The sequence below is a fragment of the Nyctereutes procyonoides genome, unplaced genomic scaffold, assembly GCF_905146905.1.
Source record: "Nyctereutes procyonoides isolate TBG_1078 unplaced genomic scaffold, NYPRO_anot_genome, whole genome shotgun sequence".
Classification (NCBI taxonomy): domain Eukaryota; kingdom Metazoa; phylum Chordata; class Mammalia; order Carnivora; family Canidae; genus Nyctereutes; species Nyctereutes procyonoides.
Genome location: NW_026575025.1, coordinates 8,915,394 through 9,136,691, shown reverse-complemented (window position 1 = coordinate 9,136,691; position 221,298 = coordinate 8,915,394). Strand labels below are relative to the sequence as shown.

Sequence of the window (221,298 nt, the reverse complement as noted above, 5' to 3'; positions counted from 1 at the left end):
AAACATCCTGAATTATAAACTGTTAAGATAAGATTACTACAGATAAAAAAAAATACTACAGATAAAAAATAATAGTCTGAGGCCTTCTGACTACCCTGGTCAGGAGAGAGTTGCAGGATGTCAGAGCACTCAGCTGTGAACAGGCTCCTTAACTGCCAGGTATCCCATGACTCACCAGCAGTGCTCTCGTCCCTTTGGTTTCAAGGCCATCCTTTCTGGTGTATAGGACAAGGTCCTCAGGGAGCTGGCACCTTTGGCTTATTCCCTTTCTCACTGTCTATGTAACTAATAAACCTTAAATCTACAAGCAGCTCAGCATGGGGCACCTGGGAGGTTCATTCCGTGAAGCATCTGACTCTTGATTTCAGCTTAGATCATGATCTCAGGGTCATGAGATCGAGCCCCATGTCAGGCTCTGCTGGGCATGGACCTGCTTAGGATTTTCTCTCCTCCTCTCCCTTTGCCCCTCCCCATCCCACTTGTGAGTGCTCTCTCTCTCTCTCTCAAAAAAAAAAAAAAATAGAAGAAAAGAAAAGAAAGGAAAAGAAAAGAAAAGAAAAGAAAAGAAAGAAAAGAAAAGAAAAGAAAAGAAAAAAGACAAGCAGCTCATTGTGTCATTACCAGCCAAATTAGTGCAAACTTGACTTTGGCCTGGTGCTGTCTTGTGTGTCAACTTGACCTGCTGCACCACTAACTATACCATCAGCACTTCCTTGATGCCCCCAGGTAACTCCTTTCTGGACAAGACCTTGCTCAGGCCTCTGATAGTCTCTGAGCCATGAAGGATGGCTGCCCACCGGTTTCTCATGTGAAAAACTGCCTGCTTCAGCTCCCCACCCCACCCTCACTCTCCATCAGAACAATTGCTGGCTGCGTGTTGGGCCCTATTGGAGATGAGCCCCCAGGTTCCAACCCTATTACCCTTCAGACAGATGTCCATTATGTCTGGGTCATGGAGGCAGCTCCCCGCGGACTCAACTTACCCACAAGCCTCCTCGCTACAGTAGAGATGACATCTTCAGGGTAAAGCTTTACCTGGGCCTTCTAGTGTGTTCACTGTGCCATCCTAGGTCCCTTGCCCAAGACCGATGCAGAGGGAGGCTACCCCTCTTCCAGTCGTTAAGCCAGCAAACAAGAAAACAAAACTACATGCATTGCCTCAGAGCATCCAATATACAATACAAAATGATTCAACCTGTCCCACTATTTCCAACCTCAACAAAGTATCATAAGATCTTACTTTCTTACAAAATACAAAAGGTTTCTCTCTCTCTCTCTCACCCTATAAGGGATGGAGATCAGATGGCGGCCCAAGGGGAATCCATTGAACATGACCCTCTAGTGATAAATCCCAAGAGGGCTTAATATTTACCTTTGGTATCCTGTTTGTGTAGACCTACCTAACCTGCAAGACTCACCAAAAAATATAAAATGCACAAATACAATCCTAATGAAAGTCTCTTACAGGAGAGTTAAGAGTTAAAATTGGCATATTATGAAGCACGTTTCAGTAGGAGGTGTCCCCAAACCCTCCTGAACATGCAAATATTAAATAATCCCCCCTAAACAGTGCTTATTCCAAGTCAGGCCTTCCGGGACCTCAGACCATTGCATAAAAATGCAGCTGCTCAGCTTTCTGGCTGTTATTTGAGCTAGGCTTGGGTCAAGGACACTGCCATTCTTTTGGGGGTCCCATTCAGATCTGAGATACCCATGGGCCATCATTTGGCCCCATTACCATCCAGTATCTTTTGACTTCTTCAATATTTTTGTAGGGGCCACAGCCTCCTATGATGTAAGATAAAGTCCATTCCAACAATATATAAACTGTTGAAATTTTTCAACTGACCATCTTTTAAAATTAAAAGGGAGTCACACTTATTAGCAAAAGGCCTCCAAAATGACAGATTGTGGGGCACCTGGGTGGCTCAGTGGTTGAGCGTCTGCCTTTGGCCCAGGGCATGATCCTGGAGTCCTGGGATCGAGTCCCACATCAGGCTCCCTGCATGGAGCCTGCTTCTCCCTCTGCCTATGTCTCTGCCTCTCTGTCTGTGTCTCTCATGAATAAATAAATAAAATCTTAAAAAAAATGACAGATTGTACCTACAGAAGGCCTCTGATCTTCATGCCTCTCTATGATCATTGTTATTAGCAAATGGAATTGTTCTAAAGTACTGGCATCAAAACTAAACGTGGGCACTCTTGGCCTCCTTACACCCACAGTGTGGATATACATGCTGCAGGTAGGGTGATTGACACATTATCCTATGACATTTGTCCAGCTTTGTACCTCCCTGACCAATACAACTCTATGCCTAACGGTAGTCATTTTGGCTCAAAATGACTATATTCCAAATTACAACAAAATCACTCTTGCATCCTGATGACCTCTGCCTCAATGGTAACAGCCCTCTGACCGCCAGGTCCCTGCGAATGGATGGACTTAATTCCAGAGCTAAATCCTGTGTCACCTTCCCCATACACGCTCTTTCCTCCCCCTTACAACCTTCTAGAAAAATCATACCACTTCTCAAATCTCTCCAAAAACGGACCTTGAGCCCCAACCTCTTGAACTCAGAATTACTCCAAATAATATTACAGTTGACCCTTGAACAACATGAGGGCTTGGTGTTTACCTTTGGGGCACTGACCCCCTGTGCAGTTGAAAATTTGAGTATGGCTTTTGAGTCACCCAAAACTTAGTTACTAATAGCCTACTGCTAGCAGGAAGCCTCATGGATAATGCAAACAGTCAATTAACACATATTTTGTATGTTGTATGTATTGGGTATTGTGTTCTTACAATAAAGTAAGCTAGTGAAAAGAAAATGTTAACAAAATCATAAGGAGGAGAAAATATATTTATAGCCCCGTAAAAAATCCAAGTATAAGTGGACCCATGCAGTTCAAACTCATGTGGTTCAAGGGTCAACTGTCTTTTTTAGTTTTTTTTTTTTTTTTTTTTTTTTGTTTTTTTTTTTTTTTTAGTAATCTGTACACCCAACATGGGGCTCGAACCCTGAGATCAAGAGTCACATGCTCTTCTGACTGAAAGCAGCCAGGTGCCACTGTATATCCCTAACTAAAATTACAGCCCACAGCCTTAATCAGTGTTGGGCTTACCACGCACCAAATAGGCTCTGCCTTCTGTAATTAATGCCTACTCTGCTAACCTTCTAGAAACTTTAATTGACGATACCTTCCCTTACTCTGCAGACCTTCAATCATCCTGAAATTTTCAATCATTATTAAATTGGATGCCAGATTCCTTTCCTTTCAACACCAGCTTTACTAAAATATAATTCATATACCCTAAAATTCATCCTTGTAATGGACAATCCTTGTCTATATAATCCAGTGGCTTTCAGTATATTCAGAGTTGTGTCACCATCACCATCATCTACTTTTAGAACATTTCCAACACTCCAGAGAGAAACTCCAGACCCATCAGCAGTCATGCATTCACTCCACCCTCCCAGGCCCTTGCCACCCATAAATCTGTTTCTGTCTTCAAGGACTTGCCTCTTCTGGACCTTTCACATTGATGGGACCCTGTACTGTGTGGCCTTTGTGTCCAGCTTCTTTCACTGAGCAGGTGCTTTCCAGCTTCATTCACGCCATAGCTCTGCAGGTCCCTTTCACACCACCAAAGCTCCAGCCTGTCAGCACAGGACCCCCACACTCAGGTCCCCCCTCAACCACAGCAAAGATCCAAAGCCACCCTTCCTGCTCATTCTTGTTTCATTCTAGACCCACAGAGTCTTCTCTCTGGGAAATCCTTTTACTGTTTACTATGTGATGAATACATTTTATGCCATGTCCACAGGTGCTAAGTGTGCACGCAAGTAGGGAGAGGGGCAGAGAGAGAGAGAGAATCTCAGACACCTGGGGCACCTGGGTGGCTCGGTTAGTAAAGTTCCAGCTCTTGACTTCGGCTCAGGTCATGACCTCAGGGTCCTGGGATCGAGTCCCATGATGGGGCTCTGCACTCAGTGGGGAGTGTTTGAGGATTCTCTCTCTCCCTCTCCCTCTGCCCCTTCTCCTGTTCGTGGGCAGGAGCACGCTTTCTAAAATAAATAAATAAAAATCTTCTTTAAAATTAAAAAAATAAAAACCTTCCTGGTGCAGATTGACAAAATCACAGAACCACTTTTGAAACAATGGTGGTGACCAGAGTCAGAGGAGAGATGGCCCTGACACAGTCTGATCTTCTTTCCACTCAGGGGTCCAGAAACTGCACCCCATCACTTTATCCAGAGCTGATAGAGACAAGGGGACATGACATCAATGTCAATGTCATAGCTTACAACTGGACCTGGAGCTCCCGAGGGGTGGAGCATGTCATGGCTCAATTAGCCCTGCCTCCAAAGGGCCAGCCTGCTGGGATTTGCGGCCATGAGCAGTTACACTGCCTGTCCTGGGTGCACTGTGTGTCGTTTGTCATGGGTGTGGCCTGTTATGTGTGTGAGCACATATATAGTACCTGTAATGTGTATCTGCCTGTTGCCTTCATGTGTTGCCTGACACATTTGGGTGTGTGTTGACTGTCATATGACAGCGTGTGGGTCTCATCCATGCTCCAGGAGCAGTAAGGGGGTGTGTGAAGTCTACTAATGGGGAACTCACCTGCCACCAGGAGCGTGATCAGAGACCATGCTTCCATCTCGAGTGGCTGCTCCATGTTCCTGGGCCACCTTCCCATCTGTTCAACATCAGAGTCTTTACCTAGTATTCAAATGGGTGTTAGAAATGACTTTGGACTCTGACAGATTGTAGACCTGTTCCTGTCTCGTCTCCATGTTTGCCCAGCACATCCTGCAGCCCACACTCCCCTGAAGAGCACCCAGTCCTGCCCTCAGAGGCTTATTATCGAAATGTCTGATTGCCTAGCTCTGATTGGAGTTTAGCTGGAATCCTGCCAGGAGCATGTTGTGACACGTGCTGCCAGAGAAATTTCCTTTCCATGCTGATAGGGAACTGATAGGGAACCGGAAAGGCAGTGCTGGCACTCACCCGGACTACAGGTCACATGATGTGACACTTTCTGGTCTGCTTGTCAGTGAAAGTCTGAGTGTAAGGGAGGAAGTTTTCCAATCTTCAATTGCCTGAGCGTCCAGACCACCTGCTCGGAGGGCTGGGTGAGGGGACTTGTGGCCCTGGCTAGAGCTGCTGTCTTCCCAGTCCTTCATGACCGCAGGACCCCAGAATCTGCCAAAGACAACCTGGTAACTGGCCTGGGGAGGGGGGCTCCCTTCTCAGGAGTCACAAAACATAGATTTCACCTTCCCTAGTACTGGGCTCAGAAAGAATGCAGCTAGTCCTCTGGGCAAGGGGTGCCCCAAAGTCCAGTGAGGGACTTGCGACAGATACACAATAGCTGATATCCATTGAGGGCTTTCTCCGTGCCAGCCCTGTGCTAACCCAGGGGGTGCCCAACATTCTCAGGTCCTGACATGCCTGATGCCTCAGCAATTTTCCACAGCGCTTCTTGGCCAAAAGAAATATCTAATAGTTCTGTTAACCAATTATCTTAGGTCCAAATAATATGTTCTAACAACCTAGTGGTCATTTAGGAAATAAAATGCACATAAGTAGGGAAAAAACTCAGTACTTTTATTTCATTCTTTAAAACTACCACTTACCAATCGGCTGTGTGGTGGCAAGCTCCTGACACCTCAAAATCAGACTGGATTCCCCAGCTTCATTTCCTGGTCCATGGTGATTTTCATTTATCCCCCAAACCACAGGAAACCTAGCTTCTCAGAGCTATAACATGACGGGAATGCAGTGTGATCTAATGTTGAACCTGTGAGCCACCTAGACCTAGCAGTTTGCTTGGGGTGGACAGATATATGGTATGCTATTTGCCTCCAAACTTTAGAAAATTTAAGGTCCTCTGCACTCCTGTGAGTTACCTACAGGGCTTGGATACCTTGGAGCTACGGCACTCAGCAATTTCAAACACTCCTGATTTACAGAGACAGACTTTACCAAGAAGGCACCTACGGCTCTGATGTGCCGGGCCCTTGCCTGAGGTCACAGAGCCTGGTTCTAGGGCTCCCTAGGAGTTCCTAGATGGAAACTCAAGTGAGGTCCATGAAGGGCAAAGGAGGAAGGAGAGCCACCGTCTACGAGTGGTGGAATCTGAGAGACCTAATGCTGAAGTGGGTGTGGACCCGACCTGGTCTTCAGGAATGGAGGGGGTGTGGGGAGTGAGGAATGGTGTGGCCCCAGGAGAGGATCTGTTGGGGCACAGTCAGGGACTCCATGACCCTCCTGTGGCCCTCTTACCTGTCCTTACCCAAGCATTCAAACCCTGTCCAGTGTGGTCTCAGTCCCTCCCTTGGGGTTATGGAGAAAGGGGCACCCTCAGGCTGTAGGGGGTTTGTGTCTCTCATGAGCACAGCTGCTGAAGCCATAGCTGGGAGAGGACAGTGGCCAAGTACACCTGAGCTCAGACAATCATCCCCTCTGCCCCTACTGACGGGAGTCCAGGGGTCCGAAATCAGTGGCCCAGCAGGCTCCGCAGGCACACATTGGGGTGCTCCCCTTACCCCCACAGCCTAACATTTCCCAGTCAGGACAATACAAAACCTCTTTATTTCTCATTTTCTATAAAAAGTCATGCCCCTAGACGGGCCGTGGGGATAGGATGTGCAAAGCCTGTGGCACACCTGCAGAGCGGGCAGGAGGGCAGCGCTGGGGCGGGGTTGGGGGGCAGCTCGGCAAAGGACCCCGACACTTCTCGGGCCTGGGCGTGGTCGTGGGGAGCAGACCCCGGAGGAGGGGGGTCGTCTGTGCTCTCTCTCAGCCCCAGGCCTGGGCTCGGTTCCTGAACGCGCACCCCGGGGAGAAGGTCCTTCCTGAGGATGGTGCACTGCAGGGTCCCCGACCTGAGACGCGGTAAACCGAGGCCGGTGAGCTGGCTGGGCCCCTCACTGCTCCTCGGGCCCGTCGCCCCCCAGGGCCTGTTCATAGGGGCAGGGTCGGCGGCCGAGGCCGCCTGGCTCGGGGCCGGGCCGGAGCCCCGCGGGTGCCACCTCCTCCTCCACACCGTCCCCCAGGCCGCCGCCGCCACCGCCGTGCTCGCCCTCCGCGTCGCTCTCGTCGGAGTTGTCCTCCTCCAGGTAGCGGTAGCCGCGCACCTTGTGCTGCGGCCGTGGGATGCGGGGCTGGCGCGGGACCAGGCCCCGCTGCAGCTTGTGCTCCATCCACAGGTAGGAGGCTGCGGCCGCCAGCAGCGTCAGCAGCAGCACCGCCAGCTTGGCCTGAGGGCACAGACACGGATGCAGGGGACTCGCGGGTCAGCCCCTCTATTCTATTTCATCTTTTTCCAATGTTGGTGGGACCTGCTAAACCCACCCACCAGTAGGTGGGAGGGAGCAGAGGACAAGAGGAAGCCTGCCCTCCACCCACCCCATCCCCCCACCTCCCTCCACCCCCCGCAGGCCAGGAAGGGAGAAAGCCTCTCCCACACTCAGCTCAGAGCTGACCCCTGTGAACAGGTCATCAAACTACCCACAAAGTGGCTGCGGGGGTGGGGCGGGGGCACCCACAAGGAAAGAAAAACTTGAACCTCTTCAGAGATGGGTAAACTGAGGGCCGTGGGAAGTGAGGCAGTAAGAAGGTGCTGGGTTAGGAGCCACTCAGTGGGTTTGACATAGGACCAGACCTTGGAGACTGGAGCCCTTTGGGGACTGTGAGGCTACAGTGGGCACTCAGAAAGTATCTGTGGCCTGGGGGGCTGCCACGTGGGTTGCTAACGCCCCAGAGGCCCTCCTCCCAGCACTAAGGCTCACCTTCATGGGCAGGCTTGAGCCCAGGTACACGGTGAAGATGGCCACTGCCTGCCACCAGTGGTAGATAGTGAAGATGAAGTCTTGTCTTTCTTTGTCCTCATAGAGGATTCCCAAGAGTGCTGCAGGTGAGCAGGACAGGACAGGAAGGGGAGAGGTGTCATCTGGGAGCCCAGAGTGGCTGGTCTCCCACCTGCGACCCACCCTAAGCCCAGCACTGGGCTGATCTCAGCCCTTGGCCTTGGAGCTCCCAGAAAGCCTTTGTGAACAGGTCCTGGCCTGCCCCCTCATGGAAGCCCTGGTTTGTTATGGTGCCTGGGATGCTGAGTGGAGGCACAACAGGAACCTTGCCGGGAGGTAGAGTTGGGCCTCACTCTGGGGCATATGTGTGGCCTCAAAAGTGGCAAGCTCAATGGGCAATCATATCCTGGCCTCTCTCGGACCACAGATGCATAATGCCAGGCCTTCGAGGGCTGTTTCTCCTCACTCAGGGCTCAGGGAGGTCAAACTGCTTACAGCAACAAGCTTTCTGCAAATCAAACCTGAAGTTGGGAGGTTTGAACTATTTCTCAAGGAATCCTCCCTGCGGTAGGAAGAAGGAGCACCGGACAGGAAGTCAGGAGACACAGATTTTACTCCCAGGACTATAAAGTGCAGAGAATTCCTATAGAGATGAAGATTCAAATGTTGGCTCTATGGATGACTCAGGGCAAGTTAAGTCCCCATGGCCAGTTTTCCTATTCATAAAATGAGATGACACATATTATGTTGTGTTCTGTGATTTTAATGTGAGAAAGCCCATATAGCATCTGGCAAATTGTACCCTCCCCTGTCACTCAGGACATTAACATGCCTACCCTAAGGCCTTGCAGTATGACTCTACCCCTCGGGCCTGCTGTGAAGGGACATGGAGCCTCCATGGTTCAGAAGAGGCAGGAAGCAGAGCTGGGCAGGCAGAAGGGGATGCCAGGTCAAGACCCAGTTCCAGACTTACTGTGGGCCCAAGCTACCCAGGCTGGATGCTGCCCAGAGCCGGCTGCCTCTGAGCAACAGCCAAGGGAGTACGGCCCAGGGTTGGGGCTCCTTGCCCTATGACAAGTACAGATGCCTCTCTGATGGTGGGAGCACCTGAGTCAGCCCCTGCCCTGCCCACAGTGGGCATGCCCTACCACACCACACCTCCGGGGTGATGTTCAAAACTGTTAATAGCACTGGCCCATCAGAATAGATCCTGGTGTGGAAGACCTGAAGAGCGATACCTGCATGTCCCAGCTATGTGTCACTGGCATATGCCCACCTGTGGGCAGAGAGATCACACAGTTGAACTCTGACCCACCCCTCTTTCTGCAAACAGAGCTCTACTGGCCAATGCTCTCACCCCATCAGCCCAGACTCAGGGCCTGGACTCTGCCACTTGGCAGACTGGTGTTGGGACTCCATGTCTGCTCCCAGCTCTTCTCCAGAAAAGGGCCCTGTCTGCAACTGCACCCTGGAGTGTGGACAGGCTCACCCACTGCTGCCCATGCTCCCTAGAGCACGGAGCAGCAATCTGCTCCCAGTGCCATGAAAACTATGCCAAGGTGGGCATAGGTATGAAAGCAAAGTATTCCCCATGTGTTTTTTCACCCTCGGGGTGCCCACAGAGCGCCATACCTATTCCTTGTAGCCACAAGACCTCACACTAACCCTGCAGTGTCCATGAGGCCCCAAGCCCACCCTGGGGTGTCCACAGGATGTCCATGGCATGCAACTCCCCTGTGTGTCCACAGCCCTCCCCATCTGTCCCTGCAGTCCATGGAACTTCCTTCCACTCCTGGAGTGTCTACAGGGATCCCCACCTACCTCCACCGTAACAGATCCCCAGTATACCCATGGGGTTCTACGTCTGTCCCTGGAAGTTCTGTGCTCCTCCCCAACCACCCTGAGGTAACCACAGGGTCCCCCGCCATCCCAGTGCCCATGGGTGTACTCACTGCTGAGCCCGGTCTTATTGAGGGCACTGCCTACACCCCAGAGGACAGCTGCTACGTAGAGGATCCAAATGTGTTGCAGGACCCGAGGTGCAGGGGCCCAGAAAAAGAGGCCAAGTGTGAGGAGCAGGTGCAGGCCAGCCCCAGCCACCAGAGGCACTGGGCGTGGCAGCCACAGCCCCAGCAGGCCTAGGATTGAGGAGGCTGACGCGCCCAGGCTGTAAGCCACAAGGAGGTAGGCTAGGCGTTCCAGTCCCACTGAGCACACACCATAGCCCTGGGGGGGGGGGGGGATGGACGAGGGTGAGTGTTAGGGGTCAGCTGGCCCAGGCTCTAGCCCTCCCCACCTGAAGTCTCTGGGTCATACCCTGTCCTCCCTGGGCCCCCTCATGAACTCCCTCCAAGGTGCATGGGAAGGTTCTGAAGGTACAGGCTAGAGAAAAGGCTTTGACAGGGTCCAGATACCAAGGTTGTGCCCGGCATGGAACCACACGCTTTATGGGCCTCATTCCGTCCCAACTGTATTAGAACCTTTGGGAGTAAGCATCCTTACTGGAATCACTTCACAGATAAGGAAACTGAGGCCCAGAGAGCTTAAAATAATTTGCCTAAGCCGAGGGGTGGGGGGGAAGCCAGGGAAGAGAAGAAAGAGGGAGGGGAATATCTGGGACGCCCTTGTCATACTTAAGACATGTATTCAAAACCTACTCATCTTTTATCTGAAATATGAATTCAGCTGGAAGCCCTGTGTTTTATCTGGCGACACTATGCAGGCGGTACTCACCAGGGCGAGCCCAGTGCAGGCAAAGAGCACCTCGAAGCCGCTGTAGATAAAGAAGGGCACGAGGTGCCGCAGGCGGAAGTCGCGCACGTGCTTGAAGGGCAGCTGGAAGATGTTGCCCCAGCCCACGCTGCGCAGGTCGATCTCCTCAGTGGGCCGGTAGGCGGCGCCGCACAGCCCCAGCACCTGCGGACCCGCTTGCTGAGCGCCGGGCCCACCCCCGGAGCTCAGGCCTCGACCTTACCCCCAGCTCCGCCTCCAGGAGGTGGCCACGCCCCCACCCTCATTCGGCCCACAGCCCAGTCTCTCAGACCCCGTCTCCAGCTCCACCCTGGACCGGGCTTGGTTCCCTAACCCTTGGCCTCTGGGATTCCAAATCCAGGCTCAGTCCCAAGCCTCTGGCCTGGGTCCTAGGTTCAGACCCCCTTCCCCAGGGCTCAGGCCTGGCTCCCAGCTCAGACCAGGACTCCAAGCCATAACCTTGCCCAGGCTGCCAGCAACGTACCCAGATCGCACCCCTTTCTCCCCTCCTCGGTCCCCAGACTTCGTTGACTTCGCCCCACCCCATCCCGGGCGCACCAGCAGCATGGCCAGGAAAGCCACCGCCATGAGCACACTCTCCACCACAATGAGGTTCCCGCTCCGTGGTAACGTCCGCAGAACAGTCTTGTTGAAGCCACTGAGGATGCCCTGGCTGTTAGTACCTAGAGGCGAGTGGGGACGGGGAATCGAGCACACCGTCAACTCAACCACAAAGAAATGGAGCAAGGAGGGCAGGTGGAGGGGAGAGTTGGAGGTGGTGGGCGAGGACAGTGCTTGCAAAGGAAGGGTTCACTTGGGGAGCAGTGTGGAGGTGAGGGCCGCTGGGGCTAGACCAGTGGCAAGGAGAGGAGCACCTTCCCCCCTTTCATGCTCTAGTGCCTGGAGGCTGGAGGGGGGCCGCCACTCCCCCCCACCACCCCATACATTCACCCTGCTGTGGTTGAGCTCTGAGGGTATGCATGGCACTGAGAGATAATCCCCAGAAGCCTCAGCCCAGATGGCATCTCTTCCAGGCAGCCTTCCCTGATGCACTCTGTCCCCACCAGACCACGTCTAATGTTCTAACTGCATACTCCTATAGGGCCCTATGCTGTGCCCATGAGAGCTGTGGGCCACCAGGCTCTCAGCCCTGAACCTGCGGGCAAGGGCATCCTCTCTGGGTGCTCTTAAAGAGCCTAGTGTCTGCTGGATGACTCAATGGCAGGGGCAAGCAAACCTTGGGGACCCCACCCCATGAGGACTAACCGCAGCTCTGCACGTTGTAGAGTGTGTGGTTCAGGTCATACAGGTAGTGGTTCAGGAAGTAGATCATGGGCAGCTGGGCACAGGCGAAGCTCAGCTGTGGGCAGGAGAGCAGCTTGGCATGGGCTCAGAACCAGGTAGGGGCACAGAACCTGGAAGGGGTCTGGGTGCAGCCTTGGCAGAACAGGAGCCCTCCCACTTCCCGGGGCAGCCTGGTGGCAGGAGGGAGTGCCCAATGCAGGAGGACTTTCTTCTGCACAGGGAGGGGATGAGATCTCAGTCACTAGAGGTAAATAACCAGATGTGGGCTCAAGAAAGGGCAGTGGGACTAGAGGGATGAAAAAACTAGAATGTGGTCCTGGAATACCCTCCCTCAGTGGCCCCATAGGTGGTACTCACATGGAAGAAGCTATAGAAGATCGCTTGGAAGACCAGGAGGTATGGTGCATGGGAGCCCCGAGGCGGGCGCTGCTGGGGGCCCTGCTCATCCCGCTCCTTATAGTGGGAGTACTCGTAATACTTCTGAGCCATCCTGAACCACAGAGGAGAGAAAGCTTCCCCCAGTCCATTCTCTAAACAGGTCTCTGCTTCCTGCACCCAGGGGTGCACCATAAGGGTGCTATGTCTCATAGATGGGGAAACTGAGACCCAAAAGGCAGGAAGTGCTGCCCAAGGTCCCCCAGATAAGGTTGGCAATGCAGCAGAGACTCAGCCAGGTCTCCAGCCTCCCACCTTGTTGCCCACCAGACTCACCTGGTGATGTAATTGCCCATGGAGGCCCAAAGTGGCACAATGGCCATGCCCAGGGCCACAGCTGAGGGCACAAGGGTGTAGTAACGCTCCCAGTAGTTGGTGGAGACAAAGAGGGCATAGATGCCCACAGCCAGAAACATCATCCACTTGGTGCCAAAAAACCTGTGGGCAGTGGGAAGGATGCTGGGACCATGAGCCTACCGAGACTACTGTGGCCTGAAACCAGAGTGGCCACAGCTCATGAAGTGGTGTGAGGTAGGGAGCAATCCCAGGCCTTGGAGTCAGGGGCCCTAAAATGAAATAGCAGAGATGTGGACTTGCTGATGGTCTCAGGGAAGCCCTGTATCCACACACTCAGGTTTTCACCGCTTAATGTGGGCACAGAACCCAAACCACAAGCCTCTCATGGCCACTGCAAGGAAAGGAGATAAGAGGGGAGCAGTCACAAGTCAGTGGTCTGTGGGCACACCTGGCCGTCATCTGTGTTCTGGGCTGGCTGGCCAGTCCCCCGGTCTCCATCCACTCTCATGTGCTGGGACGTCAGGGCACCCAGAACACAAGCCAAACTGGGGCAAGGAAACTAGGACCTGAGAAGGGTCAGAGGCAGGCCCAGGACCTCCTCCCTGCCCATCGCTCTTGCAGTCCACTGTAGTCATTTGGGAAGCTTCTGCCCCACTGACTCCTAGGACTACAGCCTTGCTGACTCTGAGAAAATGTCACACTGTGTTTAAAGGTAGTGACAAGATAAGGGCCCATTCAGGGCATGGAGGCTCGTCAAGCTGAAAACCACTACCAGGAGCTTTGGGGTGTTTTGAGTATTTGTGCCCATTAGTTCCTTTCTTTGCCTTGGTTTCCAGGAAGTTCAAAGACAAACAACCCTAATTTTCTGATACAATTACTCTCTCTTCAGTTACAAGTCCCTAGTCCTTATCCATATTTTGCCATGGCATAAACAGACAGGCAGCCCACTCTGATCTATTTTGGGGAGGGTAAGTCACAAAAAATGTACTGTACATCTTGATGGAGTAAACGAGCAAAAAGTAAAAATACTAACCCTCACTGCTGGTGAGGCTTGTGCTTTTAAAAAATGATGCATACAACCTGTGGTCATGCAGATTGGCATGGCCCTTTAGAAAATCAGTCCAGGAAAGAAAGAAAAGAAAGAAGAAAAGAAAAGAAAGGAAAGAAAAGAAAAAGAAAAAGAAAAAGAAAAAGAAAAAGAAAAAGAAAAAGAAAAAGAAAAAGAAAAGAAAAGAAAAGAAAACGAAAAAGAAAATTAGTCCGGTAGTTTGGGCAAGGGGCAAGCTTGGGGTAAGGGATTCAAACTTTCAGACTGCCAGGTGCTGCCTGTGGGGCCTGGTGGGCAAGCTGTGGAATGTCTCAGTTTCTCTGTGTCTGCTAGAGCACCTACCTCGGATCATAGGGCATGAGGTAGCATTTACAAAGTGCCTAGCACATTGGAAACAAAATAAAAGCTAGCTGTTATTATCAAGGTGATTCAAGAGCCGTAAAGCCTTTCATATAGCTCTAATCTGCTAAGGCCACTGCTAGAAACTTAGAGCAATTTTTTGTTTCTTAATTTTAAGAAGGAAGGAACTAGGGGTGCCTGGGTGGCTTGGTGGGTCAGGCCTCTGACTTCAGCCCAGGTCATGATCTCAGCATCCCTGGATGCACTCCGGGTATCCTACTGGGCACTCAGCAGGGAGTCTGCTTCTCCCTTTCCCCCTCCCTGCACCCCTCCCCCTGCTCCTGTTCTGTCTCAAACAAATAAAATCTTTTTTAAAAAATGGAGAAGAGGGATCCCTGGGTGGCGCAGTGGTTTGGCGCCTGCCTTTGGCCCAGGGCGCAATCCTGGAGACCCGGGATCGAATCCCACGTCAGGCTCCCAGTGCATGGAGCCTGCCTCTCCCTCTGCCTGTGTCTCTGCCTCTCTCTCTCTCTCTGTGACTATCATAAATAAAGTTAAAAAAAAATGGAGAAGAGCTACAAGCTCAAAGTGAATCTGCACAAAGGGGGTAAGGTGAATGTCCAACTCTGAGCTGCACTACCTGTGCCCAGGTAGAAGATGCTACCCTCATAAGGTCCTTGGGGTGAAGACTGAGGAGCAGGCCAAGATGTGCACAGTGAAAAGAAAGAAAAGGAAAAGTGAACATTGCACATGCTCTGGTGACAAGGACATAAATGTTACCTATATGGGCTAGTGGGATGATGAACAGCTGATTTACTGGAGGGCTTGGGTAGGTTTTTGTTTCTTCTGATTTCAGTTATGATTCTAACACTGATTGTACAATTATGTTAAAGGAGTTTGGGGTTTTTTGGGTTGGGAGGGTTTTTTTTGTTTGTTTCTTATTTGGTTGGTTTTGGGGGTTTGGTTTAAGATAGAGGAACTAAAACTCATCTAATTTGTAGGCTAGTCTCTGGGTCTCATCTGAGCAGAGACCTACCTCCTGGTGGGGAGGGTACTTGTCGAGGGGAATTATGCACTGGCCAGGAGCCTGGAACAGATGCCTCCAAGGCTCAGGTCCAGGGTCAACCCTCTGGGGCACCTGCGGGGCCCTTCCTTTTCAGTGAGAAATGTCCCTCAACACTGACCACAGCTGATAAGGCTGGACTTGGAGCCTGGGTCTTGCTGGCTGTCACATTCTCTCCAGAGAGTCCACAGCCTTGATCCCAAAAGTCACTCACTGTAGCTCCAGGCCATGGGGCGGGGCGGGGGGGGGGGCAGACATAAAGACAATGCCATGTGGGTCATGGGCAAGCTGAGGAAAGGAGCAGGAGTGAACTTCTGTTGTCACATGCACATATGCCCTGAGGAGAAGTTTGTTTCCTTCCCCAAACTCAGGTTTTCCCCTTCTCTCTCACCCCACCAGGTAGACAAGGCTTCTCCCCAGCTTCCTGCCCTGGGAACACCACGGGCAACAGCCCTTATGCCCCTTCAACATCTGAAGACCAGCCCTGTTGTGGACAGCAGCCTCGCACCTGATGAGCACAGGTGTGTAGAGCAGAGCCGCGATGGGGGTCACGTTGATGCCCATCAGCATCTTGTTGTCAATGTCCGGCAGGCCCATGTTGCCATACTTCACCTCACGGTAGGTCTCATCATAGTGCAGGATCAGTTGCATCTGCAGGAGGCCTGGGGATAGGGAGCAGCCATGGAGGGGGCAGCCTGACTTGCTGGCACACGAGCTTGAAGGGAACTCCAGTCACCGAAGGAGTCCCAGATTCCAATGCCCCTGAGAACAGAGAGGGCTGCCCTGATGGGGCCAAGCAAGCATCCTGTCAGCGGCAGCGACAGCGACTTGAATCCAGACCCTCGCCCCACTTCACCCCTGACACCACCACCCACCCCTCCGACACACACACGTGCAGCGCTCCAGATCTGGAAGGCAGCTTACCTGCCCAGGGCACCCAGTCCCCGCCCGCACGCTCACGAAGGCTCGTGCCGGGAATCAGGGACACTGCACAGGGACCCTGACTCATGTGCTGGGGCCGCAGCAGCAGCTGCTAGGGGTCATTTGGGGAAGTGAAAGAGGAAGGGGGGAAGAGGCCCCTAAGGTTTCTCCTTCCCTGGCCGGGGCGGGAAGCCGTGGGTTCTAGCGCGGGAGCCCGCGGGGCCGCCCCCAGCGCCGGGCCGGGCCGGGCCGGGCCGGGCCGGGCCAGGGCGCGCCGCCTACCCAGGTAGACGCCGTAGGTGAGCATGCCGCCGGTGCTGGCCGCCAGCACGTTCTTGAGCACGCCGAGGCGCTTGCGGCGGTAGTAGCGGCGCTCTTCCTCCTCCTCGTTGTAGTTGGGATACGCGCCCACCAGCTCGTCCAGCTGCGGGGCACGAACGGCGCTCGCACGCGGGCAAGGCCCCAGGGCCGCACCGCACCCCGGCCGGGGAGGCTCCGGGTGCCCCCCTCCCCGCACCCGCTGCCCGGCCCCCCCGCGCCCCGCACGGCCCGCCTAGGGGGCTGTCTCTCACCCTCGCCGGGGAGGCCCCCGCGCTCTGCACCCCCTCATAGACCCGTCCCCGCTCACCGGAGCCCCGGACCCGTCTGGGACCCCGAGCCGGTCCTCATCGCCCTGCGCCCCCGCAGCCCCCGCCACCCGGTAGAGCGGCGGCTCCGCTTCCATGGCCCGAGACCCCGCTGGAGCACTGGCGGCGGCCCCTCTGCTTGCGAGCGGCGGGCAGGGCACTTCCTCCGGGCGGCCGGGACCTGCCCCCGCCCTGCGGGCCGCCTTCTCGAGAGGGGCGTGTCCAGGGCGCGCGGGGGGAGGAGGGGCGTGTCCAGGGCGCGCGGGGGGAGGAGGGGCGTTCCAGGGCGCGCGGGGCCAGGAGGGGCGTTCCAGGGCGCGCGGGGCCAGGAGGGGCGTGTCCAGGGCGCGCGGGGCCAGGAGGGGCGTTCCAGGGCGCGCGGGGGCAGGAGGGGCGTTCCAGGGCGCGCGGGGCCAGGAGGGGCGTGTCCAGGGCGCGCGGGGCCAGGAGGGGCGTGTCCTGGGTGCCTGTGCAGCCAGGACTCGGCCTCCCAGACTCGTGGTGTGAGTTCGAATCTCCACGCAGCCGCTTCCTGGCTTTAAAACTTTGGGAATTCATTCCACTTTATGCCTCAGTTTTCTCACTCGGCGCTGCTTCCCAGGGCTGTTACCGGATTGCTAAATTAATGCAAAGCCTTAGGAAAGTACCGAGTGAGGAAACAGAGGCACAAGCCCCGTGTGGTGTGTTTGCAGGTCAGAGGCCCCAGAGCAGCCTCACAGAGGGCTCCCACACCACGGGACGTGACAGCCGGTGCGCACCTCCCATGCGCCCTCCAGTTTCAGCTCGGCACCTGCAGGTGGGAGCCCTGGCGGGGGCGGTGGAAGGCTGAGCTTCTGCTGGACTCCAGTGGGTCGACCCTGAGGCAGGACCAGAGCCTCCAAGCTGGGTCTGGGCTGCGCCGAGTTGGCGAAGTTCTTGCCTTGCACGAGGCGGGGCTTCGCAGCGCTGGTTATCACCCAGGTTGGGAACACTTCGGAAGCTTTTAAAAATATACAGTTCCCAGGTCAGACTCTTCAACAAATGGTGTTAGGAAACCTTGGAAACCACACGCAGAAAAGTGAAATCGGACCTCCATCTTACATCCTCACAAAATTTAATTTGAAATGGATCAAAGGCTTAAACATAAGACCTGATACCATAAAAATTCTAGAAAAAAAATAGGGAAGAAGCTCCTTGGCAATGGTCTTGGAAAGTTTTTTTTTTGGTGGGGGGGGGGGCGGGGAGGGATATGACACCAAAAGCAAGAACAACACAAGAAAAAAAATCAACAGGTGGGACTACATCAAACTTAAAAGCTTCTGCACTGCAGGGGCACCTGGGTGGCTCAGCCGGTTAAGCATCTGCCTTCGGCTCAGGTCAAGATCCCAGGATCCTGGGATGGAGCCCCACATTGGGCTCCCTGTTCACCTGGGAGTCTGCTTCTCCCTCTCTCTCTGCCCCTCCCCCTGCTTGTGCTCTCTCAGTCTCTCTCAAATAAATAAAATCTTTATTTAAAAAAGCCTTTGTGTTGCAAAAGAAACCATTAAAATAGAAAGGCAATCTACAGAATGGGAGGGAATATTTGTAAACCACATATCAGATAAGGGGTTAATATCCAAAATTTATGAAGAATTCATACAACTCAATAGCAAAAAGCAAACATTCTGATTTTAAAATGGGCAGAAGAATTAGACATTTTTTTCCAAAGAAGACATCCCATTAGCCAACAGATCCATGAAAGGGTCCTCAGCCTCAGTAATCAGAGAAAAGCAAATCAAAAGCACGCCTATAAAAAAGGCTATCATCAAGAAGATAACAGATAATAAGCATTGGCGAGGATATAGAGAAAAGGGGACCGTTGTGCATGGTTGGTAGAATGGTAAATGGGTCCAGCCATTTTGGAGACTAGTCTGGAAATTCCTCAGAAGACTCACAATAGGGGATCCCTGGGTGGCTCAGCGGTTTGGTGCCTGCCTTCGGCCCAGGGTGTGATCCCGGAGTCCTGGGATCCAGTCCCACGTCAGGCTCCCTGCATGGAGCCTGCTTCTCCCTCTGCCTGTGTCTCTACCTCTCTGTGTGTGTGTGTCTCATGAATAAATAAATAAAATCTTTAAAAAAAAAAAAAAGAAAACTCACATAGAACTACCATAGGATCTAGCAATCCCACGTCTAGATGTATATCCAAAGGAAATGAAAACAAGTTATCAAAAATATATCTGTACTCCCATGTTACTTTTTATACTCCCAGTATTATTTTTTAAAGATTTTATTTACTTTAGAGAGAGAGAGAGAGAAAGAGAGAGAGAGAGAGAGAGAGAGAGAGTGGGCGAGAGGGGCAGAGGGAGAGGGAGAGAAGATCCCAAGCAGAGTCCCCACTGAACATGGAGCCTGATGCAGGGCTTGATCCCAAGACCCTGAGATCATGACCTGAGCCAAAACCCAGAGTCTGCTGCTTTACAACTGAGCCACCAGGTGCCACACTGCAGTATTATTTACAATTGCCGAGATACACAAACAACCTAAGTGTCCATCAATAGATGGATGAAGGAAATGTAGTGCACAAATCTAAATGATACACTTTTCAGTTATGAGGAAGAAGAGGAAATTCTGCCATTTGCAACAGCACGGATGGACCTCAGAGATATTATGTTAAGGGAAATATGTGAGATGGAGAAAAACACGCATGGTATGATGCGCCTTATAGGTGGAATCTAAAAACAGTGACAAAACTGATTTCAAAAACCAAAAAGGAACACTGGCTGCCAGGGATGGTTCCAGGGTACATACCAGCGACTGGAAGATAAATAAATCCTGGAGATGTAACACAGTGCAGGGATTATAGACAACCAAACTGTATGATAATAAATCTGGGAGCGACTGGGTGGCTCAGTGGTTGAGTATCTGCCTTTGGCTCAGGTCGTGATCCTGGGGTCCTGGGATCGAGTCCCACATCAGGCTCCCCATGGGGAGCCTGCTTCTCCCTTTGCTTATATCTCTGCCTCCCTCTGTGTGTGTCTCTCGTGAATAAATAAATACAATCTTTATTTTTTTTTTATTTATGAGAGAGAGAGAGAGAGAGAGAGGCAGAGGGAGAAGCAGGCTCCATGCACTGGGAGCCCGATGTGGGATTCGATCCCGGGTCTCCAGGATCACGCCCTGGGCCAAAGGCAGGCGCCAAACCGTTGCGCCACCCAGGGATCCCTAAATACAATCTTTAAAAAAAAAAAAAACAATAAATCTGCTAAGAGACTGGTCTCAATTATTCCCACCGCTAGAAGAAATGACAATTCTGTGATGTGACGGAGGTGTTAGCTGGCACCACAATGCAAATCACATTGCAATATAAATATGTCAAATCAATGTGTTGTATACCTGAAACTCACACAATGTTATATGTCAATTATATGTCAATTTATTTTTTTTTAAATTTTTATTTATTTATGATAGTCACAGAGAGGCAGAGACACAGGCAGAGGGAGAAGCAGGCTCCATGCACCGGGAGCCCGATGTGGGACTCGATCCCGGGTCTCCAGGATCGCGCCCTGGGCCAAAGGCAGGCGCCAAACTGCTGCGCCACCGAGGGATCCCCAATTATATCTCAATTTAAAAAAAAAAAACATCCAGTTTCCCTCCCTCGTCCCACTTTGCCCATGCTCATCCTTCTGGTTAGAGCACCCTTCCTTCTGCTCCTCCCAGGAGGTTTCCTTCCCACCCTCCCATTTCAGAATAAGAAGCCACCCTGAGGACGGGTACAACCCCCACCCTTGACTATTTCCCTCCTGGTTTTTCTGTGGTTTAAAGGTCTCTTTCCCTATCTTACTCCACCTTGTCCCCGGCAAATGCTCACCATGTACCCCTCATGCAGCAGATTGTGCTGGCACTTAGTAGGTGCTCGGTAAGTGAGTGGATGGATAAGTGAATGAATGGGTGACAAATATCCACCTCAGAATGGTTGCTGGGAAGGCAGAGAGCTAGGGGTGTGGAGGGCATGATGAATCTGCAGAGGCTTCAGGCTGCAACTTTCTCCAGACCACACCCAGTGCAGATGTGGGACAGCAGAAAGGTGGAATCAAGCTGGAGGTGTCTGGAAGTAGGAGCTACAAAAGCCGCAAGAGGGAGGGTGGGCCTGAGGTCTAGGGGCAGGAAGAGACAGGACTGCAGGTATGCAGCGGGAGCCAGGAGGCTAGGGGGCCAGGAGGCTGTGGTCAGAGATTGGACACTGGGGTTCATTCCCTTGGGGGATGACCAAGTTCCAGGTGTGGTGGTGGCACAGGGTGGGAAGGGAGGAAGTCCTAGAGGTCATGGGGCGGGAGGGGGGGAGATTTGACACCCCCAGGAGAATGGAGTTCCGTAGAATTCAGTGGGTGAGCAGATGTGGCCAGGAGGAGGGATGACACCACTTCCTTTAAGTCTCAGGCCTAGGACTGCCTGTAGGGCTGGCATGGGGGGACCCAGATAAATGCAGCCAGCATGGCTTACCAGTTTTATTTTTTGTTCTCATTATGATATAATAGGATGTTGCTCCCAAGTCAGATGCCCCAAAACATCTCCTAGGATGCTGTGGATCAAACAAAAGCATGTCACCCTTCACACTGTCCCAAAGAGGGCCACACTGGGCCCACTCCTCATTCACCTAATGCCATTTCCCTGGCATGCAGTTGAGTCTTTGCCATTTTTTAAACTAAAAACCTTAGGGATGACAGTCACCATAGGCTGTTGGGAGGTCCCCAAGCTGAGATGTGCCAAGGACCCAGCCAGAGCCTGGCAGAGCAGATGCCCAAGAAACAGTGCTCGCTGCTCTCAGCTGAGATATGGGCTTCCTAGGAGTGAGGATGACCCCTTGGGCTCCTAAGTCAGGGCTCGGGGAACCCTGGAAATGCTGTGGGCTGGGGAGACAGGGCTGACTGGGCTAGAATCCCCATGTGTCACTCTTCCTGTGTGTGCCTGCCCCAGTCACTGCATGTCTCTGAGTCTCTGAGTCTGTTGTCTCCTACAGGCTAGGACCATGATACCTGAGATTTCCATGAGGATTTGGGTCAAGCGCCTGGTACAGTGCTTATCACACCATGGATGCTTGGTCAAGGTATGTTGAGTGTGTGCTGGACGTTCCCTGGGTGCCAGCAGCCTCTAACTCTGCCCCCTGGAATGGGTCCTGCTGGTCTCTGAGGGGAGGCTGGGGCAGGGAGGGGAGAGGAGCCAGGGTGGGCTGGCCTCTGAAGGAGCCAGGGTAGCCACTTGCTCAGGAAGGGGGGAAAGGGGCAGAAAGACATCCATGCCTATTGAGCACCTACTCTATACCAGATGTTTCCAAATGCGCTATTTCACCACTGGGGCGGGCTGTGAGGCAAGCAGAGTCAGCTGTGTTTCACAAGGGGGAAAGCGAAGGCCCAGAGCGGAGATAGGACCTGCTCAAGGCTGCTTAGCAGGTGGGCAGAGGAGGCCGGTTTGCATCTGTGTCAGTAGGCAGGGCGGTGAGATGGTCCTGGGTAGGGCTCCCCCAATACGCACCTCACCTGGCTGACCTGGGTCCATGGCAGAGCCTGTCACCCACTAGGGCTGGCTCTAAAAGTGCCACCTGGTGGCACCCCACACAGACCTCTTCTATCTTGAGCTCTCCACCACAGGGATGTGACCCCCGGACAGCACCGAGCTCCTGGAACTCTGAGGATCAGTAGAGGCCTCCAACCCAGAGAAGAGAGAGGATATCTAGTCCTCCCCAAGGGGCAGTCCCCTGAGACTGGGGGAGTTTCACTGCCAGGCCAGGCTAAGGCCCCTGTGCCAGGAGGTCAGGCCTCTTTGGAGATGTCCCAAGCTGTTTCTGAATTCATGACAAGTTCCTGGGTAGCCCCACAAGGCGATCCTTGGCCAGAGAGGGTCCCTTCAGGATCCTGCAACACCTACCTCACTCACCAGTACCTCCCCAGGTGGGTCCCGGATTTGCTGTGTAGCCTTAGACCAGTGGCTGCCCCTCTCTGGGCCTGGTTCCTGACTAAGGGCTGTCAGACTCAGCCCCAGCCCAGCCCCGCCTGGTGCTGGCTCTGCCACTGCCTTTGGCTGGCTCAGCTCCAGACAGCAGGGCAGGGCTGTCACATGCTGAGCCACGTGACAGGCAGCGGCTGGGGGCTCCATCCCACGCAGAGGACGGGGGCCTCTGCAGCCCCTTCCCCCTGTCCCAGCTGGCTGAAGCCTCCAGGGTGACCAGAGCAGGTGTGGGTCAGGAGACCTCTCCTACCCCCCAGGTAGGCAGGGGGAGTGGGGAGGGCCAGGGCGGTGAGAAGCATCTCCCAGGTGCCGGTCGGCCCAGAGGCCCCAGGCCAGGATACGGGGCAGACCCAGGGCACCAAGGCAGACAGGCAGCAGCGGGCCCGGGGTGGTGGGCACCGGGCGATGGCACAAAGGATGCTCCTGCCCCCACACCTGTAACCTAATCACCTGCCTGTCTGACACCAGCAGCTGCTCGGGAACCATCCCCCTTTGTGCTGGCTCCGGCAGGTGTGCCTGGGGTGGGGGCCATGGAAAGGCAGAGGACAGGGCCCCTTGGCACAGCTCAGGCACCAGAGGAGCAAGACCACAGGAACCACCACGGTGACACTGATCATGACAGCTGTCCTGGAGGACAGAGTGTGGAGTGCTTCCCTAGGAGGTGGGAGGGGCCATCTGGGGATGGACACAGCCCCTCCGCTCCAGGGTGACAAGCTTCTGGTGTGGGTCCCAGCCCTGACATCCATGCCCTGGTCAAGTCCTGTCCCCTCTCCGGGACTCTGTTTTCTCATTGTGAAATGTCAGGTTGCAGGGTGACATGTTCTGGGAGGGGGTGCTGGATGAGGGGGCATTGAGGGACGCAGACACAGGGAGGGCTAGGGAACAGAGGGGTCAGTGGGTGTGGGCCCTGAGATAATCTTTGGATCTGATCTCTTCATGTTGCATATGGAAAACCAAGGCTCCTGGGGCTGGGGGTGGAGTCGGGGTAGGGCTTTCCCCGCTCCTCCAGGTTACCGGACCCCACCCCACACCCTAATTCCCAGGGCCACTGCCCCAGGCCCCCCTCCTCTTCCAGCTGCCGTGAGGCCCTGTGCTGGACCCCTCAGTCAGAGCTCCGCTCCCTGAAGACCCGCTGGGTGGCCTTGGCCACCTGCTGGTCTTCTCTGGGCCCCGGCTCCTCCTCCGTGGTCCAGGAGAGGTTCTGGAGGCCTCCCCGGGAGAGGTGGTGAAGTCTCCGCCTGCAGCTTCCAGCTGGCCCAGAGCCAAGGTCAGGCGCGAGGCCAGGGCAGCCCCACCCCAGCGCCCGCCCAGCCTCCCCAGCCTCGGACATTTCATAACGACTCTTATTCACAGGGCAAAAGGGCGCAGAGCAGGGACAGCGAGGAGAAGGGCTGCTGGCAGGGCCTCAGGTAGGCTGTCCCAGGGAGGCGGGGATGGAGCGGCCGGCAGTCAGGGCCCGGGACCTGGCGATGGGCTTGCTGGGGACCCCGGGTTGCGGGCTGCCTGGGCAGGCTTGGTCACCCGCGCCACATACACAGACTGGCTTTGTCTGCCTGCCTGGGGAGAAAAGGGAAGGAGGGAGGAACTTCCTCGCTGGGACCTAAGAGTGGGAGAGGGAGGGTGAGGAGAGGCTCTGGGACCAGTGGGCACCCTCATTTTGTCTGAGCTGGGCCCCCGCCTTCCTCAAACCGGAGTTACAGCACATCTTTTCTGGGGCCAAGAGTCCCAGCTATGCACCTGGCTGCCCCAGGGCGGGGACTGCACCCCCATCCCTGGTGGGGGGCGGGGCGAGAGTCCATCTGGCAACACACAGTTCCTGGGCACTGCTAGGTGTGCCCAGTGCTGGGGCAGGGGTACCCAGTGGCTCTGGGACCTCACAGTCTTGGGAGTGGGCTCTGTGGGGTCTAGCCAGACCCCACCCTGCCTGGAGGAGGGACTGATGATCAGAGGGACTTGGTCAACGTGGGCAAAGGGGAACTGTCTGTGGGGTGAGGCTGAGGTTGGTTCAGCCCACAGGTGAAGGGTTGGTCCCTAGTTCCCCCAGCCCCCACTGTGGGGAGGGAACTGCCAGAGCTTCTGGAGAGCCCACAAAATCCAGGTTCAGGCTACATGGGGGATCATATTGAAGACCTGGGGTATCAGGACCTGTGGGGCCATCATCAAGGCCAACCCTGTGACCTCCACCTCTGATAGCTGGGTCAAGGTCCCCCAGACCCTCAGAGCACCCTGCTTATCCCTGTCACCCTATCCCTGCCTCCACACGGTCTCAGGTGGATGTCCTTGACTCCCTGGTGTCCACATTGGGCCAAGGTCTCCTTGGGCTCCTACCCCAGGGTCTCCTCCCCGAAGCCCCCTTGACACAGCTGTCCTTCACAGTCTGTCTGAATAATGATCATTCAGAGCCATTGTCCCCAAGCACTCACATGGCTCGGCCTGGCACAGAACACTGCACACCCAAATTCTCCCAACAGCGCCATGGGGCAGCTACAGGTACCCTCCCCATTTCACAGATGGGGAAGGTGAGCCACAGAGGAGCAAAGCAACCTGCCCAAGGACTCCTAGCTCACAAACAGGGCTGCCGGATTTGACCCCAAATCGCTGCTGACACTACACCAATGCCCTTGGGGAGGCACCTGGGTAGCTCATGGATTGAGCATCCAACTCTGGATCTCAGCTCAGGTCTTGATCTCAGGGTTGTGAGTCCAAGCCCTGTGTTGGGCTCTACACCCTTAAAAAAAAAAAAAAAAAAAAAAAGAGTGCCATTAGGAGGTGTCCAGACAGGTAGGAAAGCTGAAACAGGAAGAATGACAGAGTGGGCGGAGGCTGGTGGGGAGAAAGAGAGAGCTCACCAGCAGGACTGGCTACCGTGCAGGGCTGGGATCAGGGCAGTAGATTCCCTCCTGATGGTGCTTTGGAGCCAGCAGACCTGAGTGCCAAACTTATTCACCCCCTTCCTGACTCCACGTGACCTCTCTGAGCCTCAGCTTCCCTCAGGAGTGCCCTGCTGACACCCACACTGCACCATATCGGGTTTCCACACTGTCACTTGCCATTGCACCTGCTCATTATGATGATTAGAGGGAGTTCCCAGGCCCAGGGCCTTGAGGGGACATGGCTTGTCCTCCCCTGGCCTCCAAGCCAAGGGAAACAGGCCTGTGTCTTATCATCCACTGACTTAGCAGCTCCCACCCCACCGACCTTGCCTGGGAGCAGCAAGTCAGGAACAGATGCAGCCAAGTAGGTGGTTGAAGCTGTGCCCGCTTGGTGGGCGGGAGACCCCTGGGCCCGCCAGCCACTGGGACCTCAACACTTAGCCCAAGGAGGCCAGAAGGGGAAGCAGAGTGAGGGGACAGAGGCTGAGAGCAGGGTACGAACAGCATGGCTTCTCACCCTTGAGGGCACCAAGTCCAGCCACAAACCCCTGCCCACCTGACCCGACACCTGAGGTTCTGACCAAGGTGTCCCTTCTCCCCAGGGGTCAGGCCAGGGGATGAAGTGGCGGGAGGCAGCCCTCTCTTCTTCTGGATTCCTCTGCCTTCTGGTTTCCAGTAAAGAATTTGGGTGGTCTTGGGCCACCTCCGTGCTCTCTGTGCCGAGGTGTCCCTCTCCTTGTGGGGGAGAACAGTGCCCTGGGCAGGAAATCACAGTGGTTAAATGAGTCATGCAGGCATGAGAAATGTAGCTCAGTATCCTTATGAGCTTCCTCAGTATTGCATGTACCCCGAGGGTGCGGGGTAAGAGGGCAGAGATGGGCTCCAAGACCCCAGCCCAGGCTGATCCAGGAACTCCGTCATCTGTGTGTCTTTTGTGAGGTCACAGGCTCAGGTCCCCCAGATCCTAGGCAGGAGGTAGCCTGGGCTCCTGTGCATGCCTGGGTTGTACCCAGCTTCCCATCCCCTGACGGGTACTTCTTGGTCCCTCAGTCCAGAGTGACCAACCTGAGGGGTGGCAATATTGGGTGAGTTGACCTCACGGTTGTCAGGAGAGGCTGCTGGAATGTTCCAGCCAGACCTGTACCCCCCACAGAGCTCCCCATTCCCCATGTGCCAGAGGTGTGCCTTCCATTCTAGTTGCATGCCTCACATTTTTGTGGGTTCTGCAGACATTTCTTATGAAAAGGCAAAGAGCCCTGGAGAGGCAGGTGGAGTGTACTTTGCCCTCCACATCCATCAGCAGGGATCCAGAGGTGCCAGTGAGACACAGCAAGCAGTGGCAGCAGGAGAGAAAGAAACATTTGCTAGGTACTTAGTAATCATAACCATGCTGACCTTTCTTGAGCACATATCATGTGCACAGCAGTCAACATTTTAGGTGGCATTATGTCATTTACTCACTTTCCAGACAAGGAAATTGAGGCAAAGAGATGAGTGGCCTGCCCAAGGTCACAAGGCCAGTATAAGGCCAAGGAAGGGGACAAGCCCAGATGGCTGCTCTGGAGGCAGATAGGGCTCTTGGCTCCTGATGTTGGCACTGGCCAGGGCCCCTGTCTCCAAAAAGGAGGGTAGGGTCTGGGGGCAAGGCTGGGGCTGAGAGTGGCTCTGAGAATGTCCCCTTTCTGCTATACTGTCAGCCTCTCTGAGGGTCATGGGGCCTGCCTTGTACCCTAGGCAACTGCTCAGTTTCTCCCAACCAGAGCAGGATGCCTGGGGAGCTAGCCTGCCCCCACCCCCCATCAGGTCCAGAGCTCCAGCCAGGCTCTCAGCAGAGTCCCCTTCAGGCAGGTCATTTTGTGGGCTGGCGCAGGCTCAGTGATCAGGGCCATGGATCACTCCAGAAATCTGAGGGTCATGGGGTAGCCACTTAACAACAGCTGGCAGCCTTGGATGTGCTGATGCCCGGCCCTAGGCTCAGAACTGGACAACATGGTCTCATCTTTGAGAAACTTCATATCAGCTGGTGGGTGCTATCATTACCCGCCTAACAGATAAGGAGACTGAAGTGTTAAGACCTCACTCAGGTGGGTAGACAAAGGGGTGCCAGTAGAAGAGAGGATGAAACCCACTCCCTGGGTGAAGGAATAATCAGGGCAGGCTGCCTAGAGGAGGCATTAACCAAGCTGAGACTTGAAGGGAAGGGAGTCAGAGAGGGCAGAAGGAAAGGGTCCCCACGGGTCCTTGGCAGCAGGCCAGGAAGAGCATACGTCACCCTGTTCCTCTGATGAGCTTCAAGTAAACAGGCGGGGGCCCTGGGGGAATGAGGGGGCCCCACCCGGATCTCCTGCCATGGCTGATGGCAGCATGGAGGCACCCCTGCCCCCCACTGTTCTCTGCTCCTCCAATACTGGGACTGGTGACAGGGGCATAGACAGAGGAGGCCACTGCCCAGGCCACCCAGCACCCCAAGCCACCACCAGCCAGCCTGGCTTCCCCAGGCAGTGCCCCCCAGGCAAGGGGCAGGAGGCACAGTGCATTCTGCGTCTGGACTATCCCCCAGCGGTGGCCATGGTGGCTGTTGGTGGACTGTCCCTCCACTCATCAAACTTCCCGGTTACTCCACACAGGCCTGGCAGGGACAAGGGCTGCCCCATCTCCAAGAGGGGCACCAGAGTGGGACGGGGGCCATGCCTTGGGGCTAATTTCTGTGCGGGAGGAAGAAGAGAGGTCCCTTGACTGCTGGCCTACCCCTAGGGGCTGGGGTAACTGGTCCCGAGCCCACACCCTGTCCTGCACCCACCTCAAGGCCTAGGGTCTCCTGTTGCCTGGCCAAGGGGAAGGGACTATTTTGTGTTTCTGTGTGTGTGTGGTGTGTGTGTGTAGGGGGGTGCCCTGTCCCTTGGGGGTTCCACGTGAGGCCTCAGAGGAGTGTCTGTGAGCCCACACAGGTACAGTCGGGCGGGGGTGGGGAGAGTGCCTGGGAAGGCGAGGCGCCCCATCCATGCCGCCCCCCCCCCCCCCGCAGGATGGACCCATTGGCAGACACCCTGCGGCGGCTGCGCGAGGCCTTCAGCGCGGGGCGGACAAGGTCCCCCGAGTTCAGGGCTGCACAGCTCAAGGGCCTGGGCCGCTTCCTGCAAGAAAACAAGCAGCTTCTGCAGGAGGCGCTGGCACAGGACCTGCACAAGGTGGGCGGGGGAAGGGGCTGGGGGGGCCTAGGGGTGGGGGAGGAGGACTAAATACCCGGCAAACCCCACCTCCTTCCCCATCCCGTGACCCCCTGTGCGCCTCTTCTGCATCTGTCCACCCACTCAATTCTCACACCACCCCCACCCCCAACCCCCCCCCCCCCCCCCCCCCCCCCGTGGCTTACGGAGCACCTACCACGGGCCATGTTCTAGGCTCCGGGGATACAACAGAAAATAAAACAGTCTCTGTGCCCAGGGAGCTGGCCTTGGAGAGAAGCACAAAACTACAATAAGGAACTAATATGTAGCATGTTGGATGGTTTCAAGTGCCATGGAGAGACACTTCAGTGTGAAAGGGCCAAGAGAGCACCAGGAGCAGGGTGCTGCCTCATATGTGGGAGTTAAGGACGGTTTCTCTGAGGAGATGACATTTGAGCAAAGACATGAAGGAGGGAGAATGTTGGAGGAAATGGCAGCGGGCACAGTACGTGCAAAGGCCCTAAGGCCGGAGGCCTCGGTGCTTGAGGAGAGCAGAGGCCAGCATACCCTGAGGGGAGGGGAGACGCAGAGGTGTACAGAAGATGAGATCCAGGGAGGCGGATCACACCACGTAGCACCTCATAGGCCATGGATGAGTTCAGCTTCCCTCAGAAAGATGGGCATCATGGCATCTCTTCAAACCCGGCCGGCCCGAGGGCTGCCATTCCAGCAGCAGCCATGGCAGGAACCCAAGAAATGCACTTGCTTCCGGATAGCCTCCCACCTCCTGGGCTAACAGAGCCCAACTGCTTGGCTTCTCCTGCCCCAGGACAGCTGTCCAGGGGGTTCTTCTCTGGACAAAATGTTCTCTGCACTTGCCACCAAGGCCACAGTGCCCAGACCCACCCCTGTGCTCCACTAGCCTCTCAACACCTGTAACCCCTCGGGCCCTAGCCTATGGCTCTTTGCCAACTGGTAAGGTCCCACCCTTCCAGGGGCCTGCTGGCTCCACCCAAATCATGATAGAGACCCCAGCACCAGCAGAGCCAGGGGGCCCTCGGTAACTTCCTGGGGACCCTTCTGACTCAAGGCACCCAGCCAAGTGTCCGCCCTGTCCCCAGAGCAGTCATGGACTTTGAGACTAGTGCCTCATGGCATCCAGAGTCATGGATCAGGGCACCCTCATTCCTTGAGGACAGCAAAGTATGGCCACAGGACTTGTTTTGAGGGTGTGGCTTTCTGGTGATGCCTTCTCCATTTCTCGGTGTCCCCAAACCTACTATTAACCATGATGCCCTGGGACTGAAGCAAGGTGAGACCCAGGCTCCCTTGTCAATCATTTCTGGAATCATCTGTTCTCCTATTTATGAAACCAGGATGCTAGATCTTACTTCACTTGGCTCTCCCTTGCCTGAGGGGCCCAGCTTTGCCTCCTGTGGGGAGTGTCCCATTCCCTGGGCCTGGTCCAGGATGGAGGGGGTGCTCCCAACCTCCCATCTCCAATGAGTGTCTGCCACCGCCTACCTGCTGGCCTGGCCTGGCCACCTCTGTGAGACCTGACCTGTCCATCTGGTTCCTTTTCTCCCTTGGGTTCAGATTTTACCTCCTGCCTCATTCTAATTCCTCAAGGCTCTCCAGCACAGAACATCCAATCCTGTCCCCATCCTTCTAAGCAGGCAGCATCTGCCCTGATTTGCCCAAACTAATTGTTGCATTTAACCCCCAACAGCCCTTCCAAGTGAGGATGATCACCCCCAGTCACCCCCAGAGGAGGCATGTTCTTGCCTAAGGGTGCACAGCCCTGGGTCAAAACAACCTACACTTCTAAAGTCATGAATTTGAGTTGGGTCTAGACTGTTCATAAACTAGCCCAAACCTCACTCACTCAGGTCAAGGGCAACCTGGCTTGGCAGAAACATGAGCTGTGGACACAGGCTGAGCGGAAGGCCTGCCCGAATCAGGCGTGGCATCTAGAAGTGCGGGGGCATGTGTTCCTTCCCCCAAGGTCCCAGCTCCCTCCTCCTCAAGGCTCAGCTCTGGCCTTGGCCTTACCACTGAGTCTTGCTGAGTGACCCTGGCCAGGATTCAGTTCACCCTCTGGCCCCCTGCCCTCCTTTCCAGCAGGGGAGAGCTTGCACTCCAACGGCTGAGTCCCAGGAGTCAGGACAGCTGGCTCTGGTGTCCCTGGCCATGGGCTCTGGCTGCCCCCAGCCCTCAGGCGGGGTCTCTTCTCCCAGGTGGGAGCGAGGCAGACATGCCCACAGGCAGAAATCAGGACAATTTCCCTGTTGATTTTTGCCTCTCTCCCACCCCTGCCCCACCGCCTGGGCTGTAGGAACTGTCCACAATTACCCAGAGGCGTCGGCCCCAGTGTCCCTTGCCGGATGGAATGTCCCTGACATCCACACAGCAGGCCACTATGGGCCACACAGGCGGTCCTGTTAAAGTTAAGTTGGATCCTGCCCCTGCTCAGCTCGACAGTCTTCACCCCTGCTGCCCGGTGCCATTGCCTCACCCCTTCTCCTCACTAACCAGGGACAGAGTGAGCCTGCACGCCCCCTCAGAGCCTTTGTACACACTATGCCCCCTGCCTGAGATGTTCTGCCTTCAGGTATCCATGGGCTCCCTCCCTCCTTGTCCTCCATGCTCAGATGTCAGCTCATCTCAGAGGCCAGCCCTGACACGCTTGCACACACAGGCACACACACTCATGCACTTACACGCACACGCGCGTGTATAGTCCCTCATCCCATGTGCACACACACGCATGCGTGCACACTCCAGCAGTCTCTGTCCCCCTTACCCTGGTTCACTTCTGTGGCTCCCGTCACATCAGTGTTCTTGTTGTCATGCGGGCTGTCCCCCTAGGACATGAGCTGACATGAGCTCTCCGGGGTGGCCTCTCCACGGCTGCATTCCTGGCCTGGAAAGGGCACCTGAGCTCCTGAGGCACTCACTGAACACGGAGGGAAGGAAGGAGCAAATAAGAGGCCACCTGTTGACCAGGTCCCCCAGCCCAAACCCTGGTCTGTGTCTCCCCTGCAGTCAACCTTTGAGTCTGAGGTGTCTGAGATCCACATCAGCCAGAGCGAGATTGACCTGGCCCTCAGGAATCTGAGGAGCTGGATGAAGGATGAGAAAGTGCCCAAGAATCTGGTGAGCTGGCCCCCGGGGTCGGGGCGGGGGGCGGGAGAGGGTGCACAGGCAGTCCTGCCAGGCGGAGGGTGGCGCCAGGGGCTGGGAGTCCCCACGCCCCCACCACTCACCACCCTGCTGGCCCCGGGGCCCAGGCCACGCAGCTGGACTCGGCCTTCATCCGGAAGGAGCCCTTCGGCCTGGTGCTCATCATCGCGCCCTGGAACTACCCCGTGAACCTGACGCTGGTGCCGCTGGTGGGCGCCCTGGCCGCAGGTGAGAGCAGACTTTCTACCTTCCTGCTGCCCGTCGTCCCGGCCCTCAGGCCTCACGGTGGCCCTCAGAGCCAGGGAGCAGGGAGCTGGCAACAAGTGGCTAAGAAAACCTGGCTGCCGCCCGGCCTACCATCCCTGGGCTGTGGAGCCTTGGGCCGGTCAGTGACCTCTCTGAGACAGATTCTTCACTTGAAAGCAGAGTGAGGCCGGCACCTGCCCTGCAGGTGATAGGACTGAATGGAGACGGGAGGGCCGGCCCTCTCCCAGCGCTCCCCCTGCCCTGCCCTGCAGGGAACTGTGTGGTGCTGAAGCCTTCAGAGTTCAGTAGGAGCACGGAGAAGGTCCTGGCGGAGGTCCTGCCCCAGTATCTGGACCAGGTGAGCAGGGCATGGGGTGGACCCAGCAGCTACACTCAGGCTGAGCAGGGCCAGACAGGCCCCCCTGGCAAGACCCGGGTTCCAACCTCAATCCTGCCTCCTCTGGGTTGTGGGGCCATGGCCAGGCCACTGTCCCCTCAGCCTCTTTCCCTCTGAATGCAACAGAGGGGTGGAAACAGAGGGGTGGTGATCACTGCTGTGGATTGAGGAGCATGTTCCCGGGGACTCCCATCTGTCTTCTGGTCAGCCCTGATCACCCCACCCTGGCCCCCAGCCCCCCAACCCAAGCCAGGCTTGAACCTTGCAATTTTCGGGCTGGAACTGCCTGGGACACTGGGAAGCTCCCCATTCCCACCCTGCTCCCATCTGGCCCATTGAGAGCCCTGGAAACTGTGGGTCAGGCCAGGCAGAGGGGGTGGGGCAGTCCCATGCAGGCAGGCAGCCCCCTGGGTTCCTCAGGCCCGGGTTCCATAGGGAGCTGTCTGCCACCCCAACTTGCAGAGCTGCTTTGCCGTGGTGCTGGGAGGGCCCCAGGAGACCGGGCAGCTGCTGGAGCATAAGTTCGACTATATCTTCTTCACGGGTAAGGCTGGGGTTCCCACTGTGGGTGGGGGCTGAGGGGCCTGGAATGGGGCCTGGTTGAGCCCAGCCACACCCTCTCAGGGTCTTGTCCCCAGTCCCGAGAGAGGCCACAGGGACCAAGGCATACAGTCAGTCAGGAAGGAGGCAGACCGGGCTGGGCACTGGGACTGGGTGGTGCCCTCCGATTCCAGGCAAGCTTGCTCCGCACTCCTCCAGCATGCTGGGGACCAACTCTGACCCCTCAGGCCCCTCAAGAGGACTGGGTCCTACCCCTGCCACAGGCCCCTTCACTGGTCACAACCTTACAGATGACAGCATTTGCTCCTGCTGAGCAACCAATGTGCCAGGTGCCCCCCAGGACCTTATACACCACCCAGTGGCCTCAGGACCTTTATACATGACCCTGCTGACAGGGCTGGACAGATGAGGGATTGGAGGCCAAGGCAGCAAAGTGGTGTGGTGCCCAGCCTAGGTCACCCCAGGGACCAGGATTGGGGAAGCCTGGATTTTCCTTCCAGGCCTTCCATTAGAATTGTTCTCAGAGGTCCTTGGCCCCTGGTATGTACTCATGAGGCCCAGACACCACCTGGCTTCAAGTGACCAAGGAGGGCATTTCTATAAGGGCAAAAGAACCAAGGGGGCAGGTAGCTGTATTACCTGGCTAATGTTCCAGAGGAGAGGGAAGCAGACATGGCAGGCAACAGCATCTGAGCCTTCCTGTTCACTTGCCTTGTTACCTTATCCACATCAGAGCAGGGTAGGTGCGCTCTCTGCCTCCCTCCCCCAGACCCAGCTGCAAGCCCAGGACAGGGCCTACAGGCCCCCACGGTGGCTGACAGGGAACTGGCTATAGAAGCAGGGGCTGGAGTCCTCAGCTGGTCCCACAAATTCCTAGAGGGTGGAGGAGACGCTGCAAGGGGCAGCCCACATTCCACCATCCCACCCGGCATCTCGGTGGGCTTTGGGCCCTGGTGCCCCATGACTGGCATTGGGAACCTGAGCAGGCTGCCAGAGGCCGCCAGACTGACCAGAACCTTCTCTGACACAATCTCCTGATTTCTCCAGGCCTTTCCTTATCTGGTGACAGTCAGGTCTGTCTGGAGGACATGTGACCTCGTGGAAGCCTTTGTTACAGCACACAGCCTGGGGAAGTGCCCATTCACTCATTCCCCGTGTTCTGAACAGTGTCCAGACCCTGTCCACCACCTTGTCCTTGAGATAAAGCAAGGCCTAAGGAGACAAAGCCTCCCACCCCGGAGGAGCTCACGTGAAAATGAGGGGACAGGGACAGAGAGAGAAGAATAGCACAGAAAAGATGGGGGGAGGCACGGCAGGATTCAACAGACAAGGAGGGCTTCTCTGGAAGGCCTCATAGACCAGAAGATGTTGCTGGAAGACAGGAGGACATGAGGGAACAGAGGACAGAAGATGGGATGTGGGTGGGCCTGCAGTGGGGGAGGAGGCGACAGCAGGGTTATCAGGCTCCTGGATGGTGGTGCCAGAAAGGCCAGAGCCTTCCCAGCAGAAATGGCAGCACGGTGCCCTGGGCCAGCCATGGGAAGGAACATCTTGAGGGTACAGGGGGCTTCGGGTCAGGGAAGGGGACGTGGAGGGACTGTGAGGCCCTGAAGATCAGCCCAGAGGAGACGAGCAGGTGGCCACTTCAGCAAAGGGTCAAGACCAGAGCAGAGGGTGGATGGTAAGGGTCAGGCAGCAGGGTTGCCAGGTTAGCTCAGAGAGAGAGACCCAGGCAGCAGCCCCGGGAGCTGGCCTCTGGCCTTGGACCAGAGCAGTCACTGCCAGTTCTGGAGGAGACTGGAAAGGTGGGGAGGGGTGCAGAGTGGCATGACAGCAAGAGTCACTGGCAGGGTGAGCCTGGGATCAGAAACAGGACAAGGGGCTCCTGGATTTCTAACGAGGCAGGTCGGGAGAGGGAGACAGTGGGCAGGCCTGTTGCGGGGTGCAGAACCCTGCATCAGCCTCGGCTTTTGGGGCTGGTCTGGCCGAGATCATGAGCAAGGTCCTGGGGCAGAGACTGGCGGGGAGGATCAGGCCAGGGGAGGGCTAGCGCCCTCCGACTCCACCACCTCTCGGGGAGGACCAGGGAGTGACCCCTCCACCCAGGTCCCAGCCCCCAGGCTGAGGCCATCCCACCCGGCTGGGGTAACCCAGGGCCACCCTGACTTCTCTCCGCGACCAGGGAGCCCCCGAGTGGGCAGGATCGTCATGGCCGCCGCCGCCAAGCACCTGACGCCCGTCACGCTGGAGCTGGGGGGCAAGAACCCCTGCTACGTGGACGACGACTGCGACCCCCAGACCGTGGCCAACCGCGTGGCCTGGTTCCGCTACTTCAACTGCGGCCAGACGTGCGTGGCCCCCGACTACGTCCTGTGCAGCCCCCACATGCAGGAGCGGCTGCTGCCCGCCCTGCAGAGCGCCATCACCCGCTTCTACGGCGAGGACCCGCGGGGCTCCCCGAGCCTGGGCCGCGTCGTCAGCGACAAGCACTTCCGGCGGCTGCGGGGCCTGCTGGGCTGCGGCCGCGTGGCCATCGGCGGCCAGAGCGATGAGGGCGAGCGCTACATCGGTGAGCGGGCCGCCCTGCCCCGCCCTGCCCCGCCCTGCCCCCCCTGCCCCGCCCGCGCCGCGCCCTGCCCCGCCCCGCCCCGCCCGGGCCGCGCCCTGCCCCCGCCCTGGCCGCGCCCTGCCCCCCCCCCCGCTCTGCCCCCGCCCTGCCACGCCCGGGCCACGCCCTGCCCCCCCTCTGCCCCACCCGCGCCGCACCCTGCCCCCGCCCTGTCCCCCCTCTGCCCCCCCCCGCCCCGCCCCGCCCGGCCCCGCCCTGCCCCCGCCCGCGCCGCGCCCCTCGGACCCACTCCCCGGGGCTGGCGCCGCCCCCCGCGCCCCAGGACCCGAGAGCCCCGCGCCGCCTCCCCAGGAGGCCCCGAGCCCCGGCCCGGCCCGAACCCTGTTCCCCTGTGCCCGCAGCCCCCACGGTGCTGGTGGACGTGCAGGAGACGGAGCCGGTGATGCAGGAGGAGATCTTCGGCCCCATCCTGCCCATCGTGAACGTGAGGAGCCTGGACGAGGCCATCGACTTCATCAACCGCCGGGAGAAGCCCCTGGCCCTGTACGCCTTCTCCAGGAGCAGCCAGGTGGGGCGCGGGCAGGGCTGGGTGGGGGCGGAGGCCTGCAGTAGACGGTGGAACGATGATCTAAGCCACAGTCTCTTGGGCCTGTTGTGGGCAGCTCCTCGGGTCTACTCAGGGGTCAGTGTCCCTGCTCCATCAGCCCCCACTTCTGTCTTCCTCGTCATCTCGGCTGGTGGCCAAGCGTCCCCTTCCAGAGCCCGGCTCATAGAAGGCAAGCACAGTATGGAGCAGAAAGGCCAGGGGAGGGTGAATGACCAGAACACACGGGAGGGACAATGCTCAGCCGCTGGGGCAGCCTGGAGCCTCAAGGGCACCAGGCAGGCGTCCTCAGCTCAGGGCACATCTTCTTCTCTCACCCAGATCTCATGGGATCCCTTGCAGATTAGGCAGTGGTTTTTATTATTATTATTATTATTATTATTATTTGACAGAGAGAGAGCGAGCGCGTGCAAGTAGGCAGAGCAGCAGGCAGAGGGACAGGGAGAAGCACACTCCTTGCTGAGCAGGGAGCCTGATGTGGGGCTTGATCCTGACTCCAGGGTCATGACCTAGGCCAAAGGCAGACACTTAACCAACTGAGCCACCCAGGTGCCTCTGGGCAGTGTGTTTTGAATAAACTTTTTATTTTGGAATCATTTTAGCTTTACAGAAGACAAAAGAATAATCTAGAGAGTCCCAATATGTCCTGCCACCAATTTCCCCCATTTAAGGGCCCTTATGTTCGTCCAAACTAAGAAACTGAGATTGGTCCATTATTGTTAACTATGCTCCAGATTTGACTTGGGTTTCGTGTTTTTCTTTCAGCCCCACGAGCCCAGTTGGGGCCCCACATTGCATTTAGTTGTCATGGCTCCTCTGGCCTCTGACCACGTCTCAGCTTGAGAGGTGCTGACTAGGTCCCTTGCAGAGTGTCCCCAATCTCAGTGGTCTGCGAGGCGAGGACTAGTCTCTGACATCTTATCAGGGATACAGAGATCCACCCGTCACTAGTGAGGCAAACCTTCATCACCCGGCCAAGGTCCTATCTGCCGGGGGTCTCCACCAAGACGCCCTCTTCTTCTTTGGGAGCAAGTCCCTAAGTCCTGCTCCCCTTCTGTGGGATTGAACTCCACCTGCTAAAGGGAGAACACCTACTTACGTCATCTGGAATCTGTAAGAAAGATTTGGCTCTTGAACACTTCTATCAGCACGCACTCACCTGCATCTGCTTTATTCTCTGGGTTACAGCGCAACAGCCACCTTGTTTGCATCCTTGCTTAAGCTGTCCCTCCTTGGGCACTGGGAGCTGCCATGTCTTTTAGCGCCCACCCCCCATCCTTTTATTTTCCGACCACTTCCTTTCTGCTCATCCTATGTTTCCCTTACCCAGCCCTGGAGTCAGCCATGCTCTCAAGAAGCCTAGTTTCATCTAGATAATATTAACTTTATTTTTTAAAAGACTTTATTTATTCATGAGAGACACACTGAAAGAGAGAGAGGCAGAGGGAGAAGCAGGCTCCATGCAGGGAGCCTGATGCGGGACTCGAGCCCGGGACCCCAGGATCATGCCCAGCGCCGAAAGCAGGCACCAAACTGCTGAGCCACCCAGGGATCCCGACAATATTAACTTTAGAAAATTTGCAACCTAGGTGTTTTGGAAGGGGGGTCATATGGAAACGTGACTGCTAAGCTTTTCTGAATGCCCAGGACTGACTGGCCTGGGGGGGACAGTCACACCTACAACACACGGCTGCCCCCGAGAAGCACTGTGACACTCCTGCTCCATCTTCTGTCACTGATACTGAGGCCTCCACGTGATTTCTGAGCTCCTGATGGGGAGCTCCCGCCACCCACCATATACATAAGCCGTTAGCTCCGGATCACATGTTGTAACTAAATATTCCCAAGTTTTCGGGAAACGACTATACAGTGTTTACTAATCTTTTTTTGCCCCCCTCTCATCCTTCAAATAAACCTATAGGTTAAAGAGAAAAGGACTTTAAGTCAAGCAAGGGCCATGTTAATGTTTCTAAAATACAAACCTGGCTGCATGGCCCCACCTAAATGTCTTCCCTGGGCTGCACACCACACAGGCCGGCCCTGCACCTGCCCTTCACTCTGCCTGGGGGACTCCCTTTCCCCTGAGATGTAGCACGCACATCGCATCCCTCCCCTGGGACACTTCCCTGACTACCTGGCATTTCACCCTGAACTCTCCACGTCCCCAGGCAACTGCTGGGCTTCCTGCCTCCCTCTTAGCCCTGAGTCTGCATCCCCAGCATCCTGCATGGGCCATACTCAAGCAGACGCTCAGGACACACGTCCGAGTTGGGAGCTCAGTGGTAGGCTGCCACACAACCACACCCCCCCCACTTGTTACACCACCCCTGCAGCTCACATGGTGGCCTGACTCTTCCTGGGGCCCCGGGGCGTGGCTGGCTGGCCTCTCATGCTGTAGCCACGCCATGGGGCCTCATCGCTGACCGCCCCCCCCCCAACAGGTTGTCAAGCGAATACTGGCCGAGACCAGCAGCGGGGGCTTCTGCGGAAACGACGGCTTCATGCACATGACCCTGGCCAGCCTGCCCTTCGGAGGAGTGGGTAGGTGCCGGCAGAGCCCTGCCTTCTCTGTTACTGGACTGATGGCACCCCAACATCTCTGTCCTGCAGAAATCTGCCAGACCTGTCCCTGTATGTACATATGCAGGTGGACCCACAGGGACACAATTTGGGGTTTTTAGCACCACCGCAGTCAGTGTCCCTGTGCTGCCACTGCTTTCTTCCTGAATAGCGTGGCTTCAAGTGTGCCCACCAGCTCACATGCTTCCTTGATTCCGCAGAGGCTCTGAACTGCCCCTTTAGCCTTTCCTTAGCATGTCACTCCCCACGACCCCAGGAGACAGGGACTGTTCCCTGCCCGAGGGAAGCCGGGTAAGGGGACATCCCCGGCCCCAGCAGCCCCCATTACCTCTGCAAAGTCCTGGCCGCCAAGGCAGGAAACCTCAGAGCTGGTCCCAGTGAGCCCCATGGCTGTGTGATCTGGGCTAGCCACGTCTCTCTCTGATCCTGCCTCCTCCTCAGAGGAATGGGAGGGCCAGAGACTGGCGTCTGTCCACACTAGGAACCTGAGCAAATGAGCAGCAGGGCCTGGCAAGCTGTCTGGGTGGTCTGGACACTCCCTGGGAGCGGCCGATGCCTAGGAGCACATGGCCAGCTGAGAGCTGACACCAGGGCTGTGTGGGCCCCACTGCTTGGCGCCTGTCCTGGAGCCCCGACCTAGCCCACCTGCCTGCCCGGCTCCAGTCCCAGCCCCTCCTCCCCAGGGAAGTATGGCAGCCTGTCTGGGGGCAAATCTGATCCTGCTACTCATCCCAACATTGAGCAAGGCCCTGACTCACAACTTCCTGAGATCTGTCCCTTCCTGGTCTGGCCATGGTGTCCTACTCCCCCCTCCTCTCCCTGCTTCTCCGCCTGCTGCCCCAGCCACCCTGGGCCCTGTCCAGTCCCTGAATGCCACAGGTCACCCACCCTCAAGGCTCTCTGAGTTGTCCCCAAGTCTGGGTCCCTCTTGTCCCCACCCACCCCATTCATCTGGTCAACTTTACGTCCCTCAGGCCTCACTCCCTCCAGGAAGCCCTCCCTCATTACCCCCAATTCCACCCATCCTGGGTCCCCTGCAGAAGCCTGGTCCGTGACTGACTCCCTACCTAGACGCTTTGGATTCACAACACAGGACATGACTTATTGTGTCCATGGATCTGAACACCCACCCAAAGCCTGCAGGTCTAGGAGGCAGGCGCCATTGTCATCTGCTGCCACAGAGAAGATCAAGGCGAAGTCAACTGCCCGCGGTGACAGGTCTAATTCAGGGCTGGGATTGAACTCTGAGCAGTCATCCCAGAAGCCACACTCCCAACCTCTCTTGCCCCAAGACCTGGGGTCTCCTGCATCTACTGGGCTGTTGCTGGTGTCAGGCTTGGGGCCAAGCCCTCTACCCACATTGTCTCGTGCTCAGCCCATTTTACAGATGGGGAAACTGAGGTCACACTGAGGTCTGCATGTGACTGCCAGAACCCAGGTCTGTCTGACATCCTCCTGGCTGGCCATCGAGGGGCTGACTGCCATGTCCTGTGCCCCCATACAGGCGCCAGTGGGATGGGCAGCTACCATGGCAAGTTCTCCTTTGACACCTTCTCCCACCACCGTGCCTGCCTACTGCGTTGCCCCGGGCTGGAGAAGATCTACTCCATCCGATACCCGCCCTACTCACCTCGCAACCTGAGGATGCTGCTGGTGGCCATGGAGGCCCGCAGCTGCAGCTGCACCCTGCTCTGAGCCCCGCTCACCACTGAGTCCGCTGCCTCTGCCACCTGCAGCAAGTGTAGATGCGGCCTGGGGTCCACACTCGGGGAGGAAAGGACCACAGCCCAGACGGGTGCTTGGCCTCTTCCCTCCTGGGGCTTCTCTTTGAGCTCTCAGCCTCCTCCCTCAGCTGCCCTCCCCCCCACTAGCCTGGGTGGAGGGGATGGAGCAAGGAAAATGATGCAGTAACCAGCCCTCCTGCCCCCCACCAGCCACCAGTGTCCTGGGAAAGGTCGGCAGACCTGACCCCGCTGAGCCACTGCCCTCCCTATGGAGGGTACAGAAGGGGCCCTGGCATCTGGTCCAGGTCACACCATAGACCTGCAGTAGCCTAGGCCTCGGGCAGAAATCTGTGATAACAGTCAGCACTTCCAGAGATCGCTGAGGGTTCAACGTGGGGTTTTAATAAATGAATTGTTGGGATCCCTGGGTGGCACAGCGGTTTAGCGCCTGCCTTTGGCCCAGGGCGCGATCCTGGAGACCCGGGATCGAATCCCACATCGGGCTCCCGGTGCATGGAGCCTGCTTCTCCCTCTGCCTGTGTCTGCCTCTCTCTCTCTCTCTCTCTGTGTGACTATCATAAATAAATAAAGAAAAAAAATATTAAATAAATAAATAAATGAATTGTTGATCCCATGCTGCAGGCATCCTCTCTCCTTTGGGTGGGGTCCCCAGGCCTCTTGGGATCTCTGGGCGCATTCCTGTCCCCCCAGTGGCTGGCCCTGGTTGCCTTCCCCTCAGTGTCCCACACCAGACTCGCCCTCTTCCCTGTCCTGCTCATCCTACTGGGCCCCGATGTTACAGAATGGTCCCTCCTCCACTCAGCCACCGAACTAAACCCCGAGAGCCCAGCTCAACACCCCGCCCCCCCCCCCACACACACCTCCCAAGTCTGTCTTTGAGCAAGTTCCGATGGTTCTATGAATGCTGCAGAACTTGCCAATGCACGCCCTGATCACCATGCCCCGGGCCCTCGGTCACCTCCATTTTCTCACAGGCCGGACCTCAGTGCACCCACTGATCTTCCCAAAGCTCACGGGACCGTGCCACCACTCAGCCTGGGCCCTCAGTGGCTCTCTGTGGCCCCAAGTCGGGACCCACAAGAGTCCTGGGGGGCTCCGCCAGGACTCTTGCCCGCTGTCCCCACCCCGGGCCTGTCGTCCTTCCCAGGAGGACGTCTGCACACACGCTGGGCATGCCTGCTCTGCCCTTGGCCTGCCCTAGGCCCCCTCGAAGTCAGCTCTAACGCTTGTTAACGCAAAGTTCCTAAGCAAGCCCGTGCCTCAGTTTCCCCATCAGTAAAGCGAGCGTGATCCTCCACACGGGGCTCCTGGGCAAAGGCTTAGCATCCAGCAAGCCCGGCTCCCGCGGAATCACCGCCGGCAGCAATTCTCAGCGCGGTTCTCACAAACACCAGGTGACACCCCGAGCTCTCCTCCGGCCGGCGCGCCAGACCTGACCCGGAGCCGCTTGCTAAGCCACGTCCCGGACGTCCCGCCTCCGCGGGCTCGGGAGGCTTATTGGCTTTTCCAACCCAACATGGCGGCGCCCTGTACAACTTCAAGAGACCGCTCTCCCCTAGCCAATCAAAGAAAAACAGCTTCTGGGTCCCGCCTCTTTCAGCGGCGCCACTGGCCAATCAGACCACAGCGTAAAAGACGAGCGCGGAAAAGGTGAGACCAGCCGGCCCAATGGCAGCGTCTCGAAGTGTAGGCTCCGCCCCTCCGCGGACCGGCCGCTCGGCAAGGGAAGGAGCGGCAGCGCTTCAAGGTGGGTGTGCGGGCTCCGCTCTGGAGAGCCGGGCCTAGGCAGTGGGGCGTCGGGGGCGAGTGTGGTGTTCTCGGTGGCCCCGGCGGCCCTGCGGGTCGCCCCACTGAGGGCCGGCGCCCCACATTGTGTCCTTCAGCGTGCAGCGGGCGGACCCGCCAGCCGCCGGCAACAAAGCGCATGCCCCGCCCGCGTCCGTGGGGTCGGAGGTCATGGGGAAGGTCGGGGAAGGTGTCAGGCTGGCGGGCGCCTGGGCCTGGGGTCAGCGGTCAGAGGCGATGGGCCCACGGGGAGTCCCAGGTCACGGGACGGCCGCTCTTGAGCGTCGGCTAGATGCCAGGCTCTGCGCATGGACAGCCCCCTTGGTTCTCATGATCCCCGTTTCACAGATGAGAAGACGTGCCGGATGACCTCGGCCGCCCAAGGTCACTCGGCAGGCGGGGAGACCGTCCCAGAAGGACCTTGATGGTGGGGAAAGGAATTTGATCGCGAGGGTTATTTAAGCCTTTCAGGGGTTTCCAGCGGGGTTGGACTGTGGGCCGTAAAGGGAAGAGTCTGGCCCAGGTTCACGTCCTGGTCATCACCGCCCCCACCCCCCCACCCCCAGTGTGTGACTTTGGGCAAGTTACCGGACTTGCCCGAGCAAGCCCTCCTCATCCGTGCCTGTGGGGTCCTTGTAAGGACCAAATGACAGTGTGTGTGACCTCTGGCCCTGTGCCTGGCACAGTGAGCTTTCAATGCTGGTGGCTGCTGGCAGTGTTTTTTGAAATAGGTCAGATCAGGGAAGGGGTGAGATGAGAGACAGGAGCACTGGTTGGGGAGAGAGGAGGGATGGATTTTAAAGGTTTCTTAGAAGGGGAGGTAGGTAGAACGTGGGTTTCACGGATACTTCCTCTTAGCCCCGCTGAGCTGGGTCAGGTTTGGAGGGCTGGGAGGTGCCATACGTGGGGGCAGGGAGGCCTTCTGTGCCTGTTCGGAATGGGCAGATAGAGAAGGTGACACAGTGTCTTGGAGATCAGGGCTCCCGCAGTGCCAGGGTTCCTGTGGGGACAGATCTGGGACCCACCCATCCCTCTCTTCCTTTTCCTGCCTGCAGATGCGCTGCCTGACTATGCCCACTCTGCTCCGGACCCTGGCCCAGGCTGCACGAGCAGGTAGAACCAAGGGAGCCTTTCCTGGGGTGTGGGGAGCCCAGTCTCCTGGCATGAGGCTGCAGAGACTGTAGCTGCACAGTGTAATCCCTCTCCTTCCAGGGCACCCCACTGGCCGGAGCCTCCACAGCAGCACAGTGGCAGCAAACTACAGTGAGTCCTGGGGGACCTGGAGCCTCAGGCTTCCCTGATCACGAACCTGCCAGAGGCAAGGGTGGAGGCCTACGTTCTAGTTGTGGCTTTGCCAGAGGCTCCCCCTCTCTGAGCCTCTGTTTCAACTCTGTAAAGATGATCAAGACTGAATATAATCCATGGGGATGGGGTCTGTCAGTGAGGGGGTGGGGAGCCCTCCCTGTGGCCACACAGTGTGAGTTCCGAGAGCTCCCCCGTGTGGGACAGGGAGGGAGCTGCCAGGTGTGAGGCTTGGGTGCCTGTCCTTTTCACCAGAACCTCTTGGCTCCAGCCCCTTCCCTCCCCCGTCAAGTCCTGGGCTCGGACTGCTGCCTGGGCACAGGGAGAAGTGGACACAGACTGCCCAGAGCCAGAGCCAGGCTTTGTAGAGCAGTGGCTGAGGCTGGAAGTTTCGGTGAATGAACAAGCCGTTGTGGGGGGATGGGGCCCAGCTGGAAGGAAGACAAAGCTTTATCTGAGTTGGATTCCCAGGGGACATGGGCACATGAGAGGCCCTGCCACAGCCCCTCTGCCCACCTCCCCTGCAGAGTTTGTGAACATGCGGGAGCCCTCGATGGACATGAAGTCGGTGACGGACAGGGCAGCTCAGACCCTGCTGTGGACTGAGCTCATCCGAGGTGGGCCCTGGGGGAAGGGGTCGGGCAGGCTTGGGGGTGGGCACGGATTGTTAGGGAGGAGTGGCCCCCACCCACCATGCTCATGCTGCCCACAGGCCTGGGCATGACCCTGAGCTACCTGTTCCGGGAGCCTGCCACCATCAACTACCCATTCGAGAAGGGCCCTCTGAGCCCTCGCTTTCGGGGGGAGCATGCTCTGCGCCGCTATCCATCAGGGGAGGAGCGCTGCATCGCCTGTAAGCTCTGTGAAGCTGTCTGCCCTGCCCAGGTGAGCCCCTGACCCCTGCTGACCGCCACCCTGGCCCTTGCCACTTGAGAGGGAGGCTGCAGCCTGCTGCAGAGAGAGGGAAGCGGGGCAGCCTTGGACCCAAGCTCTGGTCCCCCATTGGGTGTGTGTCCCAGGAAGGCCCCTTTCCCTCTCTGAGCCTTGTCAAGCCAATTCAGAGGGAGTGAGTCATCAGAGCAAGGCTTGCAGCCCTGAGCAGGCCATATGACACCTGTGTGTCCTGCCCTTGGGGATCTGGTCAGGGATGTGAAACCTAGGCTTGTGAGCCACCGGGTGGCATTGGAGGTCCCCACTTTTACCCTGAATGCAGCAGCAGTTTTGGGATTTCTGCATGTATGCGTGTAACCAGCTGCAAGGAACACAGTTGAGGACCTCACTGCCCCTGGTTGCTGCTCCTCTGGGCCCCCAGCATTAGTTCTGTTGGAGGACCCCCACGGACCCCCCCCCAGAGTTGGGGCCTGTTAGTATAGAGACAGATCCAGTTGTAGTGTCTGGATGGCACAGGTGGCGCAATTGGTTGAGTGTCCGACTTGGTTTCAACTCAGGTCGTGGTCTCAGGGTCATGAAATCGAGCCCTGCATCAGCACTCAACACAGTCTGCTTGGATCTCTCCCTGCCTTTGTGCATGCGCACACTCATTCTCAAATAAATCATGAAAAAAGGAAGGAAAAGAAAGATCCAGTTAAGGCTCTTGGGCAGGCCCATGGACATCCCCAGCAGGAACCCCAGCTGACACTATGGTCACCCGTCATCCACACAGTGACTGCCCCCTCCCCGCGGCCGCTCCAGGCCATGGGCTGTGGCCTAGATGTCTCTGATCCTGGAGCACATAGAGAAGCCCCCAAATAGCCCTAGCAGTAATGGCCTCCGGGCAGTGAGCACCGTGGAGGGAACAGGCGCTATTCCAGCTCGTGACTTATTTTTACAGCAACCCTAGGACATAGAGGTTATTACCCCTTTTTATAGACGAGGAAACTGGGGCACAAAGAAGCCTACCAGCCTAAGGTCCCACTGAACGGTGGTATTACACTCCTGGGGACACAGGAGGGCTTTTGGCATACCCCTTTGAACATCCTTCTGGCTGTGGGAGGCTCTGGGCCTTCTTGGTGCTGGCACAGACCGTACCCAAAAACTGAGGGTGAGGGAGCTACCTTCAAGTCTGAGCTTTGCGTGGCTTTCGGAAGCCCCTCAACATCTCTGAGTCTCTATTTTCTCATCCATGAAAGCGGGATAACTAGACATAAATGGGAAGGTTGTTGAACGTATCACCACCAGCAGTTGAGCAAGTACTGAGACCCCCCCTGGGGCTACGGGTGCTGCAGTGAACACAGCAGGCTACAGTCTTCCCCTCGGATGACTTAGCCTCTCAGGCAGGAGATGCCATGAGTTGACAAAAGTGTCATCTCGGGCAGTGGGACAGGGACCGTTTTGCAAAGGTGTTGGGAGGAACTCATCAGGCTGAGGGTGGGTGGCAGGGTCTGCTCCACGGCCCTGGAGCGAGCTCCCAGGAAGGGGCAGGAGCCAGCAGTAAGGGGCTCCTGGTGTCCCTCCCCAAGGCCATCACCATCGAGGCTGAGCCGCGGGCTGATGGCAGCCGCCGGACCACCCGCTACGACATCGACATGACGAAGTGCATCTACTGCGGCTTCTGCCAAGAGGCTTGCCCTGTGGACGCCATCGTCGAGGTGAGCGGGCCTGGGGTTGGGGAGGGGCTGGGGCAGGGGCCCAGCAGAGGGGCCTGATGCCACCGCACCCACACCCGCACCCGCCCACAGGGCCCCAACTTCGAGTTCTCCACCGAGACGCACGAGGAGCTGCTGTACAACAAGGAGAAGCTGCTCAGCAACGGGGACAAGTGGGAGGCCGAGATTGCCGCCAACATCCAGGCGGACTACCTGTACCGCTGATGCCCCTGCCACCCAATAAAGAGCTCTGCCTCCCGCGCCGTCTCTGTGGTCAATCCAGCTGTCTGGGCTGGGACTGTGCGCCTGGCTGCAGCCTGCGGGGTCCTCCCCTGGGCGGGGCCTTCCTGTGGGACTCTGCGGGACCTGTCAGCGCCCCCTTCCCCTCCCATCCCCTGCCACACATCTTCCTTGGCATAGCCCCCAAGGCTTAACCTCAGGTCTGCTGTTCCCATAATCCTGGCTGTCCAGAGCGTAGGGCCTGGGCCTGTCCTGTCCTGAGGGCCACACACAGCTACAACCCTAAGGATGTAGGGTCTGCCAAGGTCTCAGGCAGAAGTACATTGAGTGGCAGAAATTCAGGAAGGCCAGGGCATCCTTGGGGGCAGGGAGAAGCCTACTCTGAGGGGAACAGTCACAAGGAGGTGACACAGGCCCTCCTGCTCCTGAGCTGGCCTTGCCTCATCTCCAGCCACATCCCCTTTCCTCCCCAAGTTCCCCAGACCAGGCTGCTAGCTTGGCTTCTGCTGCTCAGAACTTCCTGCTTCGCAATCCCAGCAGTGGTGTGGTTCCCTGTGCGGCCGGGTGCCAGCTCAGTGCAAACGGAGCCTCCAGAACCAGAATGGGCTGAGTGCTGGGCACTGTGGAACGGCTTCAGCATATTCCCAGCTGTAAGCAAAGCAGCTCAGAGAAGTGAAGGGACCTGCTCAGGATCACACAGCATGTGTCTGATGAAAACACTAGCTTAGGTCAGAGATCTGAGCGCTACCCTCCCCCCCCATTTCCAGAAGTACTCTTTACGAAACACTAACTTTCCATGGTGCTTCATAGAAGAGAGAGGAAGGTGTTCCGTGGACCAGTGTGGGAAATGCCCCAAGTGCCCTCTTTCCCCTGGGATAGGCACTGCATGTGAGCACAATCAAGACTCTGAGAAGGCTGGTACAAAGAACCCTAACCTTTCCCCAGCTCCTTCCCTTTTTTCATGACTGCTGACACCTAGGCCATCTCCTGATGCTGAAGTAGTCCAGGAACTGCTTGGGCCCCACAGCATAAGGAACGAAGTGCAGAGGTGAGAAGGGAGTGAAGGCCCTGAAGGGAAGACCAGAACCTGGGTAGTGTCTGTACCAAGCCCCTTGCAGGCCCTGGCAGCTGTGGGAGGCAGGAGCCCTGCAGTAATGAGACAGGCTTGAGAATCCCGTGTCACCTCTGATTTGCCAGCTAGAAGGAGCCAGCTCCATTGTCATGGAGCCTCTATTTGTACACAGATAAATAGAACACATTTATTAAAAATGGGTCAGCTTATCCAGCTCCTGACTTGATTCTTTCCCTGACTTGTCAGAATCTTTTGTGTGTTTCAGGAGCCCGCTTCTAATGCCATTGTGGTTGTGGGGTTCTGGTTCCCCTGCACCAAGGAAGTGTTGACCTGAGGCCTCCACTGGGGCTCAGTTTCGTTGTGTTGAGGGCCTCCCCACCTGAAACGGACTTATGATGCCCTAGAAGTGGGTCCCCCCCTTTTCTGAACATGTTAACCTTGGCTGTGACTTTCCACCCCCAGCTCTGGGGCTCCATTTGCCCACAGCTCCCTCCCCCTCGATGACCTAGCCATGTGGGGTTCAAGGATCACCAGAGGTGGGAGGCCCCTTGTCCCTGGAGGGTATGGGCCTGGCCCGTCCAAAGTGCAGGCAGCTGGACATTCAGGAGCTTCAGGTCAGGGGTGTTGGGACATGACCAACCATGGGGAGCTAACTAGAAGCAAAGTCACTGGAACTCCCCCAGCCGCAGGTGGAGCGACAACTACCCTCAGGTGGAGGGACAATTACCCATGGGTGCCCAGTCCTTGGAGTGCCATTGAGGAAAAAGGCTCAGATATGGGCAGCACCCACCCAAGGGCTCCAGCACTGGGCCTGGAGCCTAGGCCCTATCCTGTGTATAAAAAGGGGGGAATGCGCCCAGAGATAGGGGGCGTGCTGGGGACCCCAAACCTCTGTTTTGGGGTCCCATCAGGGGTAGGCCCCAGGAGCCTTCTAGGTGGGGGGGACCGCCCTGGACGCCTCCCCGCACCGGCATCCCGGCCACGTCGGCAGCGTCCCCGCTCGGTCCCCCCGCTCCCGGCCGCGCGCCCCCAGCGGCCCCCCAGCCTCCGAAGACGAAGCCCTGCCTCCCTGGCGGCCGCTCGCGGGACTCCGGGTGCCACCCCTACCACTTCCCCGGCCCGGCCCGGACGGGACGGGGCGGGGCTTCCGTGGTCCCGCCCCCTGCGGTCCCGCCCGCCGGGGAAAGTGAGTTGCGTGGGCGCCGGGGCGGGGAGCGCAGAGCCGGGAGCGCGGAGCCGAGCGGCGCCGAGTGCGGCTGACCCGGGTGAGTGCCAGCGGGGTCTGCGGGCCCCGCGCCCCGTCTGCCGCCCTCTCTTCGCCCTGCCCCGGGAAGCGGGTCCTGGAACCCCCACCCGGCCCGGCTGGGTCGGTGGCTGCGGCTCAGTCCGCCCGCCCACCGGGTGTCGGGCCGTGGCGGGGGCCACAGCGGCGACGGGGAGGAGGAGGAGGAGGGATGAAGGGAAGAGGAAGAGGAGGATGGGGAGTTACCAGCCGCTAACCACTGAGACTAACTCTGCCGGGCCTGATGGCACTCTGGTGGCGCTCAGGGCTTTCTCTGTGGCATCTTCCCGGGAGGGAGGGACCCATTCTACAGATGAGGAAATTGAGGCCCACCCAACTAGAAAGAGGCAGAGCTAGAGGAAAGTGGGGTCACTCCAACTCCAGAGCCTACCAGTCTGGATATTAGGTAGGCTCCAGGCGAGGTCCTCCAGGTCAGCTCTCATCATCGTGGGTCAAGGGCTTGGGGGAGGGATCTAGTGGGTTCCTGAAGTGGGTGGCCTGAGCTTCAGCCCCTTAGGGAGCAGGAGGAGGGGGCATAGCGTGAGGAGGGGGCTGCAGTCTGGACCCCGAAGCCACAGGACTGAGGAACCTTCATTTGCTGCATTAAAAGGAGTAGGGTGGCCTTGGCTTGGGTAGGGGCCAGGGAGGAGAGGAGGTAAGGGCTGAGCCAGTGGAGTCCTCAGATGTTGGGGAGGGGTCTGACCAGGGCCCTACACACCCTGCCCACCCCATGAGGGAATCGCCCAGGCCCACGCCCTGTGAGTGAGGGATACCCAGCTGGATACGCCACAGCCTAGGGCTGCTGCACTCCCTGAGCCCCCAGACCTGGTTCCCTGCAGCCCCCCATCTGTCCAACCCAGGCTTTCAGGGTGCCCTTGGGCAGAGAACAGCCCTCCCTAGAGCCGTGGGACTAACAGACCTGCAGCTCCAGGGTCTGGCTCCTGCCTGACTTGGCCACCTGATCCCAGACCTCACCTCCTCAAGCGCGCTGACCTGTGGGTAGACCAGGGCTCAGGGGCCTCTTCCCCAGGATTGCTGTTAGGTTTCAATGAGGTAGTATGGGTGAGGGGATTTCATGGAGGCTCACTTTATTTCACCCCCCCCCCCAGGTCCTGTCTCTCCTGGGGCAGGGTGGCCAAGTCCCATTTACCTAAAGAGGAAGTGGAGCCCTAGAGAAGGTGAGAGACTCCCCCAAGGACACACAGCCAGTCACGGCTTGGGCGGAGCTCAGGCCTCTGGGGTGGAACCTAGCCACTCCTACCCCCTTTCCCTGTCCAGGGCCGGGTGCTTCTGCAGCCTCAAGCTGCCTCTCAGCCTTCTCTCCTCCTCCAGGCTGGGGCCAGGGCTGCACTTCCTATTTGGATTGAAGGAAATCAGGCCCAGGGGAGGAAGTGACCAGCTGGGCAGGCCCCTAGCGGCCCAGACAGCGGGTGGGGCACTTTGGCGCCAAATGTTCACCCTGTCAGCTTGCGACCTCACCATGCCTGTCCCCTTCCCTGACAATTTGAGAGCTAAGGAAACTGAGTCCACAGAGGGGAAGTGGCTGGCCTGGGGCCCGGAGAGCAGTGGCCATGGAGTCCCAGCTCGTGGCTGGGTCATCTGCGGGGCCTTCCCCGGGCGCTAGGCAGGGCCCCACCAGGCTGTCCCGCCTGTGTCAGCTTCCACAGTTTCACTTTCGTGGGTTTCGACACCTGGAAGGCTGTTTCTGTCCTTTTCTGGACAGAGGCCACCAGGCAGTCCAGGCCTCAGGGGAAGGCTCCCCTCCCGGGCCTCTCTGCCCACAGTGAGGGCACCAGGGGACCCGGTGGAGGCTCCCTCCGCTCAGTGCTCACAGATACCCCAGGGAAGGAGGAGGCTCCAGCCCAGCCCTGGCTGCTGTCACAGACAAATGCTCCTTGACGTGGACAGACAAGGACTCGCAGCCCACCGAGGGCTGTGGCAGTCAGGAGGCTGGCCGCTGGAAGTGACCCTTGGCCTGGGGCCCCAAGGATGAGTGGGATCTAGGGGTGAGGGCAGGTCACAGAGGGACAGATGGCGCAGAGGTCAAGGGTGAGAAGAGCCAGAGCCACCAGGCTCGAGGCTGGTGTCTGGGACAGGGCAGAGTCAGCTGGGAAAAAGCTTGAGGAGGGCTGTGGGCTGGGCCGTGAGGTCGGCCAGGGTGGGCTCCACTCCCAAGTATACCGCGTACTTCCGGTGTGACCTCAGCGCCCCTTCAAGTCTTCTCGGGCCTCAGTTTGCCCACCTGTCAGATGGGGTTGGCAGCAGGACCTACCTTCCGTGGCTCATGTGAGCCGAGGTGGACAGAATTCCTACCCGATGGGAAACTGCGTGGCCCACCTCGACTGAACCTTCACCCCCGGCTGGGCCCGCAGGACCATGGGCTCCATGTTCCGGAGTGAGGAGGTGGCACTGGTCCAGCTCTTCCTGCCCACCTCTGCCGCCTACACCTGCGTGAGCCAGCTTGGCGAGCTGGGCCTCGTGGAGTTCAGAGACGTGAGTGGGACCGACGGGTTCGGGAGGGGGCCTTCTGCATCCTTGATGGTATGCCGCCTGCCCACAAGATGCCCTTGGCCGTGCTCGAGTCCTGGCGGCCTCTGCCATAGATACTCTGCTCTCGGAGAGGGCCAGCCTGACAGCCGAGGCCACCTTGCCTCTGGGGCCCTGTCACACCCTCCCCAGAGCACAAAAAGCCTGCTCTGTCTCCAGCTGGGCATCAGGAGGCTCATGGTGTGTTCAGCACCGTCCTAGGGGGAGGCAGCTATGGCCCGCAGGGAGCCAAGCCTGGGTGCCAGGGTGGGACCGCCCTGGCTCCCTTCTCAGAAATCTGACCCCTCTGTGCGGCAACCACAGCTCAATGCCTCGGTGAGCGCCTTCCAGAGACGCTTTGTGGGGGATGTTCGGCGCTGTGAAGAGCTGGAGAAAACCTTCAGTGAGTTGGCCTCAGCCCACATCCCAGGCAGGCTTCCTGAAGGAGGTGCCAGTCAAGCTTGGCCTGAAAGGAAAAGTCCTGGTCCCCCAGATGGAAGTCAGTGAAGGGAAGTCCAAGCCATGCCTTGCAGAGCCAGGACAGGGCCGCTGGGGTCTGTGGAGTGCTCTTGAGAATGGGGCTCACTTGGAAGAGGCCTCAAATACTGTATGAGGGCCTGGGAATTCATCCAGTAGATACTGGGAGCTGCTGTGGTTTGTTTCTAAGCAAGGGTGAGGCATGGACTGAGCTTTCTGTGCTACAGATGGACTAGGTGGGCAGAGGCCAGGATCCAGGGTCAGGTGCCCCGAGGAGCAGATTCTTCAACCCAGGGACCCTCACCCTGGACTCTGTGACAGCCCCTCCTAGGAGGAGCCCATGAGAGGGGGGAGCAGCACATTCGTTTAATGGTTTGTTAGTTTAACTGATGCCTTTTAGGTCATCAGGCAGGTGGTACGTGGGGCTCCCGGCATGCTCCCGTCCCAGGCCCTTGCATGCTAGGCCCACCCTGCCTGGCACAGCCCTGTGGGACCCAGGCCCACACAAAGGAGAGAAGCCCACACGAGCTCAGGAGGAGGAGGTTGGACCTTTCGGGGTAGAGATTTGGCCTGGGGTTTTTCTGGGAGTCTGGGACTTAGTGAATCAACTAGCTGGTGGCCAGTTGAGTTTGGGGTGGCATTTGGGACCCCTGCTAGTCATCAGGCAGCCCTTGGCTACCAGTGGCCGTTAGCTGGCGCTGGCCCCCAAAGAGCCTCTCCTGACGCCCATCCCTCTGCACCCAGTGTTCCTGCAGGAGGAGGTGCGGCGGGCTGGGCTGGTGCTGCCTCCACCAGAGGGGAGGCTGCTGGCACCCCCGCCCCGTGACCTGCTTCGCATCCAGGAGGAGACAGATCGCCTGGCACAGGAGCTCCGGGATGTGCGGGGCAACCAGCAGTCCCTGCGGGCCCAGCTCCATCAGCTGCAGCTGCACTCTGCTGTGCTGGGCCAGGGCCACAGCCTCCCGGTCAGCTCCAGCTCTGGGTGGGGGTGGGGGGCTGGGGGAGAGGGTACCAGCCCCCGCTGGGCACGGGGCTCACGGTGGTGCCTCCTGGCTCCCAGCTGGCAGCCACCCATGCTGATGGGCTCTTGGAGAGAAGCCCCCTGCTCCAGCCCCCTGGGGGGCCACACCAGGACCTGAGGGTCAAGTAAGTAAGGGGCGCTTCAGGTTCTTTCCTGTCAGCTGGAGGCCCTGACTGACTCCTTGTCCAGTGCTCTCCTCCTCCACCTGCAGATCACCTCCGGCCTCCTCCCTCAGGCCCACAATTTCCCTTGCTCGTGGGGCCTTCTCCTTTCCCGGCCCTGCCTGCTGGGCCCAGCCTCCTGCGGGGGAGCAGGCCTGTGTGCCAGGCTGACCGTCCTGACTGGGGTGGCCTGGCCAGGGGAAGGGTGGGGCTGGGGGATGGCGGGAGCACCCCTGCCCAGTCCAGCCCCTCGGCAGCTTCGTGGCAGGAGCCGTGGAGCCCCCCAAGGCCGCTGCCCTGGAACGCCTGCTCTGGAGGGCCTGCCGCGGCTTCCTCATCGCCAGCTTCAGGGAGACGGAGCAGCAGCTGGAGGACCCGGTGACGGTGAGGGCTGGGGAGCCCAGCCTGGGGGCATCCCGGGCGGGGTGGGACCCTAGGTAAAGAAGCCCATTCCCGCAGGGCGAGCCCGCGACCTGGATGACCTTCCTTATCTCCTACTGGGGTGAGCGGATAGGACAGAAGATCCACAAGATCACTGACTGGTGAGCCCCACGGGGGGCCGACCCTGCACCACCCTTGTGCCCAGGCCCCTGGCCGCCAGCAGAGCCCCCCGGGCGCCCCCTCACGCCGCCCCCTCCCTGCCAGCTTCCACTGCCACGTCTTCCCATTCGTGGAGCAGGAGGAGGGCCGCCTCACAACCCTGCAGCAGCTGCGACAGCAGAGCCAGGAGCTGCAGGAGGTGGGCACCCTGGGGCTTGGGCGGGCTGGACATCCCGCTGCCCCCCCCCCCACTTTCCTCACCACCTGCTCTGGCCGCAGGTCCTGGGGGAGACTGAGCGCTTCCTGACCCAGGTGCTGGGCCGGGTGCAGCGGCTGCTGCCACCCTGGCAAGTGCAGATCCGCAAGATGAAGGCCGTGTACCTGGCTCTCAACCAGTGCAGCGTGAGTGCCACGCACAAGTGCCTCATTGCTGAGGGCTGGTGCGCCACGCGCGACCTGCCCACGCTACAGCAGGTGCTGCAGGACAGCTCGGTGAGTGGGGCGCGGGGGGCTCCCACCCTCCCCTTCCACCCAGTGGGTGCCGGCTCTCCCTGAGGGTCCAGGCCCAGCAAGCCTTCCTCCTCCTGGCATCCCAAAAGCACCCTGGAGGCTGGCCCAATGGGCACTGGCTCCGAGATCTTGGGCCACTGCAGGGAGCCTCAGGCTACTCATGTATGAAATGGGTGTAATGAGCCTGCAGGGGCCATTGTAGTGTGAACACACCATAGGCTGCTGGGACCCAGTAGGTGCTCACATGTGGCAGTGGGGCACCCTCTCCTGGGCCACACTTCTCTTTCCCAAGCACTTTCTGGTCCAGCTGATCTCGGACTCTCCCTAAATCACCGTGGGTGGGGGGGCAGGTGGTCCTATTTCAGAGAGGGGAGGGGCTACCCCAGATGTCCGGGCACCTGCCCAGTGAGCCCCACCTCTCCCACTGGGTTTGGCTGGGGGTGTCAAAGGGTCCCTGAAAGCCCCCCCATCAGCCTCATCTTTTTGTCCATTGGGTGCTGCAGAGTGAGGCGGGCGTGAGCGCTGTGGTTCACCGCATCCCCTGCCGGGACATGCCCCCCACGCTTATCCGCACCAACCGCTTTACTGCCAGCTTCCAGGGCATCGTGGACGCCTACGGTGTGGGCCGCTACCAGGAGGTCAATCCTGGTGAGATCTGTGGAGCCCCCAGCCCGGGAGGGTGGCATCTCCATACCTGGCCTGTCCTGCCCTCGTGAGCCCACTCCCGTCATGCTGGAGGGCAGGGGAAGCAACGTGGAGGATTTGTATTTACTTCCAGCAACACCCCCCACAACCAGCAGTTAGGCTTACAAGGGATCCAGCATGAGGCTGTGTGCAAAGAACAGGCTTTGCAGTAGGAATGGCTTGGGTTTGAGGCCTGACTCATTTACCTTGATTCATTTCTTCATTTCTGAGCCTCGGTTTCCACATCTATAAAACGGGAATCATAGTTCGGGCCTCAGAGCAGTGCTGGGAGGGTTGAGAGATTGCACATCCGATGTCCACGGGACCAAAGTCAGCCTGCTGAGGCTCCTCATTAGGCCTCACTGTGTAAGAAGTTTGAATCGGGTGCCGTCGGGTTCTCCCAGAAGCAGAGCCTGAGTTGGGGACTCTGGCGCAAGTGGCCAATTAAGAGAGGTGCTCCTGGGAGAAACCAGCCAGGGCTGATGGCAGGGGATGAGGCAGTAGGCAGGGAGGGGTGGGGAGCTGGGGGCAGGCCAGGGGCTGGTGGTACTCTGGTCTCTCATCTGCCTGGTTCTCCTCCCTCCAGATATGGCTCTCCCCGCAGCATGCTGGCTGCAGTGTTGCCAGTGGCTCAGTGCCCCTGTGTCACTGGGTGGGGACCACAGTGGGTCTCTGAGCCCAAAGAATGGGTATGGGAAGTGAACTATGGTGGGGCCCATAGTTTTTTGCCCCGAAAGGTTTTATTTGACAGAGTGAATGAGAGAGAGACAGAGAATGAGCGGGAGGAGGGAGAGGGAGAAACAGACTCCCCACTAAGCAGGGAGCCCAATGTGGGGGTCCATTCCAGGACCCTGGGATCACGACCTGAGCCGGAGGTAGCTGCTTAGCTGACTGAGCCATCTTGGAGAGGACTTAGTCATAGGCCAGGGAAGGGTTCTGCCTCACCCAGGCGGCTGGAGGCAGGGTGCCTGGCCCCCCAAGGTGGTACAGGAAGGGTGCGATGACCAGGGTCACATGCAGTCCTTTGGGGCCTGCCATTCCCAGGGTCAGCATCCTAGAGCTGGACCTGGGGCCCCATCCCGTTTTCCCTGCTTGTAGCCTCTGTGTTAGCAGGTGCCCGTCCAGTTAGAAGTAGCCTGATCACCAGATAGCCACGGCTGCTAATATGCTAGCAGCTCTCGGAGCATTAGCTCTGGGGAGGTGGGCATTGGCTCAGGCTGCTGGGATGGAGCACCACAGCTGTTTGTCTCCCGGTGTGGAGGCTGGAAGTCTGTGATCATGGCGTCAGCAGGGCTGCTTCCTTCCAAAGGAGGCTGCTCCAGGCGGGCCTCCATTCTGGGCTCGGAGACAGCCAGCTTCATGTTTAAGCAGTGTCCTCCCAATGAATGTGTCTGGTGACCTCATTTTCACTTGATGGCATCTGTAAAGATCCTGCCTCCACATCTGGGTCACTGAGGTCCTGAGGGCTAGGACTCCAGCACATCCTTTTTGGGGCATGGGGACCACAGCTTAGCTTGTTAACAGACATGCACTGAAGGGAATTGTCCCATTTTACTGAAGGGAAAGTGCGACCTCAGAGCTTAGGTGACCAACTCAGCCTTCTGGAACTAGCCATGTGCCAGTCAGGGCTGCCACAGGGTTCTCTGCCCAGGCTCTCTGCCTCTCTGAGCTTCTGTGTATTGCTCTTTTAATAACAGCAACAGGAACTGGGTTACACTGAGTGCTGCAGCCTGCCAAGTACTGGCCCTGGGTGAACTCGTTGACAGTAGCTCTACCGAGTCCTAGTACTGCTATCTCCCAATTTACAGACGGGGAAACAGAAGTTCAGAGAGGTTAAGTCACTAGCCCGTGGTCACACAGCCAGGAGGGGGCAGGCTCTGGAATGCAGACACACAGTCTGGCCTCCCTGCCTCGCCAACACCCCCTCCGAGTCTCCCGGGGTCCCAGCGCCTGGGCTCGGGGCCTCTGTGGCCCCTTGTGCAGAGATGCGCACGTTCACCCGGGGGTCCTGGCTGACCGCCTGCCCTCTGTGTGCAGCGCCCTATACCATCATCACCTTCCCCTTCCTCTTTGCCGTGATGTTTGGCGACGTGGGCCACGGGCTGCTCATGTTCCTCTTTGCCCTGGCCATGGTGCTCGCGGAGAACCAGCCGGCCGTGAAGACGGCGCAGAATGAGGTAAGGGCGGGTGAGGGGTCTGGGTGCGGCGGGGGGCCCGGGCCACCCCTCACAGCCCCCTCCCCGCCGGCCGCCCCCAGATCTGGCAGACTTTCTTCAGCGGCCGCTACCTGCTGCTGCTCATGGGCCTGTTCTCCATCTACACCGGCTTCATCTACAACGAGTGCTTCAGCCGCGCCACGACCATCTTCTCCTCGGGCTGGAGCGTGGCAGCCATGGCCACCCAGTCGGACTGGAGGTGAGGCCCGGCCGCAGCCCCCGTGGCCCCCGTGGCCCCCGTGGCCCCGCAGCCCCTGACCACCTGCCCCTGTTGCCACAGTGACACGTTCTTGGCGGAGCACCCACTTCTCACCCTGGACCCCAATGTCACCGGTGTCTTCCTGGGACCCTACCCCTTCGGCATTGACCCCGTGAGTCCTGGCCACTTGCCATGTGGGTGCAGGCGGCGGGAGGGCCGGGTGGGTGCCAGCACTAATCCTGACCCGACCTTGACCTGGCCATGACACCTCCTGTGCGCCCCTCCCGAGGGCCTGGCCTGGCACTGGGGGCAAGAGGTGCGGGGCTCCAGGAGGACGAGGGGCCCGCCCTGTGGGGCCCACACAGCAGCCACCTCAGGGAAGAGAGAAGCATGTGGGAGCAAGGCCAGAGCTGGCTTGCTCACAGCCTGCTGCCCAGGCGCCATTCCGTATTCTCCGTGTGACAGGATATTGCATGTAGTTCTCATGACAGTCCCCGGATGTGAGCATTAGCGTTGCTCTTGTCTCACAGAGAAGGACACAGAGATACAGGAGAGACCAGGCATGTGACGCTGCCTGGCTGGGAAAAGCTGGGGTCTGGACCCCAGTTGCCCAGCCTGTCTGTCCAGTCCATTGTTCCCTTCTGCTGCCCTGCAGTGGGCAGGTGGGTGGCAAATGCCAATGAGGCCCCACAGGGGCAGGCAGGCAGGCTGCCCAGGGTGACACCCCTCCCTCTTGCCACCCCAGGTCTGGAGCCTGGCTGTCAACCACCTCAGCTTCCTCAACTCCTTCAAGATGAAGATGTCCGTCATCCTTGGGGTCACCCACATGACTTTTGGGGTGGTCCTGGGAGTCTTCAACCACATGTGAGGGCCTGAGTTCTGGGCGGGGGGGAGAAGGGGGCACTGGGGCAGGCAGGGCCAGGGTGGCCCGGTGGGTGACCGAGTACCTCCGGCCTTCTGCCACCACAGACACTTCGGCCAGTGGCACCGGCTGCTCCTGGAGACCCTACCGGAGCTGGTCTTCCTGCTGGGGCTGTTCGGCTACCTTGTCTTCCTGGTCATCTACAAGTGGCTGTGCATCTCAGCTGCCAGCGCTGCCTCAGCCCCCAGCATCCTCATCCACTTCATCAACATGTTCCTCTTCTCCCGCAGCCCCACCAACAGGCTGCTCTTCCCTGGGCAGGTACTGCCCCACCAGACCTCTTCAGGGGGCCTCGTGATCACTGGGCCACTCTGAGCTGCAGGGTCCTCCTCTGAGAAACGGGGATGCAGGCCTGAGGCTGTGAGCCAAGGAGGTCAAGGGACCATGTGAAACTCCCCTAGGGAATCTCCCCCCAAGATTCCTTATAGTACAATGTCCCTGCTCAGTGAGGGGCCCTGGGGGAGGAGTGGGCGGCAGGCTCCCTGAGCTCCCAAGAGTCATGAGGCTCGCAGAGGGCACCCTGACTCAAGCTCCCCCCGCCCTGTAGGAGTTGGTGCAGTCTGTGCTGGTGGTCCTGGCCCTGGCCATGGTGCCCGTCCTGCTGCTTGGCACACCCTTGTTCCTGCACTGGCAGCACCGCCGCCGTTCGCGGAGGCCCACTGGCCGGCAACCGGTAGAAGCTAGAGGGAGGGGGCATGTGGCATGAGGGCTGCCGGGAGGCTTGACCCCAGCCTCGCTGCCTCGCGGTCTCCTGGGTGGCAGAGGCCTGCTGATGTCACCTGCCCTCCACCCCCAGGATGAGGACAAGTCCAGGATTCTAGACTCCTCCGACACGTCTGTGGCTGGCTGGGGCTCTGATGAAGAGAAAGCAGGGTGCCCAGGGAACTCAGAGGAGGCCGAGGTGGGTGTGGTCTTCCAGAGTATGTGTGGGGGATGGCGGCTGCCAGACTGACTTGCCCCTCACTGCCTCCCATCCCCCAGTTTGTCCTGTCCGAGGTGCTCATGCACCAGGCCATCCACACCATTGAGTTCTGCCTGGGATGCATCTCCAACACGGCCTCTTACCTGCGCCTCTGGGCTCTGAGCCTGGCCCATGCTCGTGAGTGACCTGGCCACAGGGGGTTGGCTGGCCGCGGGGCAGCTGCTGGCTGGGGGGTCTGGGCGGGTCACTTCTCCAGGCTTCAGAATCCCCTGTAGCCTGAGGATGTGGGGAGGTCCTCCACCAGGAAGGGGGCGCTTCCGGCTGCCACAGGGGCTGGGTGGGCACCCCCTCGGCCCTGGCCTCCACTGCTGCCTCCCCGACCCCCAGAGCTATCAGAGGTCCTGTGGGCCATGGTCATGCGTGGCGGCCTGCGCATGGGCCGTGAATGGGGTGTGGCGCCTGTGGTGCTGGTTCCCGTCTTTGCTGCCTTCGCTGTGTTGACAGTGGCCATCCTGCTGGTGATGGAGGGGCTCTCAGCCTTCCTGCACGCACTGCGGCTACACTGGTGAGCAGCCCACCTGGCTGGCCCCGGGAAGCACAAGGGGGCAGGAGCGGGGGCCTCCCCTCACGAGCTCTTCCCTTCTCACCCCCAGGGTGGAGTTCCAGAACAAGTTCTACTCAGGCAGTGGCTACAAGCTAAGCCCCTTCACCTTCACTGCAGAGGAATAGTAGTGCCCATCTGTGGCCACGCTCAGGTCTCTGCCTTTACCTACAGAGACAAGAAATAAAGATGGCTTTAGGAACTGTCCTGGTCCCATCTGCAATGCCACGGGCTGGGGAGGCTGGGTGTGGTGGGGCCTAGGCTCTGGGCATGGGCTGGTCCCACCCCAGGGCTCCTGATATCATGGACTCCGTGCCTGGCTATATATTATGCCCATCTTCCTCATGCTCACCTATGCAGCTGGGCTTGTTGTCAGGTGTAGTGGAGTGGGAAGCCCTGGTCTGGGACCTGGGGTCTTGAGAATTTGGGGAGAGGCCTCATGAACACATCTGCAGTAATTCCAGAGTCTTGGCGTGAAAAGGGGCAGAACTAGGACCAAGGAAGGATGTTTCCAGCACATTCTAGCTCAGTATGAGTGTCTCCCAGGCTGAGCCAGGGATGTGAGCTCCCGATATCCTTGGGGATGTGCAAGTGGCTGTTAGGAGACTGTTTGGGATACTCGGCATGAAAGGTGGTGCCTGGCATGATGGGCCAATGTTTCCATGCCCTGGTGCTAGCTAGCCCCACCTCAGGCACTCAAGATGTCTTGAGGCAGGGAGCAGCCTGGGACACCACAGCCTGACCCAGCAGTGAGGACTGGGACACTCACACACACGGCCACCATTCTAGAGAAGGGCAGAGGCTGTCCAGGCAGCCCAGGAGCCACCCAGGGCCCCAATGGTCAGGAAAAGGATTGAGCTGGATTCCAGGCCCTGCTGCCCCTTCAGTGGAACCTATTGTCTCTCCCACCCCTCCTTGGTGACCAGTCCTGCCGCCTCCCCCCACACTGAGGTCATCCTGCGGCTGGTTGGGTGGAGAGGAGCATTTTGCATGTCTTTCTGGCCTGGGTCCCACCACTGGCTGGGAGGTGGTGCCAATGCTTCTCAGAGGCCTTCCTTTCTCAGGCTGAGGAGCTGCAAAATGGCTCTTCCGGCAGGAGGCCCCAGGAACAAAGGCTGCTTTGAGGCCAAAGATGCCCTGGGCATGGCAAGCCGGGTGGCCTGGCTCCATGACTGTGGCTCTCATCTGGCCAGCTGCTGGGAGGAGCCTGACTGCCCTGCTCAGGGCCTCCAGATGCCAGGGGGCTGGGGGTGGGCAGGGAAGAGCGGGGGGAGCGGGTGAGTCCTTACATAGGAGTACAGTATCATTTACTGCTAGTTTTATCTTTTGGACACCAAAACACACTCACCCGGTTAAAATTTAAAATAGGGATCCCTGGGTGGCGCAGCGGTTTGGTGCCTGCCTTTGGCCCAGGGCGCGATCCTGGAGACCCGGGATCGAATCCCACATCGGGCTTCCGGTGCATGGAGCCTGCTTCTCCCTCTGCCTGTGTCTCTGCCTCTCTCTCTCTCTCTGTGACTATCATAAATAAATTAAAAAAAAATTAAAAAAAATTAAAATGTCGGGCAGCCCCGGTGGCACAGAGGTTTAGTGCTGCCTACAGCCCGGGGTGTGATCCTGGGGACCCGGAATCGGGTCCCACGTCGGGCTCCGTGAGTGGAGCCGCCTTCTCCCTCTGCCTGTGTCTGCCTATCTCTCTCTCTGTGTCTCTCATGAATAAATAAATAAAATCTTAAAAAAAAAAGAAACAAAATTAAAATGTCTACAAAGGCAAATAGTAGAAAATCTTCCTCCTGCCTGAGCAAGCCAGCAGTTCAGTCTCCTCCAGGATGTCCCCCTGCTCCTAGTTTCTTCTAGATCCTTATGGTCGTGGGGCAGAGAAGACCGGCCGGGAGCCCTCCATAGGCACAACAGGCGACAGGAGATTTAGGACACACCCAAGGGTGACAGGATGAGTTTTATACGCTTTTATTATTTGTATAGTACAATCTCTGGTAGCAGAAATGTATGCACAAAAAAAAACATTCAAGTAAGAGTTCAGAGTAAAAAAAAATTTATCCCAAAGGACATTTAACATATATGGGTTTCACAGCTATAGTGTATCTGCGCCCCCACATTCCACAGACTGCTCTTTCCCACCAGGAGGACCCCATCAGGGATATCGGGAACAGGGAGGGCAGGGGAGCTGGCCCAGAGCCATGGTCAGGCCTCCTCCCTCTCCCCACCTGGCACACTGAGGCCCCCGCAGCTGGGCAGCAGGAGGCTTCAGCCCAGGCACAGAACCCACAACCCCTCGGCTGAGCAGAGGAGGAGGAGAAAAGGCTGCGGAGAGCAGGACAAAGCTCTCTGTGGGGAAGGGAGGCAGGAGGCCCCTGTGCATCCAAAGGTCCCCAAGCTGCCCCTTGGCTGGCAGGTGGCCCCCTATGGGCTGCGTGCCCCTGAGCCTGGAGTTAGTAAAGCACATTCAGTTAAAGAGGAGGGCAGGGCCAAGTTGCATCCGGTCAGGGTGAGATGCGTTTGCATAACAGTATATGTACAACAGGTAGCAAGGAGCTACATTCGTCGGTTCATCCTTGTCCAGAGACAACAGCTCACCCCCGTCACAGGCAGTCTGCCGTCCGGAGCATCAGCCACGTGGACCAGAGGGTGAGGGAGCAGCTTCCAGAGACTTGTGCTCAATCCACAGGGCTATGTCACAGTCTGTCCCTGCTCACTCACTGCGCTCGGGAGCCAGCAGCATCTACACAGTCACCAACAGAGAGCATGGTCACAGTGTTCCCCAGCATGTGAACTCAAATCCTTGAAAAATCAACATTAACCAAAAAGAAGACCCACAGAAACACTGTTTACTCTCGCTGTCTGCCATACCTGACTACAAACTTCAGGCCCCAAATAGGAGATGCCTTCTCTAGATAAAAAGGATTCTGAGATATTGCACTATTGCGCTATTGAACTATGTTTCTGCTTCCCGATCTCATTGCAGACCTAGTGAAATCGTAAACAAGATAGGATATAAATGTTACTCAATTTTAATACAGTCTTTCATATCATACACATCTGTGTCGGCAGCGAGACATCCAAGCCTTGCTGTAGGGACAGCAGTTGGAGCGCGGAGGGGCCCGTTGGCTGGCCACCCCCACGCAGTCCAGGGATGAAGTGGATGGCGCCTCCCACGCTCACACCCCGAGCTTCCGCTTCTGGTCGAAATAGGCATCGAACCTTGCTTGGGCGTAGTCCTAGGAGACATAAGGAAGAACAGCCTCACCAAAGACTCCCACCCAGGCTGCCCATGTCCCGCGTGGGCCCGTGCCTGGGCCACTACCGCTGCACCGGACAGAGCAGCTCCAGCCGCTGCAGGGTGTCCAGAACCCCAGACACCCAGCTCAGGCACCCGGGCCGTCGTGGCATGGCCACCCAGGTGGGCCTTCTGTCTCTGTATCTGGCACTGCCACGGTTCACGCTCGTTTACCCTGAATGCTGCAGGCACTGAATGAAACACAGGCTCCTCTCTCAAAGCAGAAGATCCCTGGGGCTGAGTCAAGTAGAGAACAGAGGTGTGAGGAAGAAGGTACCACCAATTTTCTGGGATCACCTGCAGCAATACTGCTACTGAGACATGAGAGGGACGTTAGAGACTCTGGTCTTGAGTTCTGCCTACATGAAAACCGTCAAGCCATGTGTCTCTGGGTCTGCTCCCCGACCCGCCCCTCAGGGTGGAAAGCACAATCTCTGAAGCGCCTGCTTCAAACTGAAAAGTCTGTGATGCCAACTGCCAGGAAGATTACAGCATCATTGTTTCAAACTCGACATTGGGATGTAACTTATGTACCACCGCTTTGAACTTCAAAAATCAATGACTTCAGAGTTGGACATTTTCACAAACGTGTCCATCCAATTTAGCACCAGCACCACAATCCTGCTAAGGAACATTCCAGCACGCTCACATTTCCACGGGCCTGGCTCCAATGCCTGGCCACAGGCAGCCTCTGAATTCTATCTCAATCACCGTGGATTTTGCTGTTAGAAAACTTTTCCATCATCAAGTCATCCAGTGTGTACCCTTTCGTGTCTGGCTTGTCTCACTCAGCATAGTAACATTTCTGGGATTCATCCAGGCTGTTGTGAGCATCTGTGGTTCATTCCTGTTACTGTGGAGTACTTGTCGATTGTATGATCTAACACACTACAAATATCCATTCATCTGACTGGCATGCGGGTTTGGGCAATTAAACAGAAAGCTGCTGTGAGCAGGAGTGCCAGTCTTGGTGTGGAAACATGCCTTCATATCTTTTGGATCAATCCCACAGTAGGAGGTTGCCAGGCCGGACACTAGGTGTACCATCAGACCCTCTACCTTCCCCCTTAGCCATGTATGCGGGTTCCAGCTGTTCCACATTCTTGCTGACATTTGTGAGTGTTGGTGTCTCAAATGTTTTAGCTGCCATCATAGTGTGCAGGGCATCTTGCTGGAGATTCAATCTGCACTTCTTTTATGACTAATTACATTAAGCAGACAAAAAAGAGGTTTACTAGCCATTTGCTTCTCTCTCGTGAAATGTCCTATTGCTTCTCTCTCGTGAAATGTTCTGCCTATTTACAAAGTAGTTTGATTTCTTGCTAAGTTGTGAGCTCTTTATATATTCTAAATACAAGTCCTTCTAGAGGGAGAGATCTGCCACATTTGCTCCAAGGCTGTGCTTGCCTTTTTGTTTTCTTAATAATGTCATTCTAAGATCACAAGTTTTTAACTTTGATTAAGCCCAACTTACTGTATCTTTTTTCTTTTATGGTCAGTGCTTTACGTAACCTAAGAAATCTCTGCCATGGTCACAAAGCTTTTCTCCTTTGTTTTCCAGATGCTTTTACACCTAGGCCTGTTATCCAAGTTAATGCTTATGTATGGTGGGAGACCAAGTTCATCATTTTTCTCATATGGCTGCTTAGTTCTTCCCGCATCAGTTTTGAAAATCTAACCTCTTCTCCAATGAATGACTGTGACCCTTGAGTATCAGTTGGCTGTATGTATGAGTGTCTCTGGGCACCAGGCTCTACTCTATTTGACAGATGTCCATCTTTACACCAATATCGCAGTCTTGATACATCTTAAAATCAGGCAGAATGAGTCCTCCACGACCCGGGATCGAGTCCCATATCAGGCTCCCGGTGCATGGAGCCTGCTTCTCCCTCTGCCTACGTCTCTGCCTCTCTCTCTCTCTCTCTCTCTCTCTCTCTCTGTGACTATCATAAATAAATAAATTAAAAAAAAAACTTAAAAAAGAATGAGTCCTCCAACTTTGTGAAGTTTTAGTTTCACATAAATTTTAGAACTTACCGGTTTCTGCCAAAAAGCCTGGGGCTGGGGGGGGGGGGTGGTGTTTGACTGGGATCACGAAGACTCTGGGTATCAGCTTGGGGAGAACAGACTCTTAATATGGAGTCTCCTGAAGCCATAAATGGGGTCTCGCAGTCCATTTATTTAGGTTTTTAGCCATGTTTTACAGTTTCCAGTGTGAAGACCATGCACATATTTCAAAAATCTCATCCCTAAGTATTTCATGTTTTATACCATTGTAAATACAATGAAACTTCACTTCCACAGCTTAAACAGCATTTCTGTTCTTTGATATTTTCTCATGTACTTGATCATGTCAACTATAACACAGAAGTTTTTCTTTTTTGTTTCCAGTACTTTTGCATTCCCTCTCTTTTCCTGGCCTCACTATGCTGCCCAGGTGCTCTGATCCCCTGGGGGGTGGCAGTGGGATGTGAGAGCAGCGCACCTTCCTTGCTTGCTGTCTGGGGCTCTCAGGTGTGAGGGAATGCTCCAGCTCTCACTGGTAATTATGACGCTAGCTGTATGTTTCATACGTGCCCTTTCCCTGGTAAAGGAAGGACCCTACTATTCCTACTTTGCTGAGGCTTGTTTCTGTTTTAAATTATGATCATGAATGGGTATTGGATTTTGTCAAATGCTTTGCCTGCATTCACTCAAAAGATAATATGGTTTTCTTCTCTCATTCTGTTAATATGTTGAATTATACTAACTGGTTTTTAAAATGTTAAATTAACCTGGCATTCCAGAGATAAGTGCCACTTGGTCCTATCTATGTTGGATTTAATTTCTGCTAATATATTTTTTAAAGATTTTATTTATTTATTCATGATAGACGGGGGGGGGGGGAGAGAGAGAGAGAGAGAGAGAGAGAGAGAGAGAGAGAGAGAGAGAAAGGCAAAAGGCACAGGCAGAGGGAGAAGCAGGCTCCATGCAAGGAGCCTGACGTGGGACTTGATCCTGAGTCTCCAGGATCATACCCTGGGCTGAAGGTGGCACTAAACCGCTGAGCCACCCGAGCTGCCCTAATTTCTGCTAATATTTTGGTAATGATTTTTCTGTCTTGCTCATGAAGGGCACTCATCTGCAGTTTTCTTAATGTCTTTGTCTCGTTTTGGCATCGGGGCAATGCTTTATCAAATGAGTAGAGAAATGTCCCTTCCTCTCTTTATTCTCTAAAAGTCTGTGTAAAACCAGTATTATTTCTTCCTTAAATATTGGGTGATATTCACCAGGACATGCAGTTTATGCTACAGGGAGGTTTTCTTTCTTTATTTATTTAAGATAGTCACAGAGAGAGAGAGAGGCAGAGACACAGGCAGAGGGAGAAGCAGGCTCCATGCACCGGGAGCCCGATGTGGGATTCGATCCCGGGTCTTCAGGATCGCGCCCTGGGCCAAAGGCAGGCGCCAAACCGCTGCGCCACCCAGGGATCCCCTAGATTTGTTTTAAAAAGTAGGTTCCATGCCCAATGTGGGGCCTGAACTCATGACCCTGAGATCAGGAGTCATGTGTTCCACCAACAGCCAGCCAGGTGCCCCTCTTTATCTAGTTCTATTGACTTCAGGCTGAGGTTGTTTTTTTCTCTTTCTAGCTTTTTAAAGTAGAAGCTCCAGTCACTGGTTTGAGGATTTTCTTATCTAATACAAATGTAAAACCTTCAAAGCCACAAGTTTTTAAACTCTGCTTTAACTATACCCTGCAAATTGATATATTGTTTTCATTATAATCTGGTTCAAAATACTTTCTAATTGTCTATTTCACTACAATCCAGGGTTTATGTAGGTATACTGTTTAATTTCCAAATAATTAAGAATTTTCAAACTTTGTTGTTGATTGCCTACTAAATTCCATGATGATCAGAAAATATACTTTGGATTTCAATTCTTTTCAACTTGAGATCTGTTTCGTAACGCCCAGGGTATGGTCTATCTTGGCAAATACACCATATTCACCAGGCAAGAACTTATATCCTGCAGTTGGGCATTCAACAGTGTCAGGCTGGGCAAGAGACGGCCCCTGCTTCATCCCTCCCCTCAGGCTGGGGGAGACTGCAGTCCCCCTTCCACCCCCTACCCCACTCTGGCTGTGCAAGAGTGCGGTCCCCACTCCATCCCTCTCACTGCTGTGTGTCCAGCTCTGCCTCTCTGCTCTGTGGGTTCACCTCTCTGCTCAGTTTTCTCAGGTTCTGCTTTATGTCTTCTGAAGCAAGACAGATGCATACACATTTAGGATTTTTTTCTATGTCTTTTGGATTAACTGATCCCTTTATCATTATGAAATTATTCCTTATCTTTGGTAATATTTTCTTTTTTTTTTTAAAGGATTTTATTTATTTATTCATGAGAGACACAGAGAAAGGCAGAGGCAGGGACGTAGGCAGAAGGGAGAAGCAGGCTCCCCGCAGGGAGCCCGATGTGGGACCCGATCCCGGGTCTCCAGGACACATCCTGGGCCGAAGGCGGCATTAAACTGCTGAGCCACCCGGGCTGCCCTGGTAATATTTTCTGATGTGTACTTTGTCTTACAGTATCATTTGACCTTGGCTTTGAATCCGTTTAAAACTCCTTATTCCCCCCTTCTTTTCCCTAACAGCATCTGTGTGTCATCAAACCTCCTGCCTGGAAGCAGAAATCACTATAACCAAGGACTGGGAGGATGAATGAACCTGTACTAAAGCAAGATGCTCACAGCAGAGTATGTGTGCCCCCACCCCAGGACATGCCACCAACACTTGCTATGGGGCAGCAGATGGCTTAACTCAAGGTTAAAACTGTCTATGTTAGGGACAGTTCCTGAAGTCAGAAGGAAATGACAGCCTGGCTTGTCGAACTATATCCTCATTCAATCCGCACCAGCCACCCACTGGAGAATGGGCACTGCAGGCCAGAGAATGGAGCAGTGACAACTGAAGCAAACACGTCAAAGCACAGGCAGGCACCCTCACGCTCCTTCACTCTGTGTCCCTCCTGTCAGAAAGGCCTGAGGCCAAGGGCTGGACCACCAATATCCATCAGAGCCACAGGGTCATAAAGCACCTCTCTGAAGCAGGGAAGGTGAAGCCAGCTCCAAAGGCAGATGCAAAGCCAACGTGGGTTAAATAGTGCAGCCTTTAACCCCAGGCTTCCTGGGCTGAGCCTGCTGTCCTGGGGCCAGGTCACCTCATTCAGGACCTTGTGGGGACACATGTAGATCTCTGTAAGGAACGTTCATTTCCCCCATGCACTCACAAACAATTTTCTTTCTGGGAATAGAAGAGAAAACCATCCCGAAACATACCATGTACCCAAATTCAATGGATGAAATCTTGGCCTGTACGATGGACCAAAGTCCCCAGAAGAAATGGGATGCAAGGGCAAACCTGTAATTACAAAAGCAGGAAATGCACATGAGATGTGTGGTGCTGGCCAAAGGCCCAGTGATGGGATTTCCTGATGGCAGGCACTGTAACTCATCGGAACGCAAACCCAGTCTGCCCTGGCCCACTCAACAAGATTATATTCCATAGTGACCAAGAACAGGGTGGGAGCCCAGCAGCTGGCCTCTCCCACCTCTGCTGGGGGCAGGTGGACCTGCAGTGTGGACATGCCCAACTGCTGTCCCTGGCGCATGGCTACAGTCCAAGGACTCACACAGAGGCCTTGGGGGCCACATAGGCGGGGCACGGGCCACACCGGGAAAGAAACGGTCTCTGCTACATGTACGCGAGCGCCCAGCATCAGCAACTTAGGGTGCATTATACGAGAGGAGGAACACACAGGCCTCTGGATGACTCACTGGCTTTCTGAGGAGGTAGGATGTTGCCTCACCCTCATCCCTGCCCTCCTACAGCAGTGAAACAGAGTGTGGCGGTGAACCATGGCCCCCATCACTGAGAACCCAAGCCCCCCTCACAACAGTGCCTTTGGGCTTCACTGAATGCTTCAGTGTCCTACTCAAACCTGATTGCTTTTCTTGTGGTCCTTGACCCACTACACATCCCTTGGAGCTACCCTTTCTGTCTGGCTCTCCTCCACTTTTCTATTTCTATCCATTCTAGAACCAGAGTGGGAAGATCTATGCACCAGGGGAAGCCCCAGGGACAGTGAGGGTGGCTGTACGCCCAGCAACAGGGCCGTGGACACTTCAGAAGAGGTGATTTATGGTGAGTGGACTGAAGTCACCTAAACATTTTTGCCAAAGAATCTCCTAAGAGAGCTCAAAGAATGAGTAATTCAGGTCTCTTATCTAAAGAGATGAGTGTATTTGATAAACAGGGGTCCAAGCTTTCATGAAATCTAGAAGTTTCTCAGCCCTGCTTTGAGAGCTAGTGAAGAAAAATTAAAAGACTCAGAACACTCACAATTTATAGTTTTCAGAAGAAACACATTATTGGATGGTGCCCACCACTCCACGAGCATCAAGTGACGAGAGCATTCAGGCCCTGGGTGGCACAGCCTCACACAGCCAAGTCCTATGTGTAGATTACAGTGTGGAGCGCCAACCACACACCCTAACCCTATAACACTGACCCTGCTCTCTACACCTGCTGTGCGCTGAAATCTGGAGAGGTACCAAATGCTCCATGTTTGACAAAGTAGAAGTCCCAAAGATGTAAGGGTATAAAGAAGCTCCTAAAATACTAATGATTGCAATTCGGCATCCCAATTATATTCTATAAACAGGACAACAATTTTTTATAAATTAACAACAAAACAAATTACCTATTGACTTCAAGTAACATTTCTTCTTCTATAATGGACTTTTCTTCATTACTGAGGTTTTCAAATTCATTTTGGAATGCAGCCAAGTAATTGGAAATAAAGTGGAGCTTTAAAAAAAAGTAATTACATTAGAATCTGACGGTGACAGATGGTGGTGTCAAGAACTGTCAGGAAGCACCACATGGCTGGAAGACACCCCACATATCCAGCGGACACCCCACACATCCAGTGGACACCCCACATGGCCAGAGGACACTCTACACACCTGGCAGGGCCTGGAGGAGCTCTGTGCCAGGCAGGAGCACGGAAGCTCACCGGTGCGTGCGGCTGTGATCACAGTCAGAGTTTACTGGACTCGGTGCCACACTGTCAACAAGACAGGCACAGGAAACCACCGCTGCTTCTGGACAAAATCACTGAGGTAGAATCTACTCCACATTCCCGTTCCCCAGTCTGGTCACAAAGCAGGGTAAGCCTACGTCACACATCCCCCTGGATGGGCTGGCATTCTGTGTGGGGCCTTCACAGGTGTGCCTGGCGTAGGCGCTATAGGGGCCCGAGGTTGCTGGCAGAGGCTCCGTCAGAGTGGGAGCTCACCAGACCACGTGAAGGGGCCTGCTGCCTCTGACGTGCCGCGGTGACGTATGTAAGTCCCCAGATTGGCAAGGTCTAATTCTGGTTTGGAGAAGAGGCTCTACCAGGTCCCGCATGTAGTCTACACGTGAATCAGGATCTAAAAGACCCCTGTTCTTCAGTAGCTCACACTATACCAAACGGCACCAGAACACAGAGAACCATCATTCACTTGCTTTCTTTTATAAAAAGGAAACGGCTGGCAGCTGCTTCACCTAGAGAATGCCATTAATGGATTACGTAGCTGGAAGGGCAACACTGCCTTTCCACCACCTCGTCCACTTTCCTGTTCCCAGATAGATGGCTTTCATACTCCGCACCTCCTCCCACCAGAAAGCAGCATTCCAGCTAGAGGGCTGTGCTAGCAGGGCATTCTGGAAGGAGTAAACCTGGCACAGGCATGGCGATGGCTCACGCCTATTAAATTCTACGTAGCAGGCACCATCCTGAGCCCTTTGTTTCTGAACATGACCTCACACCTCCCAAGAACAGAATAATTTCTGCAGACGAGGCAACAGAAGCACACACAGAGTCAGTAGGTGACAGTGAACAGTGGCAGATCTGCGATTCAAATCTAGGCACTGTTTTGAAAACCCAGGCTTGAACCATCATACAAGATGGGTTAATTTCTGAGAGATACTAAATGCTCAAATTGGCCAATGAAGACAGAAAATTTGAATAGATCAACACCTTAAGAAATGGTAATGAATGACCTTTCCTCCCCAAAAGTTTGAGGCCCACACTTTCTTACAGGTAAAGTTACCAAATTTTCAAAGACATCATGCCATATAAATTTGTCCCAAAAAATTACAAAGGGACACCAAACACATTTTATTAGACTAGCATAATATTTATTCCAAAACTAGATACAAATAATAATTTTTAAATGACCATTTTAAGCCCATTTCACGTATGCACATAGATGTAAAAGTCCTAAGTAAGAGACTGCCTCACTGGACCCAACAGAGTGTTTCAAAATAACACACCTCATTCAAATGGTTTATTTTAGGAACTTCATAGTTTAACATTTTAAAGGACTAAAGAGAGAAAAGCATGACTTTACCAGGTAGGTGCAGAAAGGGTAGCTAATGAAGACCAACACCTATATGTGACTTTTTAAATTGCTCAAAAAATAAAAATTGAACTTCCTTCATTTCTGTTGCTGTGCAGTGCTGGTGGTTACACAGCCCTGCGGCCCATCACATGGAACCTGCCTTCTCACTGGCAGAAAACCCCCTCCCTCCTCCTGGCTGGAGAGTCCACACTCTGGGGCTGCCCAGTTGTGACAGAGGAAGAACTTCCTTCGGTACAGCAGGAATTTCAATACCTGAAGACTGCTGCTGCGTCTCCTCGTCCCCCAACACCTTTCTTCTCATACAGCATGACCTCGAGGCCAGAGCCAGCCTGGCCACTCTGCTTGGAACCCACTCAAGCTCATCACAGTCGTCCTGACAGTGTGGCCAGAAGAGGGCAATATAGTTTTGGTCCCACAGCAAGTCAACGCTTGAATGGCTGCCCCTGGAGTGTGTGCCATCTGCTGAAGGTACGATCACTGCGCCTGGCACAGGTGAGAGTGCTCAAGGACATCTCCTGAGTGAAATACAGCAGCGGCTGACTGCATCCCAGTCCTCACACCTCTCTCTGACCTCTATGAAATGCTGCTGAGCTGGCAAGAGTTCCACGGGAAGAGCTGTTCCCGTAGCAGGGGTTGAGCTACTGCCCTGCCCAGGCTCAGGATACCTTCTTCTCAACTGGGTTTGCTTCCACATCGCTACCCACTTACCCTCAACCCACAGCTCCGACGGCAGACTGAGGAAGAGAGCAGGGACTCCCAGGAGGAACTTCCCACACGGTGATTCTTCACGCAGCCCCCTCCCCCCTACTCAGGACAGGAAAGGGAACTGGTAACAACCGTAGCAGCTACTAAGTCATGGTGCCCAATAGACTACTTTTGTCTGCACGGAGTGAAACACACACAGGAAACATCATGATCCCCACAAAGAAGGCCAGGAGGCAGATCAGAGGCTGGGCTTTTTGGAAAAAATGAGAAGGAGCTACAAAAGAGACTGTGTTTTTTCTAACTGAATACAGGTTATCCCTGACACAGGGATTAAAATGTCAAGTTTGTGTCCAAACACAAAATCCCATTTTAGAGCAAAAGGGTTTGCTTAAAAATTCCATGATTTAAAAAAGGTGTCATGAAGATGCAATCAATTCTAACTGCATGAAATGGACTCATACATTAATCTACCAAGCCTACACAGTCACCTCCTACCTGTTGTTTCCTGGTGGGGTACTTCAGGATGTTCGCTCTGAAGAAAGGGTACTTTTCATAGGTATAGTCGTACATCCATTCACAGAAATGATTCCCAATGTCGAATCCCCTGAAAAAGAGGTAAGAGCTGCAGAGAAGGGCTCAGACTACCGCACCATGAGGCTCCTCTGGTCAGAGAGGGGAAAAGGCCAAGTTGTGAGCATCCCTCTCAACAACAAGCTGTCTTTCCTGTGGTTCCCCAAGGATGACTGCCCCAGGGGCAGAGAGGGCCAACAGGGCATTTACCAGAACCACAGCCAACTGAAGCTACAAAAGCGCCACCCAACCCACCACTCAGGAGCAGTTGTTCGAGAGCATTCTCCTGCACTCAGTACTCTGATCTCTGAAGCCAACAAAATACCCAATTCTGTGTTCTGATCACTCACACTGCTGCCCCCCACTACCAGCAAAGAACAGGCCCGGCTGCTTTCCACGCTGCTGAAGACTGCTAGGACGCTGGGACAGAGTGCACAAGCTCCTACGGTACTGTGTCGTGGCTGCCTATTTCCTCCTGTGGCTGTTTCATACCTGTAATTATAGCTGCTGTATTCGAAGTCGATGAGCATCAGTCTCTGCTTTTCAGAATTCTCTCTGCCTTCCAGCATTAAGATATTACCTGCAGAAAGGTTTAGGTAACATGCCATTTACTGTTGGCATGTGGCACAGTTGAGAGCAAAAGTCCTTGAACGTAGGGCTGAGAGTGGTGCTGATCCTGTCAGGGAACCCTAACCACGCAGTGAGTGGGTGCGGGCTGCGGAGCACACTGCCCCCCGAAGTCCAGCCCAAACAGAAGGCCCTGGGCTGTGTGGACACAAGGCCCCTGTTCACAGCAGCCCAACAGTAACATGGCCCCAAGCTCACCCTGGAACAAGAATGGCTCTCCCTTGGCTTGTTGGGACTGCACCTCCAGACTTTCTACACTAGGGTATGAAAGAAAACACCTGACTGCATCCTGGAGTTCTGGCTGACCCAACAACCCGAGCAGCCCTAGGGAGGGTGGCTGTGGCCCACCAGTTAGGAAGCTGTGTGCTGGCATCCAGCTTAGGCAGCACAGGGCTCTGCAGACCATACTCCCAAGGAGGAGACCACAGGCACCTTTCCTTCCATCATATTTCCTTCCACAGCTGAATTCTGGGCCTGAAGTGAACTGGCTGCCAGACTGGCTCTTCAGGCTCTTCCCAAGGCCCCACACTCGACCCAATGCTCAGCATCTGTCACTATCAGGCTGGCGGGTAGGCACCAGTGAGCCAAGCTTTGCTAATTTTTTGGCCACTCTCTCCAGGGTTTCTGTAGGTGTTTTCTCTAGGGTTTTTAGCACACATCTTCTGTTTCCAGGGGCTATTACAAGGAGATGCCCAGAGCAGTAGAGCAAAGTAAATGTATAACTCCCACCTCCTCTAGCCTTTTCATACATTGGCGATCACTGGCCAAACCCCCCTGGTGATGTCTGTGTAGCTGACTATTGCCTGCTAACACACAAACCTGGCTGACATGTCTACACCCTGCTTGACTTGGCCAGCAATGACCCACTAATTAATAAAAGGTATTTTGGTTCAAACTAATGTCTTACTAATGACTGGTCTTCAACAGAGACTATTATCAAAATTAAAAACAAACTGCTGAGCCTGGCATAGGGCCTGAGGGTGGATGTGAGCTAGCCATGATGAAGAGGACAGGGACAGCAAGGCAAAACCACACCAGAACCCAGCACCACAGCAGCACCGGTGGAGCTTAGACAGGGCCTCCATTTGAAGTCCCAGTGAGGGGTACCTGGCATTATACTTTTTGGAAGGCAGAGACCCAAGGTCATGGTAGAGTGAACTAATCCCAGGAGAGCAGGTGCAAAATGGGGCCAGGGCAAGGCCCCCAGGACTGAGTGGGGGCAGTTACCTCTCACTGGGTTTTCATATTATCAAAGTTGCGTGTTCACAGAGTTAAACACTGAACAAACATGTGACTTAGGAGGTTTTGATCCTTTATCCAAGCTCACAGTTTAGTGACTATTGCCATTTTTTCTTCTATGAATGTATTGTTTACAAAAATGGGAGGACACCCGTGTTTTTCTAAAACTTGCTTTTTTTCTCTTAACATATCCTGGAAATTTTTTCTGTTGGTCTGCATAAAAACTTGACCTCATTTTTTAAAATAGTGGTAGAATATTCCACTGTGTAGCTGTGCCATTATTTCACATGTGTACCCCCTTCTGCACAGACACCTGGCATCCATCACACCGCTGGAGGCTGCCTTTGAAGGAGACACACAAACCCAGCTTCACCTAACAGGCAGCAATTCTTACCTTCCTGACAATCATTGTGACAAAACACAACTGGAGAAGGGGTGGATTCAAGTAGTGACCTGGAAAGGGAATCACAGTGTAGGTCAGATGCCTCCATGACTGGTAGCAGACAGGCACACTGCACCACCATGCAGCCTCTGTGCAGTGCCTTCCCCGTGAGCTCCGAGAATACTGCATTCATGTGGCCCCAGCTCACCTTGGAGACTCACACCAGCCCCCGAGGGCACCTAGCTCTTCCACAGGCAGGCCCTTTCCACCCAAAGCACAACCCTCCTCCTCTGCTCCAGCCCCTGGTTTCCGTTACATCTCTTATCACAACTCAACGCTACGGGACACGTTTGCTTGTCTCTGTTTCTCTTAATAAGAGGCAAGTGCCTCAAAGGCCATCCTGGTCTCCATGTCCTCAGCACTACTCACACACGAGTGATGACAACTGTGACTTCTCACGCTCGGGTGAGTACACCCTGGACACTCCATGGCTGCCCCTACTCGCAGGCCCAAACCAGGCTTCCTGCCCCATATCCCCCAGTGCTCGGGCTGAACGGTTCCCCCCAACTGCCCCCATGGCTTGTTTTGTGTTTTGTTTCAGAAAAACCCTATGGCCTTCACCGACTGTTCCTCACCTCAGATACTGCAGCTCCAGAGGCAGATTGTAGCGGAGGAGCCTGTGGAGCTGCTTCACCCGGGGCTCCCCAGCAAACTTAATCCTCAGCACTTGATTCAAGTACCTGGAAGAAAAAGGGAGAACAAAAATCACCTCCCAGTTCACCATGGCTTACCATTGGGGGTCCTGTTAAGTACGATGGCAGCAGGGACCCTCAGGCCGCAGGACAGAGCCTGGGGCTCCAGGCTCTCTACAAAGCTCATCTCTGCCCACCCACCCACCTATTCAGTGGACCAGAGGAAGACCTCCAACCACCGTGGCAAATAAGTACTCACTCTGGCACCTCTGGCAGCCGCTAACAGAAAACTAAGTTAGAGCCAAGCGGTTTGACCACTTACTTTTCCATTGTTCCAAAAAGCCATTTTGGTTCCTTATTGAATGGCATTTTCATACCATGAAATGTGGCCATTTTCTCAGCTATTTCTGCAGAAATATCTGGCAAGCTTAATTCTTCAGTGTCTAAGCGTCGGCTCTGGAACGAACAAGAGAGTTAGAGAACAAACAGCATTTCTCCAGGAAGCCTGGAGGGGGGCGATCACACAAGCCTAAGACCTAGCAGCCAGTTCCACAGTGTGTCTGCCTCAGTCGGCACACAAAACTCCTTGAGGAAGTGGACAGTCGACAGTGACCCAGCAACCGCCATGGCATTTCTCAGCCTGTGGCCCCTCTCATATATAAGCATTTAGGCAGACTCTGCCCTCTCTTCCCTCTCCTTACCCTAGAGCATGCCTTCATCCCTGGTAAAAGTTCTGAGTCTCAGGATTTGTTACATGAGCCCATGTCAATTCCTTCAGCACCTCAGACACCCTGGCCTGAAAGATCACAGCCAAGAGGTGGTGCTCAGCACAGGTCCTAGTCAGAAGCACGGCAGGAGTTCAGGGTGAGCCATTACCCCCTCATCTACGGTAGCATCTGCAGCACCCCACAGCACCCTACCTGGCACAGAGCAGCTCTCAGAGTGCACAGCTGAACGAAGAAAGAGATGTCCAACTCCCACTACTGCAGTCTGAGGCTATACATGCTCAGGCTGCACTTTCCCAGCTCCTCACAAGGAAATCACAATCAACTAAATTTCAACTAAGACCTGTTTATCTTTTCCACATGCACTGCTCCCCTAAAGAAGCCCAAAGAGGCATTCCTCTGAAAATCCAGAGCACGCAAGGGTGAAGGGGGTGGTGGTCTCCAAGTTAGAGAAAACTCAGCTCAAATTCTGGCTTTAATCCTCATTTCAAAGCCACATGGCCAAAGGCATGTTACTCAGACTTCTGCATCTTTCTGATCTCTGTAAAATGAGAAGTATGACATCGAGTCCCTGGTGAGGGTGCTCTGACCTAGAACAGATAGTGCTGGCAAGGGCCCTGGACCAGCACCCAGCCAAGGAGGTCTCGACAAATGGTGGGAGCCTGATGACGAGAGCTCGGAGCTCATCGGAAGCAGCAGGCTCAAACTCCTCCTCTCCTACTCGAGAACCCTCCAAGTTATGACATGATCAGGACATGGTTAGAGACGGGGACTTGGCTCTTAGTGGCAGCTCACTCATTTTTCATGTGGCTCTGTTAAAAAAAATGCCATACTTGGCATCGTGGAAAGTGTAAAGCTAACCGTGGTCAAAGATGAACATATTTCATAGTTCTAAGGTCCTTTCCCAGCACAGGGAAAGAGCAATAGGAGACCAACCAGGGTTCTTAGAGGCCACCACTCTCCTGTGTCCTCTGGAAAATGCTATGGGAACCAGACAAGGTGGAGTGCCTCCCACACCACTAGATGCTCAAGAGTAAACCTGGAAATAACATGTACTATCAGGCTGAGCCAAATGAAATCACCATTTATGGGGCCAAAAACAGTTGATGATTGGTTCAACCCAGTATTTTAAGAACTTTTAAAAATCTTCACTATATAGTAAACATTATATACAAAAAGAAGTTAGAATTTCAGAACTAGAATAGTATAAATCCCACAGACATACAACCCACGTATCCTGATCCAGAACAGGACAGTCCCAATATTCTGAGTTGTGCTCACGGGTCCTTTATCTTCCCTAAAAAGAGAAGTTTTACCACACAGGTATGTTTTAAACAATTTTTAGTTTGCTTTTAGTGGGCTTTATTAAAACAGTATACTATGTGTAGTCTTCCACAATCTGGTTTTATCAAACTCAATATTGTTTTTAAGATGTTGCCACTTCTAACCACAGGAAGTATTTTAGATTTTCAATTCTTTCAAATACTTTATTATCTCATTTGATTTTCACACCAGTCAGGTGTTACTGTCTTTACTGGGACAGTTATAAATGAAAGCACTTCCAGGTAGCAAGGAGGTACAGGTACAGAGACAGAAAGTCTGTCATGACGGTATAGCTGTTGGTTTCAGCACACCCCCAGGCTGGCAGCTGCACATGTGGTGCCACTGCATCAAGCAGAAAAGGGCACCCCTCCTGGGAGACAGGTCACGAGAAGGCTCCTATCCCTGGGCTCTGGGGAATAGACAATTAGGACCCCTTCCTCCAGCTTCCTGCTGAACACAGGTTGAGTCCTGGCAAGCAGAGCATCCCTTCAGCCAGGTGTCTTGTGCTTAACCACCTGTATATTTATACAGGGCAGTCCTGCACACAGGTGCCCATGCGAGGCAGGGCATGAAAAGGCCACCATTTGTGACCCAGTCCTCAAGGAGCTCACACAGGTGAAGAGGAGGGACCCACCCCATATCTGTGAACCGGGCTGTGAGTGAGAATGCAGGCCAGCCATGCTCAGCATCTCTACCCAATCTGGTCTCAACAACATGGTCATGAGGTCCAGAGTTGTCCGGGATTCACTTTAACATGAGCTCTTAAGGCCCAAAGCCCCTCATGGGTCTAACTCACACATAAGTCTAAAGATGACACACTGGCAGATGTGGCAGCAACATTAAAAATGCCTCAGGCAGCAAGAAAAAGCAAATAGTCCCAACTTTTGGGAAGAGGATTTGAGCTGGGCCTTGAAATGTCTCTGTGGGGGACATAGAGCTGGGAAGACTCAAACAGAGGGAGTGAGCTGGGAGATGAGGCAAAGAGCAGTGGTGGCCAAAGACCCAAGGTGTGGGTGGTGTGGCCAGGGCCAAAGGTCTCTGCAGGGAGTCCTGAAAGCAGCCCAGAAATTGAGAGGTACAAGGGGAAAAGCAACTGACCAGTCGAGAACACATCTTACCGGGATGAACTGCTCCAGGCGGCCTTGGGGAAAGATGCCGTAGAGTTTTGGCCCAAGCGACCTCTCTGCAAGAATGGCAAACATAACGCTCTCCAGAACCATGGCCTCGGCCCCCTAAAACAGAGAGCAACACACCAAATGTTTACTGAGGACTGATTACATGCAGGCACAATAGCACTTTCACAGGAGCGGTGGTATCTAACCTCCCAGCAACCCTATGACTGGGCACTATTAGTACCACCCCCATAAAGAAACAGAGATCATATCTTGTAATCTGTAGGATCCGTGCTTGCAAGCATCACACTATACTGATGAGATTTAAAATTCAAGTTTAACCGAGTCACTGATTCCAAAAATAGAATATTATCTATTTGTATCTTATTGCTTGTACATATTTTAAAACTTCGATGAGTTCCACCCATAGCATTTTCCCAAAGGCCACCACAATGTTGTCCATTGTGGTAGGAGCTGGCCTGCTTTTGGGCCCAGAGCATGGAGTCCAGGGGCCTTCAGCCACTGAACCAATCCTTAAGGACAACTGACATATCTGGGCCTGTTTTTGGGTCCAGAGAGAACCAGCATGTCACAGGTTCTATGCTCTGCTCTTATCCCCAGTCTTCTCCCTGCTGCCATTTTAACGTTTGTCTCTTGCCAAAACCTGACATTGCTCATATGCAGTCTTCAGTCCTAGGAACTCATGTGGGATCAAGAATCATCCTGCCTTCAAAAACCATCTTTTGGTCTCAGTTCAAATTCACTCCTTAGTCCTTTTCCATTAAACAGCAAGTCAACCTCTAAGCTGCCACATTTGAGGAAGAAGGGCCAGCGGGGCTGGAAAGCGCTTTCAGATGATCCTTATTCATCTCTGGTTAAGAAACGCACCCAAGTGACTACAATTCTGCAGAAACACTGTGCAAAGTTAAGCAGCTCTTTATAGTCGGGTTATAAAAACAGACAATAGAACCTACTCTGGCAACGATAGCATGCTAAAGTTATGGAGACAACAGGACAATAGGACCTACTCAGGCAACGATAGGATGCTAAAGTTATGGAGAAGAAAACAGAGAAGCTACTTTTCCAAAGGACATGGAACCACAGTAAAAAGTAATTTGATCACTTTCACATTTGGATAGAGCAAACATTTACTGGTGAGCCCCCACAGTTACAGTTTAGCCACTGTCTTGTGTTACCCACAACTGCAGTCTGACCACTTTGTAACGCCTGATCTTTATTTACTCATCTGCAGTTTTGTATCTGTGACTGTTATGAACTAAATTGTTTCCTCCCTAAATTCACACATGGAAGCCCTAACTCACAGTGTGATGATGTCTGGAGATGGGCCTTTGGGAAGTGGTTAGGTATAGATGAGGTCGCAAGTGCAGGGCTCTCATGCAGTATCCTTATACGAAGAACTCCAGAGAGCCTGCTGTCCCTCCCACCATCCCTCCACCATGTGAGGACACAGGGAGAAGACAGCACCCGCAGGCCAGGAACCCAACTGTGCCAGCACCCTGATCCAGACCTCCAGTCTCCAGCTCAGTGAGATATGTCTGTTGCTGGCACCCCTGAGGAGTCTGTTACAGCAGCCCCAGGAGACTAAGACAAGGACAATACAAACAGCATTGATCTGTAAGGTCCACAGAGCTTAGAGCAGGGTTTGAGAGGAGACAGATTTACCCTCTGACCTCCCTGGAGGGACGGTCACTGCTGGCCTCACATCCAGCACCAGATATGCTCACCGGAGAGTGTGCGCACAGGTCTGCAAAGCCTCTCTCTCCACCTGGAACCTTCACAGAACGAGATGCCATGGCAAAGGCAGGCCAGGCACTGCAGGACCCTGGCACCAGGGTGTGGCACCAGGTGGCCTGGAGCTGTGTGCAGCCCTCTGCCATCTGTACCCTACCCCCGAATTCCACTAGGATTTCTTCTGTCTAGGCATCCAAGTTTTGTCAGAATTAAATTTGTTTTTCGGTTTTCTTCTGTGTGAAGTGACCAAGCCCAAGGGCATCAGGGTGGGCTCTGTATAAGACACATACATGTGCCAGATCCCAAAGAGTCTTTAAGTTGGGAGCTGCAAACTTTATACAGATTTAAGGCCCCACCTGTTACATCACAGACATAGCAATTCGTGCATCAAGCCCACTCAGTACAAAGGCCACTGGGAAGTGACCTCACAGGCTGTGCTGTCACTGGCACTTGGGCTGAACACACAGTGCCCAGAATCCTCCAGAGCCAAGTCAAACCGTTGCTGGGATAGTAGAGAGAGAGGATGGATGGAAACCTAGGAACTTTGTCACTCTCTCTGGCATTGTCTGAGTACTGCAGACAAGAAATCTCTTTGTTTACATGTAACACTACAGTTCAGTGTTTATTCCCAGGAGGGAGAAAGGGCAGCTGTGCATGGAGGAAAGAATTTGAGGAAGAAGTGAAGGAAAACAATTACAAGCAAGAAAAGTAGACAGGTTAAGGACAGCAGGGAATCTTAAAATGGGTGCATCAACTACTGGCAGCCTTTTGTCACCACTAGGTCTCCACACACCTTCCTGCACACTACTGGGAAGGCGAGCACGGTAGAGGTCAGGACCAACACAACCCAGTCCACTGGCCCTCCAGCCACAGCTGGCCCTACCTTCTCAGGACAGAAGGTCCTACCCCCACTTGAAACTATTTACTTCTGCTTCAGAAATACTCATACACATCCAGCCCCAGAATATTTACTGGATGTCCACAGTGGGCCTGGCACTGTGTAAGCCCCAGGCACTGTGTTCCCGCCTCAGGGAAACAAGAATAATAAGACATGGAAAAAAAAAAAAAAAGACATGAATGCTGCCTGCAAGGACCACGTTCCAGAGCGAGAAGCAGACAGTAATGTGCAAGCCCGGCACAGGTGGGGTAATTGCAGGGATGGGACAGCAGGGCAGGAGGTTGCTTCTAAGGAGATGGTGACATGGACACCTGAGGGGTGAGAAGCAAGCACATTCAGGGAACTGGGAGCCCCCACCTCCCAATGGAACAATCAGGGAAGAAGAGAACAAAATGAGCTTGGAGAAGTTGGAAGGTCCGGGCCAGCTATGAAGTCCTTAGTACCTCGATGGCATCTAGGGCTAAAAATGCATGGCTAACGAGGAGGAATCCACACAGAGCCTGAACTCTCCTGGGGGTTGGCCCCACAGGAAGAAGCACATTTTACACTGCGAGCTGTCAAACACTTACCCACCCCTAAAACTAACCTTACATGCTCACCACTCTGCAAGACTTTCTAGTACTTCCTTGTGTATTTCATTTTAATTTATTTAAAAAGTATATTTTATTTATTTATTTGACAGAGAGAGAACACAAGCGGGGGGGGGGGGCAGGGCAGAGGAAGAAGGAGAGAGAGAGAAGCAGGCTCCCCACTGAGCAGGAAGCCTGATGTGCTACTCGATACCAGGATTTTGGAAACATGACCTGAGCCTAAGGCAAATGCTTAACCTACTGAGCCACCCAGGTGCTCCTAGTCTATTTCATTTTAAAAAGTAAGAAAAATGCCAACATTTCATGTGCCATTTGGGGCTTACAACCCACCACATAAGCCCCTGATTCAGTTGGGGGCAAGAGAGACGGCAGTGGGGTTGAAGGTGAGTGGTGCTGTCCCGGATGCTCAGAGGAAACATGGAGAAAAGGCAAAGTGGCCCCTGGATTCAGCAATGTGGGGTCCTTGGTGACCAAAACAAGACTGGTGCTACTGGAGCAATGGGGCAGGGGACAGGCAGGCAAGGGAAAAGGGAGGCGGACAGCTGGGGGACCAAGGTATGCTTTATCTACACAATTGTATTTCTTTAAAAACATTAAAATCCAGTAATATCGAGATTATGAACTTTTGGAGAAGACTAAAGAAGCATTTCTGTGGTATTCTTGCCAAAAATGCATAACCTCATTCCAGTCACGAGAAAAGGTGAGACAAAGCTAACCTGAGGGAACATTTTGTGAAACAACTGATCAATGTGCCTAACAACCATTCGGACTGTGAGAGACAAAGAGGCAGATGGAAGAGACCAGGGAGGAACCACCAGCAAATGCAGTGTAGGGTCCTGGCTGTCTCCTGGAACAGGAGAAGAGAAAACATCAGTGGAAAAACCTGGGAAATTCAAAGAAGGCCTAGAGCTTAGCTGTCATTATTGTGACAGAGTTGGTGTCCTTAACTGTTAGGTGTGAACATCAGGGGAGCTGCAGGGAGGAGGGGGGCTCTCTGTATTAGTTCTGCAAACTTCCTGAAATTTGAAATAAAAAGTTAAAAATAATTAAAATAAATGTATATTAAAAAGATGGAAATCAAGCAATATGATAAAATCAATTACTAATTCTGTGCATTGGGGTAAGGGTGTTCATTATGTTATTCTGTGCCGGCCCACATGCTCGACACTTTTTTTCCAAGAAAAAAAAGAGATCGAGAAGTAAGAAAGCAGAGAGTGTGTAAATACTCTCAAGAAATCCTACTACAGACAGGGAATGGACGCAGGCGAGGCCACAAGGGACAGCCAGCAACGCACTGGTGGGAAGGAGGAGAGTCGGAGTTGGGAGCATGAGGGAAGAACCAGGCTATGGAAAGAGCAGGTATACAAGCACAGATGGCTCACGGGCTGGCAAGTGTGGAGATGAGCGCTGAGAACACAGCAACTGGGAGCAGAGAGGGACCTGGTCAGGAGGGCGAGCCCCCGGACAGTCCAGTAGTCCTCCCAACAGTGGGTTTCCCTCTAACAATGTCCAGCTGTTCAGGTATGGGCCCAGAGAGGGCAAAGCGGCGAGGTCCAAAGACCAAGCCAGACACAGCAATCTTCACCAAACCAGGGCAGTGCTCAGGAGGAGGGTTTTCTCTTTAAAAAAAAATAATAATAAATAAGATTTTATTTGAGAGAGTGAGAGAAAGAGAGAGCATGAGTAGGGGGTAAGAGAGAGGGAGAAGCAGATCCCTGCCAAGCAGGGAGCCCGACATGGGGCTTGGGATCATGACCCAAGCTGAAGGCAGCTGCCTAACTGACTGAGCCATTAAGGCATCCCTCAGGAGGATTTTCAACAGAGGAGGAATGGTTTGGAAGCAGGAATGAGGAAAAAGCCAGAAGACACCACTCCCCAAGACATCACCCCCTACTCTACCCAGTCCAACAGCCAAGATACCCAGATGTGATGGGAAAACATCCTCCCGAAGGGCAGAAGGGGAGGGGGTCTCTGGGCAGTGAGGCTATAGAGAAGTCAGCACAGGAAATGCTCAGAAAAGAGGGGACAACGACTGCAGACAAAGGCCATCCATCCAAAGGAGCTCAAAGAACATCTTGGACTGAGGAGAGGAAGGGATAAGGAGTGTGCACACCAGCAGGCAAGGGGCAGAATGTTCCAGAGCTGTGCACAGGTGCTGGCTGCAGCCAGCATTCGACAATTCTATCTGTGCTCCACTGGATAATGGGCACAATAGCTCTGATGAGGCAGCAAGAGGCAGAGAGGTCCTCCCTGAGTCTAGACTCCCAAGAATAGGGGGCAGACACGAATTGCATCATGCTGAAAAGCTACAGCCAGAGAAAGTGCAGAGGAGAGCAGACAGTGCTCACAGTGAGGGCACAAAACAGAGGCACACACCTAGTCTAGAGAGTAGGAGGGCCCGTGGGGAAGCAACCCTTGAGTGAGGTCTTAATTAGAAGCAAAAGTGGGGGTGACAAATGGGTGAAGTCGGGAGCATTTCAAATGGAAGGAGCAGCATCTGCAAAGGCAGGAAGAAAACCACAGAGTTTAGGACAACATGGCTGGGGGCAGGAAAGGAAAGGACACTGAAGATGAGAAAGGAAAGGTCAGTAGGGTCAGGCCATGGGGACCTGCTGAGACAAAGCCCAAGCCAAACTGGGGCACAGTGAGCTCTGAAGACATCATGCAAGAGGCTGACCTGATCAGAGCAGAGCCCCCAAAGGAGAAGAGGCACAGCCTGGACTGGGGAGGTGGGTGGTATATCAAAGGAGATGAACACATAGACAAATGGTAGATTCATAGGAAAACAGGAGACTCGCAGCCCAGACACAGGGTGAGGGTGAGAAGGGTATCAGAAGGGCCTCCCAGCTTTGTCTGCAGAGAAAGGAGAAACTGAGGCTCCTGGGAGAGGGGTGGGGCAGACACGGTGTGTTCAGCCTTGGACCTGGCGGGATGGCCCAGGGGAGGCGGGCAGCAGATGGTGCTGAGGGGCAGCGCAGAAAGAGGGCTTCTGGAAGTCTTGGGGCACCTAAGACAACAGGTCAGGCCCAGAAAGGAACCAAGGGGGAAGGAAACACTTCAGAGAGGACGGGGTGGTGCCGGATGCCACTGAAAAGCTGAGTTAACTAGAACTGAGAATGTACGGTGGGTGTGGCATCGCGGAGGCCCCCAGGACCCAGCCTCATCAACCACTAGGACACATGCAGGCCAATACACCAAGGACTTTGGATGGGGGAAACTCCATGTCCATCACTTCCTGCTGGGGGGTGTCTCAGTCAGTGTCACTCAGAACACACATTCTGGATCCATTAGACTGGGGCCTCCAGAGCAGGGCACACCCAGAACAATCCACCAAGACATCAGGGGGAAACATCAGTACTTTTATGCCTTTATGATCTCACCTCTTTTTAATTCCTATTTCTTGATGGTTTCAATAACTAGTCTACAGTGAATAAAACTAGTGCACTTATGTCTGTGTTGCGGGGGGGGGGTACTTCTATACAAACCTGCAGATATGGGGCCAGTGTGCTCAAAGGTGGCTTGTCCGATGGCATGTGGACATCACTACTCTAGAATCTCCACTTCTGAGCCTCGAAAAGGGCCCAAGTCAACGCATCAGCGCTCCCGACCTCAAGCTCTTCTGAACATAAGCATTTCAGAGGGGGTCATTTTAATCGACTGGGGTACCAAGCATAGGAAAAGGCAATCCTGCTCACCTGGGACAGTGCCTGCTTCAGTGTCCCAAGGGACTGGAAGAGGGGGTCAGAGGCACAGTTGCACGAGCCAGGTTGCCTCTACATCCTGTCATGCACAAGTGTCTCCCCAAACCCCCCTCTCTCGCCCCAAATGCTGTTTAGGTTGCCATAAGGAAAAACCACAAGGGTCTGCTGCCTACACTCAGTTGGAACAGAAAATACCCAGGGCACACTCATTCTTCCTAGGGTGGCTCCCTACACGGCAGGAGCCCCATCCTCTGGGAGACAAATCAGCCCCTCTGGGGGCAGCCAAAAGGCACTGCTAACACCGCTTACACCTCAGACAGATGCAGAACGGACTGAATTACTTACTTGAAATTCATTTTCTTTCTGAGCTTGTTCGGATCCCTCTTTATTACAGGACCTCTACGAATGAGAAAAAGCAAACACTTCTGGTAAGATGGGGAACAGACACTAACTTTGCAACCACCAGAACAGTCAGGGTTTACAAAACATCACAGATCTTTAATGAGCATTTCTCAACCCACGGAAGCCACCAACAGCGGCAGGCTAAAATGCACCACGAGTGTCCAGCACTAGTATCAACACCCAATCACTTCATTTCTTTACAAGAAAAGGAACGTCCTATTGACCCCAAACAGCCATGTAGTACCTTTTCACAATTTCATTGTCCGAGGAAAGTCAATAGGGGGCGCTCTCCCAATCAGACCTTCCGGAAACAAATGGTCAAGTGGTCTCCCCAATTTAGCTAGGTGGTGCCTTCAAGTCCACACTATCCTGAGGAAGCTTCTTTCCTACAAGAACTAGGAGTGTACACACACCCGGGGCAAGTTGTCGTGGTCAGCACAGAACGGGGACAGAAAAAAAAGCCCTGTGCAGGCAGGAGACTTGGCACAGAATCCATGCGACAAGCCTGCCAACTTGCCACTTTCACATAGCCCTGCTCACTCAGCCTGTCACTGGCTCAATCTGGATTCTACCACCAAAAAGAGGGTCGTGAGAATTTAATCAAGTCCCTAAACTTACTTCACATTTTAATATATTAAGGGATATTTTTATATCACTTTCCTCAATGAAATTGCAAATTATTGGAAACCAGGGATCTAGCAGTAACAACTATATCATTAACTGCCTTGTGCAACTCTCTGGCTACATTCTTTCTTCATGGCACAGATCATATCTTTTAAAAGCAACCCCCCACCCCAAGTGCTTTAGAAATTTTCCTACTATCTTTAATAAGGGGATGGAGAAAAGCAAGTCAGAAACTTAAACATCATGCCAAAATTTTACACTCCAATATTGCCTCTAGAAATGTTATTTGCTATAATTAAACTAAGTCGGCTTAAGCCAGACCCAGAAGGAAACCCATAAAGGGAGCTTCTTCAAAATGTTAAGGTAAATTATTCTTGAACATCCCATGAAAAACATACCTTTCCATTCCACAGCTTTATCAAAAATACCTGTACCAAGGGTGGAAAGTATGGACAGGAAAAAAAATGCCACGTTAAGCAACACCAGCTACTCTAGTGCCATTCAAAGACCCCAGTGCTTTGGAGCAGCGCTCCCATTCATCCTGCACGGACACATTCCACGGACGTTTTCATGCGTGCTCTGCACAAACAGTGCATGTGCTAGCTTCCTTAACATAAAGGTAAATATCCATGTTCATGAAGCAGACTGCTCTTCTACAAATTCAATAACATCTTTAACATCCCATGAAGTTCATTTTGTACAAGGTATGGAAAGTACAACTGGGGCAATATATACTTTTATTTGTGTAATCTTGTAATCTGCGTTTCTTTGATGAAAAGATGTTACAGGTTAAATCCCGTTACAATGAAAGCTACCAAAATGAAAACACTCCAGAAACACTTGGTTTGCTGATGGCTCGGTGTGCGATGTGGCAAACTCTAGGGCAGAGTACTTGGGTACCACCAAAGCTTTGCTCCTTAACTCCAAACCACTCCCATGGCTGCACCACTGCGACCTCAGAGTCAGACTTGAGCTGTCCCCTTTCTGCCCAATGGCCTACCAGCTCCTCACAAATAGGGACTCCATCTTTCACTAATTGTTAGTCTTCCTCCAAAGCACCAAGGAATCCTGCTGCTCACTACACTTTTCGCCTGCATGAATAAAGGAGCTGGCTGTGCTGTGAAGCTCAAGGCACAACCTCCGTGACAGAGCCAGCCGGCTTCAGGCAAACTCACACCCATGGTCCAAGCAGTGGGGAAACTGGCTATGGTACTTATACGGATGCTGAATGAGGCCCAAATGTCCCAAAATGTTAAATCCTGTGCTTGTTCTCCCTAAGGAAAGTTAAGAACAAAAAAAGTTCTACAATACGATATATTGTATACTGATACTTTGTCAGAAAAGACAAATATGGAATTTGGGTATCTTACTGAAATTTGTTGTAACGGGATTTGACCTGAACAAAATTCTAAAGGACTATGGTTATTCCTATGCTGTTATTATTCGAACTGTATCTTCTTAGGGAGATACAGTTAATGGGTTATTTAGCCAACAGAAGTCCCTTTCCCTTGTCCAATGGTGCTCTCAAAACCAAGTCATTTCATCCAAAGTTACAAATTGCTTTAGTTCCCAAGGCCATTCCTTTTTAATTCTTGCACCGGTGGAAATAAATTTTGTTACGGATTTCCCCACCCCTGCCCACTCCATTCCACCCCCAAATGAATGTATTACTTATACCATAAGAGCACCATCATGAAGGCAAGATGGACTTCTGCCACATTCAACCCTCTGTTCTGTTTCCTCAGTACAGAATGTTCAGGTTCCCTCAATCCTGTAAACAAAAAGAGTAGGACCAGGAAATCTCAAACCAATTTAGATATTCACGAAAAGTAAGAGAAGCGACCTCCTCCTGATAAGCCAAGGGGAGATAGACTCACTGCCAAAAAAGAAGTCAGAGAACTTTTTTGTGCAGGAAGATGGAAAGTAAAATGTATCTTGGAATCTGTGGGATTTTACTTCAGAGGCATAAATTTATTTGAAGCAGATATTAAAATATATTGTATAAATATTCAACATGACTCCATATTTTTTGCCAACTTTTAATAAAAACTAGCTGTCATATATAAAATAAAACTAAAGTTTTCACATTAGGAATTTGAACACTGGTTAGTATCAAATAATTACTAAAATCTTTTGATGTAAACATTATTATGGTCATTTAAAAAAATCATCTTAGGGATGCCTGGGTGGCTCAGCAGTTGAGCATCTGCCTTCGGCTCATGGCATGATCCCAAGATTCTGGATCAAGTCCCACATCGGGCTCCCTGCATGGAGCCTGTTTCTCCCTCACCTGTGTCTCTGTCTCTCTTTCTGTCTCTCTCATGAATAAATGAAATCTTAAAAAAAAATCATCTTATATAGATATAGATGGAAACATTCATGGAAGTGCTAATGTGATGTCTGGAATATGGTTCAGAATAACCCCAGAGAATGACCAAGGGCGAGGGTGAATGACTGGTCAAAGGGAAAGACAGATATTGGGGCACTTGGGGCTCATTACACTCTTCTGCTCCACTTTTGTATGTATCTGAGATTCCCTGTAATAAAAAGTCTTTTTAAAATAAACACAGAGTGTGCCTGTGTGACTCCTTTGGTTAAGCGCCTGCCTTCAGCTCAGGTCATGATCCTGGAGGGAGTCAAGTCCCACATCAGGCTCCTTGCTCAGCGGGGAGTCAGCTTCTCCTTCTGCCTTTCTCTCCAGCTTGTGCTTGTTTTCTCTCTCTCTCTCTCAAAAATAAATTAATTAAATCTTAAAAATAAATAAGTAAATAAATACAGAAATTTCAAGACCTAAGAAGTCAGAATGCATTAAATATGCTTAAGACTCTAACATCCCTGAATTGGGCTCTCTAAATGAATTGTAGGACATAAAGACATTACAAAAACAAAAAACAAACAAAAGACATCCAACGATTATTAAAGATACACTGCCACTAGGTTCCTCCCACCTTCCTTGTTTCTTCCTATCTTGGGCTTAGTGTTCAAGAGAATCTGAAAATATTCCTTAGAATCCACAAATTCATTAGACGGTGATATAGGAAATAAAAGTGGCTTAGCAGTAGTAACAGGCATATGGTTTATATTTCATTTTAGAGTTATACAAGATTTTGAAAGCTGAAACAGATTTTTGACGGGCTAAGAACTTTTAAATTTAAAACCCAAATTTGTAAAAACTTGATTTCTATTGGCTAGAAATAAGGGATGAGAATAGAGGACTTCCACTTTTTTTTGCTTTACATGCTTGCATTGCTATAAAAGTGTTTAAAATTATTTTACTTTTATAATAAATATATTTGATACAAGGTTTCAAATATTACTTCTGACAAAATTGCATGTAAAGTCTTGTACTTTAAAGACTGAAGAAAAAGCAACCTTCATATTCTAGTTTATTAGTTATTAAAATGTTTTATTTCATGCTTTGAAAAAAAACTGAAAATCAATAAATAGTAAGACAGTTAACAGGGGCTAAGATGAGGAAATATCCCTTGACTGAATTTTGTCTTATACATATAATTTTAGGATTCAAAAATGTTCTATTTAAAGTTACCCAATATTCCACAATATAACAGGTTTATTTCTTTAAATCTAAGCTATTGGGCAGAATAAACTCTTATCTGCTCAGTTCTTAGTAACAGATTCCTACAATGAGGAGGGAGCTAGTTTTACAACTGAACCACTTTAATAAAGACACATTTATGTGATGAAATAAAGTATACCTCATTTTTCCTGAAGTCTGTGTATGCGTGGCTGTGCATGTAAATAAAAGTGGCATAAAGAAAGTGGCATCCAGCTATTTAAATGTCATTTGTAATACTGAAAAATATGTCTTCAAAGTGTCTTTAGAAGCCCACCACTGCATGAGCTAGCTGCTGGTGGGACTGGTGGGACAGGTGGGGTGTTTAATCAGCTACAAAGAATAACATGTCATCAACAGTAATAATACATTAGAAACGCTGCTAAAGAAATCAAATCACCATCAATTACAGATACTGTTAATAGGAGGGAATTAGTCACCATGTTAAATGTAATGGTGACCACAGAAATAAAAAGATTCAAAAAAGAGTATGTGTTAGAAACATGGAAGACATCTCTTCCCACTAGCCTTTCCTTCTCCAGCAAAAACAGAAGCACAAAAAGCTACACAGAGTACTCAGCTGGCTCTATCTATCTATCTATCTATCTATCTATCTATCTATCTATCTAAGTAGACTCCATGCGCATCGTGGGGCTTGAACTCAAGACTCTGAGATCAAGGGTTGTGAACTCTACTGACTGGGCCAGCCAGGAGCCCCCTCACCTGGCTCTTTTAAAGGTTCTGTACAAAGGAGGAAGTTAAGAAACAACAATCCAAATGTTAGCTAGATTCAACTTCTAGGATATCCAACAACCTGGTCTAGGAAAATCTGGGATTATCCTCTTGAGTTGAGTCCTGAGCAACTCTCAGACGGTCAGTATTTACCCCTAAAACACAAGGAGTTGCGCTATTCTGAACATTCAGTCACTGTGATGCTCACCTGGTCCTGGAGTGGCATGAGTTCTTTATTGTGCAGCCTGTGGCTCTGAAAATTCCTAAGATCCACCCTAATAAATGACCACAGGAGTCAACATGAGGGTAGCACCTACCACCTCTCCCTTCCTGTTCCCGGTAAGGCTTGTACCATCCCTCAGGTGAGCTGGGGCAGGAACAGTGTGAGAACTCTGGTTCCAGAGAATGCACAGTAGTCATGTGGCTCCTTCTATAATCTCCTATAGTATATTTTCTTCTCAATGTCACCATGGAGCCTAACCTCCCTTCTCCCTGATTTGTAGGAAAACATTCTATATTTATTGTTTTTATGGTCTCTTACAGCATTTTCTGAAAAATTATTTTACAGAACACATTAAAATGTGAGATCACAGGAGTGCTAGGTGGCTCAGTTGGTTAACCACAGTCTTCAGCTCAGGTCATGGTCCCAGGGTCCTGGGATCAAGCCCTACATCAGGCTCCTCTCCCTCTGCTTCTGCTGTTCCCCTGCTTGTGCGCTGTTAAATAAATAAATAAAATATTTTAAAAATGTGAGATCACAATGTAATGATTTAAAGTATAGGGGGGCACCCAGATGGCTCAGTTGGTGAAGCAATCTCGAGGACGTGAGTTCAAGCTCCACACTGGGCATACTTTAAAATAAAAAGATTACTTTAAAAGAAATAGATTACTTTAAAATAAAAATCTTAAAATAAATATATAGTTTACATATGATTCTCTAATGAGCAGATATGACTTACAAGAACTTAGACAATTTTTAACATCTTATGGTCTTCTCTAGAGCATTTTCAATTACCTACCTCGAGGAACATTCTAAAACAATTTGTTCCTCTGAACTTTGCAAAATGGGATGACTTGATGAACATCAATAGGAGACTAGAACTTCTAAAGGCTCTAGGAAGGTATAAACCAGAAGACAGACAGGAGAGGAGAGACCCAGGAAAGGCAGGCTCCTTATAGGACCTTCTCAAAATTTATATCTGATCCAGGGTAACCTGCTGCCCCAAGACCCCCAAGGCTTCAAGTACATTAGACATAAGCACCGAGGGCTAATCTGAAAGCAACATGTTTCCAGGAAGAGTGGCTTGGCTTCTCTAGCCTGTGTGCGCCTCCACAATGGACCAGCACTGCTCATCCTCATAAAGGTACGAGGTAGGGGGAGGATACCAACCGATAAGGACAAAGAAGAGACTTTGTTCTAAGTCTGACCAAAATATCCATACAACATGGTGTTTCCTTAAAGCTAAAAGTAGTACGAAGGAAGAGGAAGCTAAATACATCAAATGAATTTTCAAATTGAGGCCCTTAAATTTCTAAAATTACCAAATCATTTTCTACTGAGGAAACAGAAGAAAGGGATTAGATTTGCCTTGGGCCAAAAAAAACAAAAAAACAAAAACAAAAAAAAACAACAAATAAAACCCCAAAACTAAAAATATATTTGTTACGTAACATTCTGAAATCTTAATCGCTGTGCCCTTGTGAACACAGCACAAACTGTAGCTGGTGCTACTTAACAAAAGCATTACAATTTTCTTTTTAAAAAGCATTTCTTGAAACTGAGAACTAAAAGAAAGAAATTAAAGCTGTAGAGAATGCTCCCACTTCAGAGGACTCATACTATACCGTGAATCGTGTCTGTCACCTGGAAACCAGACTGCCCCAGGCACGATCGCATGGACAGCCTGCGGCAGAGAACACATGCACAGACAGCTAAAGTGGTACATTACCCCCAAGTGCCCTTCACGCCACCCGACACAAACACATTCCTTCCCCGGACGGCTGGGCTGCAGTCACACCATCGTTCCAGGGACCAGAAATCTGTATTGGCTTCATGCTATAAATCCCCAACATTTAAGACCAGCAAGACAAAGACACGTGGCATATGTCAAAATTAGACACAGGAGTCTGCAATTTATTTAGTTCTCAAAAGAAGGCATCAAAGCAGGTATGGAAGGGCTGTAGATAGTGATTTGGCAACTCTCTCTCGAATATTAAACTGAAGAAATACTAGGTCAGACCAAATGGGAACATACAATACTAGAACAATGTGTTACTTCTGGGAGGGAAGTTTGATTACCTTCAGGAACAGATAAAATTACACCACACTCAAAGTCCGAGGGGATTTTGTCAAAGCAGAGTAAACAAAACAACTTCAACTCATGATGATTCTAAGACAATGAGAAATAATACACCAAGTTCACAGTATTCAGTGGCCAGGGACACGTGCTCTCCCAGTGACTTGGGACAGAGCAGGGCTCTTTGTGACGGAGCAGGAGTCAGATGGACTCTGCAGGTGTGACCCTCATTCCAGGGACAATGTTTGGAAGCAGTCAATTCCTTAGTTGCTGATAGTTTATTATGAACTATATCTATGGGCTGTTCCCATATTGTTTGTTTCCAATATTTTACGGTGGCTTAATTTCTATTTAAATCAGGATTAAGTGAAAACAGGGAAGATGACATTTTGCTTTCTGGATTTAAAACAGACCATGTCCCAGACTGCACTCTTTGAGTCACTAATTCATATCTGCATTGTGCCTTGATGCCTTTAATTTTATTACGGTTAGTACTCAAACAAGCACTAATATTAGCCTTCTATGCTCAAAGAACACACAAAAACATTTTTCCCAGACAACACTCGAGAGATCTTTGATGTGAATTATAGACATTCATGCCCGTGAGACCATTCAAAATGGTGAGGCCAAATGTCTCCATTCATGCACAGAAGGAACTGGCTCAACACAGAGTCACTGTTCTGACAAGGAAGGGACGAAGCAATCCTCTGAGACTTCCGCCAAGTGGCACAGGTTACATTGAATGAACAATACGTACTGACATTTGTGTCTTCCACAATTCATGATAAATAAGCAAACGGGTTATTTGTAATCAGCCAAACTTGCTGCTTTGAAAAGGCTGCTACTGGACGTTGCGGAGCTCATGTTCCTTCCCAGTATCAGAAAGGAAAAAAACCAAGTTACATTTACAGCTTGCGTTATTGTTTCAAGCTCTCTTCTAGCAATCACATCTCTTTCCACATGGCAAAGGCTGAACTAATATATTTCCCAACTTCTATTAAACGATCCTCCTGTGCTTAGGGGTGATTCTACAGTGGAATTGTGTCCATTGTGTGTGCAACTACAGAAATTAACCCTCCTTACTAAAATTAAAGCTATGCCATGTGAAACAGACCCTGAATTGTACTGGCAGGTAGTGCTTTAGGATCAGACTGATGTTTTGATGTTTACAGTGTATACGTTAAAGAAAAGGGCTGGGAGAGAATGAAGTTTGGGGACAGACTATCGGCTTCCTGCCACTTAGCCCACAGTGAACAGCCCTGAAGATCAGTGGCTCCCTGCCATGGTCTCAGACATCTCACAACACCAAAGTGAAGAGAAATGAAAAAGCTGAGCAACATCTGATCATCTTAAACCAAGTCACTTGTAAAGGACTATAAAATGTATATCAAAGAACTATTTCTAACTTAATATTTGATCCTTAGATCAAATCTAAGGAAAAAATCAAAGGATCAAATCTAAAAAAAACAAAACAAAAAAAAAAAAACAAAAAAACCTCCAAAGTGTCAAACATGGGAGAAAGGGAAGGAAGGGACATACTCAATTCAACTGGTCTAGCACGTCATTTAGCAAAATGGCAAGACCGTCTGAGAAAATACACAAGTCTATCATTACCTGTAGCTGTCAGTTGACATTTTTTAAGAAAGGAACTTACTCTAACCCACCTTCAAGCATGCTACAACTGCAGCTATAAGGATTTTTGGGATCCCAGCCTTTCTGTATGGTGCATATACATGCATAGGGATGTGTGTGCTTTCCCCACAGAGAGGGTACAGACAGGGAAAGCATAACACCTGAGTTATGTTTCTGTCTTTAATCCATTCATTTATGAAAATAACAGGGCTTATTATTCAAGCGGACTCTAGATTTGCTGAGCCACATCTCTTAATAAATGCAAATCCTAAAAAGTCACTACTAATTCTGGCAACTTTTTTGTTTTGATGGGAACAGAAGCCTCATGGCAGACACCAACTGTCTGTCTCTCCACTGTAGGCCAGACTCATTTCAAAGAGCTGGTCAGCAAAAGGAGTGAACTTATACCCTAGCAACAAAAATGATAGATGCTTTAAATCTGAGTTGGAAATATTTGAAAAGGCACTGGAGTCTGCAGTGAGATCCCTGGCATAGCTCTGTAACTGCTCAGCTTTTCTGGCACCTGCTGGTGGTTGCCACCTGGCTCGTGCCTCTCGGGCTCACAGTGTCTGCCTCTGCCACCTTCTCTCTCCCGCAGCCATTTCTCAGAGCCGCCCCCCCCCCCGGCCCCTCCCGTCTGCTTCCCTTCTCGTGTGGTCAAGATATCTAAATGACCAACAGTTTGCAATGGCCATTAATGTCTAAAATTCCAACTGGCACCAGGGCCCTTGCCAAACCCTAAAGAACTTTTCTGCCAAAAACCTTTCCATTTACCCTGGAGGCTGTAGGTTTCATAATTTTTCTGTTAGAACTGCACAAAAAAAAAATCATCCTTGAACTAAGGACTTGATCTACCAAGTATTTATACTGACAACAGATACCCTCCCCTAAAGCAAAGGAACAGCTTTTTTTCTAGCAAAAAACGAAACCACTGTCTGGTAAGTCAACGGTGAGCCTGTAGACCCCCACTGACTGTCCAGTTAGCAAGCTGCTCGTCTCCCGGCACAGGTTCCACCCTGCATGGTGGAGGCAGCTTCAGGAATGGCAATTGACATCTGCCTAACAAAAATATAATAAGAAGCTAGCTATATAGTGTTCCCCCCCATAAATCACAACTATATGGAAAACATACTCCAGTCTGTTAATTTGGCAAGAATTAATTCCACTTTAAGTGGCTTTAATTATTGTTCATTTTTGAGCTACCTAAAAACAGGGACATAGAAACGCTAAAACAAATTCTACTTTCAGACATTTATATTGCATTTGAGTACTTATAAGGCAGTAATTCTAGACCACTAAAATTTCAAGAACAAAATACTAACTACTGATAATGAATCTTTAATAGGGGAAGAGTTAACTGCTCAGGCCCAGGCCATACTGTTGAAGGCTTCACTGAGCTACCCATCCAGTAACACAGCACACTCTAGAGCTGTGCTGTCCAATGCAGCAGACACCAGTGCATGTGACCATTTCAATTTAATTAAAGTTAATTAAAATTTAAAATTTCAATCTTCAGTTGCCCTCGCCATATTTCAAATGTTTGATAGCCACCTATGGCTGGTGCCCAGTGTCCCAAACAGCAGATCCAGAACATTCCTTTCACCTCTATCATCAACCTGCTGCTCTACACAGAGCAGAGTCTGGAGCCCAGCTTAGCCTGGCACCTGGAGGGGCGCATAGTGCATGTTCAAAACGCCACTATTGGGCAGCCCCGGTGGTTCAGCGGTTTAACGCCGCCTTCAGCCCAGGGTGGGATCCTGGAAACCCGGGACTGAGTCCCATGTCAGGCTCCCTGCATGGAGCCTGCTTCTCCCTCTGCCTGTGTCTCTGCCTCTCTCTCTCTCTGTCTCTCATGAATAAATAAATAAAATCTTAAAAAAAAATAACGCCCCTATTTAAAGTTATAAATAGCAAACAAAAGCCACATAAATCAGATTTTTTTCAATAAATCAGATTTAAACAATAGTCTTTATAACATGCAAATCCAGCAGCTGGCTATTAAAGTATTTTAAAAGTGTTGCCCATATGAAAGCACACAAATGGGACTAATTGTTAGAGGATGTAAAAGTCTTCAAAGAAAAAATGGCTAAAGACTGATTTCATTGAAAGCACCAAAAGGACATTAACTGGGTTTTTCAAAAATTGTGCTTTGAAAATGAAATTTGAGTAAATAAAAAACTCAACTGCATAGTTAACACAAGAACCTGCCGCTGTGTACCAACAATAAGGGGTCAGGGTCAGCTGTGTGTCCCTCATCAGAGTGGTTTCAGGTTTTCTTGGCAAGGGGCACATGACTTCAGACATACAAGCTGGCTTTCAACACTCAGATCCTGAGCACTGCACACCCTGACAAGGACAAAGAAAACTATCCAGCAAAAAGGCTCAGTCACATTATGATACAGAGTACCAGCTGTAACTATGATATATCTGAACATTATAATCGAATTATCATAGGCCTGGGCATAATAATCTGCTTTTCCAATTGAGCTGAGACTAGTCTCTTAAAACATTAAGTCAGAAAACTATTCTCCATTTAATGAAGATCAAAAAGGGCCCTTCCAAAGATTTAAATGGATATTAAAATTCTATCATAGAAATATATCAAACATTTGTATGTGTGGTCAGTAAAATGGTAAATTCATGGTATAAATAGAAAAAAAATCCAGATATTCGGGTTCTCCTATAACTGGTTAAGACAATTCAATAAATAAAGCACTTTAATTGAAAATTAGATTCAATTAAATAATATAAAAATTGAGAAAGATCACAAGTCTAACAAATTCAAAGTTTTAAAGAAATCTCGAAGTGAGGGAGTTGATAAATTCAGCTCCACTGAGATCATACTTTGTCCACTGGGCTCCCCTTTCCAATATTTGCCCTGTAAAACCTTTATGATCATGTTAATACCCTTTCCACATTAGAATTTTACAACCTAGGTCGGAGCTAAAAATTTCAATGTGTGGAAAATCCAAGCATCATAACCACTATTAAAGATTTAAGCAACATCGTACTTTGGATGTAAAGCTGAAAATATTTGTACTAGCTTATTAATAAATTATAAGAAAAACAGGAATTCAGAACATAACAGGATATAAGCAAAAAACTTGGTTGTGCAGCCCAATTAAAAAACAACATATAAAAATAGCTTTAATAACACCACTAAAGTATTTAAAATCTTTTCCCAGGTGATTCAGGAGAGAGGATGATAACTGTTCACAGGGCCCTCCCGTCCCCACACAGCCCACAAACTCACCATCTTTAAAATCGCCCCATAGAGCCGTAGGAGCACTTTCCGAGGCTCGTCACCAACGGTGGCCACAGTGTCAGGTAAGGAGCACTGGAACAGCATGTTACTGAGGCCACCTCTGTTGGAAGACGAGAGTAAGTGTCAGTGTTTTGAAAGTCAGCTAAACTGCTCTTCTTGGACAACTATGGATGAGAAGTCAGGATCCTGTGGGAACTGTAGAAGTTTTGACAGACTATCAGGATATGTGCAACATACACAATAAGCTCCACAGTGTTTAGATCAATTCCAGAGTCACATTAAAAACAAGCAAATTCCAGAGCAGTCTGGGTGGCTCAGCGGTTTAGCGCCTGCCTTCAGCCCAGGTTGTGATCCTGGAGACCCGGGATTGGGTCCCACATCGGGCTCCTTACATGGAGCCTGCTTCTCCCTCTGCCTATGTCTCTGCTTCTCTTTCTGTGTCTCTCATGAATAAATAAAATATTTAAAAAAAAAACAAGCAAATTCCCTATCTGTTCTTCTTAGATTAATGTTGGAGGTGAGCTCTGTTTAAATTGAATCACCTGCCCAGGTTGGACATGATTAGGTATACAGGAAAGATAGTTAATGGAGTAATCGGAGCTAAATGAAGGAATAAACATCTGTACAATCTGGAGTTCCAGACAAGAAGTATCTCATCTGCAACAGATTTCAGAGGCCTAAATCCTAATATTATCCAGCCAATAAATCTTAAGGAACTATTCCCTAAGCAAAGCACTATGCTGGAAGCTAGGATAATAAAAACTAAACTATGTTCTGGCCCTTGCCCTCAAGAAACAGCCTCTCTGGGATCCCTGGGTGGCGCAGCGGTTTGGCGCCTGCCTTTGGCCCAGGGCGCGATCCTGGAGACCCGGGATCGAATCCCACGTCGGGCTCCCGGTGCATGGAGCCTGCTTCTCCCTCTGCCTGTGTCTCTGCCTCTCTCTCTCTCTCTCTGTGTGACTATCATAAATAAATAAAAATTAAAAAAATTAAAAAAAAAAAAAAAAAAAAAAAGAAACAGCCTCTCTAATGAAGACAAACCAGGCATAAAACTGTCAGAATTCAAAATCACAGGGCAGGGTCTGAGGTGACACACTTGAGCCAACTGAGTCCACCCCTGCCTGTCAAAGGCTTCAGCATCATATGGCAGTAGATGAACAACTCTGGGAGAGAAAGCCACCAGGAGATCGAACTACAGCTTTCTAGAAGGACACCCCCCAGTCACAGGAGGCACCAGCTTTCCCCCTGCTTCATCCATAAACTGTCCAGTCAAGCTACGTTCTCCAAAGTGAGACTAAAATACACACCTAATTTGTACCATCAGGTGCAGAATTACACAGGCATTAGGAGTAACACTGGCAAGCACTGCCAAGAGCTACAGAATACAGACCAAAAGATTGTGTGGGGAGAAAAGAGAACAGGGAGAAATTTTACATGAAGGCTTGTTAATGTTGGTATATTAACATTAGCTAACAATTTTGAAAATTTTGCTTCTGTGGCAGACCCTCTCCTTCCTTTCCATATTTTACTCAAGCAGCAACATGGCTAGCTGCCTTCATGGGTAGGTGTGCCCATGTGCCCAAGGGCTGACAAAATATATATATATATATAAAGGAAGTGTTTCTGTGACTTCTGGAATTCAACTTAAGACATTCTCATGGCCTTTGTCCCTTTCTTCCTGTTCTCTATCCTGCTGTCTGAACAAAGAGATGATCGTGTGTCAATTGCTAAGCCTTGTCTCTGAGCTCCAAATCTATACTTTAGTTTTCTGTTGTGATGCGGAGCTGGGGGCTCCACTAGTTACAAATCTCCTTTGCCAGTTGCTCCCAGTTAGGTTCTGCCAGTGGGGGCATTGGAAGGAGGCTACAGGTGGGAGGAAGGAGATATACTTGCTTGTTGTTCTTGTCTGAGTGCTGTAGTAACAACAGGGCAACCCCCACTTCTTTCACCAACCTCAGAACCAGCCTCATGGCACCTCTGCAGGGATATCAGCTCAGAGGTCTGGGTCCCAGTTCCAGGGGGATGCTCCTCAAGTTCTCAGATGCCAGCAACAGCCAGTAGTGCTCTCTCCACAGGGGGTGGGGGCCCCAGCTCCAGGGTTTGATAACCACAACCTCTTCCCTCTGACCCCCAGCCCAGAGAAGGGGCTGCTTCCTGGAATTCTGTATGCCAGTGGGTCCCATTTTTGCTTTTTTGGTTCTCTAATACCTGTTCACCCAATTCCCTATATTAAATTCTCTATATTGAAATGTCTAGTGTTGTTTTCCCCTTCTTGCCAGGGTCTTGACTGGCACATATGTCCAGAGCTTTAGTAGTTTCTTAGATCATGAGCCCAGCCTAGGAAGGCAGAACAGTTAGCTGAAAGGAGCCTGTATCTCCAATGAGTCCATCCATAGAGCTGCCATACCTGCCCAGCCTGTCTTCTAGACCTCTTAACACAAGACAGAAATAAATTTGTGTTATTCAAGCCACTATTACTCTAGAGTTTCTGTTACAAGCAGCTAGACCTAGTTCTGATACAGCTTATCACAATCCACTTACTCCTGTTCTCCCAATCTGCAAACTTCTCTTTACCCTGCTCTGCTACCTAAAACTACCTATAGTTTACGACCAAGTCTAACCTTTTCAAGAAGCTTTCACCTTCTTCCCTGCTAGTTCCTTGAAGGCAGGGGTAATGTCTCACTACAATTCTCAAGACTTAGTGACCCCAAATGGTAGGTGCTCAGCAAAGCTTTTCTGAAGATGACAACAATCAGCAGCACTATTGTCCCACTGAGTCTTCTCTAAACTCATTCCTGGGATCCCTGGGTGGCGCAGCGGTTTGGCGCCTGCCTTTGGCCCAGGGCGCGATCCTGGAGACCCGGGATCGAATCCCATATCGGGCTCCCGGTGCATGGAGCCTGCTTCTCCCTCTGCCTGTGTCTCTGCCTCTCTCTCTCTGTGACTATCATAAAATAAAAATAAAATTAAAAAAAAATAAACTCACTCCTGTTATTTTGTCTTACTAGGTCTAGTGGGTTAGGCTTGGCTCCCTAATTAATTAGACTGTAAGCCCCCTAAGAGAAGGTCCTGGGGGAAGGCATTATGCTACGAGAAAGAGCACTGGCTTGAGAGCCAGCAATCCAAACCCCAGTATTGCCACTTACTAGCTGTGTGATCTTGGGCATATCGCTGAACCTCTCTGAGCCTCAAATTCACCCCTCTGTAAAAGAGTTGCACTTTCCTTTTTTTCTTTTGTCATTTTATTTTTTTTAGTGGGGGGGGGGCGCAGAGGGATTTTTTTTTTTTTGAGAGAGAGGGGGAGAGAGAGAGAGAGAGAGAATTCCAAGCAGGCTCCATGCCCAGTGTGGAGCCCGAGGCAGGGCTCAATCTCAGGACCCTGAAATCATGACTTAAGCCAAGTTCAAGAGTCAGATGCTTAATTGACTGTGCCCCCCAGGCTTCCCTCTTTAGTCTGGGGCTGTAGTGTTCAACAGGTTAGCTCAGTCCACCCTCTCCACCATCCTGCAGGGTGGATGCTGATACTGCCTCTCATTTATAAGACAAGGACACGAGACAGAGCAGGATAGCACCATGCCATGCTAAGCACATGGTAGGTGCTATGGGAGCAGCATGATCACAAGAGCATTACATCAGGACTAGTCTATACAAATGTACATAAAACAGAGGTCTTTATTTCCTGTGGCTGCTGTAACATATGACCACACATTCCATGGCTTAAAACGATAAAAATTTATCTTACAGTTTTGGAGTTCAGACACCAGGAAATAGGTCTTATGTGGCTAAAATCAAGATGTCAACAGGGCTGTATACCACAGTTCAGGAAACACATACAAAATGACAAAAAGTTGATTCTGATTGAGCTAATGAATGTCAAAGGACAGTGCTTACTGGGGGGCAAGAGGAACTAGTGTTTAACTGGGACAGAGTTTCAGACCAGGAAAATGAAAGTGTTCCTGAGATGGATCGTAGTGATGGTTGCACAACAGTGTGAACATCCTTAATCCACTGTATACACTTAAAAATGGTTAAAAATAGTAAATTCCATCCTGTGTACATTTTACCACAATGTTTTAAAAAAAGGAATGAAGTACTGACACATGCTACATTATGCTCAGTAAAAGAAACCAGTCACATATTCTACTATTCCATTCATGTGAAATGTCCAGATCAAGGCAATCTACAGACAGAGAGATCAGTGAGTGCCTAGGGCTGGGGGCCAGGGTCTCCTTCCAAGATGAGAAAAATGTTCTAAATTTTGTGAGATGACGGTTGCCCATACCTGTGACTATACTAAAAACCACCAGATACACACACTTTAAATAGGTGAATTGTATAAAATATGTGAACCATATCTCAATAAAGTACTTTTTAAAAAGAAAAATGATTTTTTCCAACTGTAATGATTTTTTCTTAACCAATTAAAAACTTGAATGTGCTTCTGCAGAAACTATGTTCCCCAGATGTAAATAAAACTCATATTATAAGAATTTTTTCAGGAGTACCTGAGTGGTTCAGTCAGTTGGGCATCTATCTGCCTTTGACTCAGAACATCCTGGGAACGAGCCCCATGTCAGGCTCCCTGCTCAGTGGGGAGTCTGCTTCTCCCTCTCCCGCTGCCCCATCTCCCTGCTTATTCTCTCTCTCAAATAAATAAAATCTTAAAAAAAAAAATACTTAAAAGCAATCATGAGTACCTGGGAATCTTTGCAAGAACAAAGACCTCTTTTTCCAAAAGGTAAATCAGTTGTCTACCCCAGTGAAGGAAGAGCAGAAAGATCAGGGAACCCAAGGCTCTCGTTTTCTCCCAAGTGAGCCTCAAAGCACAGGGGAAGCACAGGGATAGTGTGGAGGGAGGAAGATGCGAGCAGCCTTGACCTTTCTTCTCAACTCAGGGCAACGCCTCTAGTGCACGACTTATCAGAAGTGCCCTGCCACTGGCTCTTGGCTACCAGGCGACAGGATAGGCATCCCATCAGTTAAAAGCCCTCGTTTTCCTTCCTGTCACACACTCTTGAGAGTTCGGTCAACAGTGGGAGCAAACAGATGAGCTACTGTTCTAAATTGTGTAACTCCATTCAAAGTTTAATCCCGTGCTCCTAGAGAAGGCAGGCGGGCCAGCTCGGCCAGAAACCAGCTCACAACCTGGAAACCCTTCATCTCTTGAATTATCCATAGCCCCTGTTGCTCAATAGGCTATAACAGAAGGAAGTAAACCGTCGGTTATTTTTTAGTTGACAAGCAAGATAAGTGAAACAAGGTGATTATCCCAGATGACCCAACTGTGAGAAACCACCTAAAAAATGCCAATTACCAATGAGCCAAACATGACTGGGAATAATAAGATATCTTGGGAAGATATGCCACAGATATGGTAGCAAAACTATGATGGCCCAATTTACCATATAATTTGTCCTCCTAAGTAAAACCTCTTGGAACTCACAAGAATTTCAAACAAGTGGCAGAACAGCTTTATAATAAACATACAAGTCATAGTTGAACTTAGGAGACACAATATACTCAAGTAAGCAAAACAGCAAATGAAATGAAACAAATGCATGTATTTCACATTCAACACATGTCAGCAGCCCATGGGAGGCAGAAAACTGAAAGCGCAGAAGGCAGTGCTGGCGGGTGCGCTCCCCAGGCCGAGGGCACGGCGCCCATCCCGCCCGCAGGCCTCCAACACAGAGCCAGTGGACTAGTGAGCAAAAAAAAGAGCTTCTTGCAGACAAACCATTAATCAGATATTAAAATAATCCTTTCAGGAGTGCCTAGGTGGCTCAGTCTGTTAAGCATCTGCCTTTGGCTCAGGTCAGGATCCCAGGGTCCCGGGATTGAGCTCCGCATTGAGCATTCTGCTCAGTGGGGAGCATGCTTCTCATTCTCTCTCTGCCCCTTCCCCTGCTTGTGCTTGCTTTCTCAAATAAATAAATAAATAAATAAATAAAATCTTTAAAAACAAATAAATAAATAAGATAATCATTTCAATTTCTCTGGATATAGAAAAAAAAACATGCAATAACAGCACAAAGAACAAATTTCAAGCTGAAGAACTATGGCTATTGGGTTTCCGTGCCAAATAAAGTACTTTGTAAAAACAAAGCCACACAGCAGCCCTGAGGAGCACTGCGCTGCTTTCATCGTATTCCTGTTTATATTCACCATGAGCAATAAAGAACTCAGGTGACATGGGTGTGCTTTTAAGGACTCAGCTAAGCTTTATCAATTTTACTGGAACAACTAAAGTAGGCTGCTTATAATGTGTAATAAATTGTTTGCCTTTCAGATTTTAGAATTCATGTTCCAAAAAACCATGTTAATATGGACCCTCAAAATAAAAACTATAACAAGTTACCTAAATTCTACCATTCAAACATAACCAGTTTTCAACATTTTGGGTGTTTTTGTTTTTGTTTTGTTTTGTTTTTTAAGTAGGCTCCATGCCCAAGGTGGGGCTTAAACTCACAACCCTGAGATCAAGAGCTACATGCTGTACAGACTGAGCCAGCCAGGTGCCCCTAACATTCTGGGATTTTTAGTTGCCATTTTCCTAAGCTCTTTTCCTACTTCTTATTGAAATTGGGATCAGGGCACCTGGGTGGCTCAGTGGCTGAGCGTGTGCTTTGGGCTCAGGTTGGAGTCCTGGGATAAAGTCCTGAAACAGGCTTCCCAGAGGAAGCTTGTTTCTCCCTCTGCCTATGTCTCTGCCTCTGTCTCTCATGAATAAATAAAATCTTTTTTTAAAAAATCCTAAAAAATAAATAAATAAAATTGGGATAATCCTGAACATATTACTCTGTAACATTCCTTTTCCATTTATAGGAACATTTTCCATCAATTAAGCATTAAAAACACGTTTTTTAATCATATATAAAAAGGGATCCCTGGGTGGCGCAGCGGTTTGGCGCCTGCCTTTGGCCCAGGGCGCGATCCGGGAGACCCTGGATCGAATCCCACGTCAGGCTCCCGGTGCATGGAGCCTGCTTCTCCCTCTGCCTGTGTCTCTGCCTCTCTCTCTCTCTCTCATTCTCTCTCTCTCTCTCTGTGTGACTATCATAAATAAATTTTAAAAAATTAAGAAAAAAATCATACATAAAAAGTTTTTAAGGTTTTATTTATTTATATGAGAGAGAGAAAGAGAAAGACAAGAGAGCATAAAAGCAGGGGAGCAGCAAAGGGAGAGGGAGAAGTAGGTTCCCCACTAAGCAGGGAGCTTGATGTGGGACTTGATCCCAGGATCTTGGGATCATGATCTGAGCAGAATGCAGGTGCTTAACCGCCTGAGCCACCCAGGTGCCTCTCATGCATACAATATCATCTTAGAGACTAAGCACGGTTTAGCTGGAGACCGTGGGCTTTTCCATAACTTTTTACTTCTATCCATAACTCTATAGTATAGACACCTGTACATCAAATTTTATGCACAATCTGATGAGACCCTTAGTTACAGTTGGGTTTTTCTAGGTCAAAGGGCACTAATGTTTTAAAATTCTTGATGCCCATTGTCATAGTGTCTACAAACAAGCCACACCACTTACTCCTTGCCTGTCAGCACATTAGAACTTCTGTTTCATATTATTTATTTTTTGGCTAAGATTTATGTATTTGAGAGAGAGAGAGAGAGAGAGAGAGAGAGAGAGAATGTGGGGGTGGGAGGGCAGAGGTATAGAAAATCTCAAGCAGACTCCCTGCTGAGCAAGGAGACTGACACGGGGCTTGATCTCCTGACTCTGAGATCATGACTTGAGCCAAAACCAAGAGACAGATGCTTCATCCAGGTCCCCCATCTCATATTCTTGACTTATCAATGGAAACTCGATATATCAAAATATAACTTTAAAAAATATCAAACGGCAGGGCACTTAGGTGGGTCAGTCAGTTAGGCATCTGACTCTTGGTTTCAGCTTGGGTCATGGTCTTAGGATCATAGGATGAACTCCAAGTCAGACTCCCCACTGGGCAGGGAGTCTGCTTTCCCTCTCTGTGTCCCTCTGCCCCTCCCCCAGCTTGTGGATACATACTCTCTCTAAAATGAATAAATCTTTAAAAATAAATAAAAACATCAAATTGCTAGTGATGATAACTAACTTTTCTAAGTCTACAATATACAAGAAGTTATTAACAAAGGTCATGAAATATTTTAAGTTAAAAAACTGTTGCATAGGATATATTTATAGGGTAACCCCGGTGGCGCAGCGGTTTAGCGCCGCCTGCAGCCCAGGGCATGATCCTGGAGACCCTGGATCGAGTCCCACGTCAGGCTCCCTGCATGAAGCCTGCTTCTCCCTCTGCCTGTCTCTGCCTCTCTCTCTCTGCATCTCTATGAATAAATAAATAAAAATCTTAAAAAAAAGGATATATTTATAGGTACATCAATACAGAAAAAAATACAGTTATTAAAATAAATCACAAAACATTCTGAGAGTTAGTTTTATTTAAATGACTTCTTGGGGGCGGCTCCTGGGTGGCTCAGTCAGTTAAACCTCTGCTTTCATTTCAGCTCAGGTCAGGATCCTGGGGTCCTGGGATTGAGGCCCACGTCAGGGTTCCTGCTCAGTGAGGAGTCTGGTTCTCCCTCTGCCCCTCTCCATGCCCATGCTCTCTCTCTCAAATAAATAAAATCTTCAAAAAAACAAATGACTTCTTGGTGACATGCATCACTGAGTCCGTGTTAGGTAACTTCCTCCAAAACTGATAAAATGTGGATCCATTACCCTTCTTATCAAGCCATACAATCAACTGCACTAATCACTAAGGAAAGAAAATTGGAAAATGTAAAATAGCAGATAATCTAAAATTTTAGTTGACCTAAAGATGGATCCAAGATATGTGTCACAGTAGGCAACATACTAATCAACATTATTAAAAGAAATTTGGGAAATTCCAATGCCACAAAATTATTTCAAAACAGAACCACTCCATATAACACTAAGATCTGGTATTTGATGTTACTTCCTCTTCAAAGTTCCTAATAGCAAGACATATCAATCTTGCCTTCTTAGCCTGCAAGGTCTTCCCCAAATAGAAGCCCAAATGACAACAGGTTCCATATGGTCAACTACGAACCACAATGTTCCAAAATACAAATACAAAGGACTATTAATTCTCTCATATGTCAGCTATTCCATTACAAGTACATCTCTTACTAAAAAAAAATTCAAGTGTTCCACAGCACTTAAACCAAAAACACAGATCATAAAAGATTTCAAAATTCTGAATGAAAGGGGATCCCTGGGTGGCTCAGCGGTTTGGCGCCTGCCTTTGGCCCAGGGCGCGATCCTGGAGTCCCGGGATCGAGTCCCGCGTCGGGCTCCTGGCATGGAGCCTGCTTCTCCCTCCTCCTGTGTCTCTGCCTCTCTCTCTCTCTGTGTCTATCATAAATAAATAAATAAATCTTTTTAAAAAATTCTGAATGAAAGATCAGAATCTTATTTCAGAACGAAACAAAATTTTAACGCCAATTCAGAATGGTGATCATCTCTGGGCAAAGGAAGGGAACCTGAGGCCAATTTAGCAGAATGTTCCAATTTGATAAAGCTATTTTACTTTTATAATTCTTTACTACTTTATAAATGTTTGTAATTTTAAGAAAATTTTTAGAAATGTTTAATTATTTGGAAGGGGAGCATTTGTGCTCACATATGCCCATGAGTTAGGGGGAATGGCAGAGGGAGAGGGAAAGAAAGAGAATTCCAAGCAGACCAAGTGGCTCAATCTCATGACCCAAGAGATCATGTCTAAGCTGAAATCCTAAGTCAGACACACAACTGACTGAGCCACCTAGGTGCCCCTAAAGGTTTGTAATTTTTAATAATGAACTTATTTCACATAAAACTTTATGGCTGGGATGTCTGGGTGGCTCAGTGCTTAAGCATCTGCCTTTGGCTCAGGTCGTGATCCCAGAGTCCTGGGATCAAGTCCCATATCAGGCTCCCCACAGGGAGCCTGGTTCTCCCTCTGCCTATGTATCTGCCTCTCTCTCTGTGTCTCTCATGAATAAGTAAATAAAATCTTAAAAAAAAAAAACTTTATGGCATCTAATACACAATCAACAGCATACACTATAATGAACTCTTCTCAAAAAATCAAAAACCTGGGGATCCCTGGGTGGCACAGTGGTTTGGCGCCTGCCTTTGGCCCAGGGCGCGATCCTGGAGACCCGGGATCGAATCCCACGTCGGGCTCCCGGTGCATGGAGCCTGCTTCTCCCTCTGCCTCTCTCTCTCTCTCTGTGACTATCATAAATAAATAAAAATTTTAAAAAAAATCAAAAACCAGGCACCTGTGTGGCTCAGTCAGTCAAGCAGCTCACTCTGGATTTGAGCTTTAGGTCATGGTCTCAGGGTCCTGGGATCAAGTCCCAAGTGAAGCTCCATGCTCAGCAGGGAGTCTGCTTGAGGATTCTCTCTCTCTCTTCTCTGCCTCTCTCCCTCCTTCCCTCTACTCCTCCCACGCTTACTTGCATGTTCTCTCCTTCTAAAATAAATAAATCTAGGGCAGCCCAGGTGGCTCAGCGGTTTAGCACCACCTTCAGCCCGAGGCCTGATCCTGGAGACCTGGGATTGAGTCCCATGTCAAGCTCCCTGCGTGGAGCCTGCTTCTCCCTCTGCCTGTGTCTCTGCCTCTCTCTCCCATTAATAAATAAAAATCGTAAAAATTAAAATAAAATAAATAAATCTTAAAAAGAAAAAAAAAAGTCAGTTGGCAATGTAGGGTCTGTATAAAATCAAGATCATTGGTAGCAAGGAAAATGTGGTCCTGGTAAAGATCACAGTGGGTCAAAGCAACAACCTTGTCCACTATCTTCTCAATCATAATGGAGGGTATTTCCTGAGGTTCACAGAGATTCTCTTTGACAGAGGCTTCGAAAGATCAGTGACATCTTCAAAAGGTTAAACATCAAGTTACCACTTGACCCAGCAATTCCACTCCTACACATATATTCAAGAGAACTGAAAACATGTTCTCACAAAAACTATACACAAATGTCCATAATGGCCAAGAAATGGAAAAACTCAAATGTCCATCAACTGATAAACAAATTATGGTATATCATGCAATGAAATGTTATTCAACCATAAAAAGGAATAAAGTGCCATATGTACTACAACACGAACAAATCTTGAAAACATTATACTAAGTGAAAGACAATGGCCACAAAAGTCCAAGCATATTGTGTGACTCTTTTTACATGAAATGTCCAGAAGATACCAAGTGGATTAGTGGTTGTTAGGAACTAAGTGGGGGGGAGCATGGGGAAAAATTGCTAATGGTACATGATTTATTTTTGAGGTGATGAAAATATTCTGAAAAGATGGTGGTGATTATTGTAGAACCCTGTAAAAAATACTAAAAATCTGGGACGCCTGGGTGGCTCAGCGGTTAAGCGTCTGCCTTTGGTTCAGGATGTGATCCTGGAATCCCAGGATCGAGTCCTACATCGGGCTCCCTTCAGGGAGCCTGCTTCTCCCTCTGCCTGTGTTTCTGCCTCTCTCTCTCTCTCTCTCTCTGTGTGTCTCTCATGAATAAATAAATTAATGAAATCTTTTTAAAAATGCTAAAAATCACTCAATTTAAAAGGGTGAATTTTATGGTATCTCAATAAAGTTGTTATTTTTCTTTTTGGATCAGTGATAGCCAACTTGCCTTAAGTAGTTCACTGTAGACTGAACATTAATTGATTTATCTGAACCATCCTCAATATTAAACCTCTGTCTTATCCAGGGCAATCATTATTTGATTAAAATCTGCCTCCAACCACTGAACACTTCCAGGGGAACTGCTAGATCCTAAGAGCCATCAAGCCCATAAAAAAGACTCCTCTGGTTTTAGACTCTAGAAAAAGAAACATTACTAAGAGCTTTGGAATGAGAAAAGTTACCCAGTTTTAGGAAACCTCTCCATAGCTGCATGATAAGTTCCCAGCTTCACACACCCATTTTTACTCCATTTAGATATGGTACTTTTCCCCTACCACTACTACCTACCAGGCGTCCTTTTCTCTGGTCCTGACCATCTACTTTGGGTTTTTTCCTTCACACAATTATTTTTTTGCCACCCTTCCTTCCTCCCTTTAAGTTTGAGACCAGTAAGAGAAGGCTCTCACACAAACACAAACCACCACCTTCTCTTCTCCTCCCACTCTCTCATTGCCAGGGTTTAATTCTGGCACGTAGGGCATTGTAAAACCCATCAAGAGAAAAATTCTAGAATAACATCCAGAGAGGGGAGGTTTGCTAACACTTGCCTCTCTTGCCCTTTGCCTTCCTCCTATAGACTCACTTCCATGCTGTTTATGCTCTCTTGGCTTTTCAAAGTCTTTAACTTTAAAGCTTTAACAGCTTTAGTAGCTATGGCCATCTCCGCACAGAGGAGCTTCCACAGTGCTCTTTAATGCGGCATCCGGAATTCCACCACTGAGGAGACAGGCCAAATGCAAAGGCAGGAAAATGAAGAAAATCAGGAAGATTCAGAAGAGATGGCATTTTTAATAGCACATGGGCAGGAGAAAGTAGCCAAAGTATGACCATAACATCAGGCATGAATTGCCTGCCTACTGATAATATACACACCCTACTGAATCTTAAGCTTCTGGGATCCCTGGGTGGCGCAGTGGTTTGGCGCCTGCCTTTGGCCCAGGGCACGATCCTGGAGACCCGGGATCGAATCCCATATCGGGCTCCCGGTGCATGGAGCCTGCTTCTCCCTCTGCCTATGTCTCTGCCTCTCTCTCTCTCTCTCTCTCTCTCTCTCTGTGACTATCATAAATAAATAAATAAAAATTTAAAAAAAAGCTTCTTCATTCACAATCCACAAATGGACAAAGGGCATTTGACAAAAGATCTGTTTGCAGTTCTCATTACTCACATGGAGTCCCTGAAAAGGTCAGAGACATCTGGAGGATCCTCAGCCTCTTCCAAGTGACCCTGCCCTTGATGCACATAAATATCACCTGATCCTGGACTGTGACAGGATGTATGTGTGCATAGGTTCCTTCCTCTTTCTTTCGGAAGATTTATTTATTTTGGAGAGGAAGAGAGAGAGCACAAACAGGAGGGGCAGAGGGAGAAGGAGAGAGAATCTTAAGCAGACTCCACACTGAGCATGGAGCCTGAGACAGGGCTCCATCTTATGACTCTTAAGATCATGACCTGAGTTGAAATCAAGGGTCAGATGCTTAACCAAATGAGTCACCCAGGTGCCCCTGTCTGCACAGGTTTCTTTCTTTCTTTTTTTAAAGATTTACTTATTCATGAGAGAGAGAGAGAATGAGAGAGGCAGAGGGAGAAGCAGGCTCCATGCAGGTAGTCTCACACAGGACTTGATCCCGGGTCTCCAGGATCACGCCCTGGGCTGAAGGCAGCGCTAAACCACTGAACCACCCAGGCTGCCCTCTGCATAGGTTTTTAATGCAAGGTATATCTGACTAGATATGAGGGTAGGAATGTCTTTTGACTATTACCTATCTAAAAGACAGGACTGATCAACACACAGTCATTCGGAGTCCTTGGATACTTCTGCACATAGCTTACAAGCAATGGGTACTGTTACAGAGAACTGATTATCAAAAAAAAAATCTCGGCAAAAATAGGGACAGGTGAACATAATCTACTGCCAAAACTGAAGAGTGTATCTGAATGAATATTTGAAATATCCATCACATTGTGTTAGGACTGTGCTGGAAAAGGAGTCTGATTTTTTTTTTTTTTTTAAGATTTTATTCGAGGATACCTGGGTGGCTCAGCCGGTTAAGCATGTGCCTTCAGATCAGGTCATGATCCCAGGGTCCTGGGATGAGCCCCACATTGGGCTCTCTGCTCAGCAGGAAGCCTGTTCTCCCTCTCCCTCTGCTTCTCCCCCCTGCTTGGGTTCTCTGTCAAAAAAATAATTTATTTTATTCTTTTTTTATTTTTTTTTATTTTATTCTTTTTTTAAAATAAATGTTATTTTAAGTCACAGAAATTAAAAGGACAGAATAGGAAATATACTCAGTAATATAACATTTCTTAGTGACAGATGGGGACCACACTCATCATCATGGTGAACACCAAACAATGTGTAGAACTACTGAATCTTATGTTGTATACCTGAAACTAGTAATACTATAAGTTAAGATACTGCAATAAAAAATAAAAATTTAGAGCCGCCTGGGTGGCTCAGCTGGTTAAGTGTCTGCCTTTGGGGGCACATGTATGGCTCAGTGGTTGAGCATGTCTGCCTTTGGCTCAGGTTGTGATGCTGGGGTCCTGGGACCAAGTCCCGCATTGGGCTCCCCACAGGGAGCCTGCTTCTCCCTCTGCCTCTGCGTTCTCTCATGAATAAATAAATAAAATCTTAAAAAAAAAAAGTGTCTGCCTTTGGCTTAGGTCATGATGCCAAGGTCCTGGGATTTAGCCCTATTCTGGGCTCCCTGCTCAGCAGGAGCCTGCTTCTCCCTCTCCTCCCTACTCTTGTGCTCTCTGCTGCTATCTCTGTTTCTCTCTCTCAAATAAGTATTCTTTAAAAAATATACATTTTTAAATAATTTAAATATTTAAAAAAAACCCAAAAAAACAAAAAGCTCACAGAGTATTAAAGCAGGAGGACCCAGAAATACCATTTAAACCAGAACTTCTGGGCACCTGGGTGATTCAGTGGTTGAGCATCTGCTTTTGGCTCAGGTTGTGATGCTGGAGTCCGGGGATCAAGTCCCGCATCAGGCTCCCTGTGGCCTGCTTCTCCCTCTGCCTATGTCTCTGCCTCTCTCTGCGTGTCTCTCATGAATAAATAAAATCTTTAAAAAAAAATAAACTAGAACTTCTCGAATTCTCTCAAGTGTTTCAAATGCCAGTTGAGAACAAATAGGCTTGTTCTCTCATAAAGTCAAACTTTCATATACCTATTCAGGCCAGTTTTCAGTTTTAATAAACACAACTGGTAAATACAAACTGCTCTCAGAATCTGTTAATACAATTACCCTCTTGGGGAAATTTATAAGATTACACTGTGGCTTGAGTACTGATATGGGCATTCTAGTTTGATAAGCACAAATCTAACCCTTTACTTGATTTTATAGACAAAGGAGTAGTTAAAAAAATAAGGAAAAGAGCCTGCAGCACCATCCTTTCCCACAGAAGTCTACTGTGTTAACAGTAAAGCAGCTCAGGGAAATTTGCATGTTACCTACACACACAAGGCAAATTCACAAAAACCTAAAAACCTGCAAAGTGCAAAATAAATCAAGTTCCTCACCATTCACTACTAGGTCATCACCATTCGAACAGGTTACTCAACAAGTAACCATTAAGTACAATTAGTTTCCAGACTTAATAGCAAGGTAGAAGTTTTTCAAGGAGCGAGAAGGAAAAGGACATTTCCCCACCAGGAGGCAAATGAGACAATGCCACTGACATAGAGGCAGGTTAAGTCACCATTTAGGGCACAGTTGTACTTCGCCTGAAAGGCCAGAGGTGGCAGAAGTGCTCCCCAGAGGTGGCAGAAGTGCTCCCCATTGAAACACAGATAACAAATCCTTTGAAATTATCCAACCAGAAGAGAGGAAGCAAAAGGAAGGTGGCTGCCTGCTGCCGTGGCTGGAAAAGCTACGTCTTGGTTTCCTATGGTCGACCCTGTCCCCTGTCCTGTGGGACAGCACAGCACTGCCCGTACACGCCTCACCCTTTCTCCAGCCATAGAGCCGCAAGAGCAAGCTGTCCTCTTGGTTACATAGCACATACAGAGGAAACAAAGGCCCCTTCACAAAACCTTCCAGACTTTCTACCCACCTTACTGAAAACACTGAATACTACCAGCAATTCCGGTTGCTCTGAAAAGTTCACATAGCTTGTGAATACACTCCATGTGTAAAAGAAGCCAAATCAGAGTGGATAAGATCATCTAAACCCCAGGAACATCTCAGCCCCAGGAAAAAAAAAGCTGAATAGTCCAGTAGATGTGACCTGCTTCAACACATCAGCATTAGGAAGCTGGCATAGACAGTGTAGATCTTGGGCACCTGTAAATGTCACATCCTGACATTCAAGTATTCGGTTTATGGTTAAGAAGTAGTTGGGTGTTTTTGACGAAGAACAAGTTTTAACTACAAGTTATGAGGCAAACATACAGGAGAGAGCTTCTGAGCTAGTCTCTGCATTTGTATCTAGGAATGGCTTCAATATTTTCAAGTCTTTACTACAAAAAATATATTCTTTAAAAGTTTTGGAGTACAATCACTTTGCTAGATAGGGTTCACGGTAATACATAGATTTTATTTTAGTAACATATTTTTAAATTGCTTTAAAAATGGCTTGCTTGGGATGCCTGGGTGGCTCAGCGGTTGAGCGCCTGCCTTCAGCTCAGGGTGTGATTCTGGAGTCCCAGGATCGAGTCCCACATCGGACTCCCTCTATGGAGCCTGCTTCTCCCTCTACCTGTGTCTCTGCCTCTCTCTCTGTCTCTCTCATGAATAAATAAAATCTGAAAGAAAAGAAAAGAGAAAAGAAAAGAAAAGAAAAGAGAAAAGAAAAGAAAAGAAAAGAAAAGAAAAGAAAAGAAAAGAAAAGAAAATGACTTGCATCCTTTTTTTGTAGACTTAGCAGGGTTCATAGAGATTAATTTCTATTTTATTCCACAGCGTTCTAAGCAGGAAAAATTCATGCTATAGTAATATAAGTTAGCAGAATGTCCAAAGTCTTGAAATAGGACATTCTTTTTTTTTTAAATTTTATTTATTTATTCACAAGAGACACAGAGAGAGGCAGAGACATAGGCAGAAGAAGAAGCAGGCTCCTTGTGGGGAGCCTGATGTGGGACTCAATCCCAGGACTCTAGGATAATGCTGAAGCAGAAGGCAGATACTCAACTGGTGAGCCACCCAGGTGTCCTAAAATAGGACATTCTTAATGTCAAACGTCTACATGTATTTTTTCCCAAATTTTCAACACTTTCTAATTTTTTTTTGTAATCTCTCTCTTTTTTTAAGATTTATTTACTTATTTGACAAAGAGAGCACAAGCAGGGGGAGCAGCAGAGGGAGAGGGAGAAGCAGTCTCCCTGCAGAGAAGGGAGCTCACGGCAGGGATCAGGACCTGAGCCAAAGGCAGATGCTTAACCGAATAAGCCACCCAGGTGCCCCCCTTTTTAGTAATCTCTACACAATGTGGGGCTTGAACTCAGGATCCTGAGATCGAGAGTCACATGTTCCACCAATTGAGCCAGCCAGGCACCCCTATCTTTTTCCAGTTTTTAAATTGTGGTGAAATATACAACATTAGCAGTAAGTACATTCACACTGTTTAGCGGCATGAAGTACATTCAGGAGCAGACATTTGGGTGGCTCAGTGGTTGAGCATCTGTCTGCCTTTGGCTCAGGTCGAGATCCCGGGGTCCTGGGATAGAGTCCCATATTGGGATCCCCACAGGGAGCCTGCTTCTCCCTCTGCCTATATCTCTGCCTCTGTCTCTCATGAATAAATAAATAAAATCTTTTTTTAAAAAAAGTATATCCACTGGCATTAAGTACATTCACACTGTTTTACAAGCATCACCACCATCCATCTCCAGAACTCTTTTTATCTTGCAAAACTGAAACTGTGCCCATTAATGCACTAACTCTGCACTTTACCCCCCATCCCAGCCCCTGGCCACCCCCATCAACTTTATCTCTATGCATCTGACTGCACTAGAGATCTCAGAGAAATCAAATTATACAGTGTGTCTTTTTGTGACTTGCGATTATTTTATTTTGCATTTAGTCCTCAAGGTTCATCCATGCTATAGCAGGTGTCAGAATTTCCTTTTTTATGGTTAAATAACAGTCCATGTAAATGTGCCATTTTGCTTATCCATTCATCCATCAAAAACATCTATGTATTTTTAATCAGTTGGAAAAGGACCCATATCTAGGTGCAATCAGCTCAATGCTCAGAGAATGATAAACCACAGGACCTATCTGCTCTAGAGAAACCTTTAACGAAAGATTTTCGTCTGCTAAATTAAGATGGGAGGTCATTGGGATGCCTGGGTGGCTCAGCTGCTTGAGCATCTGCCTTTGGCTCAGGTCATGATCCCACGGTCCTGGGACCAAGCCCTGCAATGGGCTCCCTGCTCCATGGAGAGCCTGCTTCTCTCTCTCTCTGCCTATCTCTTCCCCTGCATGCTTGTTCACTCTGTCAAATAAATAAATAAAATCTTTTTTAAAAAAAAGGGGGTGGGTGGGTGGGGGGAGGCTATCTGGTCCACACCTAGTCAACTGTATTTTACTGAAAAGCAAAAAAGCCACTGAAACTTCTGCAAACTGCCCACATGTAACATGGCATCAAGTCCAATACACACAGGACTCGTCTCCTAGATGCTTACAGCCTGATCCCCTCAAAATTTCACTTTTTCTAAAAGTCAAATGACTAGGGGAAAAAAATTCAAACATAACTAGTATCTCAGCTGGAAAATGATCCGCAAGTGTAAAGGACAAGATACGCGGAAAATCAGACAGTGGTAATACCAAAACAGCCAATGAATTTGGAGTGCAAATAAAATAAGGGGGCAAGAGGGATTTTTGTAAAATTTCTTCTAGCCATCTAAAACTCATTTTGAAACAACCATGACTCAGGTGAAAAACAAAAACCAAAAACAAAAATAAACTTCAGTGAAATGACAGCATCAGTGTGTGGAAATGAAGAATAGCTGCCTTAACCCCAAGCCTGGAGGCAGTGTTAAGAGAACAGCTTTTGACCTTGGTGAACTGCTGGCTCCCACAGACAGCTGTGTGGCCTTGGGCAAGTTACTCGATGTCTTTTAAGCCTGTCTTCTCACCATAAAACAGTGTAGTAGTATCTAATAGGGATTTCTGTGACAATCATGAGGTAATGTCAGCTGCTCATCAGCAAAAGTTCATCGGTAACAGTATGCCAGACAGATTAAAGAGAAAAGCTGGTCTTAAGTGCTCTATTCCAAGGGCTGCTCAAGCTCTGCACTTTTAACACATTGGGTCCAAGAATTCTTTTTGGAGGAAGAGTAAGGACTGCCCTTTGTACTGTAGGATGGTCAGCAGTACCCCTTTCCTCCACCCACTAGATGCCAGGAGTGCCACCACCAATTGCGACAATAAAAAATGTGTCCAGACATTACCAAATGTCCCTCAGAAAGGGTTCCTAAAATACCCATTTCAAGTCACTATTCTTAGCACCCTTGGAATGTAGCATGCCTCTGTCTGCTCTCACCTAAGAGGCTCTTCCATCTTTCAGAGTTCAGGGGTACTGCCACTTTCTCCATCTCCCAGCTCACATGGACCTCCTAGGCCTTTTTTTTTTTTTTTTAACTGTTTCATCATCAGTTCCTAGGCTATGCTCAACAGAAAGAGTACTGGCCACAGTGAGATGTATAAATATGTAATGAAAGCCATGGAGAGGCACCTGGCTGGCTCAATCGGTAGAGCATGCAATTATTTTTTTTGGTAAAGATTTTGTTTATTCATTTTACTTTTTTTCCCTAAAGATATGTATGTATGTATGTATGTATGTATGTATGTATGTATTTGACAGACAGCATGAGAGAGCACAAACGGGGGAGGGGGAGAGGGAGAGGGAGAAGCAGGCTCCCCGTTGAGCAAGAGGTCTCAATCCCAAGACCCCAGGATCATGACCTGAGCTGAAGGCAAAGAGAGCCACCAGGCACCCCTATTCATTTTACTTGAGAGAGAGAGAATGCACATGAGGGGAGAGGGAGAGGGAGAGAATCCTAAGCAGATCCTGAACTGAGTATGGAGCCCAACATGGGCCTTGATCCCATGACCTCAAGATCACAACTTGAGCCAAAACCAAGAGTCGGACACTTAACCAACTGAGCCACCCAGGCACGCCAAGCATGAAACTCTTGATCTCAGGGTGTGTGAGTTCAAGCTCTACATAGAGTGTAGAGCTTCTTTACATACATACATAAATATGAAAGACATGGAGAGTACAACCTAATTGTAGATGCAAAACAGACTTGTGAAAAGCTAAAGACAAGGGCTGTGCAAGGACAGGACAAGATTTTCCACCAGCTGATAGAGGACAGTGAGATAATGAAAGGGTCCACTATAGGTAAACCCAGAAGGAGAACATGGGCATCATTAGCTGGGCAAGCCAAGAGACTAGCCTGAAAATAAAATCCTGAAACTAACAGAATTATAGCAAGGTTACAGGATACAAAAGTCTGAGCATCAGGGTGGCTCAGTCAGTTAACTGTCAGACTTCTGATTTTGACCCAGGTCATGATCTCTGGGTTGTGAGACTGAGTCCCAATGCTCCGTACTGGGTGGGCATTGGGTCTGCTTAAGATTTTGTCTCTCCCTTTCCCTCTGTCCCTGGCCATCCTCTCTTTAAAAAAAAAAAAAAAAAAAAAGTCCATCACTGTCCCATATGCCAGCAATGAATAAGTAGAACTTAAAATTAAAAGCATATTATAAAAAAAAGCATATTATCATGTACATCAGCAACCAAAAAAATTAAACATTTAGGTATAAACGTAACAAAATATGTACAAGATCTATAGAAGGAAAAATACAAAACTCTTTTTAAAGATATCAAAGAATAGGGGCAGCCCCGGTGGCCCAGCGGTTTGGTGCCACCTTTGGCCCAGGGCGTGATCCTGGAGACCTGGGATCAAGTCCCATGTCGGGCTCCCTGTATGGAGCCTGCTTCTCCCTCTGCCTGTGTCTCTGCCTCTCTCTCTCTCTCTCTCTCTGTCTCTCATAAATAAATAAGTAAAAATAAAATCTTTAAAAAAAAAGATATCAAAGAATAAATAAAATGGAAAGATATTCCATGTCCATGGATAGGAGGACTCAGTATACTGCCAAGATGCTAGTTCTTCCTTACTTGATGTATAGCTCCAATGCAATTCCAATAAAAATTCCACCAAAATGTTTTCTCAATATTGACAAACTAATTCTAGTTTATCTGGAGATGCAAAACACCCAGAGTAGCCAAATCAGTATCAAAGGAGCAGAACAAAAATAAATAAATAAATAAATAAATAAATAAATAAATAAATAAATAAGCAAGCAAGCAAGCAAGCAAGCAAGCTGAACAGTCACAGGACTAACACTACGTGACTTCAAGACTTACTACAAAGCTACAGTAATTAGGACAATGTGGTGCTGGCAAAAGAATAGCAAACAGATCGATGGAACAGAGTACAGAGCCCAGAAATAGATCCACATAAATACAGTCCACTGATCTTGACAAAGAGCAAAGGCAATTCAATAGAGAAGGGACAGTCTTAACAAATGGTGCTGGAACAACTAGACATTCACAATTAAAAAATGAAATCTAGGGAACCCTGGGTGGCGCAGTGGTTTGGCGCCTGCCTTTGGCCCAGGGCACAATCCTGCAGACCCGGGATTGAATCCCACATCAGGCTCCCGGTGCATGGAGCCTGCTTCTCCCTCTGCCTGTGTCTCTGCCTCCCTCTCTCTCTCTCTGTGACTATCATAAATAAAAAAAAAAAAAAAAAAAAATTCTTAAAAAAAAAAAAAAATGAAATCTAAGGGCACCTGGGTGGCTCAGTCGGTTAAGTGTCCAACTTTTGATTGCAGCTCAGGCGTTGATCTCAGGGTTATGAGTTCAAGTTCTGCATTGGGCTCCACACTGGGTATGGAGAGAAAGAAGAAGAAAAGAAAAAAAAGAAAAGAAAAGAAGAGGAGAGGAGAGGAGAAGAAAAAAGAAAAGAAAAGAAAGAAAAGAAAAGAAAAGGAGAGGAGAGGAGAGGAGAGGAAAAAAGAAAAGAAAGAAAAGAAAAGAAAGAAAAGAAAGAAAGAAAAGAAAAGAAAAGAAAAGAAAAGAAAAGAAAAGAAAAGAAAAGAAAAGAAAAGAAAAGAAAAAGGACACCTGGGTGGCTCAGCGGTTGAGCATCTGCCTTTGGCTCGGAGCGTGATCCCAGGATCCAGGATCGAGTCCCACATCAGGGTCCCTGTGAGAAGCCTGCTTCTCCCTCTGCCTATGTCTCTGCCTCTCTCTCTCTGTGTGTCTCTAACGAATAAATAAATCTAGAAAAGAAAAGGGAAAAGAAAAGAAATCTAGACACAAACCTTACATCCTTTACAAAAGTTAACACAAAATGGATCCTAGACCTAAACATAAAATGCAAAACTACAAACCACACTATCATCTAAACAGCCTTGCTCGGGCAGCCCAGTTGGTTCAGCAGTTTAGCGCCGCCTTCCGCCCAGGGTGTGATCCTAGAGATCCAAAATCGAGTCCCGCATCAGGGTCCCTGCATGGAGCCTGCTTCTCCCTCTGCCTGTGTCCCTGCCTCTCTCTCTGTGTGTCTCTCATGGATAAATAAATAAAACCTTAAAATAAATAAACAAATAAATAAATAAACAGCCTTGCTCATGGTGATTACATTTTACATACAACACCAAAGGCACAATCCATGAAAGAAATGATTGATAAGGTGGAATTCATTAAAATTTATTTTTTTTAAGATTTTATTTATTTATTCAACAAAGAGCATGAGCACACAAGTAGGGGTAGTGGGAGAGGAAGAAGCAGGCTCCCCACTGAGCAGGGAACTAGACTCAGGGTTGGATCTCCGGACCCTGAAATCCCCACCTGAGCCGAAGGTAGATGCTTAACCAACGGAGTTCCAGGGGCCCCTGGAATTCATTAAAACTTAAAATTCCACAAAGACACTATTCAAGAAAATAAGATGACAATCACAAACTGGAAGAAAATATCTGCAAAAGACACACTGGATAAAGGACTATTAGCTAAAAGATACAAAGACCTCTTAAAATGCAACAATAAAAAAATAGGCAACTCGATTTAAAAAATGGGCAAAATGGGCAGCCTGGGTGGCTCAGCAGTTTAGCACTGCCTTCAGCCCAGGGCGTGAGCCTGGCGACCCAGGATTGAGTCCCACGTTGGGCTCCCTGCATGGAGCCTCCTTCTCCCTCTGCCTGTGTCTCTGCCTCTGTGTGTGTGTGTCTCAGGAATAAATAAAATCTTTTAAAAAATAAAAATAAATAACATAAAAATGAGCAAAAAAAACCTAAACACAAACCTCACCAAAGAAGATATACAGGAAAAAAAAAAAGATATACAGAAGGCACATAAGCAGATAAAAAGATTCCCCATGTCATATGCCATTAGGGAATTGCAAATTAAAACAAGATGCCATGGGCGCCTGGATGGCTCAGTCGGTTAAGTATCTGCCTTCAGCTCAGGTTCATGATCCCAGGGTCCTGGGATGGGATGGAGCCCCACGTCAGGCTCCCTGATCAGCGGGGAGTTTGTATCTCCCTCTACCTCTGCTGCTCCACATGCTTGTGCTCCCTAACTCTGTTAAATAAATAAATCTAAAAAAAAAAAAAAAAAAAAACCCAAAACAACAAGATACCAGTGCACATCTATCAGAGTGGCCCAAATCTAGAACGCTGATGCCAAATGCTGGGGAAGGTGTGGAGCACCAGGAGCTCTCGCTCAGTGCTGATGGGAATGCAAGATGGCACAACCACTCTGGAAGAGAGACTGGTCATTTCTTACAAAACAAAACATGCTCTTACCACACAATACAGCAATTGCACAACTTCGTATTTACTCAAAGAGTTGAAAACTTGCATCAACACAAAAAGCTGCACGTGGATATTTACAACACCTTTTTTTTTTTACAACACCTTTATTCATAACTGCCAAACTTGGAAGCTACCAAGATGTCCTTCAGTAGGTAAATGAATAAACTGTGGTACATCTGGGTGATGAAATATTATTCAGTATTAAAATGAAATATACGATCATGATATGGTAAGCCATGAAAAGACATGGAGACTTTTAAATGCATACTGATAAGGAAAGAAGCCAATATGAAGGCTACATACTTTATGCTTCAAATCAAAGAACATTTGAGAAAAAGGGTTGGGAGGAGAGAGGGACAGGCAGAGGACAGAGGATCTTTAGGGCAGTGAAGCTACTCTACAGGATGCTACAATGGTAGATACATGACATACATTTGTCCAAACCCACTGAATGTATAACGCTGAGTGAACCTCAGTGTAAATTAGGGACTCTGAATGATAATGACATCAGTGTAGGTTCATCAACTGTAACCAATGTACCACTCCGGTGGGATGACAGGGGACACAGGATATATGGGAACTCTGTACTTTCTGCAATTTGGCTGTGAATCTAAAACTGCTCTAAAAAAATAATAATAATAAAATAAAACTGCTCTAGAAAAGTTAAGTTCTGGGACGCCTGGGTGGCTCAGTGGTTTAGCACCTGCCTTCAGCCCAGGGCGTGATCCTGGAGTCCTGTGATCGAGTCCCACATCCGGGTCCCTGCATGGAGCCTGCTTCTCCCTCTGCCTGTGTCTCTGCCCCTCTCTCTCTCTCTCTCTCTCTGGGTCTCTCATAGATAGATAGATATATAGATAGATAATTAATTAATTTTTAAAAAGTTCATTAATTTTTTTCTAAATAAGCTCTAAACCCAAAGTGGGTCTTGAATATATGACCCTGAGATCAAGAGTCACATGCTCCATGGACTGAGCCAGGCAGGCACCCCAAATTTATTAATTTTTTTAAAAAGTAAGGCCACTTTTGGATGCCTGGGTGGCTCAGCGATCTGCCTTCGGCTCAGGGCATGATCCCAGTCTAGGGATTGAGTCCCATATCAGGCTCCCTGCGAGGAGCCTGCTTCTCCCTCTGTCTGCGTCTCTGCCTCTGTGTGACTCTCATGAATAAATAAATAAATAAAATATTTAAAAAAAAAAACAACCGGGTGGCTCAGTGGTTTAGTGCCACCTTCAGCCCAGGGTGTGATCCTGGAGACCCGGGATCGAGTCCCATATTGGGCTCCCTGCATGGAGCCTGCTTCTCCCTCTGCCTGTGTCTCTGCCTCTCTCTCTCTCTCTTTCTGTCTCTCATGAATAAATAAATAAAATCTTTAAAAAAAATAAAAAAGTAAGGCCACGTGAGGGACCAAATTTTCACAGTAAATAGTAAAAACAAAATGTAAATGAAACTTCATCTTGAGAAATGAAACTAAAAGTTATACATAACATAATTTAGGTTATAAATGTAACTGTATACATAAGAAGGAAACTAAGTAGGGAATTTTGGCGTACTTTTATCAAAAAACTTATTGATAACACCATAAACTACAACTCACTCCCTATCTGGTCCTTACTCCATTATTGTGCAAATATGTCTAGGGATTTGGACAGTATTTTCATGGACTTCTCTCAGTTTTTTGATAATTAAATTATTCTACTTGGGAGATCTCAGGGTATCACCTTCTCTATCAGTTTTCAACTGTTAGCCAGTCCGTGGGATGTAATGTCTCAACAGGTATGTGTGAGGCTTTAAAAGCTCTCAAACGTTTTTTCCATCAAACTTCATGAAATCTTAAAAGATCTGCAATTTCATTTCACAACTGATTGTGACTTTTACCAATCATCAGTGAGAATGGTAACAAACCTTTGACTTGATAAGCTTGAACAGAAGCTAGAGAACAGCTGTGATGGCAGGCATGGACAAAACTTTCAAGTGGTCAGTTTATTAATGACGATGTTTATGTTACAATAATTCCTTTTTTTTTTTTTTTTTTGAGAGAGAGAGCAAGCGTGAGGAGGGTCAGGGTTGAGGTAGATCTTTAGCAGATTCCACACCCAGCACAGAGCCCCATGCGGGGCTCGATCTTACAACCCTAAGATCATGATCCAACCCTAAGATCATGAGCCAAAAGCAAGAGCTGGGCAATTAACCAAGGAGCCACCCAGGTGCCCTAATGTGATAATTCTTATCTTTCCCTATAACACTCCTAGCTACAGGGACTCAAGCAAACAATAGTCTGGTTAAAAAGACCCCTGTCATTACAGATAAGAGGATAGCAAAGAGGTCAATTTAAAATTCAGTGCCCACCAGGAGTCAGGCACAATTCCATTGCTAGAGATAGAGAGGAATAGAAACAGCCCTCTAAAAAAAAAAAAAAAAAAAAAAAAAAAAGAAAGAAAGAAAGAAAAGAAAAGAAAAGAAAAGAAAAGAAAAGAAAAAGAAAAAGAAAAAGAAAAAGAAAAAGAAAAAGAAAAAGAAAAAGAAAAAGCCCTCTAGGAATTCAACCCAACAGAAATGGCAAAGAATAAACACAGAAATGTGGTAGCTACTATTGCTGTGAAGCTGCGTATGGTTATGAAGTGCTACAGAAAAGACATAAATAAAGAAATTAATTCTGTTTCTCCTTAAGCTAGGCCTTGAAGGAGGAAGTTTAAAAGCAGACACACCAGGCTGCCAAGCCAAGTATAAGAGCAAAGAAAGGCCTAGAAATGAAAGCACAAAGCTCATTCAGGAAACGCAGGGTCCCGTGTAAGGAGCTCATTGCTGCTCGTGTAAGGAGCTCATTGCTGCTCGCTTCTGGTAAGAGGGAAAAAGCAATTTTCAAACAATAGCAACAAAAAGGAACCACTCTAGAAAGGGAGGCTGGGGCCCAAGTTTAAAGCATGCAAACAAGTCTGGATTTTATTCCCCAGCCACAGGAAGCCACATAAACTTTGAAACAAAGAGTAACAATATTTGAGAAATACCTAGCAAGGGGACGCAGAACTCGAGGAGGGAGCCCAAAGCACAAGGACATCCAAAGGCGCCTCCTGTGCCAGGTCTAAGCAAGGACACGGACCTGAACTCCTGGACTCAGAAACAGCACAGAAAGAAGACAGCAGGTTTGGATGCAGAAGCAGCTCACGTGATCTCACCTGCCACTGCAGGTAGAGGAGGGGCTTCTGGGGGAGTGCAAAGGTGGCAGTGGTCCTGGGGTTCTGGCCAGCTGCTGTTACCAACCCAAAACAGAAAGCAGCAAAACCATATTCCAGGGTGGGAAGGAGTAATAGGGTTAAATGTGGGACAGATGGACTGAGATGAGGTGGTAAGGTCTGATAAAGCGCTGCAGAGGGACCAGCACTCAGCCAAAAGCTGAAAGATCGTCAAGAGTAACACCTAATAGCTGGAGCCACAGGAAAGGCCACTGCCCATGGAGGTTCACCAGATTTCAACCAACCCTATTCCCCACCCTCAACTGCCTCTTTTGCTTTTAAAAGCTAGGTATCACCCCCTTACCTCTTACCCTCTTCCTGTGTCCTAAGTCACCTCTTTTCTCCTTATTAAATGGATTCCATAACCACATTCTCTTTCAGAAAACAGAACTAAGAGGCAGTGTATCCCATACATTGTTTTAAAACCAAACCAAAATGAAGCTTCCAAGACCATTCCTAAGACTACTTAGTCTTGGAGAAAAGAAACAAAACACATCCTCAATGCTCTTACAATGACAGTTTTGAAAAAAACACAAAGGTTTAACTGACCAGTGACAGTCCCCCAAAAGGAGCCACAAAAAAACGTCTTAAGGCTGGATCCCAGGGTGTCCAAACGTCTTCACAGGCAACAGGCAAGGGCACCAGAGCAGGAGGAGGGGTACCAGAGACCTAGCAGTTCAGGCTCTGACAAAAGCAAACAGCCACTGACCTCCAGCCCCTCTAGGTTTTTCATCTTACGGACTAATTGACACGGCCTCTGATGAGCTCTATCGCCTTTTTCACGGAGGAATTTTCAGGCCTAACTAAATGTGATCGTTTTGGAGAGTTTCATCAAAACAAAACAAAACAAAAAGTCAGTAGGCAATTGTGAGATTATGTGAACATCTGTTTTTCATTCGTACCTTTTGACTCTCACTGCTCCATGAGCAAATCTGTGAGAGAGGCCACAGGCACAAGGAAGTGAAGCTTGGTTATTGTGTCGCACTGGCAGCTCTGCTCAAAGGCTGGGCACTGAAAAGGAATCAAATGACTACAACTGGATTTGGGGATTATCAGTGGCAGCCAGCCAGTTTCTACATAGGACGCTCAACCTGGCCAACCAGCTAAAAGAAAGTCAGCAGAGAGAAAAAAAAAAAAAAAAACAGAAATGCATTTTTAAAGGTCTCAACAGAAGGACACACACAAACTGTTAAATGGTTATCTCATGGCAGCAGAAACCAAGGGAGTCTGTTTTCCTGTTAAGTCTGAATACAGAACACATATTCTTTTTGTCATTTAAATTTACTACTAAACATTTTTAGTTTAAAAAGTGGGAGGGGAAAAGGAGGGAAACTCCTTCTCCCTTGCTCATAATTCTTGGAGCCTCACCTCCTAAACTTTGACCACAAATACAGCCCTGGGCCTGAACAGTGTCGGCGCCGATGAACCACTATCACCCCCCTGGACACTAACTAATAAATGACTCTCTTGAGAGCGGAGAGAAAAAGCAAACCCACGGACTCGAGGAACTAGAAGCGGAGTTACCAGGCGATTTTTTTGAAAGTCAGTCACGACACCCGTCCGCGTTTTCAAGGCCCTCAACCGCAAAGGGACTTCCCAGGCAAATGTTAGGCTTCGGGACAAAACGCACTTTGTGATTCTGCGGCATTGTTCTGCTGGCCGTTTCCCACGAAACCGGTCCCCGGCACCCCCCCCCCCCCACCGCCAACAGCCGGTCTCCTGGAAGGTCCTGGCGGCGCCGCGGGGCCCCGACCGCGGTCGGGGAACCGGGTCCGGAGCCACCGCGCAGCCCGCAGGCCCCGCCCCCGCGGCCCGCAGGCCCCGCCCCCGCCCGGCCAGCATCACCTGACCCGGTAGCGGCGGGGAGCGGCCGGCCGCGGGGGCCCCGGGCGCCCACCCCGGCGGGGCACCGCCACCGACCTGATGACGCTGATGTGGAACTGGTCCTCGAGAAGGCCCCGCCAGGCGCCGGGCAGGAACTCCCTGCACCACAGATAGGCCCTGCGCCGCGTCCGAGGGTCGGGCTGCTCGTCGGCCGGCGGCGGCGGGGGCAGCGGCAGCGGCGGCGGCGGCGGCGGCGGCGGCGGCGGGCCGCCCAGCTGCTTGGGCTCGCGGTCGCTGGCGGCGTCGCGCTGCTGCCCCACGCCGGGCGCCGGGGCTGCGTTGCCGCCGCCGCCGCCGCAGCTCAGCAGCAGCCCGAGCGGCGAGGGCTCCGCCTCGCCCCCGTTGCAGAACTTGGTCTTCATGCCGGGCAGACGGCTGAGGAGGCGCGGGCGGCCGCAGCGCGAGAGGGCGAGGCTCAGGGTCCGGCCGGGCGCCCCCCTCACGGAGGCCGGGCGCGGAGGCGGCTCTCCGGCTCTCCGACCGGCCGGCCGGGAGCGGGCGCGGCGGTTGCGGGCGCGCGGGGCGGGGGCGGGCGCGGGCGGCGGCGCGGAGGGGGCGGGCGGCGGGCGGCGGCGGCGGCGCTGGCGGCGCTCGGCTGGCCCTGCTCGCCGCGGCGCTCGCTCCTATACCGCCGCCGCACGAGGAGCGCCGCTCGCGTCGCAGCCCGCCCTCGAGCTCGCCGCGGATTGGCTGGCGCCCGCCGGCCCGGCGCATCACAACCGCCGCCGCCCTCGCCACGCCACCTCCCTATTGGCTGCGGTGCCGCCCCCCCGCCCTGGGCGCTGCCGGCGCGGGGGGCGGGGCCGGCGCGGGGGGCGGGGGGCGGGGCGTCGAGCCGGCGCCGGGGGTCTCGGGGTTGGAGGGCAGCGAGCCAGGCGCCGGGGCGCCCCTGGAGCGGTGCGGGGACCGGGCGAGGGCGGCCCCTCAGCGGGGGTCTGGGGTTCGGATTTGTGAGCCGAAAGTGTGCTTGGGCCCCTGGGGACCCCAGGGCGTCAGAGGCCGGGGCCTGGCCGGGGGCAAGCAGGAAGCTGGTGCCTGGAAGCTGGCTCCTCTTTCCGCACGACCTTGGGGCAGGACCCCTCCTCCTGCAGCTCCGTGGGTGTGTTTTTATAACATTTCCCGGCGCCGGCTCAGCTCCTCGCGGCCACGCTGCGTCCAGCCAGAAGCCAGAGGAGTGACTTATCCCCTGGTCAGAAGCCCAGGTCCGAAAGGGGGCAGAGGCGATTGGTTCGAGGCCGCTCAAGGCACCCCGCCCTCCCAGGTCTCCGGCAGCCTCAGTTTCCCTGTCCTTGGTGCTGAGGACGCCAGAGCCTCGAGGCTCGGGGCGGGCGGGGCGGCATCCCGCAGCGGGGCTCTGGCCAAAGGTGAATGACACGGGGCTGCTGGCTTTGTGGGCGCGCCCCGCCCGCCCGCCCCCGCGCAGGGGGCAGCCCCGTGACCGCGACTAATGCACCTTTGCCCGCGGAGGGGGACGACGGCCCTGCTCCCCTTGCCTTGGGGCCGCTGTGCCTCACTCCTCTTTGACCCTCCCGCCCCGATCCTTTCTGCAAGTGGGTTACAGATAAGCATAAAAATTATGGATCCTAGTTTATGGGACATGAGCTGGGACAAGAGGTTTCCCAGGCTGCTTAGGAAATTAAGCGCCTGGATTACAGAAAATGGCTTCTGTGTGGGATTTCAGCCTGCCCGAAAATCTCTTTTTAGATAGCGTGTACTTAGCTGAACTTGCTCCAAGAAAAATGGTCTGATTGAGAAAAAGCGTCCTAATGAAAGGGGGCTTTTGATGAGACAGCTGTAGAGATGGGGCCGGAACACTGGGCCAAGGACCTGGGAGTAGCCTAGGCGTTTGGGTGGAAGGGAAGGTGAGAGTCCCATTGGATATTTGAAAAGCTGGGAAGTCAAGGTCTCCAGTCAGGCCATTTAGATAAAGTAGCCAAGGACTTTGTCTAAAAATAATACTCGGAGGGAGGTGGGGCTGTGTCCACCGGCCTGCGCAGGTGACAGACCTTTTGTCCCACTGTCCCCTGGCAGCCACCTAGTAATCTCCGGAATGCCAGAAACCTGGCAGGGAGGAAAGGGCACTAGAAGTAACTCTGGCATCTGCTGGTTTGGGCTGTTAGAACCCACAGGCGCCTTTATGGGATGGCAGTTCCCTGTGGGAAGGAAAGGATGCCTTTTTAAGGTACTTCCATTTATAGATATGAAGACTGAGTCCTACAGAAGCTGCATGCCTCAGCTGAGGTCTCTTAGCTAAGATGAGAAGTGAGCGCAGGGCATCCTGGCTCCTTTGTGTGAAGAGTATTACTTCCAAGAGGGTAGAAAACTTCCCTCCCCTACAATCAAACAAAATCCTGAATGTAGCTCTAATAAGCTCATCCTTGGCTTGGCCACTCAGCTCCCACCCTTAGTGCTGGGACAAAACCACCAGGGCAGAGGCTGAGGAAGCTTGGCATATCATGATGCCAAAATAATAGGTTTTACATGAAAAAAGACTAATTCTGCCCTAAAAGTAAGGGAAGCCTTGCCAGGGGGTGTTTGAGCAAGGCTTTGAAAGGTTGAAAAAGGCATTTTCCAGGCAGTCCCCTTTCCAGAGTAATCAATGAGGATGAATAATGAAGATGGGGCTTGGCACCAAGTAGGTGCTCAGGAAAAGCACCGGACCTATCAGGCTCCACAAGGACAAACCCAGAGTGATAAATATGTTCGTGACCTTTGAGCTGCCAACCACATTCTCAAGACTTTCTCCCAAGAAGTCATCCAGAGCGGAAAGCCCCATGCATCATACCATCCACTGCCTCACCATCTGCAATTGGAGAAAGCTGGAAATAACCTCAGTGTTCGTCCAGCACCTGGACCAAGCTATAAAAGATATTTGGGTCCATGGAGCACCTAGCTGGCTTAGTCAAATAGGGCATGTGCCTCTAGATCTGGGGGTGGCGAGTTCAGGCCCCACACTGGACGTAGAGCTTACTCAAAAAAAAAAAAAAAAAGATGTTGAGCCTACATGTTGGTGTATCAGGAGTTAAATGTGGCCAGGTCAAAGGTGGTACGAAGGATTCATTTTCCACATTATTTATCAAGGGCCTTCAATGGGCCAGTCATTGGCAGCACTGCATAGTGAGGAAAACAGCTCTGCCTGGCTCCTATTCCAATCTAGAATAGCAACACTGTCCAACCATGGCCACCCAGTGCCTCTCTCCTCATCCCTGTTTGTTTATTGTGTATTGTCCATCTTCTCAACACATGGAGCCTCCAGGAAAGCTGGGACCTTGAATATCTTTCTCCAAACCCATGACAGACAAGCCCTGATGTCTGTGGACACTCAAATATTGGTTGGCTAGATGAAATTCTGGCTCAGGACTTACTAACCATGTCTTTGAACTGAGCCTCAGTCTCCTCAGCTGTAAAATGGGGCTGACAGGCATACCTCAGAGACATTACAGGTTCGGTTCCAGACCACCACAATAAAGCAGATATCACAATGAAGTCAGTGAAGTGAATGTTTTGATTTCCCAGTGCAGATAAAAGTAATAATTCCACTATACTATAGTTCATTAAGTGTACAATAGCATGTCCAAAATAAAAAAACAGTGTATACGCCTTAATTTAAAAATACTTTATCGCAAGACACCTGGATGGTAGAGCATGGGACTCTCGATCTCAGGGTTGTGAGTTCAAGCCCCATATCAGATGTTGAGATTACTTGAAAAAAATCTTTAAATAAATAAATTATTTACTGCTAATAAATGCTAATCATCCTCTGAACTTACAGTGAGTTGTCATCGCAGATCATCATAACAAATACAATAATGAGGAAGAAGTTGGAAATATTGCTATAATTACTAAAATGTGACACAGAGACACCAAGAGAGTCAATGCTGTTGGAAAAAATGGTACCGACAGCCTTGCTTGACGCAAGGTTGCCACAAATCTTGCATCTGTTAAAAAATGCAGTGTCTGTGAAGTGCAATGAAACAAAGCACAGTAAAACGAAGCATGCTGGTGTGATCCCCAAGGCACAGAGGTGTTGTGACGGGGGAACAAGAGGATGCCAGGAGCAAGAAGCACCTGTATTGTTACGTAGTGTACTGCATGACATGGCTTCTCCGCAAGTGGCTGGTATTCAGTAATGAATGATATACATACTTGGAGCAGCTCAGCCCAAGAAGACAATGTCATCTCAGAAAAGAATTCATTTTTGGATGGAATGTACATTCTCTGATCAAAATGTCAATATGCATGCACAAGTGGCCAAGGCTTAAAGAGAAATTTGCTATGACAGGTACTGGGGCTGGAGAGAGGGTGTTCCCATAGCAAAAACTTCCTTCTGGGACATAAGAAAATAATTTCCAAAAGCTCTGGTTGTTGCTGAATTCTGAGAGCAGACACAGAGGGTGTGGGTGATAGGCCTTAGGAGCAATGTGGGAAGGAGGTGGTTGGGAAGTCTCTGACCAGTCCCTGACATTCCTGCAGACTCATGCCTCTGGTCTGGCCTGTGGGACTGGACAGGGGTGTCCCCAGGACCACTGGGCAGACCAGGATCCCATGGGCCACAGCCCTGCCACCAACTCCAACTGCAAGGCCTATTCAAAGGAAGAGCTTTCTGAGTCTGCGCCCCCCAAAATGGAAGAGACCTCACCCCAGGACTTCCTGTGAATGCAGAGGAGACTTGTCCATCTGCATCAAAATCACCTTTGGACCATTAGGTGCAGTGGGGGTTCACTGAGGCAGCAGAGTCCTAGCTGTACTGGGCTTGCCACCCCCTTCTAGGCTGCACCCGGGACTAGGCCCCCCTACTTCTTTTCTGAGCCTTAAAATATTGATGGGGAGTGCTCAGAGGCCAACAGGCTGAGATCCTATATGCTCGGATTGGGTTTCAGTCCCCTCCAGCAGAGTAACAAGGGGCTGGGCCTCTTCATGGCATGCCTGGGTTTGGTCCTACCCCTGGATACTCTGTCAGCTAGCTAGAGACTGGGCTGGCCTAGCAGCAGGTCTCTGAGCCCAAGCCTGGTCCTACTTGGTGGCCTCCTACCATATACTTAGCCCCAGTGAATTCAGGCCACAGGCAGGGCTTAGGGCCTGGCGGGCTTAAAGAAAGCCTGTGACTTGAATGCCTACTGTCTGGTGGATGGAACAGGCCCTCCCACCATCCCCCATTTTGCAGGGATCCTGAGCACAGAGTGAATGTCATGAAAGATAGGTAAAAACCTATCTTTGGATCTTGTGCCTCCATGCCTGTTGTGGCCTTGGACAAGTCACCTACCTGTCCAAGCCAGAGGAAGATCATTGTTCCTACCCTACAGCATTGAGAGTCACTGACACAAGCAGAGAAAGTACCAGCCACAAAGTCAGGACCCCACGAAGGGCAGCTGTGCCTTTCTACTGACTATTAGCTGGATTCCCAGAGGCTGGAAGACAGCAGCCATCACCTGTTGTCAGGAAGGGAGCACCTGCAAGCAGTACATCCCAAGTGCCCCTGGGAGAACATAGCCTACAGGAACTCTGGGGGCTCCTAGAGGTCTAAGAGGGCCTGGGGCCTTTTCTGTTTTTTGAGACTCCGGGCACTTTCAAAAATGAAGAAATACTTCAATAGGATTATTAAAACCAGGTCACATTTTAAATACTTATGCTGAACAAATTGATGCTTGTATATCACACATGCAAAAGGTCTCAGGCAAGATAATTTTATTGTACACAAGCTAATAGTGGCAAAGGGTATAGTGTGAAGAACATCTTTCAAGCCTGACCACATATCTCTGTGTTAATCTGTCCTTATTTAGAGAAGACAGCCAAAATCTAAATACAAGGCCCTTCTGAGGTCCCTGCGGGAGACCCTGGGCAATGGCCATCCATCTACTGGAAGTGATCCCAAGGGCCACCCAGAGCCTGTGGTTGGTTTGTTTGTTTTTTAAAAAAGCTTTTTAAAAAAGATTTTATATATTTATTCATGAGAGAGAGAGAGAGAGAGAGGTAGAGACAGAGACACCGGCATCCTGGATAAGCAGAGCCGTGGGTCTCAGTGCAGGGAGCCCAGTGTGGGACTTGATCCCAGGACTCCAGGATCACGTCCTGAACTGAAGGCAGGTGCTAAACTGCTGAGCCATGCAGGGATTACCCCCCCCCCTTTTTTTAAAGATTTTATTTATCTATTTGAGAGAGAGAGAGAGTAGCCTGTGTTTTAAAGTACATCTTTCAAACTTACTTTCTAAATTTGGTGAATACCTATCCTGTGGTTTTGAGCCTTACAAGCATTACTTTTGTAACACAATAAGTGCATTTTAACTTTTAAAAATATTTTATTTATTTGACAGAGCACAAGCAGGGGGAAAGGCAGAGGGAGAGGGAGAAGTAGGCTCCTTGCTGAGCAGGGAGCCCAATGAAGGGCTCAATGCCAGGACCCTGGGATTATGACGCTAGCCAAAGGCAGATGCTTAACCAACTGAGCCACCCAGGCTGCCCCAATAAGTGCATTTTTAAAAAGATTCTAGATATGATGAACGTCATGGCATGGGAATGAGACTTCTGGACTAGAAGTCCAGAAGCCTTGACTCTGACGCTGCAGCCTACTGAGCTCCTGTCTCCTCAGTCAGCCCTGGGCTCTGCGGGCTGGACTTGTGCCAGGTGGCCTTGGCACAGCTCTCCTTTCTGTGGAAGAGAACCAGCAGGATCCAAAGATGCCCTGTGCAGATGGGTAAGCTGAGACCCAGGGCTCTGCTTATCCAGGATGCCATGGCCACTGCTGGGCCACGCCCACCTACTTCCCTTTCTCCCAGCCCAGGATCTGGCTTCTACTTTCTGGGAGGGTCTCTTCTCTTAGGGGTACTTGGCATCCCTAGCCCCAACGCCCCTGACCCTGTCCTCACTCCCTTTTAGTGAGCGACTGGGAAGCAAGGAAGCTGGCAGCCCTCAACCCCACAGGGCCTGACAAAGCCACTCAGAAGTTGGTGGAACCCCACTGGCGACCCTCCATGTGACCCTGGCTGGTCCCAGAGCCTCTTAGAACGCCCAGTAACAGGGTAGAGGGAGAGAATGAAGGAGAAAGCAGAAGGCGACCTTGGAAGATCTGGGTCCTGGGAGGCTGTGGCTGGACCCTCCTCCCAGCCCCGCCGTCTGGGCCAAATTCCAGGCGGAGCCGCTGTCCTTGGGGTAAGGAATCTGGCCCGGCGGGATTCCTGCGCCACTCCCCTCTGGGCAAGAGAGGGTGCGGGCCCAGCTGGCAGGTGCCGGGCAGGAGGAGGAGGGGGCGGGGTCTGCGCCGAGAGGGGGTGCCCCCCCAGATCCCACCCACCAGGGCGAGCCACCCAGCTCGGCCTCCCTCCCAGCGCTGCCACCCTGCCCTGCAAGTCCCGCGGCCCCGCGGGGCTGTGGCCGGAGCCCCCCCTTCCCGCCCCCCGCAATGTTCGGTCCGCCGACGGCTGTCTGCCCCCCTCGGACCAGCTTGACCAAGCTGCCCTCGCAATTAGAGCAACAGCAGCAAGGAACCGCCCTGGGCCACGGCACCAGCGTGTGACCGGGCAAAGGTTCGCGTCCCCGGAGCCAGAACTAATCCCGGGCTACGACCGACCGAGGCCAAGGGTCCGCGCCCCCAGCCCCCTCCCTGGGGGGCTCGTGCGGCGAGACCCCCACCCTCTCTGGGCCCCTCCACCGCCTTCAGGGCCCGCACGCGCTAGGGGCCCTGTGCGTGTTCACGGAAGGAACCGGAGATGCCCGCGCGGGGGCGGGGGGCGCCACGTTGCCTGACTGCTCATCCCGGGTCCACCCTGTTCACAGTTTGGCCCCGATCAGGTGATTGTACTGTTTGCATCTCTGTTCCCTGCCAGTAAAGTGGGGACAACAGGAGTCCCTGCCCCTACGGTCATTAGAAGGATCACACGAGTGACTAGAGCTGAGGACAGAACCTGGAACGTGGTCAGGGCCTGAAAAGAGAAAAGAACACCGTTCTCCGCATCTAGCTGCATGACCCCTGCCACCCTGGCCTCTGTGTTCTTGAACCCTCGCTGGCACACACTCACTCTCTCTCTCTCTCTCTCTCTCTCTCTCTCTTTGTACTCTTTTAAAACACTTTTTTGGGGACGCCTGAGTGGCCCAGCGGTTGGGCATCTGCCCAGGCTCAGGGTGTGGTCCTGGGGTCCTGGGATCGAGTCCCGCATTGGGCTCCCTGCATGGAGCCTGCTTCTCCCTTTGCCTGTGTACCTGCCCCCTCTCTGTGTCTCTCATGAATAAATAAATAAAATCTTTAAAAAAAACCACTTTTTTTTGAATTGAAGTATAGCTGACATACAATGTTATATGGGTTTCAGGTGTACAACATAGTGATTGGACAATTCTATACCTTATGCTCCTGGCACCAGGGTCAGTTAGTCACCATCTGTCACCATACAATGTGATTACAATACCACTGACAATTTGTTCCCTATGCTGTTCTTTTCATCCCCGTGACATATTTATTTTATAACTAGAAGTCTGTGCCTTCTTTTCTTATGCGGATGCCAGCTGCCATGCTCTGCACTCATCACTGGAAATAGCCCCATCCTGAAATTTGTTTTGGAGCATCCCACTTTGGGTCCATTGGCCCCAGCTCTGCACTTAGACCTCTCCTCTAGGACCCTCCCTAGCTACAGATTTCTGATTGATTGATTGATTTTTCTTTCTTTTAAAGATTTCATTTAGTCATGAGAGGCACAGAGAGACAGAGACATAGGCAGAGGGAAAGGAGGCTCCCTGCGGGGAGCCCCATGCAGGACTCAGTCCCAGGACCCCGGGATCTCGACTGAGCCAAAGGCAGACAGACGCTCAGCTCAACCACTGAGCCACCCAGGTGCCCCTTCTGACTCCTTTCAAGCCTCCGTTGGTGGCCTTAGCACTATCTGCCCTCCAGCCAGCAGCCCCAGTGTGGATTCCACCCCTCATGAACATACTTGGCTCTCTTGACAGAGACGCTGAGAGAACACTCCCACTATCCAGGGGCACCTCTCCTTCTTGGGCACACCTCTCCTTCTTGGGCAAGTAGGAAGATCATATTTCCCAGTCCCCTGCTCCTTTGCAGCAGACAAGGACCACATGACTCCTTAAAGAGGCCACTTCTGAGAAAGCCTCTTTGCACCTACCATGTCCCTTGTCTCTGACTAGCAGCAAAGGATCCAAGGGAAGAAGCCAGGGCAGCCACACCAGCTCCAAGACACCTGGGTCCCTGGATCAGCACGTGGGAGACAACCTGCCCATCATGTGAATAGACCAAGATAGGAACAGAGTTGAACATGTCCCTGAACAGCCTTGAGGGTTAAATACCCAGTATACCTTCCCCATACTCTTCCCCTTCCATGGTAAGCCAGGGCGCTGGGTGCAAGGTGAAGCCAGCATTACAAGACAGGGAGTCTTGTGTCCCAAAGCTGAGGAGAGATGCTTGGCCACCAACACATGCAAGGAGTTTGTGTGAGCCAGAAACAGGGCTCTGTGGTGCTCAGTGACTGCCATCTGGGAGCTGAGCGTCCTAGCACTTGGCTGACCCTTCCTCTGTTGTAAGCACCTGGCAAACCCCCACCCTAGGTGAGCCCAACCTGCCCTTCTCAACTGCCACACAGAAAAGCTGGATGTTCCTGAATACCCTACAACTGGTTCAACTGGTTTTACCTGAAATCCATGCCGTGAGCCTAGTGGGGTCCTTACACTGTCCTACTTCCTGTTCCAGGAAGTTGGTCTTTCTCTTCCTGTTCCAAGAAGTTGGTCTTTCTCGTCAACTTTACCATTTTTTTTAAAGATTTTATTTAAAAAAAATAAAATAAAGATTTTATTTATTCATTTGAAAGAGAGAGAGGACAGAGACAACATGAGCAAGGTAGTGGGGGGACACAGGGAGAGGGAGAAGCAGACTCCCCACTGAGCAGGAAGCCTGTCGCAGGGCTCGATCCCAGGACCTGGGACCGTGGGACCATGACCCCAGGCAAAGGCAGATGCCCATCTGACTGAGCCACCCAGGCACCCCAACTTTACCATCTTAAACACATTTAACTGTATAGTTCAGTGGTGTTAAGTAAATTCACAATGTTGTCCAACCAATCTCTAGCACTCTTTTCCTCTCATAGAACTGAAACTGTCTGCATTAAACAACCTCCCATACCCCCTCCAACCCCTGGTACCCTCTATTCCACCTTCTGTGTCTGAATTTCTCTGCTCTGCATATCTTTTGTTTGTTTGTTTGTTCTTTTTAAAGATTTTGTTTATTTATGAGAGACACAGAGAGAGGCAGAGACATAGGCAGAGGGAGAAGCAGGCTCCCTGTGGGGAGCCCAGTGCGGGACTTGATTCCAGGACCCCAGGATCGCGAACTGAGCCAAAGGCAGACGCTCAACCACTGAGCCAGCAGGCATCCCAGAATTGTATTCCGTTTTAAGACTGAATAATATGGGATCCCTGGGGGGCGCAGTAGTTTGGCGCCTGCCTTTGGCCCAGGGCGCGATCCTGGAGACCCGGGATCGAATCCCACGTTGGGCTCCCGGTGCATGGAGCCTGCTTCTCCCTCTGCCTGTGTCTCTGACTCTCTCTCTCTCTCTCTCTCTGTCTCTCTCTGTGACTATCATAAATAAATAAAAATTTAAAAAAAAGACTGAATAATATTCCGTTGTATGGGACAGTGACGCAAGATGGCAGCTACCACAGGCTTGGGAGTAAAAGTGCCTCACAATTTTTGACTGTTGGAAGAATTGGAAGAAGGCCAGAAAGGAGTAAGAGATGGCACTGTTAGCTGGGGTCTAGAAGATGACGAAGATATGACACAAGATGGACGGGGCGGGGCACCTGGGTGGCTCAACGGTTGAGCATCTGCCTTTGGCTCAGGGTGTGATCCCAGTTTGGGGATTGGGTCCCACAATGGGGTCCCTGTGAGAAGCCTGCTCTCCCTCTGCCTGTGTCTCTGTCTCTCTCTCTCTGTCTCTGGGTCTCTCATGAATAAATAAAATCTTTAAAAAAAACCAAAAACAAGATGGACAGGGATGATAATTGGGCCTCCAAGAACAATTTATGAAAACTGAATATACAACCTTAAAATAGAATGTAGACCTAAGTACCCAGAAGCAACCCCCCTTTGTAAGATTTGTAACAAAAATTAATATGGAGTTTATAGTTCTAGTGGAGTCGTGGACCCAAAAGCCATCTCCGTGCTAGCAAAATAGCAGAACTCATATAGCACCAAAGTTGTCCTGCAAGAGCTGCGGCACCTAATGATGTCTAAGAAGACATGAAATTCCCTCAGCCACCTGAAGGACCATATTACAGCAATTAATCAAAAAGAGCTTGAGAGCTCCCTAGGTACCAGGCCCCATGCAAAACTTTTCACACCAATTATTGGACAGTATCATCACACAGCCTATGGGGCCAGTGGCAAGGAGACAGGCACAGGGAGGTTTGGTGATGGGCTCAGGAGTACGCAACGGGTGGCATGCTATGCCACACTGGGGGTGCCACTGTACTAGGGCTATGCAGACTTCATGGGCCAGTGACCTCTTTCTAGCCCCTTGTCCCCAGACTATGACTGCCCTGAATGCAGGGCCCAGAAGCCCAAGAAGCCCAAGAATTCCTCAGTGTACCCTGCAACAAAGATCAGGATAGTTTCTGCATGAGGTCTGGGAGGCTGGAGGGAAGTGATGGTGGTAGCATATGCTTCACCAGATGTGACATTTGGCCAGTGATTTCTGGGGCGGGGTGGGGGGGTTGGGGGGTGGTTTCCCCAGTGGGTGGCTCATTCCCTCATGGTGCAAGGTCCTGCAACTCCTATGTGTCCTGGTTTCCAAACACCCTGGGGCAGGAGGACTGCCGGCCCCTGGTTCTCCTTACTCCTCCAGGGTAAGCCCCAGGGCCTGGCTTCCATGCCTTTCTGTGTGTCTGGCTGAGCCCGGCTTGAGACAGGACCTGGTAAGAAAGTTATTAAAGGAAGTAGCTGGGGTCTCTGGTCTTTGAACAGAAAAATTGGAGTTCTAAGCCAGTTCTGCTGTTTTGGAGGTTTTTGTTTTTGTTTTTGTTTGTTTGTTTGTTTTTAGATTTCATTTATTTATTTGAGAGAGGAGAGAGAGCATGAACATGAGCAGAGGCAAAACCAGACTCCCCGCTGAGTGTGGATTCCCAACATGGGGCTTGATCCCAGGACCCTGGGATCCTGACCTGAGTTGAAGTCGTGGGCTTAACCAACTGAGCCATCCAGACACCAAGGGTCTGTGGTTTTGAGATGAGTCTTAGTCTCATCTTCCTCTGAGTCCTTATTTAGAACAGAATGGCGAGGTCTACCTTTCAGTCTTGGGGGAAAAGTCAAGATAACGCATGGAAAATCTAAGCCCAGTGCCTACACTTACAGGAGAACTGACAATTAGTTGTTACAATTATCATCCCCTCCCCCCCCCCATTTAGCAGATGAGAAAAGCGAGCTCGAGGAGGTGGTGTGATTTGCCATGGACCACACAGTCAGGAGGTGGCAGGGCGTGGGTCCAAACCCTGGAGTAAGAGGACCTGGCCCCTCTTCGTCTCTCTCAGTGCCTCAGGCCTTAAAGGAAGTTGGTATGGGTCAGGGTCCCCAGGCCCAAGCGGCAGAATGGAGGGAGGGGGGCCGCCAGTCTGCCTCCACTCTCTCCTGAGGCTGCCCAAGTAGAGCAACAAGTGGCCTGTGGTCCAGGCTTGTGGCCTCATCTCACTGGGGGCCCTGCCAGCTTGTGTGCTTTACAAGGCAGGGGCCAAAGCCAACTGTTGACAGAAGCTCAGAGAAGGGCAGTGCCTGACCTGGGTCACAGAGCAAGTCAATGACCAGCTGGCCTGTGGCCTGACCTCCAGGCTCCTGATCCATCACCAAGCCTGGCTTGCTGGGACAGACAAGGCCCTTCTTCACCTCCACAACCAAAACAAAGTTCCACGGTCACTTCCTCTAAGAAGCCTTCCCTGCTATGCCTGCCACACTTCCAGGAGGCTTCATCCATGTCTCCTGGGCTGCCCTCCTCAGAGTCCCCCAACTGAAGTGTGAGTGTCTCCCTGTCAGACGATGGACCACTCAGGGGCAGGAGGCAGGGATTCCCTGGTGGCCAGTGTGTGCCCAGTGTAGATCATGGCACAGAGCATGGGCTTAGCAAACACCCCATGAGTGAATGAGTGAGGAGATGAACGGATGTATGGGACCACTGAGTGGCCGGGCAGACAGCACCAGGGAGCCAGGGCAGCAGGAGCCGGGCCCTCCGGTGCCTCCGTCCAGGGGTGGCCAAAGCTGGGAGATAAAGAGTCCAGCCCTCTGCAGCTCTCTGTGGCTGGAGTCTAAGTTCAGCCCACCTCAACCCTCTCAACCCAGGTGGCGCTGAGGCCTCTGAGAGCCACATGGCCAGTAACGAGCTGCCACCCCCTCAGCAGTCTGTTCATCGGACCCAGTGCTCAGAAGGCTGCCTCGCATGGGGGTGGCTCACCCCCAGCACGGCCCATATCTGCCACCTCTGACCAAGGACCAGAGGCCAGCCGGGCCGTTCCACTGCGTGCTCTGGGGCCCACTATCCATGGGGCATGGGGTGGCAGTGAGCTCAAGCCTGACCGGGGCAGGTAGGCTGGCAGGTGGGGGTGGGGCTGTCCCCGGGGCCCCTCGCCTCCAACTGGGCACCTTGCAAACTCCCCCCGCCCCCCTCTTATTCCTTCTCTCGAGGTGCCCTGTTAACTCTCAAGCTGCCACTGTGGTCCGTGTCACAACGTGCTTTCCCTTCTTGGCCACGGGGGGTGGTCAGCCTAGAGGACCTACTTGGTGTCATGCTTGCTCTGCCCCCGCCCAGTTCACACCCTGGGCCCTTCACAGGGCCTGTTTCCATCTCCATGTTTCCTGGCTGGACAGCTGGGCCCAGCCCTTGTGGCTGCGTGGGAACCCCCAGAAGCAGCAGTTTCTGTGAAGGCAGGTGGGCCAGGGGGCCAGCCAGAGGACAGTGTGCTCCCTCCTGGTGGGTCCACCGCACTCGCCTGGCATGGAGGCTATGACAGTGGCAGGGGCCCTCAACCACGTGTCCCTTGGCCACCAGCCCTTTCCATCCCAGCCCTTGGGCCACATTCCCAGGTCCAACATGGAGCAAGTACTCTGCTACCTACTTCCAGTCCTTCCTCTGCTGGGAGTCACCAGGCAGGATGAAGAGGACGTGGGGCACAGGTTGGGCATAGCCGTTTTGCCTGGCATGGCCTCTTCACTGAGGGGGAGGAGAGTGTGTCCCACCCCCGAGGCTGGTGGCAACCTGAAGCTTGGGCTTTTCTGGGGCACCTGAATCCTGCTCTGCTGGCCAAAGGGGACAAGAGGCTGGAATGCTTCTGGGATTTCTTTCTCCAGGGAGGAAGCCCCTTCCCCATCAGCCTGTGGCTTGCCCTAGCCTTCCTGGGATGACACTGTCAGGCCCCAAAGACCCCATGGGGCTAGAGGGATCAGAGCTGAGCAGAGATGATCAGAGTGAGAGTGGGACATCTGGGAGGGTTCAGGAAGTGACATCTGCCAGGGGTCCAAGGGCTGAAAAGTTGCTGCTCAAGTAAGGGTGGGACAGAGAGAAGGTCCAGGAGGAGGGAACAGCAAAGACTCCCTAAGCGAGCCCCAGGGCTGCTTACCAGCCTCACCCTCCATACTTGAAGCCACCACCCATCAGGGCCTCCCAGGGGTTCTGAGGAACTGGCCCAGTGTGGCGGAGTCCTGGGGACTTCATGACATCGATGGCACTGTCCCACTCTGAGCCTGAGTCTCCTCCTCCCTCCCAGGAACCACAATGAGGCTCCCTGCCTGCCTACGTTCAGTGTTCCGAGAGAGACCTTGGAGGCTTCACCTGATACTCTCCAGGGCAAGAACACACTCCTGTCACTGTCGGGGAGGGGCAGGCAGGAAGGGCAGTTGAGCAGTGGCCTCAGTGCTGGCCAGCGTGTCTGTCTCACCAGCCTGGCTCCCTGCCATAGCTCCAGGGGCTGGAGGGTGTTGAACATTAACCTCTTTGGTGAGTGGCTCCAGCTAAACAAACACAAACACGTTGTCACAGGTCAATGGTAGCTACCCCCTGCCGCAGCTGTTGGGCTGATTTAATTTGATTTATTTTATTTTTTGAAATAGTAAGCAAGTCTAAGTGACTATCACTGAGGCCTCTGTTAAAAGATCTGCCAGCAGAACTGCCCCAGTTTTAAGAGTCAACAATGTTGCTCTTTAAGTTGAACTGACTTTCAGGATCCTCTCCAAAGACAAAAAATAGTGCTTCCATCTGTGCTTTTCTTGTACTAAAAGCATATACAGGAAAACTTTACTTTAGGGACGCCTGGGTGGCTCAGCGCTTGAGCATCTGCCTTTGGCTCAGGGCATGATCCCGGAAACCCGGGATCGAGTCCCACGTCGGGCTCCCTGCATGGAGCCTGCTTCTCCCCCTGCCTGTGTCCCTGCCTCTCTCTGTCCGTGTCTCTCATGAATAAATAAATAAAATCTTTTTAAAAACACACACACACAGAACACTGCAGGGAACACAGTAATAAGGTCAAGAACCTGCTTTATTTGTTTATTTTTCCTTTAGCCAAGACCGTAGAAAAGACGATGTTATGTGTGGTTACATCCAGCCACACCTGAGAACAGAACTAGGGAATGTCACTGTCCAGGGCAAAGGACCAAAGGGGACTGCTTAGCTATGAGCAAGGTGGGCCTTTCAGAGGCAGTGGCTGTGATCAGATGGTGATGGATGTTCTAGATCCACTGGATGAATTCCAGACAGTAGGGTTGCCGTCTAACGACCTGCACCGGCGTCCCCAGCCTCTGGCCTTCCTTGCTTCTGTTCTCGTGGCTTCCGTGGATGTCCCTGATAGTGGCTGACTTGGGCCTCCACCTCAGCTCTCTTCTCTCTCACTTCGGCCTATGCATTCGCTGCTTCCTCCTCTGGCTTGGCTCTTCCGGCTCGGAGGTTGTTGCTAAGAAGAGGCGCTGAGGCCCAAATGGGTCACCGCCTGTGTTGGGCTCCAGGCAGGATGCCCGCCACAGCCAGCAAGGGGGCTTAGGCTGTCCGTGCTACTGGGGGTTCCATCCCCCCCTCTGTCCTGTGAGGAGCCTGGCCCTCCTCTCTGGCCTCCTGGGATGGCTGGGCCACAGCTGGGGCCAGGAGGAGGGGTGGGGAGCCCAAGTAAGGGCTGACTGGGGGAAGCAGGAGAAACAGAATAGCCTCTGGAATTAGATTCCAGGAATCAAAAGTGACCAGTAGCTGCTATCCAATGACTGTGGCCACCCTGGTGCCCAGGCATCCTTTTGCTGTTCCATTTAATCCTCAGCCAGTTGGGCACGACGATCATTTCCATTTTACGGAACAGGAAGCCAAGGCTGCCAAGTTAGGAGGTGGTGTGGACTGAACTTGCCCTGAGGGCACTGGACAAGAACCCCTGTTCCTAACCCCAGTGAGCCCCTGTCTCCCCACCATTCGCACCCAATCTCCCCAGACCACCTGGGCCTGCCCATCCCCATTAATCCTCTGGATTGGCCACCCTGAACTTCTCACCATTCTTTCAGAGCATAGCCTTGCCTCCAGGACGTGGCCGCTCTGCTGCCTCTCTGCCCCTTGGGCTTATGAACTCCTATTCATACGAACTCCTCTGGAGCCTTCTTAATCTCACCTCCTCTTTGAAACCTGCCTCGATTCTCCAGCAGAAGTGACACCTCCTCGGTACTCCCTCAGTGCTTCCCACATACTTCATCGAGGCACGAATCCTGCTCCCTGCCAATCTGTGTACCTGCTACTTGTGAGGGAAAGAGCCGGGGTAGTGGGGGTGGGGAGGGGAGCCACTGTGCCTTTTGAGTGCTCTGCACCTATTTGGTGCTCAAGGTGAGAAGATTGTCAAGGGAGCAGATAAATCCAGAAAGACCCCTGTGGAAGGAGGGTTTGGCTGACCTCTGTCAGCTTCGGCTTGAGGAAGAAAGAACTGGAATTGTTGTGGGTCCATGTCCAGTGGAGACCAGTTCCAGTGGCCCAGCAATTTGAAGTCAGGATGGAAAAGGCTGTGACGGGGATCCCTGGGTGGCTCAGGGGTTTAACGCCTGCCTTCAGCCCAGGGCATGGTCCTGGGGTCCCAGGATCGAGTCCCGCATCAGGCTCCCTGCATGGAGCCTGCTTCTCCCTCTGCCTGTGTCTCTGCCTCTCTCTCTGTATGTCTCTCGTGAATAAATAAATAAAATCTTAAAAAAAAAAAAAAAGGAAAAGGCTGTGATTGAAGGCTGTTTGAGCAGGTGTGTGTTTTTTTTAATTTTTATGGGAGTTCAATTTGCCAACATATAGCATAACACCCAGTGCTCATCCCGCCAAGTACCCCCCTCAGTGCCCATCACCCAGTCACCCCCACCCCCTGCCCACCTCCCCTTCCACTACCCCTTGTTCATTTCCCAGAGTTAGGTGTCTCTCATGCTTTGTCACCCTCACTGATATTTTCACTCATTTTCTCTCCTTTCCCTTTATTCCCTTTCACTAATTTTTATATTCCCCAAATGAATGAGGCCATATAATGTTTGTCCTTCTCTGATTGACTTATTTCACTCAGCATAATGCCTTCCAGTTGTTTGAGCAGGTGTTAACGGGAGAGGACGAAGGTCAGAGGCCCAGAGGAGGCCCATGAGTGCACAGAGGCCAGCCTATGCTCACTGTTGACTTGGGGACCAGGCCCCAAGTGGGGGCTCATGGCTCTCACTCCTCAATGACTCTGAAGTCAGTGCCAGTGGTACCTCTGCTTGACAGGTGAGAAACTGGAGATCACAGAGGACCTGTGTCTGTCTGTCCCCGCAGAGCTAAGGGAGGGCAGTGAGACCCACAGCACCTCTGCCAGCCGTGCCCAGGGCTGAGTGATTCCCAGAGCCGCTCTGGCCATTTCTGGGTCCACTTGGAGGCTGCTCAGACTGTCCTTGGTTCTCCCTTCTGACTCAAGAAGAAAAATGTGGTTTTAGGGGCGCCTGGGTGCTCAGCAGTTGAGTGTCTGCCTTTGGCTCAGGTCCTGATTCCAGGGTTCTGGGATCAAGTCCCACATCCAGCTCCCTTCAGGGAGCCTGCTTCTCCCTCTGCCTGTGTCTCTGCCTCTCTCTGTCTCTCATGAATAAACAAATAAATCTTAAAAAAAAAAGAAAAAAGAAAAAAATGTGGTTTTACTGGCAAGAAGAGGAAAGAAATGTCCTTCTGTTTGGTTTGCAGGAGACTGACCCTAGGCAGGGTTTTCTCAACCTGCCAGAGGTTAACAGCCACTTCCCATCAGCATCTGACTCCTCACCCCACCCAGGAGGTGTAAGGACACCCGACATGCTGCCGGGGAGTCAGCTATGCAAGAGTGTACTAACTCCCCAGCCTTGTGTCTGTAGCTTCCAAAGTGTGCACCCAACTGAGGGGACCTGGTGATGCTTTAGGGGGTAATGCATAGGGTCCCTCCTGTGTGCCTGGGTGACTTTTGTGTGGAGTCACTGTCGAGATGGAGTCTAGCAACTGGCCAGGCTGGAAGAAAAACTCTTTCTCCGCCGTCTTGAGGCCTCCTCTTGTTGGACACACTCTTTCAGATAAAGACAAGTCACGGCTCTCGGGGTTCAGAAAACTCATGAGGCACCCTGTATACTTTTCAAGCCCCCTGTGTCTATTTGACTAATGGGGCAAGGTCACAATGCTTATCTGCATGATAACCCCTGGACAAAGTTCTCCTGTCCCCACCTAACTGCACGGACACGAGGTAAGAAACAATGATTGCCATTTGTCATCCATGGAGCTTTCCAGAATTAAGCTGGTGAAGGTGGGGCCTTGTGACTTGGGCTGGCCCCAGTGACCTTGGCTCTGTGACAGTCCAGGCATAGCTCCAAATGCACCCCAGGACCTTGGAGCTGGATCTGGGACTGACGTGTGGCTCTGCTGCTTGCAGGACCTGCGCCTGCATGGCCTCGAGCAAGCTGACTCATTCACTGAAACGTCACTTTTGAGCATTTGCTCACCTCCCCAGGAGGCTCAGCAAGCCGCCCAGACCTGATAGGGTACCTCCCCGTGTTAATCCCCCACAGGCTAATGTTTCTGGCCAGGTTTGCTTGGTTCCCAGGACTCTCAGTGAAGGCTGTCTGCTGTCATCTTGAGTGAGCTCAGTTCTACCCAGCATCTTCATCTCCCAGAACCAGGACGCTCTCCCCCTGGGCCCCATCAGGGAGCTTGTCATCACTTAAATGCAGCCCTTCCAAAGTTCCAAGAGCCCCGCTCCGACCTTGACCTCCTGTCCACCCACGTGCTTGTCTGACTACTGCTGGACTGCTCTCTGATGGCAGGAGTGCCTCCAGGCCTTGGGCGGCTCTACCCGCCAGGGGCCCACTTCTACCGTGGACTCCCCTTCCCTAACCTGCACTCTCTCCAGGGCTCTTGATTCAAGCCCTCTCCTGCCCACCTGAGCCCTATAACCTGCGGTCTTCTGCCACCCCCCACCTGGCTGAGAGCCTAACACCTAGGCTGAGAAGTGAGGCCACTGGCCTTGGCTCCACTGGGTGCCTCCAACACCCACTGGTACCTAGAAGGTGACTGGTCAAGATTTCTGTAATGAGTTATGTTGGGTTTCTATGGGTGGCTTGCTTTTCCTTTCTTGATTCTAAATCTCCTTCATGCTCCTTAAGCTTTGGGGGTTCTCATCTCCTCCTCCTCACTCTCAGGTGATCTTGCCTCCTATTTACAAACAAAATGGAAACTTTCATGCTGGCACTGGCTCCACCTCTTTCTTTCTTGTTACTTAGGAAGATAGGCCCGACCTAAGACCAGTCCTCCTCCAGATTCTGAATAACTTCCCCACCTTCCCTTTTGGGAACTCATTCCCTCTGGAAGCTTCTTGTGTTTGTCCTTCATTAACAATACGAATCACCTCCAGGGGTGTCTTGGTGGGTGAGTTGGTTAAGCACCTGCCTTCGATGATCCTGGTGTCCTGGGATCAAGTCCCACATCCCTGCTCAGTAGGGAGACTGCTTCTCTCCCTCTGCCCCTCACCTCTGGTTGTGCTCATCCTCTCTTTCTCAAATAAATAAAATCAATCTTTTTTTTTTTAAGATTTTATTTATTTATTCATGAGAGACACAGACAGAGAGAGAGAGAGAGGCAGAGACACAGGCAGAGGGAGAAGCAGGGAGCTCCATGCAGGGAGCTCGACGTGGGACTCGATCCCAGATCTCCAGGATCACACCCTGGGCTGCAGGCGGCACTAAACCGCTGCGCCACTGGGGCTGCCCCAATAAAATCAATCTTAAAAAAAACAAACAACCCAATAGGAATTACTTCCTTAACCCCACCTCTCCTTCCAGCTGCCATCCTTCCCTCCCCCTTCAGCCAGCTTTCTTCTCTCCCCACTGGCCTGCTCCTCCTGGAGATGGCATGTCTGGCTAGTTGCCCTCTCCCAGGTCGGGGGTGGGGGTGGCCAGGGGCTGTCTGCCCCCTTCTCCCCTAGGTCCTCACCTGCTCCCACGGCTTTAATTACACCCACCCCAAGGTCTCTCACCTCTTGCCTCCCCACCCCAGCACTAATACATAACAGGTGTTCAACAAATATTAAAGAAATGCAGCCGCACCCCTGTCACTCAGGGTCTCGGACGGCCACCCATTTGCCAGCCCTCTGGTGTGTGAATGTCCCCACAGAGGAGCAGACTTTCTGCAAAACGTGGAAGCACGATCTACTGAATTTAGCAGAAAAACTCACAAATTTGACAAGGAGAAAACAGGATCTGGCAACAGGCTTTTCTTTTAAAGAACATTACCCAAGTCATCATGGGAGGCTGTAGGCCGTCTTTAGTCCTCCGTATTAGAAGCTTCCCAAAGGTTTCCACACAAACTTCAGGCCCTAGGAGGTGGGAGTGGCAGAGGTGCGGTGAGAGGGGGTGGAGGCAGCCCTGGTGGGAGGGCCTCCTCCTGACAAATCAAAAACCTCGCTTTGCCTCTGGGCCTCACCACTAGCGAATGCAAGCAATGCCCAGGCGCTTATGAGCTGGGGAGGGAGAAGCTGCAGAGGCTTCCCGTCACCTCGCAGGCCTGGGTCGCGCTCACCAGAACCCCGGGGCTACACTAGGGCCCGCGGCTCCCAGCAAGCACCGGGTGCCTGCCCGTCACACCAGGGCTCTGGGCAGCAGGCCGCAAGCTAGCTGCCACTGGGTAGCGGATGGGAGAACTTGTTTCAGGGAGATAGCCTGAGCACCTATGGGTGCGCCAGCTCTGTAGCCTTTCCAGGCACTGGGCATCCAGCGGGGGCGGCTGTTTCAACGCGGCAGCTGGTGCTGCCAGCCCAGACTGCGCCACCTGCTCTGCCTGCCTTGTCGGGACAGGACGGGCTCACACAAGCTTCCACAGTGACGTTGGGCATTGCGGAGAGGCGGTCTAGGGGGATGCCAGGGCAGCTCCTTGACCCCGACCCGAGGCCAGGCCTACTTCTTCCCTCAACTGGGCCTTGCTACAGTAACCAGGACAGAGGAGTCATGCCAGTCTCTATATAAGCCAGTTTTGTTCCATCAAGCGAGGGAAGAAACTGAGTACTCAGGAGTTGCACAAGTGTGGGGTTGGAGGGCAGTGAGGTTTGAGAGGAGCCTCTCCAGGGGACGAGGAGTGTTTCCCATTTTGTTTTTTAAGATTTTATTTATGAGAGAGAGAGAGAGAGAGAGAGAGAGAGGCAGAGACACAGGCAGAGGGAGAAGCAGGCTCCACGCAGGGAGCCCGATGTGGGATCTGATCCCGATCCCGGGTCTCTAGGATCACGCCCTGGGCTAAAGGCGACGCGAAACCGCTGAGCCACCAAGGCTGCCCTTTCCTCTGGTTTCTAAACGGAGTGGCCCCGGAAGCAAACAGAGGCCAGAGGCTGGGGTGCAGGCAACTCCACACTTGCAGGTAACTGGACAGCTCCCAAACCTTTGACCTTACAAATTCATCTTAAAATGAAAACCTCGTGGAGAAAGTCACCCCTCTGATCGCTTCTTTGCAGATACAGCGAACACTGGCCAAATTGTTTTAATTTCCGAATTTATTAAAATGATTAACCTCAATACTGCAAGTGCATGTACAAAATATTTGTAAAAAATGTTTTTAATGAAACGTTAAAGAACTTACCTCAAATGCTGAAAAAGTCCTTTTTTTCATTCTTTCAGTACAAGGAATACATTGTATCTCAAAAGTATTACAACTCGGCAAAACAATTTAAGACAGTAATTTGAAAAATGATTGAAAATTGAATACTTTACATGTACTTTTATGATCATTTCCTAATTCGTACAATGCCAAAATCTTTACGAATCATTGCATAAGCTCAGGCTCAAAGTTGTATTGGACACAACCTCTTCTGAGCGGTCGCCCGCGTGTGGATGTTGCCACTCCACGCGGTGCAGTCTACGCAGCTCCGGGGGCCCTACCCGGTTTCCCTGCAGCGCTTGTGCACCCCGAACTCCCGAGGGGGGGCCGCCGCTCGGGCCCACGGGAGTGTTGGCCTCCAAAAGACGAGGCCGCGATAAAGTTAAAACGAACATCGAACATAAATAAGTTACTAAACTTCAGCTGAGAAATGGAGAAACGTGGGAAATGTGGTATTTTGTGACTTTTTCCATGGGAATTCCTGAAATGGCTGGCTGTTGCTGGCATTCCGGGAGGCGGCCTGAGACGCGGGCTCTGCACCTCTGCCGAAAACACCACACTAAGACGAGGCTGGAGGGGGGGGCCACCGCTCTCTGGTGCTTTCCAGACCGAGTCAGAGGCCTGACCTTCCTTGGCCGCGCAGTCTCACACTTCTCCCGCGAGGGCTGGGGACAGACCCTGGGGGGCGCAGGCGGAGCCGGGTGTGGGTGCCGTGGGCCGGGTGTCTGCGCCCGCCTCCATGCCACTACCTGAGGGGCTGCCCTGCGTGGGACAGACAGGAACGGGGCGACTTGGACCACAAGAGACCTCCCTAAAGGACATGAGGAGAAACAAAATTCTACATGGCAAACACTTTTATGAAAGTTACTCATTTCTACGTGGAACCTAACAGCAATCGTTTTGTGGGCCTCAATCTAAAGAGTGTCCCCGGAACCTGGAAACCGGGAGGAATCACCTAGAAATAACAGTAAGCACTGAGGTTTTCTCCACTGGACTTTTCATTACAGGCAGATTCCTTGTAATATTTCAAGACATGGGCTAACTTTTCTATAGACACTACACGAATCCCCTAAATTGATTTTACTCAGGAACACTGTATATCTGAAAGCACATGTACACATTTCCCAGAAATAAAGAGACCCACTGGTGTCAAACACCTGCTACAGATTTATATTCCCAAATTCTTTGTCCAATGATTTGTAAAATAATCCAGACAAATGAAAGGTTGGTATTGAACATAAAGTAGTAATCAAAAATTTGCTCATTAAGTTACTTAAAATTAATTTCTCTTTTCAAAGTGCTTCAAAAAAACAAATTAAATCTGACTCCTCTTTTCATTTAACTGATAATATAGTCAAAAAATCTTTGATAGTTTCATACATAAACATAAGCCAAGAACTCCCACTGATGCAGTGCTTAAAACTATATATTTTATAATTTCCTATTTTATTGGCATGAATATTTCTAAACTTAAAAACCTTCCTGGTAAGTTCTTTTAATTTCTTATGACAAAAATTTCTCACAACACACAAATATTTACAACATATACATTGTTTTCAGTTCTTTACACTGAATTTCAAAGACAAACATTTTTATAGGTTACCACAGAACAAAAGCTGTGACTGTTTTTATTTCATAAACTATTATAAGTTAAAGTGAATAGTTTTTAATATTCCTTGTAGCATTTTACAAGTGCAACAGAAACCTTGAAGACCCAAATTAAGAGAGCTGTAGTTCATTAGATAAATGTTGCTTGTTGTCATCACATTGTTCACAGCAAAGTTTTGAAAAAATAAGCACCAATCATTCTTGCAAAGAACAATTTTATCTAAAAGGATTGAAAAGTGTTAAATACAAGGTCTTTAATTTACATGACAAGCAATAAATACGCTGTATTGGAACTTATCCTGCACACTGCTATCCTCGTACATATAATGTACTGAAAAGTTAGCGGTCACGCGTGTAATTGTACTTTTTTTTTTTTTTAAAGTAACCAATTCGACTCCTAATTGATGGTTTGCTCTTTTTAGGCAAGGCCACAAATAGTACACCTGGGCCAGCAAACAGTGTGAAACTGACAAAACTCCGAGGGGGAGACATTTAGCAAATAAATCAAAAAGCCAAAGATCATTGCTGGTGATATTAGCATATACTAGAAAACCTTAATATGCTGCTACTATGATTTGTTTTAAATTATTGTTTAGTCATATATTAAAGAGCCAGTTGATGCTCTTAGTTTAAAAAAAAGAAAAGAAAATTGTGTAGCCACATTATTGTTTTCAACGTCCTGTGTGGAAAGTTGCTTATCACTGTACAATTTTGCTTGAGCCTTTATTTTACAATGGGGCTTTCCCTCTACTCAGAATTGCACATAAGAAGGCTATTTAAAAAGTACAATAAAAATTTGCACAAATCAGACTTAGGGAGAGTCAGTGCGCTGTACACTTTCTACAGTATGACGCTGCTAAGTAAAGAGAGAAGGGAAGTGCGGCCGCTAGAATGTCTCGGGTGAGGAATAACTGACTGGAATTTGTTTTTATTTAAGTAGGTTTCCCAGACCAAACTGAGACCAAGAGCTTATGCATTGAGCCTCAAAGACTGGTCTTCTCTCCTCCGGGAAGAAATGTCAATATCTATGGAGTCCTTCCCAACGATCAGCCGCAAGCGCTTGGCCGGAGGAAGAGGAATAAAGTCATCCTCGAAGTCCTCCTCGTAGTCCTCGTCCTCCTCGTCGCCCTCCGAAGAGGAGGGCTCATCTGTGCTCTCCTCCTCATACTGGCTGTAGTCATCCACTTCCATGCGGGACTCCAGCAGCGAGAGAGGGTCGCTGCAGCACACCCCGTTCTCGTGAAGCCCCTCTGTGTACGGCCCCCGACCTTCCTCATCCCGCTTCAGCTGGATCTTTAGTTTTGTGGAGCTGCTGCCTGACCCTGAGTTAAACCCATTATTGAGCTTTGCTACATACAGATTATTATCATTTTCATGGTCTTTACTTAACTTGATGCTTATTTTTGAAGAATTCATCCCATCATTCTCTTGGTCGTTTGTCTTGCTGCTGCTATCGTGACGCCTACGAAGAGTCAATTTGGGAATCCCAGAGTTATTCTCCAAGATCAACTGGGCATCATACCTTGTGATCCGCCTCTTCTTTTTACTTTTTGCAGTTCTGAAGCCATCTTTTGTTTTGAAGCTGTCAGACGTCACGACTGAACCGCCACCGGGTGATGGACTGGGAGCCCAGTCTGGGTAGCTTCCCGGTGTGGCCTCCGAGGCGCTGTGCTCGCCCTGCTCGCAGTGGGGCCCCAGCACCTCCGGTGCCACACTGGCTTCCCCAGGGGACTCCTGCCCTACAGCGGCCTCCTCGGCCTTGGCCACCTGTTTCACAAGTTTTCCTTGTCGCGATTTCTTCTTGGACAAACCACTGTCACTCCTTGGACACTTTGCTTCCCCCTTTTCTGCAGTTCCATGAGCCGGGTCTTCTTCCTGTGCCACGGGAGTTGGCTGCTCGCCACCGTCTGGGCAAGGTTCTGTCACGCTGCTTGTATAGCCGTCCAACGTATTTGGTTCTAGCTTGATGTCAGAAGGCTCCTTCGGGTTCATCCTTGTCCTGGTCGAGCGCCTGGTGGTGTAGGTGCAGGGGATGCCATCCCCAAGTGGCGGGGCGCCCCGGCCGGAGCTCTGTCTGTGCTCTCTCGCCGCGTGTCTAGTTAAGCACCCGCTAGCTGCTGTGGCTTGAGCTGGTCCCTCTGGCTCCTTGTCTTTTTTAATGGGTAAGTTTTTATACAGAACTACTTTGGGCTCTTTAAGTACTAAGTTCCCCATCTCGAGTTTTCTCGAAGCACTCTTTTGCTCCAGCCGTTTGCAATGATTTCTTAATTTTATCTTTGAAAGTAAAGGCTTTGCAGGCTTTTTCAGTTTCTTTGGTACCCTGGAATTATTTATATGAGTTAGCTTAGATGAGGTAGAGTTGGAAGAAGCTGGAATTCTTGACATAGATTGCCTTGTTAATGTTCTGCTCTTGCTGTTCTTTTTCACACCAACTGAAGATTTTCGGTTAGGAGCTGTAAATTAAGGAGAAAAAAAAAAAGGATGAAAATCAGCCTTGGTAACACAGGAGTGCTCAACAAAACAGTGCCCACACCTGTCAGCTACGAAACGTTCAAATACTACCAGCACGTGCAGGACAGACTCCGTTCCATCTCCGCTGGCACGCGAGCACCCCCACACCACTTTCCTTAACTTCCCAACTGCTGCCTCCGAGTTACAGAGCATCTGTGTGTTTCACACAGCAAGGTCCGGGGTTCCACTCCGAGCCTGTCCACAATCTATCACAGTACTTGTCCACAGAAAGAATTTCTTTTCCTGAGTCATCTTCCCAAGTATTTTACCACATAAAAGATTTGAAGTAAATGAGGAAAAATAAGATTTTCTTTCACTAATTCTTAACATCATTTAAAATGGCTTTCTAAAATCCATTACTCATTAACTCAAAGGAAGTATAACACTCGACCAGTAATATAGAACAGAAATACATTATTAATGAGCTCTAACGGACACATTCTATTATCACAATTGTTTTTTTTTTTTTTAAGATTTTATTTATTTATTCATAGAGACAGAAAGAGAGAGAGAGGTAGAGACACAGGCAGAGGGAGAAGCAGGCACCACACAGCCTGATGTGGGACTCGATCCAGGGTCTCCAGGATCACGCCCTGGGCAGCAGGCGGCCTTAAACCGCTGCACCACCGGGGCTGCCCCTCACAATGGTTTCTTTTTTTTTTTTTTTTTCCTCACAATGGTTTCAAACAAACAAGAGAGACCCTAAGAACCATATATTGTTTTTCAACAACGAACTTCACAAAGTTCTCCCTCCAACTCCGTGAGGACCAGCAGACTTCCAAGGCAGAACTTGCTTGGCCCCATTCCTCCGGGGAGCGCCTGCTACCAACAATCAAACTAAGGCAGGAAGAAGCATGCTACTAGAGTTATACTCTTGGGACAGAAGGGGATCTATCTTTCTCTGGACAAGCATACAGAAAGGCTGTGATGACCCTACTGGGAACAGCCAGCTGAGGACCAACATGACAGGTGATCAGAGTCTCAAAAGGTTTACAGGTGACTCAAGTTTAAGCTGCTTCCATGGTGAGCTTCTAACCTTACCACGGACTTTCTGCTGCCTTTATATTTTTCTCTCCATTTGTATTTTGGACCTATGTATAATAGTGTTTTACAGTAGTCAATTTCTCAATTACTTATAGGTCCCCTCAGACCCTACCTAAAAACCTCTTCCTATCAAACAACCCTTCAGTCATTCACTAGGGAAGCTGGGATGACCAAACTAATAATTCCCGCTTCTCACAAGAAAACAGCGAGAGTAAAAAGCAACTATGGGTAAATCCAGCATGCTGCCCAACAAAGACTGTTGCTAACTACATGCCCAAGGGTTGCCAGGGCAACTGTTGTTCCTTCTGCATGGCTAAGCAAGTAAGTTACCATTAGTTAGTTTTTATTGGGAGAGAAGAGCAAGAATGCATTAAAGCATTGCAAAAATATCAAACCACCAAGAATAGAAGGCTCTGTACTCAAGAAAGGTGTCTCATAAATGGCTTTGCGGTACCCAAACCAGCACAATTCCCAGGCATGAGATCCCCAAATCAGACCAAGAATGTGCTTATTTATCCATGTGGGCTACCACCCCAAAACAGCCACTTATCTTTAGAATAGTAGGAGTCATGGTTTGGATGCCATTCAACTGATGTAGCATGAATTGGAATTAAATAGAACAGCTAGAAATTATTTTTTAAAATACAAGGCTAAAAATAAAATAAATAAAATAAAATAAAATAAAATAAAATAAAATAAAATAAAATAAAATAAAATACAAGGCTACATAGGGCATTCTTTTGTTAAAGGACCTCTTTATGCTTACAAGGCTTCCTACAAGGTAGACTGAGAAGACGTGCTTGTTGATGTAAATGCATGTCAGGGTCCCGTACTTGGCTTTCTCATATATGGCTGTGAAGTCCTTTGGCTCTTCAAGGACCAAACTTGGTGGTTCTTAGCCTTACTATTCCTTTGGCCATTCTGTTCTCATTTTGTACATGCAATCGCCCCTTCACAATGAAAACATATACACCAAATGCTTGGCCACAATCCCCTGCAATTTGGATCCAGCCTGTCCTTCTATGGAGACAACCTTTGCCAATCTTGGAAGACCTTCTTGGCATAGAATCCAGCAAGCACTTCCCAGTTCTTCCCCTTCTTTCTCTGCAGAATGTGACACTACTAACCACTTTCTTCCTTGAAAACCCGTCCCGTTGGCTGCCCACAGGAGCACACTCCCCTGTCCTTCCATCTGCCCCTTCAACTGTGCTCGCCGGGTCTCTGCTGTCCTAGGCCCTTTGGAAACTATGTGCATTCTCTGGCTGATAAGCATCTATCCCCAGCCCCCATATGGCTCTTGCAACTGAAGCACTGGCAGCTCCCGAATCACTTTCTCTAGCCTCTCTCCTAGATTACAGATGCATATTGCCAGACACCGCTGGCATCTAGATCTTACTGAGGATGGACTCCTCACACTCCACATGCCCAAACTGAACTCACCATCAAGCTTCACAGCTGCTTCTCCTCCTAAGTTCTCCATCCTGCTCAGTAACACCACCATCTGCCCAGCTGCCCAAGCAGATAGTGAGGCGACTCCAGGACTCTTGCTTTCCCTGACCGCCTCACCCAATTAGTCATAATGTCCCCGTGGATTCCACTCCTGCAGCACCCCTGTGGCCATCTACTTCTCTCGGTTCACAGTCCCCAGCCTGAACCATGGCAACAACGCCCCTACCTTTTCTCATCTCTCCCATTGCTTCCCCAACATCCTGTTGTCTACCATGTGCCCAGAATGATCATCCTAGTATAACATGTCACTGGCAGGCTTTAAAACTTTCAATAACTTAATGCCCTATGAATAAACCCATAATTTTAAACAATGGTCATATCTCTTTCCCACCCTCTACTCCAGCCATGATCTACTTTACTTATTTGGGCCCTACTCTCGTCCCTACAGCTCCATTTATTAATTCCCTCTGCTCTCAACATGCTTTACTTGGCCGACCCCCCATCCCCTTTAAGACTCAGCTTAGGAAATGCTTTGCTCAGGGAGCCTTTGCGACGTTTTACAAATGACAGGTCACCCTTCCTCTGTATTCTCAGAGCACCTGAAATTCTCCTTACTCCAGCTTGTATTTTAATCTATTAGGCGAGTCTCATTTTATAGTGATTCTGAATCCACCCCTGCTTCCAACAGATTCATTGTTAGCTGACTACAGTGAACCACTGACAAAGCACTTGTGTTTGTGTTCTAAACAGCACAAAATAAACTGTATTTGATGCTATGTATTACTTCTATAGAGATCTCACTTCTGTATGTTCATGTATTGGTCTAGTCTCATTTTAAAAACAGTATCTCAACAAAAGCCCAGCTAAGAGGTAAGTCATTAAGTCAAAGGTCAGAAAAGACACAGGCTGGGGAGGAGACATGTGAGCAATGTGACTAAGATGGGAGCCCCAAGGGTGCCCAAGGGCTCTTCTCTCCCAGATGGTTTACCCAGTCCTCTGGGGGTTCAGGCTGACAGTGATGGTACGCTAAAGGAGGAAGACAGTAGCCACAACACAAGCTAATGGAAGTCTGTCAAGAGACTGAGGATTTTGACAAAGTGGAGATCAGGTATTGCGGCTCCCGGGGTCCCAGTACTGCCACACATAAGCGACTCTCTGGCCTAGCGGTGGGGACAAACCCCCAGTGCATTACCTAAGACAGTAATTTTATTTTTAGCAATTATTATGTACTGGTGCTATGCAAAATAGACAAACCAGTTATGATCTCAATCCTAAGACTCATTCTTTGTAGTAAGTGCTATTAAATCCATGTGACCACCAAGCTCGTAAGGACGTGCATGCCTAAGATCGTCCACCTGGTAAGTGGAAGAGGTGCGATTTGGACCGAGGTCTGTGGCTTAAGATCCACTGTACTAAGTCGACCACAGAGTCACAGTGTGGGTCCCAACTCCTGGGTAGAGGGCCCACGGCATGGCCATCACCACCATTTCAGGGTGTCCTCCAAATTGCAAGGCAGCCCTGTGTGGGTATCAAGAATTACAGCCAGATATAAGAACAGCAAAACAACATCAAAGCTTCCCGCACGCTCGGGCTGGGTTCTGTACTGGAAAAGTCCTGGAAATGCACACTATCAACGTGAACCAAGGGAGTGTGAGGGCCATCCACAGCCTGGCATCTTCAGGAGTTGAAGATCCAGAAAACCCCGAATAAGACTTTAAAGAGTTCACTTCAAGTTTGTCAGGCACAACAAGCATCTTCCATCTCATGTGACCAACACATACTGGCGGTGGCTGCCTGGAGCAGGGTGTTGGAAAGGACTCTGAAGCAGCCTGTAGGCTCAGCAGCAGAGAGTGTTCGGATCAACAGAGAAGTCTGACAGTTGAGAGTGAGAAGTGGGTGACCCAGTCCACTAGATCTAGGACAGGTGCTCCAGAGTTAAGATAAACCTATTCCACTGGCCTTGTCTTCTGGGTCTCACACTGACTCGTGGCACTGTCACGACCCACACCCCGTATCACAGCACTGACTATGGGGGTATGTGTGGCCTAGCCATCGAGGCACGAGAGGCCTAAAAAGCCACAATCTCCTAAAATGGCATTATAATTCAAGTTTGTGGACTGAATTTATGAAAATGGATTTCTTGTTGTTTCCTCTTTCCAGATGCTAAAGCCAACAGTCAGCTTGTGGCTCTTCAGACACTTTTCAAAAAAAGAATCTGTGCAGAAGAAATAATTTTTCTCCTAAGCAGAAATGTTTCCTTAAAAAGAACACATAAGCTGTTCAAAGAAAGTAGTTCTCTGCCAGGTGAACTCTAAACAAACTGCAGAATAAGGATGGCAGCTGCACACGGAGAAAAGACCCTGAGTCCATAAGCACAAGTAGGCCGCCTCCTTTAGGACAGGGCTCAGGCAGCTCTGGCTTTGCTTCCGGCTGCAATTTGAAAAAGTCTTTCTTAAAAACTGGTAGAAGTGTATGGTCAAGACAGACACTGGAAGAAATACAGTCTGAAAGAATACCTGTGGGAACTTGAAAGAACACTGCTGTGAAAGTGACCTAGTGTAGGGCAGTCTGCTCCTCCAGAGTATGGAGTTGCATCTGTCAACTCACACATGGTCCCTCAAAGTTAGCTACAACCGACCCTCCAAGTACTCAAAACCATCATTCTGCAGAAAGGTAATTTGAACAAAGTCAGCCCCCTCCCATCAGCAGTCACGGGGAAGTGCTGCATTTCTACTCAGTCATGCTGAGACCACAGCTCAAATGGCATTTATAGTCTGCTCGGCGTCATTGTGTACTTGTTGTATCCTGGAGCTAAAGCGTAAGCTTCCTGAGGGAGGAACCTGAGTCTCATTCATCTCTGTATCTCTTCAACAACTAGTAGGCTTTTAAGTATTTGGTTTACTAATAAACATTTCCTAGATGGTCCCACAGCAGTCAGTACGCTTCCAAAAACTACCTATATTATGCTCTTTTAGACTCCGTGGTGTACTGAGTTCAGTATGTATACAGTAGGAATAGAGTTAACGCCCCCCGTGTCACAGAGCCATCCGGTGTGGGCAGCGTGGTGGCCGTGTCCGCGCTCTGTAGTGTTTCATGCACATATTTCTAAACCAGGCTTCACAAGTCTCCAGTTTCACCAAGGAACCAGACTCCGAAAACAAAACGTTGATTATGTTCCATTTATTATTAGAACCAACAGTCAACAGTGAATGACGGGCTAACTGCTCTCTCTGTTCACCTGGGACATTAAAGACTGGAATAGGAACACAGTACTGCTCTTCCACTATGGGGGTTACACCTGGACTCTGACCCTCCAGCAGCAGGCGGATGCAGGAATTCACGGCAGTGACAGTGGCCATCACAGGACAAGCCTTCCCTTCTCTCCAGGGTTTTCTGCAGGGGAAGGGTGCATCCACGCTGGGCTGCAAACATCTGAAGATGGGGAGAGGAGCCTCAAACAACCCGACTCCAGAAGGCACAGAGGTGCTACCAAGTACCTACAGACACTTGGCATGCCAGAACAGGAACCCCTAGGGATCACTGAGTCAAAACCTTGAGGCTTTATTCCTGTCAGAAACAAGTCAGACTAAAAAGCCTACAGCTTTAGTGGCAATGAGAGGAAACTGGTGTTACCCAGAGGAAACGGCAGCCATGAGCATGGTCCCAGGACTTCAAAGTTCCACAAACATGACGCGTTTCCTTTTGCCCGGCTAGGCTTGCTTCGCTTTCTTGCCTCTTTATTCTCCATTCTGTTTCCAGTTTCCATATGGTCTTGCCCCCACGCACAACTGGCATCTTAATGCTGGCTTCTTCTTTGCACCTCTCTTGCTCCTTTCAGTGGTGGCTAACGCACCACGTCACAGCACAGCGACATTTGAAATGCTCCTCTATCACAATTCTGAGTCTGGTAACTGGTGGTTTGGTGAATGGGCTCAGTTCAGTTTGCAAAGGGCAAGCAAACGGTAAAAAGGCAGAAGCTTTGAGGCCAGAACTATGAACTGCCCAAGTTCGCATCATGCGTGCTAATGGACCAGCTTGGCGCATGGACACGTCCGTGCCTCTACGCCTCTACCCAGTCCTTCGTATTCCTGTAGGACCTACCGCCATCACGACAGTCAAACTAACACCTTGAAAATGTTTCTCTCAAACATAGGACGACCCTGGAACACATGATGAAGAATGTAATATCCAGTTACCAGGAATTCAAGAAAAGCAGACAGTTCAGTCTAGAGTACAGGACTGAATCTAGAGGCAGGATACAGACTGCTTTTGTGCTCAAATCGTTTCTAGAACCTTGCAGTGCTGCTGAAGCACACGAGTCCCAGAGCTTCTCTCAATTTTTAAAAGATCAAAACTACTGAAGTGAAGCACACTTTAGAAAGATCATTGTGTAAAAATACTTTAAAAATAATAATTAAAAAAAGAAGATAGATGCTTATCAATCTCCCTTACTTACTTGCATTGTTTTTTTCCTGAGTGGTATCTGCATCAGTGTTAGAGCTGACAGATTGACTGTCTGAATTTTTGCTGCTGTCACCTAACTTTTTAAGCCTATTTAAGCGTTTATCTGTCTCTCTGAGTCCGTATTTGCTATTGATAACAGGAGCAGGTGCAGGCAGTCCCACTCTGGATTTAAAAGCACCGGTTCCCCGTCTGAAAGAGAAAACAGCACAGGTTAAACAGACAGTATATTTACTATAAGGTCAGCTGCTGAGGGCTCATGGCCACATCAAGTTCACAGATGAGGCACACTCACGAGGCCTCCATCATCATTGGAAATCTGCTAGGTCTAACACTCACAAAGTGGCACCCAGGTGGCTCAATGGTTGAGTGTTTGCCTTCCACTCAGGTCGTTATCCTGGGGTCCTGGGATGGAGTCTCACATCAGGCTCCCTGCAGGGAGAATGCTTCTCCCTCTGCCTAGGTCTATTTCTGTGTCTCTCATGAATAAATAAAAGTCCTTTTAAAAAAAATGTTTAACACTCTCAAAAGAATTAAGTGTATCTAAAATTAACACAAAAAACTCCTTTAAACCTTAAATAACCTATGATTATTATCAATTAATTATCAATCGCCCACGAGAAACTCCTAGACCTTGTAGGTAGAACTAATTCCTCAGTTTCAAAGCTGCTTAATTGATAGATCTACATTATATCTTAAATAACCTACCCATTAATTATATTCCAGCTTTGCTCTACGCAATTTAACTCTGTAATACTAAATATTAAGAATTAAGGAATTAAAAAACCCCAGAGAACTTCCATAAATTAAGTCATTATATAGATCTTGATGTTAGATACAAACAAATCTTAATTGAAAAAAAATTTTTTTAAAGATTTTATTTATTCATGAGAGACATACACACAGAGAGAGGCAGAGACACAGGCAGAGGGAGAAGCAGGCTCCATGCAGGAAGCCTGTCGTGGGGCTCAATCCCGGGTCTCCAGGATCACGCCCTGGGCTGAAGGCGGCGCTAAACCGCTAAGCCACCTGGGCTGCCCTTAACTGAAATTCTGTATAAGATGGCTGTATCAGTGAAAATTTAACTTCCAAAACAATAAAAACTGTTTAATTTCTTTCAAGTTATTGAGATAAACGTGAATGACCATAATTAACACAATGTTACTAAATAAAAGACAATAAAAGACTTGCTTTTAACTACGGAACAAGAATGATTTGTAGCCTACTCTAATTATTTTTATGTAAGTTCTTCTGAAATGAGGGTGCTCACGAAGAGGCTCTCATCAACCTTAATGAATCTAGCTTTGCAGACGTTAATTTTATTTGGTGACTACTTCTACTCAACTCAATTTAAGAGAAGTTGTTAATGAGATTTTAAAAAGGCCCTACATATTACAATTAAAAAGTGAGAAATCTTTTTGGCCAAAATGTCTTCACGGATTTGCTTTTTTGTCCTCAGCTTGTAAATGAAAAGCCGTATACAACAACTTTTGAACACACAGTAAACTGTGGGTGTCCTCCAGCCTAGAAGCAGTACTGGCTTCCATAAGATCCTGTATGATTCCTTCCTTTCAGGATGTGGATGAGGACAAAGTAACTTCTCCAAGTAATTGGAGTGCTCAACTTTTAGCTAAGGGACAAAACAAAACTTTTAATTTCCCTTCCTACCATCTTACGTCTTAAAGCTAGGGGCCACACACCCAAACCTATCGCCAAAACTCTCTCTGGTAAGTAGGGTGAGCATTCTTGCTTTCTTCACCTTTTCAGAACAGATTTGGAACTCTATTTTTATTAATGTTTCTATTAAAATCACAACAATCTTATTGTGTGGCTGCCTCAGTTCTGATCTTGGAATGTGAGTTAGAAATCATGGTAAAACGCCCAGGTAATCATTACCCAGGCAGGCAAGCAGTTCCACTTCACTCCACATTAAAACGTGCAGAAAGAAAATACAGTTAATGTCAAAGGTGATTTCATTTCATGGAGATTAAGAGAGTAATACATCATTTTCAGATATTCCATGCCTCTTCCCCATAACCTTTAACATTTCTGGTTCCTATCTAGAAAAATGGGCCATATTAAAAGTATGCTTAAATACAAATGATCATGATGGAATTATTTTTTCTGGAAATTAGAGGTTTTTTTTTTAAAGTACTCTACCATTCATCTGCTTCTCTACTTCCCTGATTTTTTCTAACTTATGCAAGTAAGACTTGCTCCTGCTTGCTGCAACAAGCAAAACAATCCTAGGATCTAAATCCATACAGCAAAAGTTGACAGTCAGCCACCCTGCACCCCCAGAGCCCTGAGGTACCAGTGTTAACTGCCTGCCAGTGTGTCATCCTTCATTTGTTTACCATAGTCTGTACACCAGTCTATGTGGTTGGTTTTTAAGCAAACGAAACCAAAAACGAAACAAAAATGTACAGTAATACTCAGCAATCAGCTTTATCATTACATTTTGTACAAATACATCCAAACTGAACATGTTTTGAAAATTGTATTTTTACACTGAATACACATTCCATGGTATATTCTATCATTCCTCATTGATGGTTACTGAAACTTGCAGGGTTTTTTTTTTTTTGTTGTTATATTGCTATAGAAACCAAATCTTTACTACCACTCACATTTCCACAGGACAGATTCTTCCATATGGGACTGACTGCCAGGTAAAAGGGTGCACTTATTTTGAACTATTGCAGATAATTCGTGGCCCTACTAACAGTGTATGAGTGCCCGTTTCTCCACATCTTCACCAGCACTACAGAGTATACCTCTTAAATTTTACCAATTTGATAGTGACAACGAATACCCAATAGTGTTTTAACTGCCTTGTTTATGGCCATGATTTTCTGTGAGGCATCCTCCTTACCTTTCTCTTCTGGAGTCTGTCTTTTCCTTATGAGTTTCTAGGAGCTTCTTTGTTATTTGGATTATTTACTCTTTGTCACATGTGTACTGTTTTCCCTCTGGTTCATCAGTTGTCTTTGACTTTACTTTTGACCAGACATTTTCGTAGTCACTGTTTCTTATTTCTTTCGAAACATGTCCACTACCCCAAGCTTAGGCAGATAGTCTAATTTTTTTTCTAACAATTTTGCATTGTATTTTAAAACAAATCTTTAACCCATCTTGAACTTAGCTTGGTTTTCTTCTAGATGCACAACAAATGATACTAACATCATTCATTAGGAAAAATCATCATTTCTCCTAATGTGATATCAGAATCTCACACACATTCGCCTCTGTGTCCTTTTATCTGTTTGTGTATTTCTGGGCCAACAGCATCAAATGTTGATCATAATAGTCTCTTAGTTATTTTTGAGGTCTGTTAACACAAATCTCCTCTAACTATACTTTAGAAATGTTTTCTTGGTTATCATCAGACATATTTCAATATAAAAATAATCTAGCCCTTCATATTTTTTGGTCCTTCATTAGACTTGAATTCCTCACATTTTCTGCAGTAAATTCCATAGCATTTACTTATGAACACATTACATTCACAATAGTGATCATAAGGATAGTTAGAGCCAGAAACATGCATCAGATGGATCCTGGACACTTCACCCATGATCTCAGTGCCTCTGTGAACTTTCTGCTCACCCATTTCTTCACGGGGCCACCTCTTCTCAACCTACAGTCCCTGGAGAGCACATGTGTGCATGTCCCTCTCACTGCACTGCTCTCATAGCTGGCATCATGCTAAGTCTTGTTGACCCAGCATGTACTAGACCTAACATAAGTTAACTACTCAGTTACTATCTGATGAATAACTGAAGGAGTCCCTTTAATTAGTTTTACCCTCTCAGGTGTTCCTGAGAATGTCACAAACATTTGCAGTCAACCTTTAAAATCAAACTGCTCCAAATGTCTGAAAATAGCCATGGCTACTGTTTGGAGTAACATTCATCTGACCAATGAGAAACTGAAGCTTACAGAGTACTAATTTGCCTGAGGAATAGGATGATAAGTGCAATTCTAGACTATGGTAAAAGAGCTGCTTCGGGTTTGGTTCAGAATCTTGAGTATGGAGTTACATTTTTCAGGATAGCCACCAAAAGCTTATTTAGAATACTGTTTGCTTTGTTCACTCATTCCTTCATTCAATGACCAAATATTTATCAAGAACCTACTATCTGGGACGCCTGGGTGGCTCGGTGGTTGAGTGTCTGCCTTCAGCTCAGGGTGTGAGCCCGGGATCTGGGATTGAGTCCCGCATTGGGCTCCCTGTAAGGAGCCTGCTTCTCTCTCTACCTATGTCTATGTCTGTCTCTCTCATGAATAAAATAAATCTTTAAAAAAAGAACATATGTGCCAGGTACTGTTCTGGATGCTGGGGATATGGTAGTAGTGTAAAGGACAAAAATCTCTGCCTCCACGGGGCTTACATTTTAATGGGCAAATAACCAGAAACCACAAAATAACTTTATGTTAACATCTGTGCTGTTCTACATGCTTCACGTAAAATAACAAATTTAAGCCTCACGGTGACCCTGTGAGATTGCTTCTAACATTATCTCCACTTTACAGACGAGGTGATTAAGGCATAAGAAGCAGCTAAGTTGTCCAGGATCATGTAGCTACTGAAGTGCAGTCAGTCACAGGATTTCAACTCAGGCTATTTTAGATGTCAGGCACCTAAGTGCTACACTATGTTCTCCCTAGGAAATGATTTTGAAGTGTTATTCAAGTATAATTAAACTACTTAATGGATTAAAAGTCTTTTTGTGGGCTGGTCTAAGATTCAATCAACACTCAAATCATTTTTTATGTAGAAAATGATAGTTTTTATACCACTCTCTCAGCAGCAGCAGGAATAGGTTTTCTGCCGTTTTTTATGGCAAAGACCCTGGTGATGGGAGAGAAGTGGCTGGGGTAGTATCGTGACTCCATGCTTCTACTGTCTCATGACATAGGGGGATTCTCCAAACTACCTAGAAAGAAGGAAACTGGGGCGTTGGGGATTCACTACCTCCCCCCAGGCTGGCTGGCTGCAAGCTGGGTGTTTTCAGAGGTAGAAGTAGTACTACTGGACAATCCTGCTCATATTTGTAAAAGCAGTATGAAGTGGGCAGAATTAGGGCTTTGTCATTTCGCTGCAATGGATTCAGACACTTTAATTTCTGTACTCGCAACATGGGCACATGACTAGTACGCTCTTCTCTCAGGACTGCCGTGGGGACTGAATGCATTAGGTCAATAAAGAGCCCAGCACAGTACAAGAAAAACAAATTCAACAAATCCAGGTTTACTCCGCTATGTGGCCTATACGAATGTGCACTGCCTTGTAAGAAGCCCTCCTGCAGCACTAGCCAAGACAAGTTTGTGAAGCCATCTCTGGGAGCTCTGCTATGCAGAAATCAGTGCAATGAGTGAGTGTGAAGCAGCAGTCTTGCTAAGTCAGATCTGAGGATTTCTATGAGGACTCCAGAATCTTTATGGGTCACAAGAGGTTCCTTATTAAGTAAAAAACAGAACTCAGGAATGTGAAAAGTATGTATATCAAAACATAAAAATTCCTGTGGTGAGCACAGCAGAGATGCCAAATCATTATGTTGTACATCTGAAACTAATGTACTGATGTGTGTCAACTCGAGTAACTTGAATTAAAAAAATTAAAACAAACATAAAAATTCGAGAAGCCACAGCTTGGTAATACACAAGACAACTTCAGGGTTTTCATGTGATTATCAGCAGTGAATATCACTTGCTATTTTGGGGCAACCCCACTCTCGCACTGTGTGTGTGTGTGTGTGTGTGTGTGTGTGTGTGTGTTATTTCTCATTCTCTCCTTAGGCACATTAGTATTCTGACCTACTCAGAAGAATAATAAGCTGGTAAGAAGACTTTAAAGGATCAGGTGCCAAAGTCCCTCAAGAACTCTGCATCTCTGACTGTTGACATACACTGTGCGGGTGTATGACACCAGAACACAGAATACCACTCCTGCGTGTGAGGAGGAAGTGATGTTAGTGCACGCCCACAACCACCTTACTCAATACTTTACCTTTCACAAGTGTAACACTCGCAGAACTCATTATTTTCTCCAAAAAACCCGTCTCCATAATAACAAGATATCTCTTCTCCAGGTTCAATGTCTCTCAGGGCCTTCACACACGCTGTGTCTCGACCAGTTGACACAAACTGAAATACAATCGACCCATTAAGAAACTCATACCTGAGGCAGAAACAAAATATTTGAAATAAAAAAATGTTTCTGCTTACCTTACAGTTAGGTCTGCAATCTGAAAAATGTCCAAAAGATAAAGTCAATTAACTGTAGATAAGATCTGAAACACGAACAATTACAGAAATCTGAAATAAGCTTTCCACATAATTTTACAACCTTTGATAGAAGTTTAGGTCTCGAGTTAAACTACAGGACTATTTGTTCAATAAATTGGTGGGAAAAATAAAGAAGTCACGCTGCCAACCTCCTCTGAAGGGAGACACAATTTTACACAGTCTGACAAGGCCATGCTAAGTCTTAGCCGTCCTGCCCGCCACTCGCGCGCCCGCCCGAGAAGCACAGCTTACCATGGTTTATAAAGGCGGCGGGGCCAAGCCAGAGCTGAGCACAGTTTTTCCTTGTGGAATACATGACACTGAAGTCGTTTTCTCCATGTCTAAGTAGCATGTTCTCCTCAATTTCTGAAAGTTCGGCAATACAACCCACCAGTAATTCTATTTTGTCATTTCGTTTCCTATTTAAAATATGTCATGTTAAAAATTACTAGTAATTATAAATAACAAGGCTTCTTTTAATAAAATAAGCCTGTCCAATCAATACCAGGAATTGAGAAGGCCTAGTTGTGTGTACTACTTTAGCAGAGCCCCCAGGAACTCCATCTGGGCACGGCCTTGCCCTCCCCAGAAACCTTCAGCCTTGTGCCAAGGTTGCTTGGGAGGCTGTCTCATCACTACGAGAAATCAGAAGGTGCTGTGCTACCTATGTCTCTGAATGCCCTGCAGCAGGCAGGTGCTAGGGTGTTTTGCAGGCAGGAAGGACTCAAATGCCCACTCCACTGAATTCAACTTGCTGACGGTGGACGAAGGTCTCAAGACAGAGACAAGCAGTAGTAAAAGGTCACGGGGACCCAGGATTGGGGAGCTACCCTCTAGAGCAGCACCATTCAAGAGAAATGGAATGGAAGCCAAACACGGAATCCTCAGCATTCTAGCAGCCACATTAAAAAAGTAAAGAAAAAAATAGATGACATTACTTTTAGTTATTTTTTGTAACCCAACACACTCTCAATATTGTTCTAGCAGACAATCAGTAGAAGAATCGATGAGGAATACAGTTTAATACAAAATCTGCCAGTATCACACTGACAGCATTTCTCAGGTCAGACTGGTCACATTTCAAAGGCCCACAAGCCACAGGTGGCCAGTGTCTACTGTACTTGACAGCGCAGTTCTGGAATACAAGACCTCAAAGCTCTACATCCACGGACAGAGAGCCAAGGGAGCAGAGTAGCAGGTTGGATACATTCCGATGCACACTCACACGCACGCACTTATCCAAGAGGCCTGAGCGTGCTGCTCTTTGATCATTTCATTTTCAGGCATGATCCTAACATTTTTGCTATAAAAAATACTGAGGGTAGCTTATGAGAGGGGCAACATGTTCCTTCTTCTGGGAGATAAGATAGGAACAGGCATTAGAGGAAAAATATAATAAAATATTCCCTTGCAAATGGCTTTCATCCCTTCTAGCTGGACTCAATTCCACTACTCTTACTTAACCGGGCATATATATGATATATGTCTGTGTATGAATTTAGGCAGGCAATGCAGTAGGAAATTTCCACCTCTGAAATTCCTAGGATCATTATGACTTCTCATCTGACCTTCCTCTAGGCCAGCAGGAGCCAGACTCTGGAAGCCAGGTTCTCCAGCCCTGGTGCCCATTGGCTTTCAGCCTCATTGGAGAGAAGCACTCAGACTCAGTAAAAGAAAAACAAGAAGCACAATGGCTTAGGGACAAGATCTGGTTCAACCCAGATTTCTAATTTCACTGTCCTGACCCAGGTCACAGGGTTGAGGTGCTGGCACTGCACTGGCCCCATTAAGGTATGTTCTGGCTTTACTCCTTCCCACAATTTTCTTAACACTTCAACAGTTATTTAAGAGAGAAATTTAATTAAAATTATGTTATGGGTTTATACTAGTATAATAGTTACCACTCTTTTGTTGCAACTATTTTGGCTCCATTTTGTTCAGATGAGTATCTATTACAAGGCAGTATTTCAAATCCACTGTCAGTTGCAAACATTCGCAAGTAAATAAATACCTAAACAGGGGAAAAAAAGATATTAACTTTGTATTAAATTGTTTATCCTGTTAGACTTGCTCAGAATTATAAAAGCAAATCATTATCAACAATGTAAAACATTTAAGATCATTAAGTAATAAAATCTCTTATTTTTAAATTTCACATATTTGAATACCTACTGGCTTGGCTATGTTCCTCTAAAAGTTCACAGCAAATTTCACCTCTAGATGACAAAGTTTTCTCTTTGGAGAATCATACAAATGATCCTATGTATTATTAGATCTTCACACTCATCAGCATTATGCAAAATTGACTTAAAGTTTCAGTGTTCACTAAAATTTAAGCTTTAGTTTCCTCTACTCTTATCCAAACTGAAAACAGTATTAATCTTATCAATAAAACCTACATGTTCCTTGAATAATTTCTCCTGCATTTTGTTCTTGTTGAGAAAATAATGCCGTGCCCATTCGCCTGAAGTCAAACATTTGAATGCTTTCTCCAAGTGTTCATCTTTCTTAAAACGTTCAATGACTTCCTTTAGTTCTTCTTGCCTTCCTTTAATAGGCCGAAATCTGAACAAAATCAAAACATTCACTTTAGTTATCTTCCATCATCCCTAGGCCACTGTTAAGAGATCCTGAGATAAGAGATAACCTAAAAACAGCCAGACTTAATAAAAGATAATAATCAATAATCCTGATAATTACTGTTCAAGTAATAGTTATCACCAGGAAATAGAACTTCTCGTTCTTCAAACTGTATTCGGTATTTTTATTTTTACTGTTACCTCATTTAACTGAGAAATGACCAGATGACTCAAACGAAAGCTGTTTGATTCAGGCTCACGCTAGTCATCTACTTTGGATGGTATAAAATGAAAGATCTAGAATAGAATACGTCTAATTAAGAGTTAGAATGACAAGAATTTTTAAAAACATGCAGAATCAAGCCAGAAGAGTGCAAGGCAATGAGCTTCAGAGGGATGAAGCAAACAAAAATCATGCCATAAACAGAACATTCTCCATGTGCACAGTTAGAAAAGCCCCAAATCAAGTAGTATCCCAAGAGATCCTGAAATACACCTTGAATTTTCTAACACTCATGTCAAATTAATCTTCAATAAGTGCAATCAGAGAGCAAAGAGTTTTGCAAAAAGCACAACTCTATCGGTAATGTTGCTAAATTGGTGATGCCAAAGGAAAAACTGTTGGGGTAGAATTTTGAAAGGATTCTATAATAACACTAGCCATGATGCCTTCAAAATACTGTACTGTTAGGCATGATGCAATCATGGTCCAAGAAAGACTTCAGTTGGTAAAGCCCCTTATTCCAAAGCTGTGTTCTCTAAAACATGTAATATGATTAAAGGTATTTGGACCTTAATTTCAAAATTTCTTCTCATGTCAAATTCCTTTGGTCTATCTTCTCAAAGTTTTGTTTTGTTTTTTTAACGTCCAACAACAAAAAGGAGTTAGACTGCTGTTCAAATAAACTGTTAAGAAGAAACTATTAGTGGTCAAGGAGAAAATATATTTGAACAACGCATCTTACTCCAACAATTAAAATTGCATATCTTGAACCCCTGAACATGCTAACCTGGAAGTAAGACCTGGCATGAACTTCAGCACAGGAAGCATTTAAGCAGAATTTTTTTTCCAGGTAAGCTATAACAAAGGCCTTCATAACATTTCAGTGAGATTTGAAGGCACAGTATCTCACCAAGGATTCTTTATTAGGTGCTGGTACACAGGTGGCATGGGGAAAAACATGACCACTGCTCTTGAATGGAAAACTCCATAGGGACTGAGAGAAACATACATGCATCCAAGGGTTAAAAGCAAGGAATCGCTTTCCTAATGCAAGTTAGCAGGGTACAAACTACACGCTACAGCACTTTCAAGTATGGAAACCAGAACTAAGGAGTAAGGTCTGTTTGGGAAGGGGTTTTGGAGTTGACAGTGATGTGAGCAATGAGAAAAGTGTTGATTTCAGCTTTCTAAAGAAAAAGCAGAATATTACCATTGTCAGGAAAGAATCAAAAGGCGGCAGGCAAAGTGAGAGGAAGTCTAGGCAGAGGATCTTAATGAGGGTGAATTCAAAGAGTTGAACTGGGACTGAGGGAGTCAGCTTGGCCAGCAATATTGAGGGAAAGTACTAGAACAAGGAAGAGAGAAGACATGAGACCCTGAATGGGTATATACTATTTACTGGACAAGACCTCTAAAGGACTTCCACTCTAGAAATGCAAGCTGACACCTCTGGGAACTAACCAGCCAGAGATTCAAGTTTCAGTGTTTCTCATGACTAGTAAGCAGAACTATGAGAAAGACTTCAAGCACATCCTGGAGAGATCATATGAATAAATGGATAATACCCTAGATTATCTTCCATTTCAATCAAATAGCATACCAGCCCTCACACCAGCTCTCACAGGTGGGAGAGTGTAAATCCTTTAAACTCAGAAGTCTTCAACTAGGCTGTCAGAATACAGTGTTGGAGAACTACCACTAAAATGATCTAAAAATCACCTGCAGAATTATGGAAACATCCATACCATCAAACAGATAGAATATTAAACTACTTACTTGTAACCACCACAAGCGATTTTGTCAAGTTTGGGTTTCTTAGAAAACCTAAACCCTCCTTGCCGTAACCCTACACTATGAAGTTCTCTGCACACGAAGGACAGACAAGACAACCCAGTAGCTGTCGGCAATACAGAATATGAAATGGCAGGAAATTCATGTTTTGTGGAGTAAAGAGAAAAGCACTAGTTCACTTACAGTGAATACAATGAATAAATCTACGATGTTAAGTGGCAGGGCTATGAAGCACAGAAAGAGCCAAGCCATCGTTCCATGTTTAATGTAGAACTAACCAATGGTGACAGTTTTAAAACACCACATGGCTTGATGCATGAGAAAGTAAGCCAAAGTCCGGGCTAAATTCACCTAAAGCTCTTGAGAATGTGTCAGAAAAATAAGTTACAGACCTGGAATGGATGCTGCCTCTTCCTGACAGGCTTTCTGGGTGCTCTCCACTTCCTGAAACATGTTCCTCCCTATCTAAAAATGCCTGCCAGCTTACTTTAGTTTTGCTTACTCTTTGTTCATGATGCCAAACAATTTATATGCTAAAACCAAAAGAATCAACTGTCAATTTAGTAATATTCCGCTGCTTCTCCTGGGCTTTGTTTCTGCTTTCCTGAGTTCTATTGCTTCAAATATAAAACCTCTGAACTGTCCCTTACTATTTCTCACTGGCAGGAACTTCCATTTCACCTAAGGTGTAATTTACTGTCAAAACTTACTGTCTCAGTTGGCTGTTATAGGCGTGAAATGATAGTGAGGCAAAGGAGGAAGAAATGGTTCTGGGTGCAGACAGGAAGGAAACAAGACAGTTTTCAATAATCTTATAGAAGTATATCAAAATCACCTGGCTGACAGTTCAAGTCAAATCCCATTATAACAAATACTGCGGAGAGATAAAATTACTTAGTGATATAAGATTATTACAACTAATAGGGCCAGAGCAAAAGGCACTGAAAACCCTAGAAAAAGTGAAGTGGTTTTCTATTAATTGAGGAGAAAAATACCCTTTGTCCTCTCCTCAAGCACAATCATTCTAAACCTACAAAGCTATCCTCATGCCACAGTTCTTAAAGCTAGAAGAATATTTAGGTTATTGTCAAACAACCCTCTTGTTCCATAAATGCAGAAAACAAAGCCTAATGAAGGTTGTTAGTGGAGTGACTATTATTACCCAGGCCTTGGGCCCAGTCCTACTCTCTCCTGTGGACTCTGAGGGCCCTCTGGTGTTGTTTCATGATCAGAATAGGATTTGACTTGTGTTCGCCATTGAGCATAGCACAGAGCCCAGCCACAGACAGCAAGAGGGTAGACACAAATATATACTTTTGAATTTAGTATTTGGGGGGTGGCAAATGGCGTGGCAGGGGAGGCAAGAGACAGGTATTCGGCATTTCCAAATCAGTACGTCCCTCTTCCCTCTCTTAATACGTATAATCTTTAGAACTTTAAATAAACCAAACATTTCTCTCTCCACACCTGACAATGTCTGATAAAAAGAAATACAAAAATATGTCACTTAAGTCATTTATTATTAAAAAGGGCAGAAAAAAACATGAATTCACACTCCCACACACCTGTTCCCCACTCTTTCCAGAGACTGACTTCCCAGGTTTTCTTGCTATTTGGATTTTCTGTTTCCAAACCCAAGTGACCACTGTGGCAATGAAGGGAAGTTGCAGATTTGTATTAGCTGTACTACTGTGCCCTTCCATTAGCATGTACACCCAAGAGCTGACTGGAGGGAGGGGGAGAAGGGTGGGGGACAGAGAAAAGGGAGCAAGGGAAGGAGAGAGGAAGAGAGAGAAAATGCTCAAATATTTAAGATATAAAATAAGAAGACTGTGAAGCAACATTGTGAACACATTTCCCCCTTTGAAGAAAGTTCAACTGCACACGGACAGTTCGTAGATGCTGAGGAATCATGCTAGAACCACAGCTCTTCATTCCTTCTTGACCTGAAAGGAAACAACCACCAGAGACATACCTGGCTGAGTCCTGCAATCAGTGCTCAGCTAATCCCAGGGAGTGACTCCTGATCTTTTGATGAATGCTTTCTTTTAAAATTACCCTGTTATGGAGTACAAGTGGTTTTTTAAATACAGCTATTACTAAGACCAAACTATTTTAAAAGGTTTGCAAAATGTTCTAAAAATCGTGTTTATGCTGATACCTCCAATTACTTAACATAAAAGAACATCATAAAGGCTGAAACAGGTTAGTTGGTATCTTATTATTGTTTGTAATGCACTCTACCTACCTCACAGGGTTGTTGTGAGGAAAACTGTCAGATTTTGAAAAATGCCTTGAGCTCCTCGAAGGAAAGGCGCTATATAAATGCAAAAACAAACAACAACAATAAAAACTATTTGTGTAAGTTGTATTTATAACTTCTAAACAGACTTATAATATTAGTTGTCCCAAGTCCTTAAAATGCTGTGACACTCAGAGCTTTGTGAGGCCTTGGGCAGACTCAGCATACTAACAAAGGCCAATATGCCACAATTCTTTCCTTCCCACACGACATCCTTCCTCTCTTGATCACATTAAGTTAGAAGGCCTAAAAATGTCTTTATGTTTTCTAATCAAGCACTTAATTAATTTAAAGTGACATTTCAAGTGATTTATAATTTCACATCCCATACTGGATACAAAAAAAAATCACATATATAAACAAGCAAAATTAAAATTAGATGGTTTCAGCAGTGGAAAGAGGAGATAGGCTGAAGTGTAGTTTGCATTAGAAAAATAGAGAAAAATTCTAAAAGTCCCAAAAATCCTGTGAGGACTCTTCCCATTTTTTCATGTTATCTCCTGCTCAGCGTCCGTCCCCCCACTCACCCAGGAGAAGGAAACCTCCGGGTCAGGTCGCCTATCTACAACAAGGGGCATTACAGAAGGTGTCCAGCCTGCTTTACGCTATCACCTCTCCACGTGCTTATTAAATTATTAGAGACATTAAAAAAAAATCAGAGGCATGACTAGCAACTCTGTTCTCTGGTTAAAAGGAAGAATTTAGCGATGCCTGGCTGGCTCAGCGGTTGAGCGCCTGCCCCTGGCTCAGGGCATGATTCGCAGTCTTGGAATCGAGTCCCACATCGGCCTCCCTGCCTGGAGCCTGCTTCTCCCTCTGCCTGCATCTCTGCCTTTCTCTGTGTCTTTCATGAATGAATAAATAAAATCTTTTTTTTTTTTAAAGAAGAATTTAATTTTCATAGTTGACAAAAGTCAATTAGATCTAAATATTTCCCAATAAACTAAAGTTACTATTTTTATATCATTTCTAGATAGTTGTGCTACAATTCTGACTTACTTGTTTGTAAATGTAGGGATTTATCAAAGATTAAAACATAAGCATTCATAAACAGAGCCAGCTAGAGATATTCTTAAATCATTAAGTATCTACTGTATCTGAACATGGTTTCTGATGGCACACTGAAAGAAGCAGAGGGAGGGGAAGAGGGCATAAAATCGAGAAACAGAAAGGACAATCAAATTACAGATGCACAAACACGGGAACGAGATCACTCCTACAAGTGACAGACATACAAGCTTCGACAGTGAGGATCCAAGCTCCACTTACATCTTTCACCCCCAAAGAAAGAGAAGTCCATAAACTAATAATTTAAGAAATAGTCAAAACTATTCTAATGCAGCACTACTGATTTTCCTCATTTCCCATAAAATGGTACCTTTGAGAATGATGGAAGTCAACATTTTAATAAATTCTTGTTCAAAAGGTGAAGAATTGGAAGACAAAGTTTTATTTTCAAGTAACTCCACTAAGATTAAATGAACACATATGCCTTTCACTAAGATTAACAAGCTTCATTAATAAAACTTCTGTGTATTCCCCAAACGGCAGCTTACAAGAGAGTCCGTCAAAAGACCTTTGAAATGGGAGCCCCTGGGTGGCTCAGTCAGTTAAGCATCTGACTCCTGGTTTCCGCTCAGATCATGATCTCAGGGTTGTGGGATGGAGGCCCACTCCCCATGCTCAGTGGGGAGCTGCTTGAGGATTCTCTCTCTCTCTCCTCTCCCTCTCTGGCTCCTCACATGTACTCTCTCTCTCTGAAATAAATCTGTAAGTACTGGGCAGCCCAGGTGGCTCAGCGGTTTAGAGCTGCCTTCAGCCCAGGGCCTGATCCTGGAGACCTGGGATCGAGTCCCACGTCGGGCTCCCTTGCAGGGAACCTGCTTCTCCCTCTGCCTGTGTCTCTGCCTCTCTCTTTCTCTCTCTCTCTCTCTCTCTCATGAATAAATAAAATATTTAAAAAAAATCTGTAAGTATTAAAAAAAAAAAAAAGCACTTTTGAAATAAATGCCTCTGGTGAAAGGCAGTCAGTGCTCAGGGTCACAGCAGCACTGCTGGCTCAGTCACATGGGCCCAGGGTGCTGATGCTGCCATTGGCCAACTTGTTCTAGACAGGGCACAACACAACCATCTCCACCAGCAATGGCTACTCCTGGAACTCTAGGAGTAGAATTACATACTGTACTGGAAAACAGGAATATAGGTTTTCCTCTGAATGTTTAATGTGATTTAACCGATTTTGGATCCTGCATTTTAATTTAGAGGTACCTGGATACAGTAACGTCTTGAATTTTAATCAGATTTATGGAGTAACCTGAAAGTTCACATCTTAGGACGGCATGTTTTTATTTTTTAAAAGATTTTATTTATTTTTGAAAGAGAACACACGTGTATGTGTGTGAGCTGGTGGTGGTGGGGGGCAGAGGAATCTCAAGTAGACTCTGTGCTGAGTGCAGAGTCTGACACAGGGCTCAATCCCATGATCCTGAGATCATCACCTGAGCCACCCAGGTGCCCCAGGCTGCACTGTTTTTAAATGAGCCTAGGAAACTACTGATTAAGAACTTTTTATCCACTTATTACATCACAACAAAGCTCAGTAGGCCAGATGGCCTAGGACCTGCTACTCCAAGTAGAGGTGGCAGCTTGTTACAAATGGAACATCTCAGGCCCCAGCCCACAGTTACTGAATCAGAACATGCATCTTAAACTCCCCAAGTGACTCACATGTAAGCTAATTATGGGAAGCTGTTGTCAAGGAGGACTTTTATTTAAACATATGAGTTATTTCCTATTGCAGAAGCCAGTAACAGGTAACTGCTCATCTCTTGAAACAAAGAATGAGAGGGCAAGGGGAGATTGAATACATAGGAGTTCTTTCCTAAACCAGTGAAACTTCTGCTTTAATTTTGATGCAGTACTTTCTATAATGACTTGTATGCTTCTATATTTCAATATACAGGCGTAAAGAATATAACCTCTTTCTTCTCTTTCTTGATGATTCCAGGTCATAATTATGGGCCTTTGTAGTAATACTCTGAATATCTAAGACTGTTATGTGAAAGTGAGTCACATTTCTTAAATATTATTAGGACCTTCTAGGAGAATGAGAGTGGGCCTCACTGGGGAAAGAAGGGAAATGGACTTAAAATAATGCAAACCAGATTTTAATTGGATACTAGAACAACCAATCTTGCTAATCTTCCAGACAACAGCCACCTAGCTGCCTACTTAAAAAAAGGCATCCCTCTGATGGCAGGGAGCTATTTAAATAAGTTCTCAAATCCACTCAAACTTATCACTTCATTTTAGCAAGGGAAGATCTATGATGACAGGAAATCACATAAAAGTACCAAAGACTCGGGGTGCCTGGGTGGCTCAGTCAGTGAAGCGTCTGCCTTTGGCTCAGGTCATGGTCCTGGGGTCCTGGGATGGAGCCCTGCTTCAGGCTCCCTGCTCATCCCTCTCCCTCTGTCCCCACTCATTCTCTCTCTCTCTCTCAAATAAATAAAAATCTTAAACAAAAAAAACAAAAAACAAAAAACAAAAGTCTCTCTCTTTTTTTTATGATAGTCACAGAGAGAGAGAGAGCGAGCGAGAGAGAGAGAGAGGCAGAGACATAGGCAGAGGGAGAAGCAGGCTCCATGCACCGGGAGCCCGACGTGGGATTCGATCCCGGGTCTCCAGGATTGCGCCCTGGGCCAAAGGCAGGCGCCAAATCGCTGCGCCACCCAGGGATCCCCAAAAGTCTAATTTTTGTCTGAATTTGCTCTTTCTGGATTTAGAATATGCTGATAAATGAATCATACAGTCTCTTGTTTTAAATTTTAGCAAGGGACTGAATTAAAAGGGGAAATGGCACAAGATTTTCCTCTAATCACCTTTACTCACTCTCCCTCTCCAACTATCAGTGACCAGTCACCTGGTGGTCACATCCCTCTAGGGTGGTCACTGGCCTTGGAGCTACAAAACACCAGCACCAAGTATGAGGAACATAGGAGGGATTAGTGGCCCAGACCTGCTCTACATTCTCAATCCCTGCAGTTATACTCCATTAGCCTTGAAAACCCTTCACCACTCAGGAGGTAAAAAAAAGTTGTAATGTTCTGACTTAGTGTCTGGTGGCAATTATGAAATTGTCTAAGGGCCTTTTTTGGGGGAGGAATGATGTTTAAGAGAATATGAATTAAAAAATTTAAAAGGATTACAGATTTCAAAAGCAGTGTAATACTATTTTATACAAGATGGTAAGGGATACTCAAAACACATACACATCTCTTATCTGTGTACTGAACAGAAGCATGTCGTTAAAAATATTCTCTCTTACAATGATTAGCTGAATCTCAAAGATTAAACATGATGGCAAAATTCTTTATATACAGTTGCAATTATTTAAAAGAAGAAAGTCTATAATAAAATCATGAAAAAAACACCGATGTAACCCACTTTGAGTAGAAAAAAAATCATATACATTTCCAAGGTTTCACAAGGTTTTTCTTTCAGCTAAGATAACTATCATTAACATTTAAAATAGAATATGGAGATGCCTCCAGCTTTATATTTTAATAGAAACAGCCTGAGATAAAATAAGAACACAGAATTAAAACTGACAAGACCCTTAGAAGCTTTTGTTGCTTTTCTTGGCTCACATATAGAAAATCTTCTACAGCAAAGACCTTTCCTTTAATGTCATTTTAAGTTCTGACTAAAAGTAAAATCAGCATCTCTTTCCTTAAATTCAACATCATCATCTGCTCCACATCAGGATAAAGACTTACAATTACCTAGTATTCATTTTGTGTGTTTGAAAACCTAAATAGGGATCAAGAACCAAACTGGTCGCCAGGTCATCATTTTCACAGAGTTCCTTGGCAGACATTCCAGAAGATGGTACATAGCGACTCTGTCCTTCAAATCCTGAATTACCATTACCTGTGAAAAGAAAATGAAAGAAAAGTAACCCAAATTGAAAACTAAATTTAAATTTACCTGTAAAACCTTTAGCTTCACTGCCCTCTCAAGTTAGTAATTAAGAATTGAAATTACTGGGATGCCTGGTTGGCTCAGTGGTTGACCGTCTGCCTTCGGCTCAGGGCATGATCCTGGGCCTGCTCCTCCCTCTGCCTGTATCTCTGATTCTCTGTGTGTGTCTCTCATGAATAAATGAATAAAATCTTTTAAAAAAATTGAAATCACTTGTTTCACTCTGTTTAATTAAGAACTGGGTACCTGCTGCATAAACAGAAAACCAAATACAATAATATGGAAAGTATTTTGATTAGATGATATTATCAGGTTTCCCAAGAACAGAGTCTCACTAGGTCTAAGAATCTTGAGCTCAAACACCTTCAAGGAAGATGAAAAACAGGGGATGAGTGAATGCTCATTACCATAGCAAGACCACATCAAAGGCCATTACAGACTGGGGGAAAGTTGGGGGGAGCAAAGAAACGCTCTGCAGTAAGTGCCAGAAGGGTGGATCTTAAGTACCAAACGGAGTCCCAAGGAGTTCACTTCACCTTCCTGCTTTTGGGCAGGTGGATGAGAACTATCCTCACTTTGCTAGTAACAGGAGCACACAGTTTAGGAAACTCATCCATAATCACAGAGTTAGGTAGCAGAAATGGGAAAAGTAGAGAATGACAGGGCGATTTCTAACCTGTTTGAAACAGATTTTTGAACAAATGGATAAAATCAGGGAAGTGCTGGAGATACCTAACTGAAGTAATTGGGTTTGGTGGTGGAAGAAACACAGTGTGGGAGAGAGGAAAGGAAGGCTACAACTCGTCTGGGTGAAATTTCATCAAGGGCTTACTAAAGCCTGCCCTGTAGGTCAATGACAGTCTTTTTAGCCACTTAGTTACACCAACAGTTTAACTTTAAGCCTCTCACAACTAAGGTGTGCAAGAACGAAACACACAGTGAGAGGCATAACCCTTTCTACACTCTTTCAAAAAAAAACAAATATTAAACATGTGAATCTCTACCATCAAAAGGTAGGTATATGTTTTGCCATCAAATCATTTGCATGTAGATATGTAAAAGCTATCCAAGTTGTTTTATTAATTGAAATACAACTCACATACCATATAATTCACTCATTTAAAGCATACAGTTCAATGGCTTTTAATATATCCACAGAACTGTGTAGCCATTACCACAATCAATTTTGGAACATTTTCATCACTCCCAAAACACATCCCAGATCCATGAGCAGTCATTATTGCTTTTCCCTCCCCCCAGCCCCTGGCAACCATTAATCTACTCTCTGTCTCTATGGATTTGCCTGGTCTGAAAATTTCAAATCGGTGAAATTATACGATATGAGGTCTTCCGTGATTGGCTTCTTTCAATCAGCATGTTTTCAAGTTCATCCATGTGGTACCATACAGAAGTACTTTATTCCTTATTATGGTCAAATTATATTTCATTGGATAGATCACATTTTGCTAGTTCATTCATCAGCTGATGGACACTGGGCTGTTTCAACTTTTGGGTTATTACAGTGTTTCTATGAACATTCATATAAAAGTTTCTGTGTATATACCTAGGTTTTCAATTCTCTTAGGCACATACCTAGGAATAAATGTGCTAGGTCATATGGTAACTCCATGTTTAACCTTTTGAGAAACTGCCAAACTGTTTTTCAAAGTGGCCGCACCATTTTACATTCCAACCAGTTGGATGATTGTTGTTGTATGATTGTTTCTAAATTCTCCACCTCATCCCCAACACCTGCTACCATCTGTCCTTCTAGTTTGACACATTCTAGCGGTTATGAAGTGGTAGTTTGTGGTTTTGATTTGCATTTCCCAGATGACTAATGATTTCAAGTATCTTTTCACGTACTGGCCATTTGTGTATCTTTGGAGAAACGTCTATTCAGATTCCCTTGCTCATTTTGAATTGCAGTTTGTTTTTTACTGCTGACTTGTAAGAATTCCTTGTATATTCTAAATATGAGTCCTTTATTAGATATGCGATTTGAAAATGTTTTTTTCCCCTTCTGTGAGTTATCTTTTCCAGTCCTTTTTTTTTTCATTTTTTTAAAATTTATTTATGATAGTCAGAGAGAGAGAGAGAGAGAGAGAGAGAGAGAGAGAGAGAGAGGCAGAGACACAGGCAGAGGGAGAAGCAGGCTCCATGCACCGGGAGCCCAACGTGGGATTCGATCCCGGGTCTCCAGGATCGCGCCCTGGGCCAAAGGCAGGCGCCAAACCACTGCACCACCCAGGGATCCCATCTTTTCCAGTTCTTGATGTTATTCCTAAAAGCACAAAAAAGTCTGTAACTTTAATGAATTTCAATTTATCTTTTCATTTTTCTTTTGTTCCTTGTGCTTTTAGTGTCTTAAGAAACGACTGCCTAATCCAAAGTCATGAAAATGTATACATCTGTTCCCTAATAGTTTTATAATTAACGTTTTTGATCCATTTTGAGTTAATTTTTCACTCATAGTGTGAGGTTGAGTCCAACTTCATCCTTTTGCATGTGGATATCGTTTTCCCAACATCATTTACTGAAAGACCATTCTTTCCCCACTTAATTTTCTTGGCATGCCTGTCAAAAATCAATTTTTTAAAAATATTTTATTTATTCATTAGAGACACACACAGAGAGAGGCAGAGACACAGGCAGAGGGAGAAGTAGGCTCCATGCAGGGACCCTGATGTGGGACTCGATTCCGGGACCCTTGGATCACGCCCTACGCTCAAGGCAGATGCTCAACTGCTGAGCCACCCAGGCGTCCCTGTCAAAAATCAACTGACTGGGGCAGCCCCGGTGGTGCAGCAGTTTAGCGCCGCCTGCAGCCTGGAGTGTGATCCTGGAGATCTGGGATCGAGTCCCATGTCAGGCTTCCTGCATGAAGCCTGCTTCTCCCTCTGCCTGTGTCTCTGCCTCTCTCTCGCTCTGTTGTTTTTTTTTTTTTAATCTTTTTTAAATTTTTATTTATTTATGATAATCACACACACACACAGAGAGAGAGAGAGAGAGAGAGAGAGAGAGAGAGAGAGGCAGAGATACAGGCAGAGGGAGAAGCAGGCTCCATGCACCGGGAGCCCGACATGGGATTCGATCCCGGGTCTCCAGGATCGCGCCCCGGGCCAAAGGCAGGCGCCAAACCGCTGCGCCACCCAGGGATCCCTCTCTTGCTCTCTCTGAATAAATAAATAAATCTTTAAAAAAAATCAACTGACTGAAAACATGAGGGTTTATTTCCAGACCCTCAATTCTATCCCATGGATATAGGTCTAGCGACACACCAATGTAACACTGAAGTTTTAAAGTTCTGAAAATGAGAAGTGTGGGTATGCCATCTTTGTTCTTCTTCAAGACTGTTTTGGCTACGCTGGGTCCCTTGAATTTCTGTAAGAATTTTAGGAACAGCTTTGCCACTTTCTGCAAAGAAGCCAATTGAGATTTTGATAGGGACTGCGTTGAATCTGTAGATCATTTGGGGAGTATTGCCATCGTAGCAATATTGGCTTCTAATTAATGAACATGGGATGTCTTTCCACTTATTTAGGTCTTCTTTATTTCTTTCAACAATGACTTGAGGTTTTCACAGTGTAAGTTCTATACTTTTATTGTTTGCATACTGATCTATCCTGCTGAACTCATTTAGTAGTTCCAACAATTAAATGGATTCCTTAGAATTTTTTATATACACAATCATATCATCTGCAAAGAGATTATTTTACTTTTTCCTTTTCCATCTGGATGCCTTTTTGTTAATTTTTTTTGCCTAATTGCTGTGGTTAGAACCTCTAGCACAAGGCTTGATAGATGTGGTGAGAACAGATATTCTTGTCTTGTTCCGATCTTAGGGAAAAGCATTTAGTGGAAATCTTTCACCACTAAATAGGGCATAAGCTATGGGTTTTTGTAGACCTCCTTTGTTGGGTTGAAGAATTTCCTTCTATTCCCAGCTTGTCGAGTGTTTTTACCCTGTCAGTGTCTGCATCCACTGGAATGATCATAAGGTTTTTGTCCTTCATGCTATTGATGTGATAGTATTACATTAATTTTCAGATATTAAGCCAAATTTGCACTTAAATCCCACTTGCTTATGCTATAGAACCCTTCCCACTTTGGGACAAAGTGGGACACCCGGCTGGCTCAGTGCTTGAGCGTCTGCCTTCGTCAGCTCAGGTTGTGATCCCGGAGTCCTGGGATCAAGTCCCAGATCAGGGTCCCAGGGAGCCTGCTTCTGCCTCTGCCTATGTCTCTGCCTCTCTCATGAATAAATAAATAAAATCTTTAAAAAAAGGAACTCTTCCTATTCTTGCGGGATTTGGTTTTTGAGTATTTTAGTGAGGATTTTTTAATCCATATTTACTAGAGATATTGGTCTGTAGTTTTTGAGTATTTTTCCATGTGATGTTTTTGGTTTTGGTGGCAGAATAATACTGGTCTCATTGAATGAGGAAGTGCTCCCTTCCCTTCTGTTTTTTGGAACAGGGAAGGATTGGAGTTAATTTTTCTTTAAATATCTGCCAGTATTCACCAACAAAGCCATCTAGACTTGAGATTTTCTTAGCAGTATTTTAAAAAAATTACTGATTCAACCTTTCTACTTGCTATAGGCTTATGCAGATTTTGTACTTCTTCTTGAATCAGTTTTGGTAGTTTGTTACTTTCTAGGAATTTGTTCATTTAATCTAGGTTTTCTAACATGTTGGTATCCAGGTGTTCAGAATACCGAGTTGTAACCTTTTTTATTTCTGTGAGGCAGTAGTAATGTCATCTTTCATTTTTTTTTTCCCACTAAGTCACAGAAATTTTTATTGGAAACAAACCAGCTGCAGCAAAGTGACACTCAGTGCACGCTGCCCAACGGGCGAGGTGGGGGAGGGGGTACAGGTGGGTGCCAGGGGCTGGACGAGCCGAGGGTGGTGACCACAGGGGCCTGCTGACTGGGTCTCAGGCCCTTTGGGCTGGAGTGTGCAGGCCCAGGCCCGATCCAGCACAAAATATGAAAATAAACTCTGTAGTCCAGCTGTCCCTGCCTGTGTCAGTTCACTGGGAAAGGGCAGTGACTCTTCCTACCAGGCCCTGTGCTATCGTCCAACCACAGCAGGGGCAGCTGGAGCCTGTGGGGTAAGTAGACATTCGGAGGAGGCGGGAGCCAAAGGGCTAGGTGGGCGTGGCCTCGGCGGTGCAGAGCCGAGGCAGGGCCAGGGGCTGGCCACCAGCTGGGGAGGCCCTGGGGCCCCTGGAGTGGGCAGTTCCAGGCACTGGTTGAAGCTGAATGAAGCTGGGGCCTCTGCTCCTGGTCCTCACATACAGATCACTGGGACCCTGTCCTCCTCCATGGCGCTGGTCTCCTTGGGTCCGCCCTCACTGCCTCCACCTCCATCGTCTTCTTCGTCTTCCTCCTCCTCCTCCTCCTTCCCCCCAGCAACATGTCCAGCTCGTTGCCTGCCTCTGAGGGAGTATAGGTGGATCCACTGATGGAGCGGCAGCTGAAGCTTAAGCCGCTTGTTGTAGAAGTAGTTGAAGGACCAGAGGCTGCCATCCTCCCCAAAGGGATCCAAGTCTGGGTTGTAACTGTAGATGTCACACTCGGCCAGGCAGATCTCCTCGTCCACCGCGTTCCACAGCTGTGGCTTCAAAGCCTTGAAGTCCTCCTGCACCGCCGAAAACAGACTGCAGTTGACTGCGTTCACCACCCAGCTGAGGCTGGGTTCCCTGCTGAACTCGTGGCTTCGGGCTGTACTGAAGTCCTAGTCAGGCCGGAAGGACTCGTTGAGCGTGGTGATCAAGTAGAAGAGGGTCTTGCGGCTGCACTTGTCGCTCAGCGGGCCTTCGTCCTCACCATCCTGGCTCTTGCTCAGTCTGCTGGGACTGAGGCCCGAGGTCTGGGGTGGAGACAGTGCCTCCAGCACATGGGGCTGGCCCTCCTGGCAGAACTGCTTAAACATGTGCTTGCCATCTTACATGAGTAGCTCTCGATCCTGCCGATGATGTGGGCATCGCCGGTCTCCACAGTCAGCTGTGAGTTGATGGCCTCGAAGCTGGAGTTCTCCAACAGCTTCATGTCCTTGGGGGGCGTCCTGTGCTCAGAGGGGCTAGTGCTGCCTGCTGGCGCGGCGCTCGCGGGGGGCCGGGCCTGGTCAGGCCAGCGGACGTCGGCGCGGGAAAGAGGGTGCTGTGGGCTCTGGGCAGCGTGGGCTCCTCAGGACCGGAGGGCGGCGGTGCGGCCTCCGTTCGGGCCGCACTGTATCCGGGGGAAGAGGCTCCGCGGCGACGTCCCGTTACTCCCGCCCCTGCAGGGCTGCCACCGTGACATAGCCTCGCCCCTGGCGACCGACTGCCGCGACCGACCTGCCCGCCGACCGCCACGTGAGGCCCGGATGAGCGCAGGAGCAGCCGAGCGACCTCATCTTTCATTCTTGAGTCTTCTCTTTTAACTGGTTAGTCTTGGGTAAAGGTTTGCCAATTTTGCTGATTTTTTTTCAGAGTCAACTTTTAGCTTTGCTGATTTTCTGTTGTCCTTCTGTTTCTGGTGTCCTTATATTTTATAAATTTCTACTCTATTATTTCCTTCTTTCTGCTTGCTTTGGGGTTCTGTTTTTTTTTTTTTTCTGGTGTTTTGAGGTAAGAAGTTAGGTTACTGATGATGAGTTATCTTTCTTCTTTTTTAATACGGGTGTTCACAACTATACATTTCCCTCTAGGCATTGCTTTAGCTGCATCCTGTAAGTTTTAGTTTGTTGTATTTAGTATGTTAGTATTTTCAATCATCTTGAAGTACTTTCTCATTCCCTTTGGATTTCTTCTTTAACTCACTGGTTATTCACCTCTAATTTTAATCCACTGTAATCAGAGAACATACACTGTATGATTCCAATCCTTTAACATTTATTGAGGCTTGTTGCATGGCCTAGCCTATGGTCTACCCTGAAGAATGTTCCATGTGCACCTGAGAAGATTGTGCATGCTGCTATTGTTGGGTGGAGCATTGTATAGATATCCGTCGGGAAGAACTGGTTTAGGGTATTAAGTTTTCCTTTCCTGTTGATCTTCTGTCTAGCTGTCTGATTCATTATTGAAAGTGGGGGAACTGAAGTCTTCAAATTACTGCTGAATTATCTATTTTTCCCTTCAGTTTTGTCCCTTTCTGCATCACATACTTGATGGCTCTGTTGTTAGGTGAAGTCACTGTAGTTTACTGACAACGGAGCACAGCTCTACTTTGCTTCATTGTTAGCTCTCACTTTGTACCATTCTTGTCCAGTGGCATTCAAATGTGATGCTGTCCATCTTCACACTCTCTGGATTTTCCCAGCCTGCCCTCAGAATTGGTCTATACTTGGCAAAGTGTAGCATATGTAATGACCATCTTCTACATTATTATGTACCTCCAACAATTAAACTACTTAAGACCTTTTGCTCAACAACACACAGAAGGAGGCCAAGACCTATTTGAAAAAACAAAAAAACCAACCAAAAAAAAAGTGGTCTAATTTACTGACTAGAGCCAATATCACTTGCTATGGTCACTACGTTTCTCATTTCCTTCAGGTTCCCATCACAATGCTCCAGAGTGAGCAGGTGTCCATGAGGAGGACAATCTATTCAGTCTTGGGCTCTTTGCCTAACTCTTATCCCAAGCAGGGCTTTCTACCTAGTTTTTTTACAGAAACAGTGACCTGTTTTAATGTAGAAAGGTTAAGGGCAGCCTGGGCTCAATAAATTGCTTAAATCTCTAAATGGTAGGAAGGTAATCAATCAGAACTGGTGCAATCTATCTGAAACTGCTGCAAATCCCAGGCAAATTCAACTCTACTCAAGGCAGGCCAACTACAACACAAACTAAGGCTATTTTGTAGTGGCACTAAATCAACCAGGAGAAACAAAAACAGAGGAAACTATCCGCCTTAATATGGCCACTGTTGGATATCTTCATATAACTGCCTACTTAGGTTCACACTTATCCTGGGGCACTTTCCTGCTCTCAAAAGAGCTATTTCTTGGGGCACCTGAGAGGCTCAGTCAGTTAAGCTCAGGTCATGATCTCAGGGTTCTGGGGGCAAGCCCCGCATACAGCCCCTGCATGGAGCCCCCCTTTGGCTGGGAGTGTTTAAACAGTCCCACTCCCTCTGCCCCTTCCCCCACTCATGCACGTGCACACGCTTTCTCTCTCTCTCTCTCAAATAAAGAAAAAAAGAGAACTATTTCTTGAACTCTGAACAGTAGCCTCCTCAGGGATCCCTGGGTAGCTCAGTGGTTCAGAGCCTGCCTTCAGCCCAGGGCGTGATCCTGGAGTCCCAGGATCAAGTCCCACATCCGGCTCCCTGCGTGGAGCCTGCTTCTCGCTCTGCCTGTCTCTCTCTCTCTCTCTCTCTCTGTGTCTCTCATGAATAAATAAATAAAATCTTAAAAAAAAACAAAACAGTAGCCTCCTTCTTACCAAGAGGTAAGCAAGGTAAAAAAGTTACTCATTATCACCAGTGCTCCAGTGTCAGGATAAACAACTGTTCACCCCATATATATATAGAAAAAATGGCAACAATTTGGGAAGCTGCCCTAAATTCCACTTGTCCTGTAGAGTTGACTTGATTATTCATATTGCTAAGTTTTCTTTTTTTTTTATTGCTAAGTTTTCAAAGAAAGACATACTTACATCAGATGTAAAAAATATAGTTTGAACTTGTAGGAAATCCAGCGGCAGTACTTTAATATTCTTTTATAGAACAGAGTAAACTCTCAGATGTACATTCTACAAAATATAACTTAAAGTCATTTATATAAGAGCATAATTAGTTATCATACTAAGCATTAAACTAGAGTATGCATGTCAGATGAGAGTAGGAATTGTCAACTTTCAAAGGGTAAAAAAAGGTAAGTATGAGAACATGAACAAATTTTCTGAAAACAATAAAGGCAGAACACAAGTTACAAACTGTAAAGAATTACCACCCAGATCACAATGAAAAGAGACAGTTGCACTGTGTACATACATCTGCTTGACCTCCTCTCAACTGCGTGTTTGCCAGCCTTCGCGGCCTCCTTTCCCGAGTGCTGCAATTTTGATTGACTCTGCTGATGGTCATTAGACAACTTGCCTCCACTCCTCCTGCCATTCACCACCATGTTCTTGGATTCTCCCAACCACTTCATGCCCACAGACCGCCTGACCCAGGTGCATTGAGTCGCTCTCTTCAGATAGCTTAGAGAATAATTCCAATGTTCTCTCCTAACAGAAACAAAATATGGAAAACAAAACCAGGAGGTAAATACATAAAAGACCATACTACCCAGACCCTTGAGAAAGATACAAAGTATTCCAAGTCTTTGGTGGTGGGAGCTCTGCACATCCCTGACTGGGGTGGGGGTGGGGGGCCACACAGCACCCAGCAAGAGCCAGAAGAACAGGAGCAGCCCGGGCCCAGCCGTGCCACTGGTGCCTTGGGCACCCCACCCGGCACACCAAGTCCATGTGGGATGCAACCCGAGGCGCACCAAGGTGCTGCTCAAGGTCTCCAAGGACAAGCTCACCCTCAAGTTCACTGAGGAAAGGATGGAGACACACATTAGCACCAAGAGGAAGAGAGAGGAGCTGAACGACACCTCAGCAAACGAGGAATGTGGCAGCCAAGGACCGAACCTCGTCCCATATGTATCTAATAAAGCCTTTGGGGGAGGAGGCAATTTAATAACTAATGTCTCCACTCTTTAAAAACCACTTGGCACCCCAGGCCATCCAGTGTCATGCTGAGGTCTACAGCAGCCCTCTCCACTTGCGGGGAGGGAGCTCACTCTGATAGGCACTTTGCCTGTGCTGTGAATAGAGACTGGTAAACAGTAAGAGCTTAGCAAGCACTCATCTCTCAGTTACCAATAAGATTCCTTTTGCACCTTGTTATGGCCTGTATTTACGTACAGCAACATTCTGCTCAAAAGATATGTTTTGGTAACAGTTTACTAACTGTGAGTAAACAGGGACACCTGGGTGGCTCATCTGTTGAGCTTCAGTTCTGCATCGGCCTCCCCTGCATAGAGCCTGCTTCTCCCTCTGCCTATGTCTCTGCCTCTCTCTCCCATGAATAAATAAAATCTTAAAAAAAAAAAAAAAACGGTGAGTAAACTACAAGGAAGTCCTCTCTTCTAAGGAAAGCTTAAGAAAAAGTATCTAAGTTAAGCTTTGTCCACAACAGCTTTGTCTTTTTTTTAATTTATTCGAGAGAGAGAGAGAGAGAGAGAGAGAGAGAGAGAGAGAAGCAGAGACACTCCATGCAGGGAGCCTGATGCAGGACTCAATCCCAGGTCTCCAGAACCACATCCTGGGCTGAAGGCGGCACTAAACTGCTGAGCCACCCAGGCTGCCCCAGCTTTGTCTTTTGTTGTTATTTTGAAGTCAACAGTCAAGGTATTTGGGGGACTGATATTCAAATATCAAAATATCACCCATTACCATGGGTCAGCCTTTACAATAGCAACAAAAACTGAGAAATTACATTTGCTAATATAGAAATATCCCTCACCATCTGAATTTTAGTCAACTGAATTTGGGAACTGAATGATTTGGATAATGAGGGTGCTTGTAATTCATAAGGACCTTTGGAAGTAAGGGTATGATGGATTACATTATGATGGATTACATTTTGCTGGTAATGGAGCAAGAACAGGGATGTCCATGGCATCACCTCATTATGGAATTATGCCTTAGTATAAATCAGACTAAAAGGGCTCCAGGATAAGAAAGTGCAAAAACACAGAACTTCAGAGCTAAAGGAACTTTAAGATCTTAGTACAACTCCTTCAATTTGCAGATGAAACCAACACAGAGGCTGAGAGGCGCCCTACCCAGGGCCACACGACCAGGCTCCAGCAGAGTAAGGAGAACCTAGCACTGGGGCCTCAGGGTCTCTCACTACCCCCCACAAAGGCCAATTTCCCTTGCATTTTTACAAACACACAGAAAAACACCAATGATTCATTATTTTAAAGTACTTCTAGAAATGTACACCTAGTTGTACCTTTAATGATATCCAACAAAATTACAAAACACTAATTCTTTTGAAAGCTTTATTTACTTTAGAGTGAGAATACATGTGTCCAAGTGGGAGGAGGGACAAAGGATCCAAAGCAGACTCCCCCGCCCTGAACACAGAGACCAAGGTAGGGCTAGATCCCATGATCCTGAGATTGGGACATGAGCGGAAACCAAGAGTTGGACGCTTAACCGACTGAACCACCCAGGCACCCCAGAACTACTTTTTGTATTGTTTTAAACTGTAAAATACTAAAGTTATAACCTGACTTCTTCAAGTCCTCTTCTTTCTCAAGATGCCTGTGCTGCTAAAGGCAGCAAGCAAAGCCCCTGCCCCGGCACGATTGTGCTGTGGCTACTGGCAGCCACCTCCCTATGCTTCCCTTCTGCTTTCTGCGGAAACCCCCAGCTCCACACCTCCAGAGAAGGACAAGCAACAGGTAAAGTGCTCTTGGTCCTGGAGGAAGTGATCTTAAGAATGCCCTCCCAGAGCACACAGTTTATGGAGAATGACTGAAGTGTTTTCAGGACTCAGGAGTCCCAATACCCTCAACAGTGAGACATAAAATAGAACTACATGGAATAGAAAAGAGCAACATGGCTTTAGAGAGAATTAAGAGAGAAAAGAAATAGCACGCCATCTCTCCACAGAGAATCCTGAATCCCAACCATGATTCTCAGAGATTAAAAGTAGAAAAGCCAGGATGAAGTCCAGCCACTTGTTCTTAGTAAGCCCTCCACATGGTTTTGATGTAAATTCCAGTGTGAGAACTACTGTTCTCATTCACTTGATCATTTGTTAGGGCTAAGAACAGAGGCCAAAATTTAATGAGGAAATTATACCTATTGACCTAATTTTTTTCCTGAGAATTAAGAAAAGTTCGCCAATAAATCATTTTAGCAGCACACTTCAGCCTAGTTCATGGAATAGAGACTAAGATCTACTCCTACATAATTGCAACTAAATGAGGACTAATGATCCATCTAAATTGGAGGAAATTCATAACCTTGCATCTCATCCAGTTAACTAATATTTTTTTTTTGGACTTAAATACTAAGATATCACTCTGTCAATCACAGATTGTGACTGAATTTCACTAGTATGAATACACTGCACATGTCTGGATATATTCTAGTAGAGGCTCCAATACTCTAGACTTGTCCAGATAACAGCTACCATTAAGGCAAAAAACTTTATTTACACTCACAAATGAATTATTTTGTAAAACCAGTTCTAGTGAAACTATCAGAAATTTGGGAACTATTTATAAATTTCTAACTCAAAATGAACAAACATATCCTCTACTAATTATTAGGTCATTGATGGTTGTGCCCCCGACTGTGGAATCTGTTCTTGTTGGCACAATTTTTCCTGTAAGACTACAAGCTGAAAGAATATTTATATTTTAAAGGTGGAGATAGAATTTCAAAGACTAACACAGCCGATACTGTAGCAGACTATGGAGAAACAGACGTTGAGGACATTGGGTGGCTAGTAAAGCCTAAAGGCTTCACGGCTCCCACAGAGGTCCACTCCCAACATAAGCAAGGGTGCAGTCTCTCCGGCCTGGGACACAAGACGGCTCACATAGAAAATACAACCATGGTCTTGGCTTGGTTGACAGTGTCTAAGTCTACTGACCACTAACTATATTTAGAAGTAAAAATTACCTGATTTATCCCAAAATTGGCAGAAAAAAATTTCAAGGAGTACTGGCCACTCCTTAAATGGTGTAACAATTGCAAATCTTTCTCTGTTCTGATTTCCCAATACAGTTGACCCTTGAACAACATGGGTTTGAATTGCATAGGTCCACTTCTATATGAATTTTTTTTTTTAGATTTTATTTTTATTTATTCATGAGAGACACAGAAAGAGTGGCAGAGACACAGGCAGAGGGAGAAGCAGGCTCTATGCAGGGAGTCTGATGTGGGACTCGATCCCGGGGCCCCCAGGACCACACCCCGGTCCGAAGGCGGCGCTAAACCACTGGGCTGCCGGGGCTGCCCACTTCTATATGAATTTTTAAAGATAAATACAGCACAGCATAATAAACATATTTTCTCTTCCTTACGATTTTCTTAATACAGTTTCTGCAGCTTTACTTTATATAAATACATGTAACATTCCCACGTCGGGCTCCCTGCATGGACCCTGCTTCTCCCCCTGCCTGTGTCTCTGCCCCCCTCCCCTCTCTCTGTCTCTATGAATAAATAGATAAAATCTTTAAAATACATACATACATGTAATATACAAAATTTATATTAACCATTTATTTTGTCTATAAGGCTTCTGGTCAACAGTAGGCTGTTACTGTTTTTTTTTTAAATATTTATTAGAGAGAGAGAGTGTGTGTGTGCACGCACACACAAGCAGTGGAAGCAGCAGAGGGAGAGGGAGAAGCAGGCTCCCTGCTAAGCAGAGAGCTTGACATGGGGCTCGATCCCAGAACCCAGGGATCATGACCTGAGAGGAAGATAGATGTTCAACGAACTGAGCCACACAGGCACCCCAGCAGTTAAGTCTTTTAGGAGTCCAAAGTTGCATGTGGAATTTTGACTGCATGAGGGTTCAAGGGTGAAGTATATAAAATATCAGGAAAATTATTAGACATCAGACCAGGGCCTGAGAATATAGCAAATCTGTGCTTGTATTCCAATGAGGAAATCTCTAGGAAATAACAAATTAACAAATCACTGCCAGCACCTTGGAGAAAGTAAAGCAGTTTCTAAGCATTGGTGTTTCAGGTTGGGAGGGGGGAACGCCTGGCAGCAAAGGGGAGCACATCCCAGGCAAAGGGAAAGCACAAAGCCAGAGGGGGTGGGGGAAGCAGTGGGTGTGCAGAAGACCAGTACGGTGCCCAGTGTGGTTGTGGTAGGGTTAGCGGGGCGGGGGCAGGAAGGTCATCAGAAGGGCTGCTAGAACATGTCACAGAGGGCCTCAAAGCCACTGCTGAGACTTAGGGCACAGACTTTCTGGGAGATGGAAAGCAGGAGTGATGTGGTCCAAGTCACAATTTTAAAGGCCCATGCTAGCTGCTTGCTATATGGAGAAAAGCTCACAAATAAATGCTTTTTAAAGGTCAGATCTAATGCCGCTACTAATAATTGGGGGACACAAGAGAAAGCACCAGTTAAGAGGCTACTGCAATGAACCACAGGATACTGGCAGCTCGGAGCAGCACAGGTGGCAAGAAGTAGCTGGCCTGGGGATCTTTTCTGAAGGGTCACAGATAGACAGGATCTGAGAACAGACTGTGTGAAAAAGAAAGAAGACTAACATGCCTCCCAACTGAAGTACACTATTTACAGAGGTGGCAAAGCCTACAGAAAGCTCAGGTTTAGGCAGGGGTCCAAGTGCAGAAGTTCAGCTTCGGTTATGTTTGAGACACCCAACAGAGACCACACAGAGACGCTGAATACAAGGGCGGGGAATACAGGTCCAGACTGGTCAGAGTGCTAATGGACGAGATGAAATCACCTAGGGGCTGAGTATAGATGAAAGAAGTCTAAGGACAGAGGGGGCATCCCTCAAGCCGAGGAACCAGCTGCAAAGGCTACTTCAGGGAACAACTAGGGAGGAAAGAGGAGAAGCAAGAGCAAATGAGGGACCAGCACTTCAGGAAGGGAGTGACCCACTTGGGCACAGGCTGCAGGTACTCCCAAGCCAAAGTTCTCCTTTAGGAGCTGAAACTCATGGACAGGAGCTGAAACTTGCAGACTCTGACCATCTGTGAGCCCCTCAGAAACGTCAGAGAACTTCTAAAATGGACGTGACATCTTGAAACATGGGCTTGTGGCGAAAGAGATGGCAGAGGGGAACTAAGGAATAATGAATAGAAAGAGTCCTAAGTTCTAGGTCATTTGTTTCAAATGAGAGTAGAAAATTAAAATTGCATGTAACTAAAAGTACATGTGTAGGGATCCCTGGGTGGCGCAGCGGTTTGGCGCCTGCCTTTGGCCCGGGGCGCGATCCTGGAGACCCGGGATCGAATCCCACATCGGGCTCCCGGTGCATGGAGCCTGCTTCTCCGTCTGCCTGTGTCTCTGCCTCTCTCTCTCTCACTGTGTGCCTGTCATAAATAAAAAAAAAAAAAAAAAAAAAAAGTACATGTGTAAATTAAACTCAGAAAATGGAGATGATGGGAAAGGGTTAATCTGAGAACAGCATGCCTTCAGAGTTTTTAAGGATTTTTCTTTAAAAAAGTTTTCAGGGGCACCTGGGTGTCCCAGTCAGTTGGGCATCTGCCTTTGGCTCAGGTCATGATCCTGGAAGTCCTGATTTGGGCTCCCAGCTCAGTGGGGAGTGTGCTTCTCCCTCTCCCTCCCTCCACTTGTATGTTTGCTCTGACTCAAATAAATAAATAAAATCTTTAAAAAAAGTTCTTAAAAGAACTGAGTAGTATTCTAATGGAGTGATAAGGACGATCTGAGTGCAACAGGGTGGATGGAGTTCCTAAGGGTGCTGTTTAAGGCTCTGCTCCTTCTTTTTTATGAGTGTTCACAAGAATGCTGCAAGCAGGCTCTAAGGAAACACAGTTGTGCCAATGCTCCGAGCTTCACCCACTGTGAAGTCAACAAATAGGAGGATTTGCCTCACGTGGCTTCACTGGACCAACAGGTGGGAGACAAAGCACCTACTTCAGACTCTACTATCAAACAAATTTTAAAAGGGGCAGGAGATTTGTGATAATACAAAACATACTTAAAAACCACTAAACTGGGATCCCTGGGTGGCGCAGCGGTTTGGCGCCTGTCTTTGGCCCGGGGCACGATCCTGGAGACCCGGGATCGAATCCCACGTCGGGCTCCCGGTGCATGGAGCCTGCTTCTCCCTCTGCCTGTGTCTCTGCCTCTCTCTCTCTCTCTCTCTCTCTCTCTGTCTCTGACTATCATAAGTAAATTAAAAAAAAAAACCACTAAACTAAGAGTTGCATTTAAAAAGCAAAGTATTTAAAGATTTAGAGTTGTATTTAAAGAGGAAACTTTTTAGGGGCACCTGGCAGGCTCAATCAGTGGAGCATGCAACTCTTGATCTCGAGGTCGTGAGTTCAGGCCCCACACTGGGTGTAGAGATTATTTAAAAATAAAAAAATCTTAAAAAAAATAAAAAGAGGAACTGTATATATAATACCACTAAGGTAAGAGGCACACCCACACCACCACCACTCATTCCAAATCACCAACATCATTCCTTGTCTTTGGAGGAATGGGATTAACATTACAAAAATCCGACCCCCAAATGTTTACTATTTAAAATTGGAAAAAAAAAAAAAAAAGAAACACCTGCTGACACTTGAAAATTTTTCAAAGGAAAGTACACAGTTGTTTCATAGAAAATGTGCTTGGTTCCCGTCAAGTGCCTGCACTGCTCCCAGCAGTGACAGGTCCCCAACAAATGCCAATGACCTTCTTTCTTTCCACTGCCCCCTTTGTGAACACACATGAGGTTATGAACTATTTGGTGACTTTTGACTTTACTGCTCAGGCACAATTTGAAAACTCTGGTTCCAATCCTTTCCTACTTAAAGCTTTTGGATTATTTCCTGCTGAATGTCTTAAACACAAACCAGGATTTTAAGACTGTCAGAAAAATGAGAACACTGATTCTAAAAGAAACAAGAATTTTAATATAAAAAAAGAATTTTAATAGAATTCCTGTGATATTACAAAGATTTCTCTAACCAGTTTACATGTTGAACTTGTCTCAGATAGCTTATCTTAGAGAAATTACCCAGTGGCAAAGAAACATGTCCCAAGGGGTTGAGAAGGTAACACAGATTTTTAAAAAGCAGGCTCTAGCTTGCTGAAGGACTTTTGGAAAACTTCACTGAGAAAAAGCAGAGCAAACATTTTGCAAGTGATTCAGCTACAATATGCTGAGCAAACGATTCAGAACACCAAATAGTTAACAGTACTTTCTCTGGGGAATGAGATCACGAGCAATTTTTTTCATTGCACGGTGTATTTTTCACAAGGTTCAGCTTTTCAAAATGAGCAGGTATCACTTTATAATAAAAATTTAAACATATAAAAGGGAAAGTAAAACAGATGTCACAAAAATTCTTCTGCATCATTCTTATGTATTTAAGTTAAAGCCAATTTCTAAGACCTTAAATTTGGTAATTTCAACATCAGAGAAGTTAAATACATCTCTGAAATACTTCCACAAGTTTCTGATGCCTTCATTTGTGGACTGACTCCGTGATTCTCAAGTGCCACAATCCCAGACTCCCAGGAGCTCTATATTTAAAATAAGTACAAGGAAGACTAACACAAATAAAACACACAAAAATGAAAGGAAGCACTGTCCAGAGAGGCGACAACAAACACACACAGCCCAAAGGAACAAAAGTGCCCACACTGGACCAGGAGTGACCACACTGGCTAGGGTCAGTGCCAACAATGTCCCACCAGTAAAGTAAAAATCCAATTTCCATTCTAGGCTAACATGCCCAGTCTACAAGCAAAAACAAAAGCATTTGGAAATTGTTATGAACTACCATTAACAGAACTTACCTTGCTGGTGCCTACAAGGTTCTGCATGATCCAAACTCGCCCCCCACTCCCCGCCTTACTCCAGCTAAAACTTCAGATACAGCCCAGTTCTCATCACCTAGTGTGCTAGACATGTTCCCTACACAGGGCCTTTGTATTTGGGATGCTGTCAAGCTGCCCGCCAGTCCCCCCCCCCCCCCGCCCAACCCCCAGTCCTCCATCCCATATACACTTTCTCTTTCATGGTGATTACAACTGTACTCACTTCTTCGTGTAAGTACTTGATAATCCTTGGCTTCCCCACTGCAGTATTATGCTAGCTAAGGTACACTTTTCTATCATTGGAACTTAGCACAACTTACCACAGGTCCACTCACATCACATCCCCCTTTCTAGTCACAAACCTAGCTGCTACATATAAACCCAACTGGTGATTAGTTCTTTTTCTTAAATCTAAAGTTACAAAAGGGCTCTACAATAATACATCAAGGAAATGCAAATCACTCTTCATTGATGGTTATTCCAAATTCATCTGTGATCAGTATTTTCCAAGGTTCCATGGAATCCCAGAACAATAATTCATACTATCAGGCCAGTAGTAGAAGTCCTTAAAGCTATCAGAAGCACTTGTGGTCAATATTCCATATTACAATGCAGTAAGACTGTAATCTACTTTGACAAGACAGTTACTCACTTGTCAGTTAGAAGACAACTATGACTTCATGATCACACCTGTAACCTTACAACTTGCTCCTATAAATAGTCAGAAATAAGTGTCACTTGAGAAGCTAGATGACTATCGTTTCTGCTTTCTTTTCCAGCTTTCGGAGAGTCAAACTCACCAAGCATTTTGCTTCAGCCAAGTTAACAGTCTCCCCAAGCAGCCTGAGGTGGTAAAGCCCCCTCTGATCCAGCAAGAGATGGCACCTGACTTGGAGCGGTTTCCCACAACTCATAGTAAGATATGACTATATAAAGATAAAATCCAAAGTAAAAGGATGGCTAGAGCCAGCACTACTAATTGTGCTAAACTGGTTGTGCTAATAACTGCTCCAAAGGAGACTTCCATGGGCTGAAAAATAGTCCTCAAAGATATCAGGTCCTAATCTAGAACCTGTGAGTATTAGCCTATAAGGAAATGGGTCTTTGGAGAGGTGATTTAAAGTATGGATTTTGAGATGACACAGGTTGTCTGGGTGGGCTCTAAATGCTATCACAAGAGACCTTACGAGAATGGTAGAGGGTGCTTTGACACCACACACCCAAGAGAGGTGAGGATTGCAGTGACACGGGCCCCAAGCAAAGGAACAAAAACCACTGCAGGAGCTGGCAGAGGCAAAGAACAGATTCTCTCCTACAGCCTCCGGGGGAGCCCTACCGCACTTGGACTTTGGCCCAGCGAAACAGATGGGGAACCTCGGGCCTGCCCAACTGAGAATACATCCCTGCTGTTGGAGGCCACCAAATTCGTGTAATTTGTCACAGCAGCCACAAGCAGCTAATACAGAGACCATGATAAAGTAAACCAAAGTGAAAATGCTTTACAGTTACCAGATCCTCAAAATATATAAAATTCCAATCTATCACTGGAAAAACTCTTCAGCACCTTTAAAAAGTTTTACATATACTTAAAACCTCAGGTAACCAAGACCTTCCATAGAAGTGTTATGATTGAGGGATCCCCGGGTGGCGCAGCGGTTTGGCGCCTGCCTTTGGCCCAGGGCGCGATCCTGGAGACCCGGGATCGAATCTCACATCGGGCTCCCGTCTCTGCCTCTCTGCCTCTCTCTCTCTCTATCATAAATTAAAAAAAAAAAAAGTGTTATGATTGAATACTTTTAAATATATGTAAAAATTTTACAATAAAACTGAAAACTAAAACTCTTAGGATTTTTCATTTAGCAGAACATTTGAAACAGCAAAACATCCACTACTGGTAACAATCATTGTAACACTTAAACCTACTGATCTGCAAGTGGGCATGTAATAAACTTCCCTCTAATAGCCTCAGGACAAAAAATATTGATCCACAGTTCCTTACTTATCCAATAATATCCAATATTCATCCAATATGTATCACAACAAAAGATTTGATAGAAGAAAGATTTATGTCTCCAATTGTCTTGGTAGGTATTTCCAAAATAAAGGTTTTAGCTGATGTGGTTGTTGGGAGAAATTCTACAAAACAAAACAACGTGCTTCCACACTCTCTACATCTGATCCATCTGCTCACCTAGTAGTGCCTATACATAAAATCAAGGATGCTTCCTTTGTTACTCCTCCCTGAGACCCACAGCATTTTACTTTTCTATAAACATATGCCACCTAGTGTCAAAAGTCTGTAAGTACAGCCCACAGTTCCTCAGAAGCTAAGAGGTAAGCAGAACAAAGAACAATCCATTCTTACAGGGCAAAGACGTGGGGGAGGAAAAACTTCCATAGGTGAGTCTTGGTCTTAAAAGCCAAGACTAAGTGTGCCAGGCAGCACACCGTGCAGGAGACGGCACACACAGAGTTCAGGATGGGGCTTCAGATGGAGTCAATGCACCTAGGTTCCACTCTAACCCCATTTGATACTAACAATGCAGCCATGAACAAGACATTCAACCTCACAAACGTCTCATAGGTAAAATGAAAACAGAGCCTACCTCCTTGGTTAGGCACAAGGATAAAAAAGGCAGAAATAGCTAATAAAATAAAGACCTCCAACTGTCCCCTCTTTGATGGCAGAAACATAGGGTCGGATACACTGATGCAGTGTTCACAAAACCTAAAATGACCAGGTAGAAATTTCCCCTCCATTCCTTATCCTACCATAACTCTCCCAAGAAAACAATCACATCACCATTTCCATTAAAAAGAGTACATGTTTTCAAGAAAATAAAAAGAGTAGGGTGCTAATTTATGATAGAGACCTAAGACCAGCTTTGCTTTTCCTACTGCTCCTGAAGAGAAGGAAAATGCCTTCTGATAACAATTAGAATTAAAAATCATACCAAACTATACCTCACACATCAACATCCAAGGGGACTACAGATTTTGTTACAGTGGAATTGCCTGTTATGTTTCTGGTAAGACATTTTTTTCTTACTGTAACCCCACCTTTTTTTTTTTTTAAGATTTTAGGTAATCGCTACACCCATTGTGGGGCTCGAACTCACAACCCTGAGGTCAAGAGTCCCATGCTTCACCAACTGTACCAGCTGGGCGCCCCACTGTAACTCCACTTTTAAAACAACAATAAATAATAGCTCCTCCATTCATTTACCATGTAATTCTCACATCCTGTAAAGTATGTACTTTTTTTCTTGGTTAAACAGATGGACGGTTGCAGAATTTGCTTACTTGTACTCTAGAAAGGATCCTACTGGTGAAAAAGCATGTGGCTGGAAGACAGAAGCTCAAATATAACAGTAGCAGTGGACAGGGAGAGGGAGGAAAAGCTGTGGTGTTTCAAATAGAAGGCAAGACTTGGTAATAAATTAAGACACAGGTGGTGAGGGACAGAAAGGAATTTAAGATGGTTCATAAGTCTATAGCTGCAAAGACTGCAAGATTGCCATAAACTATGCTACATAAGAAACAGGTTTGCAGAAAAGATGAGAAGGTTTAAGTTTACTGAATTTGAGGAGGGAGGGGTCACAACCCAGGTGGAGCTGTTATAAGACATCAGAACTCAGGAGAGAAGTGGGGACTGTGGGGACACCTGGGTGGCTAGCGGTTAACATCTGTCTTTGGCTCAGGATGTGATCCCGGGGTTCGGGATCGAGTCGCACATCAGGTTCCTTGCAGGGATCCTGCTTCTCCCTCTTCCTGTGTCTCTGCTTCTCTCTGTGTCTCTCATGAATAAATAAAATATTTTTTAAAAAATTAAGAAGTGGGGACTGTGAAGAGAGTAACACTAACAAAAGGACTCTACAGTTTACCAAGCATTTCAACATTATCTCAATTCAAAGAATCACAGAACTTCAGAGCAAAAAGTCTTAGATTAAAAGAAACAGGCTCAGGAATCCCTGCCTGCCCAAAGTAATTCACTCCTTATGACAATATGCTACTAATACACAAAACATACACAATACCACCGCTATCACCCCCATTTTACAAATAAGAGTAAGCCTTAGATAACTAGAAACAAATTAAGCTGAGGCTGGTTGAGAGCCTGCACACGTTTTTAAAAAGATTTTATTTAGTCAGGGCAGCCCAGGTGGCTCAGCAGTTTAGTGCTGCCTTCACCCCAGGGCCTGATCCTGGAGACCTAGGATCGAGTCCCACGTCGGGCTCCCTGCATGGAGCCTGCTTCTCCCTCTGCCTGTGTCTCTGCCTCTCTCTCATTCTCTCTCTCTCTGTGTCATGAATAAATAGAATCTTAGGGATCCCTGGGTGGCGCAGCGGTTTAGCGCCTGCCTTTGGCCCAGGGCGCGATCCTGGAGACCTGGGATCGAATCCCACGTCGGGCTCCCGGTGCATGGAGCCTGCTTCTCCCTCTGCCTATGTCTCTGCCTCTCTCTCTCTCTGTGTGACTATCATAAATAAATTACAAAAAATGTTTTTAAATAAATAGAATCTTAAAAAAAAAATTTTATTTACTCATTCATGAGAGACACAGAGGCAGAAATATACAGGCAGAGGGAGAAGCAGATTCCATGCAGGGAGCCCCATGTGGGACTCGATCCTAGAACCCCGGGATCATGCCCTGAACCAAAGGCAGATGCTCAACCGCTGAGCCACCCAGGTCCCAGAGAGAGCCTGTACACTCTTGACATTATGAAGAAAGTGATGCAAACAAAATTTTAAACACACTTTGCCCCTTATTTGAAGAGTAAGACCCTAGAACAAAAGTGGCATGGCTCCTAATTTCATGGGGCTCTGAGGATAGCACAGAAAGAGAAACAATCCAATAAGCACAAAACTACAAATTCTGGTAAGAGCTTTAAAGAAACAAATAGGATATTAGGAGAGAGAATCATGTGGGAACAGACTTTACATTGGATGATCAGGGAAAAGAAATAAAAAGCACAAGTAGAGAAAAAAAATCACCCCTCTTTTTTGGGGGTGTCAAAAGCACTTCTGGTATCTACATCAAAGATCTTCTGAGGCCATTGGCTTTGTCTAAATCCTCTTGGACCCTGAGTGAGATCTGTTTTTGTTTCTCTTTTGAAGGGGAGAGAGAAGGTTTCCATATGGCCTCTCTAGTCCCAGACTGCACTGGTTCACTGCCTGAAGGATCAGGCCCCCTCTACGCTTCAGTGGGGGGAACTCCATTTTCCTAAGAATAGGTTGGTTTTCTTGCTAAAAATATATATCCCTCTACATCACACAACATAGCATTTCCTTGAAAATAAAAACACTCCTCAGAGATCATGACACTGTATCAGCTGCTGCAACCTTGTTCTACAAATCAGACAAACAAAATGAATCATTCTGCAGACCAAGAACCCATTTTTCAAGAACCTACTGGGAGCCATTGGGCACTGTTCGTGGTGCTGGAATATTGTTGCCTCTATGGAACGCTAGAGGGCGCATGTGAATTTCAGTCTTCAGGAAAATTGAGCAGGGCTAATAAAGAGTAGGAGACCTTGCAAGTCCAAAAGGAAGCCAGTGAAAACTGGGTATCTGAACAACAGGACAGAAAAGTGCAGAGGGGAAAGCAGGATGACCCTTCACTGAAGGGATCTTCAGCCTGAGACTTGAGAGGCAATCCTAATGCCATCATAGATCTATTGGATAGGAGTTCTGATAAAGATGCTGAAGTTGAAAACACAGGTGTTTGTTTCACTCTGACACATGACTGAGGGATTCATCTGCTTGGCAACCCTATGAGGTCCGTGAGGCAGGCATTACTGCTACACATGAGATGGCTAAAGCTCAGAAATAAAGTTGCTTTCCTGAAGTCAAGTTGCTATTCAGTGGAAAGGCTGAGTCTAAAACCCTACTGTTCAAGCTGAAGTCTGGGGTTTACGCCAATACTCGAGACACATGTGCATCACCCATAAATAAAAAGGCTTATTATCACTAGGTAATGCTCCCTAGGTCTGTATACTTTTTCTTTAGTGTACTATTATAATACAGAAAAGAAAGACATCTAGTAGAGATGCAACTGACAAACAGGAGCCATACAGAAGTACGAGCCATCAAGATTTGGGGGCCATTAATATACTCCATCCTCTCAATTCTAAAACCCAACTGATGGTAAGCTATAGCATCAATTCAAAATAAAGTGAGGAAAAACTACATAGTATAGATGAACTACGTGTACCAATTAGATGTCGAAATACTAAAACAGCTTTTAGAAGCGAGAAAACAGGGTGGCAATTAAGTGTAAAATATAATTTAGAATTGGAAGGTTCAGTTGTAGGAGCTGAGGCTTGGCCCTGTGTCTTATAATAAATAATGACAGAGCAGACTGGAACACAGGTATTCTTATTCCAATGGTCCTTCATCCAGCTCCGGAATTGTATGTAACGTAGTCACAATTATATACAATCCTAAAAGGCTGTGTGGTTTGAGTTTGTTTTACAGACATCAGACAGCCCCAAATCTGGCTGGAAGAGGCAGGAGCCAGAGGCAGTGAGTGACCAACCTGGTCCTAGGAACCCTTTAGCACGACAAATGGAAAAACTGTGAAGCAAAACATAATTTAGAATATCGATAACTATGGAAATAATCAGTGACTTCATTTCTCCTTTTGTGAGAATATCTTAGAATGCAAATAGCTTCTGGTTCCATCACAAACTATATAAAGATAATATATCAGTTCTGTCTCCAGGCAACACGAGGACCAAAAGAAAAGGTGTTTTGTTTTGTTCTTTTAAAGCTAACATTATACATTAACGTAGCTTTACAAAAATAAGGTTAGAAGTCTTTCCTGTACAGATGGATTCTCTCCCTGGCATTTCTTTAAAACAGTAAAATAAAATCCTGTAATGCAGATAAAGTAAGAAATGGACGACCAAAATTTAGGAAGATGTCTATTGATTCAAAATATGTTTGTAAATGGCAAGTGCTTTTTTTATTTGACTAGGGCAAAAAGAAACTCAGATCACACTAATAAGTACGGGGTTAGATATTGCTCAGACATGATCTTTACTTTTAATCGATACTTCCAGATTCTAGGAAACACCAAATTATGAGGGGGAAAAAAGGGACTACAGTAATAACTGAAATAAAAACAGATTTGTAGAGAGGCTGGGGGAGAGGCATGATGTAGAGTTGATAGAAAGAATTTAAAGAAACCTGCTATACTTTCCTTCATTAAAAATCCTTTAGACAAAGACCTAGGGTACTCACTCTCTACTGTTTGCTAGGACCTATGAGGTCCTCATACAGCTCGTTCAATGAAACTGAGCCATTAAATCTTCAGGGTTTAACTTACATTTCAAACTAAGAGCTCTAAATAGAAAGTAATTTTATGAGTTTAAAGTTGGCAGTCTGTCGAAGAAATTACTTTTCAAATCACTGTGTTCTAATGCTTAGAATATCCTAATGATTACAATTTAAAGTGCATTAGCTAGTTTTAATTTTATCTTGTAATAATTTGAGCTTGTGCTGCTTAGAGCCATTAAATCCATTTCCTACACCAACACATGTCAGTAAAATTACAAGTTCTTGCCCCCAAAACAAAAAGTAACTAAAAGTCAGACTGAAAAACTAAGTTACATCCTATATAGAAAACATCTTTCTACTGCATGCAGCTGTATCTGGGCTAGAACCACCCTGCATTTACTTAGTGTATCCATGTAACCAGTACTGTGTCACAGTGGAGCAAGGACATATGGTCCCTGTGTGGAAAGCTCAACTGCAGTGTTCTGAGTGCCACAATTCTTGCTCCATGAAGAAGCATTTTGGTGAGTGGAGAAAAAGTAAAGCTCATATATGGCAGGCAAGAGTATAAAATAATGGAAACCACATGGCTTGTCTGAAAGGATTTGCTCTCATAAGCCATGGAAAGGACATTCCTGTGGACAAGGAGCTGTTCAGATGGTACATGTGTCTTTCAACACAACTGGGCCACATACCCATGTCCTATGTAGAGAAAAATCAGATTTGATCCCAAATTTATATGACCCAAGGAAAAATGACACACCAACATCCCCACCCACAAAACTCTATGCTCAAACACACAAACAACCTGTGACCACTTCCTTCACATCTTATTCTGCTATACCCTCCAACTCCTCTTCCCCCTAGTAGGTCCACTGGTATCTGGTTCAAGTACAGAAAACAGTTCAGGGTATCTGAGAGGACAGATGAACATACCGGCAAGAGGGCACTTGGAAATGACTTTGAAAGAGTCTGGTTTCAAAGTTCATGTGCACAAACTATGTGGCTTTTGTTATAATAATAATGTCTTAAGATAACATTAAAATGGACATAATACAAAAATCTAAATACAAGCTATGAGGCTCCACAGCTTGGAGATTAACAAATTCACTTTTGTCAAATGCCTACTAAGCACTTACTTTGCACCTGCCCCAAACAGAGAAAATAAGTAACAGCCCAACAAGTCCACAAGAAAACTGAAGGGGTGGGCAAATAACCAAACATAGTATCAAGTAACAATTGCTCAGGGAACGCAGAGGAAATGGGCATCCTCCAGAGTGGGCCAGTCCCTGCAGGTAACTTCTCGCCAGACCTTTCCGAAGGATGAGGGCGAGGGGGCAGAGGGTGGCTAGGAATGCTGGGCGGAATGAGACCAAAAGGTGCCAGGCATGGGGAAGCTCGTTGCACTAGAGCCTGGTAAAGGGAGAGTAGGACGTAGAATGCTTAAAGATCAAAACCTGGAAAGTGGACCGGAGTTCCCCCACATGCTGGGATTAAAGCGTTTGTGGACTTTACTCTCGGAATATAAGGAGTCCCGACAGTGACGGGGCCACACCTGTGTTTCAAGATGCCAAACGTTCGGCTACAAAGTAAACGTGTATTTACACCAAGTAACTCTTTAGATACGTTTTTCAATATACACAAGTCATCGGCGCTATTTCGGGCAAAAATGATTTCCCCTGTCCTTTTCAAGACATTTATGCTTTTACTACCAATCATCAAAAGTCACGGCAATATTTTCGCGATCCAAGACTAAAGGAAAAAGTTGCAGCTGGCAACTACCTCCTCCGACGATCCTACACGGCAGTCTCCCAACCACGTTTAACGGACTCTACTTTTATAAAGTTTACAGTAGCTTACATCTAAGAAGGTCCTGATGAAAAGTCTTAATCACGACCGACCAATTCATTGCCCACTACTCTACGTAAGTAAGACAAGTTTCTAAAAATCATCTTCCAAGAACGAACACACGTTCACCCCCTTAGTAATTCTAGTTTCCCCGCTTGACGGATCGGAAGCGACAGCTCCAGAACGGGGTCAAATGAGCCCAAAGACAGAAAGAGTGGATTTCTCCGGGTGCAACGTGCCTCTACACCATCCTCGAAAGTTGGATCCCGTTGTCACCACGGAAACACGGCCCCCCCCCAGGTGGGAGCGACGCCGAGCCCATCACCTCTGGGTGTGCAGGACAACCGCCACTCTGCGAGGACGGCCGGGCACCGAGGGCGCCGCTGTCAGGGGAGGTCGGGCAGGGCGGGGGACCGGCCCCGGTGGAGACCTGGAACCAGGCTCCAGCCCAAACAAAAACAAGCCGAAGTGAGCGCGGCAGAGGGAGCAGATTGAGCGAGCCCGATCACGACTGCCCATTGGAGAAGAGGGAAAACAGAGTCCCCCAATCGCGAGCGGCGGGGCTGCTCCCCTCGTGCGGCCGCGGGCCGCCCCGGCGCTGCCCGGCCCCGCGCTGCCCGGCGGCCGCTACCGCTCCCTTCCGGCGGCGGCGCCCACTGCAGGGCCCGCACCCCCGCCCGGCGCCGCCGCCCGCCGCCCAGCGCCGCCGCCGCCGGCCGCCGCCGCCGCGCCGCGCCGCGCCCCTCCCCCGGCCGCCGCCCCCCGCGCCCGGGCCCCGGCCCCCGCCCGGCCTGGCGCCCCCGCTCCCGCCGACCCGCCCCCAGCCCGCCGCCGCCGCCGCCGCCGCCGCCGCCGCCCGGCGCCCCCGCACGCCCGCGCCGCGCCCGCCCCCCGCTCACCGCCGGGCGCTGCCCGCTCCTCCTCGGGGCGCCGCGCGGCCCCCGGTCCGGCCGCTGCGCTGGGGGGTCCGCGCTGCCGGGCGGCACTTTCCCGGCCCCCAAGAAAATTAATCACCAAAAAATAATTCCCGAGAAAAATGGAGAGTAAAATCCAAGATGGCGGCGCCTGCCGCAGCACCGCCCGCTCCATCCGCTGTCGGGAAATAAGTCCCAGCCGCGGCCGGAGCCCCCCGCCCCCACCGCGCCGCGCCCCCGCGTCCCCACGCCCGGCCTCACCTCGCCTCGCGCGCGGCCGCGCCGTCCCGGAGGCCGCCTCCGCCGGGGTCCGCGTCCCGGGTCCTGGCGCCGCACGCGCCGCCGCCGCTGTCCGGGCGCCCTCACCTCATAGCCCCGGAGCCTCGCCTCTCACGCCGCAGACGCGTCGCCGCCCCCGGTGAGCCGTCCGGACGCCGCCCGGGAACGGTGGAAGGACACGAAAAGGAGTGCCCTCGGCCGGGCGGAGGGACACCGCGCCGCCTCGCGCCACTGCTGCGGCCTCTGTTGCTTTTACGGGACTTGCGGGGGGGGGGGCGGGGGGCGGCGGAGGCGGAGAAACACGGGAAAGAAACGAGTTCCTCGCTGGGTGCTCCCGGAGGCGGAGGGACAAAAAGCGAATCTGGGGAGCGAGGGGAGATGAGCCGCCGCCTCGCGTCGCCCGCGGCGGAGGGATCCGCGCTGAGGTCTGCCGGGATCCCTCCGCCCCTCGCTGCCCTTTAAATCGCGGCTGGAGGCGGCGTCGCCGCGCGCCCCTCGGGCGCCACCCCGGCTGCGTGCCGGCTGCGTGCCGGGTGCGGCTGCGGTGCGGTGCGGCTGCGGGTGCGGTGGGTGCGCCCGCCCGGGCCGGCTCACGGGCCCGGGCTCTCGGGGCGGGGCGTGGGGCCGGGGGTCGCGCGGCCTCTTGGTCCCGCGGCGTGCGTGGGGGGCGCCGCGGGGAGGCGGCCCCACGGAGGCGAGCTTCTTTGTTGTGGGAGTGGGTGTCGTCGCAGCGGATACACCCCCCGGGAGCGTCGGGGCGGCCGGGCGTTCCGCCGCGCCGTGGGTGGGGGGAGCGTGCACTCACCGGGCCCCTGGCTTCCGGGTGTCCGCCGGGTGTCCGCCGGGTGTCCGCCGGCCGTCCCGGGGCACCTACTGTGTGCCTGCTCGGCTGGCCGACGCACGGCTCCTTCCGCTTCCCTCGCTCGTGGGGCAGCGCCGGCGCCCGAGGTGCAGCCGCACCCCCGCCCGGGACCTTGGGCAGGTGCGGGAGAGGCCGAGGGTCGCGCGCTCCGGGCGCCGAGCTGTGGGAAGGGTGCGAAGCACCGCCCCGGAGCCCTGCGGCCCGATAACACTGGCTACAAAATAACAGTACTAAGACTCACGCGTATACAGCCTTCGCTGGGTGGTGGGCGCCGGGCGCCGTGCTCGGGGCTTTGGCCTCTTCACAACAGCCCTCAGCGGGTGGGAACGTGGTGCTTCTCCCCTACATGCAGGGAAACAGGTTAGGCGACCCCTACGAGAGCTAGTCTGGGGGACTCCGGATCTGTGGCCACGGAAGTCCGGTGCTCAGAGCTGGGGCCTGCAAGTGCCCCCTTGGGCAGTGGAGACACGAACAGCGGGTTACAGTATGTTAGGGAAAGGGGGTGGTCAGGAAATGGGGGAGCTGTAAGTGCAAAGGCCTGGTGGGGGGGGAGGCTCCGGCGTTTCCAGGGCAGGTGGGTAGATGGATTCCAGGAATCCGTTTTTGCCTTGGTTTCCCTTGTATCCCGAGGGTCTGGCACAGAATGGGCGCACCATAAAGGATGATTCACTGGAGACTGTGGGTGACCACAAGGACTGTGGTCCAACTAACACCCATACACGTGCTGACCTCATTCACCCTCCTTGACCTTGGGTAGTTGACCTGATGCTTATGATTCCTTTCACAGATGAGAAACATAGAGGCACAGTGATTTGCCAAGAGTGTGTATGTAACAGGCAGCCAGGGGTCTAGATCCTCCAAACCAAAGTTCCTCCCACTGCTGGCACCTGCTTTCTGCCCTTCCCCCTCTAGAAACCAGCTGGGGTTGAGGGGAGAGGGTGGGTGGAGCCTCACCACCCCCCAACCAAACCAGACCCAGGCACACAGCTTGGGTCTTACTGCATAAGAATTCACCTTGCCCTGTTCCTCTTTGCAGACACAACTAACAGATAATTGCTTTGATTTTGTTAGTTTCTGATTTATCACTAAATGTTCTTTCCAAGATTTTTATAGTGCTTGGCTCCAAATACTCGAATTACATCCCAGAAACCCTGAGATTGCCTTTGCCAGCCCCTCCCCCACTGGATGCCCACAGGAGGCGTGCGCACGAGGGAAAAGAAGGAAAACCCATCTGCCTGCAATGGGCAGCCACAGCCTTGTGTGGCTCTTGGTACCTAGGCTTCAAGCCCAACTGTGCCTGGGCAGCCCTTCACAGCCAAGCACCAGTGTCCCCCCCCCCCTCCAAACTTTCCAGAGTTCACCCCAACACAGACCCCTGAGACTGACACCAAAATCCCCACCCACCCCCACCCCTATAAAGCCCCCAGATTCCCAAGATGCTGACACTGCCATTTATTCGTGGGCCAGGGCCAGGTCAGGTGTTCTCGATAGTGACTTGCAAGGGAGCAGGTCAGACCTACAGCCCAGCAGGGGAGACAGATGAGACCTAAGCTCAGCGTCCTCTCAGGCTCCCCGGGCTCTGGATCTGCCTCTCCTCCAGCCCCCTGCATTGCTGGCTGCTCTTGTAGCCTTAACTGTGAGACACAGGGTGGACCAGAGTTCTTGGTACAACTGAGTTGGGCCTCAGGACCTCCGTGGAGTAAGGATACAGGGAAGCTAGGGCTAAACTGGGCAGAGGGCACAGCCCAGAGCGGTCCTCCTGGGGGAGACTGGAAATTTGACTTCGCCACAGTGAGCATGGCCAGCTGGAGGCTTCCTGCTGCCAGCTGGCAGGGCAGGGGAGGGGTGGATGGGGGACAGGAAGTAGTGTGGCCTGGCACCTGCCCAGCCCCCAGGTGACAGGAGCCATTGGCATTTACACTGTGAAGCCTCTGGATACTACAAAGTGGAAGTGCTAAGCCACAGAAGCAGTGGGGCCCCCACTGGGCCTGGACAGATGGAAAGTTATTAACAACTCTAAAGAAAGACTCAGTTGGCGGAAGGAGCCTGGCCATCCCCGGAAGCTCCAGGGGTGCCAGCCCAGCCCGGAGCTGACCTGGGAGCGGCCCCCTTGCCAGAGCACTGGCTGAGGTTTATAGAGGCTGTTCCAATCCTCCCAGCCGGGCCCAGGGGTACTCCACAGAGTACCCAGTCTGGTCCCACCAACCCTGCATCACTCTCTAATTTCCCTTCTTCAAATGCTAGGTTCACCCAGCAACTGGCTGGCAGGGATTTGCTTGGTGGAATCTTGTGCCCACAGGGAGGGCCTGCAGGTCACGCTGACCCCAGAATTCCGGGTTGGGCAACAGTGGCTTCTTGTAAATTGATATGTTGACTTTTGACTCTGTACATGTGTCTCACTGTCCCTGCACCCCTGCCCAGAAGACAGGGCTGTTCTGACAGGGCATCCAAGACTAATGGGAGAAGGACTGGGAGCAAACCCAGGACCATTCCGGTGACCTGTCTGGCCAGCTGCCTGAGCACCACGAGGCCCCCTGCACCATCCTTACCTTCACCTGCCCTGACACTCTCACTCCTCCTTTGATAGGTTAGGAAACCCAGCCTCTGGAAGGTCAGGTGACCTGCCCAAGGCCACATAGTCAACAGCAGGCAGATTTAGGGCAGCTTTGAACTGTCTGGGGTACATGTCTGACCTGGATTTGAATCCCCAGCTCCCCAACTTACCAGCCATGTGATGTGGGGCAAGTGATGTGGTCCATCTACACACCACCCATTCAACTGTGAAATGTGCCAATTCTTGGGTCTGCCCAGAACTCACTCATGTCTTTAAAATCGTTCATCTATTTAACGCCCCAATTCTGATTTCCAGCCTGGCCCACTGTTCTGAACTTCTGACTTTACCACTTAGGTATTTACCAGGCATTTCCTATATAGCATAGGAGCATGTTCAGTTCACAACTGAACACACACACACTCACACGCACGCACATACGTGTGCACTCTCCCACCTCTCAGTCTTCCCATTGCTCAGGTCCAGCAGCTAGCTTTCATTCCCCACTACCAGCCTTTGTGGCTTTCTCTCCTTAACACGTATCACTGTCTAGCATTCTGTACATTTTACTTACTCATCGTGTCTACTGGCTGTCTCTCCTTTCCAGGCTGTAAGCTCCTTGAGGGCAGGGGCTTTGTCTGCCTTGTTCACAGCTGCATCTCCAGCATCCAGAGTAGTGCCTGGGGTGCTGACGTAAGAGGCTCGATACATGAAGGATGATGCAGACCTTCCAGCCCTGCTACTGGGCTAAAGGAGGTGTAAGTGTTTCTTCACCTGCTCTTCTGGCCCAGTGGCTCAGGTGTGTTCAGCCGTGCCCACAAAGTGCACAGACCCTTCCCTGCCTTTCAAGATCGGGGGTGCCTTGGGATTCGTATCCACCTGGGGCAATCAGACAGGCCCCAGGTACAGCCTTGTGCCCCTGAGGGATGGTGCCCTTTCAGGTCCCCACCACCTCCAAAAAGAAGCCTGACTGTGGTGAGCCCTGTCCTCATGCACACTTAACAGTAAACACAGAAAGGATCAATGGCAGCTGAAAAACTGTTTTCTTCAAGAGCAGAAAAACCTTAATCTTATTATTTTTTAATAATTTCAAATTTATAGGAAGTTTCCAAGTATTACACAAAGAATTATTTTTCCTGAACTGTCTGCCTATAAGTCACTACCCAGGGACACCTGGGTGGCTCAGTTGGTGAAGCTTCAGCCTTCAGCTGAGGTCATATCTCAGGGTTCTGGGATCAAGCCCCACATCAGGCTCCCTGCTAAGCAGGGAGCCTGCTTCTCCTGCTCCCCCTGCTTGTGCTCTCTCTCTCTCCCCCTCTCTGTCAAATAAGTAAAATCTTAAAAAAAAAAAAAAAAAAGTCACTACCCAGATGCTCCACAGCTTCAGAGCACATTAGGGTGTATTTCCTTCCAACTGATATGATGTATCTTCCTACAAAACCAGACCTTGGTGAGCAAAGTCAGGGAATCATATCCATAGGTTGTAGTCATTTGATCTTCAGATCACATTCAAATCTTCCCTATGACAATAATGATGTCCTTTATATCAAGGGAACCCATGTTCCATTGGTTGTCAAATCTCTTCAGCTTCCTTCTGGAACATTCCTCCCTCTTTCTTTGACTTGTATGCCTTTGGCACTTCTGAAGGTTACAGACCAATTAATTTGTAGTATGTCCTTTAATTGAGGCTTTTCAGATAGTTCCTTATGGTTCGATTAAGATCAGGGATCTTTGACAGGAATGTTGCAGAAGCAAGGCTGTGTTCTCATCGCATCCTATCAGGTGGTGGAGGACTTCAGTCTGCCCCATAACTGAGGATGTTCAGTTGGGGTCACTGATAAAGGGATGTCTGCCAAACTTCTCCACTGGAGAGTCACTTGTTTTCCCTTTGTACTAAGTATTCCATGGAGAGATGCTTTAAGAGGACACAAACATCCTATTCCTTATCAAACTTGCAGTGTAGTAATATATTTATGTCAGTATGACTTATGATTTCCTATTTTTTTCCAGTAGGCTATACTCTGTTCCTCTCTCTCCCTTTCCTTCCTCTCCTCTTCTTCAAAGATTCTTGTAGCAGCTTCATTTATTGTAGCCCTAAACTGGTCACAACACAAATGTGATCAACAAAAGAATGGATAGACCAATTGTGGTCTATCCACACAATGAAATCCTACCGAAATAAGAGCCAATGAGTTACAACAACAGATGAATTCCAAAAACATTGTGTTGGGGTAACAGAAGACAAATAGAGTACAGGTTGTTTGATTTCAAATATGTGGTATCATAGAACAGAAGAAAAACAGAGCAATGGGGATAGAAATCTGGAGTCACTCGCCTTTAGGCAGGTGGGAAAAACTTCCAATACGATAGGAACGTTCTGTATTCCAGGGCGGTTACCCGGGAATGTGGGCTCAAGAAAGCTCTCAAGCCAGGTGTCTAAGTTCTGTACAAATTACTGCATGTAAATTATACAATCATAAGAGAGTGGGGGAGATGGGGGTGAATTGAACAGAGCTACTGTTCTGTGAAAACCTCTCCTGTTTTTCCATGACTTGTCTTGCGACTGAGTTCATTTTGCAGCATAGGTTTTCATTGGGTGTTACCCAGACATTGCTTCGGGGAAGGACCCAGGTTTAAGATGACACTCATGGTCCAAAGTGCAGGTGAGGGAGCTGAAGATCCTCTCTCCTCCCTCTGGGCTCTGTCAGTATTGCCTCTTGCTGAGTGAGAAGTAAAGGGGAGAGGAAAAACTGCTCCTGTTCCTAATAGGCTTGATGAAAGCTTCTCCGACCAGGTGAACTTCCCTGCTGCAGGCTCTGGGGCCTCCTCTCAGCTGCTATGGGGCCTATATTGGACTGGAATCTCCAGCCAGTTTTCAGTTGACCTTGGTTTTCTCTGGCCAGGATATCATGGGGCACCAGGGTTTGCTCTGTTTCATTACCCTTAATTTCCATGTCATACCTCACAGATACACTTTGGGCTATTGGCTTGTCTCTCGGTAAATTCCTAGAGATGGTGTTTCCTGAGTCAAAAGTAGAGATGATTTTCCTCTAGAGCATTCTGGGTAGCCAGGCAGAGAAAATGAATAGGGATGAGGCTCTGGCATTGGGAGTGGAGACCCTGGCTTCAGAGTTGGGGGGCCCCTAGAGGTTCAGTTCCAGAAGGCCTTAGAGTTGGGGAGGGAGCTAGTTCACCAAGGGAGAAAGAAGAGTTTTGAGTTTCTCTGTGACATCTTTTTTTTTTTTTTTTTTTTTAAGATTTTTAAAAAACTTATTCATGAGAGACACAGAGAGGCAGAGATATAGGCAAAGGGTGAAGCAGGCTCCGTATGGGGAGCCTGATGTGGGACTCTATCCCAGGACCCCGGGATCATGACCTGAGCCAACCACTGAGCCACCCAGGTGCCCTTCATTTTTTTTTAAGTTTTTTTCTTTAAGTAATCTCTACATGCAACATGGGGCTTGCACTCATGACCCTGAGATCAAGAGTCACATGCTCTTTCAACTGAGCCAGCCAGGCATCCCTGTGATATTACTCTTGGTCTTTAATCAAATAGTAGAAGAAATGTGATAAGCCCCCAGTGAGCCCACTGAAAGGAGAAGCCACAAAGAATCAGAATCTTTCTTTGTTACTTCAATTCTCAAGAACAAAATCTATTCCCTGGCCCTCAGACATTGCTCACTGCAGTGCCCAGGCCTTGATGGGTGCCCTCAGGAGATTGGATCCTCGGCAACTGCCCCCCAGACTAGAGCTCGGTTTGGGGCTGTGAGTTGCCCTGAGCCAACTAGGAGAAAGAGTAAGAACTTGCCAGAGATATGGAGGTCTCTGGAGTGGTAAGGGGGAGGGTGAACGAGTTCCCAATGTGTGGGAGCAGTACACACTGAGGCTCCGAAGGCCAGGCACAGGTCCCTCCCACATCCTGGTGCCACAGGCAGCTGGCTGCAGCCACACGCTTGTCCAAGCCTCTGGCACCCTGCATCTGAGGTTCTGAAGGCAGAACTGGTTGTACAGGATCTCATTCCAGCCCCATCCCAGGCACAGACTCTTCATAGGGCATATCTCTTTCCAAAGGGCTTTAAACCAGGCAGAGAAGAATCTTTCAATCTGGAAAGGGCTCCGCTCAGAGGGAGTTGACTCTTCTCGTTTGTATTCGTTTCCTGTGGCTTAAAACAACAGAAAATGATTCTCTCACAGTTCTGGAGGCCAGAAATCCAAAATCAAGGTGTTGACGGCGTGCTCCCTCCAGAAGCTCTAGGGGAGGATCTTTCCTGCCTCTTCCAGCTGCTAGAAGACTCCAGGCACTCCTGGGCTCACTGCTGCATCCCTCCAGCCTCTGCCTCTGTCTCCCCAAGGCCCCTCTCTGTGTCAAATCTCCCTTACCTTTCTCTTATGACACCTGTCGTTGGATTTAGGGCCCACCAAGAGAGCCCAGAATGATCTCATCTGGAGATCCCTAACTTAAAATTACATCCGCAAAGTCCCCTTTCCCAAATTAGGTCACATTTGCGGGTTCTGAAGACAAGGACAAGGACATACCTTTGGGATGAGGGGGGACACACCATTCAACATACTCCAGCACTGTTTATTTGGATGCCTGCATTGTCCTGGATTGGGCTAATGGGAACCAATTCAGCCTTGTTTCTGTCCCATTTTATATGACCCCATGGTTCTTTGGGCCTCAGCCCCAGGATCAATCATTTCTCCAGGGAGCTCTGGTTCCTCTCAGGGCAGCCAAGCTCTGGGTGCCAGGTATGCCCAGGGTCATGGTGGTGGTGGTACTCTCTGGCCCACTCAGTAGACCAAGCCCAAGAATGTATATGTCTATGTGTGTACATGTATATGCACATATAATACACATATTTTAAACAAAATATGCACATATTTACAGCTGGGTACATTTTTAAAAGATTTTATATATTTATTTTACAGAGAAAGAAGGAGAGAGTGCCTACATGAATGGGTGGAGGGGCAGAGAGGGAGGGAAAGGGAGAGAATCTTGAGCCAACTCCAGGCTGAGCTCAGAGCCCAACACAAGGCTCAATCTTAGGACCCTGAGATCATGGCCTGAGCCAAAATCAAGAGTCGGATACTTTACTGACTGAGCTACCCGGGCCCCTCTACATCTTTATTTCTTCTTATTATTATTATTTTTTTTAGATTTTATTTATTCATTTGAGTGAGAGAGCAAACATGAGCAGAGGGGAGGGGCAGAGGGAGAGGGAGAAGCAGACTCCTCGCTGAGCAGGGATCCCAATGCAGGGCTCAATCCCAGGCCACTGAGACCATGACCTGAGCCGAAGGCAGATGCTTCACCAAATGCACCACCCAGGCACCCCATCCACAGCTATATTTCTATATCTAAATACATGTTGGGGCGTCTGGGTGGCGCATTCGGTGAAGCATCCAACTCTTGATCTCAGCTCAGGTCTTGATCTCAGGATTGTGAGTTCAAGCTCCCTGTTGGGCTCCATCTAAAAAAATCATAATAAAATAAGTAAGTAGGGCAGCCCGGGTGGCTCAGCGGTTTATACTGCCTTCAGTCTAGGGCTGATCCTGGAGACCTGAGATTGAGTCCCATGTCAGGCTGTGTGGAGCCTGCTTCTCCCTCTGCCTGTGTCTCTGCCTCTCTCTCTCTCTCTCTCTCTCTCCCTCTCTGTGTCTCTCATAGATAAATAAAAATCTTAAATAAAATAAGTAAGTAAATAAATAAAAATGTGTAAACATAGACTTCAACCTAATTCCAATACATTATTGGTTCATTTTCATATTCTCTGTCCACCAACAGTTACAACCCATGACTACTATCTTTGGGCTGTTATAATACAATACCGCGCACAGACTGGGTGGTTTAAACAACAGACTTTTCTTTCTCAGGATCAGAGGCTGGGAAGTCCAAATCAAGGTGCCTGCAGATTGCGTGTCTGGTGAGGACCTGCTTCCTGGTTCACAGACAGCCTCTTCTCACTGTGGCCTCACACAGCAGAAGGGGGGAAGGAGCTCTCTGCTATCTTGTTTATAAGGGTTCCTCCCTCATGTCCTAATCACCTCCCCAAAGCTCCACCCTCCAGTATCATCACACTGGGGATTAAGTTTCTGTATATGAATTTGGGGGGGGGGGACACAAACATTCACTTGATAGCCCTACCATTTACTTTATTTTGATTGCCCCAGGATTGGCCAGTGGAATCCCCTTCAAGCTGGCACCTGTCCCTTTGGACATGTTCCTGTCATTCTTCGAATACTTCCTTACTTTGTGAAGTCACAAGAAATCCTAGGATCAAGTTGTACTTTCCCTGCCCCAGTTCTGAACCAGTCATTTCTCTAAGAAGGTCACTTCATGTTAGTGGAGGATGGATTTAGAAAGCAAGATTCTGATGCCAGGTGTGCACATCTCCACTGGTGTATCATTGCTCCTCGGCTCTCTTAGCAGACATGGCAGAGGGAGTATATGCAATCCACACAACACACACACCTACACATATGTATTTCACATATAACTATTATTGTTTCTATGTGGTCTGTCAGTCAAAAACAAAGAGTTCAGTTCTATGTTCATAACTCTTCCCCAGCAGTGAGAATCCTGACTCCCATTAACCTCAATAGATGTACTCATTTACTCAAGTCTAAAATACGCAGAGGGTAGGGGACTCTTGGGTAGCTCAGTTGGTTAAGCATCTGCCCTCGGCTCAGGGTATGAGATAGAGCCCCGCCTCCGTGTGGGGGTTCTCTGATCAGCAGAGTCTGCTTCTCCTTCAATCTCTGCTCCTCCCTCTACCTCTCCCCCTGCTCATGCTCTCTTTCTCTTGCTCACTCTTTCTTAAATAAATAAATGAAAAATCTTAAAATAAAATACACAGAAGGTAGCTTCAAAATTACCAACCCATTCCACCACAAAAAGCCACCCTATCAATAAGTGTTCAATATTTGGTTGCAGTTTCTTTTTTTTTTTTTTTAGGTAAAATGTACATATATTGAAATTCTCAAATCTTAAGTGTACAATCATGTCCTGACAAATGGATATAACCATGTAACCCACAACCTATCAAGATATTCACATGATCCCCAGAATGTTCCCTCATGTCTCTTGTCTCTTCCCAGTGTCTTCTCCCAGAGGCAGCCACAGTGCTGAAGTTTTTCACCTTTGATTAGTTTTGCCAGTTCTAGAGCTTCTTATAATTGAAGCATGATTTTTCTTTCTTTTTTTTTTTTTTAAGATTTGTTTATTCATAAGACACACAAAGGCAGAGACAGGCAGAGGGAGAAGCAGGCTCCACGCAGGGAGCCCAACGTGGGACTCGATCCCGGGTCTCCAGGATCACGCTCTGAGCTCAAGGCGGTGCCAATCCACTGAGCGCCCCCACCCCACCCCGGGGCTGCCCCTGAAGCATAATGTTTCTGTGAGTCATTCATGTTGTTGGATGTATCAGGTGTTCGCTCTTTTTTTGTTTTAATTTATTTATTTAAGTAAACTCTCCACTTGTTGTGGGGCTTGAACTCATGACCGCATGCTCCACTGACAGAGCCAGGCTCCCCAGCAGTTTGCTCCTATCATTCCTGATATGCATACAATGCATAGATACCACGACCTTTCTACCTCCCCACCTGCAGCGGACTTTTGGATTGTTTCCAGTTCAGGATATTATGAATAAAGCTACCAGGAACATTCCTGTAAAAGTCTTTTTTGTGAGAAAATATTTTCATTTCCCTTGGGAGTAGAATGGCCCGGCCATAGGGTAGGTGTATGTTTAATCATAAGAAATGGCCACACCTTTCCCGGAGTGCTGCACCAATTTCCACTCCCACCAGCAGAGTAGGAGGGCTCTGTCTGTTCACCAACTTTTGATACCATCAGTCTTTTTTAAGTTTGGCCATTCTAGGGGTATGTAATAATATTTCATCGTGGGTGTTATTTGCATTTCTCTGATGACTAAAGATGTTGAGCATTTTTTTTTTTACAAGTTCATTGTCCATTGTGTATCTTTCTTTGGGAAAGTGTCTGTTCAAATCATTGACCAACTTATTAATTGGATTTTTTGTCTTGTTATTAGTGAGTTATAAACATCTTTTATTTATTTGGATACAAGATGATATGTGTTGTATATATATCTATACACATATATATGTATACATATATTTATATGCATATACATATAAAACAAACTACTTTATTCTAACAAATTTACAAATTTGACAAGTTAGATAAGATGGGTGTATTTCTCAAATGGCAAAAAAATAAAAAAATACCATGAATAACCAAAGAAGGATATAAGAATCTGAATAGGCCAATACCTATATCTATCAAAGAAATTTAATTCATTATGAAAAATTTCCTCTCTCTCTCTCTCTCACACACACACACACACACAAACACACGCATGCACACACACACAGTCCAGTCCTAGATGTCTTCACTAGTCACTATAAATTCTAGTTTATAAATAATGTAAATCTTATGCAAACTCCTTCAGAAAACAGAAGAGAAGAGAATATTTCTAACTCATTCTTTTTTTTAACGATTTATTTTTGTTTATTTATGATAGAGAGAGAGAGAGAGGCAGAGAGAGAAGCAGGCTCCATGCAAGGAGCCCAACGCGGGACTCGATCCCAGGACTCCAGGATCACGCCCTGGGCCAAAGGCAGGCGCGAAACCACTGAGCCACCCAGGGATCCCCTCTAACTTATTCTGTAAAGCTAGCTCCATCCCACTGCCATAACTGAAAAAGATATTATTACAAGAAAATAAAGTCACAGAAGGACATCTCTCATGATAGACATGCAAATATTCTTTTTTTAAATTTATTTTTATTTTTTAATTAGAAAATTGGGATGCCTGGGTGGCTCAGTGGCTGAGTGTCTGCCTTTGGCTCAGAGTCCTGGGATCGAGTCCTACATCAGGCTTCCTGCATGGAGCTTGCTTCTGCCTCTGCCTGTGTCTCTGCCTCTCTCTGTGTGTGTCTCTCATGAATAAATAAATAAAATCTTAAAAATAAATAAATAAATTGAAGCCATAGACAGGAAAGTGTATAACATACCCAGGTGGGGGGCAGGGCTTCTTTAGTGGAAATAGCCCTGCCATCACTGATGTTTGGAACCAGATGCCAGAAGTTCCACCATTGAGATCCCTCTCCCCCAGCCCAGTGATGGTGGGGAATGAAGGTGAGGACAGTGAGGATAAGGGTGGGGGAAGAGTCTTGGCTTCAAACGTCTCACGGTCTAGTAACTCCAGGAGGGAAGTGATGTGCTTGTGCATTAACTCATTCGTTCCCCAAATATTTATGGACTGTCTCCTTTCTGCCAGGAGCCCATGCTAAGTGCTAGGGATAATGTAACAAAGGTGCCTAATTCTTGCTGTCATGGTGCTTCTAGGCTCCTGGGTGAGACAGAATCAAAGCAAACATGCATTGGGAGAAGGGAAGAGGCAGGGCTCTACTGAGAAGGGTGGGGTTGATGAGGCTGACCTGTTTCAGAAGCAGCCACAGCCCGGCCCTACATGGGCATCCTTGGACCTCAGGGGGCATAGGTGCCAGGCCCGCCCAGGCCAGTCCTGGCTGTCCTCCCTGCAGGCACTGGCCCACTCCTCCCCCTCCAGGAAGCAATTCTTCTTCCCTCTTCCAGAGCTGGCGTTGAAGAAACACATGGTCAACAGGGACCTGCAGGGACCTGGGAAGGGAGGCAGAAAGCAGGTGGCAGGCCTTGGGAAGAGGTACTGGCTTCATTCCCCTGGGTACTGGCTGCCAGGGTACTCAGCAGATAAGAAGGGTTGCAGGGAGGCAGAGCCAGCTCATCTCATGGCCTTGAGGGAGGTGCTCCTCCATGCAAATATTCTTAATAATATATTAGCAAAATAAACCCAGCAATATAGATGACAGATAAAAACACATAATGACAAAGTAGGGTTTATCCCATGAATGCAAGACTGATTTAATACTGACAAAAGTCAATATAATTCACTACATTTATGTAAAGAAACTTATGTCAATTAATTAAAAGGAGAAGGAAAACCCACGTGACATTTTAATAGATATATTTAATAAGAAGTTGACAGAATTCAGCGCTTTGATGATTTAAAGAGAAGAAGAGGAAAGAAAACCATCAGCAAATTTGGAATAGAAGTGAACTTGTTCAATCTTAAAAAGACTGTCCTCGGGGATCCTTGGGTGGCTCAGTGGTTTAGCGCCTGCCTTCAGCCCAGGGCATGATCCTGGGGTCCTGGGATCAAGTCCCACATCAGGCTCCCTGCGTGGAGCCTGCTTCTCCCTCTGCCTGTGTCTTTGCCTCTCTCTCTCTCTCTCTCTCTCTCTCTCTCTATATATATATATATATATATATATATATATATATATATATCTCATGAATGAATAAATAAATAAAATCTTAAAAAGGCTGTCCTCAAGAAACCCAGAGCTGACATCACACTTCATAGTTAAAAAGCATTAGGTTCTCTCCCTAGATGAGGAGCAAAGTGGCTGCATCTATGCATACCACTTCTACTCAACACGTACAGGAAGGCCTGACCAGTACAATAAGGTAAGAAAAATTTAGAAGCATAAAGATTAGAAAGGAAGAAGTAACTGTCCCAACTAGTAGGCAGCATGATTTTTTATACAGAATATCACATAACAACCACAACACATTAGTAGAACTAATATATGAATTTAGGGAAGTCACAGAATACCAGGTCAATGTAAAAAAATTAAGCATATTTCTGTAAACCAACAACAAATTGGAAAAAGAAATTTCATTTACAATAACATTAAATACTTAGGGCTAAATTTAACAAACCTAACACAAGACCTGTATATTGGAATTGCCAAATATATCTGAGAGAAATAAAACAGTCTAAGTAAATGGAGAGAGGTATCTTATCTATGGATTGGAAGAGAACAGACAACTCAGTTTAAGAAATGGGCAACAGATCTGAACAGACAATTCACCACAGTAGATATACAGATGGCAAATCTGGGTTTGGAAAGCTGGTCAATATAATATATCCTTAGGGACTTGCAAACTGAAACAATGAGATACTACTCTCACCTCTCAGAATGGTCAGAATCCAAAAAGTTGACAATAATAAATCTTTTTTTTTTAAGATTTATTTATTTATCTACTCATGATAGACAGAGAGAGAGAGAGACAGAGACACAGGCAGAGGGAGAAGCAGGCTCCATGCCAAGAGCCTGACGCGGGACCCGATCCTGGGATCCTGGGACTCCAGGACTACGCCCTGGGCCAAAGGCAGGCGCCAAACCGTTGAGCCACCCAGGGATCCCCGACAATAATAAATCTTGATGAGGATGTGGAACAATAGGAAATCTGAGTCATTGCCGGTGGGAGTACAAAGTGATACAGCCACTTTGCTAGACGTTTCTTACAAAACCAAATATCATTTCACCGTACAACCCAGCAGTCATGTTCCTTGGTATTTACCCAATTGAATTGGAAACTTATGTCCACACAAAAACCTACACAGGAATGCGGCTTTATTCAATCACCAAAAATGGAAACAACCAAAATGTCACCCAACAAATGTAAGGATGAAGAGACTGTGATACATCCAGTTGATGGAGTGTCATTCAATAATCAAAAGTAGGGATCCCTGGGTGGCGCCGCGGTTTAGCGCCTGCCTTTGGCCCAGGGCACGATCCTGGAGACCCGGGATCGAATCCCACGTCGGGGTCCCGGTGCATGGAGCCTGCTTCTCCCTCTGTCTATGTCTCTGCCCCCCTCTCTCTCTCCCTCTCTCTCTCTCTCTCTCTCTCTGTGACTATCATAAAAAAATAATAATCAAAAGTAATGAGCTATTAGGCCATAAAAAGTCATGGAGGAACCTTAAATATATACTGCTAAGTAAAAAGCCAATGAGAAAAGGCCTCATACTGTGTGATTCCAACTATAAGACATTCTAGAAAAG

The 221,298-nt window shown here is 49.0% G+C and overlaps 6 protein-coding genes and 2 pseudogenes across 24 annotated transcripts; 4 read left to right on the top strand and 4 right to left on the bottom strand.

Moving 5' to 3' along the window:
* Positions 1 to 6,581: 6,581 nt before the first annotated feature.
* UNC93B1 (unc-93 homolog B1, TLR signaling regulator) lies at positions 6,582 to 16,787 on the bottom strand. 2 transcript variants are annotated; one of them, XM_055315090.1, is made up of 11 exons: positions 16,605 to 16,787; positions 16,259 to 16,400; positions 15,564 to 15,717; positions 12,585 to 12,746; positions 12,231 to 12,363; positions 11,835 to 11,928; positions 11,127 to 11,251; positions 10,551 to 10,733; positions 9,770 to 10,043; positions 7,800 to 7,918; positions 6,582 to 7,268 (listed from the first exon to the last, which is right to left on the bottom strand). In XM_055315090.1, exons 1-11 carry the CDS (start codon positions 16,698 to 16,700, stop codon positions 6,936 to 6,938), a joined length of 1,815 nt encoding a protein of 604 aa, XP_055171065.1. In that variant the 5' UTR covers positions 16,701 to 16,787; the 3' UTR covers positions 6,582 to 6,935. The 2 variants fall into 2 exon arrangements, with proteins under 2 accessions (XP_055171065.1, XP_055171066.1); XM_055315091.1 differs by lacking the exon at positions 16,605 to 16,787 and having other exon boundaries at positions 15,564 to 15,838; positions 16,259 to 16,358.
* A 5,904-nt stretch (positions 16,788 to 22,691) lies between these two features.
* Positions 22,692 to 41,279, top strand: ALDH3B1 (aldehyde dehydrogenase 3 family member B1). 2 transcript variants are annotated; one of them, XM_055315208.1, is made up of 11 exons: positions 22,692 to 22,820; positions 23,917 to 23,972; positions 28,462 to 28,624; positions 31,649 to 31,759; positions 31,894 to 32,014; positions 32,305 to 32,390; positions 32,892 to 32,973; positions 35,173 to 35,559; positions 35,961 to 36,127; positions 38,605 to 38,704; positions 40,248 to 41,279. In XM_055315208.1, the coding sequence occupies exons 3-11, from the start codon at positions 28,463 to 28,465 to the stop codon at positions 40,436 to 40,438; spliced, it is 1,407 nt and encodes a 468-aa protein (XP_055171183.1). In that variant the 5' UTR covers positions 22,692 to 22,820; positions 23,917 to 23,972; position 28,462; the 3' UTR covers positions 40,439 to 41,279. The 2 variants fall into 2 exon arrangements, with proteins under 2 accessions (XP_055171183.1, XP_055171184.1); XM_055315209.1 differs by lacking the exon at positions 23,917 to 23,972 and having other exon boundaries at positions 22,701 to 22,820.
* Positions 41,280 to 42,187: 908 nt separating this feature from the next.
* Positions 42,188 to 46,420, top strand: NDUFS8 (NADH:ubiquinone oxidoreductase core subunit S8). Of its 3 annotated transcripts, none has more exons than XM_055313306.1 (7): positions 42,188 to 42,235; positions 43,329 to 43,386; positions 43,486 to 43,536; positions 44,103 to 44,192; positions 44,288 to 44,460; positions 46,035 to 46,163; positions 46,254 to 46,420. In XM_055313306.1, the coding sequence occupies exons 2-7, from the start codon at positions 43,329 to 43,331 to the stop codon at positions 46,383 to 46,385; spliced, it is 633 nt and encodes a 210-aa protein (XP_055169281.1). In that variant the 5' UTR covers positions 42,188 to 42,235; the 3' UTR covers positions 46,386 to 46,420. The 3 variants fall into 3 exon arrangements, with proteins under 3 accessions (XP_055169281.1, XP_055169265.1, XP_055169272.1); XM_055313290.1 differs by lacking the exon at positions 42,188 to 42,235 and adding an exon at positions 42,305 to 42,453; XM_055313297.1 differs by lacking the exon at positions 42,188 to 42,235 and adding an exon at positions 42,516 to 42,700.
* A 2,232-nt stretch (positions 46,421 to 48,652) lies between these two features.
* Positions 48,653 to 60,676, top strand: TCIRG1 (T cell immune regulator 1, ATPase H+ transporting V0 subunit a3). 3 transcript variants are annotated; one of them, XM_055314997.1, is made up of 21 exons: positions 48,653 to 48,737; positions 49,864 to 49,932; positions 51,127 to 51,247; positions 51,605 to 51,683; positions 52,502 to 52,722; positions 52,818 to 52,903; positions 53,197 to 53,323; positions 53,399 to 53,481; positions 53,585 to 53,678; positions 53,759 to 53,971; positions 54,493 to 54,637; positions 56,711 to 56,850; positions 56,931 to 57,088; positions 57,170 to 57,260; positions 57,834 to 57,952; positions 58,058 to 58,271; positions 58,558 to 58,683; positions 58,807 to 58,911; positions 58,992 to 59,109; positions 59,320 to 59,497; positions 59,586 to 60,676. In XM_055314997.1, exons 3-21 carry the CDS (start codon positions 51,131 to 51,133, stop codon positions 59,659 to 59,661), a joined length of 2,490 nt encoding a protein of 829 aa, XP_055170972.1. In that variant the 5' UTR covers positions 48,653 to 48,737; positions 49,864 to 49,932; positions 51,127 to 51,130; the 3' UTR covers positions 59,662 to 60,676. The 3 variants fall into 3 exon arrangements, with proteins under 3 accessions (XP_055170972.1, XP_055170973.1, XP_055170974.1); XM_055314998.1 differs by lacking the exon at positions 49,864 to 49,932 and having other exon boundaries at positions 48,674 to 48,737; XM_055314999.1 differs by lacking the exons at positions 49,864 to 49,932; positions 51,127 to 51,247; positions 51,605 to 51,683 and having other exon boundaries at positions 48,723 to 48,737; positions 59,586 to 60,675.
* An 809-nt stretch (positions 60,677 to 61,485) lies between these two features.
* Positions 61,486 to 127,300, bottom strand: CHKA (choline kinase alpha). 10 transcript variants are annotated; one of them, XR_008662448.1, is made up of 13 exons: positions 126,805 to 127,300; positions 98,107 to 98,218; positions 85,938 to 85,991; positions 78,658 to 78,771; positions 75,814 to 75,947; positions 75,435 to 75,539; positions 74,812 to 74,870; positions 73,044 to 73,131; positions 72,477 to 72,585; positions 69,569 to 69,675; positions 68,145 to 68,226; positions 62,402 to 62,769; positions 61,486 to 62,273 (listed from the first exon to the last, which is right to left on the bottom strand). XR_008662448.1 is itself a non-coding variant. In XM_055309611.1 (12 exons), the coding sequence occupies exons 1-12, from the start codon at positions 127,128 to 127,130 to the stop codon at positions 62,710 to 62,712; spliced, it is 1,350 nt and encodes a 449-aa protein (XP_055165586.1). In that variant the 5' UTR covers positions 127,131 to 127,300; the 3' UTR covers positions 61,486 to 62,709. The 10 variants fall into 10 exon arrangements, 6 of the variants coding, with proteins under 6 accessions (XP_055165586.1, XP_055165620.1, XP_055165617.1 ...); XR_008662449.1 differs by having other exon boundaries at positions 62,587 to 62,769; XM_055309611.1 differs by having other exon boundaries at positions 61,486 to 62,769.
* A 10,108-nt stretch (positions 127,301 to 137,408) lies between these two features.
* Positions 137,409 to 138,046, top strand: LOC129503206 (ubiquitin-conjugating enzyme E2 variant 1-like; annotated as a pseudogene).
* Positions 138,047 to 148,742: 10,696 nt separating this feature from the next.
* On the bottom strand, positions 148,743 to 206,219 carry KMT5B (lysine methyltransferase 5B). Of its 4 annotated transcripts, none has more exons than XM_055309250.1 (11): positions 205,957 to 206,219; positions 187,083 to 187,318; positions 177,900 to 178,047; positions 173,062 to 173,130; positions 168,620 to 168,785; positions 168,122 to 168,231; positions 166,473 to 166,639; positions 166,161 to 166,180; positions 165,943 to 166,079; positions 159,925 to 160,121; positions 148,743 to 152,917 (listed from the first exon to the last, which is right to left on the bottom strand). In XM_055309250.1, the coding sequence occupies exons 2-11, from the start codon at positions 187,240 to 187,242 to the stop codon at positions 151,434 to 151,436; spliced, it is 2,658 nt and encodes an 885-aa protein (XP_055165225.1). In that variant the 5' UTR covers positions 187,243 to 187,318; positions 205,957 to 206,219; the 3' UTR covers positions 148,743 to 151,433. The 4 variants fall into 4 exon arrangements, with proteins under 4 accessions (XP_055165225.1, XP_055165231.1, XP_055165237.1 ...); XM_055309256.1 differs by lacking the exon at positions 205,957 to 206,219 and adding an exon at positions 205,681 to 205,846; XM_055309268.1 differs by lacking the exon at positions 148,743 to 152,917 and adding an exon at positions 158,634 to 159,628 and having other exon boundaries at positions 205,957 to 206,216.
* Positions 182,885 to 187,074, bottom strand: LOC129499515 (repressor of RNA polymerase III transcription MAF1 homolog; annotated as a pseudogene).
* Positions 206,220 to 221,298: the final 15,079 nt, after the last annotated feature.

Excerpts from the sequence above, each read along its gene's own strand:
- UNC93B1 (XM_055315090.1), bottom strand. The coding sequence starts at position 16,700 with ATGGAAGCGGAGCCGCCGCTCTACCGGGTGGCGGGGGCTGCGGGGGCG. Across the intron at positions 10,734-11,126 it reads CTTTCCTGGCCATGCTGCTG|GTGCTGGGGCTGTGCGGCGC; the intron begins GTGCGCCCGGGA and ends GCGGGTCCGCAG. Across the intron at positions 7,919-9,769 it reads CAATAAGACCGGGCTCAGCA|CACTCTTGGGAATCCTCTAT; the intron begins GTGAGTACACCC and ends GCTCACCTGCAG.
- TCIRG1 (XM_055314997.1), top strand. The coding sequence starts at position 51,131 with ATGGGCTCCATGTTCCGGAGTGAGGAGGTGGCACTGGTCCAGCTCTTC. Across the intron at positions 57,261-57,833 it reads ACCCCTTCGGCATTGACCCC|GTCTGGAGCCTGGCTGTCAA; the intron begins GTGAGTCCTGGC and ends TTGCCACCCCAG. Across the intron at positions 58,272-58,557 it reads GGCTGCTCTTCCCTGGGCAG|GAGTTGGTGCAGTCTGTGCT; the intron begins GTACTGCCCCAC and ends CCCGCCCTGTAG.
- NDUFS8 (XM_055313290.1), top strand. Across the intron at positions 43,537-44,102 it reads CACAGTGGCAGCAAACTACA|AGTTTGTGAACATGCGGGAG; the intron begins GTGAGTCCTGGG and ends CCTCCCCTGCAG. Across the intron at positions 46,164-46,253 it reads CTGTGGACGCCATCGTCGAG|GGCCCCAACTTCGAGTTCTC; the intron begins GTGAGCGGGCCT and ends ACCCGCCCACAG.
- KMT5B (XM_055309250.1), bottom strand. The coding sequence starts at position 187,242 with ATGAAGTGGTTGGGAGAATCCAAGAACATGGTGGTGAATGGCAGGAGG. Across the intron at positions 173,131-177,899 it reads ACACACAAAATGAATACTAG|CGCCTTTCCTTCGAGGAGCT; the intron begins GTAATTGTAAGT and ends GCATTTATATAG. Across the intron at positions 166,640-168,121 it reads ATAGTTGCAACAAAAGAGTG|GAAACGAAATGACAAAATAG; the intron begins GTAACTATTATA and ends TATTTTAAATAG.
- ALDH3B1 (XM_055315208.1), top strand. The coding sequence starts at position 28,463 with ATGGACCCATTGGCAGACACCCTGCGGCGGCTGCGCGAGGCCTTCAGC. Across the intron at positions 32,391-32,891 it reads TGCCCCAGTATCTGGACCAG|AGCTGCTTTGCCGTGGTGCT; the intron begins GTGAGCAGGGCA and ends CCCAACTTGCAG. Across the intron at positions 32,974-35,172 it reads CGACTATATCTTCTTCACGG|GGAGCCCCCGAGTGGGCAGG; the intron begins GTAAGGCTGGGG and ends CTCCGCGACCAG.
- CHKA (XM_055309611.1), bottom strand. The coding sequence starts at position 127,130 with ATGAAGACCAAGTTCTGCAACGGGGGCGAGGCGGAGCCCTCGCCGCTC. Across the intron at positions 85,992-98,106 it reads ATGGGGCGATTTTAAAGATG|AGGTCCTGTAATAAAGAGGG; the intron begins GTGAGTTTGTGG and ends TCTCATTCGTAG. Across the intron at positions 68,227-69,568 it reads ATGTTACTTGAAGTCAATAG|GTTTGCCCTTGCATCCCATT; the intron begins GTAATTTGTTTT and ends TTGTAATTACAG.